We start from the raw sequence: 245,245 nt of genomic DNA on the forward strand, positions 1-245,245 counted from the left end.
GCCTCTAAAAAGCAGGACCTGCTGGGGACAAGGAACAAGATGGAGCTGCACTTTAGGGCTGATCTTTCCTCTGCTTCAGACAAATTTGTAAACAAGGTACAGAATAGCAGAGTAGTTGTAGGAGATCACAGAAACCTGCCCAAAGTGAGAGACTTGTGGTAAATAGAGGAGAAAAGGAAACTAGCCTATTACACACACAACTGCAGAGAGATGCCTGTCCTGCTCCTCTGGATGCACAGACAAACAGGGTTATGGCTAGGGAATCTTTCCATATCTCTCAAGGTCTTCTCCAAATGTATTTCAACCAATAATCTGGTCAAAACAATGTAAACATTACTTTTTAATGTCTATAGAATAACCACAAATGGCATTAGGATGAGGTCAGAATGGAGGTCTTGATTGTTTCTTACATGTCCATCTACAAACAGTACAAGGTTGGAATTTCACTTTTTATTTACGCCCCAGATCTTTGCACCCTTTGAGCATTTAGAGTACATGACTGTAAGTCTTTAAACATGAGCATTTTTCTAAACAGTAACAGAAGTGGATTAGCTGCAAGGATAGCATAGCCATGTTGTAGTATAGAAGCTGCCCTGATCCTCTGGTTGTTGACAATGCATAGAAGATTTAGAATTATGGAACAACTGTCCCGCCCCCCTCCCCCCTTACCCAATAGTGTTAACAAAAGCTTAATTTTCCAGTTTTAAAGTGCAAATGATTCAGATACAACTGCTGCTGGAACAGGTCTGAACAGAAAATGAAGTCCTCTTATGAGATGTTTTCCAGAATATAAAAGATGAGCTCCATTATGACTGGCCCCTCACTCAACTGACAGGGCCCTCCATGAATCACTGGCACTAAGGCATTGTCCAGGTCATTCATGTATTGACAGGGCAGTGGCTGTCCATTGCTCCCAGCTTGATAACCAACCTAAAAAATACAAAGAGTGGGTTTTAAGAACAGGCCACGAGGCTGTGAGTCAGGGGGCAGGAAGGGAGGAGGAGCTGTGGTATCTCCCAGGGAAGTCAGGAACTTGAACTGGATGGAGCAGGCACTAAAGCAGCTTTTCCACTTGTCTTTGTGCTTTGTGTTCCCAGTGGCTGCCTAAGCAAAAAGAATCTTTTTCTGTTTTCTCAAAGCAGCTCCTTGGGATGAGCAGGACCTTCACACTTGCTGGCAAAAAGGCCAGTTAAGAATCTTCTCTGAGCACAGAGCAGGTGCTGCTCATGCCATATGGGGGTCAAGCCTATGTTGATTCAGGCTGGGCACTGGATCTAACAGATGTCCTAGAAGACCAAACAACAGCCAGCACCATCTGATGAGCATCTGATACTGGTACTGCTTCATCATTCTCCTGGTTTAAGTGTTGTATTCCTGTTCTGGGGAATGAACAAGAGAACAACCCCCCAAACTACCGAAGACTTACTTGATCTGAGTCCAGTGTAACACGCAGACCCAGCTTAGTCATTCCATCTTCTTTCAGCAGTTTCAGATGAGGACACAGAGCCAGACAGAAAGCTTTTGCCACGTTTTCAGTCAGTCTGCTGTGATCAGCTGGGTCACTCAGACCACTGTGTTGCTCATCATTTTCTAGAAAAAACACCTGAAGGGAAGAGTCAACACAAGACATAACACTTGGCTTTTCTAGAAAATTTGGGTCGGATGTCATTTAAACTTTTACAAATGAAAACTTAAGAATTAACTGTTCAAGGAAGCCCAGCAAAACCCCCTAAAGGCAAGTCACCTTAGGGAGGAAAAAAAAAAAAAAAGAAGAAAGATTTAAATTTAAATAGTCTTCTGAAACCTCCTAGATCTGGTCAAAAGCTTTGCTATGGAAATTCACTATGTATTGCACATGGTTTTAATAAAAACCTGTTTTTAAACAGATACTAAGTTCAGAAAAATTATGTTTTTAATACAAGCCCAAAGATCTTTGCTATTTTTGTCACTGAACTTGCTTCTGTTGAGCCTAAGTGAACTGGGAAAAAAGGGCACATGGGGGCCGAGCTGCAGAATAAGGAACCTGGTTGCTCCTCAGCAGGCAAAATGAAACACTTAAAGAAATATTTTGACACCAGCATTTGTATGCTGGCAGAGTCACAGGCAACATCAGCCATGCAAGCAGTTTCTGCATGATTTATGCCACAGCACTTTAACATGCAACATTTTAGAGAAAGTAGCTCGAAATAACATTTCTAAAAACCAATTTATATTAAGATTTGTCTCCATGTAGAAAGGCAGCTTTTAAAACAAAGGCAAATGATACCAACTGTTCCTGTGTGTAAGGCAGCGAGTGTTGTTGTGGTCCCCCCCGGTGCTGAACACCCTGATGTGAGCGGCTGTGGCTGTGTCAGGGGGAGGATGTTTTATCCTGCAGGATGCCACCGTGCAGCTCCCTGTGCAGGCAGGAAAGGCACCACAGCCTCGTGGGGAAGCACAGGCTGCTTTCCTGTGGTGACTGGGGGAGCAGCTGGCTGCAGCCCTGGCTGCAGTGCTCGGCTGATGGACCCACCTCTGTCCACCGGATGACCTTCCCGTTGGCCTTGTACTCGGAGCCGTGGAATATCTTCACACTGGTTATAGATTCCATGGATTTGCCATCAATAGGGCTCACAACGCTGCAAAAGGGAGGGAGGAGGGTGAGCTCTGGCTCAGCACAAGACCCTCTGCAGAAGAGAATGACCTTGGAATCAAAGGGCAGTTCCTGAAAGGGGTGACATGCATAACGCAGGTGCAGAAGGACCTTCCTTGAAGGTTTCCAACAAAGCTTTGCAGCAGAGCTGAGATCCTGTAAGGGTCTGACAGAGTAATGAGGCATTTCATACAGGTTGGATTTTTGCTCATGTGTAAACTCAGTGTAGGCCATCAATACCTGAAACACAACTTACAGAGCCCAGGACTTGATTGCAGAACCTAAGATTGATCTGGAGAGCCTGAAACTACAGAAATATCCTTCCTTCTAGGTGCTGAGTCCTGAAATATGGAAGCCATCACAACAGCACTTTACTGCCATAAATACTTCAGCTGCCAAATCCACCTTCCTTTTGGCTTAACTATCAAGTGTCCAAAGATACAGTTGATGTTCAGCAATTTTATTTCCAGCTCTACTTAATGCAAACTAAGCACCAACAGAGCAAAGTGACCACAATGTGCAGGGTTCAGCACTGACAGTTGGAGACAGATTAGTGGTTTCCAATAACTAGATATTGGTAATGCCAAAAAAAAAATCCATAGCATTGCCAATATTCTAAATTGATGCCCCAAAGCTCTGGTATCTCAATTCCATTTTCATTACAATTAATTGCATCTTATCACACAAAACAGAGGTGCAGACTTTTAATTCCTATTGATTTGAAGATTCATGTGCCTTACAAGATCACTTAAAACTTCTAACAGGCACCAACGTCAAGTGCTCCTCTACTTACCCCTTATTAAAGTTTTTATCGTCTTCTACCCACTGAATGTGAACGTGTTCCTGAGGGTCTTCAGCATCTACTTTGCCACAGGTGATGGTGAAGTCTTTCATCTCTCTCAAGGCCTGTCTCAAAGAGTCCATGTTCTCAGCAGTTATCTGGACCATCACTCCATCTAGGGAACCAAGAAATCCTCATAAGCCAAGATAAGCCATGCCAAACAGAGCCTATACAGAAAAAAACAAACATCCTTCATCTGTTTGCAACAGAGGTTAAATGTTCACTTTAAGCATCATGGGCAGCAGTGCTCCATAAACCCACTTCTGAACAGTCACATTCCTAAAATGCAAACCTGCTGATGAGGGAAAACACAACAGTAAGAGAAGGGCAGCTCCCAGGTGAAGTCAGCTGTAGCAAAGTCCCTGAGAGTTTGCCTCACAACCTGACACCTGCTCTAGGTCACCCTCAGAAACTCCACATGACACTGTTCCATTGAGCCATCTCCTTTGTTGGCTCTGGAAGCAGCAGTCCAGCAGTGACAGTGGTTGAGAAGTCAGTGGTTGCCTGACAGTGGCAAAAGATACAGAATTTGGATTCAGAGAATTAAGGTTGAAAAGACCTCCAGGATCATCCAGTCAAGTCATTAACCCAGCACCACTTTGGGTGAATCTCAGTCATGGCAAAACTAACAGGAGTGAAACACTTCCCCATGTAGAGACTGAGTCCCCCTGTGCCTCTGTCTTACCCTAACCACCAGTTAGACACAGGAACGGGCACAATGACCTGCAAGCTCTGGTGGCAGTGGGCTGCCCAGGGACCCCACCCATGGCCACACACAGAGCTGCGAGCCTGGAGCTGCTGCAGCACCAGGAGCTCCTGCTCGCCTGTGGGGCTCTGCCAACCGACTGCTCACATGGGCACCTGGCATCCATCCCTCACCAGTGCAGGAGCACTGCTACCCCACTCCTGCCTGCACTGTCACAGGTGCAGGGACCTGACTGCACACTTGTGCAGCTCAGCTAGCAGGTACTAACAGCTGGAGCACCCCAGCGGCAGCTCCTTCTGTGATACAGCAAACCAAATCCGAGAGGGACCAGCTCAGTGCTCTCAACCTGTCACGTTCTCATCTGCCCATACACAAGCACATAAACAATGCACATTCATACCCTTGCACACTGCAGAGCTATTTGGTAGCAGAGGAAGTTTAGCAGGGCTTCCTCTGCTGGTTGGTGGATTACACATTCTGTATTTCTTAGGCTCACAATTTCCTCATTCAACTCAAACCAGTGAATTGATCACAGGCTCCCAAGCCAAGTATTTAGTATCTTACCCTGATTTTCCTGCACCCTGTTTTGCAGCATCTGCACAAATTCCTCGTTAAAGGGAACTGGGTGTTTCTTGCTTAGAAGTAGGATAAAGCTGAAGCAGCAGCAAGGCTCCAAGGCCCAAGGCATATGAGCAGAGAGAGTCCTTTTAGCTGCAGAGCTGAGCCAGGCAAAGAGAGAAGTGTGTTTCAAACAAGCAGTTCTTACCTTCCACTATACTGGTTTTGGCAAGGTAGCCTAAGGAGGATTTTAAAGCTCCACTGAACACAAAGAAGCTGGCACCAGTCACTGCAATAACAACAACAGGAGAGATTACTGAGGCTTTTGTCACAGCAATGCCTTACCCAAGAATCAGGTATCAGCTCTATCAGCCACAGAGGTGATTACCCTGAATCAGGACAAATGCTGCTTGGAATTATGGTGCCTGTATTGCGCATCATAAGCTTGGATATGCAAAGGCAAATCACCCAGTTATTTTCTAAACTGGACCACAGTTTTTGTCTAAGTTAATGCTTGTACTTTATCGCTCTCCCTCTCCATGCCCTACACACCTCTGAGTTTCAGAATTACTAATTTTGGGCAACCAAGTACACAATTACTTCTAAATGCTCCCACACAGGTGGCAGATTGTGAGTGAGCTGTTTATGGACGACACTAACACCAACCCACCAGCAAGGCCACAGCTCAAAGCCACTTAACCGAAAATTATCTTCAGTGACTACTAAATTATCTTCAATGACTACTAATCATGAAATTCCTGTGGGAAATCCCTCTTCTTGTCCCACAGGTGAAGGTAACAGAAGTCAGACAAGACCATCAGTCCCAAGTGACATTCCATGCCAGTACACCTGCTGGAATCACCAGTGATACTTGCAAACCATCCAAATCAGCCTCTGTCTTGTTCTCATTTGGAGATTATATAAATGTCTTTCCCAGAAATGTCCCCAAACACAACATTTAAATTCTCAGCACAAAGGTGCTGCAGCCCTTCAGCCTAGTGTAACAAAAATATACCCTGGAAATTAGATGGTCTAATTAAGGTGAAAATGAGAAGCTGCTTAAAGATGCATTATTACAGTGCTGCTGTGGTTGGTTATTCCTATTGAACTTTCTGTGCTACTGAATCTAGTCTTTCTTTCACATAGTGTAGGTCAAGCACAGGCAACCACAGCCTCACCTGTACATCCCATAAGGCCAAAGCCAGCTCTCATTACTAATGGAGAGGGGGTGCCTAAGCCAGTTCCGGCACAAAGCTGCCCAGTCAGGGACGCCAGTGGTCAGACTGATTTTCTCTAAAAAAAAACTGGGTGAAACCCAGCCAAACCCAGCTGTAGCCAATTCACAAAGCTGGGGCAGCAACACAGGGGTCAAGCAGCCAAGCAGAGCAGCAGAGCCAGGGCTCCACTCACCTTTCCTGGACTGGTTGTGGATGCTGATGGCCTGTGTCTGGTAGTTGCCGTCGTCGTTCTGCACACACACCAGATGTGAGTCTGCCTTCTCGTTGAAACACGCTCCCCCTGCCAGCACGTGCTCGTTGGATTTGTTCATGGCTTTCATCATCTGCAAACACAAAGCTTTAGTATTTCCACCCAGCTCATCAAGCAGTTCATAAATAGGAGGTTCTTGGAGCAGTTTAATCAGAAGCTTCTCAAGTTCTCATATTCCATGTCAGGTTTTAGCATTCAGAACCATAAACTGCTTTTGAGAAGAGGGTTCAGGTCTTTTACTGCCTGGATACTTTAAAGTGCCATCCTGTGTGCAATTAAGATAAGTGGTATCCTAAGGGATAGCTGAGCTGCAGAAATTGCAAAAGCTGTTATATCTACCTGGTTTTAAAAATACACGGGGAAAAAAACCATGAGAAAACCCTGGGAGGAAATACTTGGCTTGTTTACACAACTACAGTTGTTAATGACATAAATGATAAATGCCTCTCCACAGTTCAGTGCCACATGGGCTCTCAGACTGGGGCCATTTCATCCTGTACTGCCACAACCAGACACTGAAACTTCAGTGTCTCTGTGCTTCACCTGCATGAACTGGTGAAACTGGGATCAATGTTCCCAATTTAAGACTTTTTAAAACATCCACATTTTTTTTCTCTGCAAAGGAGGCCTCCAGAAAGCATCCAAAAAAGTTTGTGACACATTTGCCCTTCTGCTGACTATCATTTAACATAAACCGAGTTAGACAAAATACCCCTGTAGATTATACAGATTCTTTTCTCCACTATTCCTCTTCATGGAGGCTCAGACTTGGTGATTTTTGATACAAAAAAAAACCTGAGGGAGTCACCCAACTCTGGAATTTGTTTCAAACAGGAAAATGACAATTTAAACAAGTCAAACTAAATGACACAAATCCCTCCACAGTGAAAACCCAGAAAAATACTAAATTATTTGAAATCTCCTAACAGCACTCACACTCCCACCTCTGCTTCCTGGAGCTCATAAGCATCCAGGCTACACACAACACATTTGTCTCTCTCAGTCCAACATAAAACCTTAATTATAGTGTCAGGAACATTAACTGATGCTTGCTATTGACAAATGTGTACAGGTATAATGTCTGGGGAGGAAACTTAATTAAGATTTTGCATCAGACAACCGTGTCTTTCATTCTCCAGTTGATCATGCCATGCTCCAGAAACTGGATTTTAGCTCCAGAACAGCCACGTTTATGGAGCCCAGCAGTTGCCTTCAGCACAACAATAACTGGATGTGGCAACTGTGCTTCCTTAGAAGGCAACTGATTAAGAAATTACAGTCACTTTTGCTGAGGAACTAAACAGACAACTAGGACCCTCTAAGCTATAGAAAATTTAAATAATTTTGAAGACAAAAATATGTATTTAATAGAAAAACTATATACGAATGTGTAATTCGTTAATCACAGGTTGAAATTTCCCCATTTAACACACGCATGAGATTTCAAATTAGTTTTTCACTTTTTAGATATTGAAAACATCCAAGTAGCAGTCCTTCTAATTAAATAAAAGTAAAGGTCTTATTATTTAATTCATCTTGAGACTGGCTCAGTTGGTTAGAGGAAGGCGATGGTAAAACCAAGGTCATGGATTTGATCCCTGCATGGACCATTAACAGTTGGACTTGATGATCCTTGTGGGTCCCTTCCAACTCAGAATATTCTGTGAATCTTAATTCAAAGAAAACTCATGAAAAATTCCTATTAGTGCAACTTTTGAAATGAATCACAAGCTATGAACAATGTTAAATAAGTAACAAGTTCTCCATTTAAAAAGTTGAATCCTTTCATCACACTGGGAAGGGAACCTGAGCACAATGCAGAGGTTTTGCTACGTCCCTGACAGAGGAATTCCCTCTCAGTCCTGCTCAGTCCATGCTTGGCACAAGTGGAGCTGACACCTTGCAAACAGGCACAGCTGACACTGAACTGCATTGTCTGTGTCATTCCAGACTGAATTCATTCAGACCTCACTGACCTCTCCCATCCTGGCACAACTGCATCAAAAATTAAAACACCTTTTAACAGACCCTTTATCTTCATCAATTTAATCTTTTTCAAACTTCATAAAAGGACACTTTTTTTTCAATGAATCTTTTTTACTCACTTATTTAACTCAAATGTTTCTTGCAGGGAAACTCTCTCTTGAGATAAAGCTGCATTCTGCTCTGATCTTACAAGAACTTTACAAATACCATTCTGCTTAGGAGGTATGCCCTCACCTCAGCCCTGACAGGTTTCAAACTACCAAGTAACCCCCCTCTCTTCAGACAGAACATGAAATCAATCCCCTTCTCCACTGTTCCCTTTCATTACTGTTCAAATACCTCCTCCCCCAGCTTTCTCTAGTTAGCAGCACTAACTCCTACAGATGCTGACTGATTTTCTCACACCAGTGAGAAACTTGATTCCAGAAATCAAGTCTAGAATTTCAATGTTGAGGGAACTTTTACAAAAAGTAATCAGTAATCCAACAGATACTACTCAAATGCTTTGAGTGGGAACACACAACACAAATGAGAAAAGCTAATGCATGCTTTCTTCCTAGTTTACCTCGAGTGTAAAGTTTGTCAACTTACTTGCTCAAATCAAACATATGACACTTTATGTAAACAGTTCAAAAACCTCAAGAAAAAGAGTTTAAGAGTTTAATTAATAGCAAATGGAACTGCATTCTTCCTGTGAAGTCAGACTCATTCACTTCAGAAGCTGTGTGCATCACACAGTTGGTATTTGCTTTTGAAGCATTTTTCCTTAGTAGTAGTGAATAAAATAAAAATTCCTCTAGGTCCCAGGTACTCCAATCACAAAGAAACTGTACACGAATATGTTTTATAAGCATTACCTCATTATATCTGTTGCTAGGTATTTTGATGCTGGTTTTTCTGACTTCCATATCAATCACTAAACCTTGGACCACAGGCAGTGTGTACTGGTAGTTTCTGAAGTCCTGAGAATTAAAACAAGATTTCAAGTTAGCCATGATCATCATCATTAACACTGTAGGTTTCATAACTATCCTGGTGACTACTACTTAGCCCATTCAAATAACTGTAATCAGTGACTGGAAGGCAGGGAGGGACAGAGACACCCCAGCGTGTAACCCATGTAATTGCAGTACACAAATGAAAACATATCTCTTACATCAATTAATGTTCTCCAACCTTGAATATTATCACTGTATGTAAGAAAATTCGCTCTCTGTGTTCTGTTACATTACTAGATGGAGTTATTAGTTTTTCTAGCAGTGAGATTAAGTCATGCATCAAAGAGAATTTCCTATGTTGAAAATATTTGCAAAGTAGGAAGAGATAATAACATCCCTTCAGTTGGAGCACGATGTAATCAGAGGGCTGTGACTGCACACTGTGATGACCCAGCACTTCTGAGGAAGCAGTCTGAGCAAGCAATCCACTTATTTCAAGATCCAAACATCCTCCAGCAAACAGGTTTGGGATATTGATTTGGGTGCCCTGTTACAATTCACTGTTTTGTTGACAGCTAAAACCCACACTCAGTAACTGCAAAATCCCAACTACTTCCTCTTCCATCTCCTGGACCTTCCAGATACTACATGCACCTGGAGCCCCCATCTCTCCACACACATCCAGTCACACCAATGGAATGCACAAATTCCATCACTGACTTACTGCAAGGAGGTTCATGATCGTGTGTCCAGTCTCTCCAAACAAAGGCTTACGGAATCTGACACTAAAAAGTGGGCATGGATAAACTGGAATAAAACAGAAAACAACAGGTCAGATGGAAATTTACATACTCAGATTCTGCAAAACCAGACCCAAATATCATCTGGCTGAATGGGAAGACTGCAATTTAAAAAGCAAAAGGACAGAAGGGTTCAACATTATAATGACCTCACATGTGTCATGGCTGCTTGCCCACCATGCTAGAAACAAGAATATTTATGTGGAAAGCTTAAAGGTGCCACAATGCAGGACTGAACTGAGTGACCTGGGCCCTGATGGCAAAGATTGACCTTTCTACATGCTTTTTTCAGGCTACTTCTTGGAAATGGCTTCTATTTTTGCACAACCATCCTGCTGTTCTCCACTACAGCATCATCAATCTTTCTGTTCTGTGGCTGACACGTAACATTCAAGTGATAATCCAGGTTATTTTATTTCCTGTTTTCATTATTACATGAGAATGTGGCAAACTCCACAGGGGTACATCAAAAACAATTTAAAGGACATTTATGGTATGTCAGTGATGTAAAATATCTGCATTCCTTGGCTGACATCCATACCTGTAAAACATCTGTGATGCAATTCTGAGTGGAGGGCATGGAGCTGGCTGCATTACGTTATGTTGCAGCAGAAGCCATCACAATGCTTGGAACATGACTCATGCACTGGTACATAATGCCAAGGTTTCTTAAACACACGTTTGAAGGAAGATTCCTAAGCTATCCTCAGGCAAACACTCAGCCTGATTTCCCCAAATGCCACATTCCCAGTTCCCAGTGTGGTCAGAAGGGACTGCAGAGCATCATATGAATAACATGAGGATTTCCTGATGGAAATCAGCTCCAGCCTCTGCACATTGATTTGATACCTGGAAGCATGACACACCACATGCAACCAATCCCTGCACAGTGCCCTGAGGCACCAGCAAGGGCTGATCCTGTGTCTGCCACCCTGGTTTCAAGCTCCATCCCAGATGCACCGAATTCCCTGAGCCTGAGCTGCTGGGCTGATCTGTGGATGCTCAGCAGATGTTTTCTGCACACCCAGCAACCCGAGGACCTCCTGCATCTGATCTGCACAGCCAGAAGCACTGCACAAATGGCTGGATTCTGACAGCTCCACCAGCAAAGGGGACGGAAGGAAACCCAGGAAACCTGGGCCACAAAAGCAGCACCTTCCAGGGAGAAACCGAGGCAGTGCCCTGCAGTCACAGCTAGCACAGATCAAGGGAATATGTCTAAATCCAAACCATAGCTGTAGGAATGATGCAACGCCTGGCTTCCCAGGTACTTTTCTTTGTCACTATCAAAACACTTCTTTCTGTGCTCAGAAACAGATGTCACATCCAAAATATGAGCATTTTTGTTTGTTTTTCTAAATACTGATGGGAATAAATGCACTACTTCAAAAATGCCTGCGGATACACAGAAAAACCTACACACCTATAACATGAATGTTTCTTTGTACAAGTTTAAGCTTCAATCCTCATCCTCAGAAGGCAAATTTTGAGAATTTTATTTTTCTCCTCCAGCAACACACATATTTTGTGAAAGTTCCCAATGTTCTCAAAACTTTAAAAGTTAAAGTGACAAATCTCTGCATAGCATATTATAAAACTTATTTTGTTAAAATGTTTTGAAAAAGTTCTGGAAAAAATTAACAACAGACAATTTTCATAGTAATTTAGATTAATGAGACATGCCAATTAAAACTGCAGATGAGTAAAACATAAAATTTTTGGCCCATCATGGTGGACAAACTGCCAGTAATGTCTTTGCTCCAGCAATGGTCAATGTCTTTTCAAAATTATTTTCTCTTAACTTTATGCCAATTTCATGCTAAGATTTTGTTCAGATGAAACATTCTCTCCAGACTATTTATTATGAGTTCCAACAGAATTTTTGCAACAAACTGCCAAGTTTGTTGCCCCTGCACACATATTGTTACTCTCTGGTCTTAAAAACATAAAAGCAAATGGTCTTTCATTTCAGCATAGAAAGAGCTTAACATCTCAAAGCTCTCCCTTGTGCTAACACTACACCAGCTAATCAGACTTGTTCTGCACATAACTCTCAGGTCACTAAATGGATACAAACATGCTCAGAAACAGTTTTGTCTCCACAAAAGCCTCCCTGATGACCCAGCAGAGTTGCAAAAAGGCCGTAGGTCCCATCAGCACCTCAGTGCTGCACTGTGGGTCTGCCACACAGCTCTTCCTTGCCTGTTTGAGCCTGGGTGGCTCTGACAGGTAACAATCCATGGCTGGGGGAGTGCTCTGAAGCAGAATTCATCCGTTCCCCTCCAGCAGTGCCTGCTACTCACGCCTGTATTCAGCTCCAAGTCTCAGCATCAGCCGGATGGGGAACACTTTGGCCCAGGGAGTCTCCCACTTCTGGATGAGGATGCCAAACAAGTATGGTGGGGTTGGGAGCACCAGGTCCTGCAGGGACTGATAGGTTGCTGCAACATACAAGAACCCTCCGTGTTCTTTGCTTCCAAGGAAGCTCTGGCTGAAAAAGGAGTGTCCCAGGTTGCCAACAATGTTACCTATGGGAAAAAGAGGAGTTCATTACTTCACTGGATTGAGAGCTGTATCAAGAATGTCAGGAGTTTTTCAGAAGGGAAAAAAATCCATGTTAAATTCACTTTTCTTCCTGGAGCATTAATGTGTATTAACCACATCTGAAACAATGATTTGCTGCACACAGGTGCCCAAGTTACCTCCTGTGCAAAAGTGCCCCAACCTGGCCTTGAGACTTCCAGGGATGGGGCAGCCACAGCTGCTCTGGGCAACCTGTGCCAGGCCCTCACTGCCCTCTCAGGATATCACAGGAGAGTTCAGGCCAGTACTGCTGCTAAGGTGGTACCTGAAACGTCCCCCTGGCACTACAGGCACACCCACACAAAGCCTTTTTTCAGTGCCTTACTCAAGGGACTTCCACTGCAGAAGCTGCTGTTGTTTGAACTAAACTTTTGGATTCAGCTGCAATTTAAAGAGGGATGTGCACCTGGTCAAACAATTAATGTCCCCTGGTTGTCCTTCCATTTAGGCAAACCACTGGGGTTTGCTCAGACATATACTGAAGATCTGGGTAATTGCAAGAATTACACAAAAGACTGTTTATTTCATTAGTACACTTAATGTAAAATGCAACTGAGAGAGACACAGGGGAGAAACATCACTAATTTTTATTCACATTTTTACTCTTTGATGCTTCTGATTTCCAAAATTGTTTACACTCATATGGCTGAATGAATCTGAATGCTGATTAGGTTATTATAGCATCCAACACAGCATTTAACATCGAAGCAAAGAACCATGGTGTGATTCCTTTTATCAAATGACAACAACAGCATGCAAATAATGTACAGAACAGCTGAACACAATTCTCCATAGGAAGATGTGAATATTAACAGTGCTGATTTGCTCTCAAAGAAAAAGGCAATTTCGGAGAGTGTGGTGTGCTTGATCACACCACTCCTGAGGAATTGCATGGGATTGAGGTACTCATGCAGACCTCCTGGGCTTCTGGAGCAATCCCAGGCTTTCCCACCTGCAGACAGAGACTGCTAAGCAGGAGTTTCTGCTCCTTCTCCACCACCTCATAACGGAGTGTTTGTATCTGAACTCAAAGTGGTTATATGCACGTCTCCATCTGCACATCCACTGGACACTACCTGGAGTTTCTTCCTTTTACACACATGATACACACACAGACAAATACCAGGTTTTAAGTAAGTAAAAATATGAGTCACAGAAGTGATACTTTGACATCCTCAGTAATACAAGTTATAATTATACAGCTATTCCAGCCCTCCCTCTGGAGATGTGGCCATACTGCTTTGCACCAGACCACCTTGGCACAGTCATCACTCAGTATTGTCCTTTACATTACCTTGGGTCCTCCAGCTTTACATATAGTGACTGGCAGGTCTGTAAGCAAAAGGCTCCTTTTACATTCCAACTAACAAATAAGCTCAAGGGGTTCCTTATTTTTCAAATTTCATGGCTGCTTTGTGGATTTTTTTTCTGTACTCACAAATGCTGCACAAAGTAAGATACTAGGTTCTCTGTTAGAAGGTGACAGCTTTGGCAGCCCAGCATCACATAGCAGGGTGAGGCTCATTCAGAGTTTGCCACTGTCCTGCAAAGCCAACCTGTAATTTTACAGATACACACAGGCCAAAGCTGACATGATCACCCAGATCGAATTCCAGAACTCTTAGAGTGGCTACAACTTCTCAGCTGAGCATACTTGATTAAAAGTAGCTACTGGTCAAACTACCATGAACAACAGAGCCACATCAAATGTCAGCTGCCAAGAATCCCTGCTCCTGCCCATGTGCAAATGCAGCTCTGTCAGCTGTGCTGGGACACTAATGCCTGCTCGGTGAAACACCAATGCACCAACGTGGGCATCCTGCTAGTGAGTGCAAACCAGTGTATCCACTGGTGTTCATGAGAAAGATTTTCACTTATCTAAAATAGCTGCTGGCACTTGTTTGCTTTTGCAGTTTCCACCTACCCTCACTAATCGCCTCTTCTTCATTTATACTTCCTTTTCCCTTTCCCATCTGTTCTTACCCAAATAGAGCTACAGGCCTGATAATAAAGTTACTTGGTGAGCTTCTCAGTTCCAACAACATGATCACAATAATCCTTTTTACCTTTCAAGTGTATGACGTGTATAAACTGCCAAACTGCACTGAATTCCACCCCCTTTTCTGTGTATTTTATGTGTGCAAGAGGCCAGGCAAAGTGCAGCTGTACAATCCTGTATGGATCTGAGATGTGTGGCACTGCCCACTGGAATGACAAAGCAACCAGACATTTCCACTTGAGACTGGTGCCAAGTGCTGCAGCATGAGGGGATGACTACTTATTTTTTCTGTTTCAGGAGATGGAGCCTCAAGGCTCATGCCTGGGATGCCTTAATAATAATTTTTCAGCCAACAGAAACGTGGAAAAAACCCTCAGAGTTGAATCTGCAACTCAGTTGCTCAGCCCTTTCCTTCCATAAGCCACAGCATCATAAATTACTCCTTCTGACACAAGCAGCTTGCACAGTGCAAGATCCAAGAGGCTGCCACCACTTTAACAGGACAAATTACTGGGATTAGGTAGCTGTGCTGCAATTCATTATTTATAACTGCTCAAGAGCTTGGATGTGGACAGCATGGGAAGAAGCAAGTGTTATTCTACACACTTCTTTAGTGCCCTTTTCAGTCAGCACAACCAAGTCAAAAAGCTTCTTTGGGCTTGTCCCTCAAACATTTCTGGCCTGACCAGGGGCTGTCAGTCTTTCCTGCCCTGTCTCTGAAGGTGATTCCAAGCCAAGGCCTCACCAAGAAGTTGCTATTCCCAGCCTGACATTGTCAAACCAAACCCACTGCACCATTACACATTTTAAGCACAGAACTGTTTGAGAGGCTTGTAGAGAAAGTGTAGGCGTCAGAAAAACCTTCAAAAATAACTATCCTTTGAAAAAGCATGTAATTTAATTTAAAACATATCACAACTTCCTTTTTAATGAGGCAATTTCAGAGTGAGCAGAAAGGTGCCTTTCCATATATTAAGTTCCAGCACCTGACATCAGACAACTGACATTATTTAGGAAGTGCTTTCAGTGTGCATGATGCATCTAAAGCAGTTCTGCGGGAGGTCAGTACTTATTCTCTTCTCAATTACACTGGGTTATCCTTGACTTTAAATCTTAAGCATCCCTACAAAGTTCTCCAGAAAAAAAAGATGCTTTTATCCATAGTGTTTTGAATTCTTCACTTAGATATCTTTCCATGATGAACAATGTGCTTTGTATAGCAGTTTGGCAATCCCTTCTGGCCTCAAAATAGTCTATACCAGGAAAGGTAGATGGGGGGAAAAAAAAGATTCCTGCATTTGTTTATTGCCCTCAATGTGTGGTGAAGCCAGTTAGGTACTTTTACCAAAAAACAGTGAGGTTAAATTCTTAATGTATGCTTCCTATCTTTTGGTTAATGCCAGGTTACAAAAAGGTAATGGCATCCAGACTCAGGCAAGGCATTTATTTGTGGCTAGGGGAAGTCCATCCAGCCTCATTCCACTGCCATCCTGAACAGCCAGGAACTGCCATGTACCAAACTCTGCTGGCATCCTGAAAACCCCAGCACCCCAGTCCTGCAGCAGGAGATGCAAAGCAATATTCACCTGTGAACAATCTTGCCAGATGGATTTTCTTCAAGAGCAACTGAGCACATTTCCTTTGGAAAAGGAACACAAACCAAATCACTCCAAGAGCCACAAAGAGCCACAGAAGAGCCAAGACCATGAATGTACCTTGATGCCCCAACACATCTGTTGCAGATGCCAACACTGAGAAAAACCTCCAATATCAGCTCCATATTCAAAGTTCTGGTCACAGTCAGCATCTCTTTATTGAAACACATCAGAAAGTAATTTGGAAAGAACTTACTCCTATTGCCAAGGGCCATAATGCTTCACTTACATCCAGCGAGAGCAGCAGCTGCCAGCATCCAAAACTTTCTCAGGCTACTCTGTGGCAGTGTTCCTAACATCACTCACTCACCTCATATGAAGTCTGATTTTGTCTCCACCTTTCTACAGACCAATTGCAGGGGTGTATTACTTGGTTAACCTGTTCTCTGTTCAGAACATCTACATGGGCTTCTTTACAGATCTACTATTAACTACCACCACATTTAATTAAAACCACGCTGGGTAAAAAATGCAAAAACTGTGTCTGGGATAGACCCACGGTCACAAGGAATATCCCCAAAAACCAGGGTGACCACAAAGCCATTTCAGGCAGTTGCCAGATTTACATTTCCACTACAAACCTAACAGTAGCTTTTATTGTGTTCCAGCACAGAACTGATGCACTAGGGCATCTCTGGCAGCACTACATTAACACATGCAACTGCCTCAAATGCCTACTCATTCAGATGGACAGAAGTCCTCATTTTCCCATTCACTGCCAGGCCTACAGCCAACAGACAAGGATAATCATGGGATTACTACTACAGCAGTGCAACTACTACCACCACAACAGAAATCATTAGCTTTCAATTTCAAAACAAGAAAAGCAACACAGCAGGAAGCTTGATGACAGAGGGGCCAGAGGAAAAGTAAAGGATGAAAAGTTGCCTTAACTGACTTTATTTTTTTATAACTTGCATGCATACAGCCTACAGTGAAAAAGATAATTTTTTCCTTCAAAATCTCTCTGCTACCATCCTACCAGAGCCAGCCTGCAAACAACACCCAGCACAGAGGGCAGGACTCTGCCTCCAGAACAAGTCAGCGCCTCAGGAAAGCAGAAACATCTGGGAAGAGGCACGAGTACATACAAGTACTTTGTGCTTCTAGGCCTGAGCACAGAATTCAAGCTCCTAAATTCATGTGACTCATGGAGAAATCATTTGCTATGGATTGGGCTTTAATCCAACAAACAAAAAGGGATGCTGTGTTTTCCCACTGAAAACAAGACCAAGAAATCTAAAATCACTTCAAAGCAATATCAACAGCATAAAAAGTAATTCTTGTTTCCATTCCAATAAAAAGTACAGTATGTGCCTTTTTATTTTATTACTGTTTTTAAGAAAACTTATACTAAAGGAAATAAATAAAAACCAGAATTTATTTCAGTTTCCTGATACAGAATATATTTAAGCCGATGCATTATATAAGGAAAAATGAAATGGCGAGGCAGGCTGTTAAATAGTCTCTAAATTCTACTGGGAATTCTTGTTTGCTCTAAATGTCTAAATCATCTCATTGCCAGGAGAGGTGCAGTACCTCTGAAATGAACAGCTTGGAAAGCACGGCTCCACCTCCAAGAGCAGAACTGCTAACCACTTCCAAGGGATTACAGACACCCAACTGAAACCCCTACAGCATCACCTCCTCTCTGCCTGAATAATGTTTAAAGCAGCCAAGTTACAAATATGCCAACAGATCCTTCTGCCTCTCAACGCGTGCCTTGGAAAGAAAAAAAGGACGGATGTTGAAAGAGCATTCCCAAGTGCTTTGGGAATTCATCAAGGTGCACTACCTACAAAACCTGCAGGCATTAGCAGTAACTGAAGGTGTCTGTCTACTCGTCCTTCATGTCTGAAACACAGCACACTGCAGATCCTACCAAAAGAAAACACACAGTGGAATTCTTCAACAGCGACATTTGGTTTCTGATTAAGAATTTTACAATACTAAGCAGCTCTTTGCACCAATGGAATTGTAGGATATCAAATTACTACCACTACAGTACTAAAAAAGGAATTACAAATACATTATGTAGGAGTTATAAATTATGTATTTCTTTTGTGTAATTATACAGAACTTCATAGCAATATACACACCAAGCTAGATTTATATCTGCAATATACATATATACACATTTATATACACATGCTTGTCATTTTTCATATCTATCTCCCTCTGAATAACATCATTATAAGACAAAGAAAATGAATTGAGGTTTAGAACAGTAATTGTTTGCCATGCACACAAGATCCATTATGACATGAGATAATAATTCTGAACCTGGCAACCTCTCTGGACAAGCTGACCTTTATTGTACAAAGATATTTTAGGAAACAAGTATCTTTCATTATTTTATTAAAGTACTGGATTCAATCACTCCAAAGGCATTACGAATGATAAGCAGAACCTCCTGTAAATGTATTTTCAGCATATAACCTTAATGTGATCCAATTTTACCTCTGGAAAACAAGCTTTATCTTCTGATGAGTGGAACCAAATACTTGCATATTTCCTTATGCAAGGATTTTTGAATTCTAAGGTCCAACAATAATACCTAGAAGTGGAAGCCTATTTACTTAGTAAATGCAAAATGTGCAATGATTTATATAAAAATCTTGCAATCAAAGATACAAAAATTCAAAATTCAGGGATGATTTCTGAAATGCTCTACAGTTCATTCTAGGCACACATATACACATATTATTTTAAAATATAAACAGGATCTCCATAATGTAGTAACAGACACAGGCAGTATGAGAATCAAACTTCTGAACTACCCGGTCAGGAGATATTGAACATACTATCCACAAGAATTCTCAACATTTTCATTCTGGCTGGAAGACCTTCGGAGCAGCTCCCCAGGTTAGCAGCATTTTATCTGCTGAGATGACTAGAACACTGGATTCTAACAACCAACAACTCATCCCCCTATCAGCTTTGATCCTTATTCTCTTTTACTTCTTTTTTTTTTTTTTTTTTTTTTTTCAAAAAGAGCCATCTGCTGTGACAAAAATGTATCTGACCCTGTATGATTTTTAACATTTTTAACAGAGAGCATTCCTACCTGCTAAGGCATCCCGGTAAAGTTGCACAAAATGGTTAAAGATATCCTTAGGCAAACATTTCTCATCAGGCAAACACTGCAGGAGAATGACGATCTCCGACTGCCCCACGGCGTGCATGCCTTTCGTGGTGAAACACCAGCACTTCCTGTTCACATCTGCACAGATGCAAACATGGATCAGCAGAGCAGAATTGCAAGAAGGATGCCTAAATTTCACTGCAGGAAGACAGCTCTTGCAAGGAGCAGTTTTACAGCACGTATTGTTGTGTGATCTGTCACACAGAAAAATTACGTCCTACATCTGTTACCGTGAGGGCAAGCACATCCAAAACAAGAGCAGCTCAGTAATTCCCAGTTTACAGCTAAGGAAGAGCCAGAGTATTACAGCTCCCAGTCAGATCTTGGGATTAACACCACAGAACAGACTTTTAGCAGTTTCTGTATTCAAATGAAAGGACAGGATTTAAATGTCAATGAAGGAGCCTGGGAACAGGCTAGGCTGTTGGCTGTGTGTACCATGATCCTGACAGCTAAAACAGTTTCCAGCAGTGATATCTTCTTTAATATATGGAGAGCTGGATGTCAGGTGTCTCCATGAGACCTCACTGTGGTGTTCTGCTTCACAGGGATGATAGCAATGATACGTGCTTTAAGCTTCATTTCTTGAGAATATTAAGTTATTGAAATAAAATCTGTGTCTATAATATATTACTTTTTAATACATATGTAAAACATTGTACTGCAATCCAAGAGATGCTGAAAAGTTTATAAACAACTTATTAATACAAAACTGTCCTTCCCAATTTCTCCATCATGTTTCTATCCGGTAGAGACCAGCTGAGGAACTGCCATGAGAAGCCATCCGTGTGCCTCCCCACTCCTCCCTCAGCACAGGTACACACAGGCATGGGACAGAAAGGGACAGAAGAGGTGCACAGGGGCATGGAACCTCTGCATTATTATGGGATCCCATCTGCTTTTTCCAGAATAGGATGACAGGGGAATAAGTGAGGCAACCAAAGGAAAATGGGTGATAAAATACCCTGCCCTGCTAAGTTCTACAGGACACACTGATCTCCAAACCTGAGACTGGAGGCTCTATCAGTCCAGTTTATATTTTCTACATAAAATTATCTCTACTGATACCTAAATCACCAGAAAAGGGCCTTTTGACATTTAACTTAATATGGCTCAATACAAAGTTTTCAACCTGTACACTTCTTCTGACTCTCCTACCAAATAAAAATGCTGCTATTCCTACTAATAATCTAGATAACATTCCCCTTCTCAAAGACTAAGACTTATTTAATAATAAACACTTACAATTTACTATTTTTACCATGGACAGCAAATTAGCATTTAAAACAAATACTAGAGGGTCAGGGCCACCATCCTCCAGCTGCTGCATGACAGAGATCTGAGAAGGTCTCTCTTCCACAGCATAGTCTACGAAAGAAACAAACACAATGAAATCCATAAATTACTGGTATGGATTCTACATTATAATCAGATAACCCCAATTCAAATTATTTTTACTGTTTTGACCTTTTAGACAAAAATTTATTTAATTATTGCTGGTTTAAGTGATTGTTTCCTAGACTGGTATTTTCAAACTTCAACAGATTTATGAGAAAGCCTTGGTACATCCTTTAGAAAGGTGCATCTTGTTTCAGAAAAATAACTATTTTTCAGTATCAACTAGAGGAGAAAATTGAAATCAAATTGAAAAGTGTGTCACAACGTCAACTGAAATCCCAAATTACTAAGAAGTTAAGAATTGTTATTTAAATCACAGCAAGGCTGAAGGGCATCAGTCCTGGACTACCATAAACAGATAACACAGGATGGAACAGATCTGAAATTAAATACTGCTCACATTTTGGTTTTGACACTATCCTGAAATAAAAGGTTACTTCCAGCTTAATATTAGAAATGCACTGTGTCAGCAAAATATCTAATAGGAATAAAACAAGCAAGAGAGAGAAAATAAGTTAATTCCAGGAATGTATTAAAGGACGTCATGAATCAGACTGTGGAAAGCGACTTCACATAAACAAATACACATTTTCTAATCTTTTCAAAATTAGTTTTTAATTTTCTGAAGCCTCCTTGATTTGGATTCTTTATAAGGGGATATCACAATTACTAAAAGCTATACTGTGGGCCAAGATGTGCAACACTGTTGTTGAATGCAGTGCCTGGGGATGCCTCAGACACAGCCCATGTTCCAACAGAATTTCAGAGAAGGGAATCATGAATATTCATAAGGCTAATTAAAACCTATCTCTGTTTGAAACATTCCCCACAGTCTGATTAGTAAAGAAATTAGCACATGTTTCTGGATTGCAGTTAATTTCTTGCTTCATGTTTTACTTGTTACAGGAATTTCATTGCAAGGTGGGGCTCTTCCTGGATACAAATAGGGACCAATTGTGCAAAGGAGTGGCCCAACATTTACCCATGAGCTCTTACTGAGAATTCCTTCCAATATTCAACACACTGCCAGCATCTTATTTTTAAAATAAACACAGTAGCCACTAGGTTATTGCATCTGGTAAGCATAAAAGCTGGCTGCCAAATTATACCCTCACCTCCTTTTACTCCAGTGGAGATGAGAATTGGAGGAAGACCATCTTCAGGAATCAGATTCATTGCGCTGCCAACAGGACTGCCAACCTGAGTTATATTTCCCGAGAATACAGAGGCATTATCAGTCTACAAGAAGCAAACAACAAGGAAGGACAACATTAAAACAGTAATAGTGATAAAAATGTAAGAGCTGGCTGGATAAAGTATTATAGATGTAGGTGAAGGAGTCCATGTCTGCTGGAGAAACAGAAGCACCAAGTAATTTGGCTCTGTAACAACAGAAGATCATGTGATAACTCCTGGATGTGAACTATTGATAGAAAATCTGCTCAGAGCCTGTACCTCCCTTCTCTAACACTATACATACCCCTTTCTTCACAAAATCTTAATGCTTCTATGTCCATATGAACTTTTTGCAGAGTCTCAATTCCACTTACATGGGGTATGGGGGACTTAACATTGTTAACTTTATCTGCACTTTCCTGCATACATAACTTTGTGACGGAGTACTGTTCTGATCCACACTGATAATCTTATTGTTTCAAACCCCTTACTGACCACGACTCACCTTTTGTAAAGCATATGTTACACAAATATCCTTCACACACCAGCTGTACAGCCAAATAGCTGGAAGCCACACAGACAACAAACATTCTTAGTGCTTTGCCCCAAAACTCTTCATTTCATTTAAAAAGATATGGCTGTTTCAGCACTCTGCAAACATTCAAATAAGGACAACACTTGCTATGCAACATACTAAGACAAGCCTGAGCAGATTTCCTACGTCAGTCTTACTGCAGTCACCACAGCAACTCACAGACCACTCACAACACAGGATTTTGAATGCCAAACACTCCCTTACTTCTGCTGATGAAGTGTTGTTGGCCATGGGCTTTGATGGATCATGAGACACTGCTAAGGTTCCCGTGGAAGTTGTCCCAGCCACTGTTAGCTTTGCTGCATCGGCAACTTCTCCATTGGGTAAAATCCCATCAGCAAACCAAACACGCCTTTGTTCTCTAGGCTGAGCCACTGCAGAGAACGTAAAAAACCAGCATTTAACATCTCACAGCAACACTGGCTAGGAAATTGGAAAATCTGAGTATAAAACAGCAAAACAGAAAAAATAAACATAAAAACATGGACTGGAAGGAACTTAGGACATCGCCTAGTGCATTCCCTATGGCAGCATCACGTACAGACACAAACCACAGTCTACATGTCCTGAAAAACCTGATGTCCCTGCTGAGGGCAGGAATAGCACACTGGCATTAGCCGTTACTTGGAATGGATGAAATGCAGATATTCTTCCTAAATTCTTACAACAGGTAAACTGAAGGAAAAAGGACGTGCTCTTACCTTCTGCTCCAGGGTGCTTCAGAACTCCCACAGGTACCATGACAGTGGGAGGTGGGGAGCTCAGGGCACCCGAGGCCTGAGCCTGCTGCAAAGGAGGGATAGTAGAACAGTATTCAGCAGGATTGTTAGGGTTAGGGCTCTGGCTTGAGGCACTCATCATGTTCTCCCAGGCTTGAGCTAAAGCAAACAAAGAACAAGAGCCATGAACACAGAGGAAGATACCTAACAGTCCAAAACACTGTGTTAAGTTCTCAGCTGTTGCCACCTCCCAAAGACCATTCCCTCCATGTAACACAGGAGACTGCAATTAAGCAAGAAAAGCACAAGGAGAAGCTGTACTGGCCCTGTGCAATAAAAATATCAGTCCATAGAGAAGTATTTTCTGAAAAGGGTTAAAATATACTTTGACTTGAGTGATGCTTAGTTCTTCATGCTTCATTTTGTTTCTTCTTCAAAGATTTAATTGAAAACAGTCAGTGTGTACATAAATATATATATATATATATATATATATATATATATATATCACAATGCATGGAGAAATAGACATTTTTACTACAAATGTTTCATAACCCACAAAATACTTGAGCAGATTTAGCTTTCATTTATGACAAAAAGCACCCTGCATTTCTTTGTGTCCAGGGCAGTTGTGTATCGATCAACAACTTTTATTCTTAACTGTAAAAAAACCCTTATGCTACTAACTTGGAAGGCATGACTTGAGCCTCAATTCAGTTGGCCAAAAAATAACACATAAATCTTCTCTGTTAACAACATCTATCATAGGAAAATATCCTTCAGTGAGTAAACCAGACTATCTCCACAGTGCTACTTCTTTTTCACCTCTAAGGGAGGCTTGTAGCAAGATGCCAAAAAATTCGTATGTGTGTTTGCACCCACAACCATATTAGTGTGTTAAAAATAAATGCATTTTTTGAGTCAGGCATAAATATCATGGCACCTAAGCTCTCAGAGCATGTACGTCCCTGGGCTCCTTCAGCTGCAAGTTGTTAGAAAACCAAGGTGGAAATAACAAGACCAAAAAAAAAGGCCAAACAGAACTCAACAGAACATAAACCCTCCTGCTTCCCCCATCAACCTGCAAAACCAATAGTCAGTGAAAAAGGTATTGGCTTTCCAGTTGAGAATATTACTTGAACCGAAGCACTTTTTGAACAGCAATTCTATACCAGTTATAATAAAAGTCCTGAAAGAAGAAAGTATTAAAAATGCACAAAGTTACATATCCAGGGCTCCTTTATTAGAAAAGTAAAAGAGCATTCTTAAAGCCTTCTTTAAATGGAGCAAAGTGCCAAGTCAGCACATCTACCAACTGAAAATACACTAAAAATAGCATTAGAAACTGATGAAACACATAGCCTGGCCATGGAAACATGTCAGAAAACACATAACCCTCCCCTCACAACCCAGTCAAACACAAACAAGGTTCTGAGCAATCAAGTGAAATAATAACTGCTTTTACAGTTCCTACCCCTGCTTCCAGGTCTTGCAAAGATTAATGCTTAACCTGCTGCATTGACAGGGACAAAAGCCCCAAAAGCTGCACTGACAAAGAAACTGGACGATCAGGAGGGGTGGGATGCACTCAGGTTACAGGTGAACTAACCCAAAGCATCACCACGAAGCACTGCAGCAGGGACAGGAACAGAGGGAGACAGGGCAAGCACAGCACTGGCCTGGAAGGAACCAGGCACTGGTGTCACTGTTTGCTGCCATTAATGTGCATCTGCCCTGGCAACAGGACAGAGAGGCTTTCAAACGAAATCATTATAATATGATCAGTTTTATTATGTCTTTTTAAAACAACACTTTTGTTTCAACAAAATATTTACACATTCTTCCCTTCCCCCAGATGAAAATTAATCCTACTCATCACGACAGAGCCAGCTATCTTTTGCTAAATGAATTTGTAATTCCTTGTTCTTGTACACCTTGAAATGTGTTCATTTCTCCATCTCAAAATATAACAGTTTAGAATCGCTTCAGCATCATTACTGGGACTAGTTTATAATTTCTAGATATGATAACTTACAATTTCCTGTCACCTTACACATTTGGCCTAGAGTAAAGAATTATTAATAATTAAAACCTACCACTGCACACCAATTAATGCTTAGTATCTTTAAAACGTTCCATCTTTTTGAAATGTTTTGAGAAAATTATATTCCTATTTAATAACAGATACTGTCTACTCATTTTATATTTTCATCTCAAGACTAAGCACTCAGTTACTTTCAACCAAACCTGAACCAATACTCAATGTCTTTGGAGAAAAAATATACAGCTATGACCTTAAGTTTAGTGTTTTAGTTTAGATGTTCAACGAAGTAAGAGATCTTTCTGAAAACAGACAAAATAATCCACTATGCAGTAATATGCAAAGATAATGCCAAAATTACATTGTGTGATGCTGACACAAACCACAATTTTCCTAACTAATTCTTGGTTAGAATCTTTGCTGGAAGTCTCCAAAGTTTAGCTAAACAATTGCAACAATGGAGATTCCACGATAAACCATCCTGATAATTACAATACAGTAATCCTAACAGTTAAAAGTTTGCATTCAGAGCCTGAATTTCTCTGACTTCTCATTCTACCTTTTACATGTTAGAATGCACCTGTCAGACCTTCCTCTACCACTGAACTCACTTCTGGCATCAAGTTTCAGTAATCCATATATATATTTATACCACCCCAGGACCAAGACACCCATTCACTTTCCCACTAATAAGCCAAAATTCCTGGAATTTCTCACAATGAGACAGGTTATCTCATGAATTAAGCACCCACATGGGTCCTCTCTCGACCTAATCCAATTTCTCAGCTTTCTCAATTCAAGACAGAAGAACTGAACATTGAGTCTTCCAGCAGTAGCTGTCTCAGTGCCATGGGCATAACTCAGCTGGACAGATCATCATCCAGAGGTAACTGTGTGGGAAGTTCTGGAGATTTTCACAGGCCCCAAGAGAGTGCTCTCTGTTTCCCCATATTTATAGCACAGCTCTGAAGTGTTAATACAGTAAAGAACAACACACAAAATACATTCCGCAGCCTGCCGGTCAAAACCAGTTTTTCCTTACACCAAGCAGAGGTGATAGAACTTCCTTTCAGTTCTACATGTGAACTTCAGAACTACGTGGGACCTCTCTCCTGTGTCCCATGTTCTCACCACGCTTTTAGCCACAACACCACCCTGGGTTTGACACTCTCCAGGAATGTGTGAATGTAACCATCTAAGCTCAGCCATCCACATTTGGGGACCTGTATTTAGACAAGAGCTCCTACTCTAGCACCAAGGAGTTAAGAAGAGGAGTTGGATTAATTTGTGGGTAAATACTACTTTCCCAATCTCCTATAGTGCATGATCTAGAACATGCACAATTGCATTACTCTACTCTTTGTTATTCCATCTAAATGGAATAACAGGTTATCTACTCAGGCAACAAGAGATACAGAGTACACTTCTGAATCAACCCCAAAGTCACAGTTTTTGCAATCCTGGTAGAGCGCTCCCAAATGAAAGCTTTCAAACTCACTGCAACCTTACCAGTTTTTCTACTCTTCACAGGGATCCCATGCCAGCCTCTCAAAGCACCTTTACTGTTTTAGAATACTTACCCATACAAATGAAGTATTTTGATATTTTTCTTTTTAAATGCCCTCACTGCAGTTCCACACAAAGGCAGTGAGGTGCCACATCTTGGATTCCCTGCCCACTCACCATTCATCAGCACTGAGTGGCAGATCACACACACTCTGGCTTCCTTTCGGTCCATGTACAGCAGCTTGCACTTCAGGCTACAGCACGCGGCACAAAACACCTGGAACACAGGGGAAACTCCTCAAGGGTGTGCACAAATATAGGACAAACTGATGGACCTGGACAACTGAGTGTCTGCAAAGCTCTTGAAATACAAAATACAGAGATAAAAAAATCAGTATTTTCCCATTAAAGCCACAGTACCTACCCAGGGTGCCTGTACTACTAATCCTGATGATTATTTTGTGGAACACATAAACACATTTTGTCCTGATAGTGCACTGTGGCGTTTTTGTTTGGCATAAATGACAATGGGGGTAATAAATACCTACCACATTAAAATCCCTCGCAGAATTAACAATTTGGGAATTACCTTCAGTCTTAGAAAAAGCATGAGTACTTCCTAGAATTAAATAGCAATTCAATGCACAAGTATTCCATATATGTAAGAGACTGCTATGGCAGAGAGTAATTCAAACTTAATTAATTAATTATTTGCAGCAGTACAGTTCATCTACATGGAATTGGACGCCAGAAGGAATTTTTGGACATCAGGAGGAATTTCTTCACAGAAGGGGTGATTAAACGTTGGAATGGGCTGCTCAGAGAGGTGCTGGAGTCACTGTCCTCGGAGGTGTTTAATGAAAGACTGGATGTGGCACTTGGTGGCACGGTCTGGTTGACAAGGCAGTGATCAGTCACCAGACAAGACCAGACTTGATGACCTCAAGAGGTTTTTTCCAACCTAAATAATTCTGTGATTCTGATAGCAACTCCAGCTGTTTAATCTCTTCATATCTAGCAAGCTATTCCTTGGTTGAGGAGGAACAGTGATTATCAAAATGCTTTAAGTGTTAAACATATAAACCAAGACATTTAAGAAAGCTGAATGACATTAGTACTGCAAGAAAATCTTGCTCCATTTCTATAAAAAAGCTCATTTTCACATGAATACAAACACCACAGTATCACAACAGTAGGGAGAACTCAGGAACTGCATTCTGGGCACCCTGGCTGCTAAAGGGGCTGGGGCAAAGCCCAGGGAGCACAAAGTGCTGTGGAGATGCAGGTGCAATGCTGGTCCCTCTCCCCTGAAACAGCTCTAAAAACTCCCCAGCCCTGGGCAGGAAACATTCCTGAGGCTTCCTCCAGACAAGCAAAACCATCAAACATGAGCATGGCTTGTGCACCAACACACGCTTGCATGCAGATATGATCCTACAGTAGCAACTGCCTTCTCACAATCCTGCAGAACACATGCCCTTAATGATTTCTTTTTTGTTTAAAATAACTATATTGTCTTTATGAAAAAAACCAAAAAAAACCAGTAGTTCCTCAGGATTATTTTTCAGGTGATGTGAAGATAGTGATGAACATCCACTTCCTGCAGAGAGGTAATGCCAGGAGATCACTCAGGAGACCTAGAAACAGCAGCAGCTGCCTAACAAATGAGTTCAGATATCAAGAGAGAATTTCAAAATTTAATTATGGGTGGATATTATCTCTGCAATTCACTATGCATTATTATGATCTATTACGCTTTCTAAATTAAAAAAAAATATTCCATCACTCCAGCAGCATTATTTCTGAAATACAGACAAGAAGCTACACAGGATTGTTATATATAAATGTGTTTAAGCCTCATTAAATTTTAACCAAGTTAAAGATCACACCAAATTAGGACTACTTTGCAGCCTGTTACTTGGAGGTTTTAAGTGGCAAGTGTTCAAAGTAAGCAAATACAGGTTCTGAGCTAAACACAAGAGTTGAAAATCAAATGTGCAGAAAGCTCAGCTTTGTCTCATTAGAACCAATGTTTTCTAATTATGACAACTCAAACATTTCAAAACCAAAATATAATTAAGCATACACTGGAATTTTAATGCAAAAATAAAATCCACCCTTTCACATATGTGAAAATCTTTTAAAAAAACAAAGTAAATATATTTGAAAAATCTGATTTCTGCACTTACATCTTAACCCAATTTACAAGTATTCTAGGAAATATTTATAACAACATCACAGCATATTTTAGAGACATTTGACATCATTTCAGTTCTCTGGGCAAAACTTCCAGTCAAAAGTTCATTCAGTATTGAACATGGAAAAATCAATGTCAACCATAAATGAAGGCCCAACACAAATTAATATCTAATTTAGGAACCTTTTTCAAACAACACATTCATAAAAGCTCCCAAATGCAATGATTTAAATATTAAAAGAGAAAACAGAAGCAATGACAGAACATATCCGCTTCCTCTCTCAGGCTGCATCAGCCTTGAGCAGCAGTAATGCAGAGAACACAATCCAGCACAACTGACAAGTCAGACTTGTTATTAACAGTCACCAAGTCATTATCTCAGTACATCATGCTATAAAAAAAAACAACAGAGCAGTGTCAAAACAAGTTTTTATGTTACTAGGGTTTTCAGGTTCCCTAGGAGTTGTTAAAGTATTAGTTGTTAGTGGGAATTGCTGATTTTTAAATATTTTAGTAGAAAAATATCATTTTGGTTCTCTAAAAAAGATTGCATACAAATTTTCTGGTTTTCCTATCAAGGACGACTATTTAATCTGACAATAGAAGGTACATAAATATATAACATATAATTTATGAATGTGTTCACACACATTCATCAGGTTCTTTATTTTAACTCAAAATTTACTCTAAGTGTATTACTTTCTGTCAATCCAAATGGTGCATATCATCCATTAACTTTGCAATTATTACCCTGAAATTAAAAACCCAAACTTCCCAGTTGCCACTCAACTATTTTTAAATGCAGTGTTTATTCCCAAATGAAACCGATACATTCACCCCTACCAAAATGATTTGTCATGATGTTAATAAAGCTTAACAAGAAACTGTTGTGCTAAAGCTTGTGTTCAAAATATTTAATCCTATGACTTCCCCTAGAAACAAATAACTGCAAGGGCTGAAGATGTTGTCTCCCTAATTCTTTTAGTGAGGTTCAGACATTTAACAGTGGAAGCATCCCTGTGGTTCAGTAGTTACCTACACCACATATGGTCTGGGTTCCTTCGATGAAGCTTCCACTACTGAAACCAGAAGAGTTTTTAGCTTCTAGATCTGTTCTCTAAGGAATGGCTTTACTAGTGAAGTTTTCAACTGCTCTGGGGCTGGTGACCAGAAAGCAGGAGCAGACAGCTGAGAACTGGGATTTCTCAAGTCACTGCAGCCACATTCATCAGAACTTCTCTGTCTAAGCTTTGTTCTCTCTCTGCCCAGAATCGTTACAGGAATTAAGGGCTGTAAAGCAATATGCAGTAAGTGCTAAGTATTATTTGACTTACACTGATCCTTAGCATTTATTAATGAGTCCTTTTGGCCACATCTTTTGGCTGTACTTGTGCAAATTTGGCCCAGACAAACATTTGCTAACAGAAGTTTCTGAAAACAATGCATTCTAAGTCTACTGAGTAGAGGGATTTTTTATTTTATCAATTTCCCACATATATTTAAAAAAAATATCACCGGCACTGGCAGTTCTTCTCAAGGTTTGTCAGAAGAATGTAAAAAGAAAAAAACACATAGAAATTTTTAGCCTTGTTCCATCATTGTGTGTTTTATCCATTTACAGACACTTTAATTTTCTGCATTCATTTGTGCTACTCAGGGCTTCATTACAGAAAAGCAATTAAATCCAAGCAATAAACTTGTTTAAAACACAAAAATAAGTAGAAAATTTTACTGCACATGAAAACCGAAGTCATATTTGTCCAACTTAAAAAAAAACCAACCTAAATAGCATTATAAGTTAACATATCAAAGCTAAAATCATGGACATTAACTTCCAGGCCTTACAGATTCTCCTCAACTGCCATGAGAAGAATGAGGCCCCTGCTGTAAACCAAAAGTACACTGAAGGCAGGCATGAGCTTTATGTGATGCTCATTGATCATCTGTGGTTACTGGCCCCACATCAGGGCTTCCATTGCAACCAAGCTGCTGCAGGATGGGCTGAGCCAACTGCAAGTCCTGGAGCAGCGCACAAGGAATGTCAGCTCACCTTTTCAAAGGGTCCTGCTGTCGTGGGTTGATAAGGAAGTGAGTTTTCTCAGGAAGTTGGGGCCAAGTCAATCAGTGGTCAGATTTGACTGTTGACACCTGGTGTGACTACTGAAGACATTGGACATGCCTCTGAGAACACAGGGGGTTAAAAGCAGAGAACTCCCAGGGGAACTTTCTCTTTTGGTTCCGGTCAGAGTGCAGACCTGCCCTGCCCAGCCACGGGCTGCGTGGGGGAGGGGAAGCCATGCGGCCTGGGAGAGGTAGGCCAGGGGCTGAAGGGACTGGAACCGGGCTGGACAGAAGGGTGGAGAACAACTGAGATGTCTTTGTTCTCCCCCCAGAGGGAAAGAGAGAGAGCGAGCCTGTTCCACCTGGAAATTTGGTATCATGTGCAGTAGGCCGGCAGAGGAGAAAGAGAAGGGGAGGGGGAAGGTGCCCAGCTGTGAGTTCTGAGCAGCCAAGATTTAGTCCTGGGAGCCTGAGACTTTTAACCCTTTCCTGGATAAAGAAAGCTTTGTGAAACATTAATCTTCCTTGATCTGAAAGAGAAGAGACCTGAGGACCTGAGATGTTAGAAGAAGAAATCTACGTGGGAGGAGATGATGGAGTGGCCTTGGCTGGACTTTTCTTGTATAGCCATAGACTGAACCAATTTCTCCTGCAAGAGAGACTGCATTTTTAGGGGGATGCAATGGTTTGAGCCAAGAGAGTGACCAGCTGCAGTGATTGCATGTGCAGGAGTGGAGTGAACAGAGAAAAGTTGAGGGTGTGGTGGTGCCCTCTGTCTTCAGGGAAGAAAAATATCTCTGTTGTTGAGCCCCTTGGCTCCAGGAGAGGAGAAAATGGGGGGGACTGTTGTCCCAAAAATGAGAAACTGTTGTTCTTTGGTACTTGGCGAAGCATCCTTAAAGAAACCCTGGGAGCAGTCTCGGTCCATGCACAGTGGTGAGAGCACTGTACATGGAAGGAGGATGTCACCATGGCAGATTTTCTCCGGGCGGTGCCATGTGTGACATGGAAACAGAAGAGATTGCAATTGTGTTTCCTGGGGGAGTCTGTGGTACAAGAGAGACTCCTCTCTCCCTTGATGAACTTAGAATTGATTATCTGAGGGTGGTAACTTGGTCGAGAGTCCAAGGTTTTGTCTCAATGTGCTTTGGTGGAAATTGGGTGGGGGGAGGAATGTTTTGGAAGGTTTTCATTCTGAATTCTGTGTGTGTCTTTTAGTATAGTTGTAGGTTAATAAAGTTTTTTTCTTTGTTTCTAAGCTTGAGCCTGCTCTGCTCTGTTTCTGGTCGCATCTCACTGCACTCATTTGAGAAAAACATATTTTCATGGGTGCACTGGCATTGTGCCAGCACCAAACCATGACGCCTGGGAAAGACTGCTCAGCATTTCTCCAGTGAGAGGCTGAGTGCTGTGCATTCTGGTTCCTAAAGGGACAAAAGGGACACGTGTTCCATCTCACAGGAGCAAGCCTGGGGGTTCTGCTGGGCTGCTTCCAGAACCAGCTGGCGTAAGGGTTTGAGCTTTCCTGACACATTTGCTTCTTTTAGGTCCTTTATCCACATCATTCTGCTTTCCCTGCACTCTTCTGGTAGCAAAAATTATCACCCATAGCAGCCAGGTGTTTTAATCAACTTCAGAAACCTTTGAATGAGGCCTAAATTAACTGAAGTTATTTTTATTCTACTTCTTGTTGATTTTAGTATTTCTTTTTACAATATTCATTAATAGCTAATTGACAAGAGTGTTAGTTTACTGCTTTTGAATCATCATCATTTTCTCCCCGAGTTCCTGCTTAGGTCACTGACATGTATTTCAGTAAAAGTTATTTGGAATACTTTACAGGTTAATAATTTACAATAAAATCATTACATAAGAATTTGAGTTCACCTAGGTGGCACATACATAAAATGTTAAAACACTCAACAATGAAGTATTTCTTCCACAACAAAAAGTGATACAGAAATTATGCTTCAGTTGTCTTCATTATGACATTTCTCACCATGTGGACATACACCAGGTTACAGTTAACTGTTTTTTTTTTCCCCAAGAGCAAATGTATGTTTAAAAACATGTTAATACTATTTAAAATAATGTAAGCAATATGAGAATAGTAAAGAAAACCGAGAAGAACTCAGCTGTGTAAACCAGCAGGAATGCCAGCAATCCAACAGCCCACTCCCAATGCACAAGTTTGTTTCAGTAACTTTAATGGGATTATTGATGCAGTAATTTCTGTAAAGCAGTTTCCTGCACTAAGTCATTTTATAAAAGTTCTGACACAAACCCAAGGATCATTGCAATCAACAAATACAACTGCTCATTTAGACTAATAACAATTAGTTATTCTTTACTAGCACCCTAAATAGATCAGAGCTCAGAAATTCCCATTTTTGCTTCACGCAGACACAGCTTTTTAGGAAGCGATGTCACAGGTAACTATATCCAGTAGCTTAGCAAGCCCTCTGATGTGCTTGTCGTGCAGTACCAGGGAAAAAAGCGTGCTTTGAGCTTATTCACAAAATATGAACTTACCTTCCCACAGGCTCTGCAATGGTGCCTTCTTTTGGTGAATGTAAATCTGGCCTCACATTTCATACAGTTTGGTGCTTGAGAGTCTGGAACCCACACTGGAGCCACCTCACCCAAAGTCGTAAAAGGCTTTCTGGCTGGAGCTCCAAACTGACCAGCTCTGAGATCATTATCTGGACTATCTGGGGCTACTGCAAGGCACGAACTATTAGAGACTCCAGATTCATACTCGTCCAAATGTTCCCCATTAGAACCAGTACCAGAGGCATTTGAAGATGTTTCACCAGGAAACGTGTCTGCTGTATCCCCTAACTGTGTCTTACCAAAGACATTTTTGTTTTTACTATTACCTCCACAATTTGGGGGAATAACATCATTTTGTAAGTGGTCCGATAATGGCTTCGGAATCTGCAGTTTCAGATTTGTGGGTTGCTTAGGTCTTGCACCACCAAAAGGAACACTGTATTGCTGGTTAGTCACTGGTTTTGGTGAAGTCTGCCCTTGCATGGATGAAACCTGACTACAAAGATGCAAATAATTTTTCTTTATGTGGTCACCAGTGCTGTTTAAAATAAGACCACTCCCTTCTGTGGCCTCATTTCCTCTCTGTTCATAAACATTAGTATAACATTCTGACTTGCTCTCCTCAATCTCCTTTTCCTCTGTTACCGAGTCTTCCTTGGAGGGTAAAGTCTTTGGAACATGAGCAACAACTGGGTTCTGCATTCCATAGGAATCACAACCATTAGACAGAGAGCTTGCTGCTGATGTAGCCATCACATCAGAGAGACTGGATCCTCCAAGCTCATCTGTACCAGACCCTTTTAAGTCTATGCCTACCTCCAATACCCCATCTTCATCTTCTTTGCTATTCCCACATGCATCATCAGGCTGTTTGGTCTGCAAAAGTCTTTCATTCTCTCCTAGAGTTTGTTTATTATTCATCTCATTCAACTTTGTCAGCTCCCAATTAGTCATCTCCTGAGATTCAGCGTAACATTCTGCCATGCTGCGCAATTCCGTTGTGCCAAGATTTTTATCACATTCAATCACTTCACCTTCAGTGGCACCAACATCCTCTGCAACACATTCCTCGTAATTGCTACTTCCAGCCACGTTAGGTTGACAGGTCTCGGTGAGCCCAGATAGCCTAGACTGCAACTGCTGGGTTGTTTCCTGTTCTACAATTAAGCTTCCACTACTGGAACCAGAAGAGTTTTTAGCTTCTAGATCTGTTCTCTGAGGAATGGCTTTACTAGTGAAATTTTCAACTGACGCACAATTTTCTTGCATTTTAGCAGTACCATCAACTGGTCTCTGTAAGAGAGTCACTGCATTGATCCCTGCAGTTGTAGCTTCTGAAAACAGCAAATCTTTATTCACATTAAAATCCTCCTTTAATCGAGAGGAGGGGCATGCAGCAGTCAGGCTTTCAGATGAAGCATTAATTAAATGACTTACAGAGTCATCTTCAGTGCCCAGCCTGTTTACCTGCTTTTCTGTATCAATGTCCTTTTCTGTGGATCCATTTACAGTAACGCTAAACTGGTCACTCTGTTGGTTTTCATTATCCAGTGTAAAGCTAATAGAGTCCATTAGGGACTGACTGCTGTAACTTGCACAATCCACCACATCACCACTTTGTAGTGTTCTGTCACAGTTGTGCATGACTGCCACCACTAGCACATTTTTCTCCTCTGGCAAGCAAGCTGTATTTCCACATTTCTTTTCTCCTGCTTCCACTGAGTTACACTGATCATCCTGATTATTACTTCTTTTAATCAACTGATCATCTGCTGCTGCCTGATCATCAATCCACATGACTGGGGTCTCTGGGCTTATGCTAAAATCCTTTCCATTAGCACAGCGATCCCCTCCTCCTGTTGGTGTAGTCACTGAGTGGGACAAGGAGAAAGATTTTAATCTCTGCTGACATTCATTAGGAGTTGTAGCTTCATTCACGCTGGCCACAGCCGAGTTGAATGACAGGCGACGAGAAGGCGGATCTAGAATCTGATTCCACTTTGCACCCAGCAGAGTAGATGAAACAGCGGCATCTGAAAAAGGGTTTAAACAACAAAACTTACTGCCATATTAAAGCTACAGGTTCTTTTAATCCTGCTGCATTAGAATGTCCCAAATAGAAATGCAGAAGTGTTCAAATATGGGCACAAAAATGAAGCTCACCTGCCATAACCAACATCCTTGTCAACCATTAGTAGTGTCATTCCATAATGTTTTTAGAACTCAAGAAGTTTAGAGCTACCCCAATTAGTATCAGGTTGAATTTGCAAAAGCAGCTTTAAAGTATTGATTAATATATTTTAGACAGCTAGAAGTGCCTGAAAATATTCTCACCCCCATAAAATGAACAGTTCAACTTCCTTGACAGCAAAGAATTAGCAATTAGACTAGGAAAAAATTTAGTGCTTTGAACATGATAACCTTCATTATATGATTTATGTGACCTAATAAAACATTTCTGCAAAAGAAGCTTAAAATAAGTTTTGCCTGATTTGTTTAAAATAAATGATTTAAATATTGCTACTGAGATTAAGCTTCACAAAACCTTTCACCAGAAGTGTATGGCACATTTGCTATTAAAAGAGTAAGAAATTTTACAAAGGTAAACAAGATGAATGGAAGCAGAAAAGAATGCTACTAAGAAATGCTGAAGACATACCATGCAAAATTAACAGGTGTTTTTTGTAAATTCTGAGATTAATTTGCAACTCAAACCCACAAAGGGTATCACAGATCTCCCCCTCTTCTACACTGTCCTCTGTAGAAGACATCTGATGTGCATCTACAATCCTCTTCAAAATGATAACTCACCTTCGTTTTGCTCAAATTCATCTAAAACCTTATCGAGGTTATATGCCTCTGCTTGGAAATAGTTCTCCATTTGTCAGGGAACGACCACCAGATCCTTGTCTAAACCTGCCAGAGAACAAATTACAATCAGATGCTTAACCTTCAGTCAGCAGTGCTCCCTTACATATTGTCCTGATTTAAGGGGAAAAGTCCTTTGTAAATCAATTCTTACGTAAATCAGAAGTATTTTCCAGGAATAAAAATAATTTGTGTGCTTAAACTTGCTTCATTCAGATTAACAACTTCCCCAAACTTGCTTTGGATTTTATTACCTCCAGTCTCTCACATTAATGTGTCTGGCTATCAGGATCACCATAATGGTAAGAGCAAAACTGCTGTCACACCAGTCAAAAAAAAAAAAAAAAAAAGGTCTAGAGAAACCAGAAAGGCCAACTAAAAAATCTGAAGACTTGACTTTCAGATCTGTGCTACCACCAATTAGTTCATGTGGCTTTGAACAAGGAGTTTAAACTCCCTATGCTACTGATTTTTTAATGTACCATAGGCTAGCAGTACTCTGTGTCAGTCCTCATTCCTCTCGAGATGCTTCAAAGATTCATACTTGTAAAAGTTGTTAAGGGACTTAATGGGTGTTACTTGAATTGTGCTGTCTCTTAAAATGTCTACTTTAATAATCCTTGTTTCCCTGAAAGGCAGCCACTGGAAATCTAGCAAAATGCACAGAAGTAAATAGTATCACCAAGAGATAATGCTCTCAGGCTAGAAAAGAAGATGACAAGAGAGAAATGAGGGGGGGGGAAAAGCCAAAACCAAAGCAAAAAACCTAACCCTGAATCATTACATAACTATCTTCACATAAAAAGTAATATTTTGCCCTAACAGCAGTAACATGGACGCCTCACTACCAAAGTCTTGTAGCAAAAAGACACCCTGGTTCATATTTGCCTAACATTCACTACCAGCAGAGACATCTTCAGTGGGAAATGTGTGCCATAACCTATAAACCACAGAGACCTTGACTTGATCTGTTCTCTGAACATCATCCAAAACACCTTTATTCTCTTCAGAGTTGGCTTTCACTGTTGTGAAATAAGGCAATGGAGGAGGAGAGGGTAAGAACCTTGTTTTGCAGCATAAAGCAGTGTTAGACCTGACAGCTCAATTAAAAACCTGTTTTTTTTCCACCAGAGATACAACACATTAGACAAAGTTTCCAATTTAAAGCAATACTTTACCATTATCCCCACAGTATCTGGATTTGAGGAAAAGGTCAACCACCTTTATTTCCATTACTACAACATTCTGTATTTACAAATTCACGAATTATAAATATTTACGGGTTTGTATTTCTTATGGGCAATAGCTGCAGTTAGGTTATTGATAGGAAAGGACTGTGCATTAAAGTATCACAAAATGCAGAGTTCAAGTTTTCAAGGTCAACTTAAAATTTGATACATGGTTGTTTTAAAAGGATCATGATACAACATAAATACATTGCTATTTAATATAATTACACTAAGGCACGTGTGAAGATATACATAGAAGCTAGTTTTAAAGAAAATTAATCTAATATGCATCAACAGAAAGAAGACCATTTGCAAAATAATTCCAAGATAAACTACACTTGTCATCTGACATACTCCTAGATTTGTCCACTGTTCTGGAATTTTAGATTAACTCCTTCTGCCAGGAAAACAGATGATTTGCCATATCATTTATTGTGCACAGATGCACACATCATAACATAAGCAATGGAAAAGCTGCCCACCTTGATTACCAGCTGCATTTCAGGAGTCTCAGAAAGTAGAACTCTTTCGTACAAAATACCAGTTGATTTCACATCCATTTATAATATATTAATTTACATTATAATGATAACATTGCTCCTAGGAAACAATTGATGAAGACATGTATAATTATTTCTAGGCAAAGTCCTGCTACTAAAGTCAATGATGCAAAGAGTATTTTTCAGCGAGGCACTGCAAGACTGAAAAATGTCATAACAAATTTTTGTGCTCATGAGTTCCACTGAAGAAAGAAAAGACCTTTTATATCACTATTGTTATTTCACTCACTGATGTACCAGGATATATGGAGAACCTTTTATTTTTAAGCTCACAGTCACTAAGCTGACAGCCACTCTAAATGAGATCTCATTGTCTGTTGCAGTAGGTATTTCTCAGAAAAGGTCAGCTGCAAATCTTTACGTCTAATATCTAAAATTATTATTATTATATAAAAGAACACAACAACCCCCCAACCTTTTCTGCAAGTTTCTGCCAAGGGCAAAACACACTGCCAAATCCACAGAAGTCCTTCATGTCCTCTCCTGACAGTAAAGGAGGATGAGTACTTATGTTCCTAACAGATATCAGCAAGGCTTCCTGATTGTCAGCAACTCACATATTTGCCAGTTGAAGATTTAATGCTTCAACTCACTATAGCTAGCAACTCAAGATCAAAATAGAAAATAAAATGCTCTAACACAGCATGCTATAAAAATTGAGGGGCTGTTTTCCCTGTGGTTTAGAGTTTAATTTTATTTTGAATATCTTTATTAAATGCCCAAGCTAAATAAAAAACATATTCTTTTACAGGTCTTTTGAAACTTTTGACTGAATCTCACATATACCACCATAAAAGTCTGGAAGACTTTTAGAATTACTCTAATCCCAAAGTTCCTCTTGGGACAAAGGTTGGCATGACATTTTTTAAAGGATCCTTAATAGTTGAGAAACTGTAGTAGTATTGCTCAAATATCCTGAGTCATGGCATGGAGAGAAGCTGATGAGCAAACACACAACACTTAAGACTCTGGAAAAAGGAGAATAAAAACAGGAGCAAATCAGAAAGACGTTTCAGTGGTAATTTTACCTGTATGCTACCAAAAAGGAGATCCTAAATTACTATATATTGGGATGAACAATATGAAGGAGAGGATCTTGTGTCGCTGCAAGGAAAAGGAAGCACAAACCACCAATGAGTAAAAAACAGGAGATTTTTTTTTTCAAAAATACAGTCCTCCATGCAAAGATTTGGCAGAAAATACTAATTATGGGAAGAAATTTTATGTAAAATTTTATGTTTTATTTGACTCTGTATAAAAAAAAGATTAATACAGTGGTTACTAACCACTGGTATATAAGTCCAGAACTCAAGATCACTTGTTACCCATTGCAGAGTCATCTTCTGTCTTTCAGGGCAAAGAGCTAATTAAAACATGCAGTCTGTCAAATCAGATTATTTTCAAGCTCCTGTTGGATCACACATCATGCATAATTCAGAAAGCATGTTTTACTTCTCAATTTCTTCACAACAACAGCATGGGCTTTCATCTTCATTTCTGAAACTCAGGAACTTACATTCCATGAAGCTTACATGCTTTACTCTCCCTTGATGTCTAAATTTAAAGGTGCATGTACCAGAAATGTGTGTCATTATCTACCCAGAATTACTGCCCTTGTCATCACAGCATTCAGACACAACACAAACTTCAGTCAAATAGTGGAAAGAAGGAGACAAGTACAGGACAGAAAAACCTTCCTTAAAATTAGGTGTTATTCTGAACAGGCTTAGCCTTGGAGACCGCCTCTCAAGAGAGCTCAGATATCCCACATGCCAGTTTGCTCCTGGGAAATGAACTGTACAAGAGACTGGCCTTGTGTTACACCTGCAAAGCAGACACACTTGTATTTGTGTTGGGCTCTATGATAAGGGATTATGTAACCCATGATCCTCTGCAATGCACATCCTAAATTATCTTTGGGATGTTTTCACCACGGGAACTGACAGCCTTTAGTCTTTCTAATTGTCTTTTAATAGTGGATGATCAGCTCATAATCACATTAAAACACTGTAATAAAAAATGCACTGAAAGGAAATAATACTGACATTCAACTATTGGCCTCACAGCAAAGACCTAAAAACCAGAGAGTATGTAAAGAACTAGAATAGGATCTCAGGATTTTCTGTCATGCTGTCCTGTGGAGACAACTCTTTCAATATCAAACTGTGAACCTACACGTTTCAGTAATCTCTTACTACACAAAATGCTCAAATAGTTTATTACAGTCCTCATAAAAAATATGCTTTTCATACATGAAAAGCTCCTAAGATGGAAGTCACAAAGGGGATGATCAAATTGAAACCAAACATTGCATATTCATCCTGATAAAAATCACACATCCAGAAAATGTCATTTTCCCATAGCATGATAGCACGGAAGTACAGATGGACTGGACAGACAGATTTATTAGATCCAGGGCTCCTGAAGACTTCCTTCAACCCCAACAAACAATGGTCAAGTGCACATCTTGTTCCAGCTCCCTTCGGCGAGGTGTGTTACCTGTCCCTGCAAGTCAGGCACCTCTGCTGTAACGAACACTTTGTTCTGAGTTGAGCAACAGCTTTATTTAGAACTGATGAGATCTGGCTACAGCACAGACTGAGAAAGAAAGACTTTGCCCGCCTTCCCCCTCTCCCAAACAAGACACAATCTTTGCTCTAAAATAGGGCAATTACTCTCGGCAAAAAATAAAACAACAAATTGCTAAAAATACTCCATCGTCTTCTTTATAAGAGATCCATCCATACACAAAGGTGTATGTATATAAATATCTATCTGTAAGTATGCATGAAAAACATTTCAGGTGCAGAACTCTGAATCATTATATTCTAAAGCAGAACTTGCCTCTTACCTTTTTCTTATACATATGTTAAGAAACAAATGACCCTGTGCCTTTTCATGATGACTGCAGCACAATCAGCCAGTTCTGCTGAATCGGGGTGTTCTACTTGATCCTAGAAAGAAAATACAAGCATGTATTTTATGACAGGTAATTCTGACACAAACCATGTCCTTTTCAACATGTGACTGCAGCTAGCAAAGGCCTATTTGGCAAGTGCTGCAAGCTTCAGATGATTTGGATTACATCTGCAGCTTTAGATTCAGAGATGTGTGTGCACTATGCCACTACTGCTCTCCAATAGTCTGGTGAAAAATGTTGTTAATAAAAACCACATTGCTACCTACCTGTTATTATTCTTCATTTAACTGTAAACACTCAGTGTAACACAGCAACTCCAACTGTCCTTGTATTCCTGATGACCTTGACTGTAACAATTTATAAAACTAGCCTCTGAAATCAATTCTATTATACTACAATAGTTCTTCCAAAAATAAAGAGCTAGTAGCTTTGATAGTCAACAAAAATTCACAGCTCTCTGAATTCTGTAAACTGTATTCATCAGCTTCCCACTGATTTTGCCATAGCTAAACAAGTGGTTTTGTCTTCAAATTATTCCCCCTACAGTCTTAGGCTCCCTTCATTTCCTAAAGGCTTCTTCTCAAAAGACCCACAATAGCACCAACCTTCAATAGCACAGAGGACTCAAGAGGAAATAAAAAAAAAAGTCATATGAAGAAACTTTTGTTCTTCAATCCACAGCATTTCTATAGGTCAGGTGCTCATTTTCTCAGGCTGCATCCCAACAGCCAACATAGCTCAAAAATCCAACACAGCCATGGGCAGAGAAAACAGAAACCAGTTTATGACAAACAGTGCAACAAGAAAAGGAATGAGATACATTAAATTCATTTTTTAAGGCACTGACATTTTGACCTGTTAGGTAGCTGAAATATTTATTAGTACTCTGATGAAGCTGCAACATGTTAGAAAAAAAATCTTAAAGCTCCAGCAAAATTAACAGAGCTAAAAAAAAAAATCAGTTCTCCACACATGAAAGCAATATTCAGTGTTACACTAAATTTTTCCCAGGGTTGTTTATCATTCTTTTCAGAAATAAGCTACAGTAATAATTCCAGGAAACTAATGAACTGAACAGTAGCACTCTGAGTAGTACTGTTTTCAAACTCAGAATCCCACAGCTTTGGATGCCAGCAGAACTCTTCCGGTATACAAGTAAAATTTCTGATGCTATGTGTATTTTCGCCTCTATAAATGAAAATGAGTTTTGGTTATCTGGGAAATAGTAGATGTTATCTTATTACAACATTCTTCAGATAGGCTTCACATGCATGCAAAAACAGAAGTGGAGGAAATTTAATTCCACTGAAAGGCTTCAGTATAAGCCTTTTCAAAGGGATGTGAAGTACACGTGGCAGTGGGGAAGGTTTTCTGTACCACCATACCACCACCATGTCCCCTCCCGGCCTGTAGTACAGGAAAATGATTCAGTTCTCATGACCTTTTGAAAAGACATATCAATTAAGGACAATTATCACTGTGATTTATGGCAAAGCCTTTCAGCTGCATCACTAACATCACATGAACCAGTCATACATCATACATTAACCACAGAGCTCAACCTTCCCTGATCAGAAACGGATCAGCCCTAGCAACCCACAGCTGAAACGAGCTGTGCTGACACCCTTGCTCTAAGCCAGCAAACCTTCTAGGCAAGCAATATCCAGGGCACAGCTTTATTATTTATTGTTTTTACTCTGCTCCTCTTTCCTTGTTCCATTCTTCCCAGGCAATGACTTTTTTGTGCGTAACCACTCAACAGAGAAGATCCAATCAATGGCTGCCAGTCTCCAAAGTAAGCTTTGAAGAGATATTACCTGGAAGTCCTGGAGCTTTTTGTTTACAGTTCAACATTTACTCTCAGCAGCTATCAAAGATCAATGCAAAAATCAAAGCATGCTTACAGATATGAATGTAATATATTTAAACAAAAAGTAAAATAAAAAAAGTAAATTACAGCATTTGGATTTCATGGAAAAAAAAAACTAAGTTGGCAACAGAGCCAAATTCTTTTTCCAGTAAGAATTTAATGTAAGGAAAGTATATTTAAATGAAAATCGAGGACAAAAGGAATAACTACAAATGAGAGCCAAGAAAACTCACAACAACATATAACCTAGTGATTATTAGGTTTTCTCTGAATCACACACACTGCTAAAAAAGGGCTCCATCACACTTGGAAAAAAATACATACATTTCCACCTAAAAATTATGGGCCCACTGAGACCTAAGATCACTGCAAATGAAGGAGGACCAGTGTCCCTGTTGTCCCAGTTTGCTACCTGGAGAATTTCAGTTCCTTATCTCTTCTGCTGGTGGTGGGCTGAACTCCTCTGTCTCCTGCCCTGGTGTCACTCAGGTGCTGCTTTGGTTGTACCCTACATGTCTGATTTCCCTCAGGAGCTCCAAGAAGGCAACTCCCAATCACTGCAAAAGCAACACAAATTGAAGAGAAATTTGACAAGCAGAGACATGCACAGAATAAAGAAAGGATGAAGAACAGAAGGAAAGAACTCCAAAAATACAAAATTAGAAATATCTTCCACAAAAAAGAATGTAAAAAAATGTTTACAACATTAAATGAAAGTAATCTGAACTAGAGAAACTGGAATAGATTATAATAAATGGAAAGAGACTGAAAAAGAAGCAATTTTGATACTATGGTAAAAAAAATGCAAAAAATGCTCAAAGCATGAGGAGATGCTAAAAAATGCTTCCATCTACTGGCAAAGATCCAACTCCTAACTACACTACAGATCCTCTATAATGTGCTACCAGTGAGGAGATGTCTTTGAGTAGGCAGGGAGACATTTGCAGCCATTTTAAGGCACTTTATTATTGCTAGATTAGTTGAACTAGGCATTATCTTAAATGCAAATCCAGATTTCAACACTGGTATCTTCACTTCCTACCTTGTCTACACTCTGCAAGTATCAGATGGGAGATTCAGAGACTACAGACAGGCAATTTGTTCAGGCCTCAACTCTGCAAGAAAATACAAATTACAACAAGGAATACCATAGCAGGGAGCTACATGAACAGGAAATCAGTGTACTTAAACAAGAGGGGAGATAGGTGGAAAGTTTCAGGACACACATCAGTAATGTAAAATTAATTACTTTATCTGATCAATCAGTCTGGAAGCTAAACCTTCACAAATGGAAAAGGGGGTTCTTCACTCAAGTAATGTAATGCTTGGAATACTGGTGGCTTACCACATGCCCAACAATTTTGTCCCCAAACATGGAGCTCTTTCTACCTAGCAGGGAAGGGCAAGTGTTACAAAGCATTTGTGACACAGCAGCAGCAGTATCTGCCACACACCAGAAAATGCCTGCAATGGCAAGGACTTTGGATTAGGCCCCAAATTAAGCATTCAAAAATTAAGTGTTCTATTAATAAATTAAAGCAATAGTCATTCAATGCAATCAGAAAAAAAAAATGTTTTCAGAATTCTAAGTAATTAAAGAAAACTCAGCAAATGACACAGATTTTTTTTAAAAATACATGGTATATACCACAATTCAGATTTGAAAAATCCAATTAAAACTCACCATAAATCCATTTAGTAAGAAATACTAAATACAGCAGCAAAAATGAAATGTAACAAATACAAAGAAGATACAGTCACTGCTAATCCTTTCCCTGCACCAAAAGCTCAAGATGACCGAGCATCCTTCAGCTTTACTTTCCTTAATTTGCTGATGTTCCTACTACCCGATGTAAATGCACCCAGGAGCAGGCTGGGGCATGGTAGGCTATTTCTGTGTAATACAACACTTTGTACCAGCTCACTACCCATGAATGCTGATGAAAGATAAACTATTGCAATGTTGCATTGGATTGTCTTTTTTTCCAAACAACTGAACAAACAGAAGTGGACAATGCTTAAAGCAGAACAGTCTCTCTAATTATTTCACCTATATTTGCATCTTTTCCCTTGACTCTCCCCCATGCCATTTTAAAGCCATTATTTCCACTCTTGTCTCCAGCCAAGTTTCCATAAGGAGACATTCACACATGCCTGAGCAGTAGTAAGGCAGTCAAAAGAGCAGCAACTTCAAAGCAGCATTATAGGAAGTATCACAGTCAAAAGTAACAGGGAGACAAGAACAACTACAGCAGCATTATCAACCTTTGTGCTCCAGAAAATAAAAGCAGCTCAACTGAAAAGGACACCTGCTTTATAACCATTTACAGTAGAAATAAAATTCCATTTCCTACCCTTTTTTTACTATTTCAAGGAGAAAGCAATTGATTTGTTTTCCTGACACAAAGCCCAGCCTTGCCAAGCAGCCTCAGCCCACTGCAGAGGCCTCAGCACCTGGAGACAGGAACCAGCTCCTCTTACGTAACTGCCTCTGATGCCTGGAAAAGGATCCATCCCTGCTCTGGGGAAGAACAAATAGATAGGTTTACACCACAGTGCTGCCTTCCACGCAAGTTTTTCCAGAGGAATACAGATGGGAAAAAAAAAAAAAAAAAAAAGAAAAATCCTTGCCTGAGCTTACTCATATGCTCGTAGAGGTCACTTCACAATGTGGTGGTTTATGTATCTAATGTTTTGTAACACTTTGTTTCATGCAATTTCGAAGGTTAAAATACTGTAAATCACAAAAAGCTAATGCACAGTGCATTAAACATAAATTTAATATGAAATCATGTTTCTTAATTTGTGCATGGGTTCCAAATAATGTCATCAATATAACAACATAGTTATTTTTAAAAATTAATCCACTTAACATACTGGTCTGAAGCTGTTATTTATTCAAACACAAACTAAAGTAAACATATAGAACAAGTAGGTTTATGGGATCATTTTTGTGTTTCAGTATTTGAGAAGGTTTTGACTCTGATGTTTAACACATCTGAAGAATAAAATTATTTAAAGCTGCACACTCTATACCAGAGTGGATTAATCCTGTATTCTAATACTTTATGAATTTTTCTTCTTTCCAGTGTAGGGTAGAAACAAGAATGAAACCCAAATAGACTCAACATTATTTCAGATCTTTCTTAGATTTGGGCCATAAGGGAAGACCTGACTGAGGTCCCCTAGAATCTCTAACTAAAAGCCTACAACTCCTTTATTATAAAAAAGCCTACAACTGTCCTTTATTATAAAGCTCATGTGGGACTGACACTTGCAAGTGCTTGTGAGCAAAAGCTGGTAATAAAAGCCAGAACTGCCACACAACCAGGGGAGAGAAGCTGCTGGAAGCAACACAATTTATACATTCAGCTGCTCTTTGGAGAATGGACCATCCGAACAGGCAAAAACTTTGAAAGACTGCTGGAAAGCAGTCAGGCACCTACTAACACCACCTTTATCAACAGGCTTTGTTTCCTGCACTCCTGTGGTCATCTCAGCTCATCTGATAACTGTACCACACAACAGTGCTCTAAATTCGGACGTAACTTTTAAAGAAATATAATTATAGACACCAAATGGTTACTATTTCTCAAATCCTATGTTATGTAAAGCTGGATTACCATACATCCCTGAAATAAATATGGACTTTTATCTCATACTCTTTTCTCCCTGAAATTATCTCTAAGAAGGTAACTTAATTCCCATTTTGTATAGACCTTTACATTCATATCACACCAAACACATTTATAAAACACTGTTGTCAAGTGCAGCAAAGTTCCCTCCCACGTTTGTGATCATGATCTAACTAACATCACTGCTGATGCTCACAGTGCATTATGTCTTAAGTCATCTGTAACTAGTAACTCACTCGATACGACTCAATAATCCATGGCAACAGTGCATACTGAAACTGCTATTTCTGAGCACGCACCTCATCTGGGCTCAGGACCATTAACATGCTTGTAACAGGGCTGAAGGGACTGAGCACTAACCACCAGAAGCAGGCAGTAACTTCCATTTAGGTGCACTGTAAAGCTTTTTCTTTTCACTGATATACTGGGGCCACTGAGGCAACCAGGACATCTACCTGAAATTTATGCTGGGATCCATTAAATTTTGGTTATAATACTAAGTGCCCATAATTCTGTATCTCTGTTAGCAGGCACAGGAAATAAAGACTTAACAGACAAAACCCAAAAACATTCAAAAGGCTTCCTTATTAATGAGTTATGAGTATTAATACAGTTATCAGAAATCTTACAGAGCTGTAGGAACTTCAAATTCTTCTAAACTCAGATGCAACATTTCTCAGATAGATCAAAACTGAGAAACTTCTGCCACCTCTGCTGTCCATTGATGGGGTGGTTGATTCAGCTCAGCCATGAATCCCCACCTCTTTACCCCTCCTTCTTAGCCTGTAGCATGCTCCTGTTTTCTTCATCTGGAGGGCTCCTTTTCCCCTCTCACATTCCTTCCCCATTCACTTCTTCCTGCATCCGTTTGTTTTCTCCCTACCCAACCTTTCTTCTTTCTCTGACAAAAAAAAAAAAAACACATAAGAAACCTCATGTTCCAATGTTACTGTCCATTACTGGCATAAACATACTTACATACTTGTAAGCAACCTTATTAACTACATGAGATTAAGAAGAGTGGGAGCAAACCCAACAGCAGTGGTGGTCCATCCACTTTGCAAACAGAAATGGAAGTCTTTAGAAGGCTGGCCAACAAAAAAAGAAAAAAGAAAAAAAAAAAAAAGAAAAAAAACCCCACAAACAAACAAAACAAAACAAAAAAAACCCACAAAAAAACCCACATGGCTAAAATAACAGCCATATCCTAAAACACTGTCCTAACTGCCAACCTGCCTCCTACTCCTCCTCATCATTACTGACCATCGTTAAGCTCCTTCACAAATTCATTTAAACCCCCAGCCTTGTAGCCTGAAATGCATTTTGTGACACATACACATAGTGGGGCCCAGCATCCAGGACCACTTCCCTCAAGCATTTCAGTATTTGAAATCTCCAGTCAAGACAAGTTTTGTTAACTACATAGGAGGCACTATTGCATGTTTCCTCAAATTAGAAGGTACAATTACATTTAAAAGCCATCTGTACAGAAATGAAGCTTAATGAAAAAAAAAATATAGCCACAAGAGGTATTAGAGGAAATTAATAAAGGAACAAAACCACCACATATACATCTATCTGTGAGTCTCAAGAAACAATTTCTAATTTGCATCATAATAAATCCCACATTCATTCTACATGAGTATTCAAAAAGAGTATCTATGAGCAAATTCCAGAGATGGGTTAAAATGCATTTTACAAATGACTTGTTAAGTGAAACCAAGGTAAATACAATATAGAAGCTACTAAGCCAGTACACCAATACAATTACTTGAAAGCAGAAAAGCACACAGGTGGACTGATGCTTAAGTAACAACCTTTTAGAGTTACATTTATAAAAGAGTCAAGAAAGAGCTGTGAAACCCATGAAATATGCTGGGGCTTTATGCAGCCTTCATCATTTATACAAAAACACAGTATGAAATCACTACAAGCAATGCAATTTGGTGTTTCAGCTAAGATGCTGTTTCAATATATATGCTACTTAAAGTAATCTGCTAATAATATAACCTAAGAAGTGGGCTTTGCATGTACTTTCAAGTTCACTAAATAAGAGACCATTAAAACACTCATTTTGAATTAACAACACAGCATTTACAATGTACCTTTGTAACACAGTGACAACCAATATGCTCTGCTGGACTGTCAGTGTGGCTGGGCCAACAGAAACAGCAGCTGTATACTGGATATACCCCAACAAGGGTGTAAATAAGAAATACCTGTGCCTTTCTCTACCAAACACAAGCCTCAGAAGCAAGCTATTTCCAAGCCACAGCATGTATTTCTACAGTATCATAGGAGAATGTGCAATTTCAAAGACTGGGAGGATAAATGAAAAAAAAAAATCGCAAAGAGGGAACTTTCCTCTTATGTTATCTCAATTCATATTAAATGTTCATTTATCTGCATTACAGTGCAGATAGGGAACAAAAAATTACATTGGCATGATTGGCTGGGTATATTTTAACCATGTAGCTTTTTTGTCTCCTCCAGCCTACAAAGAAAGCTCAGTATTCAGAGCCTCAGTGATATGAACAAGAGGATTTACATACTGGTTTAGTGTTCAGATGCTGCCACTTTTCAAGTGTTGTATCTTTAATCCAATCTCCTATAGAAATTAAGATTATGGGATTATATTCTTATTTACTATTCTTTATGTTCTTATGCTCATTTATGTATCTGTCATGAAAATGAATATGTAAAGTGTAAAAACAAATCCAAGTGACTGCCCTCCAAGGGAAAAGCAAGCTGCTCTATGTATTTTGGCAGCAACCTGCTGGGCAATCAATACCCACACAGCTCTGGAAAAAATCCCCAGAATTATGGTGTTATGTGAGAAAGACGGGATTAATGCAGAGAGGGAAGGAAGGGAAGAGATACCATGGGGCAAAAAGGATTTACATCTACAGAAAAACAAGATTCTTTCATTCCACAGATGGTGGAACAAAATGCTTACTAATATAGTATCTCCAAGGACTTGGATACATAAAATATCAGATAAGATTTACGCTGTAATAAACTCATTCAACACATCTTCCTACTTGAAACAAAACATACTTCTCTCCATCTCCAGATCATGGAAGAAATTCCCTCCTACTTACAAAATCTTTCACAAAATCTAAAGAATTATGTGTGGAAGATAAGTCATAGCCATCAGAAACTAATCTGGAACAGATTCCCAGTGTTTCAGCTCCTTTATTACTAGTTCCAGCACACTGCACTGACTCAATGCAAGAACCACTGAACTCTTTAGAGCACCAGGTTAATCAAGTCCAGTTCTCTGTCCTCAGTATTGGACGGTGTCAGGCAACAAGCATATGTTGATATGATGCACTAAAAAGATAGGTCAACACTACCTCTACTCAGCAATTGCTGGGAGTAACACACAAGATAAACTTCTCTCTTTCATATCACACTTATTTAAGAACCACCAGCACATTATCCACCTCTCTTCTGCAATAAACCACAGCAGCCCACTGCCTTTGCTTCTCTACAACACCTGCAGAAAAACCAAATGTGCACCTCTTCACTCACCACACTTCCCGACCTGGCAGAGAAACAAGATTCATTTCATTTTGTTTAAATTGATATGCAAAGCTCAGAGCTGCAGAACTTGAAGTGGGAATACAAATTTAATTCTGCCAGGCACCTTCAGCAGATCACTGGGGCAGGGTTTACCTTCACCCCCACACTCATCACCAAAGTGCACCTCAGAGATACTGGATGTGTGGCACACCCAAGATCAGAATGAGGTCTGTGCACCACACAGACCAGAGGAATCTACATCCTCAGAAACGAAGACTCATATTATTGACACCAGTTTTCAACTTTCCTCTTAAAATCCAACAGTTCTAAATAAGAGGAAAAAAAAAATTGAAGCTGTTGAAGAAGAAAATGAAGCAGATGAGAACAGTTTCATTGACTGGGTTAAAAGAAATGCAAGAGAAGCACAGTAAACAATAACTGAGAAACAAAAAATTCACCAATCTGAAAATATCTACAATTTTTGTGATGTAGTATCTCACAAACTTCTAATTATCTGACTGGCCAACTGGTCAAGCAATAAATTGTATGCATATTCATATGATTTACCAATTCTTCTTGAATTTATAGTAACTACCTACACCATAAAATCATAGTTTCACATGGCTTGGCCTTTATTTCAGTGTTCCTAAGTCAATCTCCTAGTTCACACTTGGACTGCAAACAGCTAAGACAACATGTACACGGAGTTCAAAGCACAGTTCTGACACAACAAAACTGAGCCTCAAAACAAGAAAAGCTCCTGTAATAGTCAGTGTCATTCACAAATAAAGAAGGTATTATGCGATTTAGAAAGCTCTTTGATCTTCTTCTTTCACTGAACATTTACCAACTTCTTTTAAGTGCATCACTCTACTTTTTGCAAAAATGTGCCAGTGTGTATTCTTCCACTGATAATCTACTATGAATCTGCTGAAGTACTTCATCCATATTACTTCACTAAATAAAATTTTAAACTTTGAGTGAAATAGAAATGTACCCAAAACGTGCATAAAGTTTGAGTTCGATTATTTATTTTAAAAGGCTTCAGTATACTGTCAAAGTAAATAAAAACTTTCCAATTACAGTGTTTTTTAAAACTGCAAGAATCCAGAAGGCTGTTAAGTACTACTAGAGCAGCTAGAGCTCTTCTGTAATTAATAGAGCACACATGAATCTCTGTCTCAAGTATGGCCTGATTTCAATTTATCACCTGATAGGAAATGTCCTCTGGATTCTTTGTATGCTGGAAAGAGGAATGACAAGTTCCTTCCAGCTACCATTTTACTAAGTAAAAAAAAAAAAAGCCTCTTCTGCAAAATTGTAGTACAAGTACTCAATAAGAAAAATTCTGAACCACTACCAGTCAGCATGGTAATAATTTGGTATAAAGCATTTCTTTTCTAGCTCTTAAGTGGACAAGGTATCTTCTCAGCTCAAGCAAAGCACAAAAACACTTCAAGCATCTTTGATCATGCCTAATTTCGCTAATGAAGAATAGCTGGGAAACAGCCCTAAAATAGTTATCAAACTGAATTCTACAACATTTTCACACATAGAAAATAGCAGAGGAAGAAACACATCACACTTGGTGTACATTAGGCTTTAGTGCTTTTTTGTAACTACTGCAAACATAAGTTCAGCTTGAGTCAGGCCAAAAACCAGGAAGACACCAGCAAAGGCACATTTACTGCATCGCTTTACATACAAAACTATCCCCCACACAGGGTCCAGCAGCACTGCCTAAAGCACCAGCTGATGCCTCAAGCCTCCATGGGAAAGCTTCCCACCTTTGTCACTATGCTGGAACCAAATTGCAACAGAAACCCAAAAAAGTGTTTGAAAAAAATGTTAAGGGCAATATCATTTCCAAATGTAAAGCCCTACTCAACTCCACTATGCCATCAAGCTCTTAAAAACAGAAGTTTGTCAAGCTTCCTGTGGATATTAGAAGGAAGGGGAAGAACTATAGGAAAAAGGAGCATGCAATAAAATTCCTGACAGACAAACCTAGAAAATCCTAGCAGAGTTTATTGGAATGCTTCTGGACCTTCAGTGTGTTCCCTTAAACAAGTGATACTACTGATACCCCACTGATTCCTAGATAGGTTTGTAACTTCAGTTGGCATCAAAATATCAGAGGTACAGTATTAGCAATATTAACACATATAGCAAGCAAGACAAAGATATTTATATATTCTCTATACAACACAGAGACAAAATATAGAGGGGTATAGCTATTAGCATTATCTGCAAATAATTCCATATGAAAGTTGATCGTTTTTACTCAAGAAACATAGAGACAAACAAAAAGCCAATGCAAGTGGAAATCCAGCACTTAAGTCCATGTTTTCCTTTGCTCAATGTACACTAGGGACAAAATATGTGAAAAGCTCGATACATCAACACCAAAACTTCAAAGCATAACATATGGTCACACTGCCGCATATTGACATTTCCAAATGATCAAATTTCACGTGAAAACAAAACAATGTTGAAGTTTCCTAAAGCTCTCTTTTCCCCAGCCTTCATAACTAACACAACTACTGCCTTAGTTTATCCTCAGACTGAAGATATCACACAAGCACTTCAGAGAGCACTCCAGCTCCACACTTCTAAAACACAGAGGATCTACAGGTTGTCACTCCACACCTGTTTTTCACATAGTTTATCACCTTTTTTTTTTTTGCCTTTTTTTTTTTTTACTGTAACAGAACTATGCCTGTGCAAATCTCAGTTGACTGGACTTGCTGCTCTATGTCCCTTCTCCCTTGAGCAGATCTGGAAGAAAGAATAAGGAAGGAAAGATTTACCCTCTGTTGACACCCTGAAATTCCTGACCATGCATTCTTGCCTTCAACTATGTTTTTAAATTAATTAGAATTCTCTAGTAACTACCTTTAGAATAGTTCAAGTGACACTTTATGGATTTCCTCTGCCACTCATATTAAGCCTATTTGATGCTGATGTACTACTTGGAAGGCTGTTATTTCTGAAAAAGAAGTACCAATATTAGCCATCTCTGCTTGTCTCTTGCAGCAATAGAGCAGTAATATAATTACTGATGGAATAATCCAGTAATAAACCAGACTGGAATTATTCAGTGAAAGAATACATATAAACTCATGTTAGAAGTATTTTTCCTATTCTACCTGTCTGCTATGGCAACCTGAATAGCAGCTGAAGTGAAACTCAGCCAAAGAAATAGTAAGTAGGAACATACTTAACTTGTATGTAAAAATAAAATTATTTATAGAGATAAGACAAATAATTACTCTTTACATTTATAAATTATATTTGTGTGCATGATGATAAAGATCATTTACTTTTATCACACTGATTTTTCAGTGTGCAATTTTTTGATGACTACATAGCATGTTTTGCTCTAGTCCAAAAGTTGTATCAATACATATCCTGAAATCTATTTTCCTGAATTCCAATTCCAGTAGAAACTACTATGTCAATGAAGGATCCTTGATGTATATTTTATATCATCCTATCCATCTGCATTAACTGACACAATTTTCACAGTATTGCAAGATACAGCCAACACTTCTAGCTAACACAGAAGTAAAAGCTGTCTCTATCAGCTAAAACTCAATACTTTCAGTTACTTTCAGCCATTTACTTCTGACTTTCTATTGCTTATCAATGCAAAAAGCTTTGTCAACTTGTGGTACCATTGTACCTTTCTCAATGCTTTAGAGAAACAAAAGGAGGGAAAACCAAGCATATTAGTTCACTTTTCTGTCCATATAAAAGTCCAAGTCTCCTAAAGAATCACAAATAGAACCATAAACAGGCCACCCTTCAATTTATTTAATCTCACTCACATTACAAAAATAAACATTAGCCTTTATATAACACTTTCAAAGAAGCCTATGAATATACTGGCATGTTACAACAGTGTTCTGGAAAAGATCACAGATTCATGAGCACACAGACAAACTGTGCACTGAAACTATCATTCCTCAACTGATTTTCAGTTAAGAAAATCAGTTTTATTGGGAAGATTCTCAGCTTAGTATATAGAAAAGGTTTTTCTGATCAACAAAACATCAACACACAACTTCTCAAAACCTCTTTTTGGTCAACTTCTATTCAAAAGCAAAAGGCCACTCTAATCCTTTAGCAAAATAATTTCTAGGTAATTTTCTATAGATAGCCTTTAAACTGAAAAACAAGCAAGCTATTTTCTGCCAAAGCTGGCACAGCAAGTGGACAGACTACAACAGATATTAAAAGCTTATCATTCTTTGGCCACAAGTTTTAATACTGCATCTTTGTTCAGTCTCTACCTTTGTTCCCTGAGACAATCACAGCCAGACTTTATGCCAAGCTAAAAAAACTGTATTTCATCTCAGCCTTAGCCCCAGGCCTCAGATCCTGAAATGCGTGTGTGTTTGAAAGTATTTAATCCCCAGCCTTGTAACTGACTCAAAGCTAACACACAAAAATAACACCCAATATCAGGAGTCAGCACGGCAGTTTTGGGGTGGGTTTCTTCCTTTCTCACACACTAAAGGAGGCACCATAAAGCAATGCAAATAAATCACAGTGTGTCAGAACATGGCAACTTGTTCAGGGCTGATCAGGGCTTCAATTAGAGGGGAAGGCTTGTTTGAAATTTTAGACCCTTCTTCAGCTTCCATTTCAGATCCCCAAACCTCTGAAGAGATTCTTAAATTTGTCTCTCTTGGGTCAAGGAGACTGTTCTTCTCATTTTGCATCACATGCCGTAACTTTATAAAAAGAAGCACACTGAGGGTTCAGGCAGTAACAAAGGATTTGGATGTTTCAACCACTGTAGGTGTATCTAAAATCTGGATTTGTTCCATGCAATCAAAAATTACTTGCTAATAGAAGTCAATTACAATATTTTAAAGCCTTGCCTAGTCAGTTAAATGCTGCCCAAAGAAAATAAAAGCTTTTATTCAGGTAGAGCATCTTTTTCATTATTACTATTTTATTTGTTTTGACACAGCTCCTTCCAGGTTTGGGTTCAGTCTGGACCCAAAAACAGAGGACAGTGTTATTCAGAAATTCTAATCTGAGACACTTAATAAAAGACTGATGGAACTCAGTTAACTTTTAATATCTGAAGTGAATGAAAATATGTGTAAAAATGACACCCTCTGAAAAACCTCTGTCATAAAATAATAAGGAATATCCTGTCTATAAATAAAAGAAGATTGTTAACACGGAAACATAAAGTCTATCAATTTCCATCTGCTACTTGTTTCTCTGTCTGGTTAAGAAGATAAAAACATTTCTTGAGCCACGCTCTGCCACAGGCACCTATTTAGCCACAACATTTATGAGCAAGAAACTAGCCTACCTCTGCAAAAAGTCTGACATGCCAAGAGTGCCAGTTATTCTTAGAGTGAGACATGACCACAATTTCACGTAATTAGAGATGTTATAAAACGCATCCCGCCCGCTCTCCCCATCCCCCTCCACCACTACCACCATTGCAGGAGTGACTTGTTACACATCGCGATGAGCAAGTAACATTCCCTGCCCGGGGAGAGAGCGGATATCAGGCCATAAAAAGGGCACGAGATGCCAACAGGGATCCTCCCCTGCCCGGGCCGGCAGCCGCGGCTGCCCGGGCACAACCTCGCCCTGCCCCGCGCCGGCACCCGAGGCGTCCCGGGGGGAGCAGCAGCTCCTTCCCCATCCCCGGGATCGCCGGCGCGGGGAGAAAGGTGCCCCGGGCGAGCGGGTCACCAAGTCCGGACGCCCGGCGACGCAGGGGGAATGGCGGGGAGGGGGCTCGAAGGACCACGGCGGCCGCCGGGGAGGGCTGGGGGGCGACCGCTACCTTCCCCTTTGGTGGCGTGCCGAGGACAAGGGCGGCGGGGCGAGGGGGCGCCCGGAGCCGGCAGGCCCAGGGCGCCGTCGGCGATACGGCGGCTCCACCGAGGCGCCGGAGCCCTCCCCGCCTGCCCGCCCGCGGGGCCTCGCTGCGGGCGGCAGGGGCCTGGGGAGCGGGATACCCCGGCCTCGCGGGAGACGCGCCGGACGCCGCTCACTCACCTCGGGAGGCAGCAGGCGCCGCCGGGTCTGCATGGCGAGGGGTATCTCCCGGGTCCGCCCCGGGAGCGCTGGGGGCCGGCGCGCCCTCGCCGCCGCCAGCCGGGCTCGCTCGCTGCCTCCGCGGCCAAGGCCGCCGCAGCGCCCGGCAGCAGCGCCCCCTGCCCGGCCCCGGCGGCAGCGCACGGCACTGCGGCACCGCCGGGGAGGCGGCGCGGAGCTGCCGCGCCCCCGCCCCGCGGGGTCCGCGCCGGCCCCTCCGCACCGGGCCCCGGGGTCCGCACCGGCACCCCCGCAGCGGCCGGACAGCGGGGGCAGCCGCCCGCTCTGTCCCCGCGGGGACCCGCCGAGCCCGCGGCCCCCGCAGCCACACACACACACAGAAGCGGAGGCGGCACCGGGCACCCACCGCCGCCACCGGGCGCTGCCCGTGCCCCGCGGCCGAGGGACGCGCCTCCGGGCACCCGCTGCAGTGTGTGTAGTGTGACCAGTCCACAAAACCTGGTCGGAAGGACTCGCGGCTGGGAGCCGAACATGTGTTATTTCGCCATTTCATGTTGAGTGTCTCCACAATCGGGGAGGGACACCATCCTGCAGGACGCCCTCGGCTGCCCCGAGAGGTGCGAGGCCCGCTGGCAGACACGTTCAATCCTCAGCAAAGAGGCTTCCAGAAATTAAAAATAAAAAAGACAGAAAAAAATATAAACACAGCAAATTAAAAAAAAAAAAAAAAAAAGAAGAGAGAGAGAAAAAAAAACCAAAACAAAACAAAAATAAGCAACCCCACAACAACCAACCACCACGCTCGTTCCCCACAGGAGCCGCGATGGCGAGCCGACAGCGTACGCGTAACCGTGACACTGCGCCCGGAATCTCACCCGTTCTCTCTCCAAAAGGAGGCGGCCGCCCATTCCGGGAGCGGGACTCTTTGCCTGGCTGCGGGCGCTCGGGAACTCCAGGAAATGTCACTCCCCGCGTGTGCCGCGGTCCGGCGGGCGCGGGCTGGGCGGCGGGCGGCCGGTCCCGGGCTGCGAACCGGCACAGCGCGCCCTCACCGCCGCCTGCAGCCTCACCCGGGCGAGCGAGCGCCCAGCGCCTCACGAACCCCTCACCCCTCGTCTCAGGAACCTCTTGCCTCAGGAGCCCCTCGTCGCTCTCCTCAGGAAGCCCTCACCTCACGAACACCCCACCTCTCGCCTCAGGAACTCATCACCTCGGTTCCCCCTCAGGAAAGATTCGCTTGGTGCCAGGGGAATGGGAAGGAGTCGCTGTCCCCTCACCTTTGTGCAGGTCCTTGATCTCCCAGCTGCAGCAGCGCCATGTCAGCCCAGGAGGAAGGGAAAGGTGAGTGTGGTGGCTGCTAATGCAGTTGCAGGGCCATTCCCTCTTCCCAGGTTTCACACTCTCAGGCCATCACTTTCCAGCAGGTTGGGCTTCTCCATTAACTTGCCACATATGTCAGTGAATGCAGTGTAATGAGCCCCGGTGATAAAATCTAGGCCTCCTTGCTCCAAAAGCATCAGCCCATCCCGCTTGAAATGAAAAGGAAGCACTTAATGTTTATTCATTGATTCTGGTGGAACTATGTGCTTTTCAAGCGAAAAATATGAGATACTCCAAATCAACTGAATCATCAATCCATGGGCAAATAGCTGAGGAGATAAAAAATGCTCATCCATCATAGCTGGGAGTAGCATGTTAATGGAGATGGAATTTATTTATTCCCATAAAGCATTCCTGGTCAACCCCAACTTGCTATCTCTTTAGCAATTAGTGTTGTCATGCTTGTGAAGCACAGATGAGGGGTTCAGATTGGTGCAATACACAATTACTGTTCTCAAAATGGTTCTCATGAAACACCTCAGACTGATAAACACACAACATGCCTGACAAAAAAAAAAAGGGAAATTAATTAAAGAGTGAGTGGCGTAACACTCCGTAACCTCTGGTCAAATGCATGCAAGTGCATAGCTTTGCCATCTGTGAATGTCTCACAGAGGCATACCAATAACATAATTTTGTTCTACTTTTATTCCTCTGGATACAGCCATTCATTGGGATGTCTTCTCACCAAACACAGAGAGGTTTTTCCTGAAGAGTGTCATAACTGGCAGTTTTGCAAGAAGGCAAAGCATGAAAGCATGCAAAGCAGGAGTTAGGAGCAATGGGAATCATCTCTGTGAGTTAAGGTGATGGGACATGGTCTCATTCCCCATTCCTCCTGGGTAGCTTGGATGCCTCGTGACTTGTTCCTAATGAAGATGTATCTAGAGGAGCAGCAAACTCCACAAACTCCAGGAGCTGCTCCAGGCAGTTGTGGTGCCAGACACCTGAGCTTACAGCAGGGAGATTGCCCATCATGAGTTCTCAATGTGCTCCCTCTGCTAGAAGGAGAAACATTTCAATATTGATAGTGAGAAACACTGTGAACAAACCAAACCAATAATTTTGATCCCAAGCCACAGCATGGACCATGGACCATGACCTTTCACTTGGCACAAGAGTCCAAGTTACAAACTCTCCAAAACGTATCAGCAGCTCTTCCATGTCCGTGAGCCTCCACAGCACTGTCATAAGAAATGGTGCCTGATACTCTCCCACATGACAGCTTGCTATTGAGCTTGCCACCTCTTTTCCCAAGCATTTTTCCAAGCTCTTTATGAGAAGCTACCAAAGAAAAGGCATAAAGGAGAGCAGAGAGAAGAGGATACTCCAATTTGCAAAAGGCAGGGGATGGGAAAGGGGGAAAGAGGACCACAGTTAGAAAGGTGAAGGGAACCTCTGAGGTGCCCTTGTTGCAGGGAGTAGCACAGAGTTACATGGTCAATACAAAGATGTGTGTAACAATGTGTGTACTCTGGGATCTAGGAGTTCCAGGGGATTCAAAATGATGCCAGAGTAATCTTTGAACAACAGAGTTAAGGACAAATAAGAGGATTTTTTAACTATGTGGTGAAATTTGCAGAAACCTGGAGAAAAGGAAGTTTCATACTGTCTTCACTCTGTTCCTAGGTAGAAATAGTGGAACGGTTAACAACAGTAGGAAAGGCAGAAGAACTCAATAACTATTCCTGATCTGTGTTTGGGGAAGAGCCATATGATACACAAATATCATATGATGATGAAATACATTCCATTACAACAAGCACTGAGGAGGATGTTAAACAGAAGCTAATGAAGTTGGCTATCAGCAGGTCCAGCTAACTTGCATCCAAAAGTTTTAAAAGCACTGGCACAGAGTATCTTTAGACCATTAATGTTGATTTTCAATAAATCTTGGAACACTGTTAAAGTTCCAGAGGACTGGATGAAATATTGTACCAATATTTTAAAAGGGTAAACAAGGTGACCAAGGTAATTACAACCTGCAAGACTGACAAGAATTCTGGGTAATAAAATGGGACATTATCTACATTACTTGATTGAAAAAGAATTAAAGAGTGGAAACACAATAACTGCAAATTAATGTGGAAAATAAATCTAGTGAAAATAATTTGATTTTTTAAATGGCATTACAAGTTTGGTTGATGAAGGTAAGTAGGTCTGCAAAATATTTGTTCTGGTAACTTGCAGCATTTTAATTAAGAAGCCAAAATGATACCGACTCATCACAGCACTTATTAAATTGTTAAGACTCTAACTAACTGACAGTTACAAAGTGGGAAAATAAAAAGTCCTCATCGAAGAATGTGTTTCTGCATCCTATGGCAATTAGTTCTACACTGCATCGTATTGATATTAATGGTTTTAAGAAAAACATAAAATCATCACTTAAAGAGTTTGCAAGTGATGTAAGCAATAGGGATTAATAAATAACAAGTCATGCTGCAAAGTAGCTGAGACAGCTTGATAACAATTAATGCGCATTTCTGTACAGCCAAATGTAAAAACATGCATCAAGGAATAGAGGGAGTGATTATAGGATGAGAGAATTTGTGCTTTTACAAGGTAATGCTCAAAAACCTCAAGAATCATCACATATAATCAGGAGAAAATAAGCAGGTGGTGTGGTGCTGTAGCCAAGAGGATAATGCAATCCTTGGGCTTATAAACAGGAGAATATAGAAAGATGTCTCTATTTCTCTGGTACTAATCCCACTGCTCCTGAAGTCTGATACCTAAATTCCTTAATTCCTTAATAGAAGCTGAAAAATAGATGGTTCAGAGAAGATCAATAAGAATGATTTAGACTGAAAGTGAAAAGTTTCAGTCTATTTCAGTGTCAAGAAAGAAGGTGAAGGGGTGACACAATTACACGTTTTAAGGACCTTCAAGATTCAGTGAGTGTATGCAGATGTATTCATCTTCCTGTTGAGGTCTTCTACCAGGGTAGGTAATTAATCACCAGGACAGTTTAGGACGGGACAAGCTGGATTTCCCAGCACTGGGAATGTAAAAATCAGGAGGTTGTAAAAACTTAATTTTAACAGAAGCAGGATTCAGTCCTGTAAGTCTGCTCCCCAGGAGGTAGAACTCTGTGTCTGTAGCTGTGGATTCTGGCTGCTTGTCTATGCAGAAGTTGATTTCCTAGGGCACTAAGAAGTAACAACCTGTCATCCCTTTCAGCATCATCTGACACAGCTCATGTGCTGTTCAGCACATGATGGGAGCAGCCGTGGGGATGGCAGTGTTTACAATGGTTGAAGGGATGGGTGGACTCGTTCACAGAAGGCGAAACCTTTGAAGCATATTGCATACCAAGATAACTTTTCTCACTCAGGAAGCCTGAGACATGCATTGCTGGAAGCTGGGAGGATACTCCTGACAAGTGTGACTATATGATTATCCTGCTACTAAACTCTTCCTCTGGCATCTGCTTCTGGCCACTGTCACAGACAGCACATTGATCTTGTGCAAAGCAGTCTCTCAGGTCCACCCCAAAGCTGACCCACGCCTGATCTCTGAAAAGTGCAGTGGGAAATTTAGTGTGAGCAGAGAATAGATGCTTGATAACATGCATTACACAGGAGAGGGCAAGAACCAGTAGAGAGAACAAGAATTCTTAATATTAGAAGGTCGAAGGTGGACTTGGGTAGGGGATTGTACATAAGGCTCTGGATGTCTCCAAAATCTGTCATTGAAACATTCAGGAGTCTCATTCTGATCTGGTATCATCAAAAAACTAGAAAACTTTGCAGCAAAATGTTCATTACTTTCCCAGCATAGTTCCTGATAAAAGTGCACAGCCTTCTACTGATATGCATGATCTCGAGTAGGAAAGGCCTGTGCTGTGAGCCTAAGAGTCCAAACCTCTTGAGTGACTGAAGCTTTTATTCACAGTTCCATGGAAGAAAATGTTGGCTTTTTTCCTGCACAGTTGCTAATAACTGCTTGCATGCCACACTTTGACAGAAACAATATTCTAAGTATTCATTACTAAGGCCGTTCGTAGTGAAGGGCTTAGTGATCATTTAACCAGTTTTTGTTGTAAAATAAACGCCCTCGCTGATAACATCCTCGGAAAGAGGCGAGCAGACGGCGCTGCCGACTGCAGTGCTGTGGCTTTGCCCTCTAGTGGCTGAGAGACTGGCTCGGCTCCGGTGGTGTCTGTCTTTATACGTTTTGATTACCTCATCTGCCTTGAATCTTTGATTTTTCTAAATTCTGTGCAGTCTTCATCCATTAAACTCAAGTACTACCTGCACTAGAACAATGTGAATCAATAAAATCCTTGGCTTAAGATTCTCAGAATCCTATATTAAGGTTAGCTCAGTATTAGTGAGTCATACGATAAAGCCACTAATACATGGGCACTTAATTAATCTATGATGCATTTTCCACCAGATAGGACTTAATCTCTTGGAAGGAAAAAGGCCTGCTAGGTCACCATCTCATTGTATGAGTCAGTTTAGAGTCATTTCATGCTGAATACTTATTCTTATTTTGTCAAATTTAAATTTTAAATGTGCCATGTATCCTTAGGAGTTAAAAAAAAAAAAGAAAAAAAAAAGAGAAAAATAAAAAAGATTATGTGGCAATCCTTTTCAACAGTAAACTCATTAGGTTATGCATTTGAAAGGGTTAAAACTTCTTTACTGTCTATGCTGGCTAAATCTTGAACATCCATCGCTTTTCTGTCCATACTCCAAACACTGGCCTAGAGGCTCTACGAGATCTCTGTCTGTATCTGTTTTAAACCTCTATGGGAGCTTGAGAAAGGGCTTTGGACTTAAAGGACCTCTCATTTTTTTTCTCTTTCTCTCCCTCTGGCACCCATTTTAGATTATTACACCAAACTTCATAAGGAAATAGCACTTCTTCAATTAAATTGTCTTTCTCTCCCCTTCCCTCTTTTCCTGTATCTTTAGGATCTCTTGGCCAATTTCTGCCACAGCTGAAAAAGTGGTAATTCTCAAAACAAATTTAGTTCTTAGAATTTTTTGTGTCCATCCATGGCCAGAGACATGATCCAAAACAAGTCCAACTCTGCTGGTCCATACTCAGTGTGACAGCAGCCAGTTTGTCAGTCAGTGCCCTGGCCTTGCAGAGAATGTGGAAGGAGCTGAAGCCATTGTGCTAGCAGGGTCATCCTGGTCATAGCAGGGCTGAGGTTAGTGCAAGGAAGAGATGAGAGGGTGAAGACACAAATCCATATGCAAACTCACTCATACTCACAGGACAACTTTTCAAGGGTTGTTATTTAGACTTGGTATTTAAGAGTGAGATGTGATACTCAGGTAATTTGAAAGCCTCTGCTAAGCAGGAAGTCAAATTACAGGATTTAGTAGTTCCAATAAACAACTGGATCATTTAATTCTTATTGTTTATTTTGTTATTCATTTGTATTTAGAAGCCCTGGAAATGCTTAAGTACCTTTTTGATTACATCCCTGTTCTGGCCAGAAGCTGGAAGTGGCTTTAGTGAATACTCATGGGGTTCTTGTATTTGTGAGGCTATTCCAGATGAACACGTCTGTGCTTAGTAACAAAAAACCTGCCAGGATCTGGAATTGGGAGAAACAGGTTCTTGTTCAACTCTTTGCTGCCTTGCTGAGTGACATTTAACCCCCATGATCCCCTCTCCCTGTGTGCAGTAAAAATAGTTATATCTACAGCATAAGTTTTCCATTAGTCCTTAGGAAGGTCTGTGAAACCACTTTGAGAGTCTCTTATGGGAAAGGTTATTATGATGATTACCTGAAAAGCCATCATTTGGAAGATATGAAATCACCACCTAAATATGTGCTTTCTGGTTCGCTGAGACAAAAGAACCTTGAGATTCAAAAATGAATAGGAGTTTGAGACATTGACTCCATCTGCAGAAATTGTTCTCCCTAAAATGCTGACAGATATGTATTTTCATTTGAAGACGTGAAAGTAATTTACAAATAGTTGAAACCTGCTAGTCACCCTGTGAGGATTAAATACCTGTTCGTTATCACTGAAAAAATGCATTTAAGGGTTTGGTCTGGAATTGTAGAACTCCTAATTTTACAACTTATCCCCTGTATATTGGGGTGTCTCTGGGATGTGCTATTATTTAATTTCTTGTCATACAAAACTCTTTTAAGGCTGATAGTACTCCAGGAATAATGTTGGAGCTGTGCCAGAGGATGGCGGATGGTAGGAGAACTGATACTGTTTGGATAAAAGTCGTAATTCATGCCACTTTGGCCAAAAAAACCTGCCTCAAGTGTGATGTATGGGTGAGGTGGGAGGGCCCAGCACAACTCTATAAAAGAAGTATCTCGCAACTTCTATGAAGAAGTTTCAGAGTTGTTGACAGCCCTACACACTTTTCCATATGCACCACCAAAATTTCTACACTTCATGGCCAATATGAAGCACAATGGTGAAGAACAGATGATTTTCAAACTGAGAGTCTCCAACCTAGATCAAAAAAAGGCCCTACAACGGAGCTTAGAAGCTCACAAATAACACCTCAGGCATTTGTGTGGGCTTCAGTGAACGTGCTTGGGGCACTCACTCCTAGAAGCAAGGCTTATGCAATGTGTTGGCTGGGAGCAAACCTCACCAGACATGGCAGAGAGGAATTCCACCAGCAAACAGCAGCACAGAGGATGTTTTTTGGAGGATTTTTGAATGCCTGATTTTGTGAACAGAACCTACTCCCTTGAATGTCAGTGCTTCAGATGCAAGGAAAATTCTAAGGATGAAAGAATTTTAGAGAAATCAAAACACTATAATTCAAACTTGACTTGATTTTAATTACACACAGTGGAAAATAAAACTGTTGCAAATTGAAAAATCACATCAACATCGGTATTATTAAATAACTCATTATTATGACTGTTGAAGTGATATCTTTTGATGTGTCTTTTCTTTCATTTCTTCCAGCATAACTGTATTCTATGACCAAAAAAGCTGTCAGAATTTTTTACAGATTCAGTACACAAATTAAATAAATCTGTTTATCATTGTACTTACATAAATAGAGACACAGTTTACACATGGAGAAAAACATTTAATCATTTTAAATCCTGTTTTAGTCTGTGATGTCTTGTAACAGTGAGTTCCAGGCACTAATTGTGACACTTTAAAACTATTTTCTTCCAGCAGATGTAAATGCTCTACTGCACAATTTAGCTTAATTTTTCTTTTTCATGTAGGAAAAATTATTCTCTATGTAACCCTCAATTCTGTTTATTTCTGCTATGTACCTCCTTAGCCTTCTTCTGTAAAGATGATGATGTTTTCAATGTATCTTTAAATCTCAAGTTTCTCTGCATCTTTATATGGTGTCATTTCAGCTTTTAATTCCTCAGTCCTATCCCTATTGACAGGGTGAGGGTTATGGGCAGAGCTGAGGGGGCCGTGTCACCAAGTTAGAGAAGCTCTGCTCTTCTGTGGTTTTGTGGAAAGCACTTAAATAGAAATTGAAGTCCAAGGTGGGAACAAATACAAAACAAACAGATGAAGGTCAGAAACTGCTACATCTGATTCCTTGTATAGCCTGTGCTGCCAGAGCACAGCCAACAGGGATGCATCCCATATCTGTGCCTCATAGACAGTGGTGTGCAGCACTGGGGCACTGAGGGGGAATGCTATAACATCATTTTTTCTCATTATTTCTTTCACCAATTCCTCCAGATCCGCAGGTCTGTGAACCTGAGGGAGGAGAGGGAAAGCTGCTGGTCTCGGCATGAGAAGGGAGGATGCAGAGAAAAGGAGCCCAGTGAGTGCTGGGGCAAAGGAAGGCAGAGGATGGGGGACAGCAGAAGTGAGGGCACACATCTTCCATGAAGCTCATAGTTTCTGATTGAGGTAAGAAATGTTTCAAACTAAGTTTTCACTCCAAGTGTAATGTTGTCAACTTGTCTATGACCATGCAGCTCCATATTTCCAGTCTGGTTTGTTTTGTTGTTTGAGAGGCCTTTTTTTTTTTTTTTTTTTTTTTTTTTTTGAGGATATAAGTAAGCAAAAGTATAAACCTTCATCTACATTTTTTTTTTCCCTAATGCTTATGTGAAGGGTTTGATCTACTAGGTATATATGAGTTTATTCTTTAGGTCTTCCTAGATTCAGAGGAAGAGCTGAGTTTTCTTTAGGGAGGAACTGAAACTTACTTGAAAGGATGTGATAGATGTAGTTGGCTCATTGTTATCTTAAGCATTTCCCTTCTTTGTTGCACTGGAGACAGATGAATAGCTGCTATGCATGGACATACAAGACTCTCAAGCTCTGGTTAATGATTTTTGGTAATTAAATAATTAAAGGAGTGACTGAGTCAAACTCCAGCAAAAGGGATTTTATTCTTGAAAGAATCTGGCAGGCATCACTTTTGCAACACTTTCTTGGCTTATCTGCTGTTGGCATCTTAGTCTTTTCCTCCCTACTGCTCCTCAATGATGGTGGGCATCAAAACCACCATCCTTTGTGCAGAATATTTGAAGCTGTCTTTCAAAGGAGAAAGGCTTACACACCTGTGCTGCAGATTGCAGGCACATCTTTGTTTCTTAAATAACTCAGGAATATGTTGCTTGAATTCAACCACACTTGACTGAGGCAACTGGTGACTGTTGTAGGGGAGAGCCAAAAACAGCTGCCACTGCTGAGGGCACAGAGAGGTAAGGCAGCCACTGCAGTAGCTTTCAGCAACAGGTGGCTGTCAGTCAGCCACACACAAGCCTAAAATTCTTCATAGAGTTATTTCTCCTCTATCAGAACTGCCACAGGGAACACAGTGCTCATACCTCAGAGAAAAGGTGTGATGGGGGGCAGGTAAAGAATGGTTAAAAACATGGGCTCCTGCTTTACATGGGCTCCTGCTTTCATCAGTTCTTCAATGGTGAAATGGTTCACACACACACAAAGCTTTAAGCACACCCTGAAGTATTTAAGGCATTTACGAAAATCCAAAGCATCTTGTTCATTTCAATTACTTCTCCACCCACATTCTTCATTGAATTAAAGGATATCCTACACACTCTTTTGTTTCACTTATTCCCCAAAGCTTGTTTCATCGTACACCAAGCAAGGATCTTCAGCATATTCAGAGTAACGTCTCAGTCACGGCGTTCAGCATTATGATGTTCCTGGCACAAGGGATGTTATTAAAGGATTGAATAGATGAATAGATGGCAGATTTCCCCAGGGCAGCACATCAGAAAATGGACATCAAAGGAACCTGGCTCAAAATGCAGTGGGTATTACAGGCTCCTGACAAATCCCACTCATTTCTGAACAGTAGCACTGTCAGGCTGTGTTAGGGACATGTCCATCCTGGAATACCTACATTAAACTGTTTGCTTATCCAGTAAAAGCACTCCCATTTCAACACCCACCCTCTAGTTGAAAACAGCAAAATCTTCATTAGTCAAAAGTACTTTGGGCCCAAATCCAAATACAATCTTACTCAAATAATTACCAGCATCCCAAGGCTCAGGCGCTGTAGCCATCAAAATTACTTTTTTCTCCCACCATTTTTCATGAACCCATCTGGATTTTCCTAGAAACTCTGAATGTGTGAGTCTCTTTTACAGGACATGTAGGTTGTCACATATTACAAGTCATCTTCACAGACCCTGACAGCATAACAGGCCACAGTCTGTGACAGGAAATTTTAAAAATTTCTATTTCCTTTTTCACCAAGAACTGCTTGGAATTTATTTTCTTTAAGCTATTTCAAACCATGAGTAACAATCAATTCCTGAGCAGGCACTGAGGAAGGAGAAGCACATATACTGACATGATGTCACCACCTGAATTATTCTGCTGAGATATAAAAATAGTTTGGAAGGCAGCACGGCCAAAATTACTATATCATTTAATTACAACCTGCTTTCATGACAGGCCATCAGTTAATTAAGAGTGTCAAAATGCTGAATTGCCTCCAGCTTCTACATGCTTTGCAAATGACATGGAAGTCATCTTTTTAAATGGCAACAGTTTAACTGAAAATGTAGAACCCATAGTGAAATGCTTTGAAAAATGAGGCAGTCAGCTGGGCTGACCTGAAACTCCCCATGCCATAAATTCACTAGGGAAGACAGTTATAACCCATTTAATTTACTCTCTGAAGATCACATTCACATGACATCAAAACTATTTTTCTGAAATTGATATAATTTTGAAGTGTTATAAAACAGGAGTCTGAAGTGATTGTACTCTGTGCAGGTACACATAGGGCCTGGCTCCAGCACTAGCACCTTCCCTCCAGGCTGCTACAACTGTAAAGCAGGAAAAGGCTCAGGAAAAAGGGATTTTTTAATTTAGAAATGTCACCTTCACTGATTCTCAAGTACCACATATGACATGAAAGAAAATTCTCTGTAAAGGGAATAATGTTACTATAAACTTAGAAAATGAAGGAAATGGTTTATCCATTTGTTATATCTGATACCAAATCCCTTATTCTCTTTATAGAGTTATATAGTTTTTTATTAAACAAATGATTTTGTATGAATTATATAACAGTTTTATATAAATTGTAGCAAAATAAAAAAAGAATAAAGTGAAAAGCAGACTGGATAGAAAGGTCATGTTTCCAAGCACCAAAGGTAAGAGTACTACCCATCTGCAGAAAGAAGCCAAACATATTGATACTGAAACAAAAACAGAGCTGTCCCTCTCCCTCATTCTCCCTTTGGCAATGAAGGGGTTCTTTGATTGGACAGACAGAAAGATATTGTTTGCTGGCTGGACTTTTCTTCCAACAAAAATGAGTGCTTCACACTGGGAAAAAAACCTGATGAGCAAACATTTTCCCCTATACTTTGAAGCTGAGAAGAAGAGCATCTTAAGAAGCTGAGCATCTTAAAAATAATAACTAAAATCCTGTCTCTTGGCCGAATAAGGGAGCCAAGCCAAAACTGAGCCAGGACTTTATGTAGTATGGCAACATGGAAGTGGATGCTATAGGAGAGTGAATAGAAAGTATGAGGCTACAAGAAAGAAATCTGATCATTCAGAAGAATTGTGGCAGGCTCATGGTTTCATGACTGTGGCAGTGTCCAAGTGATTAACAAATTCAGGGTTGGGGAAGACAGACTGAATTTCAATATAATTTACGTGAATTATATTCATGTGTGGGAGTAAGGGGAGTGCATTAGGCCTGTAATTTATGCAATAGGCAAAGAACTTCAAATACCAGAAAGAACTGAATGTGCTTTCTAAGTTGACTTCAAAGTGCTCCCTACTACTAAAGACTTTGATTAAGAAAAGATTTTAAGTTGGTAAAAATGACATTTAATCTAACAGGCCATAAAAAATGAAAGCTGACCAGTAAACAAGAGTGCTTTGCCAGATGACCAACACCTCAATGCAACTTCCACAAAATGGTGATTATTCAATGATTTAATGTCTATTTCAAAGGCAATATCTGTGGGATGGATCCTGTCATCCATATCGTCATGGTGGGACATTGTTGCTGTTTCTGTAAGGAAGAAGCCCTGAAACTTGACTTCACTGCCATTCACAACTACTGAAAACCAGCTGTCATTAATTTTACAATCCCCATGGAGGTTTAAGGTAAAGGGACATCTTTTCTTCAGTGTTTTCACAGAGAGCAGTCTAACAAAGGAATTAGTATCCAGCAAGGCCCATTACACAATAGGATGATGCAACATCAGTGGAACACTGTGTTCTCCCCTGAGCACTCACCTTCTGTGTTTGACAGGCAATCCTTGGGGTCCCAGCATTAGCCCAGCAGTGGCTGGGATGGCATTGGCTCCAGCCCCTTCCCCTAATGGTGGAAAATATCCCATTGGTTGCACTTGTACAAGCTTAGCAAATGCTTCACATACCAGCCTGTGCTGGCCTCCTTATTCATGGAAACATACTTAAAATTCCCATTTGCCAGGTGTGGTGTTAGACCAGACGAGTATAGAATCCTGCAGACACCGGAATGTGGCAAGGGGGGTGAAACTGATGATGATCTTTAATGTCCCCTCAAAACCATGATTTCTTATAGATATTAAGTCACAAAAATTGAGTGAAAGGAACAATAGTGTCACTGGTTTTATGTAAAGATCTCCTCACTAATTATTCTAGGCAGGTATGCCCACTTCCCATTGGTTCATTCCTCTTTCACCAGTCCATATGAGGGGGAAAAATACCCAAACAAACAACAACAAAAAAAATCAGAAACACACATGCTCATCTTGATCATGTCATTTATTGAGTCAGCAGTGATGGCAAATGGGGAATCAACTGGTCTTACCGTCACAGGCAAACCCCACCACCAAATGCCATGGAGGTGTACACACACTCCTCCTGCTTGTCCCATGAACTCCATGGCTCTGCTGGAACCTTCCTGTTCTCCTGGCACTGGTTTGCCTTTGCAGCAGTGTAGCAACTCCCTGCTCAAGCAAAAAGACATTGCTTCACCAGGTGTAATTAAGCCTATTAAAAAAACACCTTGGGCTTATTTATGCCTTGCTAAATCACATGATTGAGATTTTGTGGAGTGCTGTGAGTCAGACACTTGGGAAGGCCTGACCAGCTATTTCCTCAGCATCTCAGTGAGAGATGTCTGTGTGTTGTTCATGTTCGTACCTCAGCAGTCAGATGAATGGTTTGAGTTTGCTAAAAAAGGCTGGTACCCCATTTCAAAGTGCCAGAACCCTTTCAAACAATTTTGACTATGATACAGAATTAAATAGGGCACAGTAAATATTAGCACATACATCAAGAAGCTGCACTCTATGGGGAGAGAGTGGGGGAATGAAAAAGAAAAATGCTCTTTGACATCTGTCTTTTATTTTGCTTTCATCAGACCAGAAAGATATTCCAAGTATAAAACTTGCAATTGTTTCTGCTTTAACAGGATTACTTAAATATGGTAGGAACAACTGTTAAACCTTGTTTTTATTGTGCAAGTAGACCAATGCATGTAATTCCTCCTGCAGCAATTTTTCATGGGACTGCTTATGAGGGCAGGAGTAATTGAGGACAAGTACTTAATGACCTCTCTTATCATGGCTTATCTAAGATAAAAGGGCAAGAATCAAACCAAGGCACATCTCATACAAATTTTAACACAGATTAATGTCTCAACAGAGAAACTAATAAAAAGAATTGCTCACCATATTTATTCAATGCAAGTGAATTCTTGTTCTGAATAGTTTCTACTTGCATTTTTTCTTTTCCAACAAATACTGGGCATCCTGAACCATAATGAACATGAGGATCTGAGTAGTTTGGAAGTATCAGCACACTGTGATGGCAGTCAAATTCAGTAGTCCTGTTGCTCAGACAATACCGCAACAGCTATAGAGAAGGGAAGATGACAGAACTGCAGTCACAAAGGCAAATGCAATAGCTGTACATTCCTGATGATGCTACTGTGAGCCATTGAGGAAATGGAGGTATAAGACATCTAAACCTTTTATTACAGTTTGCTGCAAATCCATGAAGTGCTTGTGGAGATTAAAACCAGTAAGACTGTGTGCATTTTTCATGGAAGAGTTTCCATCACTTAAGATGCTAATGATATTTGTCTGCTTGTAGCCAAAGAAAAAGCAAGCTTGTTCAAAGAACTCACCAGGTTCTCAGCGACCCAGACTGCACTATAAAAATCCTCTATAATTTACAAAATCATCAGGATAGAACATGCATTCCACTAGAAACAATAGCTAGATTATCCCTTCAAATTTGACTATAGCCTTTAAAAGAAAAAAGAAAACCTATTTCAAGGTTCTCAGGAGAACTGAGCTGGAAAAATCACCATGTAATGGGATAAACTATTACAATTTTAGGGCTGCAAGTGGCTAACATGATTTCTCAGTGCACACTGCCAATGAAAGCAACCCTGTAACTCAAAGGGCAGGAGAAGAGTTAGAGGCAATAATATCCCTGTGTTCAAAAGTTAATAATTTACAACAACACTGAAATCATGCTGCTGAAAGGTGATATATTAAAGACTAGAAAATAATACATCCTCTGTTTTTCAGAAGACTGGCATCACTTTTGTATCAAAATAGAAGGAAGCCTCAGCAAATTGCCCAAATATCCATTAGGAGATCATGAGAAAACCTGATGTCTTTCAGTTAAAACTCTGGAAGCAGGCTTGGAAAACTTAAGATATACAAGGGAAGAAATCCTTATTCAAAGTAAAAATTCTTTTAGGCTGTATTTGCATTCTTTCAGAAACATGCAAGATGTCACTAATTACAAGTGTCAATCACAGAGCAGGCCAAGTCTCCAGCAATAGAGCAAAGATTTCGAACTGAACAGAGCAGGAATTTAGTTGCATTGCTACTCCCTGGAGATTATAACAAAGCTGTAAGCAAACTAGGGTTGTCTTCAATTCAACAGCATGTGTCAGAAACCATTTGAAACTAGATCTTGTCACAAAAGTGGAAATTCCATATTAAATATCTCAGTCAGTAAATTTTAAAGTGATTTTCAGTGAACAAGAACCTGCAGCATGGATCATCAAAACTTCAGCAGCTTGCCCCAGTAAATCAGTGTTCATCTAGGAGACATGCAGAACAGGCTCACTGGGAAGGCTGTGCAGCTGTGGAGCAGTAGGGTGGCTGGGGCAGAGGGCAGTGAGGGCACGCTGGGCTCACATGGGCAGCTTATATCTGCCCATGGTGCAGGCAGAGTGAACTGGACAGAATTCCTATTTCACAACAAAAAAATTTAGAAACAAATTGCAAGTTAGAGGATCTGACAACATCATCACCCAAGGCTTCAATATGGCAAATCTTCCCAAACTCCGTACGACCCTGGCAGCAGCAGCACAAGCTGCCCTACAGTGTCTTGCCAAGCCCCAGCAGCAGCAGGGCTCAAGGGCCAGCTCAGCCCAGCCTGTGAGGCTGCTTTGCTGCTGGCCATCCCCACCCAGCCTGCCTGCAAACACTTCCCTGTCAGGGGGTTAACCTTTATCTCCCAAACATTTCAAGCTCATTGGCAGGCAGTGAGGCAAAGGCAACAAGATGGGCTCCTGTAGCTTCAGAGCAAGCTGGTCCAGCTGACCTCAGGTGTCAGTTTGGGAAAGCAAAGGAAGGGGAAGCCTTGCTCTGTTGGCAGCAGAAAAGCTAGAGATCAGTGAAAGCTTCACTCTTGGTGTGCAAAGGTCTGGCATCCTGCTGACCTCTGCTGAGATTTTACATCTTCACTTACCTATGTCAGGCAATCATTTGCATTGCTTGGAAATTTCCAGCTTCACACATGGCCTCAAAATGAGATCTGCTGTTCTCAAAATGTTGTTTGCGCCACACTTCCCAATGTCTGTAGAGAGCTGGTCTCACAGCACTGGCTCTTCTTTATCAGCTAAGTTGCATTAGACAGAATCTAAAAATACATTAAATACTTTCTAATATTACTTTTTGACATAAGCAGTTACTATAGCTGCAACAAGGATGTTGCAAGAAAGTGCAATGAGGTTGCATAACTCCTTTTATTCAGCTGGGATATGTGCACTGAAAGGTCAAAACGCCTTGGAATAAGGTTTTCTGTTTCTATGTTTGCCTTAGCATTCATACTTTAACAAAAATATCACAAACAAATTCAAGAACTCAAATGAGCAGTTGAACTCCTTTTACTTCAAAGAGGCAATTAATTTAGCTTAGCTACAAAAATCTACCTGCAATGCAGAATTCAATGAGGTGCTGTCTAATATGTGAGAATCTGACAGATAACAGCTGACAAAAAAGCAGCATCTGAGCAAGCTGGGGGTCTGATGTTTAGTGGGAGCTTAACAGCACAGAGAACCCATCAAATACTATGTGTTTATCACACAGAAGTAGCTTTTTATACCAATTGCACAGAGATGTAGCTTTCTCCTCTCAAGAAACATTCAGTTTGGTATTCATTAATTTACAAAGCACATAGAGGAGGCAGAGCAGTACTCCTGAAATAAATGCAAACCAAGGCCCTGGAAGATGTACAAGTCTGGTTTTTTTTCTAGTCCTGTAACAGTGGTGGATGTGAAGTGAAAGCCCCAATAACCCTGCTCTAGATAGCAACCCAAGCTTCCACCCAAACAGACCAAGAATACCAATTTTAGAAATAATGTCTTTGCTTGCTCCCCAAATCCCTGATACTGCAGCCCTCATGTTTCTGGATAAATCCATTAAGTTCTTCAGTGTCTGCAAACTGGTCTTTAAAAGAGATGGATTAAAAAAATTATTTAATGGGAAAGCATTTAAAGGTGAGTAACTATTCCCTGCAATTGTGCTGTCACTTCTGTGAAGCTGCAGTGGCTGCTGTTGTGATGTGCTTCTCTTCTGCACCACTTCATTTGCTCAAGTACAAAACAGGGATCATTTAATTCGTGAAATCTGGATCCCCAGAATAAAGACTACTCACTTTGTTGGGCAAACCAGTACTGCCTTCGAATAATATGAGCAGACTGATCTTCAGTGCTAGTGGAAGAATTCACTCACCCACCTTCACCTAAGGGGCAGTTTGCTCAGCCCTCTGTAAATTCCTACTGTCCAGAGCTGCATGGGTCCTGATTCCAAGGAACCTCAGGAATATCCTTCCTGGACCTTCCTCAGTAGAGACATTAATTCATCTCATACATAGTACAGCTTTACTGTGCTTTTATGGCTTCCTCAGTTCCTTCCTGCTAACTGAAGTACGCTCGTCAATCAACCCACTGCTCACTAATTACATCTGCTGTAAGACCTCCAGTGCTCATTTTGTACACACCAAATCCAAAACATTATTTGTGAAGATCCTGGCAGAAGGGAGCTCATAACAACTCCTAGTTCCCATGGAAAGTTGACAAATATGAGCAAGTTATCAACATATTTCCACAGCAGTTCTAAATTCATCCTTATCATTCCTGTGCACTCTTCAAGTATTGCTATATAACAAAAGCTAAAAACAAGAAGTCCAAGGTCTGTATTGTGCATTAAATGTCCATTTTATATTAACTCTTTCCACCCTACAAACATTCCCAGCTGTAAATTCACTTTGTTCTCCAGCTCTACATGGGAAATCCATGCACCCAGCACCAGTGCCTGCGCTGTAACTCTGGCATCCATCACACACAGGCATTTCTTTTCCATAGAGAAAACTGTGAAACAATTGCAGGTTTTCAGACTTCTCTCCTGCCTCAGAGAAGCCAGCCAGACCCAGGTTTCCCTGCCATAAACTAGGGAACTACACAAATGCACCAGCAGCCAGGGCAGGAAGGTCAGTGTTTGCTGTCTCACACATTTGCCGATTCTTTTATTTTCACTGATCGAGCTCTGACTCCCTCACATACAATCCAGGAGACATTTTTATTTCCCTTCTGCTCCATCTCCCTACTTTCCAATTACTGCTAAGTTATTTAACATGTCAGTGGCATTACCAGTATCTTTAATACATCAGCAGAGTTAAGTAGTGAGCAAGTAAGCACAAGGACTTCAGAAGTATGGTGGTATCATGCTTCAAGCCAAGCAAAGAAGAACATGGTGTTCACTTTTATGAGGGGAGTTTTTATTTACCAATGCTCCCCAGAACTATTTTTAGTAACCTTGCATTTCCATCAGCATGTACAAACACTGTTTGTGTTATACCATGAATGAATCCAAAAGAAAAAGAGCTTTTCCCACAACAGCCTCGATAGGCTAATTTTAATTAAAATCAGTTTAATGATTGATAAGCTCTAGTATTTCCAGCAGCAAATCATAAGTGGTTGACTGTTTCCAGATACAGTGAAAAAAACTGAAGATAATATAACTACATAAGCTAGCATAGTTAGTTGGTTTACTGGTTGTCAACGTAGGAAAAAATTGAGGGTTTAACATGTAAATTCAAGAGCAAAAACTAAATCAGTGTTTTGTAGGAATCAGAAAGTTCAGCTATATAAACTGAGGGAATCATATTGTTTCCAAGGCTTACTTTTAGTCTCTCACAGAATTACTTTTGATATACCTCCTGCATCAGAACGAACAAGCAGGAATTTTCAGTATCTGATTAGTATTTAGAAAGGGGATGTCCCATATATCAACTCTGTACAGCTGCTACTTGGAAAGGTTCTTCACTTGTGCCTCTTAAGCAAACAGAGGAACACTGCAAATACCTGTGGTCTCACGTCCTTCCTTTGCTCCCTGGGCTCACAGAGGCAGCAGAAGACAATTCCATGTGCCCGAGCACACATTTGTGGAGACATCTCCTCCTTATAAACAGAACAAATCATCTGCAGCTGATCAGGCATAAAACAAATGAAAGTTTCTTTCAACACCACAGAGAAAATAGGAGTGAGTATAGGGAGTGTGAAATCCTAGAGCTCTAACAGGACCCTCCCTAGCCCAATGTCTTCCTTGGTCACTGTCACCAAGAATGCAGTGCCGTCTCAAACAGCTGCTGCATCCACCTGCTTTCCTCAGCCAGTGCTGGTGGGAGGAGCAGACAACACACAGGAGGGAGCACTTCCTCTTTTGTACTGTTATTTTATTTTGTAGTAAGATCCACGTAGTATATAAAATATAACAGGAAAAACTGAACGAAGCCTAGAAAATGAACCGAGGAGTTCAGCTGATGAACCACTACAGCTCAACTTCCGTGGGTTCATGAAGTCTCCAGAACTCATGGACTGTTTGCTTGTACTATTACAGTTCTCTAGCATATGAGCCTACACCAAAAGCTGATATATTCCAATTAAGCCATAGTTAAGTGACAGATGTAGAAAAAAAAAAAAAAGTGGCTTTTGTAAGCCACAGCTGCCCTTGACAGAGGTTACAATGATGTCTAACTATACTGTAATGCACATTACATCAAGAACCTTGAAAGAGCCTCTGAGAAAACAGCTTCACATTAAGCATTTTAAAGAAAGGTTATAAATACTGCACTGTACCAACAGTACCTCCCAATGTCCTCCTTATGCCTGAGGAGCATTTGTGTTTTGTAAGAAGCTACTACATAGATGACACCAAACCTAGAGGTAGGTTATAGGCCAAGGTAAGTTACAGGCAGAAAAAAAAAAAAAAAAAAAAAGAAAAGATCCCTTTAGAGCTAGTCATTGCACCGACTGCCCAGCAGGAAGCAAGGCAAAGTGTCAACAACTCTTTCCTCCCACCCTAAACATTGTTCACACAGTGCATTTAGTTCCTAGTGCCCTAAGAATGAGAGTGGATCATCAGCTGCTAGTAAATGCAGTCATGCCAAGAGAACAGCCTGAAGTTATTCAAGCAAAAACCTGTTACTGTGCAAAACTGGTGCACTGGACTGTTACCAACCAGACCTCCAAGCTTAAGAAGTGACCCGACAGTAGAGAACCAAGGTGTTTTTCTTTTGACTGGGAAATACTTTAGTAATCAACAAGAGAACATACTGCTAAGTCTACATGGAAGGAGTCAAATATCAGCTTGTATCAAAACTTTAGAGACAAAAAAAAAAAAAAAAATTTGAAAAAACTTTGATGAGACCAAGTTTTGAAAAAGTTACTGTACCAAACAAGCCTCTAAAACAGCTCATCACCCCTAAACCCTGGGATCAACACAAGGTTGATAACAAATACGTGTACATTGAGAAACGCACCTGCAAGTCCAATAATTACAGCAAATTAACCCCAAGTTTTAATGGTGTAATCCATTCAGGTCACAAAATGTGGACAAGATGTTAATCTTAACTCCCTCTGTGCACTATTTGGTGATAATCAAAGTAATGATGCTGAAGATTCATTTTATTTCTACTTCCAAAAGAAAAGGGTAAATGGTTAAATACGTGTTCTCCAATTTGTTCTCCACTATACATACACCCACACACATACACACACCCCTCAAACTGCACTGACATTTCTTTTTGACCAAAAGAGTAGATCCTGGGAGTAAGTGCAAAATGCAAAATCAACTGACAGAAAATGCTGAACAAACAGCATCATAAAAATACAAAATATTTATATTACTGAACTATTAACAGATGATGTTCTCTGTTTCTTTAAAACTTTGGAACCACATAGCTGATTTCTTAAATCTAGTCCATGCCAGCTTCCAGAACTATTAATGTTTTAGTTAGCTTCATTCTTTGATGCTTCATCAAAATTTTCTACGAGATCTGAAAAAGACGAAGATATTTAATACAGTAATGGCCAGTAAGATTACCTTTGTAAATTTAATGAAAATGCATATAGTTACAGGACAGATTAAACAGTACTTAATTACACTTGGGGAAACCATTTCTTTGTGGGCAGATTTCAAAGGGCTTTAGAAAATATTGGTTGTTTAAATGTATACAAAGAACTAGAAATGCAGAAACATTCCAACAGTGAAAATTCTAACATTAAGTGATTAAGATCTGATTTCCAAAGATGCGCTACTAGCTGTAGTTGAGCTTTGAGCATCAGCATTCTTTAAAGAATGCCTGGCGTTTTAGAGAATTGAATTTTATGCAAGGTCACAAAGAAATAAATCAGTGCCAAGGCAGGAGGAATTGAATCTCTGGTCCACACATATGTTGTTTTAGCTAACACACCATACCAAAGGATACAGTGCAATGTGGTTATTGATAAAATAGTTATTTGCTGACAAATAAAACACTTATCATATTTACTTTCAGACACTGACATAAGCCTTTTTTCTTCTGCTACAGAAATAAAAATTCCCACTCCAGACCCTGATATGAAACCAACCTGATAACTATGCCAATTATGTCATTTTGCAGTCCTAAACCTCTGTTTGGATATTTAGATACCTGTTCAACCTCACTGAAACTATTTTAACCTAGTTTCACTCAATATTTAAGGTAGCTGCACAAGGTAATCCCTTTTTCAAAGGCTGGAATCCCAAGTTGTATTTTAACACTGTCTTATATAAGAAGCCTCCCTTAGCAAGCAAGAAGTATGATCACATCAAAAGCTACATATTTAAGTGAATCAATCAAAATATTTATCTATTAAGTGGATATAAAAGTGTGTATGTGCCTACCTGGGACATCATCATCTTCTTCATCAATATCTTCAGATTTTGGTGCTTTACTGTCCAACACTATAAAAAGAAATCTGGTACTGAGTTCTCATAATACGGAATCAGGGACAGTCACACAACAAAATAAATATATGTGAGAAAATATATACATGAGACAAAATATATATATGAGAAAAGCAAGCACTTCCCCAGTCCCCAATAGTGACAAACACACAAATGACCAGGTACTGAGAGTTAACAGCACGACTGCAAAGCATTAGCAGAGCCATTTTCAGATGCTATGGGGTATTCATAAAGAGTTTGAAAGAGATCAAATGATGCAGAAAACCCCCAGCATGACTCAATCTTCTAAGTGAAGTCCTGTGTTTTAATGCAACAATAATATGGCACCAACCAATGACCAACATATCATAGGATTCAAATATGCTTACGATGATCCATCTAAATTTTAGAAGGTATTTTACACATTGCTAAAGAAGAAAAACAAACCCTTTCACTTAAACTCTGAACATGAATGTTGGAGAAATTAAAACTGATTTAAAAGGAGTAACTGTTGAAAACATTAGAACAGGTGATGTATATTCCATTCCAAACACAACTGCAACACATCCAACTATAGTAATTTTAATGGCCATAACAGTCTAAACTGGAACTGTACCTAATCTTCATTTTTTAACTGTAAAATTACAGTAATAGTTATACCACATACACCCCTCCACCCATGCTCCCAAAGTTTTAAAATTAATAGAAAATAAAGAATCGTATGCATAACTGTGATTTGGTGTTTTTTAGTTTTCTATTAAAACTTTGATTTTTAACTAGGTTTTTTTTTTAAGTCTTGGTTGGATTCCAAAGCAAGTTGTAGAGCAGAAGAACATTTTTTTTCTTCTGTAACTGCAATAGAAATGTTTTTTATGAAGAAAGAAAACAGAATAGGTTCCCTGACAAAAAACTGGTTGAGTTTTTCCAAGTAAAAACACGAACTTGCTTTCCCCATAGCAGTCTGCCATATATAGTTGTACACCTGCTATCATACATGCCAGACTTACCTATTTCTTTTAAATCAGGGCCTGCCTATGTAATCTTGAATCAACAAAGATTAAAAGAAAAGGTTTTCCCCCACCCTCTACTTCCACAACAGTGGCAAATAAAAGCCCACACACACACTTCTGACTTTAAGTCACATGCTGTTGTTAAATATGGGTTAAAACTTTCTGTAGTTCATATGTTCTTTAAGTCAGCAATGAAATATTCCAAAAAGACCTACCTTGTCTTGGGAATTGTTCAGCTAACTTCCTGAGACTTGTTAAGCTGTCAGCACCAAGCTGGCTTAAGATGCCTGGAAGCATTTCTGTGATCGGTTTAGCTTCTGCATGACCAGTAATTGCAAAAGTGTTGGCAGAGAGGGAAGCTTGAACCTTGGGATTGTTGAAGTGAATAACTGTTCCATCATCTTTTATCATGTTCACCTGTTTAAATATATTAATAACATTTACCTAAGTGCTGCAGCATCTTGTTACACAAGCATAATAACAAAAATCTAGATTTGAAATATCAAAAATTATGTAATTAGCACTCCTCCTAAAGGATAATATGATAAAAGCACCTGGAATTAACACCATCTAAATTCAAAGCTCCAACAGCAGCACCTTGCCACATAAGGTTAAGCCATTGTCTTTCACAGGTACCTGTGTCACCTACCAGGAAAACATTCCTGCTTCCTCCCAGGTGGCAAAGGCACAGGACTCACACTGGCTCAAGGCAGGGATGCACACGCAGGGACTATGTACCAACTGGACTAGAACAGACTTCCAATACCTTCCCAATAATTCCATGAGGGCTCTTAAGACTAAGGACACCACACAGTGATCCTGCTCTCTTCTTCCCTGGCCTTCTGAATCACCAAGAATTCTATCTTACAGCCAGTGTAGTGGCCTGCTTTAGAAAGCTGAAAAGCTTTTTCTTCTGGGCATGGATAAACTATTATGCAAAAAATAATTGTCTGACCATAGGAAGAGAGTTCTACCCATCCAACAGAAGAGGGGTATTAAACTTACATGAAAAAAACGTTAAGCAATGTTTCCAAGTTACAGGAAGAAAAGAGGGATTCAGAACTAAGGATGAGGTCTAAAATACAAAAACATCTCAATCTTCACACAGCAGCAGAGTTCCAAATATGTTTTGAACAGGAAATCCAGGTGTGTTGCTTTCCTGCAAAACTAAGCAATGTCCTGTCCTTTGCCCATGGGGAAATGGTAAAGGCTTCAAGCACAGTTATCCTGTTACTTAAGAGCCTCTTTCAAAATGACACAAATGTGTTACTCATGCTTGACTCAACATTACTCTTCTATCTGCACGAAGCTTACCAAGGTCAACTTGCGTTCACTTGAATAAAACATTCCACAATTATGTCTCTTGCCATCAAGGTAGAAACATTTTGCATCATCTTCCTACACTGACATATTTAAATTCCTTAATAACTGTGTCTGAATAAAGATCCTGTGCTCAAAAAAAAACCTGAACATACACTAAGAAGAACCATGTCTTCCTTTAGTTCATATAGCTCTGCATATTTGTATTAAGCTCAAGAAAACAGACACACCAAACTGTTTCTGTAACAGAGGTCTGAAAACTTACAGGCAAACCACATAGAATCTGCATTTGCCTTTGGAAAGGAGGAATGCACTTAGTGACTTCTGCATGCACCTTGCAATCCTGCTTCAATTAATTAATCACAGAGTAAATATTCTGCTTCTTTAACCAAGTAATACAAGTACTCCAGCCACACTGAGCTCACGATGAAGAAACCTCCTCCTCTTCCCATGTATGAGGGTCACTCCCTACACTGTTGTGGAAAACATGTTTTATTAATACATGTAAATGAGAGGTATTCAAGGAACACCTGAAACCTTCACATTCCCACTTACATTAACACAGAAGCTGCTTCTGTAGAGACTCTGCAGTGCTTTAAAAAACATTTCCTGTAACTACTACAAACAATTCCAGCAATTTTTGTGCAGTAAAAGGTCCTAATTTTGATAATACAGACTTAAGTTCTTACTCAAGGTGTTTCTAAACTTTCCTTCATACTCTGCACCACACTTGCTCTAGATGTGCCTGCACAGTCCATGTACATTTCCTGCTCTTTTCTTTAGAGCAGGTAAATAAGTTCATAAAAGTCAAGAATGAAGAGAAGCTTTGTTCTGCAATAAATGCAAGACACACACAGAGCACAGAGCTTACTACCTCCACCACACACTGCCTGGCCAGCAGAACCTGCACCTTTCCTTCTCCAGGCACATACATATTAATGCCAATGAGGCAACAATACATCAAACAACGTTACCTCTCAATAACCAGATCTCTATGCTTTTGCTTGGAAGATAAAACTTGTCAAAACCAAAAGCAAACCCCACCACACCACCACCAAAACAAGAGTGAATTTAACTTCAAACAGGAAACACTTGTTCTTTCACTATACCTCTTCAATGCCAGCAATGTTATTTACAGCCAGTTTTTTGAGGGAACTCTGAAGTTTTTTGTCATCAGCTGTAGCTGTTCTGTGTACCACCTTCTTCTTTCTGCGAGCTGTTCCCTGGGAAGAATCAAGAGACAACAGTCAGCTCCACTCAAAATCTCACAACACTAATTGCAAAAGTCAGGGCACAGTCTGAGCAACATCTTTCAAATTATGAGACACTTCTGTAGACAAAAACACTTCTCAACTTATTTCCCTTTACCTACAGCTTTGGCCATCATTCCCAATTTAAAGTTTTTTCTTAAGCATAAAGACCAAATACCAAACAGCAATACATTTTCCCTTCCACTAACCAAGGCTACAAAAATACTACTTAATATTAAGCAATACATAATGAAGTTTCCCCAAGATATTTTTTCCCAAACAAAGCACAAATACAGTGATTTAATGACCAAGTCATTAACGCTTTCAGAGTGTTCCACAGACAGCAATTTTGGAATTCCTGCTTTGCAAACTTTTGTACAATCATCCCTACAACAGGGGATGAGCACCCACACTGAACAAACGACATGCCTTTTTATTGGTCATATTAACCACCCACTAGCTCAGAGAAAAGAAACAGCTCAGTGCACAGCCAGTGCCTGAAGCAGGCACAAAGAAGAAAATCCCCAACAGGAAGACCATAAAGGCAGAACTGGAACATCCAACAGGTGAGATTAGCTGGAGCTTTCACAGGTCACAACAAGTCATTGAATTAAAACAATGCTTGCACACTGCAAACTGCTCATCCAGCCCTTGTGAACTGAAAGAAACTTGCATTTCAGGTAGCTGCACTATGGGCCAGATCACAAAAAACCTGTATTAGTCAAGCCTGAAAATAATTTTTTCCTTCTCTTTCTATGAGCTTCAGCCTATACTTTCAAATGCATCTCTGGTGGCTTTCTTACCTTTCCTCCTATTCGGACCTGCGCTTGAAGCTTGGCCAGTTTTTCTTGGTTCATAGTGCTACGTCTAAAGAGCAAAAACAAGTTCAATTTAACATCAAAACAGTAACAAAGTCACAGTCCATTTTAAGAGTACTCTTACAACTGCAGCAGGTTTTTCAAACTTCTAGAACATCACCCAAAACAGCGTGTCAAACAAACACACAAAATCAGAGCTTTAAAGCCACACCACCTAAGCAATCCAGAGTGGTCCTGCAGTAGGAAGGACCCACATCTACCTGAAGTGTCTATGCCATGATGAGGCAACTCCACAGGACATTTCATTCTGCATCAGGCTGCGGTACTCATTTCCAAGATGCCAATTTATTGCTCGAAGTATTTAACTGAATTACTGGCTCCAGCCAGACCCAAACCTGGGAAAACACCTTATCTTTACGAGGGTCCAGGGACACAGTCATCACTAAAATACCTGAGACAGTATTCATATAATGAATCGATGATACTTATGGCTAATAAGCGAGATCCAAACTCTGTGAAGTTCGTGTATGGACATATTTACTACATGAACTTCTGGTAGCTCTTCATCCAATACAGTGACTGGGAAGTTTGTCCAGTGCTTCTACCACGAGTCAGGTGGGACCCTTAAAGGCTGAAAGCCCTGAAAACCCATAATGGGTGAAAAAACGCCTCAAGCCTTCCAGCAAAAGGAATGCGCTTCGCTGCTCTGCCCCAGCGAGTCACCAGTGATCCCCGGAAATCTCCGCATGTGCTTTGTGCCGGGAAGGACCGGGGGAAGAGCGGGAGCGGGGCAGGGAGCGGCGCACGGAGGGACCCCGCGGGGCGGCGGGAGAAGGGGCTCAGGGTGGTTCGCTGGGCAGCCTCAGAGCACGGGGAGCGGGAGGGGAACACGGCTCATCCCTCAGGAGCCCGTGTAACCGCGGTCTCACGGGAGAGCCGCGGCCCCGCGAGCCAGGGCAGCCCCCGCACAAGGGGGTCGCTCGCTCGGCCTCTCCTCGAGGAACGGCCCAGTACTGCCCAAGGGGATAGGACCGAGCTGCCGCGACGCCCCGCCTCAGGCCGGTGGGGACGCGGCGATACCGGGACGCGGCGATACCGGGACACGGAGACACCGGGACGCGGGAAGAGCGGGCCCCCTCACCTGAGCGCGGCGAAGCCCCCGCTGCCAACACGCGGCGAGAACAAGATGGCGGCCGAGGAAGGAAAGAGAGGCGCACAGAGAAAGGAAGCGCCGCGCCACGTGACGGCGCCAGCCCGCCCGCAGATGGGCGGGCCCGCCCACCTCATTTACATAGAGACGGGGTGGCAACAAGGCCTGCTGGGAGTTGTAGTCTCCAGGGATCAGCAGTCGCCCGTGCCTCGGGGCAGGGAGCGGTGCCCTGTGACCCAAACTGGGACGCGGCGCTTCCTAACGCGTCACCATTCGCTCTGTCCCCCGTAATGAACCCTCCCTCACACGCTGCGCTTGCGGTCGGTTTTGCCTTCCCGGCAGCTGGGCAACTCCGGAGAGCAGCGCGGCAAAAGAGTTTATTTGGGAAGAATAAACCCGCAACCACTCCCCTCCCACCGCTGCCTGCTCCCGTCGGGATAACGCTGGGGTTTGCTCAGGGGGAGTAACCAGGACTCTGGGCTGCGATGACTCCTACCCCGGGGCTCCCCGCTCCCTGTAAGGAGCAGAGCTCATCCCAAGCCCCCCACACCCTTCCCGCCGGCTGCCTCCCCCGGCACCGCCGGGACGAGCCGTCAGAGCGGCGCACCGCCCACATCCGCCACACATCACTTCCTGGGCTTTTAAAACGGGGAAAAAAAAAAAAAAAAAAAAAAAAAAAAAGGAGTTAAAAAAAAAAAAAAAAAAGTCTAGGTAAGCGGGTCCCGTCCTGTCCGGAGGTTCGAGGCCGTACCCGGGTGCCGCCGCTTTCCGCGCAGACACCATGAAGGCTCAGCCCGCGGCAGCCTCCATCCTCTGCCTGTGCCTGGTGCTGGCGGCCTGCGCCGCCTCCGCCGCGGGAGGGCTCGGAAAGGGTCAGACAAACGCTTTCTTCGGGCTTTCCCCAACTTCTGTTCCCACTGGGGGCCAGCGGGCGGGGGCAGAGGGCGCAGCTTGGGGCTCTGGAGGTGCGGGGGGGCTTTGCGGGGTCTCCGCCCTTGTGGTTGGGTTCTTGCTGAAGCCCTTCGGAGGGCTCTGCGGAGCCCTGGGGGAGCAGCCCCGCGGTGCCCCCCGTGCCTGCCGGGCTCCCGGCAGGCGATGAATGGCCCTTCCCTCCGCCCTCGGCTTCCCTTGCCCTTGGTGACCGCTCCTCACCTCGCTCCTGGCTTGCCCAGGCTCCTTGCCTAATTACGGTGTCTAATAGCCCGGTTCATCTGGGCCCTGGGCTTCACCCAGGTGGTGGCTTTGCCGTAGAGGTAAATCTCCTCCTCAAGGCTGGTTGTAACCAATTTGATCAATGATAGCAAAGCTGTGGTGTGGATCCCAGCCAGCCAGTCACCCTTTAATTCCCCAGATGACTTTCATTCAAAAGATACACTCTGTAATGTGTTGGGCAATGCTTTTAAAAACACCCTGTAGTTCACCACAAAGTGGGTTTTGTTTTAAATACAGAAAAGCTTTTGAAAAGTGTTTCCCAGCTAGAACAATAGAAGGTTTTTCCTATTTTAACGTTTTGGCCTTCGACTGAAATAGCTGACTTGTCAATATTCTGGGTAAACGTGACTTGTGCTATTCCAGCTGGGTTTTTGCTCTGGATGTTGAGCTCGTACAAAAGTGCTCCTGTGTCGGGGGCTGCCTCAGCACTTGCTGTGTGGGTGTGAGGGGACAGGGACGAGGCCTCCCCACCCTGCCGTGAGCTCATCTGTTTGATGTGTTGCATCATTTATGTTCACAGTTGCTCATATCAGCAGAGATCAGGTAACACAAACACTGTGCTAGCGTCCACACCACCTGGATGCTGAACAGAGGTGTCCCAAAGATTTCCTGACGCTGTTTTGGGCTTTCTCCAGCTTCTTTGCCCTAGTTGTCTACTGGAGAAAATGTCCACTTTCCGCTATGTCTGCACCGGGCAGTCTGTGGCTCCTGATCTCTGTGTAGCTCCCAAAATCTCCTCCCCTAGGCATCTGGGGCATGGTGGGTTCCTGACTAATCCGAACCCTTAGGGATGGGAAGGGGCAAACCAAGGCTCGTGTTTGGCCATCCAGCACAGTAATTGTTAATTACTGGAACCAAGACCTCTGAGGAGGTGTTCCAAGAGAGTTCCTCTTTGTACAGCTCCTGGATCTCCTTCATCTAAGCTTTCCAGGTGGCTTTTGGCCATGTGCTCTGTTGGCTACTAAAAAAACCCAACCCTGGCAGTCACTGCTTTGCAGCTGTTAAACATGCACTGGCTCACTCTTAAGTCAATTGACATGACAAGACCTGTTATCTGATGTCAGATAAAATGTTTCCTGCATCGTTCAGTCACTATAACACTCAGAAATCTGTATAATGGTGTTCTTTCTTGCTCTTCCATGATATTATCATCAGCAGGAATACTTAGCATAATAGCTTTAGAGCAATTAATGATCATATGTTCGCCTCGAAATTTTTAAGTTTCAGTTTAGTTCATCTTCAGTGGGATTTAGGAAGCCAAATCCTGACATGTTTAATTTCTCATTCATCAGATAATAAATGTTCACAGACTGAAAAAAAAACGGAGAATAATCAGAAGGCACTTGCATTTTAATATCTGTTTGGGGGATTTTAGTGTCATTTACATAGATATATAGAAATATTCATGAGCATGGTATGTTTTTGCTAATTAATTTCAATGGGATTCCTCATATGACTGTGTGGGCTGTAAGTATTTGCAGAAGTCTTTCCAGAAGTGGGGCTATAGTTGTCTTTAAAAAAAGAATATAAAATGAGTTGAAAATACTCGAGGGTTGGGCTATTTTCCTCTATTAGCTGACATGCTAAATATGCAGCATTTATAAACTCTTCTCTCTGGCAGGTTTTGGAGATCATATTCATTGGAGAACACTAGAAGATGGGAAGAAAGAGGCAGCAGCCAGGTATGTTTGGTTTTAAATACAGAAATTTGTCTTCAGAAGCATTCACAATGGTTCTATTTCAGCCCTAAATTTAACCACAGAAAACAGTATCTTTTACCAAAAATGAGAATGGTTTAGGAGACTCTTTAGATCCCTACAGGTTATTGGAGAGAAAATACAGAATTTTGTTAACTTTGCTGAGGCACCACCTAGGTTTAATCACTGAAGTCTAATTAAATTATTGAAGCCCTGGCATGTCCTTGAAACAAGAAAATATTTATTTATCACAGTAAAGAAAGATATGGTTCTCAAACACACAAATAAAAGTGTAAGTGGTGCTCAATGCCTTAAACTCAGCAGTGCTAAGAGCTTCCCTAAAATTCCTCGTGCCTGTATACATGAGGTCTCAGCATGAGGTATTTTCCATCTGCAGCAAAAATCTGGAAGTTTCAAACTATAGTGAAATGACAGAACCTGGTTTGGGCTAAGCTTAAATTCTAAAAAGAGCAATGTCTCTATGAAAAATGACATCTTGACTTTTTTTTTTCTTTCTCAGAGTTTCTTCTGCTTCTTGTTAAAATCCAAGAAGAATGGCATGCTTATAAATTCTACTTGCATTTTAACATTATAACCTAGATCTGACAATGCTGACATGAGCAGAAATTGCTCATGCCTTCCAGGTTTGCTGTTTAATTTAGCTCTGCCCTCAAACTGATCCATCTGGCAAGTTCTGCACTCTAGTGCAGACATTGAATTAACCCAGATGGTGCACTTCAGAAGCCTTACAAATTTTTATAACTTGATACTTTAGCATTTTTGAAAAAAAAAAAAAAAAGTAAATTATTTCAGTTTTTACAGTTATAATTGTAGCAGCAGCAGAGGAAGCTTTAAAATGAGACAGAAGAGGGTGGGAGGGATGGCAAGGTCTGAACTCTCAGGTTTAGGCAGGATTAGTGTTCCTGCTCCAAAAGACCCTGCAGCAAGGGATGGGATGGGGTGTGAGCGACACTCTCTCCTTTCATTGCTGAGGCACGGATCTCTCGCTGATTTCAGCGTGGCAGCATTTGAGTGTTATTGAATTGAAGGATTGGGAGAAACTACTAGTTGCAAAGAAAATATAACCGTAAAAAGTACATTTTTTTTCTAAGTCTGACCATAAATAATGAGATGAAAAATTACACAAAATTATCTGGGATGCATCAAGTGAGATGCACCAGAGCCGGTGGTCTAGGAAGTCCCAAACCTTCGATTTCACTTCTGTAAACTCCACAATGTCATGGGATGCTGGGGACTTCTCGGTATTAAGTCTCCTGAGGGCGGGATGCGCGGTCCCTTCGTTCTAACAACTGCTGCCGTGGCGTTTTTAAGCGGGACGCCTCGCGGGGCGGTGTCGCGGTGCCAGAGCCGCGCTGGGGCGCGGCGATTCTCTGCGCCCGCGGGGAGGAGGAGCGCGCCGGGGGCTGCGCGGCGGCGGCCGTGCGGGGCCCAGCCCGGGCGCTCCGCGGGGCCGGGCGAGCTCTGGGTGTGTGTGACCGGCGGAAGCAGTCGCTCCACGTCCGGGTCGGGTGTCGCTGGCGGAGCGATGCCGCTGGTGGTGCTGTGCGGGCGGCCCGGCAGCGGCAAGAGCCGGCGGGCGGCCGAGCTGCGGGAGGCGCTGGGCGGCCCGGAGCGGCCGGCGCACGTCGTGGCCGAGGCGGAGGGCGGCCGGTCGGCGCTGCGGGCCGAGGTGGAGCGGCGGCTGAGCCGGCGGGACGTGGTGATCGTGGACGCGGGCAACGAGCTGCGGAGCATCCGCTACGAGCTGTACTGCGCGGCGCGGCAGGCGGGCACGGCGCGCTGCGTCCTGCACTGCGCCGGCGGCGCGGGCGGCCCCGACGAGCCGCCCTTCGAGGAGCCCGACCCGAGCTGCCGCTGGGACCGGCCGCTGTTCACGGTGCGCGGGGAGGAGCCGCTGCCGCTGGGCGCCATCCGCGCCGCGCTGTTCGAGAGCGCCCCGCCGCCGCCGCACCGCGCCACCCGCACGCAGCCGCTGCAGTCCTGCGGCTTCCTGCACCAGCTGGACCGCGTCACCCAGGACGTGCTGGCCGCCGTGCTGGCCGCGCAGAGGAGCGGGGCACAGCCCGGGGAGACCATCCGCGTCCCCGGCGTGGCCGAGGGGCTGGTGCTGAGCCGGCCCGTGAGCGTGGCCGAGCTGAGCCGGCTGCGGAGACAGTTCATCAGCTATACCAAGATGCAGCCCAGCGATGAAAACCTGCCCCAGCTGGCCAGTATGTTCCTGCAATACCTGAGCCGCAGCATCCAGTGAAGTGTCACCAGTGCCACCCAGCAGTGGCGGTGGTCCGGCCCCGAAGTACTCGCAGTGGGAAGAATGTGCCTGCAGAGCCTGGGTCCCACCTCGGGGATCGGATCACTTGGCAGCAGCAGCTCTGAGAAGATGGGTCCCTGCCAGCTGCATTGCTGGGGGGATCTCCAGAGAAGCAGTTCCTCACCCCTGCCTTCTCCCTACTGGCGTCTTGCAAAAAGGAGAGCTACTGGTGCATCCCCAAGCAAGGGAAGTCTCCTGTGGAGATGCAAACCCCAGTAATCAAATAGTGTGACGTGAAAGTGTAAAAGGTGATGACTGTAGGGGAGACTTTTCTCTCCACATTGGCATGTGTATGCCTGGAATAAGAAGATTGTTTTTCCAGAGCTGCCACCAGATAATGTCAAACTGCAGATGAGACTTCAGGTCCAGAACTGGAACAATCTATATTTTTAGGATGTGACTGTTTCAAAAAATCTGACTGACCCAAGAGAGATTTTCAACTCTGCACTGCAAAAGGGTGCTGGCTTAACAGACTCAAACTTCTCTGTTTCAGGTCTAATAATAAAATGTGTGCCTTAAATGGAGTAAAGTCTTAATTTACCTGCAGGACTATTTTACTGAAATAACTTGGCCTTGTCTTTTTTCTTCAAGGTCATTATACATCCTTAAAACCATCATTTTACACCCTTAAAAACACATAAATTGCTTAAGAATGAGTGCTGTCATAGGAAAAAAAATGAGCTAAAATGACAGAAATAAATGTATTTATAAATTTATTTATTTCTGTTCTGTGTGAAACTCACAAGTCTGTACTGGCTGTGATGGGTAGCTAAGTTTCCAATAGTTTTGGGTACAGCTTATATAAACTTCTCACTTTCTGGTGGATGCTTCATTCTAATAAATGGTGGCTTTTGGTTTTAATTTTACTTGTAGTGCTCACTGGATGAAATGGTGAAGTGGGGCAGGAAGGGTTACTTCAGTTACAGTGTCTGTCTGGCACACCAGCTGCTAAGGGGCTTTATGCACTGCAGAACTACAAAAATGTTTTTATAGAAATAAGTTTATCTTACCAGTCAAAGTAAAGAGAGCAAAGCTGAGAAAACACATCAATTATCTCAAACCTCTGTGAGTTCTCACTGACTAAGAGTTGGTATCTCAAGGAAGTGAGCACTTTCATTTAAAATCTGCTTTTAAAATTTCTTTTTAAAAAGTGTGTGGCAGTACCAACCACCAGATCATTGAACTCTTTTAACATGAATCACTGATCCTTGATGATAAGAACAATCTTAAATCCAGTCCTAAATTAGCCTCTCCTCAAGAAATAAGCAAAATAATTTTGGCCTCTCTATAGAAACAATGAAAAGAAGTCAGTGAGAAGGCACTGAGGCAATGCAAGCTTTACTAGGGAAATGTGTATTCTTGCTCCTTACTGCAAGCAGATATAAAGCTGATGACATATCAGTTAATTATAGATGGCAAATTTGTGTTTGAACAATTCTAAATGTTAATGGCTTCATTTCCACCCTTTCCTCATTTTAAAGTTCATTATTTAACGCTACTAAGTAGAGATTTCCTTTAATGTCTATTTACACCTAAAGAAAAACTCATACATCAGTTCTACTAGTAATTAATGTTGTTGTGTGCAAAGGTGTTAATAATTCATGTATATGAAAATTTGACTTTATTTTTATCCCCTAATATGGTGCAAAGATTGCAGTTGTAGAAAGTTTACAGTTTGCTTTGGTTGGCATATCCTGAAAGAAGTACCCATCTAGGATGTTCTCTTCAGATTCCTTCCTGTCCTCCACCTAATTTTAGGGCTGTTCTTACTGTTCTGGAAGCCATATCATTATTACATGGAAACTTAACCTCTGGGTAGCATAACTAGTGAATGTAAAATGAATTATTTGGAAAGAGTGGAAGCAAAAATAATTTGGGTCCTTTTGCGTTGCACTTTATTTAGGCTGCGGTTCCTCACAGAGGAGGTCCCTCTCTTTAGCCCTGGTACTGGACACATCCATCACAATTAGTTTCAGCATACAAATGTGGAGGAAGCCATGCAGGCAGCCAAAGGGTTTGCTGCGTTATTGGGTTTGCTGGTTGCTCAGTGGAGGGCCTTAGTCACAGGAGGTGACTGAGACGTGGGCTGTAATGAGGAGAGGTTGTCATCCGCTGGATTGCCTTAAGCAGCCATGAAAATCCATCCTGAGATCTCTCAAGCAGCTGCTGTCATTAACCATTTCCAGTAATCCAGGAAAAAAAAAGCATGACCAGTTGTGTATCTGGGAAATCTAAACTAAGAACAGAAATATCCTCGTCTACACAAGCAGTTATTGGCTGGCAGCTCTAATAAATTAGTTTATCATATGTTTTAAGATTAGGAAAACCTTTTGCAAGACAATCTTAGAGCACCCCATAATCTCTTTACATCTGACTTATTTCCCATTACATTTTGCCTTTGAGGAAGCCTTGACTGTTAAACTGTACATGTAATAGAATTTCTTTGACAATTTTCTTTATTCTTTTTGCTAGTGGTTTGCCTCTTATGGTTATCATCCACAAGTCCTGGTGTGGAGCTTGCAAAGGTAAGTGCATTGAATACGAGAGCTTGCTGAAATTTCTGATGAACCTTTGTATAGAAATCATGTAGCCATGAGAAATGTGAATTTTGCATCCAAATGTAACTAATGGTATTTGTATTTCATTGAGAGTGGCATAATATGGCAGTGTCACAGCAAACAAATAAGCTGGGTGTATGGCTAAGCCTTAAAGGATGAGGTAGTTGAGTGGGAGTGGTGGTTTACAGCAGGATTTCTGTTTCTGTTGTACTGGATCAAATATAACCACCTATATTTGTTGGGCAGGCTTCAGCCCATGGCTGCCAGGCAAGAGTTGCTTCAGTCACCACCTCTTCCGAGCCTGGCTGGAAGGGTTGGATACATATATTCCATTTACTCACTGCTTATTGAAAAGTGCCACCTCTCCAGAGGGAGGGGTGGAGATTTTGATATTGACCTGAAAATCTGAAATATTTTCCACTGCTTTTGCATACCTCTTATTTTAATTTTTTTCTTTAGCTTTAAAGCCGAAGTTTGCTGAATCCAAGGAGATTTCTGAACTTGCCCATAATTTTGTAATGGTCAACCTTGAGGTAGGCTGCTTTCTGCTCTGTATCCAGGTTCTGCCTAGCAATGAAGCATTTGGAATCTGACTCAACTGGTTACATCCTGTTTTGTGTACATTCTAAATCCTGCACTTCTAAATAGGCATTCAGGATTGATTGATAGAGCTCATTGTTTTAAAAAGACTTTTTCTCAGTCTGTTTTTTTTAATTGTGTTTATAAACCTGGCTCTCTGCCATTGTCTCTTTAAGGGCTTGTACCTTGTGTGATTCAGTTTCCACAAGAAAGGAATTTATGTTCATTCTCCAAGTACATATCAAATATTCCTGTAGCAGAGTGGGGTGGGTAATGCAAATTGACAGACCAGGAAAAATATTGTTTTCACAAATGATACTTATGTAGGTAAAAATAACTTTCTTCCCTTGCAGTTACTTAGCATCTCTTCAAGATGTAAATTGCTCAGGGTAGAAGGAATCTGAAGGCAGTAACTTATTTCTGTAAAAGTCACCATGTTTTGTTAGATGTCTTGCTAATATATTTCCTCTCTCCTGCCTTGCTGTGGAAGGATGATGAAGAGCCAAAGGATGAAGCCTTTAGTCCTGATGGAGGTTACATCCCCAGAATCCTTTTCATGGGTAAGGCATCCATAGCTGTTGTGTCCATTCACAGCACTGGGTTCTTACTGTTTCCATCTAAATTTCCTTTTGAATTTCTTATTTCATAGACCCCAGTGGAAAAGTCCATCCAGAAATCATAAATGAGAGAGGAAACCCCAGCTACAAGTATTTCTATACCAACGCTGATCAAGGTATGTGCTGAGTTGTTTGAAGTTCATTTTTAGTGAGATGAAGCTTTGGCAGTGTAGAGAAATGATATTACTTTAAAGTATAACTGGGATAGGTTAAATGCAGTGTGAGTGATTCTCTAATGCCTCAGGAACCATGTTCAGAATCATGATTCCCCTTAATACCTACTAAAAGTCTCTAGGACCTAATTTTGTCTCCAGTTCTGGCATGGGAAGTCATGGAATTTGCATGATCCAGCCACACATAGTTGGGATAAGGGTGCAGGACTGTTTTTTTCCTTACAGATTAATCTGTAGATCTACATTCTGTAACTGTTGTTTTGAAACACTTTCATTACCTTGATGTTTTCACCCTGAGATTAATGGTTGGTACCTCTCTGTGTAATCTTTCAGTTGTCCAAGGGATGAAGGAGGCCCAGGAGAAGCTGACAGGCGATGCTTTCAAACAAAAGCACCTGGGAGATGAACTATAATGAATACACTGAATGATACCTTTTCATCGCTTCAAAACTAAGAGGAAATGATTAAACAGACCAAGAATGTAGATGCACTGAAGGGACATAATTCCCCTGTCAGCAATGTTAGGTTAAAAGCCCTGTTTGGAATTCACACATACACAATAGTTACAGTTTTTTCTCTGCCTGGCAGTTTGAACTGTGGTGGTTCTTTGCAACTGGGTAATGTGCAAACACATCTGTGCGTGTGTTTGAGCAACCACTAATATTTGGTGTTAAAAGGGAGGTGGGTAGGGAACACACGATTTGAGGACAATGTGATGGGAAAAACTAGAAGTAGCCATCATTTTGACACCAATCAGGGTTGAATCTCTCTTTTCTCACTGGTATTATGTGATGCCATCGTTTTTACTGGCATTCCCACCACTGGGGCACGTTCCTGGGCCAGTTGTTTTCTAGATATTTAAAACCATGAATTCTGCAACTACACCAAGTAGATTACATTTCATGAATGTCCAAGTAGCATGTGAATTATCAGCTCTGCAAATGTATTTTTGTGTAAAACTGTGTGATTCATCTTTATTTGCCTTTGGGCAGAAATATAACTTTTTCCTTATGCACTCACCTTTTCATTGTTCCATCAACTGAGGGTGGGTTATGTTGAAGCTTTACGGGGTTTCCCCTTTTATTCTTTGAATGTTTTTGGCGAATGCCTTGCCATCACATTGTACTGTATTTTTGTACCAGGGTGAAAAAAATTAAACCTTTTTAAACATAAGCATGCAGAGTGTTTTGTGGTTAAGGGTGTAGCTTTACATTTTTAAGCATAGGGGGATATGTTTTTGTTTGTGTTGCAGTGATTATTAGTGTTGACTGTCACAGCTGAAGGTTTCTCCTTTTTATAATTAGAATACATCATTTATTTTTCCATACAATTACAATTCAGCCATTCTTACACTACCCACACTGTTGAAGGCAATGTGTTTATTTACTGGAACTGAAGAGAAGAATAGAGAGGAGTAAAATCACCTCTCTTGACCTGCTGGGGACACTTTTTCTAATGCACCCCAGCATGTGTGGGCTTCTTTGTCACATGAGTGCATTGCTGGCCCATGATCAGCTTGTTCTCCACCTGGATTCCCATATTCTCCTGTGCAGCAAAATGGATTTCCAGACTCTACTGATGCACAGGTTCTTCCTCCCCAGTTGAGGGACTTCGGATTTCCCTTTCTTGAACCTCCTGAGAGCCCTTTCTGCCCATTTCTCCAGCCTGTTGAGGTCCTCAGTGGCAGCACAACCACTGTTACATGGATATCAGCCCTCTCCCCAGCTTTGTATCATCTGTCAGTTTGCTTAGAGTTAGGTGTTAAAAAGTACCAACCAAGGGTACTCCAGTAATGGTGAGCCCCCTTCAGGCCAGCTGTTCTGCCAGTTTTACATCCTTTTCACTGCCCTTTTATTTAGGTTGTACTTCCTCAGTTTGTCTGTGGGGATGCTTTGGGAGACAGTGTTGAAAGCCATAGTAAAGCCAAACACCACCTACTGCTCTCCCCTCAGCCACCAAATCAGTCATCTCAAGCACAAAATCCTGTCCAATAGACACTTGCCATAACTTCCCATAACAAACAAGGAGATAATTTTCTACAGATACTAACTGAGGAGCCATCTGAGGACATTAGGTGGGAAAATTGTTTGTACAATAAACCAAACTTGTCTACTGAATAATTTTTTACTGTTCAGCGGTATTAGGAATTCCACTTTCCAGACCAGTCTGTCGAGGAAATTTTAGGCACCAAAACTCAACTGGGTACTAAAAGACAAGGACTCAGTGGAATTAATGGGATTATTGCACATTGCAATTACCCTGCTCAGCTGCTAATAGTTAACACTACAGGCTTTATCCTCTGCTTCTCTTGCAAATTGTCTAGTAAATTAACAATGGAATTGAACTCAGCAGCTACTCTCAAGTCATATCAACTTCAAAGTAAATCTGTATAAGCCTTAAAAAAGGATCTGTGTTGCCCAAAATATTCCCAGCTTTATCCGTTGAGCAAATAAAAAAATAGTTCCTATCTGATGATCATTTCATTTAGAGTTTTAGATTGACATAACTAAAAAATCATTGCAATGGCTTTTTTACTTACCAGCAGGGGGAGGACTTTGCATGTTCATCTGTGATAAGATACAACAAATCATAATTAAAAAGCAATCTCTGATGCAAATTACCAGGGTGCACCTCTGTGGGTTTCCATGCACGATTTTGCAGCAGCTCTGCCCTGCTCTTCTCTCTGCAGTGAAGGTATAGCCTGTGGGATGTACATGAAGTGTCCCTTTCTTTGCAAAATGCTCTGATGCCTGAAGCAATGTGGCCTCAAAGTAATTTTTAGAAAGTTCTTCATCCACAGACATCTCTCTTCAGTGACAGGTACGGGCAATGTGCATCATTCTTTACATTTAAGACCACCTTGATTCAGAATTATCCTCCTTCACATATTCTCTGACACATCTCCTCTCCTTAGCACTGCATGCCTTCCAGACTTGGTATTTTGGAAGGAAGAGCTTATTTCATGACCCTTTTTCCTTTGTTCTTCAGCTGCCTCCTTTCTTTTTAATCCTTTCTACTCTCTGTATGTTCAGACACGGTGAGCTGGTACAGCTTCCCACTCTCTCTTCCATTTGCTCTTTTCTAGACCATGCTTTTGTCCTCTGTAGCAGGATAGAGCTTGGCACTTGCTGGCCTGCCTGGTGTCTAGCTTGGTCTAGCAGAATATGATTTATGTGCTTTCACAGCTTGATTTCTAGGGACAGCTGGTTAACTTGTGTAAAAGCTGTTTTCACATCTCTGGATTGCAGGGTGAACCTACTTTTGATCTGTCACTTAAGTATTTTTATGTTTCCTGCCTCTTAGTTTTATACCTGAATATTTTTGTTGCTATCTCCTACTGCAGATTCTTTACATCCTTCTTCTTCATAATCTTGATAAGATGGTACAGATGGTTGGCATTTTCTTCTGTGCAGAGGGATCCACCCAGCAGTTGCTTTTTGTATGTTGTGTGACTTTACGCACACAAGCACATCCCCAGGGCTTAGAGAAGCTGCTTGCAGGTCAGTGTTTCCTGTAGCCGTGTTTGAAGTTAATGACACACTGCAGCACTGCTCAGTAACCAAGGCCTCAGATTAGTTTGCCCCATCAGCTTTGTTTCTTGTGCTACCCATCTGTGTATGACTTGCAGTAACTTACATGATCACTTCTTTAGATGCACCTAGAAATCCCCTAGGATTCTTAGCTTTTACTCCTTCTAGGGTGATAGAAAACCCAAAGACACTTCAAAATTCTTAGTACAGACACAGAGAACTGCTAGGCTGAATTAATCTCTTGTAAACAAACATGCTCTCAGTTCCCTTTCTTCCAGAAACAACCTACAGAGGAAAAAAAACCCAAAGTTAATTAGGGAGTGCCTGGATTGCAGCTCCCATCTGGCTGCCTGGGAGCAGAGGTTGTTTTGTGCACCTGAGGCTGGACAGGCTTTAAGGAAGTCTCAGCTGGAGACCCGGGAAACCTTTCCTTTGCCATGTTAAGCAGCAGGGAGCAAAACTGCAACAACCAAGGATGCCTGCATGGCCAGAGTGTCCCATCTGTCATCCTGGCATGCTGAGTTTAGGAGTCATCTACTTCAAACGCACTTTTGTCCCTGTGGCTGTCTGCCTGCCACTGTGTCTAGTCTGTATCAAACTGCTAATGAGCTTCATTCACTCAGAGCTCATTTAGAGCTCCTGTAATAAATAGAGCTTCACTCTGAAGTGAAGTATTACTAAACCCCTATGAATATGAGGTCATATATTGTTGGAGGAGATGAAACTTCTCTTAACTTTTGGCAAGAGGAGAGGTATTTGCATTTATGTTATGCTGTGATATTTATTTGCAGCTGACCTGGTATTATGCCTGCTTGGGTTTGCCCAGCCAGGAGAACCACTCCAGGGCTATTCCTTGACAACTGTCACTGTAGGTGGCTCTAAACTTGAGGCCTGAGGATAGAGATTCAGAAAGCAATAAAGATGGAATTACTCTGAACAGAGCTCTCTCCAGAGAGTGGGATGAAAAGGGTTAGCCACTGCAAATCCATGCTCATTTCAAAGACAGCAAAGCTAAAGACGAAATTTCTCTAAAAGGTTGCATCCCCTTTCCAAACAGCTGTCTAAGTTGTCTTTGGCACTGACTGGAGAGGGAAGGTTGCTGCCTGGGGGAAACCAGGAAACAATAATGAAGGTCTGTCTAAATGTTAAAAGTCACTTTGTCTCAAAACTATTTGGTGTATTAACTCATTCCCCCTTTCCTCCTTGAAGAAACAGGTGCTGAGTTGTTAAGCAGTTAGTCAAATAATCTCAGTTTGTTTTTCCCCTCAAAGGTTGCCTAGAGTAAGGCGTGGCTGTGCACAGTTCCCAGGCCTGCCATTGTCCAGGGAGCACCACTCCTGCCCTTGCAGCGCCAGCCCGGTGCCACCACGTCAGCACCATGAAGAGGAGGAAGTCAGCCCCTGTGACCTGTCACAGGCAGTGGCAACAGGGACCAAATCTTGAGTGATCCTTCCAAGCTGTGAAAAATGTCATGGCACCATTTTGTGATGGCGAAATCTGCAGTAAGTTCCTTTGATTATGGACAAAAAAATAAAATAGAATAAAAGAAATGGAGACCCCAAACTTCTCTGCTCACAACTATGCTGGAAGCAGGAGGGACTGTCTGGCCTGTGTTTACAGCACTCCAGGTTCTAACTCGGAACAGTGAAAGAGGCTGTCACACACCACCCTGTGCTGGCTCTCCCAGCACGGGGCACAGGCATCAGGAAAAGTGCAGGGGGCAGCCAGGATGTGGGAGCAGGCAGGGTGGGGGGAACAGGCAGGGTATGACCTGGGCATGGGATCTCAAGTGGGTGGGTGCTGCTCCTGTTCTGTTTTCCTCCAGCCAACACAGGAATCTCCTCCTCCATTCCCATGTCTCTGCTGTGATGTGGGGAATGAAGGGGAGCCAACTTCCTAGTTTCCACCCTCTCAAAAGGTCATGATCCCATTGTTAGCACTCCAAGGGAGGAGCTGGAGCAGAGCTAAAGGGGCAGGAGTGTGTGGACTGTGTTTGGCTAAGGCTGTAGGTAACTGGCTGCTGATTAGAGTTTATTTGCTGGTATACATTCATTTTTGGACCATTTTGCACACACACAGCATGAAGTAGGTAGATGTGCTGCAGAAATATTAATTGATGAGAACTGCAGATGTTTTCCCTGCTTTTTGAGAGTGCTTCAGGTCACAACATAACGTGCTGTGCATAAAATAAGCTGCACTGGCAGCACAGTCAAATTTGGATGTCACTTTATTGTGCTATTTCTGATATTATGAACAGTGTTCAAAGAGCCATTTGTGAGGATTTGGATGCATTAGCCCTGTTACAGGGAATGAAATTCACACACATCCTGGGGACACAGCATGGGCCTTACACGCTCTTTATTCCACACTGAAGTGGAGAAGAACCTGGGTGAGTGCTGCCTATTCAAACAAGGAGGATTTTGTTTGTGGGTGTCCTGTTTTTACCTGGCTCCCCTGGACAACAGCTGATTTAACTGTTCTGGTGCTGCTCTTGCTTTAAGAATAAATAAATCAATACATGAATTGATAAATTCATTTTTTAAAATTCCCTTTTTAGAAAAGATTAAATTTGTTTCTTCAGATCAATTGCATTGTGAGAGGATGGAGTGTTTTGAATTAAAAATGTTGAGAGAGTAGCAGAGTATGTATTTTGTGCTTGATAAATGTGCTCTCCTGACTGCTGTGAGAGAGTGAGATAGATCCACATGTCAGAAAACAAGATAAAGCACAGCATCTGCTCTTCCACCTCCGTGTGCTTGTGGGAGTTCTTTCCTGTTTCCTTATTTCCCCATCTATAAATCTAGAATAACAAAGACCTCCCCCACTGGAAGTGGTGTCAGCAATTCATGACCATACAACATTAAAACCTGGCACGGAAGTGCACTAGGAGAGCAAAAAATATTCACTCCATAAATTATAGAAACATGTCTAAACAAGGTGATAGACAGCAAAAATCACTACATATTCTCCTGTCTCCTAATTACCTGGGTGCATGCCTTCTTTTGGTTATCCCTGACTAAGAAAGGGCTTGTAGATAAACACTGGCATTTCAGAGGTAGCATGAAATCTAGAAAAGCCTTTGGAAATTAGGATTGAACAGTGGTTCTGCACTTGTGGCTGTGGTTATGGGGTGTCAAATCAGGTGATCACTGCCAGATGCCCAAGTGAGCCTCAGCCATGACGTGTCCTTTGCATCAAAGGTATGTGCCCATGACCATTTGCATTCTGTGTTGGTGCTTTATAGGCCTGTGGGATCACAATCATTTTCTAGACTGAGCATCAGTCAACAGACTGAGAGAAGAGCTCTACCCATGCTGGGTTGACGAGAAATCAGGTTTTGGCAGAGATCAGCTAGCCTAGAGCAACAAGAGGATTGCAAGGAGCTGGAAAGTCTTTTTTAGGCGTCAAGCCTGCTAGGCTGTCTTTGAAATACTTGTTGTAATGAGTTTGGGATTTTGTTACACTGTTGATTATTTCTAGTTGCCTACACAAAGCTGTTATTTTGCTTAAGGCTTAAATCAGGGCCTGGTTTATATAACAGTAATTTCAGTTGGGGTTTTGATGGCAGATACACATTTTCATTCTAGATGAGGGTAGAAAATTATTCTGATGTTGGTTACAACTGTCCCCTGGGCTACCTGGCAGATAGCACTGACTTGAGTAAAATGGAGAAGCTGTATGGCATCTCTGATCTGCAGAGAGAAACTGTGCTCCTTAAAGCTGCTCAGCATCTCTCCTGTGATTGTTCCTAAAATGTTCACCTTAGCTATATGCTAGTCATATAGTACTGCTGTGCTCCCTGGCTTTCTACATTCCCATGATACTGGTAACTAGTCAACTGCCCTGGACAAAATGTAGCAATAAATCAATTGTCAGACTCCTCTAAAGTGGCTGAACCGTTATAAATCTCAAGCTGCTCCAAGGACAGGTTGACCTATGAGCCAGTCCGAAGGCCACTGAAGATCAGAGCTGAGGATCAGATGCTGAGGGTCACCAGATGTGCAAAAAGCTTTTACAAATGGACAAAATCATTCCGGTGCTGTGTGGGCAGTGTCCAAGCCGAGTCAAAGTGCTGCACATCAAACAAGAGGCACAATGAGACTGAGAAGAAAGCAGCTGTGCTCTGGAGGACATAGCTGGGTGAAAAGACCTCTGCACCTTCAAGTTTTAGGGGATTGAGTTCAGAGGTACTGCCTGAAGACAGAAACCCTGCAGATCCAGTGCCTTTAAGCACCTCCTGCTCTGGCCCCCCCTCACAAGGAGCCTCTCTCTTGGGGCCCAACAAGACCTTGTGTTTGTGCTGAGGCACTCGATTAAATCCTGCCATCTTTGCTGGTTGTTAGGGAAGCACCTTCTTAGTCGTGTCACACATAATGTTTAATATGTTTTTTAAAACCCAATATTTTGTTAATTGTCTAGGGCATGATCTCTAAAGGCTAGTTTGGTTTCCTGGAAAGGAACATACCACAGTCAGGTCTCTCTGGGGTCTAAATGGTTTTAAAGCTAAGAGTGTCCACCACAACATCTTCATCAGGCCTCCTTCATGTGAACGACTTAGATCGCAGCCCCTGCCTCAATTTTTGTCTTCTCACCAGTAGAAATGTAGTGCCTGATGCCACATCGGCCATCACTAGGCTTCAGAGTTGACAGTGCTACTGGTGAGAATCCCAGCCCGTACGGAAAGCGCGGTAAGAATGGCAAGTTTGTGTGGTACCTGGGACGTTTTCCCTGCCCGCGGAGGCTCCGGGAGCGCCTGAGGCGATTCCCATTCCCGCGCTCCCCGGGGGCCCCCGCCCCGCCCCGCCGCGCTCCGCCCCCGGAGCCGCCCCAGGTACCGGCGGGGGGGCGGCTCCCGCCACGCGAGCAGCGGCCGCGGGACCGCTCGGCTCGGCTCGGCTCGGCTCGCTTCGCTTCACTTCAGTTCGGCTCGGTTTGCTTCGGCTCGTCCCGGCTCGCTTCGGCGCCGCCGCTCCTCCGCCGCAGGTAAGAGCCGCGCCCCTCTGAGGGGGCTCCTCCCGCGCCGTCGGGGCTGCTTCCCCTCGAAGGTGGCGGGAGGGAGCTGGCGGTGTTCCGCACCTCATGTCCCCACCGGGACCCACAAACTCCTCCTGCCCTCCTCGCCCCGAGCGTCGGGGCTGTCGTCCGGCTCCGCGGGACGGGAAGCAGGAGGTGCCCGGCGGGTGAGCTCCGTGCCCCGAGGTGTGGTGTAACGGGCAGCCCTCGGGAGCGGCGGGGCGGAGAGGGCAACAGCAGTTCCATCTGTAAAATAAACATTTCCCAGCAACGAGAGGCGATATAATATTGCCTTATCTCTAAAATACCCTCAGCCTCGCGGGAGGGGGGAGGCTGGAGAGCGAGGCCTTCCCGGCTGTTCTCCAGCTGGTGCGTAACCCGCCCGTTCCCGTCACCCCGGGCAGTGCCCGGCTCGGGGCGGGGGAGCAGGTGACAATAACCCGACTGCTCGGCGATGGAGCACTGCCGCGAAACGCGGCACCCGCTGTCGTCGTGGCTGCTCGGGCAGGGCAGGGACCCGCTGCTGCCTGCACAGCCCGCCCGAGCCGGAGGAGCGGACTTGCTTGTACCCACACTGCCCGTACAGCCCCAGGCAGCGAGCCCGCCGCACCAAACCAAACGGATCCATCTTCTAATTTAGTTCATAAAAAGTATAAAGTCTCCAGTTTGTCCAGTTTATGCTGTGCAAAACGCATGTGGTATTTATTTATTTTTTTTTTTTTGCCATGCGTTCTGGGACGACGCGTTGGTTTTCCCCACTGTTTTCTCCGCGCTTGCCAGCAGCAGCCCGGCAGTGCCGTTGGTGTGCGCCGTAACAGCAGCGCTGGGACCGCAGCGCTATCGCCGGCACGAGTGGCTCCACCTTTTTTTGCCTCCCAAGGTTCTGTCTCAACGCCGTCCTTTCCTTCTTAAAAGCTTGTGGGCTAGTGCAGTGCATCAGGTTGATCTGACCTAAATTAAGTGTAACTTGTGAAAAAAGGAAAAAAAAAAGCACAAAGAGGGGGGAGGGGGGGGGGAATAATTTTAACGTGGATTTTCCCATGTCTTGAGACAATATAAGACCGTGGTCTCAGAACATGTTTCTGTGAAATTCTTTGGTGGCAAATCTGGTTTTGACTTCTGCTTTGTTTCTCGTCACTTATTCCTCACCCAGTGCTGCACTCTCAGTTGTGCAAATAATAGTTTTCAGGGCTTCAGAGTTGCCTGGATTAGCTCTGGATCCAAAAAACATTCTCTTGTGAACGCTTTTTTTTTCCCCTCCAAAGGTAAAAATGTCACTGGAACTATAATTTTGATCTGTGTGTTTGTACTCAGATCATGGGAGCACTGGTATTGGGTTATAGGGGGTACAAAATTGAATCCATACACTGCTGTATGGAAGTGTGTAACTAAAAGGCTTTTATTTCCTGTTATTTGTACTTGCTGTCCTGGAAGTGGTTGTATATGCATTTACTGGGACTTCACTGTCTTCAGGACAGTTTTATCAGAACAATTTATAGTGTAAGTCAGAAGAGAGACAAACCAAATTAAAATCAAGCTTTTTTTGCAATTTTGACAAAATTGTGATGCCCTCTTTGCAGACCAAATATATTTTCAGGTGACAAAGTGAGAAGACTTATCAGCTTTAGGTTTTAATAGCAGTAGTTCTTGTGTGTAGCAAAGCAATGCATCTAGTATTTGTTGACGTGATGGTTGTCGTGTAGTAGTTATGTTAGCTGCGTAGTTCAGAGATGGTTTTTCCCATCTTTGTTTTCATATGATTTCATGCAGCTCCAGATTAAAATGTGCAGGTCACAACATCACAGTTCAGGGTCTTGCATCATGCTGGCTGGTTGTAGTGCCAGGGAAGGGCTCTCGTGTCCGCTTTGCCCTCCCCAGTAGGTACAGGTCTATTTTTTGTTACTGGTTGGGCTGAAGAAGTAGGCTTTTTTGAGGCAGTTCTCAATGGATAATGCTGAGAAATGTCCTGAACTGGTCATTTCAGGTATGCTTTTTGCTGTAAAAATGTGTCTTGTGCTTCAGGTTCTGCATATTTAGTGAGCTCCTGGAAATGTGTGCTTAGCTTAGTGCAGTAGTGTTTGATATTTGAAATAAGCAATAAGATTTATGTTTGGAAGTTTTAGCTCATTAAAAAATGGGAGGTGTGAGGGTGCTTGTCGTAATCCCCATTAGCAGGTAGCTTACTTTGCAGCATGGGAGAACATCATAGCATAGAGAAATGAATTAACTTATTCATCACAGATTTTCTGCTTGGAAGAGGAGGATAAAAGGCAGCAAATTAGACTTCTGCACTGCAGAGGCATCCTGAGCTGTCCCTGTATTTGTGTGATTCTGGTGGTTTCTACAAGACAATTCCAGTCTCTGGTCGCTTGATTTGGTGAGGACAGCAGCTTGTTTTTTCCTATAAGTGAAAGGTTTTAGACCCAGTGGTGCAGAAAAATCTGTAACTGTCTCCTGCTCATTGATGCAGGGGTGTCTACCTGAACCTGCATATGGCCTCACTCTAGCTCCAGATAGGGTGAGTGCCATCATATGCCTGAACTTCCCTTATCTTCCTCCATAAAAGGGCACGGTCATGGCTTTCTCCCTGGAGGGCTGCATCCCAGGGCAGAACGTGGCTGTGCCCTGCCTTCCAGCTGGGGAAGGATCAACAGGGACTCACACGTGTCTTGTAGCAGAGCTGGTACAGATTCATCTTGTGTGTTGCTCTGGGTGCTTTCATGTCATTGCTCCTTCAGTGTATTCAGCAGCGAGGTGCTCGGAAGTGCTTCACTATTGCCAGTTCCTTCCTGAGAAAGAAAGGCAGAGCTGCAAGGCTGGAGATCCAATGAGAAGGGGACTGAATTCCGGGTTTCTGTTGTCTCAGCCATCGCTGCAGTGTTTGTGACAGGAAGGAAGGGCTTTGAGGATGATGAGTTTTGTAACAGCCCTCAACCTCATCAGTGTGCACTGTTCTCTGGGACAGGGCTGGGTTTGGGTCAGCCTTAGCTTGCAGTTCTGTAGACCTGGAAACTGGCTGGCTCTGGGATTCCAAAATTCAACAGAATATTCAGGGAGTTGCGGAAGTCTCTGGATCCCCTCTTTAGGGTATAGGGAAGATAAAAATCCCTCTTCCTTGCATCCTTTGAGAGAGAGCTGAGCTGGGTTCAGTTAGTGGGTCCCATTTACCAGGGAAGATTTTTTTTTACTGTTACTTATTTTACTCTGTGTTTTCTGGAGTAGTGTGCTTGCCAACAGGCATGGAACCATGTGATAATAAGAGAGTGGCAAACACTTAACGCTCATAGAAGAGAGTACTAAAGTGGAAACTTTTATTTCTTTAATTTTTTTTTGTTGTCATATTAGAGGGACTAATTCCTCCTTCCTGAGTTCTATTGTGGCTCTAAAATGGACTTTGAAGATGTTGAATGTTGTGCAGGAAATGGGAGAGGCATGGCTTTATGTTTGACTCGAGGAAATCTTTGAAACAACAGTTGAACCAAATGTTGTAAAGTTAGATGACAAAAAAGTGGTACCCGCTGGTTCTTGACTTGTGTTTCCACACCCATCAAACTCTTAAAAATCTTTTAAAAGCTGTTTTTAAAGCCTATGTTCCCAAATCTAAATGGGAATGAAAATAAGTAACCACTTATACTGCTTAGAGGTTTTCATCCTTTAGTTGTCATGCATATATCGAACTTCTTTGTAGCAAGTAAATTCCAGAACAAATCCACTACAAACATCTTCTCGTAAAGACTTCTGGACTCATTAATATATGAATTTTATTAAAGATGAAGTGTTCAAGATTAAGACCTCACATTTTTAAAGTAATAAATATAGACTTTCTGTGTAGAGAATTGAATTGTTTTTGTTCTAGATCTATCAGTTGAGTGGCATTTAGATGACACCCCAAAGTCAAGTTCTGGACAGTACTGAAGAGTGAGCCAGAGGCTGTCACAGAGAGTAGAGGGCAGGGCTGTGAGAGCAGGAGGAAATGTAACTGAAAAATGTGCAATACTTTGGGCAAGACCAAGCTGCTGTCGTGTTGCCAAGCAAGGTGATTGTCATTTGTGTGGATCCTGAGAAAGGATTTGTCTTTGATCCAAATTTTGGCCTGGAGTAGGTGGCTGCAGCCTGTTATTTACGTAAGGTCCGAGTGTGCCCAGGTGTTTTGGCAGTCTCCGCAAGGCATGATAATGTAAGTCAGGATGAAAAATGGTGCTGTACCCTGGCTTAGTGGAGAGAAAATGCACCACACACAAACTTGGCCTTTACATTGTATTAGCCATGAAAAAGACAACTATCTTCTGTTACGTTTTTCTGCTCTAAATCTGGAATAATTATTACTTTAAGGCAGATATTTTTGTGTAGAGGTGCTATAAGTTGCAGATGTCCTATTGCAGTTGTCTTTGCAGCATGGTAGACTTTGATCAGGCTTTGTGCAGAACACCCTTGTGTACAGAGGGATTTCTGCTGCTTCTTGGTTCTGTTTGCTTTGCTGCCTTTCTTCAGGAAATGTGTAATGATTCCTATCCAAGGTTTTCCATCACTTGTGAGATTTATCCGGAACTTTAATTTTAGATTAGTAAAGATAATCTCCCTTTAATAAACTTTAAACTGATGGCTTCAAATGTTTGCTGTTACCTTAATATCTGTCACTAACTCAGCACTGTTTCTGTTCTCTTTGTACAATACAGGACTTTCCTCTTTACCTTCAGTGGAGGAAGCTCAGACCTTACACAGCACTGTGTTCCCAGCCTAACCTGCCTACCCATTATTCCCTTACCTAATATTTTTATTATTCACCTTTATCATAATCACTGTAATCCTTTTGCTTCTACATCGCAGGTTCAACAGTGTGACCACTCTCTTGATTCATATACTCACAGCAAAGCCTTCATCTCTCTCATGGATTATAGATCTAAATTGGTAACTATCGCTTGCTTGCAATGTTTATTAGCAGTTATGTTAATTGCTCATACTCTGTTTTCTGCTTCTGATAAATCGCTCTTGTAGAACAGCATTTGTATAAGAGTCTTTAAGGTCACGGCCTTGTTTCCTTTATGAGCTTTATCCTGAGGAGCAGCACACATTGGCTCTAAAAAATTCCATTGCTTGGTAGAAATCTGGTTCAGAATGGAAATTCATTTCTGAAAATGAAAACAGTATTTATTTTCCAATGACAAAGCACATAAAGGAGTGAGTTTTTGTAATAGAAAATTGACATAGGTATGTAATTTGTGAACTAGAATATTTTTAACTTAAATGCACTTTCTAAGACTTTTTGGGAAAAAAATACACAAGGTATTAATGCTTTCATACATGCTTCTTCTTTCAGAAGAAGCTATGTTGCACATTAGTAGCATCTCTCATGGGTTACTGTAGAAATACAGAGGAGTGGTTTCACCCCATCCTCTCATCTGCCTAATTAAAGAAATGTGTGTTAGTGGATGATGATGAAACAGTTAAACCGTCACATTTAAATTGTTACTGATCCTGAATAGCATAAGACAAATATAGGAAATTAGAGTTTTGGCTTTAAAAATGAAGTGTATTAAAAGATGTTTTTATTGCTAGAATTGCCCAGAAGTTGTAATATAGAGAATACACAGGTTCATAACAAGCTGAATGTGCAAAAGTGTCTTAGGGTGTCATTTGAAGTATAAGTTGCATCATTGTGAGGAGGTTTCATGGTTAACTGGGGTGACTGACAGCAGAAAAGGAGACTCCTTCCCAAATTCAGGCTTCTTTCTCACGCTCTTGTGGGAGAGTATGGGAAGTGGAAACAGCATGTCTGCGAACACACCCATGTGGTTGCTAATAAAGAGACATGTAACTTTCCAAGGTAAGGACTGGATTTCTTGTTTCTTGTCTGTCCGAGGATAAAGAACAGCCCTCCATTAGTTTGTAGACAAAACCGTAGGGGCTGGCATCACTAAAATTCAACCTTAGCCTTTTTTCCTGGCAATAAATGAATGGTGAGATACATCTGTTGATTTCTAGCCAGCACATTAAACTTTTCTTGAAGTTGGCTATAGGCAAAAAATGATGCAGAGCAGGGCTTACAGTGACCACTTGCAGTGATTCCTAAGAACGGGAACACTTTGTGTTGCACTAGAAGCCAGTTTGAGTTTTCACCATGATACTGGTCACAAATTGAGCACAGCTGTGTGGATCCATCTATGTGACACATTTCAGTGAGCACTAAAATCAACAAAGGTTGGTTTCCCATGGAGGTGTCTTAGGGCAATTGGCTTTTTTATTTTAAAATTCATTAGACCAAAATAGAAACTAAAGGCAGGAGAGCCACCTTGACCTAGGAATATATTCTTTGGTGGCTAATAAGCTCTGATTAAGATTTTATTGCTTTAGAGCATTTGCAGCATCCTGCTCTTGTGTGGTTTCTTTGTCTAATAAAAGATGAGCTCACACTGCAGGCTTTTTCCTCAATAGGGAAATAATAAGGTATCTCAGAGCTACAAAACTGCCTATTCCCACAAAACTAGTTGGAAGTGGCTGTGTTTGAGACCTTGCTCCCATTGCTAATGCATGTGGGGAAACAAGATTGTCAATATGAGCATGCTCTTAGCTACAAAAATGGGGGTTACCCAGGCAAAAAAAGAAATGATGCAAGGTCTCATGCTGAAGTGTTCTCAAGGACAATCTAATTGGCAGATTTTCCCTCTCCTGTGTAATGGGTTTTATGTCCTGTAGCAAAATCTTTCCTGTGTAAGTATTTTATTGAGGATTAGTCCAAGACAGTCAAAATGGAAACAGTCATGAGCCTCTCCTTTGCTTTCTATGTGCCAGCTGTATTTGACCTGGTCTCCTGTAACAGAACTCTCCTTGGGCTGTGTGTTTGTGTGAAACATCAGAGATGCTGCTCTGTTTGGAGCCACCCTAAAAGAGCATCTGTGGCTGTGTGCCCAGGGAGCAGGGGTTACACTGCCAGCTAAACGGCCTTGGACCAAGGAGGGAGGACAATCCCCTGGGAGCAATGGCTTTGTGAGCCTTCAGGTGATTTGGACAGGAGCTGCCTGACCTCAGTGTGTTGTCTCCATTTCCCTGTGCTGCAGAATCTCCTCCAGGTGCAGAGGGCCTGCAGGAGATGTGATTTTGTGGACCTTTCTCTCAGTAGCATAGCAACTGCCACCACTTCCCACTGCTCTGTCCCCTCTGCTTGGCTCCCTCAGCCGTGAGGGATCAGGAACTGAACCAACTTTACAAACAGCCCTGCAAAACAGGAGAAGCTGTGGGAGGATTTATTTTTAACTGGGATCTCTCTGTTCTCTGAACCACCTCTCTGCGGGGTCCTCAGGGCTGACATGACTAGGGAGTGCTTGGAGCAGGAGTGAGACAACAGGTGGGGAAGAGAAAAGGGAGAGGAAGAGGACCAGGAGAAAAGTTCCCTGGCTTCGGGGTTCAAGCACAAATTCAGGGGCAGCCCTGTGAACACTTCCAGCCCAAGTACTGGTGGAGCGCAGCTTCAGTAATGATCTGCCATGAGAGGGATAATCAGAAATTAGTATGAAAGTCCTTTCAGTTTCACTCTGTTCACTAGAGGGGAAAGGGAAAAGTGAATTTTAAGCAAGGGGGATGGAGTTTTCTTTAAAATTTTTGTGCTCTGACTGCCTCTGGTGATTCAAGACGCTGACCTGCAGCATCTTCAGCCAGCACAGAGGCCAGCAAGGGCTGTGCTTCTATGACAACAGCCCAGCATTCTGGACAAGTATCATTTGATCTTATTCTCTGTGTTGTGCTTCTAACAAAGCTGCTCAGGCTGGCCACATTCCGTAATTGCTTTTTCAGCTGAGATCTGAAAGTCACATTTGTAGCCAGGTACAATTCTGATTAGAGCAATCTAGGAGGGTTAATAGAGGCAGCGGTGTTTCAGTTACAGGATCAGTTTGGAGTGTGCGGATGGGTTCTGGGCAGGCAGGGGTAGAAAGAAGATGCTGATTCCCCTATGATTAGTGCCTTACCTTTGTTAAAGGTCTGCCTCTGAATCTCTAAAAGATCAGGCTTCAAGTGATGAGGGTTTCTCACTATTTCAAGCCTGTGTGAGTGGAATGGAGAAGTAGAGATTTTAATTATTTTTTGTCTTCTTTAGCAAGTGCACAAATGTTGTCAGTGGCATTTGTGGAGATTATAATGTGTATGGGGAAAATAAATTACTCAAATAGAGAATTTGCTGTCGTCCAGTGTGGTGATGGTACAAATCAGCTAATGACCTGATTCATAATTTTTGCAGATTCCTAAGGATAAGGAGGCAGTAAGTGCATTGGCCTGAGTGTCTGAATGGAAGTTAGTCAGATGTTGAATTCTTCGTTTTAGAAATTCCTGCTATGAACCACAACACATGGGTAGAAGAGCTGCTTTCTGATACACTAATGAGAAGAAAATTTGTGCTTGTGTTTTCTGGAGTGTTTGCAAAAGACTGTAGTCTGACTGAAGAGCAGCTGAAGTTCAGAAGAGAGTGTATCAGAATTATGCTGTCTCCTACTGAGAAATACTTTTGGGAAGATTTTAATGCATTCAGTGCAGCTGTTCACTATTGAGCTACTGATAAATTTCTTCAGAAACTGCCCTTGTGAATGCAATCTGTGAACAAAGTGTCTGCTGCACCAGCCCTTTTCTGTGTGAGAAAGGTGCATATGTTTAATCTGAGATAAACCATTGTGCATACAGTACTGAAGTTTAAACCAGGTTGCTTTTGGTTTGTTTCTCCTCTGTTGGAAATTTAAGTGAAATTATCATCCCTATTTAAACTGCCTTGAGGTAGCATTTTGGTTTAGAGTTGTGGATTTTGAACTGTTTTGGTTTTGTTTAGGTTTAGGTTTTGTTGTTGCTGGGGTTTTTTTCAGTGAACGGGTGAAGTCCTGTGCGCAGGTGAGACTTGTTAAGAAGGAAGGTATTTGCTCACATGCTGAGAGTAGACATTGGAGTGAGTTTTGTTCCCAAAGGTGCCTGTGAATTTGAGTTGAGGAGAAAATTAACTTCTGTGGATGCTGGGTGAAGGTGAGACTTCTGTCACTGCTCAGTGCCTTCTGACTCTGCACACAGTAGCCCAGGCCCTGTTTTGCATAAGTAGCTGCTAATCAAACCTGTGCTATCATTGCTCCAATTTGCCAACCCTATGACTTTTTATAAGGAGCCAAGACCTTTGCTTATTTGATGTGTGGTAGTTTCAAACAGCATGAGAGATGAAAAGTGTGGTATATCTGTTAAAAGGTAAAGTTTCTTTTTCCTCCTCTGTAGTAATTTGGTTTGTGTAGTTGTGTTCTGTACAACCAGAGGTGAAAAGTCAGAGTCGTACCTCTTCCCACCGTCTGAGCTGCACACATTAGAGCAGCCATGGCTGCTCATGGCCCTTAGTGATTCATATTCTGCTGTTGTTTTTTTTTGTTTCTGAATCTAAAAGGGATAATTTATCCATTTCAAATGCTGTCTGCACCCTCATTGAGCCCTCACATTTTATACAGTCTTTATTCCAATTGCAGTCTTAGGAGTAGATAGGTGTTGGATGGATTCAAAGTTTCCAGCTGAAATTCCTGTTTTTTCATCTTTTCTCATTTCCTTTTTTTTTCTTCTATAAATGTTGAGGAGGGAACTTTTGTAAGGATAAAATGGTGGTGGCACATGCACTAGAAATGTGGATTTTCCATAGAAGTAGTAAAAACAATTTTTTAGGTTTATTTACCTTGGAGGCTGCTTGATGAATTGCATGGTTGGTTGCACTGTCAAAGATTTTAGTTCTTGGTTGCAGTTTATTGGAGCAACAGAAGTGGCACCCTGCCACTGGAGTGAAGAATGCTGTTTCCCCATGAGTATTTGAACAATCTGCAGTAGCCATCTGTTATTCTGTTAAACACAAAGCAGTGCAACAGGTGTATTTCTTGGGTTTGGAAGTCTTACCAGCACGAGTGAACACTAAACAGGATTAAAGCCAGGATTTAAAAGAAGATTTCAAAGTGGGCTCCTCTTTAGTCAGCAGATATAGTGGTTATGGCATTAGAAAGTGGAGAGATAACCTAAACATATGGTGCACAGTTAAGGAAAACAAATGCTGAACTGCTCTTAAATCTGTTCTTTTTTCATGTTTGTCATTTTCTTAGATGGCTTCAGTAACAGATGCCAGATTCAGGCAGAAAGATTCTTCAGACCAAAATTTTGATTACATGTTCAAGCTCCTGATCATTGGCAACAGCAGTGTGGGTAAAACATCCTTCCTCTTCAGATACGCCGACGACACCTTCACTCCAGCCTTTGTGAGCACGGTGGGAATCGACTTCAAGGTGAAAACAGTTTACAGGAATGACAAGAGGGTGAAGCTGCAGATTTGGGTAAGTGCCAGCATTTTCAAAGATGCTTCATATTAATCCCAGCAAAGCTCTGATGGTAAAACGTGGCTTGTTTGGAAGCGGATTTTTGGATTGGTGTAGATTTCGGTCGTTCTTAAGTTCTGCCTGGCTGGATCTTTGTGTCCCTGCAGTAAACTGAAGGAGTTCATTTTCCTGTTACTGTCTCACTCAGCTGGTGAGGGTCCTGATGTGGTCTAAGCAGCTGCTCTACATTTGAGTGAACTCTACACACAACTCATACTATCATTTTATGGCCTCTACATAAGATACTTGTATCTTCCTGTAGCTCCTGTACCTGTCCAGCAGCCCATTTCTACCCAGTTTCTGCCCCATCTAAGAGCTTAGTCTTCTAAATGATCTACATACACCTGATTTGTAATTCTTTAATAATTGCATTTAAATGTCAAATTACAGTAGTCACATCTGACCACATTTATTTTGGTAATCTTGAATCTAAAATGAATCTAAAATGAGCTGCTATTTTTTGTACTACAACTACATGATTTATTTTATTTCTGTGTTGCTGGGTACAATGTAAAACAAATTATTTAATAAAAAATCCTTTTCATGTTGTAAAATCCTGATATCGAAACTAAGGTAGGTCACCTGATATGAAATTGATTGATTTAATTTAGGGTTTTGGCAATAAAAATGTTTTTACTTCAGGCCCTATAAGCACCTAAAGATGATTTCCATTTAGTTGGTCTTTCTGAATTTTGGAATGTGAAATTTTCTAAGAAGCTGTGTAAAAGCAAGACAGAAAACACCATAAAATATTAGAGTTTTTTCAAAGATACGATAATTAAAGTGAATTAAGCAATAATCTTAATTAAATCTGTTAAAGGGCTTTGGGACAAAAAGGGCTTTATTAACCTTAAACTTCTTATGAAAAGAGATGTCAGATAAATTCCTCAGAGGGTACAATCCATTGGACCTGTAATATTGGAGTTACCAACAACACTGTTGATTTAATATTTATTTTTAATTAAAGGTATACCTAGGTGTTGTACAGTTTCCAGAGTAACTTGTGTTCTGTTCTTCTCTCTTTTTGCATGGATCCCTGACATGAGTAATGACTCAAGGACCTTAATAAAACCACTATATGCCTCTATTAAAATTACAATATTTTAACTTGTTTGTCTCCTGCCTGTCCTGAGATTATATTTGTCATTTCAATGTGTTCTCCAGGGTACATGAAGTAATACTGGGGTCCATTAGCATACCAAAACTGTGGGTTCCTATGTGTAGGAAGAAAGAGTTTTCATACCAACCTGTGTTCCAATTACTTTAAAAAATTATTTACAGCTGCTGTTGAGTTTCTGGGAGTGTGGGGCTCTGTGGCTCCATTGAACCCTTTGCTCTGACTTACAATTTTCTAGTTATGTTGACATTTTTTTCAATTATGCTCCCCCTAAGATTGGCAATAAGCCTTCTCTGAATCAGGTTTAATGTGAAATTAAGTGAAGGGGAAGGTACAAGTGTTTGACTTAACCACTTCAAATATTTTTCTAAAATCCAGAGAAAAGCACTTCTAGGAACCTTTGATGTTCTCTTCTCCACAGACCCAGAGTTTTTTCAGTTCAGGGGTGCTTGTGGAGCTTTGAAGTGAGCGCAGCTGTGACAGACTGGCGGTGCTCAAGGGCTGTGCCAAATAACCTTGTTCTGTGTTGTGCAGGTCTGAGGTGAGAGGGAAGTTATTACTGCTGTGCTGTGATCCAGAGACATCCATGATCAGTGGGACTTTGTTTACACTGCCTGGTGCCCGTGTTGATCAGAAGAACAGAATTTGGGTGCAGGACCCAAATTCTTGTGTTGTCTTAAAGCTTGGGACAATTCACGCTGCTTCAGGGGCCAAACAGCTGCACGTAAAGACTGACAGCTGTGTCAGTAAATGTCTCTCTGGCCTGACTCCTGGTTTTGTTTCTCCAGCAGAAGTTGATGAGCATTTTAAAGCCAGAGATCTTGCATTTGTGTTTGTGCTGAGTTTGAGGAAGTCTGTGTTTTGTGAATGAGGATTTGACAAGCTGTCACTCACATGGAATGATCAGAAGAGAGTGCTCCTCTGTTTGATTTTGGTGTCATTAGTGGGCCTCTTGCTTTGTTGACATTAATGCCTCAATCACCCAAATTGATATTTTAATAATCAGTTGTGCTTGTGACTAAGCAGTCTGGGAAATGATCTGCTTTGAAAAGACTTGAAAGGAATATCTCTTCAGCTTGAGAGGAACAGGACATAGCAGAGATATTAATCATGTTTTTAAGGTAGAATGACAGCACTGCTGCTGCATATGGAAACAGTAAAATGGTTCAGAGAGGGGTTTATGAAATAAAGTTTTGTTGGCTTTTTTTTCCTTTTCTTTAAAGAAGAACTCCAAGATCAGTTGACTGTGTTTTAATTTCAAATATTTTCTATCTTGTTTAGGAATGATGGTGTTGTGTTAATAGAATAAATTAGCTTTATTGAGAACATTTGTTTTGTAGTTGGATGAGGCTTAGTAATTTAATATTTAATTAAAATAATTTATTACATAAATAATTAATGTATTATATTGATATTTACATATCTACATAAATGCAATTCTTGAATTAGATTTTTTATGCCACTGCCATCTGTAATAATACTTTTATATAAAGCATCTTCCCTATTATTGGGTTTTAAGGAGCCAATTTATAATATCTCTCTGCATTTCTTTCTGGGAATTTTGTATTCCCAGAGTTGCTAATTACTGTTTACTGGAGGAAAACTATTATATTTTCAGCTAGGTATGTTTTTTATTATAAATAAATCTCAAAGGTAACATTATTGTATTCTTAGCAAATGCAAACAGTTAATGCAGAGTTCAGGTTGCCTAGCAGCTAGAGAGGACCACTTTGTCCAGATCCAGATGGAAGCAGGGTGAATGAATAAAAGTGATTTCAGTTTTAGGTAAGAGCAAGGTGAGATTTCTTTTTCTCCCTTCTGTGCATTTGTGTGTCTATTGCTGGTGAAGAATAATGGTGGTGAAAATGACAGCAGAACTCCTGAGCAGTGTGGCATTGAGGGGCTGCTGAGGGGCAGCCTCTGGCCCTTTGTGCTGGCCCAGTCTGGGTTCATTACATGCACAGTCACATAAATTAACTGATAGAAAATCACTGGCAGAGTTCAGCCCCAAACACTTGCACACCATCCCATACATACTTCGTGTGAGGAATTTGGTTACATTTTCATTATATATTCGTGCAGCACCTTACACAAAAGACCCTCAACATTGATGTGATTAATAATAGACATAACTAAATACAGGGTTTGGCAGCTGATGTTACAGTTGAAACTACTTACAACACCCCTTGTAAAAAGCAACAGAGATTAAATTTAACTTCAGGTTAAAACGCAGAAAGACTGTGATGCTCAGACAGAGGCAGCATATTTAGACTGCAGTAAGATTTTTCTTTTAAGGAGCTGCTTATCAGAATTAAACTGCTAGGATGAAGGTTTTTCCTTCTCATTAACAAAAAATGTCTCTGTGGCTTAGCTGCTGAAACCTGTAGGGGTGTGAGCTTAGGTTTAGTGGATGTCTGAAGCACGTGTTACAGCTCTCAGGCACCGCTGGGGAGAGGGCACAAAGCAACATTGCTCTCGGCTTTTTGGATCTTTAAAAACAGAAATATGACAACTGCTAATTATATTGAGTGGCAGTTACCACTACAAAACAGAAAAATGTAAACCAAAATAACCCCCCTGCTGTGTAGCTGTCCAGAAGGCAAATACACAGTGTTTTTAAAAGCCTTTTGTATCAGGCATTGCCTGGATGACAGGATCATCTTGTGCAGCTCACCTCTTAGGGAAGGGATTCAAAGCAGTAACACTGGCAACTGAGTAATTTTTTTCTTTCTTTCTTTTTTCTTTTTTTTTTCCTTTTCAGTTACAGGAGGTAAAATTAGAACACCATCATATTTGATTGTAAATTTTAATGTTAATTGCACACTTAACCAAAAGCTAATTATGCATTTCAGATGAGAGAGTCATCTATTCCCAAGGCATCCTATTCCTGTCATGGTTTTGCTAAGTTCTTTGCAAGCACTGACTTCAGGCTTGAATGCTTGCACAAAACTTGTTTCTAAAAAAAGAGATAATGAGGTTCAGTAATTAAATGTATAGATGTGATAGTGATGGGTGTCTCTAGAGCACTAATGGGCCTGATTCTGCTTTTATAGATTCACAGTTGTGAAATCCTCTGATTTGCTGTTTAGATGAAGAACTAAACTGGAGAAATTCATGATAGTAAAAAGATCAGGTTGATCCTTGTAAGGGAGTCAAGGATTACATTTTATTTGCAGCATTAAGGACTTACTGGGTCCCAGGAATGAAAATCATTGTGGGTGAGTGGATGTAAAGCACTGCTTCTCATGCTAAAATACAATGCAGAATGTTTGACTGGAGAAGAGATGCAATAACAGTGTCTGTAATTCAATTCCAAGGTCTTGGTTATATCTCAAGTAATAATACTTCTGCTTTGAGAACTTGGTGTCATGCCACTCTGAATGGGCTGTAAGATTAGAGTTGCAAGGGTGATACAAAGGAAAGAAATAAAAACTTGACAAATAAGACAAACTGACTGATGGGTCAGTTACCCAACTCACTGTTGAATTTACTGAGCAGCCTAAGCTTGCTGAGCAGGGCATTGCTGTGTTTGCAGTCAAACAGTTGACGTGGAGGGTTTATTTCTGTTTATAGTTAATCACCTCAATCTCGTTGTTATCTCATTATAACTCTGCATTACATTGAAGGCCAAATTCAACTTCAGTCTAAGCTCTGATACCACTGCAGTTATCCCTGCTGACAATGCTGGATTTGCTCTCACTGCAGGTGTAGTATGTCTCTTTGTGCTCCATCTTTGCAGTTACTGGGCCCTTGGAGGCTTTGTTTTGTACATTTCAGTAAGATGAAACATGTTGTGTTCAGAGGCACCAGGCTGTATCCAGGGGCAGTGTCGAGTGTGTGTTTGTTGATAAAGAGCTGTTGGTAGTTCAAAGGTTAGGACCTTTCCTAGAGGAAATGGACCAATGCTGACTGTCCAGTAGAGGAAAAGCTGTGCATGGGAAATTTCAAGGGAAATTATTTACTTGATGAGGTGAGGCAGTTAAGCTTTGAGAGGACAAACAAATTGCTGGCCTCCCAATGTTTTGCATTTAATGCTTTTTTTATCAGAAATTCAGAATAGATATTTTGTAGTCATTTTATATAAGGTCTGAGACTCAAATGCCTCAAAACCCTTTCCTGTTGTCCTTGTCTCATCAGAATCACCCTTATTATGATTTTCTTTCACAATTTTATCTTCTACATAATGACTGGGTATATTCTATATTTAAATATGCTGTGTGGCACTGTGATCAGTTATGAGATAACACAGTAGGTGGAATTTATGAGTTCTCATAGTGTTAGTCTCAAGTGAGCATGTACTTACACTGTGTTACATTTGGTCAGATGAAAAAAATATAACTGCTGTGCTTACTCACATTTATAACTTTCATGCATTGTGTTGTCTACTGCAGTGTCATGTTTATGCAACACTTGAGTACCTGAATGGCTGTTTTTAGAACTAAAAAAGGGATTCTAAAGCCCCAAAAATGTTTTCCAGGTGTGAGAAATTGTACCCTACAGCAGAGCTGGAGTACTTAGGAATTTAGCAGCATGTACCTTGTGATTTATTTTCTGTTGTCCAGCTGTTCAACATCATCTGATTCATTAAACAGCATGAACTGAGCTCCCAGAGATAAGCACTAATTTTCTGTATTCTGTTGCTTTGGAGGCATTGGACTCTGCAGACGGAAGGAAACATTTGTGGGAAGTACTGTAACTGTACAAAAAAGCAGCACATTCCTGCAGTGTAGAGAACTGGGAGGCCTATGGTTTTGCTGGTTAGGTTCTCCCATCTGCAGAGCAATGTAATGTTTACCAGGTGACACTGATCTCAACCCAGATTTCTGGTGAGCTGTTCTGGCTGTCCAGCAAATACTGGACATGAGAGTGACAAAGTAGGAAACATAAATCCTGTTTGGGGTAAGATGTATCTTCCAATAGCGGCTTAGCACCTTGCATTTTATGGCCAGGGGTCACTCCACTGCAGCCCAAAAGTGTATCCTAAGCATCCCCATGTATCCTCCTCTGCTTCTGCCACAGCCTGGGTTTTCAGCATTGCTGAGATGTTCCTACATCAAAATGGAGCTGCCAGTCCCAAGTGTCCTGCTCAGCTCACACATGGCATCCTGTGCTTCTGTTGTGCACTTGCATCTTGTTTGAAAATTCCTCTAGTATTGCCAGTTCTGCTTTGCATCCATTTCTGTGTTAATCAGATAGTCCCTGCTTCGCTACTAATTTGTGTTAGAGACTGAAACAGGAGGTGGCAGGAGTGTTTGAAACTTGAGGGGAGCAGGTGTAAGTGCAGCAGATAAACACTGTGTTATGAGCTGCTGCGCTTCATTAACTGAAGTACCTTCATGTGATATATGACTCAAGTGATTGAACTTTGTGTATTACTCAAAGAAGGCTCGATGGTGGTATTTTCTCAGCCAGATTCTGGCTAGTTTGTCACTCTGACAAACTCATCCAGACATCTGCAGCAGTGCTAGAGGGTAAAGTCACGGCGAGAGAGTGGCGGCTGCAGATCTGTGTGTGCACAGATGCTCCCGGTGCTACCAGGTTTTACTGTCCCTCTGCCTTCTTTACAGCCAGAGCAATAAAACAGAACATGCAGGGGACCTGTGCATAGGATATTTACAAGGCAGAACACTCACCCTACTGCTGGTTTTGCTTTTGCATGTGCTTATTCAAAGGTTCACCTGCTGCTTCCCCTCCACGCATCCCTGGGTCGGCACTGCGCCTGGCAGTTGTGAAGTTGCTGCGTGTTCCAGTGCCATGGTAACTGTATCCTGCTCTGCTGGCTGCCAGCGGGCACCAAGCCTGCCCAGTTGTGAAAAGAAGCGAGTGCTCCAAGTGCCAAATTGTGGTAGACTGGCATGAGTCAGCTTTGATAAATCCAGGTGAAGTCCTTTACCAAGGAATGCAAGTCTTTTTTATTGAGGGAAGAAAGAGAAGTAACTCCCATCAAATGTGTTCTGGATTTTTAACTCTAAAAGGCTAAAAAATGTGTTTTCATTGGAATTACCACCAAGTGCTAAATTGCTTTCTTGCTCTGCAGTTTAACCTCATGCTGTACACATTTCTCTAAGGCTGAGCTACTTTTCCCATTGTTTCCTCTTTGTGTTGTGCACCCTGGCTTGCTTTTGGAAAGGTTAGAGAGCACCTTTGTAAGCACTTTTGCACTAACTGCAAGGTGAGTTCTTGCAGAGTACTGTCATAACGACATTTAAAATCATGGAGTAGTGCCTAAGAGTGAGCAAGTAGAGCTGGGGAAAAGTGAGGAATTCTTGCTTGCTTTTTACAGAAGAAATACTCTGACTCTGATAAAGCACACAGGTGCATCATTTAATTACATGGAATAATAACACTAGAAATTTGCAGCAAGCAAAGATAATTAAGGGATGCATTTTTCAAGTCTTTCATGTACAAGAGTGGAATGATGGACCATAATAACTTCTATGACTCTGTTACCCTCTCCTGGCCCTCACTGGGTTGTAGAACCACCAGCACTGTGAGGGCTGGTACTGTGAGAGCAGTGTGGTGAGACACTGAGGTGAAGTTGTCTGAAGGAAGGTTGTGCTCAGTGCAGCGTGATGGGGCTTGCAGCATGCCTGGCTTAGCTGCAGCACAGCTGACTCTGCTGTGCCCCCTCCACCTCTGGAGTTCTGCCTCTGGCAGGTGAAGGCCTGTGCAGACAACTCCACTGTGCAGTGCTCATGTGTCCTAAAGGGAGCAAGAGAGTGCAGTGAAAACTGGGACAAAACTTGTGTAGAACTGAAGCAGGACCATGGCAAGAAAAACCCCAGTGCCTGTAATGTATGCATTAATTACAGTGGAAAACAGCACCAAAGAGCAGTGCTATAAATGCTGGCTTGCAAGCAGTGGCCCTGAGCAGCAATCCCAGGAGGGCTGGAGAGGTGGAATTGCTGTTGCAGAAGTGTCAGTCTGTGTGAACTCCAGCTGGATTCCAGCACTCCTGGGAGTGATTGGTGTCTGGGCTTCCTGAGATGTGGAAGGGGCTTTGCATTTGGCAAAGCTCTTCAGCCTGTTTTTATACACCCTTCCTCACCAAACCCCCTCCCTAGGTTGTTTTTCCTAAGTGTGAGAGTGAAGCACAGAAGGGACTTGAATGATTTGGCTGATTGTGGGAACTCAGAGCTTCAGATGAGCAGTATTTCTGCACCGATGATCATTCTGACTGCTGTAGTATAATTATGTAACTGCTGCAAATCCATACCTATTTAAGGTGCCTTATCCTAGCTAAAATTATCTTCTCTTTTAGACGAATGCCCTTCATCTTGAAAATAGCATGCAGCAGGAGTCACTACTGCAAAGATATTAAATGAGGTAAATCTGTGAGAGCTGCTTACTCCCTCTAGAATTTTTGGGGAATTGGAAGCGTAAGATGAATAATTTCCTTCCACTTGCACTGGTTAATGATTTTAGGGAAAAGCAAACTCTTGCAAGGGAAGAATCTGCATAAAGTCCTCCTCTGTGATGTACTTTCTACTCTTCTGCGTTGCACATGCCACAGTAGCATGTTCAAAGCTGTGGCCATCATTCTGAGGTCTTGGAAATGTTTGAAATTACTTCAGTTTTTCTGCTAAAATTCTGATAAAATATGTATAGGAGCTACTTAGTGTTCAAGAGACTGCAAGAAATCTAAAGGGAACAAATTCAGTAAAAATACACCATTGTCATGGCAAAACTATAATTTCAGTAATCTTTCACCTAAATCTGGAAGTGGTCTTGGTCTACAGGATATTTATTGCTTTAACATGAAATTTCACCTGAGTCAGTGGAACTTGCAGAATATGGCTGAGAGTTGGACACAGCAGCACCTTTGCATCAGTGCAACATCAGCTCAAAGTGATTTGTCAGTTCTCCCATCTGCAGCAGGGGCTTTGGGAATCCTCCCTTGCCCACCTGGCTGGGAGACCAGGAAGCAGTCAAGTGTCAAAACCTGATGTTGCTAAGTGATGGCAAAGTAGCCACCTGCCTTAGCATTTGCAAACCCCCAGTGCTCAAACAGAAGGAAATGAATAGCTTTATTTTCCATTAACTGCGTGCAAGGTGTTTATTCACTCTGGTCCTGAAAGTATCAAACATGTGCATCCCTTTTACTCCAGCTGGAATCTTCAGAGTTTTCAAGTCCCTGTTATGGCAGCTGTTTATTCTGCCTGAGAATGCATCCTCCAAGTAATGTTGTATTACCCTATAGCTGTGAGAGACAGTGCAGTCAATTTGATGATAAAAAAAACCAAAAAACAACCCAACCAAAAACCCAATACAAAACCAAACGGCTTTTTATCACCTAATACAAAGGTAGAGAAGAGGTGGTATTTGTTTAGTTGGTTATAATGTCAGAATCCGTGCAACAGCCCTCTTTATCTTTTCTCTCCTTTTTGTTTTTTTTAAGCTATAGCCTATGTGGCCAAGAAAAATTGTAGCATTGATTTCTTTTCTTACTATATTTTTTGTGAAAAAGCTGAGAAGAAATACAGATTATCAGATTTGCTAACTACTCTGGGACTGTTATCAGGAAATAGGAGAAGTAGGAGATCTTTCACTTATTGTCTACTTATTTTACAGATATTAAAAAAAAATTTATAAAGGCTTAATTGCCCTCATGCCACAGGTGCGTCTGCTGTGTTCTGCTAAAATCTGTCTGCTCAATAAAGTACTTGTTGAAAATAATCTCTCAAAGGGAGATGATGAGTGACTTTTGCAGCCGTGACTCATTGGCTCTTCATTTTTAAAATGAAAATATTCCCAAGACATATTAATTTTAAGATCTCATCTATTAAATTCTTGATTAATAACAGTAAGATTATTAGTTTGACAGTGTGTCAAGGCTTGAGGGATTCATATAACGAGTGTTCTCTCTTCAGAACAGGAAGGATAGTTCATTTTTTCACTGAGAAGGACCTGACAAAGACCCAGGTTTAGAACTAGAACCCCTCACCTGAGAGAATGGAAGCTTTCCAGCACTTGTCTCCCTGTGAGGTGCAGTCAGGAATCGAGCTCCCCAAATGAATTGGTCTTCCCTTCATCCAGAGGATGTGGAGCACCTGTGTGTGTGCAGAGGAAGGGTCAGGGGTTTTCAGAAATGAAATCTGTACTGGCATCGGTGATTACTTCCTACTCCTAAAAAATGAGCTCTTCCTGAGTTTTACAGTTCTGCCCAACACAAATAGCCCTTTGAATGTGAATTGGAGCAATTTCTAGCAGGGCCTTCTGACCCCAGAGAAGCTCTCTTCCAGAGTCAGGAGTGTGTCCTGTGTAAAGAAGTGTCCTCTCCTGGGAATCTTGGTGCCTTGGTTCTCGGCTTTGGCAGTCCCAAAGTGTCACTCAGCTCCCACAGGTAGCTATAAAATCCTGTAAGTTTAGCTTTGCTCTTAAGATTGATCTCTTCATTCACTCTGAGTAATGACTGGAACAGAAAATTGTGTTTCTTTGTTTTATTGAGTAATGAAAGGGGAAATTGTGCTTCCTTTACTAAACAGCCATTGCCAAAAATAGCACCTGACTATATTTTACCTGTCTCTTCTTCCTTACTATTATTTTACTACACTAAATGCAATCTTTTTTTTTTTTTTTCTCCCTTTGGATTTCTTTCCATCTTTGTGCCCTGAAGCTGCAAACAGCAAATTTTGTGAGTCATATAAATGTTCTGAGACATCAAATTAAGTAGAAACTGGAGAATGAGTTCTCAAAAGGTTGTGAATGCTGCTGACGTCAATCTCAGATAGAAATAAGAAAGAAGATATGGCTGGCAGATCCTGTGAGCAGGACTGTAAGCACATTTATGCTAATTCTGTTGTTGGAGGAGAAATTGTGTTTTTATAAATGAAGACGATAGTCCCAACTGAAGACTTAACAGGCATTCATCTTAGTAACTAGATGATCTTGAGCTTTCATACTTTATGCTGAAATTTGCCTTCAGCAGATTCAAACGAAATTGCTTGGAAGTGACTAAAATGAATGGCAGCATGCTTTCTGCTTTTTCAGCTTGTAATAGAATTCAGTTTCCCAGCTCTACTTCTGCAGAATTCCTCCTTCAAAGTGACATTGCAAAGTATGGGGTTTTCTAATGAACAGGATGCTGTGATGAACCTATTTAGAGATTTTTCTTGATTGTCTCTGGCAGAGAATAGGATTTTGAAAGTAGCAAGGAGTCATGAAAGTCAATATGTCTTATGAATTATTTTGATAACAGGAAACATTTATCTTGTAGAAAGCTGTTAGTAACACTGTTTTTGAAGTTAAATGCATGCAGATTGCATATGCATATTGATTTGATGGTGCTATTGAAAGTTCCTATAGGTGCGGTGAGGAGAGTGCAAGAAATGACTAAAGGAAAGGGATGCTTGTTTTGTGGAAACTACAGGGAAGTTATTTGTTGTTAGCTTATCAGTGCAGAATGTTTTTGTGTGTATGCATGTTTTGCCTTTAATGAGTGCAGGAGTTCAAAATGGACAGATAACTGATGTACTTGTTGACTGCTTTATCCTACCTCCATTCAGATGGCTCACTGGAAGCCTGCATCCAATTGTTAATTATTAGTGCTGCAGTGATCACTCTGACTCTAGATGTGTTTTGACCAAAGGTGTATTTCCAGTGGTGAAATAGGAGTTAAAGATGTTTAGCCCTTCTTCAAATCAAGCTGTCTTTTGGAGAGGATCTTACAGCAGCAGATACAATAGTGCCAGGTTCAGAGAGACCAAAGTGAATTGAAGTGAGCCCAGAGGTATTGAAGGAGCAAGGTAATGTGATTGCTGGTTAACTGGATCAGGGCAGCAGAGGAAATGCCTCCACCAGGTATCTGTACTGCTGTGCTCAGGTGCCTTCCTGATGCTGTGAAGAACTTTTGACAGATTTCTGTGGGAAGTCAGTTTTCAGACTGGTGGCACAGCGGGTACCTGGGTATGAAATATTGCAGTCAAGGCCAGTATGAAAATAAACAAGAACCATCCCTTCAAGTTTAGAGATTAAATATAGGCTGGATTTACCTGCAGGTAGCCAGCAAGAGCTCAGCAGGAAAGTAATGAAGTGGGACTGTCTAGCTGGGTACTTGGTGCAAAATGTGCTTTTGCTTTGATGCTGAGGAGAGTGCAGGGGAAGAAGTTCTGGCTGTTGAAGAGTGTGCACACTGTTCTGGGAGTAGAAATAACAAAGAGCAACCCCAGGGACTGGTGCTGCTGCCAGCTCAGGGGACACCAGAGTGAACCCCTCTTAGGGCTCAGGCTTCAGTCACAGGCTCCTTCTGGAAGGGGGACCAAACCCTATCAATTTGCAGTATTTTTCTGCCATAACTCCGTGGTCACCACTGAAAGGGAAGAAGTAGGCAGTGATGGCAAATAATGTGGCTGAAAAGGTATCAGCCACTGAGATAGGAGATAACATGTCTGAGATATGTGCTGACAGTAGAATTCTAAGGCTTTTGACCAAAAATTATCAGAGATCATCTGGAAGTCACAGTGTACAATTTCATCAGAGGAAGGGACCTGTGAGGGATGAGGTCCTTTAAATTACACCTATAGGATTAAGGAAAAGTTTTGAGTTGAGAGTCTGTGAGGGATAGAAAAGGGTCTGGAGAATTTGCCCGACTCTGCATGGAGGAGGAAGAGAGTTTTTTAGTATTTCAGTTATAGGAATATTTAGGTAATGCAAAGGTAGTCCACCACAAGCTGATTTATTGGAGATTGGCTTCTAAGTTAGGAAAGTGTTTCCCCTGTTTTGTTACTTATGTAAAGTTTTACATAATTATACCTCTCTGCAATTTTGTATGTATTGCAGAAACATCCATTTCTGATTGCTGTTTAGATCAGAAGCTTGTACTGTTCAGGACAGGATGCTGAAACACTTCAGCTGCTAATCTGAGCTGGCACGGTGATTTCTTTATCCCATGGTGGTTCCTCTACCCCATGGTGAATGAGCATAGCGACAGAGAAGCATTTCTATTTCCTGAAGCTTCCTGTTTCTGATTAACCAGCACAAAAATTAGTATCTGCTGAATTGATGCTTATCAGAATTCCTAAACAACTCTTCTGCCCCCAGCAGTGACACTCGATTATGTTTCTCACTCCTAAGCCTCTTAGAGGTTTAGCATTTATGAATCCCCTCTAATACTTTGCTTGACACATTTGCTTAGGCATATGACAGTGATCAGCTGAGAGAAAAACAAGTCATCTCATCAAGTACAAATTGAGGCTTCTAGTAAGGAGAGTGGAGAGGCAAGCTAAGGTTTCCTGCTGTTTGAAGTCAGACTAGAACAGGGCTGTTAAAATAACTGTAATGCATTTAGTATAAAAACAGGCTATGTGCCCACTTCCCAGCCAGCTTCAGAGTCTACCACAGGTGGTTTTGTGAGCAGTTGTAGGAGGGAGGCTGAGGACTGGGTGCACTGAGGAGAGGTGGTTCAGCTCTCACCTGGTGCTTCAGGATGCCGAGCACGCTGAGGGTGTGTATCTTATACTTGATAGTGGTTCTTCAGCTAAACTGTGGGATAAAACCCAAACACAGGGCTCTGAAGGGCTGCCCACCCAGTGCCTCCTGGTGTGCAGAGTAGGTGATCTAGTGGGGGGGAGGCAGCCCTGGTGCTGACTGGGGTGGTGGCTCCTGCAGCCCCTTAGTGCTCGCTCCTGCCCGTCCTGCACAGAGAAACAGAGCAGTGGCTGCAGAGCTGCTGCTCAGCCAGCCTGGGTAACCTCTCTGCAGTGATTTCATGATGAAGGCTCCTAAGCATTCCTGCAATACCAATGATGTTAAGAAATAGTTGGTATTGTAAGCAGGTGCATTCCAGCTCGGCATACCTTGACAATTTGACAGCAGCCAGATGTTTAACTAGGTGGGGTAAGCGATGACTCAAAATACCATCATATAAATCTTGCAAATGGTACCACAGCTGAGCCTCTGGGTATGCCTGGTGAATTGTGATTTCTCAGAGGTCCTGTTTGATCAGAGACTGAGCTCTTCCTTTAACCTGTGTTTGAACCCCAGAGAGACAGCAGGTATTGTGATGCATCACTAGTGACTAATTTCAACAAGTCAGTTAATTGCTCCTTTGGAGCTGCACAAGGCTGGTTGAAATCAGTTAAATGTTGGTGTTTTAATGGAAATTGTCCTAATATTGCTGTGAAATGGAACGGCAGAAAGAAGCTTCCTACAGCTGCACAGTCTTGCTTTGGTATACATTTCAGCCAGCATATGGTATGCATTTTAACTGAACACATGGAGAAGTAATTTGATTTGAGTTGATTGATTTTGATTACTGGCATGAGGATATGCTAATGAGAAACAATCCAGCATGTCTAAAAGATTGTTTCAATTTCTAGCACAGCTGATACATGTTTGTATCATATGCATGAAAAGTAGGGGAGAAAATGTTGTCTATTTTGAAATTTTTCTCAGTGGTTACTCTGTGGTGAACAGGAGGAGACACGTTATTCTCACTGCAGCTTGACAACACATTCTTCTGTCAGTACAAATTAGGACTGATTGAATATATCTAGCTAGAACAGGTGTAGTTTTTGCATCAGGAAATGGGCAATACTGGTAGCTGTAAAAAACCTCAAGCCGTTTTCCAGGAAAACTTCTGCTGTGGATCAGGAGGTGAATCTAAAAAGTTTCAGAAGGAGGTTGACTAGAGGTGTGTGAGGTCTAGGAGACCAGCTCAGACCAATGTCTTTGAAATTGGTTTGTTAGTTTTCAATTTACTGGAGCCTGTTCAGTTTAGATGTTTGTGTACCTGTTGCTTAGGGAGAAAAATCGTAATATCATAGTGGAGGATTTTCAGAGGAGGTGGATTATTGGATGCAACATCTCAAACCTGAGGCTAAATACTTGTGAGCATTCAGTTATAGGTAGGAAGCCTTGCTGTTGTTTTGTGTGGGTATAAACCAGCCAAGGTATGAAGTGCTGCTCTTTGAAAAGAAGCAGAATACCTTCCTTGATGTATTTATTCCTCCTGCACTCTCAAAAAATCATATCAACTTACATAGATTGGGGTCCTGCAAATGCTGAACAACATGCATCACTCTAAATATACAACTTAAGACAGTAGAGCTGGTTGTTCTACCCTTATGAATATGGATTGAAATAAAAATCTTTCCAAGTGGTCAGTAAATGAAGCTGAGTCATAGCAAGTCAGTTGGTCTCCATATGGAAGACTTAGAATCACAGAGTTGGTTAGGTTGGAAAAGACCTCTAAGATGGAGTCCAACTGTTTAGCCAGCACTGCCAAGCCCACCACTAACCTGTTTCCCCAGGTGCCACATCCACTTGTCTTTTAAATACCCCCCAGGATGATGACTCCATCACTTCTGCGGACAGCCTGTTCCAGTGCCTTACCACCCTCCAGTGAAGAAATTTTTCTTAATATCCAGTTTAAACCTCTGCTTGTGCAACTTGAAGCCATTTTCCCTTGTTCTGTCACTTTTTAGCAGGGAACAGAGCCTGATCCCCACTTGGCTACACCTCCTTTTAGGGAGTTGTGGAGAGTGACAAGGTCCTCCTGAGTCACCTTTTCTCCAGGCTGAACACTCCCAGCTCCCGCAACTGCTCCTCAGTTGTGCTCCTTCCTCAGCTCCACTGCTCTTCTCCAGACACGATTGATAGCTAAGCCCCAGAATTATTTCCACCTAGCCAAAAATACCCACTTCATCAAGGAAGTATCAAATCTTATTTATATAAGAACATTAAATGATAATCCACCGCGTTGTAATTGATAGCAACTGATGTGAGTGACTTATGCAAATAATCACTATGGACACAGCTGCTGCAGGAGAGGAAAAAAGAGCGGGATGCTTTACAGCCATCTCTGCATGACGTTTCTCACACAGGACTTGAGCAATCACACTGCCTCTGTGCAGCTACCAAGGTGAGCCATATAAATAACATTTATTTAAGTAAACAGGAGCCTCCTGTGTTAAACCTGGGTTGGAGGAAGGAGTAGAGCTCTGCTTCTTTTCTCCCTGCTCTAAAGTTCTGCAGTGGGGTCAAACCTTTTGCATAGGCACAGAGCTACTGCTCTGGGAGAAGAAATTCACAGGTAAGATAAGCCCACAAATGTCAGAGCTGCAGTTGCTTTGTCCCAGAGCAGCTCCAAGGTGATCACAGTGCTTGTTGCACTGTTGGCAGCGCAGCTGGCAGTACTGCCAGTGAGGCTGCTGTGGGACTCTGGAGTTCTCTCACCTTTAGGCACTGTGATGTGTGAGAGGAGGAGATGGCACCCCCGAGAAGCAGAAAGTCCCACTGACATATGACATGTTGCTCTGTTGCTAACTGGAGTGTTCTCCTTGGGTACACAACAACACAACCTGGCTTTTCTGCTTTGGCTGTATGTTTGCAGGAGTGGTTCATGGGATGTGAGCACAGCTGCTAAGATCAGGAGGAGGTTTGCTGGTATTTAATCTGCTCCTGTCAAGCAGCAGGGCAGTATCTCCTCCTGGATGTAGCAGAGGACAGCCACAGATGTGTCCATGAGGCAGTTTGTATATGGTATTTGGAAGGTATAGCTTGTCAGTAACACCTGTCTTCATTCAGGTGGGTAAGCAGATGTGCAGTAAAGGCAAATGAACTATACTCTATATATGAACCTGTGAAACCTAATTCTTTGTGGCCAAAACAATATGTACTTCAATGTAACACCTCCAATCTGTATTTCAGTATAAATGAATAGCTACCTCCAGGCTGGCGTTTCTTTTATTTTCTTTTCTTTTTTTTTTTTTTTTAACCTTTTTCTCTTATATATCAACTCTTCATTCCTTAAAAAGAACACTAACTAGTCCTGGAATGGCTTTTTCATACTGTGTCTATAGATTCCTGTCTTTCACATGCCCCAAAAATTCAGCTCTTCTCTGCAAGGACAGTTGGGATAGAAGAAGATCCATGGCACTGGAAGTGGTCAGAAGTAATCCATGGAGGTGGGAGATGTTTGTGTAATTGGGAGAGAAATCCTTGCTGGTCAAAGGTCAGTGAAAAGTGTTCTCACAAAGACTCAGCAGGACTCCTAAAAGGCCTTGGCATGTGCCCTTGTCTCCCCTGCTTTAACACCCTGTGATGAGCTGCCCCTCCAGCACTGTCCACCTGGAGTGACAGGAGCCTGCTCTGTGATTGGCAGAGTTTGTCACTGTTGAGCAAGTGAAGAAATGGAAGATCAGCTGCTAATCTCAGCTGAGCTCAGACAAACCCAAAAAACCTCAACTTCTACAGCAGTGTACCTGGGAGCAAAATCTGGATCAGATGCTCTTTCTGAAGTTACATTGGAAAACTGTGCCCAGAAATTATTTCACTTTCAAATTGTGGGAACTATAATGAATTATGAATAACAAGCTGGTGACTCCTGTGAACAAAGAAATTCTGAAAAGTCCCGTGCTGGTTTATTGCAGCTTCGCACACAACAGGATGAATGAGTTTGCAGCAGGGAAAGGGTTTGTGTTAAAGTATTCAATTTTGTGTTGAAAACACAAAGCTGGAAGGAATGATAGTATCCTGGTAACTTGTGATCTAATCTTCCTTACAAGATTGTAAAACTGTTTACCATGGCAGTATCAAGTTAATATAGCACATTCTTGCTGAATTTCTTGTTTTCCCTTTTATTACAACTATGTGTTTGCAAACTCTCTGCTGTTATATACTGCTATTTGAAACCTTGTGATCCCTTCAGCAAAACAAAGATGCTATTTAAAAGTATATTTATTACTGTGCCTAGTTGATTTTTTTCCTTCAGTTATTCCCTTTCTTTGTTTTAACAATCCTATTAGCACCTGAGAATTCTGACCTAAGCAGAGTCTAATTGAGACACAATATGAAGCTTGTGATTCTGTTTCTCTTTTCATTAGAATTTTTCATTAATTGTATTTTCATCAGTTCCTCCTGGAATCTGAATATATCTGCAAAATTTCAGTAACCACGTGGATATAGAGGTGGTGGCAACTCTGCTTTTCCAGAGTGTGGATATAGTTCTCAGTGCAGTCTGTGCACTAAAATCTGCATTACCATGCTATGAAATTATGTCACAAGCTGACAAATGGAAAAGCTCCAAGAGGAGGATACTGCTGCGTGCTGGAAACCTCTGTCACACAGCATCAAATCCTGACCTGAGTGTCTTGGATGCATGAACCAAATGCATCTTTGTCTTTGAATGTCTTAAGCTTTACCAGATTTTGTCATTGTTTTGTGGCTGCTGAGTTTGGCCAAACTTCTGGAAGTGACAGAAGAAACTCTACACAGTGATGTAAAAACCAATCAAGCAAAAACCCCAACAACCAAAAAAACCCCAACCCACCAGCAGATGCAGAGGTCTATGATTGCCAAAATAACTAATTGAGGTGCTTTCCCTACCTTTTAAAAATTTGAATAGTGAAATGGGTACAAGTCCTAGACCTAGTGAGATCAGCCAGAGTTCTTTGGTCTTACTGAGTGTGACAAGGAGAATATCACTTTATCATCTGCAGATTCTGAGTACCTTGGGAATTGCAGATTTAGAGAGTCATTCAAGCTTGAAGGAGTGACTGCCTGAAGACCTGCTGATCTCTGTCACACAAGAACAGACCTGTCTCCTGCCCAAGGAAGCTGCTTGTTTTGCCTTTTTTGAAACAAGCCTTGTAACATCCTGGGATGATTGTTGTACTTAACTCACCCAACTACAGCTCATCTTTCCAACAGTTTATGATGAGCCAGCCTTCCCATCATCTTTTCTTGCTCTTCTTTTTGGTTCATTTCAGTTTGTCCCTTATTCCTCAACCATGACATGTTACAAGGTGTCTCCTTCCCTGAAGTGACAGGTCCCATTCCCTCCAGAAAAGTCCCAGTCTATTTCTAGTTTCATCCCTCCCATTTTCTTTGATGGGCACAGAGATTACCCTCATTGTTTGCCAGGTGCACCTTGAATACCTGCTGTTTTTCTTCTTTCCACACAAAAATGCCACCTCTTCCCTTTCTGAAGAGCAGAGCACGGATGTGGCACTGAAGCAAGTGTGGATGCAAGGTGGTTCCTGCAGTTTGTGTCAATAAGCTGTTTTGAAAGAGGGGACATGTGTGCAGGTTGGTTATGTTTACATCTCATTTCAGGAGATAGACTGCAGCTCCCCTGCTCACTAATTAAAAGGAGGTACACATGTTGCCTGTTCTTATCTAAGAATTTTTATATAACATTTGCTGCCTGTTGATGTAACTGCCCTAATGAATGCAGAGTGATTTGATGTATCATTAGTGATGTGGAAGGACACTATGAGATTAGAACAGAATGTTTATTCTTTATCATCTAATACTTATTGCCTGACTGTTTGACTCCAGGAAGAGTACATAACATGAATGAAACTTTGCTGCATATTTACTTTTGCCCTACTTAATGAGGATAACTAGAATCCAGGAAATTTTTAGTCACTAAGCATCAGGAAGACTGGTAGAAAGAGATGTTTAAAAGTTGCAAAGACTTCTTGTTGAGGGATGTGTTGGCAAGAGATGAGCTCTAATGTTATTACACTGTTTGCTAAAAAGACCTGGCTGAGGTTGACAGTTATGGGAGCTCTCAGTTTGTCCTGGTAGGACAGGGATGAAATCTTCCATTTCCCCTCCAGGCTCCATATGAAGAACTAGCAAAAGAACACATGTAAACAGTTTTGGATATTACTGTGGCTTTCATAATTTTTCAACTGGCTCGGGAGATGTAAAGAAAAGATGTGATCAAGGGAAATTACTTCCACTGGGAAAAATAGATGGAGAAAGTAGATCTTGGTGCCATGTGAAGAAGATTGTTTTTTCCTTTCAGTTCTTTGTATTAATTTTATTAGTGCTTTAAATGGGGATACATTTTGTTCTCTGAACTCTGTTGTTCTGATGGTGGTGTTTGTGATACGAGCATAGCAATGAAACAGCAGCTGTTCCCTGAAGGACGAGGAATCACTCTCTTCTGCAGAATGGGCAGATACTGTCACTGCCTGAATCTTGGGATAAAGCATCAGGGTAAGCTCCAGACAGCCAACACCAAAGCTTCCCTTGCTGCTCTGAAACCTCCAAAATTGTGTTGAGTTATAATTCTTTGATGTCAGAATAAGGCAAAATAGCAGCAGGCAGAAAGTGCAATTAATTTAATTGTAGTTTCATAATGTTTTGAAGCAGTTATGCTGTTGCTGAAGTCATGTCCCCTTTAGTGAAAATGTCTTTTGCTCACTGGCACATCTAATTGTGCTTACTTATGCTTTGCTCCAAAGTTTGCTCTTGCACCCTTTCAGTCCAGAGAAGTGATTTGGGCAGGGGTGGGACAAGAAACAAGTCCTAAGAGCCCTTTCTTCATCTCTGTCACAGTAAATAATGTGTGTTGCTCCAAACATCAACTTGTTGCACCTTCTCCAGACACATCACTCAGCTGCACATGAAAGCAGAGTACAGTCTGCCCAGAGGTTACTGCTTGCTAGGGAGGCTGCTTTCATTTGATAAATATTTCAGTGTGTGTTTTTCCCAGTGTAACACTACTAATTCATTCCTAAGCTGGGAAGTGTTTCCAGAAGTGCGAGGTAATGGAGTGTAGTTTAGCTCCCTTTGCTGAACTGAGCCAGGGGTCCAGAGAGTCTGATTTCAATTTTCTGCTGGCAGAGGGCCTGGGTGATTTAGGAAGCAGCATAATGCATGAACTTGTGCTTGTATTGTGCCTGATACTATGATTGCTTCAATTACAGATTGGTTGCTAGACCTTTGCTTGCTTGGGGTAATGCTGTGCAGTTTCCCTATTTTATGAAGCTGTATTAGTATAAAATTGCTAGAATATAATGAAGACTGATGCCCCTGTATTTTTGTTGATCTGTAAAGCTTTGCACACATTTAGTGTTCTGTACAAATATGATCTCATGCTGTCTCTGTTGCATATAGGCTTTTTATTAGCTTTAAATAAGACACTTTGGAGTTGTCATTAACAGCTTTTTTACAGACTCCTTTCCTTGGGCTGAGGTCTGTGCTTTGAGAAACAGATCACATGGAAAAAGCTGTGCCTTGTGTTCCTCTTTCCTAGACATTTAGTCTCATTTGAGAGAAGTCAGGACCCCTGCATGTGCAAGATTCTTTGCTGAGGTCACTGGATGCAGACAGGACTTTACAATTCTTCAGGACTTATTTGATATCAATCCCCAAATTTGGGCTGGACTGAGTGGTCCTATTAAGTCAAAACAGCAGGCTGTGCTTCAGAGCCTGACCAAAGCCCCACTGGTGTGCATGGCTGGGGACAGGTGAACCTGGAGGCATGGAGCAGATTATTGCTTTTTTATAGTGCCAACACCACATTTTCTTCAGCTGGGAAATCTGCTGCCATTTTCCTCTGTCTTTCTGAAAAGGTGAACATGAAGGTGTGCTTTCCATCAGGAAGGTTTGAGCCACTCGGGCCCTTGATGTGCCCACTGGCCAAAGGCAGTTTGGGGCTTAGCAAGAGCAGGGAGGTGGCAATGAATTGGTCAGTAAAAATACCACAGCAGAAACAGCAAAACATCACATGTGTGTCGAGGATTATTTGCTCGTGGCTCTCTTTCCAAATGGAAAAGAGAAAGGAGCATCACCACAAAGGTGGGTGAACTTAAAACAGTGCTCGAAAGAGCCTCACACCTAGAAATGCATCAGCTGTAACCACTTCTGCCCCGAGGTGCTTGCTGGGCTGCCTTGGGAGCCACCCGCAGCTGCTGCACAACCAGATTTCTCTTTTAACGTCTTATTTGTGTGGTTATAATAGAAAACATCATGGTAAATGGTAGAAGATTATTTTCTTTGTCTTGTGCTATTACTGAGCATCACCACACGTGTACTGTTGTGGCTGACAAAGCACTTAAATTCTAAGTTTCTATTTTAAGATGCTTAGGACTGTTCCAAAATAGCTGTTCTTTAGCTGAAAGTCTTCCTTTATATTCTTAGCAGAGATGTGGGTTTACTTGGAGAGTTTCAAATTCCATTTGATTTTTTTTTACATTTCTTGTGAATTTAAACATGTCACCAATATATCAAATCTATTTATTACATTGCTTTTCAAAGTATGTGCACATTTTTGTCAAACAAAAACACATGAGAGAGAGGAATCTATGTTATTGTTAATTCTAGCATTTAGAAAATGTATTTCAAACTCCACTGAAGTAAGATATGCACTTTTTCATTTTCCTTTTTATTTACCTTCTGGTTTATGTGATTCAGATTGCTCTTGGATTTTGTTGTCTTTAAGCATTCATTCTACCTTCTTGAGTGCTAGAACCTTCTTTATATTTTTGTTTAATGCTCACCTGAATGCAGCAGTGGGGCTTTTTTCCTAATCTGGGAGGTAATAACTGAAAATTTGCTTGATCTACTCTAAATTTCCACCAAATCATGAAAAATTACACATTAGGATTTTAAAGACCTTAAAGGAATATTATATTTTCTTTTTATTGGCATGATGTTGTTAATATAAATTAAGCTTGATTATTTTATTTTTGTCTTGCTGCTGCCCTTCAAATTAAAGTGCACATTCTTGAATCATGCTTGTAATTCAGTTTGGTATTTTAATCTCAAAAATATCATGGACAGCTTTCCAGAATTTCTGAGCACTTTATCTTAGAATTGACCCTCTTGACATAATATCTCTAGGGGGTTCTTGTGAAGTATGAGGCTCGGATTTAGCCTTAATCCACTCCTGAATAAGATGAAGTCTTCCCTGGGTAAGAACCAGCTCTCGGAGGGATGCTCCTAGCAGAGTACCAAGTTGTTGGTTTTTTGTTTTTTTTTTGGTTTTTTTTTTTTTTTTTTTTTTTCACAATTCGGGGTTGCAACAGGTCTTTCAGCACCAAGTCATTGACTTCCGTAAACACAGAAATAATTGCTTTGTAAATGAGTTAAGGAAGGTCTCGCCCAGGGCCGGGCCCCATCCCCGGGTACCGCCGCGATGGCCGTCCCTGCGCCCAGCCGGCTCCGCAGAGCCGCGGGCAGCCCTGGCGCTGCCCGCCGCCGTGCCGGTTACCATGACATTGGATCGCCCAGGAACGGGCTCGGGCAGTCTGCCCGCGCCTTGTTCGGCTGCTCCCCGTGCGGGGATTTGCTCCGTTCGCCTGCGTGCGGTGGAGCGGCAGGGAGCCCCACGGCACCGCGATGCTCATTCCCTTCACCGGTCCTTGTTCCTTCCGAGATGAGAGAAGCAGGCTGCGGAATCCAGGCGGATCGCTTCGCTTCCTCCTCGCAGGCTGTGCAGTTGTTCTTTTGGCAGCCGATTCACAACGCGTTGAGATCTCCCTTCGTGCCGCTGGGTCGGCAGGGAGCTGTGCCCACCGCCGTGGCCCGGGGCTGGAGCACATCCATCCCTTGCCCTGCAGGACCTGTTCGGATGTCCGTGCTGGCTCCTTCTCAGGAGTGAGTGCTGCTTCTGAAGTGCTCCAGCTGTGATTAATTTAGCAGCTTCTCAACAGCAGCTAATTAATAATGCTTATAGTGGCTAACCTTGCTCAGACGACATCTGTGTGCTGTTCAGCTGTTCTTACAGGGGCTGATTAACAGAATTAAGGGATATACGTGGGAAAACTAAAAAGATCTAGCAAAACTGGTAACATATTCCATAATAATAATGCATCCACTGCCCAAAATGCCCTGGGATCTCAGGCTCTTAGATGTTTTTGTGGTTTTTTTTGTGTTTTTTTTTTTTTTTAATCATATCAGTGATGGTTTTATCACTTGCCCACAGTGGATGGGATTTCAAATGCATCATATGCCTCTTGAACTTTGTTTGCTGTTTATTTGGAGCTAAAGAAATGGAATTTGCAGTAGGCATGTGGTGTGGATGCTACAGATTTTTATCACTGCCATTTCTTTATTTTTCCATCAAGATAGCTGAATCAGAAAGAATCAACAATATGAGAATGATCTTCACGTTAGTTCTAAGTAATGAAAGATAAAACTTTTGAATTCTTATGAGATTTAAGAAATGTGCCCAATGAACTTAATCTTTGTGTATATCTCTCTATGTGATTTCACTTTTGTAGCCACTGTCTTTTAAATACTTCAACAGAAAAAAACTCAGCCTAGAAAATGATGAGAAGAGCAGATAAGGTTCATAGGCAAGCCAGTCCTGTTCTAGTCCTCCTTACCCTCTAACAGATCAGGAAGGGCAACTGATGCTAATCTTTACTACAGTCTCAAGGCACCTGGGAAAATGGAAATAACATTTTTATCATCTTAGCAGGTCATGAGCAGTAGTGTCAATCACAGTACCTTGGCCTGATTCCAGTGTGGGAATTACATTCTCCTGAGCAAATGCACTCTGTTGCATTTTCAGTGATTGACTTTTTGTCTTATATGACGTGGAGTTGCTGAGAAAAGTTAAAAGAGCGGGGGCTTCCTTACTGCCAGAAATATTTAAATGGTGGATTAGGTCAATCTACAGTAGCTTTTCCTGCTTGTCCATAAGCTTATTTTACAAAAGTACTTTGAAATGTAAGTGCAGTGCCTCACCTGAAGAGATACTTAGCCACTGTTACAGGGAACAATTTCAAAAGCCTGTGTGTTGGGCATGACCGAGGCCGCGATGACTGGTGAGCTCTTGAAGGCTCTGCATGCACTAAAAGTCTCTTTCCAAAAAATTTCCTCCTCTCCTTTACAAGCAGTTAGTGTGGGAATGTTAGAGAGAACAGGGTGGTAGAACTTTCTGTACAGGGTAAGTAAAATAGGAGAGGAAAAGGGAAATTCCTGCAACTGGTAAGTACTGAAATGATACAAGACTGCTGGTTTTACTGCTTCTAAAGAGTAGAAGTGAAGATAGCCATAATGGGGAAATGTTTAAAAAGCACTTAGCAAGGGTAGAGCATTTTATCAGAAAAGGTAGGGGTTTTGTGTTGGATCTTTTTCACATCAGAAATGTTTTCCCTCATATTGCTGAAATGAAACGTCTCTCAAGGCAGCTGAATGGGTCTGAGTAGGTTCCAGTGGCTCTTGGGCAATGGGAGCACTCAATAACAAGAGAGGAAAAAACAAAATGACTAATATAATCTGTTGAACTGCTGGAGCATTTTGATCAGAGCTGAGTTCTGAAGGAATCAGGTGTTATTTTGCTCCTGGCAGCAATTGAATCTTCACAGGTTTTTCATGACATCACATCTTTTCCATGTCTTAACCAGTGACTCATCCTGCTTGCCTGTTTGTTCCTATTTCTAGCCGCCAGCAGGAAATGCTAAGCTTAATGTTAACATTCTCTTATTAATGACACATTAAGTCTAGTCTGCCCAAGGTCCTCTCCCTTGTGGTATATGGTGGGTGGGTTGTTTTTTCCCCCTTTCCCAAGGTGACTTTTGTTTATCTGATTCTTCCACTCCTTTGCAAAGGAGATGTGTGTGGGAGTGTAACATCCCCCTATAACCACAGGGTTGGGAAGTGGATTATCCTCTTTCCACGGCTGATCAAACCCCTAACAAGGTGCAAAATGCCATAGTGTAAGTGTTACAATGTGCCATTTGACAGCAGGGAAGAAGTCTTTCCTTCACCAAGTCTGATGAACATTGTAGTGGATGCTGGTTACTGGGGAGGACATAGCCTCTGTTCTGACTCTGAGCAGCCTAAGGGAGGATGATGCCAAGTACATGCAGCTTGTAGATGTTGCCAATAGCTGGAAAATAAGCAACTCTCATTTTTACATATTATTCTTATTAAAAAAAACCCAACAACAACAACATGGAAATCACACCATCATCCATTAAAAAATTGAAATGTTTATTTCCTTAGAGGCTTTTTGTCACGTACACTGCTAGAAAAGTCATGGTGCTAAGGGGATTAAATTCAGTACAGATTAGATGTTTCAGTGACATTTTATTTGGAACAAAGAATTTGTGGCTGGAAATCTTCACTAGAAGAAGGATGGTTTGGAATCGGGGGTTGTGATTTTTCAGACCTGCAACAAAGGGCATCTGTCATTATTTAAAAAACTCAAATATGTTTCCTGTGTTAGTAACTTGTAATTTCTGCTGAGACAGCCAAGTAAATTTAAGAAAAGCTGATTGTACTCCTATTGTGAATGTTTGCGTGCTGGATCTTGAGTCTAGAGGGCATCTGCACACAATGCAAATGCATTTAGGTCTTTTTCTGCTCTGATAAACACGATCGCTCATTAATGCAAAACCTTCAAAATTTTGTTTCAAGCTTCCCACTAATGGTCCTGTGGGTGTTTTTAATTGTTTGCATAAAGCACAGGCACACGTGTAAGCTGCAGAAGAACAGAGCTGGTAGCACACTGCTGTAAATACACCTCACAGAGACCCTCCTGTGCCTGCTTACAGCCAAGCTCTCTGGTTCCTCCTCAGGGACAGCCTGGCAGGTTTCTGGATGCTGGGGGCTCAGCCTATTCCACCCAGGCATTTGGCTAGACTGTTAATTAATGCTACATCACCTTTCTGCTGATCCCTGCCTGTGCCTCATGTACTTGTCTCCTAATGAGTTTGTGGTCTACCTGGAAATCTTGGAAACAACTGGGTGGGGAGCGATTTCTGTCAGTTGGTTTTTCCTTCATTAGATAAACAACTTGAACTTAAAAACCTGAAATTACTAATTACCTGAGGCTCGTGGTGTTTTAAACTGAGGGAAGGACAACTGTTGTAAATGCTGAAGAAAGTGAGCTCAGATTTTGCAGTTTGTTTCATTTTAATTATGATGAGGCACCTGGGGGGAGGAAGGTGTGCACTTGAGCTCTCATGGTGTAAGTCAAGAAAATTAAGGCAGTTTATTGCTGTCTAAGGAACTAATGTATCCTGAGGAAAAAAGTAATTTCAGGGTGATAGTACAACAATGCAGATGCAGCTGGAGAAATGTCACTATGAAGCTGTGAGGGGAGATGACATGCTCTGTACCTGTACAGTAAAACAGAGCAAGGAAGCCATCAGTGACTCAGGAGGAGATGAATCACATCTCTGCATTGTAGCACATGGCTACCAGGGCAAGGGTATGAACAATCTTTATATGCCATGAGATATAGGATGCATTTCCCTCACACACACTCCCTCTGATAATCTGAGAAGGCAGGCACACAAGTATATCCTAGTGAATATGCAACTTATCTTTCTATGATTTAAGTGCACTGCCCACATAGGACAGGTTATGACTGAGCAAACTCATGTTATCCCTTGGGGTTCTGTACCTCCTGCAGCCCCATCTCTCACTAATGTATAAATTGGGGCCCATCCCCATGCACAAGGGGATCACAGAATTCTGAAATCAGCAAATCAGATTTGCTAAATTACAGAGATTTCAGGCAATAGCACAATTTGGCTTTTTCACTCCAATTCCTCACTGAGCTGGGGCACTGAGGTGGTATCAGGATAGATTTTGGGAGTCACCCTGTGTGTCCCTTGAAGCTGTTTCCCAGGACAGCCTGGATGTATGTCCCTAGAGCTGAGTCCTTGCTCTTCAATTGTCAAATTGAATTTCTTTCCAAATTATTCTGCATGTAACTTGACAATGTGTCTTGCAGTCAGTTACTGCCTAGTCACAGCCTCATGCCCTAAGCCCGAGTGAGCACTGCTTAAACACAGGGGAGAAAATAGGAGATGAGATTTGGAAGGCAGATGAACCTGTGAATGCAGGTATCAATAATGCTGTGAACATGAGATGTGCAGGAACCTGACTTCCTATGGATTCGTTTGGTTTTGTTGGTTGCAGAATCTCTGAAGTTACTGATACTGATCTAGGGCCTTCTCCTAATGAGACACAAGAGCAAGTCTCTCTATTCTGAATCCTTTGGTATTTGGAAAAGATAATCATTGCACCAGCTTTTTTTCACAGCTAAGGCATGCTTAAGGTCTTTCTTCACCTTACCAACTACTTTTTGTAACATATGTAAAAACATTTGAACACATTTTCCCTGAGCCAGATTTGATCAAGAGTGCCTATGTGGATACTGATGTTTTAATAAGCCTCATGTCTTTAGGAAATCAGGCTAAAATAAAGCAACTATCATCTCTCTGAACAAAAGAACAATACTATCACTGCTGAGACCTTCCTTGCTTGAAGAAATATAGTTAGGATCTAGTTGTCATGGCTGGTTTAGCTGTTCAGCAGCTAAGGGGGGATGTGGTGTCAATGAATATGAGAGTGCTCTGTGATGGATTTATCACTGGCAGGAAATGTTCACTCAGGCTGCAGGGTGGAGCCCAGCTCATTCTGATATTCCCATCTCTGACCTGCTGTCAGGAGGGAACAGAACAATTCCTCAGCCAGTGTGCAATGGTTCATTGTGATCAGCCAATGGATTACCCTGTCTTGAAATAAATGCACAAGTTTAAGGGAAAAAATGACATATTTTCCCAGACAGCTGGTGGAGAAACAGCAAGATTCCTGCTGCACAGCCTCTCCACTGGAAAATTCACAGTATGTTACAGCTGTGGATAGTCTCACAGTAGTGCAATAGCAGAGCCTTTTAAGCAAGCTGTAGGGAGCTTATTTACAAGTGCTGTCCTGCAGAGAGGCTCTGTGATGTTCTGGTGTGGAACAACAGGTGGCCACAGACTGGCTGCTGTGTGTTCTGCAAGGGCCAACACTGTCTCTTGCATGCAGCAAAAACAAAGCTGCATGTGTGGGTATGATGGGCAGGATGATTTTGGAGCTGAATTTCCCCCCCCACTGTCACCTGGGGCTGTGGTGATGTGGTGTGTCTGATCTCTACTCCTGCAAGAGTGCTCTGTGTGGATTTATTTTACTCTTCCAACTAGTTAGATGGTTGTTAAGTCCTTTAGGGTCTTTTTCTTTAGAACTTTAATCCCATTTTAAACCAGTGGCAGTGATGCTTTCTTCAGTGTGGATTTTGGGGGACTGAAGGATGGTTCATTTTAGAACTAACCCATCACAGTAACTATAAGCTGACACCTCATACTGAGCACACACTTTGAAGGCAAAGCCTTTTGGCTCCCTGCAGCTGTTTCACAGAGCTCCCATTTGCCCAAAGGATGAAATGTGTTCAAAAGATAGACACCTTCAGAGTGAGAGAGTCAATCAGCACATGACTTCTCTCCTTGGTTCAGAAGGCAGGTCTGGAGGGAATGGATTGGGCTGTAGAACTGCTGTTCTGGTGTAGAAATATTCCTCTGTTTAAAAATAAGCTTGCAAAATGTAAAGGAAAAGTGCTACTGGCATCCAACAGATGGTAGTTGACATGTTTTCTAGCTGTCACAAGTCTTTCAAAATTCTTCTGTTGCATATGCCAGAGTTCACCTTTGTGCTGCCCAGCTGAACGCAGAAATGACAACTGCAGGTGGAGGAACTCTGCAGGAACTCTATGGCTAAACAGAGTTAAGGTGAACCAACAGAATAGGATTAATAGATCTCATATTAGTATGTGCACCTCAGACTCTGTGCTTGGGATATTCCACATTAAATTCTCTTTTTATAATAAAGTTGATTGCATCAAATCTTTAATTTTTGTCTCTAACCTGAGGCAAAAAAAGGGAGTCACCCACAGCAGCTGCCTCAAGGACATTTCCCTGACCGTGACACCGAATTGCAACATGTAAATGTTTTTTGCCTGGAACAGTCCTGGACTGGTTGTTTTGCCTCTGCTTTGAAGTGTCAGTTTTCAGTGAACCCTGCTAACATTTTATTATTGCATTGCAGCTGAGGCAGAGAAGAGCAATTAAAGGTTGACATCTTTGTTATTTTTTTAATAGTACATGTGTCAAAATGCATTTAACAAATCATGGTTGATGCAAAAGCCTAATTAATGCTAAAATGTAAGTAGAGTTCATTTCAGTTGGGAGCAACTAAGAATTTTAAAATGTATAAAAACAAAGAGGGGGTTGCCTTATTTTAGATATAGGACCTAATTACAGCTTTTGCTTCTGAGAACTGAAGTCTTAAAGCCTAAATGTTCCTTTCTGTTGCAGGATACAGCTGGACAAGAAAGATACAGGACCATCACTACAGCCTACTACCGAGGAGCCATGGGCTTTGTCCTCATGTATGATATCACCAGTGAAGACTCCTTCAATGCTGTGCAGGACTGGTAGGAAATACTGAAATACTATTGTTAATGTTGGGTTTGTTTGGGTTTTGGCCAATTCTCTCCCCACAATTGTTTGTTGAAAACATGAGACATCCCACCCTCCATCACCTCTATGTTCTTTCCTCTTCATCTAAATAATTTGATTTATAAACATTCCTTAGAAAAAGTTCTACAGCTTCATTTTAATGAAAAGGTTGTAATTCAAATATTGTAGCATACTATAGTATTTGTTACTTTTTAAAGTTTCAATTTATTGTGAAGAAATTAATCCTTTAATGCTGTTTTTTTTTTTTTTTGTTCATAAGATTTATGGTTACGCTGCTAAAAATAGAGATTAACAGTGGTTGTTCAATTCACATCTCAGGAATGTGGGGAAAGGCTGTGTTTCTCCTTAGTAGTGTCCTGTGACTCCACTGAAATACCTTGCAATAATTTCTGCTGGTTTCCTGGTGCTCATTACTGCAGATAAGAGTGGTAATGGTGCAAGGAAGGGCAGTGCAGTGGTTGATGTGGTCTCCTGAGTCAGATTGATTTGCAGTGATCTCAGTGACCCACTGGGAGCATGTGACATCCTGGCTGTGGCACTGGCTCCTAGCATCTGGCTCAGCCTGGCTTTCTGAACACCTGTTCTGTATCCCCTAAGCCAGGCTGTAACTCAAAAGCTGATTTGTTGTTTCAAGTGATTTGTCTTTCCTCCAAAGCTGCCTGGTTTTTGTTCTCTCTCTTCACTAAAGCAGTTGGTCATGAAGGTCACATGCAAGATGCAGTCTCCACTTTCACCCCCCATCCCCAGTACCACAACATCAAATGAACTGCAGCCCCATCCTCAGCAGCCCTTCAGCAGCTTGTGATTGAGGAATACATTCTTTTCATGTTAGAAACACAAACCCAAATGTTTTGCCAAAACCAGTTTCATCCATCAAGTTTTGCTCACCAAGCTCAGATGAAGCTTTTTCTGCAAGTGTCTGCACAGGGATGTTTTCCATAGGAGTTCAGGCATGTGAGCTGGGGCAATATCTTTCACTAAACTATAAATAATTCCAGCTTGTTTCCCTGATGAAACAAGATCCACAGTTCATCTACCTGTCTGTCTGTTGGTTCTGCTCTAGTAAGTTTTACTTATCAGTCTTAAGATAGCCAAAATTTACCAAATCTACATCTCTGAGCTGCTACTATTTTAAAGTTTGCACAGGTGAAATTTAACCTGAAGCTTTATATTGCAAGTAGTCTAAGGTCTGTTCCACCAAAGGCACTGGTGTGAGAATAAGAATTGGGAAAGGTCAGCTCTGTCTGTTTGACTTCATGTCTTCCTGTGCCACAGGAGCTGCAGGAATAGCTTTGCTAAGAGCACCTTGTCAGCCAAAGGACAGAGGTGAACCATCGGGGTGTTTTTCCTCTGTGTGTCAGGAATCTTTCCAACCAGCTTTGCGGTTCTGAGCCCAAATGAGCTAGTGGGATGGATAAAAAGGACCATTTCCTTCCTTCCTGAAGCTTGTCCAGTGGAGAGATGAGGGCTGCAGCCAAGCCAGCATCTCTGGGCCAGCAGAGTCCTCTAGTGGCTATTGCAGCTGGGAGATGGTTTTTCTCCAGTCTAAAAATTTGCTTCCTAAACTTCCAAAGGCACAAGAAATGCAGGAAAAAAAGCTTTTTGCTGGTGCTGCTCTATTGGCTGTTTTCTAGCAGAGCAAGTAGGATTCCCCCCGCCCCCACCATTCTGCATGATACAGTTATGATTAAAAAATCTTATTACATGCGATATGATCTTCAGTCAGGAGCTGTACTCTCCATAGAAATTAAGGTGTCTACTACTTGAGCTCCTTTATCTCCATCTCTGGTTCATTGACATGTGACTGTTTTAGCAGCCTCCTGATTGGGCCTCACCTATTCACAAGGGAAATGAGAGTATTCCTCCCAGTCTGCCAAATGATTTCTTTTACTACCCTTGCTCTTCCTATGGGGGGATGTCCTGAAGAGGATCCTGGGTTGCTTTGTGTCACTCAGACCTCTCCTAAACCAAGTAAAGAGGCACTTTCTCTCCTGAGTGAGAGGATCATGGCTGTATATCAGTATTTAGACAAACTCTCCAAGTAGAATATGAGTGCAAAGCAGAGTCTTTCCTTCATTCACATGAATCACCCCAATTAATGATGATGATCTTAAAACCACTAAGAAAGAGACACTATTTAAATGCATTTGGGAATACCTGGAAGATGACTTGTTCTCTTGTTCACTCGAAAATGTATAACACATTGTATGAGAAACCTTAAAATATTAAGCCTGAGTGATTTTCCTTACTGCAGTGTGGCAAGAGTTCAGTCAGGTTATTTTACAAGAAAAAATATAAATAGCCAAACACCAAGATTGGTTTTAATTGATATTTGAAAATAAGTAATTATTTCCTTTCAGTATATCTTTCCTGTAGGGTGAGTGAAAGGGTTAAATGAGCTTTCATAGCTTTCAGCTCAGTTTCTAGAATTCTTTTTAGTAGTCTTCTTTGATAGCGGTTATTTGATGTTGGGTTGATAGTTTTGTGTGTGGATAAATCAGTTGTTTATACCTCATTTGAAACTGCAGTGGAACTAAAATATACTCAGTACTTGGAACTGTAAAGTAAATAGAAAATATTATGGAAACTCTGCTTTGGACAATCTAGATAATTTCATAGAAGGGAAATAAAAATTGGTAAAATTTAACTTAGATAAAAGTGACATCTGGGTTCACAAATCATCAGCATTATTTATCTTTAACCCAAACTGAGTTGTTGATATCTCCATGTAACTGTGAACCTAAGACTATTTTTCTTCTAAGCATGAAACACAAAGTTTGTGCTTTATTGTTTATTTGGGGAATTCAGCACAAACAAGGCACAGTGTTTTATTGTGTCACAGAAATATGTTTCTCCCAGTGTGTATATTAGGCTGCCCTGATGGTTGTTGAAACAGCTTCATCACACAAGCCTTGTTATTATTCATTATCTTTCCAAAAACAGCTGGAAATGTTATGGCTTTCTTTTTTTATGGACATCAGGGTTTCTTTTATTTGTTCTTCATAACTTTTTTGGTTGTTTTTTATTCCTAAGAAGAATAAAGATCGGTGTTCTGTAAGAGGCTTTCCACTAATTTGTACAAAACAAGGAGAAGGATGCATTTCTCTGGGAGATCCTTCATGCTGTTTGCTTCTTTTTAATTTTCTAAGTAATTCTGTGTAAGTAGTTAAGATTTGGCAGGGTGTCCCCATATGATGCCAGGGGCTGAAATGAATCCAGAGGCTGAACTGTGAGTCAGAAGAGAAGCCTGCTTTTAGTTGTTTGAAATTGAACTTGGGAGACTTTATTTCTCTCTATTGCTTATGGAAGGAGACTGGGGAGATTTCATCTTCCTGGGCTTTTGGCTGATTTCTGAAGTCACCACTGCAGAAAGGCTCTGATGAGCCTTGAGAAACCCCAGAGTCCCACAAAAACTCATCACAGATTCATGAGCTCTTACAGGACTTATCTGCATGGAGACACTCAAAAGGGTGAGACTGGAGGAGCTAAAATTGGGATTGGAGTGAGTGCCTTTCCAAGAGGACACTAGGGAGAGTAAGAAGTTTCATTGCATACAGTCTTTGTTGATTTTTGCATGTTGCACTGTGGGTCCGGGCTTGGGTGAGGTTCCTGTTCTCCAGGACACTCCAAGCAGGCAGTCTCTTCAAGGCAAGTTGCACAATGAAATGACCCCTTTTTCCCAGGTATCTGTGGAGTAACATAGCTGGCTGCTTTCCAGGGAAAAAAGCAAGTAAGCAACTCTGACTAATTAAAAATTGTCATTAGTAGATCAGAGCTACAGGCTGCTGCTAATTCAAAAGAAAAGGAATCAAGGAGTTTATTGTTAGGGGAGTTCAAGGAAACTTAGACACATGTAAAATTTGTGTCACTTCCCTGTCTCTCCTGGGAAGTGGCAGATTTGCCTGAAACTGTAGTGTCCTGCCTGGAGTGGTGGTGAGCTGGGGCAGAGAGTGGGAAGGTGAGTTAGGGAGTGGAGGAGGATGGAAGAGAGGAGTGTATGGCTTCTAGCATACCCTTGGGGAGGAGGGAGCCTTCAAAGACAGAGCTTAGTGAGGATAAAATAGATTGTGTGGGTCTGAAAAGATGGATGAAAGTGAATGCTACCGAGATAATAATGTTCTGCTGCTGGCTCTGGAACACCTCTGGGACACCAAGGATGGTGGGAGAGGACTGGCACCTCAGGATATACAAAAAAAAAGATATTCTGTTTTGTCATGGGAAAACTCTAAAAAGGCTAAATAAAAGGTCAAAGTCCTGGGATCGAGCGAGCTCTACTCTAGTTTCAGCACATGAGCTACAGAAACTTTAGAGGCTCCAAGTTCACCTGAGTGCTCCTGCCCAAGCTCCCATGCACTGCACCCCTGTGCCACTGAAATTAATGTTGGTCTGTGATTGCAGCTGCTCTTTCCAGCCTTAGGTGTCCTTTAGTCCTGCTGGGTTCTGTTAGCTCACAGAGCCTTGCTTTGATCTCGTGTCTTCCCAATTTGGTAAATTTCTCTTTCTCCTTTGCAGTTGTTTCTATGTGATTTTCAATCTCTATGAAGTTTTCCTGTTCGAGCAAAGACAACTTGATGCTTCCATCTGTTCTTATGGTGTTCCTAAAACTCTACAGCAAAATGTGCTGCAGAAAATGAGAGAATTACTGTTGTTCTGTCTTATATATGAAGTTGTAAATCCAACATGAAGTGTGCATCTACTGTATGGCTTTCTTTATGGGACAGTATCCTTAAGAGCTGTAATTGATTGTTGTTCCTTTGACAGATGAGACCTGAAGGAGAATAAGCTTTACCAAAAGCCTTTTTTCTCCTAAATCTTCAAAAATTACTTGATTCAGTTTTTTTTTTTCTGGATCTTGTGATCTTTAAAACCCTTGCTAAGTCTTAACAAGAAACTTTATTGTCACACAAAGTTAAGAAGCGGTAAAATAGAGCAGTGCTGTGAATTACACAGGCTGCATTCTTGCTTTGTGTGTAACCCTGCTCATTTGTCCTTGAACCAGCACAGCTTGGGGATGTTAATGGTTCATTAATGGTACTTGTTTTCATATTTAATGTAGGATTGTATTTTGGCACAGCTGATGGAATGTAACCATCTCTTTTGACCTCCTGTAGGGCCACACAAATCAAGACTTACTCCTGGGACAATGCACAAGTGATCCTGGTTGGAAACAAATGTGACATGGAGGATGACAGGATTGTTCCCATGGAGAAGGGGAAACATCTGGCAGATCAGCTGGGTACATGCAAAGCTTTTCTTTCCACCTTTCTTCCTCTGCTTCTTTATACACTCTTCCTTTCTGTTTGTACAGCAGTAATACTTCAATAATGGTCTCACAACTAAGAAGTTAATATATTCTAGGTTCATATTTCATTTGTTTTTGGCTCAGTAGGCCAAGAATACCTGGTAGAATACTTGTAGTGTCACTGTATTTATAAAGCTGATGTCTGGAGGTGGAAGAAAGATAAAGTTTATCTAAAGAGAAAAGCTTTTATTAGCTCATCAGAATGAAAAGAGAAGTTTTCATAAACATAATTCTGTCTCCGTGTCTCCAAGTACCATGTACTCATTGCAAATCAATGCAAATATTGATTTTTGTTGAAGCATTTTTTTAAAGTAAACAATGAAAAAGAAAGAAGCTTATATATCAGAACTGAGGAATTGAGTAAAACATATTTTAAAAATGTACTAGGCTTCTCTATCCAGGTAAGAAAATGACATTAAGTTATTGATATGGGATAGAAAAAGCAAAACAGTTCCATTGAGAGGAAGCTGGGATTGCAATGAAAATTTTATAATGAAGAGTCAAGTAAACTCATATTACTTTATAAGTTATTTATCACTTTTCATTATCTATTATAGCCTATAAGATATTTTTAATATGAAATCAGGGCTCTGTGTGAAAATTTAACTATACTGTTGTTTTCTGTTAAAGAATTCAAAGTAACAAGTAAATCCTGCTAAAATTTCCTTCAGGTAACAGTGGAGACCCTTACAGTGGGCATAAATGTTTAACTTGTAAGAGTAGAGATTCTTACCAGACCCAAAAGAATCACTATCATCCTCAATTTATAAAATCCTGTGTTGTCTTCAGTTGTTAAACAGTAACTGGAGGGTGCATAATAAACTGTTAAACTGGGAGTACTGGAGTTCCAGGACACACTGCATACATTGGTGTAGTTTAAAGTGTGGCCTTGAAAGTGTAAATTCTACATATGGCACACAGAAAGGGGTCCCATTCGTGGCTGGAGCCTTGAGGTACTGCCATCCTAAACAAATAACAAGCAAATATCAAATTAGAGCATTGCTATTATTGTAAATCTTTACATGTAGGATTGGCAAAGCAAACAAAGATATGGTTAGTTTGCAAAGTCAGTTATGGGCTCTTTTTTACCTATCAAAATGTAATTTGCTTTTGAAAATACCAATGTGAATAAACTTGGTTCCTGGCTTGCAGACTGTCAGAAAGGTTGTAGATGCCTGTGTGTCCACCAATCTCACAGGACTAATTACACTGCTAGTAATTGAAATTTTGTCCAGACCAATGTAGCAGTAAATGGAGAGTCTTATTTGAACTCCCAACCCAACTGGGACTTCCAATGGACTTCCAAGTCCATTTGAACTTCCAGTGTTTTTTTCTCCACCCAAAATTCATCTCCTTGTTTCAATAAAAACTTCAAGCATCTAGAATCTGAATCCTTTACGTGTGGGACACTTCAAAACACACACACACGGTTACCATAGCAACTGATTCCATCCAGAGGAAACTGTTTTGCAGAAGAATCCCCAGTGCTGCCCCAACCTGGTGCTTGTACAGCTCACGCTGGAGAAACCAGCCCAGTGCAGAGCAGCCCAACAGCCTTTGGGAAGTGCTGTCCCAGCTCTGCTCTTCTGTAACCTCCCAACTTCCAAAACACTCCTTTTAAAAGAGCTGAAAAATAGATCTGATTTGATCAGATGAGTTTTTCCTTATAGTAGCTATGCTAATGTGTACAGCATTATATGAAATTATTTTGTGAGTTACGTGGGAGGAATCTAATTGGCTATTGACTGCTTAAAGTGCTAATGTTCATCATAATGATTCACATAAAGGTTATCCTTCAGCATATTTATCTAAATTTGCATAGTGACATTAACATCATTGAAATAATTCCCTAATCAGATTAAGAAATTGTTGTTAGCCTGAATGTGAATTGAAGCAAACCAGATTGGTTTAGCAGAACCTAAGCCAGTGTTGGACTAACAGATATCTAAGTGCAGTTCTCTGATTTCCTATGCTTTTTATATACATTTTTATTCATCATCAAAACAGCAAGTGGGGCAGACAGAACCCTCTTCTGATGCAGGGCAGCTCTCCCTGTTTGCTAACAGGGCAAACATCATTATCACTTCAACCCTTGTCCCATGAATCTTAGAAAGGGTCCAAATGGGGTGGACACCTACTTATCCCACACATCGAGGTGACTCAGCCTGCCAGCAGTGGCACACTAATCAGTTAAGACAAATTTTCTCTTTGTTTGTGGCAGAATCAAAGGAAACTGATGCAATGCAGAATATCCCCAGAATGAAGCACAACAGAACGGAGCTTATTGCAAAACAAACTCTCTGTGGGGCCTCAGCTCTCACTGCTGGCAATTTAATAACCTGACAGAAGAGAAGCAGCAGCCTGGTTGGCCCTCGAGGCCCCTGGGGTGAGGGAGATAAAGAAATGCTTCACAGTTCAGGGCATTCCTGCTGCTGAGGCAGGGCCTGGGCTGTCTGTCAGAGGATGCTTCTCCCCTAGCAGGGATGGCAGCAGGAGCAGGAGGAGCTGGTGCTATCCCCTCCTTCCCTCCTTGGTGTAACTCCAGCCTTGCTGGTCTGTTTTTTTGTTGTTTTTTTTTTTTTATGAGAAAGGGTCAGTGTTTAAAAGGTCAAGGAGCATTTTGCTTTTGAGCACAGAAGTTGGTCAGCAGAAGGAAAGCAGCCCCCATCTTCTTTCTCTTTCTGACCTCTGCTCTTGCCAGAGGGCAGCAGGGCTTGGTAGAGCCCAGCCCTGGGCAGGGCTGTGAGGAGCCCAGGGAGGTTCCCCACACCTTGGTGGTCACCAGCTGCAGCCCAGGGGACCTGCACTGATGAAAGGGGCAGAACTGACTGCCTTACCCTGGCTTTACCCTTACCTGCAGATGTGCTTGCCAGGGTAATGGGCAGGACCCATGTATCCTTTTCACTCCTAAAGAACTTGATAACTTTTAAAAGTATTTCTGCTCATTATTCTGATTGTGGGAATCAACTGACTTTCAGGATTATCTGATGTCTTGTTTTCTTAAGGTAAATCCTGAAAAAGATGGTATTTTAAAAACCATCATGACTATCAGTATTGATAATTTTTGTTCCCTTTTTTCACAGGTTTTGACTATTTCGAAGCCAGTGCCAAAGAAAACATCAACGTGAGGCAGGTGTTTGAGCGTCTGGTGGATATAATCTGTGAGAAGATGTCAGAGAGCATAGAGTCAGACAATTCCAGGGGCACTTCTGGAAGGAGCATGAGGCTCACAGACAACCCCCCACCTTCACAGCAGAACTGCTCGTGCTAGTGACCTTTCACACTGAGAAATGTCCTTGTCCCCCTGATTAAATTTTATCTTTTCATTTGTGGTGGTGCATTATCATGTAGTCCAGAGACAGAAGTGTCTGCTGTAGGAAACTGGTATGTTTGTTTCATGTGCTGGAGTGTTGATATTATATATTTCCTCATCCAATAATTTAATAATCTGAAAAAAATATTGTAAGTGCACCTTGTGTGAATGTGAATTACTCTGAAGAATAATAATTGTGTAGTGATGCAAATGTTATTTCTACAGAGAATGTTGCATTTTTAAGTTATAAATTCCTCTATTGCAGAAAGAGTGTTCTTGTCAAGAATAGCTGGAAGCACAAAAACTAATTAGAGGGGATGAAGTCTAAGAGAAGAAAGGGGGAAATCTCTTATAAAACAAGAATATGCTTTTTTTTAAAACATAAAACAAACAAAAATTCCATCCCCAAATATTTTGAGAATTGTTGCTGTCCTCCAGACATGGACCTCAGTTTTTCTGTAGGATGGAGCAGCAAGTAGAGCATTTCTGTCTGACAGTGTGAGGTCCTCCAGAGTGTGAAGAGGAAGGGGGTTGGGTTTTGTGTCAGGTCTCTAAACAGATGAAGAACACAGGGAGGAATCAAAGCTGGGGAGGAGGAGGAGGCCTTGCAGCCATCCCTGTACTTCCTTCCCTGTGCTTTGGCTGGTGCTGAGTGAAGGGGTAAGAGCCCTTCCAGGAGCTGCCCTTGCCTCCAAACTTCTCCAGCACAGCTTGCAGAGTGCTGGGGGTGTTGCTGTGTTCAGCACATTCCTCTCCCAAATCCCCTCTCCCCAGAATCTGACTGTCCTGCAGCCTTTCCCCTGTATCCTGTAGTTTTACCTCTCCAAGTCTGGATCTTCTCTCATCTTGCAGGATGAAGGAAAAGGGGAGTTGGCTGCTGAATGCTTAGTTGGAGGCAAAAACATGTAAGATATGGAACAGCACTGTCTCAGAGAGATAAAAATATCAGAAGCCAAAGTGTGAGTGTTGGCAGGTATTGGTGCCAATATTATTAGATTCTCTTTCTGCATTTTGTTGTTGATTTATTTTTTTAATCTTGTTCTAGATGGGTGTGGGGGTGGGCTAGATTTTCTGGGTTCAGATTCAACCACAAAGTATAATTTAAGAAAAGTAAGAGTGACTAATAAAACACAACTGCAAATGAAACGTGGCAAAGACATCCTATTATTCTGTCAACTTCTTGTGGCATCATGCTTTGAAGGGAGGCAAAATTTTTAAACTAAGTGGATATGGAGAGACGTTGGTTGTCTTAAGGGGGAAATTCTGACAAGCTTTTACCTTTGATCTGTGATCTCCTCTGACTGAGGGGACTTCCTGATGTCAGGAACAGGAGTCGAGAGCCTGCCCACTGCCCTGTAATGTGCTGGATCATGACACCAGTGAGTGCTTTTGTAATTTCCTTCTGTTGTGTCTCAAAGTGTAATAGCTCTAAGAAGAAAAGCACAAAATTCTGGACAAAAATGCAACTTTTTTGGAGTGGTTTGAGCTCATTGTGCTAAAGGCTTGATCCCTCTGTCTGTTGCTTTTGGGAATCTCTACTGTGACGTGTTCTCGTCCTGAGAGTGTGATTTGTGCAGTGCTGGGACTGTGGTTGTTGTATCTAAACCCCTGAAACTGCAAAATAAAGAGAAATGTACTCACTGGGTGTGGCCAGAGAGCTTGTGTCAGCTGCATTTCTTGCGTTAGGAGTCCTACACGTGTGTGGAGTGATCTTTTTAATGCTTTAAAAATCCATCAAACTACATTGATCTTTCTTTGACAGGGTGATGGTCTTTGAACCCAGCAATCTGGAATCACTATATAGGTTTAGTACAGTGTGGAGAAGGAATATTTGGCCAATAAATGCATAGTGTTGTGTTCTAATTGTAGAAGAAGCAGGTTTTAGGGTAACTTGTATAACTAGCAATAAAAATAAAAATAAAAATCCACATCAGATTTTGAGCTGTGCAGATATAACTTAGTACCTTCAGTGCAAATAATGATTTGTCAGCTCAGCAGCTCCCTGATAAAAGAAAATGGATTCAGCAGAAATGGAATTTCAGTTATTTTCTTTCACTTACTCTTTTTCCTGTAGCAAAAAAGACCTTTCCCTTTCCTACCTAATATATAATTGTGTTTTGTTGTGTTTTGGCCAAGTCAGATTGGCTTCTTTAAAGAATACAAGTGCATTCCAAGCCCTTCAAGCTAGCATGGGCAGAATTGTTTTGCACAGGACAAACCAGCAAGTAGCTACATGGCAGTCTGAAGAAAAGGGCTGGGAATTCTACCTTGCCTGATATTGCATACATGGAGAAGCCTAATACTTTTTCCAGAAATCCTGAAGAATTTATTTCGAGTAACGAATCAAAACATCACAGGCAACTGATACATCTCTGAATTAATATATATTTTGTGCATCTCTTAATCTTCTGTTTGCTGTGAAGGAATACAGGGAAAGCCTTTTGCCTTAAATGGCCTGCAGCTGGTTTCAGTACCAGCAGTGAGTCAGGAGTAATCGTTACTTGTATTAACTTGTAAGGGGAATGGCAGAATGTGAGACGCTCGTTTGTCACGGCACGGGAAATAAGCCTGCCTGCACTGAAGGCAAACGCGAAATTTGTGATGTGGGCGTGCAGAGAGCCTTGGGTTTGCCTGGCAGCGGCCCAGGGTAGCTGTGTTAATAAAGCAGCCTGGTTACAAGGTAAAAAAGGGGCACTAGGGTGTGAAAAGAAAAAGGCGACAGCTCCTCACGAGCGGCTCTCTATGGCTTGTACGAAACAGCACCGAGCGTGCTGTGCTCAGCAGAAGCCACAGGGAAAGCCTGGGACTGGACACGGGTCTCGGCTTCCATCTGGTGGGGAACTAAAGCGCTGGAGTCAGGTGCGCACCCGGGCTGAACGATCGCCCCGGTACCTCAGGCCCGGCCTCTGACCCCGCGCCTTGGCTTTCAGCACCGGGAGCCGGGGACTGCGGGACGCGGAGCGGGACGGACGCGAGCGGTGCAGAAAAGGCTGCGATGAGCGCCAGGGGACCCGGGCCGAGAGGCAGAGCGGCGCTCCCGCTGCCGCTCCACCGGCACTGCAGTGTGACGGGGAAAAGGCTTTCCAGGAACCGGAAAGTGCAGGGAGCTGCCGGAGGGGCCGCGCAAAGAACAAAGGGTGGTTTCTGTTGAGCAGCCGTGGGTGCGGCCTTTGCGCTGCTCAGGACACGCCGCGTTCCACCATCCCGGGAACGGCGACCCTCGGAACTCGCCATGCCGCCGACGGCCGGCCCCCACAGCTGATTGGGCCTTACAGGCTTGAGCGACAGCCAGGCCGACCAATCGGTGAAGGAGCTGAGGGCAGGAGGCTGGCTTCCGCCAGCTGGCTGTTGGACTATTCCAAGGCGAGAGCAGGGGAGCACAGCTCAGGCGGCGGGCGGGCATACTCATGGAAACGTGACGGCGCACAGAGCAGTCCCCGAAATCTGGATCCTCGCTTCCGCCTTCTCCTCATCCCTCTGATTTCTCTGCCCTCTCCGCCCGATTCTTGAAAGGGGCCACATCCCCCCCTCCACTCCCCCATCTATGGTTTCCCCACCCGCTCTCGCCGGCAGCCTCGTCTCCCCCAATGGGAGCGCCGCGCAGCTATGCGCTTGCGCAGTCTCGCGGCCGCCCTCGCTCGGAGCGGGCGGGCGGCGGCGGCCGGGGGTCCCCGCGGGCGGGCCGTGGCCGGGGGCTGGCGGCCGGGACGGGCCGTTGTCCGGCCGCTGTGGAGCGGCGGCACCGCCGCCATGCCCGGCAGGAACAAGGCAACGTGCGGCTACGGCAGCCCGGAGCTTGCGGTGGGCCAGCAGGCCGCGGAGGGGGGCCGCGACGCCGGGGGCCGCTCGCCCCACGGGGACGAGGAGGAAGAGCGCGGGGGAGCCGGTCCCGAACACAACCTCGGTGACCCCGACATCGTCAAGTCCCCCAGCGACCCCAAGCAGTACCGGTGAGGGCGGGTGCGGGAGGACGAGCTGCCGCCGGGGCAGCCCGGCCGGTCGGTGGAGCGGGCCGGGGTCTGCCCGGGGACCCCGGGGAATGGAAGTCGGGCCGGTCCCGGTGGCCGGGGCAGTTGGGTCCTGTCTGTGATAAAAGGAGGCTGGCGAGCCCGCGGGTGTGTTCGCCCTGAGGGTGGGCTGCCCGGTGTGTGTGCGGGCACAGAGCTGCCGGATCGGCCCTTGTGCCCGGGCTGGTCGGTGCTGGCTGCTCTCCAGGCACAGCAATGCCCAATTCAGCGTTAGTTCGCAGCCCTCGGCCCGGCAGCTCCTCTTCGAAAGCGTTCAGTGCAAAAGTGCGGTTTAAGTATTTCAGAGCAGATTCCAACTTAGAAACTGTTACTCTTCATGTTTTAGATGAGCTTCTAAGTTTTAACACAAATATATCTGTGAGTTGAGGCAAAGTACTTTTAGGCTGCCATTTTGCTTGTGTTTTTATTTCAATATTTCTGACTAATACCCCGAAAAGTGACGAAAAAGATCAACTTCCCTGAGCACAGCCCATACCATCTGTGGCCCAGACCCAGCGAGAGACTCTGGTCAGAACTCCAGCCGAGGTTGAGCTTTTTGCATGCTGTAAGGCAGTCTGTTCTTGAAAGGACACTCTGATAACTTCTTCCTCTAAGACAGAACATTATTCAGCCCTTGTTAGAGCTGTTTTTTAAAATTGATCTTTACTTTTCATGATGTCTAATCTGTGCAGCCAGTGGAGAATCTGCTGCCTGAGCCTGGAACTGAAGTTTGGATTTGCAGTGACATTGGCTGACAGTGAGATTCCCTGCTGGCTGCCTGAAGAGGACTGTGCCCATTGGCTCAGGGAGAGACTTGCTCCCTCCCTTCTTGCCCTACTTCCTTGCTGCTTCCTCTGGATCTCTGCCTGCCTCTCCTGATGGCATTCTTAGTCATGCTGCTTTGTGGCAGGCTTGTCCTCCTGCTTTCAGCTGCTGATGCTGTCAGGTTCAGAAACTCCTGCCTTTGCTGCCTGAAGTAGCACACTGCTGCATGAAGCTTGGAAAATCCATTGAAAACTGTCACTATCTATTTTGAGGTTCAGGAACCTCCTCTGCATGTGAGAATTGGAGAGAGTGTTTGATTATAGCATAAACTAATACCAAAATATTTCAGAAATCCTACTGTCCATTCTTAACAGAATTTTTCAGTTGGAAGCACAGGGTTGCATCCTTTCAGACTGATTTCCATGTGTGTGAAGTGAGCCTGACAGAGCACAGACATTGTCTTTATGGAGGAGAAGTTCAGTGTGTCTGGAAGCAAAGCCACACTGAACCTGTGTCCAGGTGTGAGGTCCCAAACCTCGTGAGGGAGTGTCTTGGCAGGTGATGTGATGATGCTGACACATTTTCCTCTCTTCACACTTCAGTGATGTGTGCTGCAGCCCAGTCACAGTGGCATTAGTGTCTGTGTCTGGTGACATCAGTCTTAACTTAATAGAAAATGTTTTATTTTTCTTTCTCAAATAACATGCACAAAACCAAAGGAGCTCTGACATAGATTGCAGGATGTATTTTCAGAAGTGGGTTTGTTGGGACAAAATATTTGCCATGATAAAAGTTTGCTCATTAGAGCTGTAGCTGTGTAGTTATATTTACCAAAAATGTATGTTTTATTTACATTATCCATATATGGAATTTCATGGTCTTATATTTATCGTCATTTGTGAAATTACAGCATTTCTCTTAGTGTTTACCATACACTGATATGTATTTCAGTATTAACTTCTAAACAATTGTCAAAGAAAAACTTCGTGTGAGAACAATCCTGTTTAAACTTATTTAGGAGATTTAAGCAGTATTTTTAAGAATTTGATTTTTATTTTATAATTTGGCCTTACTTGCATCAATGCTGTATAGTTCTTCAAAAAAGCAATTGGACTGTGCTTGCTTCTGTTTCTACCTTATGCCATTTTTTGTACTGTATTTTGCATACTAGTGGATATTAGTTACATTTGTCCTTTTCCATTGGACTGAAACATGGAAAAAGTAAAGAACACCTATGTCAGTGGTGACTGTGCTCTGTATAACCTAAGCTGTTTAAATCATGCTGGAGTGAAATCCGAGAGCATCCAACAGCACCAGCCGTGGTTCAGCCGTGTCCTTGCTGCCGGGTGCTTTCTGTCCTGTGTGCAACACCCACGAGCCTCCAGATGAGCATTGTAAAATTAGTATAATCTGCTCCATTAGCTTAATGGGGCTCTGTGCAAAGGATCAACAAGAGCTGCTGGATACACCTGGCTGAGCAGCTTTATGGCACATTGTTCCTCGGGAGGAGCAGCCCCGTTCTGTTCTCTGCTCTCCACCAGTGCTGGGGGGCTGGAGTTCTCCAGGAGCTGTGCTGACCCACAGAGCAGAGCTGTGTGTGGAGGGGAAGTGCTGGTTGTGCTGGAAGGTGCTGTCTGGGGCTTTGGCTCTCAGCTGCCCAGAGGCTGAAGCACCCACGTGTGCAGTGTGTGTTTTAGGACATTCAGGAGTGCTGCAGCTGTGCATTGGGACACCTGCCTGGTGGGAATGGTTCACAAACATGCTTTCAGAATGCAGGAGGATTAACTTTGTTCACAGACATTCCAGCACTCTCTGTGCCTCATTTCATCAGAGCATCCCTGCAAGTTATACAGTGTGTGCTGCAGTTTGAATGAGTCAAAATGCACTTGTGCTTTTGGGTAGAGCAGATTTGTCCTCCTCAGCAGTCTTGCAGCAAGGAAACTGGGTGTGTTCATTACCACAAAACCCTGACCCAGAGTAAGCTCTGTCACTTACCCTTGGGTGACTGCTCATGAGTCATAACCTTAACACAACTATCAGACATTTGTTCATTAGCTTTTTTCATAGACTTGATAGTCCAAGAGCTGTGTCCATGTTGCAAGGTTCTGACCTGGTACAAACTCAGGGGGTGGAGTAAATGACCTCTAAAGGCCCCTTTCAACAAAGACTGTTCTGTGTTTCTGTGCTGTGGAACTCAGATTTTTCTGGGAGCATGGGGTGTGGCCATGGGTTTATTTTATTCTAGCTTGCTTTTTTTTGTGAGTGTTTCTGCTGGGTCAGATACCACAGGTCTCTATCGCACTAGTTCATTCAGTGGATGAAGTATTTTCTGGACCCAGCATTCCTTCCTGTCTGCTGTGGGTATATTAGGCAGTGCAAGCTCCTGGCAGGGATGCTGTGGTTAATTTGACAAATTGTGACTCTGTTCCAGATTTGATGGTAAATGAATACTGATGAGGGCTCTTGTAGTGCAGAGCATTGGTGCTTGCAGGCCTCAGAGTGAAAAGCTGTTGGAAGGGTGCTGCACAGAGGGCTTATGGGGTTTTATATATACATACACACATTTAAAAACTTCTGTGCTTGTATAAACACACACACAGCAGAACTGCTTATTGCTTCTTGATAGGAGCCCAGCCAGTTCCCTGTGACTGGTTCTGTGGAGCCTGCAAAGGAACTCTCTCCTTTCTAACACTTGCTGCTACATCTGCAGACCCCATTTATTAGAAACTATTGATGAAAACAAATCAAATCAAATGCTCTGGGGCCTACTTAGAAGCAAAGACTAAGATCTTCATTCTGTCACATCATACCTGTTTCCAAGAGCCTGATAAGCCTAAAAGATGATTGAAGTTTGGGTTTGCCTGTTCTGAGTGCATGAAGTGAGTGCTAATAGCTTAAATGTTTCACAAGGAGAAGAATAAAAGCCAAAACCAGTGAGCTTGACCTTATGGGGAGAAGAGCTTCTGCTACTGCCCTGAACTGCTTCTTATTCCTAGAGCTGCTGAACACCAGAAGAATGTTTTACTTTCCTGCTGTAAAACTGTTCAGTCTTGACTACCATTAGATTTTCATTAGGAAATCATTCTCTAAGTATTACAGGAAATAATGAAATTCTTGCAATTCTGAAAATTCAGACTTAGGAAATGAACATATTCATTGCACCAAATTATTCTTTCAGGTATATCAGACTGCAGAATGGCTTATGTGCACTTTTGATTTCGGATTTGAATTACTTGGATGGTGCCCCAACATCTTCAGAGGAGGAGGAAGATAATGATGATGATTCTGAAGAGGGCAGTGATGACTCTGGAGCAGAGATCGAAGATGGCAGAGAAGATGATGATGAGTGTGATGAGGGGGATGAGAGTGAGGACAGTGATGGAGATAATGAGGATTTCAATGATTCTGATGACAGTGAATTAGAAGAGCTGGCTGAAAAGGAGGAGACAAGAAAGAGAGGTTGTTCAGAAAAGCAGGTATGTACTTAAAGCTGTAGGGTGCAAAAATATATAGTGAACTTTTCTTGAGGTCTGAAACCTTGTGATTAGGTGCTCAGATATGACCTTTTTATTGTACCTGTCCCAGTTGATTCATCTTGTACTTCTGTCATTTTCCTGAAGTGTTTCTTGAAGCAGCTTTTACTGAGAATGTTGTATTTTCTCTAGTCTGCAGCAGCCCTCTGTGTTGCTGTTGGCAGCTTCTCTGATCCTGAAGATCTGCCTGGATTAGCACACTTCCTGGAACATAGTATGTATCTGCTCCTGTTTCATCTTCTCCAGCTTCAGAGCAAAAAGGGTGCTATGTAGCTCTGCTTTTCTGAAGTATTTAGTATCAATTCCTAATTTGGCTATTTGAGCATTTATTTTCACGAGTTTGTGATTTTATACAAATACCGACTTAGTAAGGAGTTCTTAATATGGGATGAGGTGTCTCTTACACTTTGCCAAGCTGTGCATTAGCTTATATCAACTTTTTTAGTTATTACCCATTAAATTGAGGGGAATTATGTTACCTGTGGCTTTATAGCCCAGGTTGGAGCTAGAGACCTTTGTCTCCTGGTAAAGGGTGATGAATTAGTAATGTGGACACAGAAACCACATGAAGTTTCTGACCAGGTGTGTCTCAAACTACTGTTCTTGCCTGGTTGAGGCCAGGCCTGCCAGGGAGGGCACTGTCAGAGGCCAGCTGCAGCAGTTACTGGGCAGATCACCCAGGCTGTTGGTATTCAGAAGTTTCCTCTGCCTGTGAGCTGTGGGTCAGTCATAGAGGGGTTGCTGTAGCTGCCGTCAGGATTAACAGATTAATGTCATTTTGGCACTGTTGGTGATTTTTTGTTGCAGTGGTTTTTATGGGCAGTTTGAAGTACCCAGATGAGAACGGGTTTGATGCATTCCTGAAGAAACACGGGGGCGGTGACAACGCCTCGACGGACTGTGAGAGGACAGTGTTCCAGTTTGATGTGCAGAGGAAGTACTTCAAAGAAGCCCTGGATAGGTAACTTTGTATGAATGGTGATTAGGTGTTAATTAATGTCTGTATGTGCCTCAGGAGCTTGGGTGTAGTTGTCCAGTTCTTCATTTTGGGGTGATCAAAGCTGTTGTTGAACTTCAATAGCTACCTGCACTACAGCAGTGATATTGAGTATAGGAAAGGGCTGTTTCCCTTTGGATATGTAGCTGGGTTCTTTTGCTGTGGGATTATGTAGGACCCATGTTTAAGTCTTAACACATGCAGCTCTTTGATTGTTTTGGCACTCTTAAACTGGTAGCATTGATGACAGGAGAAATGTTGTGCGATGTGACAACTGATCAGAGGGGAAGTGCTCCCAGAATCTCAGTGACTGATCCTTTGAAATGTCTGTCCTGGTAGAGTTACTGTTTTTTCTAAATTGTTGTTAGTTTGTTTCAGGCAGCCCTCAAAGTTATGGTACAATGTGTGTCTCAGAAGGAGACATTTAACCCAGTGCAGGTTATTCACTGCTGAATGTCTCTTTTGCCAGAAAGTGCTTAACTGGCTCTTTTGTGCTTTTGGAACAACAGAGCTCCACTGGTTGGCATGGTTTTCTTTAGTGAGAGGAATTTCTCATCCATAGGGGCGTAGCTGAATATTCTTGATGCCATAAAATATCTCAGGAGGAGTGTAGGCTCCACTGCAAATTTACTTTGACACGAGAGCAAGTGTTTGCACATTTTTCCAGGTATAACCTAAATTTTACTTTGCTAGGCCAATTTCAGCTTCCCTTTGCAGATTAATCCAGCTTTTTAAGATGTTTGGAAGTGTGAAAAAAAAAATACAATTGCAATCTGTCACAACAGCTTGCTTAGTGCAGAGGAAAACAGAAATTAGCAGTTCTGTAGGACAGCTTCTCATACAAAGGAGATAAATGAGTGCTGAGGATGAATTCTGCTCATTCAAGCACTTGTGGATCTGAAGAAATGGAAATACATCACTTTTCAGTTGTCTTCAGTGTAATGGGTCTTCTGGCCATAGAACTCCATCACAGATATATTACTTTTAACCTTTTATTGCTCTTAACCTTTTCCTTCAGCCAGTTCAGTTTTTCATTAAAAAGCCTCAGCAAACAAAACAGAACTATTAGATTCTCTGGCAGCCTTCTGCGGAGTCTCCATGCACTGCACATCTCTCTCTTTCCAGTGCTCTGCTCTCTGAGGATACAGAAGAAATTTATTTGGATCACACTGCTGACTTCTATAGTAGATAATAAAATTGTAATGGAATAGAAACTTGTGTTTCGTGACAATTTGTTTCCTGGAGTTAGGAAGAAACTTCCCCTTTGGTCATGTTGTTCCTGAGGAAAAACTGAGGATTTCCTCTGAAGCATCTGATGCTGGTCCTTATCAGGTCCAGATTCCAGACTGGGTGGATGACTTGTCCAATCTGGTGTGATCATTCTTAGGATGTAAGGCAGATAGTCCTGCAGCCATTAGTGCCATATCCTACTGCATCCAACCAATTCAGTCCCACTTGGAGCTGGGAAGCCCTGCCCTTTGCTTTCTGATGGCTTTTGTCTTTCTTTAAGACATTATAGTCAAGAATGACATAGCTTGTAGTTAGTCAAGCAGCTTTGTAAACCAAAATAGTAGATGTTGGATTTAATTACTGGGGTTTTGCTGTAGTTTAATAGACACTGAAGAAAAGTATATGAATTTTTCTGTTCCATAGGTGGGCACAATTCTTTATTCACCCATTAATGATCAGGGATGCAATAGATCGAGAAGTGGAGGCTGTAGACAGTGGTAAGTAAGAGACTCTTTTCCTGTTTGTTTAGCCCATCTTCTTAAAACAAAACCTACTTTGTAACACTGTTTATTGTTTCTGTGTTGAACTCCCCTTCTATGCACTTCAGTCACCTTCACATAACTTACCAGAGAGATTAAACTCCTGAATTGAAGCTTTGTGGCTGTTAAACATCAGTAGCTTTTTGAGAAAGAAAGACTGGATGTGGTGCCAGCACTGTGAGAGTTTACCCTTGCATTTTCATTAATTGGAAATTAATAATCTGAAGTGGTTTGGCAGTAACTGGCAGGGCAGTTACATGAGCATGTGAATGCTCTGCAGTGAACAAAATGCCTTTAAGCTTCAGCACAGCCCCAGAGCTCTCTCCTGTCCTGTGCACAGTTAATACAATAAGTTGAGGTAATTTTACTTGTCTCCTTATTCTAACACCTGAATAACAATAACAATAAAAAGTCACTTCCCAGAAGGAAATTAAACTGGGCACAAAAGTGAGTGGAGTGTTGATTGTCTTATATGTGATGGATACTCCAAGACTGCCTCTAAAATGTCACTGTTTTAGGAAAAAAATAGCAGATATCCCAACTAGGTCAAATATTTATTCCAAGTAATTTTCTTTATCTGTCTTCTGGCAAGGAAAAGTGGGCAATTTGATCTTTGAATTTAGATAAAAGTCAGTGTAGCCTTTGAGTTAAGGTGTGGTTCTTCAACAGCTTCAGCCATTTTACACCTTGGTGGTGCAGAACCAGTCCTTCCCTTGCAGTGACACTGTGGTAATGTGCTGCCCAGGAAATGGTGTCAGCTTGCTGTACTGGCTGCAGGAGAGCCCAGCCACAGGAGTTAGCTTACAGCTGTGCTGTACATGGTTGTTATTACCAGCAAAACAGGAATGGGAAAATGCAGTTCAGGAGGGTGAATTGATTTTGGCAGAGCCCCATATTTAGATTAGTGTAAAGTGGTTGTAAAACTGCATTTTTAGAAACTTATCTTGCTCACCTTTCAATTTCTTATTTCATTATTAGGCTAGGGTTTGTTCTGTGTGACATATGGTAGAAACAGGTTTGTAATTGTTCTCTGGCTCTTACTGCAGGGCCTGGTCCTGTATAATATTAATGGCCTTTGGTCCCCATTGAACTCGACATAGAGCATTCAGACAGGACAAGTTGATGCTTTACATGCTTTTCCTTCTTAACACTTTATTTATTTCTCTGTAATGAGCTACATTTTTCCTCTTATATTCATTACTACTAGCAAGTTTTCTTTCTTATTTCACTACTTCATTCCTATACCAAAAGAAATTCCAAATTGCATCTGTGTGGTATGTCTTTTTTCAGTTTGGCTGGGATTTGTGCTTTGTTTTGTGAGAACATGGTGTCAAACTTTGATGCATGCCACTGCAAATTCTTATAATTAACAGAGTATCAGCTCGCAAGGCCCTCTGATGCAAACAGAAAGGAGATGTTATTTGGGAGTCTTGCCAGGCCTGGACATCCCATGAAGAAATTCTTTTGGGGTAAGTCCTGAATTTCTGTTATAAAATGGTAATGATAATTAAACTTTTAACCACTTAGAAGTTTGAGTGGTTAGATGCACTAACATGAACCATTCACAGCAACCATTAAACTTGTTGAGAAGAATTCAAGCAATTATCCATTTTACAGGAAAATGGTTGGGAATAAAAGCAGCTGTCTCCTTTTTAAGATACTTTTCTTTCTGCTACTGCTTTTTGCTGATGTTATAACTGGGTGCACAAGGTGTATAATCATGGAACTTTCTTTTAACACAAAGGTGGTGCTCTCTGAGTCATCTCCATCTTCCTTAAGCTTAGTTTTTTTCCTATTAGGATTTCCTGGAAAAATGAGTTATTTCTAGTTGTATGTCTAAGGAGGCTTTTCAAAGTAAATAATTCACTGTTGAACTTCTGGGAGTTAGCCCTTCACAGCCATGTGAGGGGAGCAGAATGGAGATTTGTCCTTCTCTTGGCCAACCCAGTCCTCACTCCCTCACCCTCGTGGTGCTGGTGAGTGTGTAAATAGCAGTGTGACTGATGAGTTACTAGCTTTGAAGTGTAGCTTGTTTTTATAAATTTCTGTGATGACATACACAGAACTTCATATTTCCTTCTCTTTTTCCCTCTGCTGTTCTGCAAGTTCCATTGGTGAGGGAATAGCTGGTAACACACAGTGAGCTGGAACCTGTGGGAGATGTAATAATGAAGGAGGACTCTGGCCTTCCTTGTCATAAAAATATCAGCTGTCCTTTGGATAAGAACCAGAAATCAGAAAATACCCAGTTTCACTTAACACTCCTTTCACTCCAAATTTTTGTTAGGTATTTTTAATTTTACCGTGATTGAGACCTAGGGAGGAAAGTGAATTCTCACTGTGTGTGTTCTTGCTGTAAGCACTGTGTGGATAACTAACCTTGTCTCCCCTTTGATGTTTGCAGGTAATGCAGATACGCTCAAGCACGAGCCCAAAATGAACAATATTGACACCTACACCAGGCTGAGGGAATTCTGGCAGCGCCATTACTCTGCTCACTACATGACCTTGGTTGTCCAGTCTAAAGGTAACATCAGTTACTCCTTAAAAACAGCCTCATTGCTGCTGTTGGTGCTTTTGGAACCAGTCCAGCTGTAGCCCAAGCCAGTCTAGTGGCTTGTCCAGTCCTGCAGAGGGTGTTTATATGGAGATTTTAGCCTGGTTTCCAAATGAAACAAGACCTGAGCAATTGGGCTGTGTTATTGTCATCCTGCTGCTTCTTGAGAAACCTTTTGAATGGGTTCCATATTAACACAGAAGGGAAAATCTCAAAGATAACATTTCAGAAATAATCTTGTAGCAATGAAGAGTCAAGCAACTTAAATAAATTAATGCTGCTGATTTCTATGCCATCAACAGTGAAACTCCTCAGCAAGTGATGGGGAGACTGAGACTGAATCTCCCAGTTGTCTTGTTTGTCTAGGAGGAGTAGAGGTTCTATTTTTTCCCCCATAGCTTGAAAAATTCTATACAAATGGATTAGAATTTTATTTCAGTGAAGAACTGCAGACCTTTAGATTGTTTCTGCTGAGAATAGAAGAAACACATTTCTCAGAAGTTATTCAAGTTAGGTTTGTGTTTAGAGAGGAGTTTTGTTGAATGCTAAAACTGATTGTAATTCCCATCTCTAAAATGAAGATGGTAATAATAGAGGCATTTTTTCTTTTCTTCTCCTTTGCTTTTAATTTTGGTCTAGACAGTAAACTACTTAGGATGCTGAATGCCTCTTGAATAGTCATTAAGCCAGTGATGGATTGTAATATTTTCTGTGGTGTTTGGGGAAAAAATGGTGGTAACTGATAACCAGCCAGGTCAATTTTGTATTTCCTTCTCTGTTAAAACAAACTCAACAGTGAATCCTCCCCCTACCCCATCCAGCCTTTTTTACTGCTGTTGTTTACATATATAACATCACTTTTGGAGTTCAGAATGGTTGCTTAAATAAGCAAAGTTTTTATTTTAAAAATCCTTCTGGTTTGTGACTTATTTCCCTCAGAAAAGAGGATGGGGAGAAGGAATCCTTAGGACTGCAGGGCTGCGTTTGAGGGGGGAAACTCCTGTGTATAATCTGGAGAGTCAAGGAGCAAGTTGCAAGTCCTGATGATTTTGTAGATACCTAAGACAGTAATTCCTTCTCCCAGTCACTCCAGACACTACTATACTGTAAATCCCAGTTGTGTCAGCTTGGGATTTGAGCACCCTACACAAGCCCAGAGCTGTGACCACAGATGCAGCTCAACAAATGTTAAGAATTGGCTCAAATCAACAGCTTTGAAGTTTATAATTTAGGACTTTGCAGTTTTCAAATACACTGACTTGCAGCCTCTTTGAAATAACTGAACTGATGAGATAAGGTAACTTGTCTTAGATCTTGAGGAAATTGCATTTCTGTCTGTCTTCTTTCTTTTTTAGAAACACTGGATACATTGGAAAAGTGGGTGACAGAAATCTTCTCTGAAATCCCAAATAAGTAAGATTCATTTGATACATAAAGACATTGCAGATGATAAAACTATCTCTTCTTAAAATGACATTTTAAAAAATCCCTTACTGGAGAAACAAAGGAAATTACCATTTGTTAATTAACATTCTTATCTGGAAAAAAAAAAAGCAACTTTTTAAATTAAAGACCACAGTTAATTGTTCCAGGAAGACTTTGTTTCTGATTAACAATTATTTAGGCTGTGAGCTGTGTGGTGCTAACTTGAATCGGTGTTTGCTTAATATGTGCTGATACCTTAACTTTGATAAGTCATTCAAACTTAGGTTATCAATTCACATTTCTTATCTTTGCTTTGTGTCAAAAATAATTAGAAGCAGAATTAATTAACACCGTATCTGGAATTTAAGTGTTATCCTTAGGGTGGCAATGGGTTAGAAATAAGTCTTTTTTATAATGTTTCACTCCAATATGCCCTCTAAAAAGGGGGTTCTGTAAAAGCTTTGCTAACTTGAAAAACATTTTTTTCCCTTTTGCAAGATATTTGTTTCTGTGGTGCTTGGAAATGCTCTTGTGAGAGCCTAATGCCATTCAGAGCCACATTTGTCTGTCCTGGGCACACCCTTCCTCATCCCTCCTGCCCCATAAGACAATCCATCAGGATTCCTTGGGCCCAGGGTGAACTCAGGATGTTGTTTGCTGTTTGTGTTTTGTGCTTCTCGTACAGAAGGAAGGGGAGGTGTTGGGGTGGTATCCACATCTTGGTAATTGCTCAGCTGTGTGTGCAGGCTGCCTCCCAGGGTACCTCCCTGGGGCTGGGGGGATGCTGGACTGCACCCTTAAAAAAGGGCCCTTCCCAGGCTCTCTGGTGCCCTGTAGAGCTGAGGTCCTGATGTCTTTGAATATCTCAGTGTAGCCTTGAACCCCTGCCAGTAACATCACACTTCCATTTTGCTTCTAAGTGGTTTACCCAAACCCAGCTTTGGCCATCTGACTCAGCCTTTTGACACACCAGAGTTTCACAAGCTCTACAGAGGTAAGTGAAATTGATTTAAATGTTTTAAATACCTGAATACCGAAAGAAATTTTCTCTGGGTGATCCAGATACTTTGTAGAGTAATTCTGTGTGGTTTTAAAAAGCTTTTAACTATTCTTTCTGCATTATGTAAAATTACTTATCTCTGTCTCATCATGTATATTTATAATTAATCAATTTATTTGTGTCCAGTCGTTCCAATCAGGAAAGTTCATTCATTGACCATCACTTGGGCACTTCCCCCACAAGAACAGTATTACAGGTACACTGTGCTGCACTTTATTTCTACCTTGTTTATGCTGTGAATAATTCATTGACTTCCACAACAAGCCAAAGAATCTCATTTACTTGTCTAACAGATTACTTTGGTTCAGCTAGGGGGGCATTTTAAAAATGAATTCAACTGCTCTGCAGATGCAGTTCCCTTTCCTCACTGACTCAGATCAGTCATTATGTTCTGAACTCCCACACTTTCAGCTTATTATCTTAATTCTGCCTGAAAATGCAAAACTTGCCCTGAAAAAAGAGACAGTGCATATTTTAGTCATTAGCCCAGTGATTTGAATTCTTTCTGTGAAATGTGTTACCTCCTGGCATCTAATCTCCTCCAAACTTTCTCTTAGGGTGAAGCCTCTTCATTATATTTCCTGGCTGGTGGGACATGAAGGCAAAGGCAGTGTTCTTTCTTTCCTTAGGAAAAAGTATGTGGTTTTTAAGCATGGTTATTGAATGCTTTGATCTCATTCAAATACAGATTAACTATATTTTGTGTATTTATATTTTCAATAGATGTAAAAGCAGGCCAAGTCTGCCTTTTTGTATCAGTGTTTTGTAGTGATATTCTGTAAGGTGATGATAAACCCAAGTAAGAAATAAATGGGCTTTTTTCTGTGATTCATGGATCAGCAGTATCTCTGACTGATCTTTGAGATCTCCAAAAGGTTACTTAGCTTTTTCATTGTTTTTCTTGAGTTTTCTGTATCCTGAGGTCACATCCTTAAACTGGCTAAGCTTTCTGTAAATGGTAAATGGATTGAAAGCCTCTGAAATAAAGATACATTGTAATATACTACTTGTAATTAAGCTCAAACAAAGCTGGAAGGATTAATTAATAAGTACCTTTCACTCTTCCATAGGTTTTGGGCCCTTGCGTTGTATGGAGGAAATGGAGAGACAGGATTTGAACAGAACTCCACTTACTCCATCTTCAGCATTTCTGTGACTTTGACTGATGAAGGTTACAAGCACTTCTATGAGGTATGGTGTCCTGCAGCTTGTTTTTCCTGCTGTTTCCCTGATGTCTGGAAAAATGAATCTGTTCCTTTCTGTCTGCAGGTGGCCCACGTTGTGTTTCAGTACGTGAAGATGCTGCAGAGAAGGGGGCCAGATCAAAGGCAAGTGTTTGCCACTGCAGCAGATATTTGTGGTGGTGTCCTTCTCCATTATCCTGTTATTTGTAGTGTTTGTACTTTTTGTGGAGTTCCTGGAGCATAAACAGGGAGTCACTAGTAAAGCTTGTCTGTGTGGAAAACAGGTCAGTTTAAAAAGAATTTTTCTAAATGTTTATGCTTATTTATTGGTGTTTTCAGTTTCACTTACTGTGATGTGATTCCTTCAGTTTAGTAAGCTGAACTAGTGTAGAGGTCAGGTGCAGTTTTGTGTTCATTTTAAATGAATTTGTTGAGCCAGGTCTGTGGAAGTCAGGACTGGGTGTTCTGGTGTTAGCCTAAATTTATGTTAATTTGGTATCAGATTTTGACTCTTCTTAGTTGACTCTCTTTCTCTTTGGAAAATAGAAGAACTTTCTGCCAGTTCTGAGAAATGCCATTTTGGGAAGTGCATTTAATATTGGCTTCTGTGTCTTGTACCTGAATGAATCATCGATCTCACCATTGATGCCTTTCCTAGAAGGCTCCTTTTTTAAGATTCTTGGTAAATGTTGTGGAATAATGGAGAAAATCCACTTTTATTATCTTCTTCCTCCTTTGTAGAATATGGGAAGAAATACAGAAGATTGAAGCTAATGAATTTCACTATCAGGAACAGGTATTTATCCACTGTTATGACATAGGTAAACCATGAAAAGTAATTACTTTTTCATTTTGAAACACATTTTCAAAGTTCCATTTGAGAAGAAATACATTGTGCACTTAATGAGGCTGTATTTTGCTGAAAGGAGATGTATTCTAGGCAGAGAAATATTGAGATTTTTCCCTAGCAGAATTTAATGTTGATTTTTCATTCCTTACCTGCTAGGTAGGCTCTTTTAGTTTAGACTTTCTTACTTCTACTACATTTAGCCATGTTCTGTTTTTTACTAGATAGCTTTTTTTTTTTTTTTTTCTTTGAATTGCACTGAAATTTCCTTTTGGGAAAACAAATCCATCCGTACAAATACAACATACAGCAGGAACATAGATTTGTGTGTGCTTTTATGACAGGGTTGTGAATCCCAGGGGCAGAAGAATGACTTAGGCATGGCAGTTTTCTGCTTGGTGGATGGAGCTGTGCTAAGGAATGATGGTCTCAGAGGCAGGGCTTGGCATGAATGGTTAGGTGCTGCCCAAGAGAGTTTTAATGTTTCCTCAGGTGTTTGGTGTCTTAAGAAATCCTTGGGCATGTTTCCCACTACATTTACAAGTCACAGATGTGCCAAACTCAGCTCTTTCCAGGTGTACTGTGCTCTCTGTCTGACCCAGAATCTGTACAGTCCTGTGCTGGCTGGTGCAAACACCCCAAAAGCACTTAGCAAGAAGCTGAGCAGCCTGGTCCTCCAGGCAGCCTTACCCTGCTAAAAAGGCAACGTGTATTTCATGTTCAAAGAAGAGAACCTCCTCCTCCTCCCCCTGCACATCATGGCAGGGAGCTGGGGAAAGGAGCAGAGCCAGAGGTACTCATGCAGCAGCAGCAGTTCCTTGCCTTGTGCTTTCCAGGTCACTTTAAATCTTGAACTGTTGCAGGGCTCTGCTTATGTCCCCTGGAGGCAAGGAGTGCATTCTGCTGGGTCTTTAACTTAGATTCCATGACTGTAAACTGCATAATCAAGGTTTCTTCTACAAAGATGATGTGTCTGAAATTTCAGGATTCTCAGAGGAGGCTGAACATTAGATATGGTTATGAAATATATTTAATTTAATAACTGAAACGAAATGCCATAACAAGCACAGCATCCAACACATGCTCAACATATCTGACTAGTCAGGCTCTTCTCAGAACAGAAAATTGATATCTTGGGTTTCTAATTATGTGACAAATAGCTTTATTTCTTCGCTTGCAGACAGATCCAGTTGACTATGTGGAAAATCTTTGTGAGAACATGCAGTTGTTTCAGAAGGAAGATTTTCTGACAGGAGACCAGCTCTTGTTTGAATACAAGCCAGAGGTAAATGTTCTTTGAACTCTGATTATATGTTTTGATGTAAGGAAAACATGTGCATACTGTGTAATACAGGCATATGTACAGGCATTTGTAATTAAACACAATGCAGGCACAGGTTTTGTATTAATTGAAACACTTGTGTTCAGAAAGCAAATCTGTTTTGTAAGCTTGTTATGTCTTGTTCTTCCTACATTCCAACTGAGAAGTCTTTGCTGGCTCAGGCAGTCAGAGCTGCATTTAAACTGAAATATTGTCTGGAACTTGTAGATCATTGCTGATGCCCTGAACCAGCTCAGCCCTCAGAGAGCCAACCTGGTTTTGCTGTCCGCTGCCAACGAAGGCCAGTGTCACCTCAAGGAGAAGTGGTTTGGGACTCAGTACAGCATGGAAGGTAAAACATCAGCAGGAGCTGAGAATGTCTGATTCCTGCATTCGAGGAAGTGAAAGGGTGACAACACAAAATACAAGTGCATGGAATCAGGGAAATGAATCCTCAGTGCTTTATTGAGCTCACCATTAGTCTCTGTGCCACCCAAACCTGCTGTTTGTTTGGTGCCAGTGGATTCCCACTCCTGCAGTTCCTTTGGGAAGGCAGAGGTCCCAGTGAGCTCCACTTGGCTGCCATTCAGGGGAAGGAGCACCAATGGAGCACAGGGTTTAGGGGGAGCTGGGTTACTGAGGCAGACTTGATTGCTTTTTAACAGGACTGCTTCAGTCCTGCTCCAGAAGATTTTGTAGGAAGGGATTTAGAAAGAGTCCTGAGGAATGAGGTGATGTTAAGAAACTCCTGTGATACTGCAGATCTTTCTGGAGATTGGGAAAGCATGTCTGGAAATAGGATGGCCTTCCCTTCCTGTTGAACTAATGCATTTCATGGTTTTTAACAGATATTGACAAGTACTGGAGTGATTTATGGGACAGTGACTTTGAGTTAAATCCGGATTTACACCTTCCAGAGGAAAACAAATACATAGGTAAGGCACCTGGGCACGAGTAAAATCTTCCCCAGCAATTTATTTGAGAATTTGCTGTGGTTTAGAAACAACCTAAACTGGTATCAACCGGTTTTTGCAAATTAAAAAATATGAGCATTCTGTGCAGCTGGATTTTATTTACTCTTCTTTTATTTATAAGCTTAAGAACCGAGTTATTTTAAGGTATATAAAATTGCAGATGATATATCCATAACAGAGCAGGCCTCACAGTCAGTGACAGTTAATATAGAGCTCCAGACATCTTAGAAGATAATTTTATTTGCTTAATCCTCCTGTTTCTGAAAGCATCTAAATACCATCTGGCTTTGTTGCCAAAAGCAAATGAAATGAAAGCCAGGACTTGTGTCCTGGGTGGAATGTGATGCCATCACTTCTGCTCTGCTTCAGCCACTGTTCTGGTGTGGAAGTGAAAAAGAGATGTTCTTTGGGTCCAGGAAAGCATTGTCACAAATAATTTAGAAAACTGGAGGGGAAAATGTATTTTTTGGTACTTTTGAAGACTTAGATGAATTTAGCCTGATTGTGTCTGAGAAACACACTAACATGTGGTTTTGGTGTGATTTTTTTCTTTGTTAGCCACTGACTTTGCTTTGAAAGTTGCTGACTGCCCTGAGACAGAATATCCAGTCAAAACACTCAGCACACAACAAGGCTGTCTCTGGTACAGGAAGGATGATAAATTCAAAATCCCAAAAGGTAAATGCCTGAGGGCTTTCTGAATAGCAAGACCCCGTTTTTAGCAGCTGGAATTTATTTGAAGGCAAATAACCCGTGGTAGTGTTCACCATTTAAACTGGAGTGCTTGCTGTCAGCTCTTCCATGGTCCTTTTGATATGTTTATTAGCTACAATAGAAGAGAAGCAGGTGAGCTAAGGCAACAAAGACACCCTGCTGATACCTCAGGTTGAAAAGTGAAATCACTGAAATTTACTGACTTCTGAACAGTCTGTGTGGGGACAGGATTGGGCAGACAGGATAGCTGCTGAGACAAGGGCTTGAGAAGGAAGGAGCACTTTAATTAGAAGGGACATAGTCTCTTCTACAGAAAGAGAAAAATACAGCCTGGATCAGAGACAAGGGTGTAAAATATATTGCTGCTTTCAAGCAGAATGTCACAGTTTTTAGCGTCTCTTTAAACAGATGTTCTGTGAAGTTTTATTTTTTTGTTTATAGTGGTCATGCCATGGGAGTATTCTGCAAAGCACAGTTTTGTTTTCTAATATTTGGCACTTCAAAGGGAAGATGTTTGGAGTAAGAAGGAGAAGACATTTAATGATGACTTAAAATAAGAAAAAAAGTGTTATAGATGAATGACCATTTTCATTAAACTCAAACTGTCACCAAAGAGCAACTTGATGGAAATATATTTGAGTTCAGAAAGTTGTCACCTTCTATACAATTGCTCATTGAAATTTCCTTTTCTTCCCCAGGTTATGTTCGATTCCATCTGATCTCTCCATTGATACAGCAGTCTGCAGAGAAGTGAGGATTGTGTTGTTTATGCTTACCTTGCAGAGTAACTAAATTACCATACCTAGTGAAAAATGGGAAGAGACTTTCATTTTAAGCAGGAATAGCATAAGGTGTCCTTTTCTCACATCCTTCCACCTTCCTTGGGGTTTTATCTGCAGTTTGGTGATGGTGGTTCTGCAGCAGGTCCTGCCTGTAGCCAACAGATGTGTCAGGAGTTCATGGTGTGGTATTCCCCAGGGCAAGTCTGGGGAAAAGCAATGTAACAGCAGCAGTGCTCAGAGAAGGAGCTGCTCCTGAAAAGAGCAGTCCACAGTCATGTCCTGAGCATGTCCCAGCATCCTGGGAGCCTGCAGCAGCAGGAGAAGAGGCTGCAGCAGCCTTGAGAAGCCAACTGTGGGTCAGGCAGAGCTCTGGGTGCAGTTCTGGGTCTGCTGCACTTGCCTTGCCTCAGGCTGCCATTGCCACTTGTAACCAGTGTCACAGTGCTGTTGTCATAAGCCTGCCAAGACCTGCACAAATCATTCATGTTTTGGGAAAGCCTTTTAAAATCTGTTTTCATGAGGTGTGTTAGTTTAATCTTTGAATTGGAATCCAGGCAATAACAAATACCTGAAAGCAGGGACTGCAATTTCCAGGTTGTGTAGCCTACTTTGCTCCAGCTTACTATTATTTTTTACCTGGGTAGATAAATAATTATCTCATTACTTAAGTATTGAGTGTAACTGAGTCTATATGTTCCCCACACCTTTACACAAAGTAAAATAATTTCATTTGCTGTGATTTTTCCATGTTTTGAGCATTGTCTTGTTAAAATACGCATTCTTACCTTGAAGAAATCTTAAAGCTTGTGAAGTTGGAATCTTTCACATTGCAAGGAATAGCTGAATGTCCAGATAATTTTTAACCAGTGTCATGTGCTTTTTGCACAAAGGGAAACCTGCATTCTCTATTTCTGTGTTTTTGGAAAACTTATTTTTGAATCTCAGTTTACACAAATTCCATTTCTGTTGGAATTCAACTGCATGTACCATCAAGCTCATGGGGCTTAACTTTCATATTTAGTCCATCATTTTTTTCCTTCTTTTTAACCCCCTGCCCTTTTCTCCCTCCAGCATAGTGTTGTTTGATACATTTGTAAACATCCTTTCCCACAACCTGGGGGAACCAGCTTATGAAGCGGACGTGGCTCAGCTGGAGTACAAGCTGGTGGCTGGAGAGTATGGCCTGATCATCAGAGTGAAAGGATTCAATCACAAACTACCTGTAAGTTCTGCACTTCCCCTTACTGCTTTTATGTCTCCAGCTTTGCAGTGTGTCTGCTTTTCTGGAGCTTTGAATGGTTGGATGAGGTGTTTTAAATAGAAGAATTGGTCTCTGGCAGGGTATTGCAGCAAATGTGCTGCTTTTTCTTGTGCTTACATGTATAAAGATGGAATTGTGTGAACTTACACAAGCTCAAATTACTGACTTCAGGCTGACTTAAATCTTCCTTTTAAGTAATAACTGTATCTCCATTAAAATTTTAACAGCTTTTCCTATAAAAAGAGCTTTGTGTCTCCCATGGCCGTAAAGAGGATTGGAGCCTTTCCATCTCTAAGTTGTGCCTATTTAAACAGTGTCTGGAGAAGGGTGTCTGAAAAGAGATTCTGGTTTCAATTTGACTTTGGAGATCCAGCTTCTCAACATGCTCATTTTAGGTGCAGATTTTCTGTGTTGGCTTGCTGAGAGGATTGGATTGGGGGATCCCTGTTCCCATTCCCTGCCATGTAAGAACTGGCAGGCACAGAGAGGACACAGTGAAGAGGAGACAACCATCAACTTCCATTCCAAGAGCTTTGCTGGAGCTTTAAGACCATTAATCACCTGTCAGACTTATTAATAGGAGTTTTAATGGAAAAAAGCCAAATATGCAAGCAGCAGGGTCTGAATAGTCGCTTTTTTAATCTTGAATGATGCCTCTGTTGTGATGTCATTGTGCTGGTCAGCTGTAAAAGGAAAAAATGGAATACTGAACACAGATATGTTTGGGGGTTCCAGACCCCCAAATTTGTTTCAATAGAATATGGAAACTCCTATTGATTTGGGATATTGAGCTTATTCACTGTGTAAAAACACTGCCCTTCTGAAAGGATAGAATTGTTTAGTGAAGAACATCTGGCAGAATGGAGGAATGTGCTTTAGTAATGCTCCATGTCTCAATAATGAAAATTTTATTAATGATGATTTAATATTATTGTATAGCATTAAATTAAACCAACAAAAACTCCAACTTGAAACTGTTCTCTTTACAGCTTCTATTTCAGCTCATCATTGATTACTTGTCTGACTTCAGCTTTACTCCAGCAGTTTTTGAAATGATAACAGAGCAGCTGAAGAAAACATACTACAACATCCTCATTAAACCCGAGACTCTGGCCAAGTGAGTTCTGGGGGAGGGCAGCAATGGCTGAGCAGCAGGTGCTGAGGCTGAGCTGAGCTCAGGGATCCCTGCTCTGTGCTCCCAGGGCTTGTTCTAGGATTTGCTCATAGTTTAGGGAGCCCCAGCAGCTCTGCAGCAGCGGGTCAGACGCGTGGCCAGACCTGACAGTCAGGGAGCCGCTGTCCGGCAGTGACCTGGAGCCAGCAGCGGCTGCTGGGGGAGGGCACGGTCAGCCAGGGCTGCTGGGAGCCCTGTCCCTGTCAGGAGTGGCATCCCTGGCACCCAGCAGCTGCTGATGTGCTGTGCTTGTGTTCCCGTGGCCCGCAGGGACGTGCGGCTGCTGATCCTGGAGCACGGCCGGTGGTCCATGATCGACAAGTACCAGACGCTGATGAAGGGGCTCTCCATCGAGGCCCTCTCTGCCTTCGTCACCGCCTTCAAGTCACAGCTCTTCGTGGAGGGTCTTGTGCAAGGGAACTTCACCAGCAGGGTGAGTGCAGCCCTGGCAGTCCCAGTGCTCACACTGGGCTTTAGCACACTGAACTCTGCTGCTGCCTCTGTTCTGGCAGTCTGGAGTCTCGTGGCTACTGGGCAGTTTCACCTCCAGCACCTCAGGAGTGCTCGTGGGGATAAGCCAATGGCACTCACCAGTTGCCAGTTTGAACAGAAGTTTCCAGGAATTTGGATTTAAACTGCTCATAGGAAAAATGTAGTAGATGTCTGTAATCTATTTCTCCTGTTGCCACCATTTTTTATATGGTTTGGTGTATTGATACATTTGATGTGGAGAAATTCCCACAGTGGTGCCACAGGAGGCGCCTTCCCTCAGCACATTTATCCTGGGAATTTGACTACCTGCATGGTTTGGTTAAACCTCACTGAGTGCCATGCACATGGATTAAGGATAACTGGTGCTATTTCTTTGGCTCGTGCCTTCTCCTTCTGGAGACATTACAGTGCAAAAAGCAGCATGGAGACTCTGCAGTGTGGTGCCAAGGCGGCTGGAGGGACTGGGGACAATGTGAGGAAGCAGGGGTGTAGGGAGCAGGACAGCTCAGCTGTTCTTTGCTTGGGCCTCACTCTCTCAAGTGTTGCACTGGGGTGTGTGGTTGTGAATTGGGGTAATAATTATCTTCTAAATAAAACTGATGTTTGCTTTCTTCCCTAGGAAGCAAAGGATTTCCTGAATTATGTTGTTCAGTGAGTATCTCTTGACTCTTTTATTGCTTATTATATGGAAACTATAATCAAGATTCTTTTCTGGAGGAGGGAGTCAGAGTGGGAGTGCTGAGAAATTCCCTTCTTCCCTCTGCTGTTTGCAGGAGGTGGCTGTTGATGGTGGCAGTTTAAGCAGATGTAGTTCTGGTTTGAGGAAGGGGAAAATAACATCAGACCAAGTGTGTAAATGGCTGGGTGTTGCTCTGGTTTTGGCCAAGGTGTGAGCAGGTGTTTGAAGTTGTGCTGTTTGTGCTCCCCAGAAAGCTCCACTTTGCCCCCCTGGCCCATCCCTGCCCTGTGCAGTTCCGGGTGGTGGATTTGCCGAACACCCACCTGCTCTGTAAGGTGAAAACTCTCAACAAGGGCGACGCCAACTCCGAGGTGACAGTTTATTACCAGGTAACGTGTGCTGGGGCTGTGCTGGCCTGGTCCCCCTGGTCCCTCCTTGAGAGCAGGCTCTGCACAGGGATGTCACAGAGGGGACACAGACACCTCATGTGAGCACAGGCCTGGTGCCCCAAGGCTGAGCCCAAGTGGAATTTCCTGTGGAGGGGGGGGTTCCCTGAAACCAGCACCTTCCCTTCCTGCACTGGTGCTGGGAGCTGGGTTAGTGCTGTGGTGGCTTCCTGGTGTCCCCAGCTCTGATCTTGGGTGCCGGGCCAGGCCTGTCCCCTCAGGGAAAACAAAAACTTCTCATCTGTCCCTGCTGTGAATTGTCCCTCAGTGCTGCAGTCCAGGCTGAGGTGTGTGGTACAAGTCACCTTGGCCTGAGGGATCACATTAAACCCACCCTAAATTCTTCATTTTCTTTCCAGTCAGGTGCCAGGAACCTGAGGGAATACACCCTGATGGAGCTGCTTGTGGTAAGTTTGTGTTTGTGTCTCCTAACTCAGCACAGTGTCTCCCTGAACACTGCTTGGAGCTGAGGCCACGAGGCTGACTGGCCCCAGCGTGTTCTATTGCTGCCCCTGGCTGAAATGCTTGGGTGGCTGTCCCCAAATGCTGCCGTGATGGACACTACAGGAGACTGTTCCTGTAGCTCCCAACCCACAGGACTGAGCCCTCTTAATGCAGTGGTTGTGGCTGGCCAGGGGCACTTCAGTGTCCCCGAGCTCTGTGTGGAGCCCCTGAGGGGCTGCAGGGCAGTGTCACCTCTGCTGTACCTTTGTGCTGTTTCAGATGCACATGGAGGAGCCTTGCTTTGACTTCCTGAGGACCAAGCAGACCCTCGGGTGAGTTCACTGGGAGGAATTCTCCTGCACCTGCTCCTACACTCCTGCCTTGACTGTTCTCTGGTGGTTTTACTCTGGGAATCCTTCCTGCACAGTGGCTAATCCTCAGTTACTGTAATGGAAACAGCAACATCAACACTTCAAAACCAAAAGCACCCATCAATACAAGGTGCAAGCCAAGTTGCTTTTGACTTCTGTAACAATTGCATCTATTACCAGTGTGTTAACTTGGAATTATTCAGCATAAGGTTGTTCCTTGCACTTCCACACTCAGCCCCCCCTTCCCCAGGGCTGTTTTCACAGCAGCTCTGTGGTGCTGAGCAGCCTCCCTCAGAGGAACCCTGCTACCTCAGGAAACTGGAGCAGGCTTTTCACAGCTCTGCGTCTCTCACTCTGCTTAGATGAGTTTGCAGGAACCCAAATACAAACACTCCCAAGTTTAAAAGAATTTTCTAAAGCTCAGAAAACACTGAAAAGCAGCAATGCAGAAAATAAAGAAAATAAGACTATTGCAAATTTAGATCTCAGATTTTTCTGTCTAAAGTACCAACACTACTTTAACTTGCAGCACGTCCTGTAAATGAAAAGTTAACTGTACTTGTGTCCTTTTTTCCTTTAAGTTACCACGTGTACCCCACCTGCAGGAACACTTCTGGGATTCTTGGCTTCTCAGTCACAGTGGCAACCCAGGCAACTAAATACAAGTAAGTGCTCTGTGGGGAAAGTTCTTCACTACTCCCAGCCCTGGCTGTGGGAGTCACCTGCTCCCAGTTAAGAGTTCCCTCCTGTTTCAGGCCACAGAGGGATTTTTTAATTCAAGGGAGTGTCAGAAGGGACACTGCTGACAGTCACAACATCTTGACTCAAAACCAGCACCTGAATAAAACAGTAACCTTAGGCTTCTTAAAACTGCAGTGGTCCTGACTTGAATAGTGAAAAGTAATCTCAAGACTAGGTAAAATGTCCCCCTGCCCTTTTAAAGCTATTCTGTCAGGGGAGTTCAAATCCTGTAAATCCTGTCTAGCTGTTCTTGTGGCTCATGTTCAGCAGGCACAGCACTATGGTTTTGTTCAAACCTGGGCCTTTGAACTTACAAGCATTTGATCTGCCAGAGTTGAAGGGAAAATGTGCCACTTCAAATAACACTGTCAGTGAAAGCTCAATTAGCACAGTGCTGCTGCCTCTAATTTCTACATTTGGACACTTACACTACTGAGGTCTGGGTCATCAGTGAGGGTTTTAATGTGTCAGAAACCTCAGGCTCCATCACATCACATTTTCTTTCAGTCCAGCTCCTATAGCCCCTAACTCTGCAGGGCTCAGGGCTGCAGCTGGGGACACCAGAGCAGATCCCCAGCAGAGCAGATCCCCAGCAGCATCACAGCAGTGGCTCCTGGGGTGCCTGGGCACCTGAAGTCCCTGTGTACAGCTGAAAATGAGAGCACTGCAAAAACTGACCACCAGGTGTTCTCAGATGAGTTTTCAGGGGATGACAGAAGTGAGCCTGTCACTTCCTCATCATATGGGGGCTGCTACTTTACCCCTTAATATTGTTTTGTGGATTTTTTTGTTTTTTCCTGCCTAATTTAATTGTTTCTCTTTTAGTTCTGAATTGGTTGACAGGAAAATAGAGGAGTTTCTTTCTTGCTTTGAAGAGAAAATCAAGGATTTAACTGAAGAGGCTTTTAGCACTCAGGTAAAACTTCATCTTGAAAAGCTCTTCTTTGAACTGCATGATTCAGTTACAGCTATCTGGTGATTTTCTGAGGTTTTCAGGACAAAGGCCTCACCTTTTAAAACCTGCCTTGTTCTGCTGTTGTTCTCCAAACATCCATTCTCTGGCCATTTACAGTTAAGCTCAGAACGCAAGGAGCTACCTCGTTCATGTAGTTCAGCTTTTCTTTCAACTGCAGTGACTGTGATGGTAAATTAAGGTAGTTTTAAACCCATTAAAACTAATTGTCTTTTTCCCGTGTAGGTAACAGCTTTGATAAAACTGAAAGAATGTGAAGACTCCCACCTTGGGGAAGAAGTAGACAGGAACTGGAATGAAGTGGTGACCCAGCAGTACCTGTTTGACAGGCTGGCACGGGAGGTGGGTGTTCTGCAGCTGTGGGACACAAAAACCACACTGGTTTTGCAGCAGTTTCAAAAGCATAAACGGGACTTATGCTACTAGTGACACACTGGGTCTAAAACTACATGTTCTTTTAAAAAGGTTCTTTTATCCAATGGAGTAGAGGTTGCAGAGGAAATATTTTTATGCTTAAAATTATTTGAATCACCACTGTGCTGCTAAAACCTCCTTCCTGTGGGTTTCAGATTGAAGCTCTCAAATCTATTACACAAGCAGACCTGGTCAACTGGTTCCAAGCTCACAGAAGCAACCAGAGGAAAGTGCTCAGTGTACATGTGAGTGTCTGTCAGCTCTTGTTGCCACCTTCAGTAAGCACAGTGCAGTAAGGACGAGAAGAGAGAGGGAGAGGAGATCTGTGATGTAACTTTTACTGTGGTTATCTACATATTTTTTCATTTATAAGTAGTCTTGTTAGAATTGCATTTTAGTATCAAGTTAATTGTCAAGGCAGAGAAACGCTGAATTGAGATCCCAATTTCTCTTCTGGTACCTTTTTTCCAGGTGATTGGATATGGAAAGCATGAAGGGGACTCAGAGGTGACAGCTGTCTCAGGACAGAACTCTTCATCTGGTGAAATACCTCATCTTGTTTTATTGCCCCCCTCCTCTTTGATGCGTGACATTACTTCCATCAAGGACATCAAAGCCTACACATCAACTCTGAATGTTCTCCCTTACCATAAAATATTGAAATAAAACTGATACCTTGCCCTGCCCTGCTGTGTAATACAGGTGCTTTCTGCAACATCAACGTCACAAACCTGTTTTTATTAAACCAGAGCTGTAGTGGTAGCTGGGATGAAGAGCCCATTCAAACACTGAGGAGGCTTTCCTCAAGTTTCCAGCCAACCTCTCATCACCATCCCAAGTTCATTAAGAAGAGGCACAGCCCTGACTTCCCCATGGGTGTCACGTTCTCCTCTCCAGCTGTCTGGAGCTGTGGGCTCTGCCTTTGTGTTCAGCCTGGCTTGTACCATCCCTGCAGTGCTGCAGCAGCTCCTCAACAGCAGTGACAGCTCCTCAGGAAAGGATCTGCAGAGCTCCCAGAGCAGTGACAGTGGGTGGGAGGGGGAGAAAAAGCCCAAGGCTTCCATCTCACACTGCTTTTTTAGTTTTTCTGTATGTGCAACATAGACAAAATTAAGATGAAATAAAATAAAAGCTAGACTTAACTGTGAAGAGAAAAGTAGTTTGATTGCTACATCTAGCTACTTACTCAGTCATTAATTAACTGCAGCAAAAGCACAACTTGCAGAGGTTCCTGATGTCCTGGCAAGGCTGGAAGCAGAATCCAGAAAACTTCTCCTGTGGATGCTGCAGGTGCTTGTTTTGCTAGTTCATGAACTACTTCAAGAAGTAGGTTTAGCTAGCTGCAAGGATTATTCCAGTGGAAAAACAAATACTGCTAATACATTTCACATAATTAATTTATCATGACTCAACTGAAAAACAGTCTTCCTGAAAAGGTTTATTATGAAATAAATAAAAAGTCCATAAGAGAAGTTTGAAAAATCTATTTTATGAAGCTTTAAGATGCATTGGGTAGAATTATCTGTGGTTACATTTCAATCTCAAAATAACAGTTATTTTGGGCAAGACACTGAAATGCCAAAAGATTTGATTATCGTACAGGTGGAAGATAACATTTATGTAGCATTGTCTAACAAATTGTCCCATCAGAGGAATCCTCATATTTACACATTGCAAACATCAGCGAGATTTAAATGACACCTTGCATTTTGTTCCTTGCTTTTTAAATATGTAGGACCCAGGATTATTATGCAACTGCTCCCACCGCCGTGGCCTTCACAGTGGTTATACAGTGTCTGTGCCCCAGGGCTCAGCCTCTCTCTGCTCCAGAGGCAGCGGGAGCAGGGCCTGAGCCTGGGCACTGCCACCAGAGCCAGTCCCTGCCTGGAGCTGCTCAGCCTCCCATGAATTGCTTTGTCTCAGTAAGTCCAGTATCCCTGAGATAGGAACCGCTGCAGCTGGAGGGGTGGGGCTGTGCCAGGTACGTACGTGATGGCTGCGGGTGCCGGGGCTCAGCTGCAAACCCTGCCCAGCCGAGGCTCCGAGGCGCTCTGGCCTCACACCCCTCAGTGCTTGCTGGCGGCGAGGCGCTTCAGCAGCGGCTCGTCGTACACCCAGCACTCCCCATCCTCGTGGAACAACTGCAAAGGAGGAACCACAGGTAAGCTTTCCGTGACTCCCAGAAAGCAACAAAGGCCGAGCTTCACCCTGCTGGAACAAAGCTCACCCTCGTTTCCCACGAGGTCTCGTTCTCCTTCCTGGCCCTGGCCTCGGCTCTCTGCCGCTCCTCAAGCGCGTGCTTTGCGGCTGTGGCTGCGTCGATGTCTCTGATCTTCAGGTTGTAGGTGACATCCTTCCATAAGCTTGAAAGAGAAAGGGCAAGGGAGGCTTTTATGGGAGCAGAGTGCTACAAGTTGGAGACAGAGCAGTGAATAAAGGTAGATCTCAGGTTAGAGAAAGGGCAGAAAAGCCCTCAGGATATTTGATATTTGTTCTGTTACAGCAGGAGGGAGGAGGTTGTGGTGGAGCTCTCCAGACCTCCCTGAACATTTGATCCCAATTAGGATGTGACTGAGAACTCCCAAGTCCTCTCTTCCCCCTTAAATCCCCAGCCTGCCTGTACCTGGGCACAGGGAGAGCAGAGCATGCAGTGCTTGGATCAGTGCAGCCTTAGTGCCTGTACTGCAAACTGGAGTCTAACTGAAATAAAATCTTAATGTTCCCAGTTAACTGAAGTTCTTACCAGCGAGACTCAAAGTCGTCTTGGTCCTCCAATTTCCTTACCTTCTTCTTTATTGTAGGCATTTTCTTGGTATCTATAAAGACAGCATTCTCCTGGAGTGGAAGATGAAAAAGAAATAAACCTGTTCAATTCTTTAGCTAGACTTCAAACTTATGCACTCTCACATTCTAGTGCACTGGTTAGCAGCAAATACATGAAACATGGCAATTCTTCAGATTCTCTTCTTGTATAAAAATCAAGCTTCCTTAAGTATAAATGAACAAGTTTTATCCCCACTTCAGCATTCTTTTGGACAGCCTCATAGGAGGTTCCAACTATTAATGTTTGTTTGAAATAAAATACCGAGTCTACAAAATCACCCCAAACCCCCCTTCCTAAGTACAATCTTGTATTTCTGATGAAAAGAGAAAAAAGAAAGCAAGCTGTGTTACCCCTGTGGAGTACTTTGCATACATGACCCCATTCCATTCTCCTTCAATGGAGCAGAAGGGTTTCTTGTCATTTGGAGAACTAAAGAGAAACAAACAGTCATTTCTCAGCTGTCTTACAGCAACTGAAAAATCCCAAAGGATCAAAACTTGGTTTTCTGTAAAGCCTGGTTTGTATCAGCTAAAGTGTCCATGCCCAGCACAGAAGAGAGGAGGGTTCTGTTTACAAGGGGGCAGTTTGGCATGAGTGAGTTACATAAACCTTAACAGGAAGCACTGATCAGGGTAAAACAGGCCTTGCCTGAGGGCTGGATCTGCATTTAGAGTTTAGGAAAGCAGTTACAGGCCTTCCACACAGATTTAGGGTGGCGAGTTTAAGCTTACAAAGGCTTACAGACTACTGGGAAACACAAGACACCAGTTTTTAAATGGCATCTATCAACGTGTTAATGATTTAAAACCAAGTTAAACCTCATTTTGTCAGCATCCACTTGCTGGCATCACAGCACATCTCCAAATATGATGGGAATCTCCACTGAATTCTCTGTGCTGGGTATGTGCACAGGGTTTAACCAAAACCCACCAAACCACAGGTAAAAATATGCGAAGTTTGCAACTGACACGCTATCAGCAGTATCCCAAGGCTTGCTGCAGTATTTGTATTTGTAGGAAAGGTAATGATGGAGTCACTGTTGATAATTCAGGAGAGCAAAGTTCCCTGTGGGAACCAGCTGAGGATGTTTTCAAGCAGCATAAAGTAGGACACGGGCCTGTGCAGCTTCCTCTCACAAATTTGGCTATAAAATGGCCAATTCCATGACAGGTAATGATGAGCTAAGTTCTTTTGGGTGTTGCTGCTTCAGCATTTTACACTCTTGACTGTCTTGTTAGAACTGTTGGTATTTAAGGAAGGAAAAAGTGAGATGAAGAAAGCTGCTTACAAAATTTCAGCCGTAATTCTGTGCTTCTTTCCTCCATAAAATGGTTTTGTGTGGAAGACAATGGAAGCATTGTAACCTGTCTTTGAGCAATTAATGCTGCACTCCCCCCCAAGCTCTATCCATGGCACAGTGAGAATAGACCTGCAATTAGAAACATAGAAATGCACACAATGATAAGCTCTGTGACCATTAAAACTAAGCATGAAACATTACAAGGCATTAAAAATGAAAATACCAATTAAGAGCATTTACTTGCCTTCCATAGCCATTAGGAAAAGTCAAAATATAGTGTTCATCATGATCTAGGCATGTAACACACCCTGTTAAAGAAAAATAAAAATAGATTTGAAAAACATTAAGCAAAACCTCTAGAGAACTTTTCATAACGATCTCATGAAATATACCATTAAAAACACGTGGCATGAAAAGGAAAGGTGAGGAACTTCATTTTTAATGGATGCTGAGAATGCCCAGCTTCTGGAGGAGGCAGGGATGCCTGTATTTTTGGGAAAAACTGGGCCATAGGTGTTTTCCGCACACAGAGAGTGTGGAAGGAATCTCTAATTCAGATACATAAGTTCCAGTTACATAAATTCAACCACTGCTTACATTTAGTACGATGACTTAAAATAATTTATGTAAATTATTCTATGAAAAATCCTAGTTGCAGAATTTAATTTCTCCTCTGGTGTTCAGTTTACACACACATACCTTGCCCTATGTTATGAACCCCAATAGACATTCCTAGGAACTTGGACTTGGTCCATATGTGAGCATTGAACTGTATCCTCTTGCTAAAACACTCCGCATAAAATGCTGAAACTGAAGAGAGAGGCAGGTATTAAAAACAGCAGCACAAGACATTGATACTTTTGTTTCCAAATTCATCCTCTGGGAAATATCCCCAGGTGCCTCACACTTATGTGGCAACAGAGTTTGCAATTAGTTTCTTACAAAAGCAGTTTCTAATTTTTAAGTCTTTATAAACATTCAGCTTTTAAATCTGAAGAGAAAGAATAAATCCAAGATTTAAGCCAAGAGCTGATTTTACTGTCACCCCTCTCCAGCTGCCACCTCTCCTGGCAGAGGTACTGTCACAACTTACTTGGAGGATGGTGAGAGACCTGCTCTGCCACAAAGGTGACGTTGCTTTTACTGACCCAGGGGACTGGTCCTTCTGAGACTGGCTCCTGTGGGACAGGGGAAAGCATTCCATCACTCACAGTGCCTGCAAACACTGGAAGCTTCCCTGAGAAGCTGCCTCCAGCTTTAAAGGCTTCTAAAAATGTACTGCAGGACTCCTTAGTACTAGAATTAGGATCCTTTCTAAAGGATAGAGTTTCTACTCTATTACTTTTAAGTATAAATGTCTTTGTTTTAATTGTCCCCAGAAAAAAACAGTCAAACTGAAAGACTCATGTATAAACCCAATTTCATGTACCACAAAACCATAAACTAATATTAATTTCTTGTGGCAAAGAATGCAAAGTGTAGTTAATTCATGGTTAGAAGCAGTGGAAGCCCAAATACAACACTGCCTTTCTGCCAGCAAACTGGAGTGCAAATATTCACCTCACAAGCAAGATTTCAGCAAACAGATCACTGGGAAGCAAAGGAAATGGGAAAAATACATGGCTTATATCCAGATAATCACATTGACTTGGAGGTATTACAGAGGCTACATGAAGCACCTCACAATAGCACTTTCCACACCATCACTGGCAACTTCCTAAGGCAAGAAGCCCAAATGAGGTGCCAAAAAAGAAAAACAACAACAACAAAACCACAAAAAAAACCCAAAAAAAGAAACCCAACCCCCCCCCCAAAAAAAACAAAAAAAAAAAAACCAAAAAAACCCACAAAAAAAACCCCCAACAAACCCTCTGGGCTGCATGGGTTTAAAAAAGAAAAGCAAAAAACCAGAACTTTGGGAATGAATAAATTCATAATCAGCGCTATGAAACAGTGCAGGGAAAAAGGACATTTTCAAAACATCAAGTAGTTCTTTAAAAACCAAATTTTGTTATGCAAGATTTTATACTTCTGTCGAAAGAAAACAAGGAAGGAAGGGGGAGAGTTGGTTAAGAAATTGCTACAGTTTGTTGATTTGCTACTTAAGCTCAGCATAATCCATTTCAGTCAGTGACTTAACAAAGCTTTGGGTTGCATCTCTGCATTCTGGGCTCCAAAAAAACACCACGAGAAACTCACCATGTCATCTTCAGTGCCAGGCAACACCCAGTGGCACCGGAAGATCTCCCCCAGAATGGGATTGTAAGGCTTCTTAGCAACTGACCCTTTCCTTCCCGCGTGGAAAGCTGAGAGGTACCATTTAACCACCTGAACCATCCTCTCCCTGGGATCCTTCTGGTCACTAATGCTACAGAGAGAAAGAAGAAAGGACAGGCAGAGTGAAATCTAAGCAAGGACCTTGGATACAGGAAAGTTTTATGGGTGCCTGGCTGTTTTACAACTACAAGTTTGGCTGATTTGACTGGTTTTGAAGTTTCAACCAAAATCCAAGCAATATTCTTCAAAACTACCAACTTCTGGCAGCCCACAAGGGCCATAAGCAGTATGAGAACCAGTGAATGCTCCTGTTCCAAAGTCAAATACCTGACAAACAAGTCCGGATGTGCAAAGAAGTCAGCATACATTTCCAACAGCGACCTTCTTTCCAGGATAAACGTTGGAAGAACCACCTGAGTGAAGAAAAACAACTCATCTAGTTGAAGGTATTTCAATATCCTGTACAAAAGCCAACTGTAAATAGCAAACAGAGCACCCAGAGCATCGTGTGCTCTCAGCTGACTGTGAGCTCGAGCTCACCAATGAGTTCTGACATCTGCAGGTCAGTTGGCATCTTCTCCAAACCCTGAGGTTCAACAGGAACAGCCTCATCCTACATGGATTCTAGTCCCACTCAGAGCACATCAAAAGCTGTTCTGAATTACATTATCACTGCTGATTTAATTTCATCTCTGTGAACACTGTCAATTTTCAGTTACACTCACTTGCAGTCCCATCCTGCTGCACGTCTCTGTCAATATGAAGGTTAAGCTCTTCCCTACTACCTCCCAAAGGTCCATCCTTGTGGATCTGCTCAGTGTGATCCACCACCAACTACTGCTGCTGCTGACAAGGTACATGCTCATAAAGATTCGTGGCAGCCCAATTTGAGATCAGTAATTTTCAGCTATCCCATGAATTCAGACACAGTTTGGATCAATTCCTATTCAGAACTGCCAGAAACCTTGAGCAGTTTGCTTGTGAGCTGCTGGCTGTTTCCCCAGAAAAGTGTTATCTTTTTATTATCTACTGTTCATTCCAGGCTGGACAGTTCAATTCATCCATGGATAAGGATTGATCTCTCCTGTCCCTTCTCACTCTGGAATTACTTGTTTAAATTTATCCAAGCTGCCTGGAAAGACCAACACCTTCAGAATGCTGGTCATTCTACCTTCAGACAGACACCAGCATGAATCTCATTCATGAAGAACCCAACCCCTTCCTTGCCAGAGCTAAGTGTAGCATTCTAAAATACACTTACTCATTAAGATCCCAACTAAGCCAAGCTTTTCACTATATGGTTACTAGGTTCAAAGAGAACAAACAGCTACTTTCCATAGAAAACTATTTTCCCAAATAGATTTTAGCATCTGGATATACTTATTCTGCAGCTACTTTTCCCCTTCCAGTAAGAACTCCAATTCAAAAGCACCATGCTAAAGAGACTACAGCTTACCTAGCTCTTAGAACAAATATATAGTTAAATTATGTAACTTTTTTTTTTTTTTTTTTTTTTTTACACAGAATTCTGGGTTTACTGCCCCTCCCATCCCCAGGAACATTAGCAGGTTTACCTTGGTGAGGTCCATGCCTAATCTCACTTGTGACAAGAGATGCATGATAACACTTTTGTGCTCCTCCACCGACTCTCCTTCCCCATCATCTTCTCGATCGTCGGGAGGATCAAACAGATCTGAAAGACCAAATGGCTTTTGTTTTCCTTTAAACCTTCAAAACCAGACTCTATTTCATTAGCATATATGTAAAAAAATACAGGTTTTAAATCCTACAATTCAGCAATCATCCATTAGTAAATAAACAGTAAACCACTTCCCATAAGTACCTTGCCATATACATATATACACACACACACACATATATATATAAAATCCTGCATATATTGACCCAGTTTACACACAGATTAGCAATCAATAACTCCTTACAGAAAGTTGACACAGGCCACTTACCAGCATCATTTGTGCCATTAGACATGGAAGAATTGAGGGACTCTGTGGTATCTGGACGTTTCAGGCTGCTCCCTGTGCTGCTCCGAGTCAGCACTGCAGCAGACCCTGAAGAACTAAAGAACACTAATAAATTCTCACAGTTCAAATTAAGTAATTTAGACCAAATTATTTGATATTCACAGACAAGGAATTTAGTGATAGACATCAATATATGTGCAGTGGCAGACATTAATACACATGGTGCATGCTAATTCACAGAAAGCTCAGAATGGATTGTAGCTGAAGGAATGGGACAGCCTGCAGCCTCAGATAACACATGAAGGCAGAAAACAGCTGACTAATCCCTCTTTGGAATGTGTAGCATCTCTTAAAATTAATTTTTCAATTTTTAAAAAATGAAGGATAAATAGAGATTTTGGGGAAAGTGTACCAACTTCAAAGAATATCTTTTAGTAAATGCATGAGGGAATTGGCCATTTACCAAAGGCTGCAGCAAATGCATGTGAAATGCACCATGGCCTCAGATTACAACTCTGAGCTGGGGCCTTCCAAATATTGTTTTGTTAGAGTCTGTGAGCATATATCTGATGGAGTGGGAAGGAGCAGAGGAAGAAACTGCCTCCCTCACAGACACCCTGTCTGTGGCTGAGGACAGGGGTAATCTCACTCTGTTACACCAAGTGGCTTTTTGACCTCCCCCACCTTTCTAAACCAATTTCTGCAAGCAGACAAGCCATGCCCTTGTAGATACAGGCTGCATTCAGCACACACTGCACACTGTCAGTTACTTACTCCATACATCGCTTTGGGGAAGAACTGCTCTGGTAGAATTCATCAGCATCATAGAACTCATCCTCACTGCTTGAGTAAGAAAAATCTGGGACTGTGTTTGGAGACAGGTTGACATGGCTTGGAGAGGTGAGACTGCTGCTAGGTGCTGACTGCCCACTCCCTGTGAAGTATTAAAAATTACAGAAACAATAAAAATGAATTCTTTCAAAATCTACTTACACAAGAATTGTTCAAATCAATAAAGACTGATGTGAACTCAGAAGAGGAACGTACAAAATTAAAAGCAATAGTTAGGCAGGTTCATAAAGAGTTTAACAAATGACAAAAAGGAAAGTCACAAGGAAATGAAGACACAGAACACCAGTAAAGTTTAAGGGACATGTTTTCTCCAATTACTGCAGGATTGCAATGCTGGGGAGACAAAGGGAAGCTGGTGTATACATGGTGGGGAGAAAGAGCAGCATTACTGGTGTTAACAAAACATTGAAATTGGAGCTGATCAAAAGCAAGATGCAGGCCAATAATATTGTTGTCTTAATGACTAATTACAGGGTTTCTTGTACTTCAATAAAAGTTACCCAGAACTGTACCTGTACTATTTGGTGTTGGAGTCTGATTCCCGAGCGATGCTACTACAGGTCCCACTGGCAAGGAGGAGGGTCGCTGCTCTGACTTGCACAACTGAGCAGGTTCTAGGGGATATTTTGATATGTTAACCCCAAAATTCAGAAGGAGATCCCACATTTTTTTCACCTCACCTCCAAAAATTAATTCATTTTCTACAAAAGCCATGCCTAGGTCCTTTTTTTATTAACCAAAGATGGCATTAAAAAAAAAATAAAAAACCCACAGTTGTTTAGCTAGAAAGCATTTGCCTTTTCTGACAATCATAGTTTCATTTTTAAAAAGAGTGTTTGAAATGCAAGCCAGTAACTGAGAGTAAATAAAACACATCAGTTTATCCCCAGAACCAGGGGCAGGTCGGTGAGAATGCTCTGTACCTCCCACTCCTGTCCTTGCTGAGCCCATCTAAGCTGAGTGTGCAGTCACTGCTTTGCTCCTGGTTGTTCCCAGCCTAGCTGGAAGTGTGCCAGCCTGGGAAGGTGGCTGTGTCCAGCCTAGCTGGAAGTGTGCCAGCCTGGGAAGGTGGCTGTGTCCAGCCTAGCTGGAAGTGTGGCAGCCTGGGAAGGTGGCTGTGTCCAGCCTACCTGGAAGTGTGGCAGCCTGGGAAGGTGGCTGTGTCCAGCCTAGCTGGAAGTGTGCCAGCCTGGGAAGGTGGCTGTGTCCAGCCTAGCTGGAAGTGTGCCAGCCTGGGAAGGTGGCTGTGTCCAGCCTAGCTGGAAGTGTGCCAGCCTGGGAAGGTGGCTGTGTCCAGCCTACCTGGAAGTGTGCCAGCCTGGGAAGGCATGGTGCTGATCCCCGACGGCTCCAAGGGGCTGGGCTGATACACGGCGTCCACGGGGTTGATGGTGCTCTAGGCAAGAGAAGGAAAAGCACACTTTTTCCCCCTCAGTTAAAACAAAATAAAGCATAGATAGCAAGGACATTGTGAGCATGAGAAATGCCCAAATGCAAGAGAGCGAATCCCTGAGAGAAGAAGTGAAACACAAATTGACAGTTGAGGACATGAGAAATACTTTTGAGGTGGGAATATTTTGATTCTTTACACAGACTGCACAGTAAATTGAATTTGATGCAGATTTGAAGCGTCCTATAAAAAATTCTTATTTCAGGTTCTTGCTTCTGGTATGCCACCCAATGTCCATTGATTAATAATGCATGCAAAGAGTGGAAAGTTAGATGCAAATTATCTGGCCAAAATCAGGATAGGTAATCTGTATTTTCAAAACAAAATATTTTTTTTTGGTCAAAAATTCATTTTGCAGATCAACCCATAAATCAAAACAAGAATCATCAGCATGCTTAGAGTCACGGCAAATTTCTTCCCAAAGCAAGCTGACAGTGTTCAGTGCAGCTCAGTAGAGGACGTCTCAACCTAATTCTGAACATGGACACTTGGAAAATGAAGCACCAGGTCAATTCAATGCTCCCCAAAGTCACTGACTTCAGTCGATGTCCTTGGTTTTTATGCATCAAGACCCTTGGAAATCTAAACTGCCATGTCTTTTAACCCAAAATATCATCTAAGCTCTGTTTGTTATTTATGTTTACACACAACCACCAGAACTTCTTGGTTGTTAATTGAGTAAAAGGCACATAAAACCCTTTTCCAAACACCTTGCAATTTAAATGCCTGATCTATCAGAACTATGAAAATTTTTGCCCAGTTTGCTCTGAAAGGCAGTCAGTATGCTCATCCCTATCCTCTTTTGTACACCAGTATTTAAAAGAAGTGTCTACAACTGTTCTACTCTCCCTTTAGTCCATTAATTTTTATTTGCATTCAGACTGAGGGAAACAGGCTCATTTTAACCTTCCTCCCATTTTCCTACTAAAGGCAGATTTCTTTCTTGCCTTCTTTCCTGGTTACCTGAAATTCTGAACTTTATCCTACTTTTGGATGTCTGGACAATGCTCTCAGACACAGGGTGTGATTCTTGGGGCTGTCCTGTGCAGAGCCAGGAGCTGGAACACTATGATCCCTGTGGATCCCTTTCAACTCAGGACACTGTATGACTCTAAAAATCAGTGAAAAGTTCTATTATTTTTTTTCAATAGCACAGGATTTCTTTAACTAAAAACAGAACAATTATTCTCTGTTTATCACTTTAAAAAAAATCTCCCTAAAAACAGCCATAAAAGTAGCATTCTACAATTTCATTAGTTTTGCTACTTACTATACAAATAATCCAGTACAGGTAATATTATTCCACTGTATTCCAGGATAAAGGCAATGTCCCTTACCCAATACTTCAGCTCCTTGTGGAATTACGTATTCAACACAGGAAGACCCTTGTCCCACAGAATTCACAGTTTAAAATTATGATCCCATCTTAAGAGTTAAGATTTAAAACCCAAGATGGTTCTATGATACACAGGATGCTATTGCTACCTACATCTCCTTTATTTTTTAGGTAAACTAATGATCCACATGACACAGAACACTGGTATGATAAAGAAAGAGCAAAGTAACTCTGATTTTGTATTCAGGACTGTAACCTCATCCTTAAATAATTCTCCATACTGCAACATCAACTGGAGTTTCATGTTGGATAGTTTGAGGGATGCCTTCATGGGCTAGGAACAGCTGAAGACAGACCTGAAAGTCTCCTACTCTGAGTTTAATAACAATTGAGTAACAATTACACAGAAACAACTCATCTCACCATGGCAGCAAACAGTGATTATATTTCTGCCTAAGTTTAAAGTGAAATCCTGACCTTTAGCCCAAGGCGACGTTGACCTCCACAGCATCACAATTTTAGACTTCACAATCACTGATCCACAGTTAATATATTCTTACAGAAATGTATTTTCCTCCCCAGTATAAGCCAACCCAGAGATAATGAGATCAGTGGCTAGTCAAATTCAGACTATATCAAGCTGCAATATCTCTATGAAATTTCTGAGTTGCAGCCCAGGTGTGCAGGTCACCTGTGCCTGTGGAAGTGTCTTCCTGCACGGGTTCTCTTTTCCAGGAGACATCACAGAAGCTGTTCCCTCATACTAAGACCTGAATTATGTTCCATCTGCAGGGCACATAATAATTCACCTTATTTATGATAAGCATAAAACTGAAATATGCATGTGCATCTTCAGTCCAAGGTTCACACCAGAAAATCCTACTGCTAAAGCTGTTTGTAGTGGACAAACAACTAAGGCCCAGGAATTACTGCCAGCTCTAATGAAAACACATGAGGATTTTTAGAGTTTTTACTGAAACCAATCTCCTATTAAAAGTATCTGAAATGTACTCAAGTGACAAAAAAAGAACAAAGAAAGAGAAATCACGTGTGACCAAAACCAAAAATGACAGAAGCTACATTAAAAATGCAGAAGGTCTCTTAAAGAAGAAACATTGCTTAGACAGACATTACACAACTCTGCATCAAAGGAGCAGCACTGTAGAAAAGACAAACTACTTGAAGCACATGGAGAGCAGATCTATTTCCTACACAGTGACACTTCAGACAGAACACAGAATTATTTCTATCCCAGTAATTTCCCTTTCATCTGTTCACGTGGCAGATTTTTATCTAAGTGTTCAGTCACAACACTGCTGTTCAAGACACTCCATACAAAACTGACCACTCTATCTTCTAAGGACAAGGGTGTTAGCCAACCTCAGGAGCTAAGGACTCAACAGGAATTTTAACAAGACACTGGAAGCAGTAAATTAGAGAAAGGAAGAAGCATGTTGCAAAGTGAGTGGAAATTCAGGTCTCTGTTCACATGTTCTGCAGAATTAAAAGGAGATGAAGATTAGATTTAAACTTACTATAAGTCCATTTGCGTGCTTCTCCTCATTATTTTGGTCCTTAAGGAAAAAATGTTAAAAATATCAACATAACAATCTTGCATGATTTATCAGTTCTGTGCTAAGTGAGAACAGTGAGTTTCCCTCAGGAACGTTCACATTTTCAGCCATAAAATGTTCCTCATCATGTGATACAGTAACTAAACTTGGAAGACACAATTCCACACACAGCCACTGCACCTCTGAAGATCAGCATTTTCTGAGGGCCTGTCCACATGAGTGCAGACAATTAAAAAAATATCCTTTCTCTAGTGCAGAGTACAGTTCTGCTTTATAATGTGGGTGCTTCCCAAATACCTAGGAGCTCCCCAAAATATGCTCTGCAGCTCCTATAAGTCCCTGAAAAATGAAGTTCTCAGTTTCTGTGGTTAACATACAAGAAAGGCAGAAGTTTAAGTTGAAAGGTTTTAACTTTTGCTTTTTGGCATCCACTATATTTTAAAATGCTTTAAAATCATTCACTATCTCAGATTTTGGTTTTTTTTTTTTTTTTGCCCAGAAGCATAAGTGAAAGAGCAGGCAATGTAAAAAACATCTGTCCTCAGGGGAAATGACACGAGCAGCAGACCAGTTAATGCCAATCTGCAGCCAGCACAGTTTTAGCACTGTACAGCAACAGTATTTCACTGAACACTAAGCCAAATCTCTTCCCTTCTGCTGCAAAGTTCATACTAGCCAGTACATCAATCCATAACTCCATCCAGTGTGAACCTCAAAACTTGTCTGCAGACTACTCCCCCGGATTTCCAGTTACATTTTAAAGGAATAAGAAAAAAAAAAAAGCTGTAAGAAGTATAAAAAAAGCTGGCACATATTTATGTTTTGATACTTAATACATCCTTTCTTAGCTTATACAGATGGCAATAGGCTGTTCAAATTTTATCTCTGCTGGTTGACATTTTTGAAGTCTGGCTTTCCATGATAAAAAGAACACCAAGGACAAAAATTTCCACTAGGTTGCAAATTTACAAAATACATCATTTTTTTCCCCAACACATAAAAGCCCCGTGTTGTGCCCATCATCTAAGACCTAAAAAATAAACCACAAAGATGCTGCAGGAGCACTGATGCTTGCTATCCCACCTCAGTAATGCACCAGTAGCAGCATCAATAAGGTAAGGAAGGCAGAAATTCCATAAAACTGGGCAGGCAAGACTGGCCAGAAATGGAGTGAAAAAGAGAAGGGAAGGATGCAAAATGAAATATCTAAATTATAAAAGGTACTTCATAACACATATATATTTCTAAGACTGAGGTTTACCACATCACTGGCAGAACATTTCATGTATTTTACACCACACACACCAGCAGAGCTGGACATCTTCAGCTGCCACACACACAAAGGGGACAACACAGGCCAAATGCTCCATCTGCCCATCCCACTCTGCTTATTTTGACTGCTTTTTGATAAGCAATGAATGCATTATGACATATTCCTGTTTAGCTGGTATTTAGTTCATTATTTTGGAAATGTCATGAGTCACCTCAGTACGAGTGGTGTAATTACACACTCAATTTACCAGCAAGTTTAATGAAAATTTAACTGTCCAAATATTAACACAGGTAAAAATCCATGAAACAGAACAACTGAACACACAAATAAAAAAAGAAACTAAACAAAACTCCATCAAGCAAAAGTCCAGGTTTGCCTCGATGTTCCAAAATAATCCACGTAATAAATGGTTGTGTGTTGGAAACAGAGTTGTAAGTATATAGAGAAGTGGCAACACTATCAAGGTACACAGATTGGCAAATCTGTCTGCTAATGAGAAAGGCACTGTGGAAGTAAAAATGGGGTGCAGGGTGGTGTTAAGATGATTTATTTTCAGCAGTGTCAGTCAGCAGCCATACTTGCCCTACAGATTTGGGAACAAAACCTGCAGAATCTTAAAAGGTCTCTAATGGAGAACACAAAGCTACAGTCAGGCACACCACATTTTTACACAGAGATTGCATCATACACAAGCAACTTGCAGAACTGTGGGAAGAAACCCAAAGCCCTCTGTGTATTATAAATTTTCTACAGCAGTAGGAAATCAGGATACTAACACAGTTAATGGAAAAAGGTGTGGGAGGAAGGAAGACAGAATTCCCTTGTAGTCAACAAGTACAGTTGCCTGAGAGACAAAGAAGGTGAAGAGATGAAGCAGAAAAGAGGTTATTAAAGTACTGGGGAAATTTTTTTCACTATATGTGGATCAACATCTTGCAATTAGCTGTGCATAAGGCACCCCTTTAACCCACCTTGTCTTCAACAGCTCCAAAAAGAGCTTTAGATATGGTTCAGCAAATAACCAAAACAATAAACCCCCACTCCTTAGTGGATAAGCTCACCTATTTACACTGGTTAATATTTAGTGGAACTGAAAGAAGGACTTCAAGGTCTGATTTAGTACAACAAAAAGCAAGTGTTAGCACATTTGAGGGACTCAAATTCCACCTGCCTTTACACTCATATGGTAGCTGGAGCAGTAAAGTACTGAACCTGATCTAAATGACTTCATCTGCCACTACCAGCTTTGTCCATTATCAGCAAACCACCCAAAGAACTGCAAAACATGCTTAGCATCAGCATAAGTGGTCACGTTTGTCTAACTCCCAATAGACTCTCACAGAGCAGAAACAGGATTTGATATTCAACAGAAACAAGAAATATGACTCAGCCACCTATTGTCAGCTCTGATCAACAGTCTGAGAAGATTATAACTCTGCAATTTCACATTTGCTAATTACATAGCAGAGTTTTTTTAAAAAGAATAAAATTTCACAGGAATTAAACCCCTGTGAAAATAACTACTAAATACATTTATACAGTAATTAAGAAAAAACTAGCTAGTAATTCCTTGCAGTTTCTCCAACAGCTTCCTCAATATAGCAAATCACATATAGATAAGAAAATCAGTATATTACTATCTAACCTGTCTACAATTGACTCCATCAAATCCCTAAAAAATGACATTTTGTCTACTGACTTCACTGTACTAGAACACCTCTAAATATACCCAGGACTAGAAACCAGCAAATTAAATACTGAAAAGCTTTTCTGCTAGCACTACAGTGGATTGAAGTAGCATCACTGCATGTTAAATAAAGACTGTGCTAGCTCCAAATTCAGGTGGCACAAAACTATTTCAGTGTTTCAACACTTGTGCTTGTAAAAAAGTTTCAGTTTTGTACAAGCCTCTTCATTAACAAACATTTTCTTCACAAAATCTTAAGTAAATGATATGAAATTTGAATTTCACAAAACATGCACTGATCCTTTCAGTGAATGACTTTTGATCCTGTAAGATTCTAAACACTTCAATTTTCATTGCACTCAAGATTTTGTTCAACACATCTGGCATCTAAAATGAAGACAAACAGCAGTCTTGCATTCCACAGCCACAACAAATGGTTGATCTAAATTGCAGGAAAAAAAATAATTGAGAAGCCCACGCCTATTTCTGGATAAATCAGAAAGTGTTCTGAGTAGATTAGCCTGAAATTCTGAAAATACCTTTATTTCTTCACAAAATATCACCTCCCTCCACTTTGGTCACAAGACACAAATCAGCAGCTCATAATTCACATATGCTAAATATAGAATGTTAAACCTGTAATGGCAGAATCTGACAAAAAGTAAATCCAAAGCTCCCCAAATTTTAAAATCCAATGGAACACGTAGGTGAAAAGCGTAAGTGCTTTACCCACACTGCATTCTCAAATAAAACAATTCTAACTTCAAGAAGTTCCAACATCATCATGAACTTCAGACCTGTGACAGACCTTGCCAAACCGGTTTCATTATTTCCATAATCTTTCTCCCCTTTTTACTTTACCACATTCTTAAATGAAGCAGAAAGAAGAGCTTTGTTAAGTTCCTGTATGTCAACCTGACATTTGTCTAAGTTCTTCTTTAGTCTAATAGCAAACTCTGCAAAAGAAAGTTCATCTGAAAGAAAACTTGAACCAATGTGACTGTTACCATGAGCATTTACAGGACTGTCTGCTATGGAACTCAGTATTTCAGAAACTTCATTAAAATAAAAGCAGAAATCAATTTATAATTGTTTTCTTGTTCCTGGATCATATACAAGGCACTTTTAGGTTTCAATTAGATTAATGCTGCATCACTAAAATTCAGAATAGTTTACAGAGTACTTACTTTAGCAATCTGTAGCAACACAATGCAGTGTTTTATTGATTCTACCATGCTCTAGGAAAAGAAAAATATCAGAAAAGATTGTGTTACTATCCCTTAATATTTTGTATATATTAGTTATATAGAATATTGGGTGTGAACTAAATGGACACTCAGTTCTGTTGAACCCCTACTTTCCCTTCCCCATTTTTTTTTTCCAAGAGACAAAAGCACAGCAACAGAAAACTGAAGTTTCCAAAGTCACAGACAGTATAAAGCCAGGCTGTCAGGGTGAAATGGAGGTCAGCTCTAAACTCCCAGAGTGCTGCAGGCAGGTAAATTACCATGGGAAGAGAAGCTCAGAGAATTGGGTTTGTTTAATCTGGAGAGGAAAAGGCTCAGGGAGACCTTTTCAAGGGGGGGTCAATATCTGACAGGGAAGGCAGGGGAAGCCAGTGCAAGACTCTTCTCAGTGGAGCCCAGTGACAGGACAAGCAATGGCCACAAACAGAAATACAAGAAAATCACCTTAAACAGAAGAAAACACCTTTTATTCTTTTATGGATGATAAAACACTGGAACAGATTGTCCAGGGAAGCTGTAAAGCCTCCAGCCTTGGAGTTACTCAAAACCCAAACTAGATTTGGTCCTGAGCAACCTGTTCCAGCTGATGGTGCTCTGACCACAGGGTTGGACTACAGACCTTCAGAGGCCCTTTCCAATCCCAACTATTCCATATTCCAAGGTGCTGAACAGAAACCTGAACACAGCACCAGAACCAGGTTGTCTCTGCCATCACAATGTTGGACCTAATATGGATTCTCATTTTTCTGTAAAAAGGTTTTAAGAAATTCCCAAAGAAAACAAGGTGAATTTCAGAATCAATATATAAGAGTTACAAAAATTAAAGAAACTTACACTGGTTGTTTCTTTGAGACCTTCAATTTTCTGTAAAAGAAAAATCAAAATAGCTTGATTAAAGACAGAATTTCCAGCATCTGGTTTGACCTAAATACTGTATAAACACAGTATTTTAATTTTAAATTGGGGGAGGGAAAAAAACCCCTTAAGTAACATGTTAAAGACTATTTCCATATATAGACACAATTTGCAAGACAAGCCTGAAGTCAAACTGATAATTCAAGCTTAAAGATGACAAGGTTAAGAATTTCTTAACAGTGACATTATACACATTTACCCATTAAAATCTATACTTCCTTTTGGCATAACATCAACAAAAATGAAATGCAGCATGAAGATTCTAAGTTCGTTTTGTGTCCTTATAAAGTGCACTGAATGGTGGCACATTTCAACTCTATTACATGAAGTGACCATCATTCAAGTACAATAAACATTTGCAGTTAAGCACAGCTTGAAACAAATCACAGAAAATAACAGTGCACACATGTTCCTGCTCTTCCTACACTGCCAGTAAAAGTGCATCTGGAAATGTGCCTACTGAATTTTATCTAGAAACACTGGTTCATAAAGATTTCCTGTGTGGAACTGCACCTCAGGCATGCAAAAGGCATCTGCATGCCATGTTCCACATCGGCGTCACCGGGTTCAGGAGCAGATGCTTCCTGTTGATGTCCTTGGCTCTGTCTGCAGGAGGCAAAATCACTGATCTGGACTCAGCACTGAACCTCTACTAATGCAATTACAGGAGCTCTTTGTTTTGATTAATTTGAGTGTCTCATGTGACTTGAGTCACAATCTTCTTGACTGTTGAATAATCCAAGTGTGTAAAGGATCCTTTCCCTGCACCAGGCATTGCAACAGCACAAGAGAAGAACAGGCAGCTATAAATCCACAGAAATGAACGGTCCCAATTTGTGGATTAAAAAGAAAACAAATGCAGTGACAGCCTCTCAGGCAATTCCTAGGGGGAAATTTTCAGCTATGCTCCAGATATAATTCTTATGCTCTAGATATTACTCAAGGGATGCTGTACATTTTCTTCAGGATTAATTGGCAAGAGGTGGCCAAACAGAACCCAGACTCAGCCCTTCCTACTAGAAACTGGAAAAGCTGGATCATGTTTATCTAGGATATATCATATGAGGGATGCTATATCATGAAGTTATGTTATATTTACTCCTGCTGCTAGAAGAGAAACATGCCAACAGCTAAAAATTCCTTGGCTTTGTTTTTGTTTGTTTTTCACGTCTCTGCGAGACTTCCAGTCTAAACTTTATCAACACATATCGAAGAAAGCATTTAAAATAAGACAGCATAGAAGTTTTGAGCCTTTTAGCACCAAAATAGACTAGGCAATGCACCCAAACACACAAATCTTGTTGGATGAAAGATGATGCAGCTGAAGGAGATCATGCAGTCTCAAGGCTGTACAGCCAACTGGAGGCAGCCATCAGCAGCTTTGATCATTCTTTACTCATTTTTCCCCCAACTGGTTATAGAGTATTTATACACCAAATAAACTGAGATCTCAGCCCCTTCAGTGACATCACCTTTGCTGAAAATAAGAAAGTGACCTCAGGCCATGTGATGCAATTCAGTGATGTTGGTTTCTCCCCACCTATCTGTAATTTTCCAAACAGTTCACTGAGACATTGTTATTCTTACACAGAGGTACAGACAAAAGGGTAATTTTATCAGAGATCACATGGAAGATTGAAAGGGAAAAATCCTCAAGACAAGCAGACTTCTAAGGCCTTTCAGCAAATTATAGAATCATAGTTTTTTCCTCTTTGGAAATGAATCCTTTGTGAGCTGGGACAATTAAGCCGTGACAGTTTGCACTGATGCAGTATTTTTACATTTGTGCTCTATAACCACCTTGCAAGAACACAGCACACAGAACTTTGATAATTTAGACACTACAAAATTGTAAGGAAAACCATAAGCAAGTATGTTGAAGATAAAATATATTACCAAAAAAAAAAAAAACCCAAAAAAAACCCACCAAAAACAAAACCACAAAACCACAAAAACAAAACCCCCCCAAACATTTACATTTACTACTATCATTTATCACAGTTTTCTCTTTTCATCTTCCCTAGTCTTTGAAAAGTAATCAAGATAAAATTTTAGTAAGACTGTTCCCCTGGTTTCAGTAATGAATACACATATTTTCATCTGACACACCAATTTCCTGCAGATCTACATTTGCAGAATGCAGATTTACAATTGCAGAATGCAATTTGCTATATTTAACCTAATCAAGCTGCAGGCTGCTGTTGAAACTACTCCCTCTACTTGCTGCTCATTGCATCTCCTTGACATCTGATTTTTTAGGAAATCACTGAGAAAGCTATTTTTTTTCTCATCCAACATGATTTTTGCCTCATTCAACAATCATGTGACTACAGAGGGATCAGCTCAACCAGCACAGAGTGGCAGCAGAGGCACGAAGGGGGAGCTGACTCACGGTTGAAATCTGTAAGGTGCAACCCAAATCTGTGTGCTCAGCCTTGGATTTACTCCACAAAAAGCACTTGTTTTGAACCAAACAGCTTAAACAGGCTGCACTTGCCTCCAAATCCTGTTAAGTAATGTCAGCTTTGTTCCAGCCTGCAAACATGCACCTCTTTGCTGCTGTGATGCCTTTGAGTGCTCCAGTTTTCTTCTCCCTGATGTGTGGTCAGGATAACTACACCAAACTGAACAGAAAAGCTGGGTTGGAGTGCCAACCAGTAATATTGTTCACACTGTAAGAAAGCAAGATCCTGTCTTGTCTTCACCTTGATCAGATCAGATCACACCTCCCCTTCCCTTCCTCTGCAATCAGATACAAACATTGTACCCCACCAGGAGATTCAGCAGAATTGGAGCACTGCTGGTTGTGCATGATCCCACCATACCCTGCTAGCTGCACTTCTGCAAGAACAGCAATGCAGCACAGGGTATTCATGAGAATCCCTGCATTTTCATCAGGCCTACATCTGCACTGTCTTCATCCAAATTCAAGAGATTACCACATGTCAGAAGGAAGATATCCAGGAGATCTTGAGGCATGTCAGAACACCAATAACCTATGTCATCATCTTCAAAAGACCAAATATTCTGAAACTAAAAGCCAGCTCAACCAGTGCTCTGTGAACTTGCAAAAACAACAACTCAGGTTTGAAATCTCTGGCCATAAACAGTTGCAGAACAGCACTCAGCTGGTTGGGAAGCACTTAAAACTCAAATATCCAAAACTTCTTCCCTTGGAGGAAAGAACTATGGGTTTGCTGGAAGTACCCTGCAGATTACACTCAGCTCATAATGTGACAGCTGAACCATACTTCCACAAACAAACAGGGAAACTGCTAAATACTGTATCAAAAAACCTCTCAGTACAGGCAGAGACAAAAGAATGCTTTGTCAAGTCTTTTTCATTTTTAATAGAGAATAAATGGAATCTGTAGTAATAGCAAACCTCATCAAGATTTAAAACCAGAGGACGCCAGCCTCTTTGAAATGAGCCTCCTCCTTTCTCTATAAAGTCGATCCATCTGTCCCACAGATATCTTGCACAGACAAATAAAGTCAGCACAACATGTGGAAGGTCCCTAGGGATTAGGAGCACTGCCACAGGAAAAAAAGAAAGTACTGCCTGATCTGCAAAGTAGCATCTGGAGGGAGGTCAACATTGAAGGACAACTCTTCCCAGTAAAACACACTGAAGGAGAAATACAAAATCCTTAAACCTTACTCTTGTGGTCAGTTGTCTACAAATTAAACACACTGACAGAGAGGTACTTCAAAGTTCTTTTAAAAGCCTGCACATGAGAAAGAATTTCCCAAGACACCACCTAGCACATCAGGTAAGATGAATAACATTTGAAAGGTCACAACCATTAAAAGGAAGTAAAACGAAACAGAAAACATCAAAGAGTTTTCAAAACAGAAATCAAACACCAAGAGAACACAGCTTGTTTTCCACAAGAGACATTGAGGGAGGGAACAAGGATGAAATACACCACTACTTCATGATATCAAAATTACTGAATTTGCTGAAGAGAAGAAACTCCTCTGAAGAGAAGAAAACCCTCATGAAGAATTGTTAAATCCCTCCTCTACACACACAAATTAATATATTAAACCAGCATGACACTTCAGGAGGCCAAACTACACCACCAAAGGTATGTGCCAGCCTTTCTTAAACAGTGGTTGAACCCAGACCTGCAGAGCTGACTTTGGGATGGAACAGGAGGGGATGCAAAGAACACAAACCATTTAATTGAATTACAACCTTGCTTGAAGAGCAGTGCTCCCCATTTCTACTACATTTGCACTACATTTCTGGCACCCTCACTTCAGAGAATGAACTGTAGTATTCTCAGACTTCCAATGTGTCAGAGACCTATACATGTTGCAGACTGATTATGTGAAATACATTATTAGGAGGATTTTTTTTTTTCCTTTGGAATAGCTTTGTAATTCTTACCAACATTAAAGACTCATTCTTGTTAAAGATTAAAAAATAGCAAATTTAAGTTAAAACACTTTCAACACTGTTGGAAGCATTTCAATATATGGGATAGCAGAGGAGCAATTATTTCTGATAGACTGCAACCTTTTTTTAATGTCATAACTCCCATTACTACTAAAAGTTTTTTTTGGAAACTTAGTCACAACACAACTGTTGTAAGTTATTAAAATTGCTTGAAGTGATTTTGAAACCCAATAAATGCATACTTAGCATTTCTACTACAGCAAACTGATGCACAACACCACCTGATAATTTTTAAGATAAAATGTACTTGCTTTTCTCTGTTCATCATCTTTGCAGTTCTGGAGTTTTTCATCAAAGAGCTGAAAGAAAAAGATAGTTGTGAAAATACTGAAAGTGTTATTTTTCCATATAAAATCAGACAGAAACACCAACATTTCAAAACCAAAAACATTTAATAAAGTCATACAAACCTTGTATTAGGATCCAAAGCAGTTTTGGCCTAGTATTTCTTTACAGCATTTGTGATATAACAGATTTGTAACTAATTTCTCACATCATCCCATCCTGCAAGAGACCAAATCTCACAGCTAAGCCTGACAATTCTACCATTATTTGAAAAAATAGGTGAGCTTAAGTAACCTAAGTGAACTCATCAGAACACCTCCAGCTGCCTTTCTTCTATTTCAGCAAAAACCTTTGGGGCTTATGAAGCATTTAACCAGAAGAGCTTTAACTCTTATCAACCCTTCCAGGTACCTTGATTCAGGTACATGATCCAAATCACTTAAGCACATTTTTTGGGGAAGATATGACTTCCTAGCATTAATTTATGTTTATTTTCTTAAAACTGGGATATGAGATGCAACAAAACAAAGTGAAACAAACCCTCACTGAAAAGCCTGCATGTGCATTTAACACGAGCTGAGCTGAAAGAGTTAACAGAGGCCTCTGAGGTGCACACACAACCATGAAGCTGTTCAAGGAAGAGGAAAGACTACGGATAATGCTGAAAGTTCATCACATCCACCCTTGTAGCTTAGAGAAGAGGATGTAATTTTTAGGAAGTGAGCTGCAGCTCTCCACTCAACTGCCTGCCTCAAACCTTCTCATGTGTTCCCTTTCCCTGGAGGGCTGATTTCTAGTTCTAAAAATAGACTGTGATCTTGGTCTCTGTCCATCCTCAAACTGACTCATCTTTCATTATTAATTAATTTCTATCCCCCTCCCCCCAGCTGGCCTGAAATAAGAATTAGAAGGTGTAAACATTTAAATACCTTCTGTCAGTGAAGTGATGGCTCCAGAGTGGCAGACAAAGACAGCTCCTGATCAAGTCTTTGCAGGGCAGCTCTGAATTTTGTTTGCATCTCTTCTGCCTACCTTCATTTTTGTTGCTGTGCTCATCCCCCTCTCCACCCTACCCTCCAACTGAATTTTTGCTGAATATCCCACATGCAATACTTGCACATTATATCAGGGGAAAAAAATCCAACCCAGCAGAACTGAAGCAATTTAACAGCAATTTTAATCAGCTGAGTCATGGGAAAAAGGTGTCCTAAGCAGCAGCAAAAAGTGTTTTTCTCAGTAAGGTGAGTACTGAGAGATATGACCTCGCTGTTCCTTGCAGTCCCATCTATTCTTAAAATACAAAGTTTAAAAGAGCTGTATTGTACAACACTCCTACAGAATGTTTCACTCAAGGACAAAGCATGGATTATCCACCACCACTGCAACAAAGTCTGAAACTATCTGCAACTGTAGTTACACATCACTTGACAAAATCTTCTCAAGTTAAATGCTATGAGCAACACAATGATTTAATTATGCTTTAAAATGAAACTTAACATATTTAACCTTGCTTTCCATCAAGGTTTTTTATAAAACAGAATCCTTCAGCAATTGTAAACCATTTTATATAAATCTGCTTGAGATATTCCAATTTTTAACAATCCTAAGAGAAAGGCATTTCCATCCTGACTCTCTCTGTTGAGCTTCCTTTCAAGCTGGCCTTGAAATCCAGCCTGACAAACAGAGCCCAACACACTAAATGCAATATTTAGTTACCATACCTTCAACTGGTCTATCAAGATCTGTAAGTAAGCATCAGCCTCAGTAAGTTTCTTGTCAAAATCATGAACGCTGGGAACAAATCCTGAATCCACACCCTAGAAATAAATAAACAAATAAAAATCAAATATTTAATTAGTGTTTCAGAGGAGGAAAAAAATACAACAACAATATGGTTTTGCCTGCCATCTGACTGAGAAAATGCTGCCTTGTCTCTCATCCTACCACGTGCAAACACAGGCACACAGCTGAACACATTTGGCTTCTATTTGCAGCTAAATCAGTACCAGTAAATTGCTCCACATTTTCAGAGGGGGGATATTCATCACACACCAGAGTACTTCATTACTTATGATTGACCAAATCCTCTTAAATTACACTGATTAAAGTTTCTCTATAAAATATAAAGGAGAATTCACATTTTTCTGAAGACTGTCTTGTGTTTCCATAGCCTTACACTTCAGCTAGGGAAGCCCAAATCATACCCAATGGGATAACTGCACTTTTCACACTTCAGACAGTATTGCTCAACTCACAGCTCCCTAGCAAGAACTGCTAAATCTTTTCTTAAATACCTTTGATCTGAAAAGTTCAAAATTATTAGCCCAGGTTGCCCTAGTTCCTGTCCAGCTATTACAATTTGCATCCTTGTCACTGTATCTGAATTTTGACACTGTGTTGCACATACACCACCAGGGACAATGTATCAGTGCAATGAGAATGATTACTTTTATATTTTCTTGCTTGGAAACTTGTTTCTCCTAATAACAGTCAGAGCACACTTCTGTATATAACATAATTCCTATCTCTAAACTGATACACCACTGATTTAAAGACCCAAACAAATTCCCCCTGGGATACCACATCTTTAATTAGAGGAAAGAAAATAGAGGATTCTTCATGACTTCTGCCTTTGTGCACATATGCTATGTAAACACATTAAAGGTTTATTTATATAATACCTTTAATGCAAATGGAACTGAGAAACAAATACTGAAGCACACCCAGTACAAAAAATCGTACACTAAGCATATATAGTAGGAAAAATCCATGAAGGATAAAGAAGCAAACATCAGTTGTAAGATAAAATAATCCTGAGAACGTCACAGCAGTGACATCTTTGCTACCAGCCTCAATATTTTCACCTGTGGTCACAGTGATCTCAAAGAGGACAACTTCAAACTCTGCTGAAACCATCAACTGCTGTTTGAACTGCTGAGGATCTCAGGAGTCTGAGCATGTAAAGATCAAGCAGTGGGACAAAACATTCCACATGGAGGAAGACAGGTAATCTGCATTTGTAAAATTCCACATTACTGCAACGTTTTCTTTGGAATTGTTTGCTCTGTCAGAACAGACAATTTTTTTGTATGATACTGGGCCATCATATTAAGAGTTTTATTGATGGCTTTTTAGAGGTGTGAGCATTTTTGTGCAGTAGTGGAATGACTTGCACAATATCCCACACAGCCTAAAACATAAACCCATCTACTGACTGTAGAAAATATTATTCTTTATTCATTTACTGCAGATGGGCATGCAGATCTTGACAACAGCTCTACAGGAGTATATCTATCCATACAGATGGGTATACTGTATTAGACAGTGAACACCAGCCAAATTTAGAAATAGTGCTGTGAAACGAGAAGGAGAAGAAGAGAAAAAAAGAAACCATTTTGACTATGACAAAAAATAAATTCAAAAAGCACTGAGTTTAATAAGTTATCAAAAAAACTAATAGGCAGTAGGGAGAGTGCTCTCAACCCAGCAACTTTTGATACTCCTGCAAACTAATTTAAATTACACTGAAACTACATCTGAAATAATGTGAAATTAGTATTCAATTTCCTTGTTGAAAATGGAATTGTCTGTACAGCTACCAGCCAACCTCATCAGTTCTGCAAATGATCCTGCAAGCTCAGTTAAAAATTTTGGAGGTCAGATTTCATACACCAAACCACACAAACTACACAGGAAATTTCTGCTGAAGACACTATACACAGAAATATAGTTTACAGTGCATGTTATCTGTATGCTGCATCAAAATGCTGATTTTTATTTCAGTCCTCACTCTGTGACTACTAACATGTAACTATCTAGTATTTGTTGCTTAAAGATAAAATGCCATTCTTAAATTTCAGGCTCTTAGAACTAAGGGAAAAGTTGATCAAAACATTCAGTGTTACAACTGAGCAGACACCCACACAAAACACAGAGTGAAAATTGTAACCTAAGAAGTTCTATTAGAAAATTAAAACTTCAAACAATGTAAAGAGAAAGCCATAAAACCAGGTAAAGTGTCAAGCTGAATATAACAGAGATGAAACATGAGAATAATTTTTGCAAAGCACAGGTACTTAAAGCTGCAGCATCTCACTAGTTTGCTCTTGAGTAGTTAAGATGAAATTTGATAATCTTCTCAGCAAATTCATTAGCCTGTCTTATATGAGATTAGGTTAATAATTTAAGTTCTCACATAGTTTTAGAATTGAAAACCAAAAAATACTTGGAAAAGTTGAAAAGAGCAATACCATAGAAAAAAAGAGTCTGGATAAACAGCAAACAAGATCAATCAGTATTTCAAACCCAGCAGTAATTTACAGAGAGGAGATACATGAAGTGCACATTTGCATAATAAATGCTTATTTCTTGATCTTCTGGTCTCTCAAAGCCACAGTAAAGGTAAAATGGGGACCCTTTCTCTCCTTCCCTGCCATGAAGGAAATGAGGCTTCAAAAGAACCAGGTGAGCAGAGTCACTAGAATGGCATTTAACAGCTTGGTAAACTCAGGCATTACCAATCTGCACATCTCACGAGCAATCAAATTTTTATGAGGAACTTGTAAAATACTCTGCTCACCTATTCACAGACTGACAAAACAGGTTGCCTGCAGATACTGTTGAACCTCCACCCTTGGAGGGCAGAGCTCCAAACTCAACTGGATTTGACTTTTGACAACCTGATCTAAAGTACAAGTTTGCCTTGCAATAAGAAGGTGCTTGGAATAGGTGATTTCCAGACGTCTTCTCCAGATGAAGACATCTTGTGATTCTAAAATAAGTATCTTCAGATTATGGAAAAGAACAGGAATCCAGGCTATTTCTGATCTTCAGAAATACACTGACTCTATCTTACTGTCAGTACCTCTCTGAAGTAGTATTACTTGTTTTTCCATTGAGTAACTACATCTATTTGTAAGTACACTTTATTAACCTCAAATAAAGACTCTGTGTTCATGTAAGTTTAAAAGAATTAACAGATGAAATAGCTGCAGAAGGCAGTCATTTTAAAAATTTTAGTCTGACCACCACCTTCCAAACCAAGAAGTTTGGTGTCAAAACAAGTAATTTGATGTCTGACTGCTCCCCACCAAGAAAACAATACTGATAAGAACTCTAGAGAAAAAAGAAAAAGGTACCATAGCATTCTTTCCCTCATCCTCCCTCCCTCCCACAACTTCTGGAATGTCCCTCCCCTTCAGGACACAGCAAAAGCTTAAGGCCCAGACTCTCCAGGACACATCTCAATGCCAGTGTTTGCAGGAGGCAGGGCCCAGCAGCACTGACCAGTCTGAGATCAGTGTCCCAGTGGGATCTCTGTGATCACCAGTGATGTGGAGTGACCAGACAGGATGGCTTTCCTAGGAAAGGGTTTCCATGCTGCTCTCGAGTTGAGTAAACAATTTGCTGAGTCCTGCAAAATTATTCCCTTTATACACAATCCTTTTTTTGGAGGAGGTGAACAGAAGGGCAACAACAAAACATAACCTAATTAAAAATACATATTATGAGCCTTATTTTCACTACAGAACTGCTAGCACCAAGGGAGTTTCATGTTGTTTCCTTGTCCTCCAAATTAGAAGTCACACATATCTCTAATGCATTTGTATTCAAAACTTGTCCATGCTGAGAAGTAATTCAGCCTAATTTAAACCAGTTCTTTCAAACTCAGATGGGGTGAAAAGATTGCATCCTCCTTAAAAGAAGCATACCAGAAAAACTCAACTATATCTCTCAAATAAAAGCATTATAATAATAGCTTTCCTGGGGGAGGAAGGCAGAAAACTGTACAAAGTGGAATTTCTTATCTTTTTGAAGACACTTCTTCTACATTCTTCATCTAATTAGGATTCCAAATCCAACAAAAAATTCCTGTGTAAGTTAGTTTGGAGGAGTGAATAAGAATGTTTTCCTTTCATCCACAGTATCTCATCAGAAACATATCCCCTGCCTACATGCTTGATTGTGATGAGCTGGACATTGCCTGTAAGGACCACTGATAAAAAATTGAAGAAAAACAAGAAATGAACTTGTAAGCCACTAAACAAGGGCACTTTGGTGGCAAAAACAACTCTATTTTTTCCCTCTGCTAGATTTTTATGCAATATTTGAAGCTCAGAATGTAAGCGTTTGAAAACAAATATACAGGTTGTGGAAAGCATACGACCCTTCCAAACAGAATATTGCAATTCTTACAGGAAAAAAAAAAAAGGTTCTACTCTGCAAAACACAAAATGCTTGGCAAAGACTGTGTACCTGTAGATACTATCAGATCTTCAAGGAGAACAGAAAGTTCAGAAGACAGAAACATTTACACACTGATGTAAAATTGTGTCTTTAAAGCATAGGTTACAATTCTGAAACCTCACAAATATGAAGTGTATCTCAGAGTCCCATTTCTTTACCTTTATAATCTATAATCAGTGCAGATAATGCACATAATACACATGCACAAGGGTATTCAGGCACTATTCTGATTATTTCATTAGCAAAATCTGAAAAGGGCAGCATGGCTACCAACCCTATGCCCTCCCCCTAGCACTTGGAAAACATCTACACTGGATATAGACTTAATCTAAAAGAGCCTGGTTTTAGTTTTATGCAAGAATTCTTGACTCACAAAAGAAGCAGCATTGAAAAGCCAGTAAATAACAATATAATACACTTTAGAGTGTAATATACTTAACACACATGAAAATTTTACTCTACCTTGTGCTCTTGCTCGCAGCTTTAGAAAGGTCAGAAAAAATTCTGGTTAATGTGATACTAAGTGAACTGCTACTATCAATATTTCATAAACACTTTGCACCAGCATAAATGAATGGGAAACAAATCAGTTCCCCTGCTGTTTACTCTGGCCTTCACTCTGCTCTTTATTTTGAGTCAGCATAAACATTTACTTTGTCACATAAACAACTCAATGTGGAAACTAATCAGGGTTAAAAATAAATGCAGAAAGAGAGAGCAGCAAAAATAGCAATTTTAACTTCCAAATTCTACCCTTCTTTCCACACTGCCTCTTCCCTTTTGCTAGGAGAAGTAAGACAGGACTGCTTCAAGAAGCAGCACCAACTCCTACATTTTGGTGAAGTCATGGTGTAACTCAGTGTTTCAACCTCTGTATCTACTCTTCACAATAGCCAGCATAGACCCACTTATTAGAATCAAGTTTTCTTATCATTTGCTACTTAGGAAGTAAACATCTTGTTTAAATTATGGAATTATCAACCTACAAAGCAATTAATTTTCACTCAATTCCTTTCACTTTAATAGTGGTTAGAAATGGCCCACCTTCATAATTTCAGTTTCTTTGTCTCTACAGAGGCCACTTAGAGGCTGAAGTAGTTTTGTGTAGATCAAATAAGGAAGTTACTGTGTTACTGTGGTCCTAAAAGACATGAGCTATCCATTATAACTCACGAGACAATTCCAGAGCCAAATTCCACTGCCCAAAAGTACTTGTAGCAGTGGGGTGCTGCCAGGGTGTACTTGACAGACAGCAAGGAAAGCAGGACAATTAGAAGCATGTCCTGTCTGAATGGGACTGCTGGTTGATATAAGATGCTGGTGAGGAACTGAAGAAAATGTGAGATAACTTATCTCCCAACACAAACGTGAAACTTTAGCCACAACATGCCTTCACCCCGTGCACACCCTCCCCCCTTAGGTCCTGTGGGTATGAGGCAACTGCTGTGCTGCCACTGCAAAGCCACAGGCCTGCTAATGCCACAACAGTAACAATTTGGGGGGATAAGGGGAAAAACTCTGCGGGGTTCAGAATGGCATTTCCAGTAGTATCACACCATCTGTTCAATGACTTTTCCACAGACAAAGCTAATGCTAGAACTACTACGTGTATTTTTAGTAATAGCATTAATACAAAAGCATACGAAAACACAACACACTTCAGTTTCAAAATTCAAACACATCAGGCTTCAAGTGTCTCTGAAATGTTTCCTCCCTATTGTTGTTCCCCTTGGATACCACATTACTAATTGTCAGCCCTCTGGACAGTTTTTGTCCCTTTACACATTCTATGTATTTATGACTCAATTATGACTGTAGCTCATTTTAGGCTTGGGGGGAGGGGGGCAGAAGTGTGTTTTATCCTGTGTTTCAAAAACACTTCCATTATAAATGGTGAAGGACAGCACAGCAGAACATTTAGGCAAAAATAAAAGCAGCAAGATTAATCAGACTACAGAACACAAAGACACCACTTCACCTCTCCACCTCGCATTAACTCGTAATCCTTCCTGATTTGGTTCACACAGCACACGAACCCCCGGGGGTTTGGTGCAGTTTCTGACAGCTCAGATGAGTTTTTGGTACAGTGAAGTCAGCTCTAAGTCTAACTTTCAAACTTGAACTCTCCTGTACCAGCACAGGCAGACTGAAAAGATTCAGAAAAGATACATTTTGGGCAAAACCAGACGCCTAAAGATTTTAAGTAACTGTGAACCACACGTTTAGTCAGCGACAGAAACTAAGAACCTAAGAAAATGCCTTTACAGAAAATAATCTCTGCCGTGGCACTCAGACCCCGCCATCCCGCTGAGCCAATAATCCCCCAAAGAACCCATTTCACTGTTTTGTACGAAGGAAAAAGAAAGCGAAAGAACATCAAGTGCATGAAACGCCGTTTTGTTCACAGGCTACTGAAGCCAAGGCGTGTCTGTGTGTCCGGATAGCAGAATCCCTGCGGGCACCCGGGACCTGGCGCCGCTCGCTGCTGCCCAGAGCCGGAGCCACCCGGGCGCTCCGTGCCCGCGGCCCCGCTCCCGCCGTGCCCGGGCGGGGCAGCGCCAGCGCCGCTCGGCCGCCAAGGGCAGGGGCTCGCTGCCCGCCCCGGAGGCGCCCCGAGGGACACCCGCAGCCCCGACCCGCGGCCCCCCGTACTCACACCGGCCATCCCTCGGTGCTTCGAGCGCAGCGGAGGAGCGGGGCTGGCCGCCCGCCGGGCCCCGGCAGCGCCGCCTCCAGCGGGGCGGGAAGGGGCGGGATGGGAAGGGCAGGACCCCCGGCCGCGGCCCCGCCGAGCGCGTCACGAACACGGCGGACGGAGATTGGAGCGGGGGCGGCCCGGCCCCGAGAGCCGCGGCCAGGGGAGGGAGGGGGAAGGCCAGCAGGGCCTGGCCGGCCATGGAGGCGCGGGGATGTTTCTGCCGGGATTCACCCCGCGCTCGGCCCTGCGAGCATCCCCCCAAACTTCGGCCTCTGCTCGTTCCGCCCCCGCGTCCCACCGGTGCGGGTGAACAGAAGGAACACCGCGCTCCTAAGCCATGAAAGAAAGAGTTTTGGCAAGGAGGTGCAGTCGTGTTTCGTTCTTAAATCAGTTCAGCAGCTCCCGTGGCAATCCTTGGCAGTTCCTGAATGGGGGTGTAAGTGAACACTACTCCACCGACTCCGCAAACAAGGGCCAGAGGCTAAAAGGTTACATGACACTGAAGAAGGTTCTTGAAAATGACTGGTGAGCACACAGCAGTGGCCCACAAAATATTACATTCAATGGTGAACATATTTACAAGGATGGAGGATGTGTTTCTTAGTACTCAATTCTGGTTTTTAATTATTCCCTCAAACATTACCAGATAAATTACTAACTTGGGCTTTTTTTTTTTTTCTCCCAAATATACCTTATGTGTTTGAAAATCTCCAGGAATGTGAACAGTTATGTAATGGGAAATAGTTCCACTATTAGCTGCTATCATGAAATCTATTTCCATCAATAAAACTACACTCACAATTTCTAGAGAATGCAGAAGCGTACATTTTGATAAAACCAATGTATATTCTGGTGTTTCATTCCTTGACTCTGTTTCTCCAGGTCATAAAAAGTCTTCCAGGTGGAGAAAACAGCACAGATCATTTTCCTTCATATCAGACCCTAAACAGGACCACTCACATTAACCTATTCACTTTCTAAGCTGAGAATGGGGAAAGAGGCATCCCTTGGGAAGGAGCTCAGCCCTTCTACATCCACATATTGTTCCCTAGGTAATTCCTGTCTCCTCACATCCACTGCAGAGTGGGGTTCTTCAGCCCTTTGGTCAGCTACTGTGTCCAGATGGAGAGATTACTTCTAACATACCCATGGCACAGTAGAAGGGGAAAAAAGCTGATTGTCGAATGGGAATTTTTATCCAGGGATCTGCTGTTCTCTAAAAAATTTGTAGTGGTCTTTAATAGATGAAAGAAGGTTGAAACTCACTGTCTAGTACAAGGGTCTAAAGTTGAATGGGTCAAATTCAGGCTTGTTCTAACCCTTTAGATTGGGCAAATGTCACCTAAATCAGTCTTCATAAGCTTCTCTTTATGTGATATTAGAGACTTTATCTTTCTTCACACTGAATCAAATGTTAAGAGACCTAATTCTTTTGCCATACTACAAAAGCACAATCGAAGCTTTATTTAACACTAATAATGAACACCTGCTTTAAGATTTCTACACTGTCACCAGACACCTATATGGTACAAACCAAATCTCTTTCATGAGAGTTTGGGTTTCTCTCCAGGGCAAAAAAAAAAAAAAAAAAAAAAAAAAAAAAATTCAGCAAGTCTTATAGACATATTCAGCTCTAGAGTATCACCAGAAACTGATCTTAAATCATAGAACCACAGAGTATCCAGAGCTGGAAGTGACCCACAAGGATGACAGAATCCAAATCCTGGAACTAGGTAACTAAAGCTAAGGACCATCCTCAATCCAATCATCTGTTTTTAGAACCAGAAAACAACTGATACCCAGCTTACACAGTGATATCCAGCTTCAAACAAGCTATTTATTATTTTTGTCATCCAGAAAGAGGTTCAATGCTGCTGTCTCATTTTAATTTCCAAATTAGGTGGCATACAAGCACACAAGAGGCTTGACCCAAAAAGCACTCCTAGTTTTAAGCAAAAAAAAAAACCAAAAAACCCCAACCAAAACCCAAATTAAATGTACAACAATAAATCCAGAACCTTACCATAAATATACATTATAAATAAATATGAGTTAATGATAACTATATATATTATAAACATGAGTTAATAATGGAAAGTGTCATTCTGACTTTTCATTATGGTAGGACAAGAAAAATGTCACAGACTTGAACCTAAACAGATGTTTTACTATATCCAATTGTATAGGCCATAGAACAGCCAGATTTTATACAGGATGTGTTGGATATTAGCAGTCATGCCACTGTATTTCATTGCTTTGAAAAAAAAAAAGTAAAACAAGTGAAAACTGAAAGTGAAACTTGCCTGAAGTTGGAGGGTATGGCGGAGGATGGTGTCCTCTAAAGCGTGGATCCACTTCTCCCTCTCATCTGCATCTCGAGCTGAAAAAGTATTCATAAGATATTGTTCAATTACGTGCAGTCTTATATACTAAAGGGCATAGGCAAACAGATCTGATGTCCACACTAAATACGGAAATTAATCACACTGTCTTTGTTTATCACCAGGCACGTAATTCCACATTAATATCCTGTTTCTTCTTCTGTGATTACAGCTCTGTTCCTTGTCCAGCTTTAGGGGAACACATGCAAACAGAGTTTGCACATATATTCGTCAGTTCATTAAGTAATTTTAAAATTTTCTTATTTACAAGAAAATGACCTGTAATAAATTATCCAGTAATTCTACTTCAGTGTGGACATAGTAACTTTCAGGTATGGATTCATAATACAGGACAAACACCCCTAACAGGTCACTGGTGTGAATAATGAAGCACAAAGAATAATCTTAAACATACAACAAACATTAAACTGAAGAAAATCCTACTCTAAAACTGCTTTCTTTCCCCCCTACCCCCAGTACAGACATGCCACCTTTACTTCACTAGTCTGAAAGAGCTCCTTGCTGTGCTCTAGGAGTACTTAAAAAACAAAGGAGCAGAGGCAGTGGACTCCAGGTAAAGAAAGAAGGGAAAATTCCAGAGGCATTAAATAGACTGTAAACAAACTGGCCTGTAAATGGATTGAGAACAGTTATTACCAATTGTTTCTAGTTCCTCATTGAAATGGAAGATATTAAAAGAAACAGGAAGCCTGCTAGAATCTAGCACCTATTATGAATCAGCGAACTGAGATTTCTATCTCACGTATTTTTAAGGAGTTCAGAGGAAATATCCTTAGGTTATAGTGAAATGTACTCTCCAGCTCAAAATACCTTGTTTCAATGTTCCCTTCCTCACCCTTTTGTTTCCATTGCTTTTATTTTTTGGAATTCTGCAGCTTAAACCTATCAGTACTTAAAAATGCCCCAAGTCTTCTGAATATGTAGATTTTTCTAAACCCCCCTACCAATTTAAAGATAGACATACTGCAGTGTTTACTTCAGCATATATATACTAATTATCTCAAGTTAACAAAACATCAGGAGAGAACTGACAATGTATGTGTTTGTGAGAAATAATTAAGAATGTATTTTTAATACATAAGCTTGCTCAGAGCCTAACTGATGATGTGGCCTCACAAATAGTGGGACAAAATTTTCACTAGATGCAAGGTAAAAGACTGAAATCTATCTACTTTTTTTCCTAAAAATACACATTTTTCCAATCTACTACAAGTCAATCTTTACTCACTGTTCTTTTAAAATAGTAGAGTATGATCAATTGCCACAGGTATTTTGACCACAATACCATTAACCTGAACAAATTAAAACTAGACATAAGGAAAAGTGGCTACCAAAGTGCTTTCAGATGCACAGAGAAAGTGGAAGAAGTGCAAGCAATTAAATGTTACTCAGAACAGCAGATGACTTTCCTGCAGGAAATGCAGCAAGTATTAAAAAGCTGGATATGCCTCATTAGAAAGAACTTTTAACTTACAGGACTCTTCTTACTGGTGATGCTTATTTTAGTTGAGAAGCTGAAGCAGGCACTGAGGACAGGCTCATACTGCAGTGAAAGCAGATAGGGTGGAGGGACAGAGGTCCTGTGAACTCCCTCCAGTGACTGCATTACACTAAATACATTTTGCAACGTGCAAATTGCAGTTCTTCTTTTCACATTCTGTACACACATGCACACACAAACACTGTTCTTTTTGCACAGCATTACACCTTAACAGTAATTTCAAATACTGAACCAATTAGAACCAATTTTAATGCTTATTAGTTTCTTTGATTCTGCTTACCAAACCAGGTTCCTTGGCCTAGTCCTGCCAGACATATCAATCAAGTTTATTCTTCCTATACTATTATAGTTTACAGTTTATTCTTACATTATTCTTCCAGTCACCATTAAACATATATAGTTACCTGTGTCATTAATCTATCAGTATTTGAAATGTCTCAGTGCTTTAAATTTTCAAAGGTGTGTCCAAAACAACGGTGGTTAGCATTATTTCAATGTGTGTAAGGTTTCTCGGGCTTGTTTTCTGTTTTTCTGTGATGTTTTTTTAATAACCATCTCCTAGTCCCAAAAAACATCTTCCTGGGGAACTGGGGTACAAGTCACTGAGGAGCTATTAAGTAATTCATGGGATACAAACATCCTATGTTGAAGGGTTTTTTCCCACGATTATTTAAACTAAAAAGGAAATAATTAAGCTGCAGACCAATGAATTAATCCTTGTGTTGCAGCAGGATTCCTGTGATCTTCCATACTGCCAGCAAAAAGAGGTCACAGTATTAGTTAAATACTAATCTTAATATACAGCAGCCCATTAACAACTGTTATCACATTCTGACTTTATCTGAAACCTCACCAGAACAGAGAGGCCTTACAGCAGCAGGGAAGACCTAGAAATCAACTAATCCATACAGTTCCAAAATGAAACTGACTTTCCCGTGCTCATTAATAAACTAAATTTTTGAAACTTCTGCTTCTTCGATGACCCCTTTACAGCTCTCTCTACCAGGGCTCAGCAGAGGGGGAAGAAGCTGTTTTTTTTTCCTCATATATTAGACATTGCAATTTTCTGGCATAACATGAGCAATCCTTAGGGAGCACACATGAATCTCATCAATCCTGCTACTTAGAGAAAGTCTTGGGTATGATAAATCCAGGGACACTGCCATAAGAAGACTGCTTACTGCATGGAAACACAGCATCAAAACCTTTTAAGCACTCTCTCTTCAGGACACTGGTTTAATTTCAGGCCATCTATCATTAACAGCAGATCCTCCTGGCTCTCCTCCATAGACTCTTAAGAAAACCACGGAGAGAACCAGCAGGATGCAGTTTTTAGTAAAGCAAGATGCAAGAAAAGTTACATTAAATCTAATAAAAATGGCTGCTGTGAGATTAGGTGCAAGTAAAAGCTCCCTAATGGTAAAAGCAATTTAGAACTGAGCAGCTGCCAAAAGATCACTGATGGGAAAAAAAAAGAAAAAAAATCAATGGGAACATTCAAAAAAGAGATTAGTCTACATACTCAGAAAGAATTTATGGGAAAAATCTACACACAATGGTCAGAGATCATTATCTACCCATCTGTAGGGAAAGCTAAATATCAAGCTGTTTTTCATTTAAAGAAGGCAACTTTGGTCAAAGAAAAAGCTCTTGCACCTAAGAAGGTTGTGATGCACACCACCTAATATCCACTCTGTATCTGCAGATGCTTTCTTCAGCAGGTAGGGACAAGAATGCCCTGCTCATTAGTCCTTGCCTCAAGTATCCTGAAATCACTCCAACTTTTCCATTATTTGATCAGGCTCCATTTTAAAGTTAATCCCCTCCTCAATTCCTCTGTGAAAGCTACTCCAGAATTTGTTTCTGACAAAACATTTGGGATAAGGCAATTCTTATCTAGTCCAAGGAATTACACTGGTGTGCTTGTACAAAAATAGAGGAGTATTATCTGGTGCCTCCTGGCACAAAACTTCTAGAAAAAGAAGAAGGGCAAGTGAGATAAACAAGTTGCTTTTCCCCAGGCTGATTCTAGAATAACAGCATTACAAAAAAACCCCTAGAAACACTGAAGGACATCTGGACATGGGAAATACCTGACACTTACAAACATAAAGGTGGTTCTTAGTCTGAGGGGTTAATGCAAGTGTTACCTGGTCAGCTGAAATTCAAATTGTGCTAGAGCATTTAACTATCCACAAAAATCACCATGCTATGTCTGCAGTTGAGAGGGCACTAACAGTGTTTTTCTCTTAAGTGCTAGAATTTAATTCAGTTTTTACTGCAATTTAACAGTGAACACTTGCACGTGAAAGAAGCTAAATCCACACAGAGCTGCATAATCACTGCTGTGTGCAAGAGACTGGAATCATTAATGGCTGAAACATTGCAATTTACTGTGATTATGTCAATTGAGCTATTTTTACTTTTTTTTTCCCCTAGTAGAATTAGTATTTATGAGCTAGATTACAGTTTGTTCCCATATGCCCAAGCCCTCCCTCCTCTGTGTCTATGGTGTATCCTTTGAAAGACACCTGTATAATTTACTGTGACATCTCAGGCATATCTAAGACAAGCACAAGGTACTTAACATGATCACAGTCCTATTTATGACTAGTTCAGAGGAACACACTTGAAAAGTATGTCATTTATTAAAGTGAGTTTTAATATGATATTTTTTAATGTGTATTTTTGGTGATCTGTCTGGTTGAGCTTATTCCTAAGATATTTTCACATCAATCTTATATTAAAAAAAAAATCTGAACTCTTTCCTAGATGAAGTCCAAAGAAAGAAAAGCAATTATTTGATCAAAGAGAAAATTATAGAATGAAAAAAAGTACTAAACACAAGAATTACTGCTTCTACTGAAGACTTTCTGTAATTCCAAAAAATTGTGGTTTAAAATTCCCTTTTGTTTTATGAAATTGTCTTTTATCTCTGAACTTTCCAAACTGCTAAATCAGATATGTCAGTGATTTAAAAAAGTTCTGTTCTATGAGGATAAGAAGTCAAATGAAATGCAACTACATTAGATGCTCTCAGCCTCTATTAATTTTCCAAATAGAGAGTAAATTTTATAATTTAGAGTTCCTATAATATTTACTTTGCTGTGGAGAGATTATATGTGTTTATATAACGTATACCAAATGTTAAAGTACAGCATAAAACAGATTACTTTTTCCAGCCTAAGCTTGATAGCATCTAAAGATTAGATACAAACAAGTTTAACAACTCTACTCCACGATACAGCATTTACCACCAGCATTTCTAGGTCATGCTCAGCAGTACTTGGAAGACAGAATACACACAAAATATATCACCTCAGAATCTGCATACTGGTGATTGTTTTTGTGTGTGTGTGCATCTACATGGGCATTAGGATGAAAGAAAAACCTGAAGAATTAATGAAAAAAAAATTACTAGATTACTTATAACAACACCATACTGTCACAAGAAGAAATGCATATTTTATTTTCACTCACTGTGACCTACTTACAGGCAGAACTCAGCAAGAAGAGTCTATTACACCCACAGAGTCAATAGAGTCAATTATGCAGCCTTTATTTCCACTGATTTGTATGCAAAATTCCTATATTTTCTCAGCCAAGTGCAGAACTAATGTAGTATCTTTACACACAAATCACCAGATAATAGAGATTAAATCCTGGCTACACTGAGACCGATAGGATTTCTGCCACCAGTCTCAATGGAGTGGGATTTTATCAGTAGTGCTCAATAAGGTGGAAAAGTCATGCATCACAGGACTGTTCCATGGCTAAATAAATTGCTATTTAAAGTCACTGAAGGCCTTTCAAACCATAGAAAAACATGCAAGATGAAGCAGGGTTTCACACAATCCTGGCAATTATACTTCCACTGCTGACAAATACCCTTTAACACATGCAGCTCCTACATCTGGCAGTAGCTTGAACATTATTTCCTCTCTATCATAATTTTGGAGTTGTCCCAATCATTATTCTCCCTCCTCCTAATGCCATTCTCCACCCACACACATAAATCAACCCTCCTTTTGTTCTTCAGGTGTCTGACCAGCCTGAGCTCCCTGTCCCTACAGGAAACTCCTGTGCAGTCACAAGGTACAAAGTCATGCCCAAACAAAAGGCATCCAAAGGTCTCCTGAGTACAATGTGTTTGGAAGATGAATCTGTGATCTTGAGAAATCAACTAAACTGTTCTTTTATTGCTACCTAAGCTCAAAAGCCTTTTTAGCAAGCTTTATAATCAGCCCAGAAACATGGCTTTGGGTGGAAAACTTGTATGACACAGGAAACCCATGATCAAGTTGCTATTAATTCTTTCTGGATATCCATATATAATGTGTACATTATATATATATTAAACATTTTTGAGTGCGGGACAAATCGGCAAGTATATGTTTTTTCACTAAAAAATAATACTTAAATATTAATAATAGCAACACTAAGCAATACTTCCTATGGTATATTTTGTGGAAATGGCTTTTAGGGTATGTTGCATTTAAAATAATAATAGAATCACAGAATGGTTTGGTTTGGAAGAGACCTTAAAGATCATCTCATTCCAACCCCCTGCCATGGGCAGGGACACTTCCCACTGTCCCAGGTTGCTCAGAGCACCGTCCAACATGACCTTGGACACTTGCAGGGATGGGGCAGCCACAGCTTTTCTGGAGAACCTGTGCCAGGGCCTCAGCACCCTCGCAGTAAAGGATTTTTTCCATTGCAGATCCCACTGATAAAGCTCTGAAACTACTAGTTTAAGGTAGAAACCATATTTTGGCTTGAACTGAAAAAAAAATCAAAACAGAAGAACAAAAATATAACCATTTTCTTAGCCAATAAAATTGTTGTCAATTTAACAGGTCAAATTCAAGGTTAGTGCTATTTGGAATTTCTTGGTAAAACAGAAGGAAAAGAGTGTTGAACTACTGAGTATCTTTCCCCTCCTTATAGTGAGACCTTTTCTGGCCATTTTTCCCCTTCCAAAATACTTGCCACATATCACATATACATTTAAGAGATTCATATTGATGCCAAAAGTAACAATTGCTTCCAGAGGAAGAAAAAAACCCACCAAATCTACACACCACACAGAAACTGTTTCACGGTGTTATTTCTTTCCTACTCTCAAGTTTAACACATGTTTTGAAATCTGCAGCTTCAACCTTAAAAACAGAAAACCAAGGAGGTGTTTATATATGACCATAACAATTGAGTACGGGAAGTCCCATCAAAAATGGCATAACCATGGGGTGATTGGAAAACAATTGCAACACAGGATGCTGCTGGTGCAAGAAGGAGCTGCATGAAACAGGAAAAGCACAACCCTGCACCATTGCCTGCACTCTGGTCACATGTCCCAACCACTCAAAATACCAGTGCAATACAGCAATAGCAAAAAGGAGGCAGAGGGAAGAGAGGGAAGACAGAAAAATCACTGCAGAGCTAAACCTAGCTCTGGCTCACAGAGCAATTTCTGTAGTTATGCCAATCAGGGGAGGATAAGATGCAGCCCAGAACTTTGTGCAGACCAGAGCTGGTCAGGTAAAGGGAGGATGACAAGAAGCTCAGCTTTACTCCGATCACAGCTTCTCATCCTCCTCTGCAACATAAAAGCACAGTTGAGCATGGAGGAATTCACTGTTTCAGCACCACCAGAAGCCTAAAAGACCCAGAAAAATGTTAACTTAGGACAAACAACGTTGTCACAGCACTTATAGACATCACTGAAGAAATCAGCACAGACCAAGAATTCAGACCAAAATCCCTCTCTAGCCATTTTCAATATCAAATTAAAAAAAGCTCTTAATTTTTTTGTTTTTAAAGGCTGCAATTTATCAATCGTTATTTAAATCAGGTAATGTGATAGACTTAAGTGCCTCTTTCTACCACAAGAGCAGTCAGCTTCCTGTCATCTCTTTGGTGGACAATGTCAAAGATTTCTAGAAGACTATAAATATTGACTATTTCTGCAAGTAATGTTGAAACACAGGTATAAAACTAATATAATTAATTTTGATACGTAATACAAATACTTAAAATCTCACATTCTGATACTGCTCAGCACCAAGGCTTTGTGGACCCCACTATATCCTCAATAATAATGCCTCCCACATTAACAAAAAATCCTTGCTTTTACAACATTATGGCAACCTCCTGCTGGGCATGTCTCCCTTTTTCCTCAGCTGGGATGGTGGGCAGACACAAATCAAGCTACATAACTGAGAAAGGATGGGAAAAAAGGAGAAATCTACCTTTATCAGCTGACAGCTTTCATGTAATAGGAGAATAAGTTGCACAGCAACATTCATGCTTCATTTCTCAGATACTTTTGTGGCAGGAATAGGAAAGGAAAGACAAAGCTAAAGCAAAATCATCTCAGATCAATGCACTGGACTGCTTCCAATCTTTCCATCCTTTATTACACAAAACAGTGGAGACAAAATTGATTTGCCTTCCAAGGAACTGTACTGCAGGCTATAAGAATAAGAGCTGGATTTTCAGATAGGAGTTTAAAAATCTGTTTTCTTAAAAAATATGAATTTTTTTTTCTGCATACAATGTGCGTTTAGTGAAGTACTTCAGTCAAATAGAAGCTATTATTGCTTCAGGTTAGACAGAAAATCAAATATCAAGAAGAAATATAACAATACCCTTGCCAGAGTCTCTTGAACATCATGTTCCCACTCTTGAATTTAAGTCACAAGCATCCCAGTGAGGAGAAAGAACAGCTAAGTAATATGAAAGATTGAAGAAGTGAATTTCCAAATGGAAAGAGCTTAAAGCTTGGTGATGATATAAAGATGTTAAAAGAAAAACAAACCCAACCCCCACAGTGTTTGAAACTTAAGGAACATTTAGAACAGGGACATGTACTGCAGCAAGGAAAAATATACTACCAAGAAAAAGCTTCCTGACAGGAAGGTAAATTAAACTAAAAGTATTATCCCAAATGTCTCATAGCAACTTGAATGGATTTTTGCATCTAATCTGAAAAAAACCCACAAGGGAATACTTTAAGATCTACCTAATTCAGAAGCCTTACAAGCAAGCCATGAAACTGGATATTCAGCATGACAAAACAAGGACAAATCAGGAGATAAAATACATTACTTTTATAGCTATTTTGAAATTTTTGAGGTCATTCTATCTCCCTTCCACCTCCAATATGAACAAGCATCAATATACCTGTTCATAACAATAAAATACAGGAAAAAAATCTGCTGGGCACTCTGGCAGAGCTGAAGCCAAGCTGACAGTAAAAACAAAACATGCTGTTTGTTTTACTGCCCATATTTGTTCAGTTAACTTCTGTCCTTCATACCCAGTTATTAACTATGTGGATCCCATTTGGGATGTACCCAGTCACCTTTCAAAACCTACAATATCTTTGTAATGAAAACTTTTAAACTTTTATTGATGTTCAATACAGGGATGGCCACTAGGAAGCACAGCTGAGAACAGAAAAAAGGGAGATTGTCACAGGCAGAAACAAAACACAAACTTTTCTTCTGAGAAACACTCAGAAGCTGCCAAAATCCAGTGACAGGAAAATCTTAGTGGGAGATGCTGGAGCTTTGGCACTTCAGAAATCCAGTTACACACATATGGAATCAACTTCCACGTGAGAAGCTGGTCAGGCAGTTTTTAATTACTTACTTACCCTTCATCTCATTACTTCCATCTCTACAGTGTTAGTCAGATGTGCAATTTTATTAATTAACACAGAATGAAGTTTTTCTTTCATTTTTCACTAATTCAAATTCTATCACTGGCTGTCAGCAAAATTCACTGAGGCACTAATCAGTACTTAAAGTCTGAGTGAATGGAGAGCCTTCAAGAGAAACTGTTCCACTGCAGATGGGACCCCAAATTAGGTCAGGAGATCTCTGAAAGCTTGGATTTTTAAAGTTCTGGTTTTTCCCCAGCAAGGAGGCTCCAGCTTGTTTGAATCCCTGTCTGTTCTTGAGAAAGCAGGAAGGAAGCAAGAAGGAAGGAAGAGACTGGAAGCTGCCATTCCTGCAGTTTTCTCTAGTCCAAGACTTCTTTTATAAAGGGTGAATGAATTTATAGCTATGGCTATCTTGCAGAACAAAAGCTCTGTCTTAATCAGGTATTAAAAGTTAGGAAGAAATTGTTAAGAATTTTGTATGTTGTCTTGGATTATTCCCAGAATCTGCCCTACATATCCTATGTAGTCTCAGCATATATCTTGTAATATTTACATTATTAACCACTTGTCATTTATGACTGAAAGTGACCTACATTTTGCATAAGTTAAAACCCGTGTAATACTGAATTAATTTAATATAATGTACAAAAATTTGACATAAATATGACAGAGGTTGCATGAGGTGAGAATGCATTCACAGTGGCTGTAAGAACTACATATATAGATCCACAGACCTTTTTTTTTGTTTTTTTTGACACTGAAATATCACAGGTCTCATATCTTACCTGTCTTTATACATGTTTGCATTAAATTCATGCATATTAATACTGTGCTCATGTCATTATAATTTCCTGGGTATCAGGGACGTTATCTTCATAATATGCTAATAGAAAAAGCATAATACAGAAAATAGTGTACAATATCTTAGTTGTACACTAAAGGATACATAAATCCTGGCCTAATATGAAATGCAGAGAAAGAGAAATTATAAAGCACAAGATGTGACAAAATTGCTGTTCAAAAATGACCAATATTACTTAGAGTACAACATTACTTATGTCAAATACTGTCAGTTTTCTTAAGATATCTGGCTACCCAAAGGAGAATAAAGCACATAAGAAATCACTGGAAACAAGATGTATTAAAAAAGGTCTATCTTAGTAAATAAAGAGTAGCGATTTCTAGATTTACCTGTATCAAGTTCTCAAATATTCAGCAGTATTTAGCTTTGTAGTAGTGGAAGACTGCCCTAGTACAGCATTCCATTACTGCACTAGCAATTAGCTTGCATTTTAACAATTATCCTTGGGAACAGCAGATTTAAGTATTACTGTGAGCTCAGCACTGTGAAGATACATTTATAAGGCTTAATGCAGTGAAAAGCCAGAGGACAGCAGCAGCATTTAGGAAAAACTACAGCACAAGGAATACAGAAGCCAGTGACAATATGGTGTACAATTAATATTTATCATTAGAAATAGTCTCACAAAAGCAACAGTATTGATGATAATTCCCATTTGCAAATCACTGATTCAAAAATATGTACAGTACAATATAAGTTATAGAATTATTTCAGTTAACATAAATGAAAATGACTGCTTAAATGCAAATGTGCCTCTTGGGTATTTACAGTTTCCAGCTCTATACAAAGCAATTATTTAGTCACTGCATTTTAGAGGAAAAGCAAAAGGACTAACAAATGTTAGTTGCAAAATATTTTCATCACACTTCCCTAGGATTTTAACATTCAGAAAAAGGAAGCTCTCTATTCAATACTAGCACAGTATTTTGTCCTACTGCTGCAGACAAAATCATTTAAGGAGTACATAGCAATTATATAGAGCCTTACCCTTTCTACCGGTGAGCCATAGCATGCAATGACGAAACATAGCAGTGGCAGATGGCATTGGTGCTAGGAAATGTGAATAAAAGGATAATAGCAGAGAAATGGTGACTGGCAGACAAGACACAGAAATGTAGATGAAATGAATGCAAGCTGGTAAATCTTGAAGCAAAGCTCCACCGTTAAGCCAAACGTTGCCTCTAGAATCCTCATAATTGAGCATTAAGTTCTATTTGGATACAAATTGCAACCTTCAGACCAGTCTTGATTCTCTTCATAAAGAAATGCATCATTGTATCTTGATAGCGAAGATCAGAAACGTTTTGTAAGCGAAACCCATAATCAGAAGCACATTACTTTCTCCCCTTGAGTGATTTACTCTTTACATTATTCATCTCCAAATCCTGCCAGAGCTACAGTCTCTTTCTAGCACATATGTATCCACTGCAGATGTAAATCCCTGCCTAACCTGCAGCACCCCTGCATCCAGAATGTTCTCAGCGTGCTCATTCATGCTGTTCTGTTGCCAAACATTTAAAATCATCCATCAAATACAAGTGGAATCTATTATAAGAAAAAACAATCTCTTCTTTCAGCTCACCCTGAAAATGGAAGGTTTTCTGATCAACAGTTATTGTGAAGGTGCTGTCGTCCTCATCGTCTATACCAATCACAGCTCCCTGTGAAACAAAGAACAAAATCCTGATAAGGCAAGCAGTGACATCAGCAGCAGACACTCTATCACTACACCACTGGAATTTAAAAAGCTTTGACAAATTAGAAGCAAACTGAATACAGTAAAGAGCAGACAGATTCTCTGTTCAGTCATAGGATGCAGTCAGTTCTTTAAAACAATAAATTTTTAGCTGCAGAAAAAAAACAGTGAATGTTTGTAAAGCTATTATCTGGATAATAATATGCATCTTTTATTATTATAATGGAGGTGGCTTTATGCTGCAGCAGCTCCCTACTATGTTCCAACTTGTATTTTAAAGAAGAGTGAGAAGCAACATTTTATATGTATTTTCTGTGAATAAAAATAATAATTCATAAGTACTCTACAAAAAGAAGCTCTTGACCTGATTTTATCTACCATCCTGTAATAAAAAATAAATCATTCTAGCAGAATGAATTTGGCCCATCATGCCATGTCACTGGTACACTGCATGATCTAATTTTCAGTCCCTAAGTAAATATTAACAGTAAGAAATCAGGATATATCAGAAGCAACTAGCTTTGTCTTCTCATTCTTCATGAATTATTACAAGAAAATGCAAATAAATTAAAGACCATCTGTGCTTAGCTATTTACAAATCTATCCACATTTTCATTCCTGCCCCCTCCAACACTTATAATAAATAACAATTTCACTCAGGAGAAATTACAAAAAAAAAAAAAAAAAAAAGGACAATTCCAAGTCTCTGCCAACTCCAGTAAATTGTAATATTTAGCTCAAAAATCACCAGTGTATTTACTCAGTTTCTTTCCTCCTTCTCCAAGGAGGCACAGCACCAGGATCTGTTGCATCCTTCCCCCACCCACAAAACAGACAGACATGCCTGAAAGGTGCACATATTTAAAGGGTAAATTCTGCCCTTACTCTCAGAGTACACAAAGAGTAACAGCACTACCAGGAGCCCTGAGTCAATTCCAGCCAGGGCTTCCCACAGCAGCTGCAGGGCTGGGGGTCAGGGTCACACCAGGCTGCCCAAAACCTAAGGATGGTTTGGGTCCAGACTTGGGGGCAGAGGGAGCTGAGTCAGTGTTACCCACTCCGGTTCCTCACAGTCCCTACATGGGATCTGTGGCCTGTGGGACCAGGTCATGCATGGCTGGGACCAGCACAGGCCCCATAAAGGCAGTCCTAGGTAAGAACAGCACCAACCATCTGTAATCCAAGGCAGTGTGGCAGGAAAGGATAGCTCCAAGCTGTTTTTTTTATTTCCCCCCACTGATAAAATGTGCCACTTAACTTCTCCAAGAGTATCTTCCATATAGGCTTTCCATGGACAGCTCTGTGATCACTATAAAAGAGGCACCTAAAAGGTGTATCCAAGCCAGTATAATTCTGAACACTTTTACTGCCAGGACACAACAACCACCAGATTTCTTTTAAATATACCAGTAGATAAATATCTGGCACTTTAAGTACATATTTTGCTGTGCAGTAAATCAGAAGGTCACTGCAAGTTGTACAAAATCCTTCTCCTCAGCAGCTGTACCATAGAGTCACCATGGTTGGAAAGGAGCTCCAAGATTATCCGGTCCAATAGTGAACCCAGCACCACTGTGTTCATCACTGAATTACCTCAGCAAGTGCCACATCCACACATCTTTTGAACACCTCCAGGGACAGTGACTCCACCACTTCCCTGGGCAGCCTGTTCCAATGGCTGACCATTCTTTCAGTGAAGAAATTTCCCCTAATATCCAACCCAAACCTCCCCTGGTGCAACTTGAGGCCATTTCCTCTCATCCTGTCACTTTTACCTGGGAGAAGAGACTGACCCTCACCTCACCATGACCAAGATATTCTCCCCAGAGGATATAGGTAAAACTCACATAAACACAGAGTGAGACAGCTGAGTCCTGCCCCATGCTCAGGGTGGGAGCAGGGAGAGCTCTCCTGGGCCTGTGAACTCAGCACAAAGCTGTGTACAGTGCACATACTGTCCCTGCAACACTGGGGCAAAGGGTCTGAGCCAGAAGCACAGAAAATGCTTCCTCTGTCATGCAGGTAATACGTATGAACAAGTAAAATTAAAAATAAGAGTGGGAAAGTTTATGGATATTTCAGAAAACTTTAGCAGGACGAAAGCATAGTGAGGATGACACAGAATGCTTTATGACTACACTTTCCTAAGTACACTAAGACAATCAGCAAAAGAATTTGAAGATGAAACTTCAGGCCTATGAAATGTGCATTAGGAGCAAAAAGGTGAGGAACAAGCTTTTCACAATGCATTCAAGAGAAAAGGAAATATTTTAGCTGAATTGCTTAAGTTACATGTTTGTTTATGTTCACACCTACAGTTACAAATCAACAATTACTCTAAACAGAAAACCTCTCTGATAGAATTTCAGACTGCAAAAGCCCATCTGTTCATCTATCAGTATCACTGTCATCTGGCAGGAGAGCTGCTCTACAAAAGCAGAAAAAAGGAAGATTCCTTCCTTCCTCACAAGAAAAAATCCCAAACAAGCAAATCACACCTATTGAGAGAAAGGCTGGGGGGGGAGTCCATCAGTTTTTAGAAAACTCCAAAGAACAATTTGTGGTGGAAGAGTGACATATGGAGGAAGAGAAAGTGGCTGTTTTATGTTAAACACATATAAAGATGGACCAGGCAATATTGAACAGATTGTTAATTTTTAATATTTCCTAAACTGGTAGGATGAGGCCAACCTCCACAGTGACAGGCTCACAGCACTATTAAAGCAGGCATGGCTTTTTGGACTGAATTTTTCTGCACAATGAAAAAACCTTCCTCATGAATCTTTGGGAATGTCTTGTTCTAGACAGTGGTTTGAGCACACATTTCCCTTAAAGAAATTCTGAATTAATATTCAATACATCAAGCAAGGCAAAGTGCAAAGAAGTCATCTGGAATCCAAGTTAATGGGGACTCTCTGAGTCTCAGAAGGCTGCAGGTACCCACAGAAAGACTAGAAAAGCCTAACAACAGAAGGAAGGAGTAACTGGAAAATCCACAGTTTTCCTTCAACATTCATCACACTGTTTGTAAGACCACAGATGCCCTTCTCTAGATTTCTCTTACTTCAACTTTCAAAATGCTCCCATTCATACCCATCTTTCTCCTCACTCCTCACTTGTTCCAGCTCTTCACAAGACTGATGCATGCTAGAACCAGAAATTCTATGAGAAATGGGAAAAAAATATAGGAAAAGGACTTGTGCAAGAAGAAGTAGCTTTGGTACAAGCATGACCACGAGGTAGAAAAGACATCATATGCAAAGACATCACAGCACTCTCACCTCCCTTCAGTACTTCCATTTCCAGCTACAGCAGCAGCAGTCGAGGCCAAATGTCCCACACCAGAGTGCCTCACACAGGTAATGCTCAGCTTTCCCACTCTGCATCTTCTGCCTCTCTTTCCCCAGTTTATATACCCCCCTCCAACCATATCTCAAAAACTTGGCCAGCAGTGTTCTCCCTTCCTTTTCGAGTCCTCCAGTGTTTCACTAAGCTCAAGCCTAGGCCTAAGGAGTGTCCAGACTGGCAGGATGAAGGACACAGAAAGAGAAGAAAAACAAATCAGGACAGGAGGAAGCAGTTTCACAATGACTTCTGTAGGAACAGCACAATATATACACACATATATCTGTGTATATTCACATGGACCTCCACACACAGAGAAATGAGAACTGCAAACAACAAATTTTTCACAGTGTCCTACTACTATCCCATCTTACTCTGCCACAGAATGCCTTCTAATATATCACATAAAATGAATAATATTTTTGTACCATATAGAAACTATAGAATGCAATTAGCCCAGCATGTCACTTGATCTCTAACGTTTTCTTTCTTTAAATACTTTCACCATTTCAGCATTTTGCAAAGTCAGGAATAGAGCCCAAACCTCAAAAAGTCTCCTTGCAGCTCTCTCCATTAGGACATATTATACACAGTAAGTCATTAAGTACTGAATAAAACAACACTTACCCTGAGTCTAACACACCCTCGGCGTGAGCCTCTCATCATTTTGTCTTTTGACTGAAACAGAAAAAAAACAGATCAGTGGGTTAACAGATACAGTAAGAAGAAAGTTATTCAAACCAACAGAGAAAGAATAAAACATTTTTTCATCATGTTTTAGTGACTGATTAAACAAGATGCAATTTCTGTTACAAAATAGGTTAGTTCCCACCACCATGGTATGGAAAATGAATCCTTCAAAAAACAAGAATAAAATATCCCACTTCAAGAAGTTTCCTAAGTAATTTCAATAAATACTTATGAAATGCAGTCCATGCCTTTATAAAAAGTAAAAAGAAAGGAAGAAGAAAGGACTTGAGAAATATTAAAAATCAGCAGTATGCTGATTCACATCTTCCTCCTTTCTCTCCTATTCTCAGCAAAGTGTCCATGAAACAAAATCTAGCTGTGCAGGCAAAATTGCACAAATGAAATTATATATCTGTCGGAAACTTTCCCTGATTTATACCCCTTTTAGGCAGATACAAATTTCATGTTTAGATTTGTCAGTAAATCTACTTCCTAGCTAGTACAGACTGCTGTCATGATTACATTTTAAAAAGTTAACCTTTGTAGCAATTTAAGCTGCTAGATCTGAAAACAGGATTTTTATGCCCATAATCAGAGCTCAAATTTGCACATTAACCTACATTGCAAAATTATTCAATCCCTTCTTTATTACCCGTTTGAAGAAGTGAAAAAAAGCTTCAAACCCACCCCCTCCAACTCAAGTAGGGAATTCTAAACAGTCAACTCAGCTTGAAATAGTGATACTTGAGCTTTCAGCTCTTCCCGCCACTGTCACAGGCACAGCTGACAGTAACCATGGCTATTGGGCAATAGTGGCAAGCCCAAGCAGCACACACGAAGTATTTAAGGTGAAAAAGAAACTATTTAGGTCATCCTGCATACTCAGCTTTCTGGTAAGGGCTGTTTTTTGACTACCCACACACACACTTCCTGCTTTTAAAATGATAAATTACTTGCTATTGTAGCCTTATCTGAAAGGTAGTCCTGTCTAATAAAACCCCTTCTCTCTTGCCATCCAAATATTCAAACTACATTCTTTCAGGTCAGGAAAACAACAACTGTCACTGGTGTCTCACGATCAGATACTCTTGCTGTCATCTTCTGAATCACCCACTTCTTTCAGCAGTGTATCAATAATTCCACCAAGACAATATATTGATATTCTTATCACCAGACCTATTTTCACTGAAGCAATTAGACAATAAAATCTTGCTGACATTAATGGAAAAAAAAAACCCACAGGACAAGAAGTATCAGTCTTAAGAGTAACAAATTATTCTTTACCTGCCACATGTTTTGGGTATAGCTAGGAGGAAAGAGTGAAGCAGTCCTAGCTCCTGGAATGAGGCAGTCCTAGCAAGTCCTACTCACTAAAGATAACGTACAAGTGCAGCACTTGGGGCTTCAAATAATGTTTTAGCTGACCTCTCATTCAATTCAGGCTCCAATTTATCAGAGCTGTCTTCTGAGTGTTAGAAGCCATCAGTATTAATCTACTTGTTTTCACATCAGCACATGTTAGCTGGTCAAAGTGAAATAGAAGTAAAGACCAGCAGTGTCTCCATAATGTATTCTATAGATATATAATTTCTTTTTAGACAACAAGTACATAGGGAAGACTTTTTGGAACATTGTTTTGTTTTGGTCTCTTTTTTTTAACCTCAAACCCAAGAGAGGATCTAGTTACAAAGTTTCTCCAACAATTTCCTATGAGAAATTGTGTATATTTGGGACATAGCTCACTAGAGTACACTTTTATTTTTTATATTCACTGCCTTGAGAGTTCTCCTAAAATGGGAGGACACTTCTGAGAGCTTACCACTCCCTCTGGTGGTTTCTGGAAGAAATATTGGCATAATCTAAGCAGGAAAGAAAATATCTGGACCGAGGCTGCAACAGTACAGCGGCTGCAGGGACCCGACCAGGTCTGACCCAGATCCCACGAGCCAGGCAAAGCCCTCCCAGCTCCCTGTGCTGGGCACAGGCACAGAACCAGAGCAGACAAAAAACCAAGGCAGCAGAACAGATTGGGTTTGGAAGGGTTTAGACCCCTTAGTGACATGCAGGGAATTTGGGGGCTCATCCCAGTGCAAGGGAGAGCAGAATCCCAACAACCCCCATTTCCACTGACCACCAACTCAGCTGCAAAAGATAGAGTAAAAGCCTCCCTTTTTCTTGTCCACCACATTTTAATGGAATGGAGATTAAGTTTGAACTTTATAATGTTCTTAGTCTGCAAAAAGAATCACAGGATAAGTAACAGATTGGAGTGTGGGCCTGTATACCCATAATTTCATCATCTTCTGACAGAGCTTTACTTGGTTAATACCAATAATAAGAAAGCACTAAATTGAATTCATCCTTACTAAGTGCAGTAAAGCACCTATCATTCCAGGATCTGAATTCCCTGAGCTCCAGAGCAGGCAGCTGTCACACACATAGTGCTGGATTCTCTCACTGGCAGACAGCAAATCTTCCACTGCTGCTGCAGGACAGTACTTTAAAACACAATTCAGCTGGCATTTTACATTTTGCCCCCTCCCCAACTAAGATTTTATAAAAATACAATTCAAATACTTTCAGCTTCTCCTTATTATTCTTTGGTTGAAATTAGGTTATCCAATATATCCTATTAAAAATAAAGTCATCCTATAACTTTTTCGAGGAATGGTTCCATTTCACTGAACAAAAACTCATGCAGCAGAAAGACATCTCTAAATGGCTAATAAAAATACTCCTCGTTTTACTTTCCTTTTATATTTAAAATTTTAATATGCAGCTATCTTTTTCAGTGCTCAGTTTTATAACCAGACAAAATTACATTTTCCATAAGCTTTCAATACACACTGTACTGATTGTGATGATAAAGGACTTGAACAGATTATAAGCAGACAGCAATATGAGATAAATTTCAGCTGAAACTCAAATAAAAATTTGTAAAAATGAATAAGGCTATAGAGTATTACTGCAGGGGGAATTTAGGTATCTCCCAAAAAGATGTGGCCTTTATTGGTTTCTCTTTTACATCCACACTGTGAAGTTGATCACATACAGAACTGACCTGACATAAGGCATTTCAGGTAACCTACAACTTCTTAAGAGAAATTAAAATAATTATTTGGCCTATTTAAAGAAAACAAAACAAAATTAGAATCCTAACCCAAGCCCCAAAGACCCCCAGCCCTCCTTCATCTTAAGAAGTACTACTATGTCGTTTGACTTTTAGCTGTTGCGTGCAAAGTTTAAGGTTTCAAATAAAACCCAGCTGCTCTTTGCCTCCAAAAGTTCTCAGGCACGAGTTCTGCTTGCACAGAAGGGCAGAACTTGAAGAGGTGCATTTCTGACTCACTCAGTGCTGTTATGGAAATCCCTAACATAAGTACACAGATGAGCAAAACCACTTGGGACATTTATTGCCTGTTAAGGATGAAGAACCTGGAACAAGCTGTATCTATAAACAGTAATCTTTGCAATTTATCTACATCTACAAGAGAAGCTTAAATTTGGATCACTTTCCATAACAGTCATTTTTTCTCATCAAATCCTAAGGCAACGCTCATTTTTTAAGCAGAAACAGACCTCAACAATTTAAAGACTTTACAGGCTTTTCCAAGCCCCACCATTCCCCCAGGCCCCTTGTAAGGCACATGCCAGTCTCAGAGGAGAAGCTCCCTAAGCTCAGGGACAGCATCTCACAGCCCTGTTGTTTGTGCAGCTGAAGCTGGGACTTTTGTGGGTGCAGTCATAAAACAGGAGATAAAACACTGCAGCAATAGCTGAGGTGCCACTCAGCTCATCTAACCCCAATGGATACCACATATGAGATAGGTAAGGCAACATTTCATAGGTCCTGGCACAGAAAAGCATTACACTGCTTCAGAGAATCCTATGAGAAATTAATACATGTGAGGTCTTAACTGGATCAAGGCATAAAAGGTACAGCACAGTCCTGGAATCCTCCATTCAGCCTCTTCCCCAAAAAATGCACAGCGATGGACTAAACTGCCTGTAGCTGCAAACTAACTACTAAAGAGGAGTCAACTACTTCAATTATAATCCTTTAACAATTTATTCGGTGCATGGAAACCTGTGATACAAAGTTTAAACTTTGTACGAAATTCAATTTAGTGTTGTATGATAACCAACAATATTTTTTATCCCGTGACCATAAATCCAGAATTATTTTTATTATTACAAGTTCACTTACAGTTTTGTCTGTTTTTAATAGACTCACTGAGTTGTTTACAGGGCATGTTTCAGGGCAGTTGTTTTCATGACAGATCAAGTTATTATAAGAAAAAAGTGTAATTTCATAAGAGAATGGAAAACAGAGACCTCAGAGGGAACGTCTGTGCAAAAGCAGATGTGTTTTTTTCTTGTTTTCTTGCACGCAGCTGCTGATTGAGAAACTGTATTTGAAAGAAGTATTTAACTGAGAGTCTCTGCCATGGGGCTGCTGAGCCATGACTGCAGCTTCGGAGGCATCGTTTGAAATCAAGTCAACAAGGTTTGCCTTCAGTTCACCACCAAAGATTCATAAAACTGCTCAAAAATTTGAGTGCCCCCCCTCAATAGCTGGGTTGTACAACCCACGAGCAGTTCCTCAATACAACCAGTATTAAAGTTGCTAGCTAGTTGTAGTCTTGAAAAGCATGAGGGGAAAGATACTTTCATACTGCCACAATTACTTTTCCCAACAATTGATTTCACACAGCTCTTGCTCCTGAAAGCAGTCGACCAGCAAATGTTTTAAAAGTAGTTTGATGGAATGATGAACAAAAGAACAGCACTTAAATTCAGGCACTCATTGGTGCAAAAACCATTAAGATGATGGGAGGCTCCCCAGTTTGGTTTCAGGAACACACAATATGGAGCTGTCATACACAGTGATTTTTTTCTGGCAGCCCTCATTCACTGTGCAAGGCAGTTCTTTAAGCCTGCGACATTTTGAATAGTTCTCCTTTCAATACCACCAAATGTCAAATATCCATGAAGTTCTAAAATACTTTAAGGAACTGACCTTCCTCTGGTACTGTTTTTAGCACTGTTTGCACAGCTATGCCAATTCTGCTTTCAGTTTATTATACAATTTAAATATTTATTTAAAGAGTACACTTATAGCTAGAATTTAAATCAGATTTTCAAACTTGAGTGGTTCACTGGATTATTTCTACAGGATTCCCAAGGGTTATCAAGGCTATAGCTGATGTGTATTTAAGACAGTACTTCTGCCAGAAAACACAAACAAAAAGCAAACTGAATTTAACTCCCCCTTCCTCCTTGACCATTTCTTTGTCTTCATGTTCTCTTCCCAGCATAACGTCAACACACACTTTTCTACACTGACATGCACAAAACAAACAACAGAACAAATTCAGCTGAAAAAATAAACCAGCACAAAGCTATTTTTTCATCTGGAATCCAGCTCATGGAACAACTTTACAGCTCCTGCACCAACAGAAGGCAAGAATGGGCCAGTTCAAGACTTGTCTGCTAAATATTTCAGTGAAGCCAACAACGCACTGAAAACCTACAATGCTTCAGTAACTTACATATATAAGTTATTCCCTTAAGAGAAAACACTGAAACATGAGTAGAGTCACAAATCCAAGAATACTAAGGGGAAAAAAGAAATAATTTGTCAAGCCATTGGTCAAACTGATCCAAAATGGCAAATATGGCACACTGTCATTTAATTCATATTTTGCTTAAAAAAAAAAAAAAAAAAAAGTGGCCATTTACTGATATCAGACAATCATTTATTTAAGCAAAACAAGTGAAAAGAATATTTGGATGACAAGTCCAGATCATACTCTGTAAATTATAGAATTCATAAGTAACTTTACACAAAAGTAACTAGAAGCAAATTTGAGGATGAACATTTCAATTCTGAACGAGGAAAAAAGCTTCTGGACTACAGAAGTGAAAAAAGAAGCCAACAATTTGGCAATTTGGATAAAAGGCCTTTGTAAAACACCTTGTAAATGCATGTGAGAAGATTCACATTCACACATGCAAGTAGCACTACTATTGTTCACTGCAATACAAGTACAGAGAATGGAACACACAAATGAAAACAGAAATAAATGTGACCATTACATTTTTTTCTTTTTTTTTCTGACTCTGACTTGATGTAAAAATCTTTTGACTTGCTCCTTTAAAGTTCTAAACATTCCAGAAAAGGAATTTCATTGAATTCAAATGCTTCTGATGTGTGTATCCAAAACATACTTAGGTTAACAGCTATTCATTCCACCAAAAGACAAAGCATAACCTTTTTGCTCCCCCAGAGTGCAATGCTACTGCACACTAATGCTGTTTGAATGTTTATTTCACATTAAGGGTGCTTTTCTGCAGTCTATTTTAAGTAACTACCAAGGAGGGTTAAGTACAGGAGTGCAAGGACATGTCTATGAAGAAGTTTGTGGCTCAGGCTCTAATGGAAAGTTCAGCTGTATCAGGAGTTCTTTGCCTGCAGTTTTCCACAGCTCCCCAGCCAAAGGTTAACAGGCTGTGGGACCTGCTGGACAAAGTGTCTCCTGTCTGCAGAACTTACTGGATTGCAACGGAGGAGCCTGGAGAGACGATGAGCAGGCACAGGCTGATCAGGTACCTGCAATCCCTCCTGCCAACAAAACTGCTTCCAGATTGTGCGTCCAGCCAGCCACTGGAACCAGCCCAGCCCAGCCCAGCCCTGCATTACTCTCCTGGGAGGGGCCAGATCCAGGCTCAAACAGCAGCCCAGCCACACTCACCCAGGCAGAGTGAGGCAACTCCATTGCTCCAGACTGAAACTGGCCCAGAGGGAGCCCTGTGCACCTGATCACACAGTTCATCCCAAACACGAGGCTGCCTGTGCAGGGCACAACAGGCCATTGCCCCATTTCAATAAAATCCCAAACCTGCCAACGTTTCAAATTAATGCTATTTACGAGCCTCATAATCTACCAGTCAGGAGTTACTACTCCAACACTAAAGCTGAAGCAAACAGTGTCCTACCACCTTCTCAGGGGTAGGATTGGTTCTTGAGAGGTGTGTGATCAGCTGGGACTAGGTCTGAGTTATCCTTCAAACGCTGCTCCTGCTGACCCTGCTGCCCTGGGAGCAGCCATGCCAGCACACAGGGACAGGAGGGCGTGCCCAAGGACCAGCTCTTTTGGCAGGCAGGTTTCAGCACGACACAGCCTTAGGTAAGAGAATGAATTCAGATGTCTGGAGAATGGCCTAGCGAGCACTTCAGAGACATACTTGCAGAAAGAGCTCATGGATGGGAAAAGCATTCCAAAGGAAATGTTTACTGCAGCCACTTCTTAGTGGTAAAGGTACATAAAGCAGAGAACATGATTCTATTCCTTGAACCCAACTTGGACTTTTTAGGATAGGTAGTTAAAAAAAGGGTTTTTAAATTTTCAAACTAAAAGTTGTTATACTAACAAAGAACATAATAAATTATACAAAATGAAAGTGTAATGTATGTGTAGAGGTACCCAGTCATAGGAAAAAATTAAACAATATAATTCTATTAAACAGATTAAGACCATAGGATGAAAGTCAGTGCAATATCCAGAATTATAATTATACACACTAGTCATCAGCAAATGTTTCTATTTGTGTAGCTGACCATTAAATGACTTTGCACCTTGGACTGCTACTTAGACCACACTGACTAATTCATCTCTGTCAAGTAGCTGACATTTGAAGAGCCATTAAACAGCAACTGTAAAAGCACTTCTATTTCTCCATCAATATCCCAGGTGAGATATTTTGAACCCACATGAACAAAATTGAGAGCCTGTGACAGTTCTGTGGGAAGAGCCTTACCCTTACTCTCCCAGTATGATGGAAATCCAGATTTAGGGAAAAAAGTTTTATATGCAATGCTTCTGTATGAACAAAGCTTCCTATGTGATATATCAAGTTATTTGCAGTACTTCTATTACAGCTTTCTACAGGTTTAAGTTGTATGTGTTTTATTCAGCCTGATACACTGATTGCTCCATGAGAAGAAAACTTTGGTGCATGGACGCAGTTCACCCAGTGAGCCTTCAGATTTCAGGGTGCATCCTCGAAAAAAATTCCTACCATTAAAATACTTGTAAGTTATGTAAAAATATGAATAAGATAGGTGAACAAGCCAGTAAGGCAGGATCTGTCAGGGGCTATTATGAAAAAAAAAAAAAAAAAAAAAAAAAAAAAAGAAAGGAAAAAAAAGTTAAGAAAACTGTCTCTTAATACACCGCAGTAAAAAAGTTCGTGCTGGCAAGTGGGAAGTCCTGAACGGAAACGGCAAAGTCGATTTGGCTCTGGGAAGCACCTGCCGGGCGGCAGCGAGCCCGCCAGGCGCGGCGGTAACGCACCGCGAGCCGCGGGAACGAAGCGCGGGGCGCGGCGGGGCGCGCACGGCCCCGGGAAGGCGGCACCGCCCCGCGCCCGCCGGCTGGGCTGAGCCCCCAGATCGGGGCCAGAGCGAGTTCCCGCTGGACGGGGCGGGGAGCGCCGGGACAGCGGGACCCGGCAGCGCGCGGCCAGCACCGAGCAAGGCTCCGGGACAGGAGGGTGCGCGGCCCCGGAGCTGCCGGGAGAGCCCGGGCGGGTCCCGCGGCCGCGCCCGCCGGCGCCGCCGCCCGCCGCCAACAACAACAGCGCCGCTCGCCCCCGCCGCTCCATCTCCCCGCAGCGCCGCCCCATTGGCTGCTCCCGCCGCCTCCTCCTCTCCCATTGGTCGCTGCCGCCGCCTCCTCTTTCCCCATTGGCCGCCCGTGCGCCCGCACGCCCCGAGTCCCCTCCCCGCCCCCACCCTGCGCCTGAGCCGGTCCCCGGCGCCTCCTCGCCCGCCCGGCCCGCCCGCCGCCCCTCACCGTGTAGTAGGAGAGCAGCCCCGCGTTGTAGTCCAGCACGAACCACCGGTACTGCCAGCCCTTCATTACATTGGTCCATTTGCTCAGCGGGCCCTCCATGATAGACGCCATCTTAGCACCGGACCGGCACCGCCGCGCACGCCGCGCGTTCGGTGAGGGGAGCGGGGGAGAGACTCGGCGGCCGCCGGGCGGGGAGGGGCGGGGCACGCAGCGACGGGGCGGGGCCACGGGGCTGCTCTGCCCCGGGGGGCGGCGTTTGCGCGCGCAGCGGGGAGGGGCCGTGAGGGGAGCGGAGCCCGGCGGGGGCGGCCCCGGTGTCCGGAGAGATGGAGTTTGGGGATTGAGGTCGCTGCCTGAGGGATTCCATCCCCGCGGCTTCTCCTCACGGCCCCGGGGCAGGCAGAGGGCGAGGCGCCAGGGAGGGCTGTGAGGCGGTGCGGTGAAGGCACGGCGCGCTGGCGCTGCGGGGTGTGAGGGCGGGAGGGCGTCATCCTGTCCCCTAAAGCACTTTGGAACCTTTGAGTTCCTCTCTAAAACACCTGGCACCGCTTGGAAGCCTTGAGCATCTCTCGCTGGTGTGCTTGTCCCTCTGCCTCTCGGCTTTTTGCATGTCCAAAGTGCCTTAAGTCTAAACCAAAGCAGGCTCAACAATTGAGTCCGAGGGGGCTTCTCTTCAGAGTGCTCCACGTCCACAGTGGAGCATGAGTCGAGATGACCTTTAAAAGTTAAGGCTTATATGTGACACAGCTTTCCTGTGGACTCATCCAAGAATGTGGAATGAATTCCCCAGGAGCTACGGACAATTGCAAATCTGTTGTTCAGCACAAAGCATGGTTTTGGCACTGATCTCCTCTGACATAAGTACAGAACTTGAGCTGTACTTTAACATGAAAACTTCAAAGGACCCATAGGGATACTCATGTTCCTTCCTAGGGATCAACAATAAAGCAGCAGAAGTAGTGGTTTTACCATGAGGTTTGTGTTTATCATGCAGTCTAGCATGTTCATTAGTAACATTTTTTCCTTTCCCCCTTATAGCCCTTTTTTATTCTTTTACTATTTAAATGCCTCTGTAGTTAGGCTGAAGTAGGTTTAGTGTCTCACAACACTGCAACTTTATACTAAGTTAACCAAAATTTAATAGAAAATCACCCCTTTAGTTAAAAAGAATCACTGTGTTTGGTTTCAGGAAATAAGAAGTATTCCAGATTTCTAATTGTCTCCCCATATCACATGTCACATCGTACACTAGTTTGTCACCAATGGGAATTTGGAGCATTGATACTCCTTGGAGTCACCCGGTGGTGTGTTTACGTGTGGGGTTACCAGTTTAGGGTACCTAATGCACAATCTGATTTTGAAATCCACCTTGTTAATTTAGATAACTTTTTTTCCAAGCTGCATATGACCTTAGTAGTCTGTTTTTGTTCTTTATTTTCACTGACTAAACAAAGCAGAGCTGCCTAGAGATTATACCCAGGCAAGCAAAACAAAAAACATCAGATGGTGCCAGAACATTACTAGTGCTGCCAGTTAAAGCTGTAGCTGGACTGGAGCTTTATTATCTCAGATCACTCCTTTGGCTCTATTATGCAACAGTAGTTGAAACAATGCAAAGAACTCATGGAAAAAAAAAAAAAAACCAACTCTTGGCTTAACCCTGAAAAAACTGTGTGTGGGCAGAGCATCCACAATAGGAAATTCTCCACAGAAGAGCGTTTTATTTACCTTGGTTTGCCAGAGGCTGAATTTCCTGAACTTCAGTTTACACTGAATATCTTAATAGTTCTTTGTTTTCTTTGACTCTTTTTTTTGGGGGGAAGAAATGTGACAAAGACTTGTATCCACTAGAAAAAACATGTATTTTAGATATCTCATTTTAGCTAAAAGTTTAGAGTAGGAAAAATTGTGTTAACAGGTATAAAAGGGGGAATTCAGCTCAAGGTTTCTTTTAGAAATGTAGTGTGGATAGTCTCTTAAAGTAATTTGGCCGAGATCAGGGAGTCATTGTTTTTCAGAAAGCCCCACACAAATTGAAATAAATACATTTGAAATAACAGTCTTTGAGCATCCAGGGTATGTCATACAGGTTTATGCACTTTCCTGCCAGGATGCTCTGTCTTCTGTGCCTGTCAGATAACTCCCCTATATTGAACATGGATCATGAGGACACTACTGAAGGATTTAGGATGAGCTACTTAGATCCTTCTGATAAAGATTCTTGGGGCCTATTCAAATTCTTTTGAAAGATCAATAAAACATTTTAGTTCATTTAAACAAATCAATAAACTGAAATCAGCAATGTGCCAGAATCTCTTTTTATACCGTTTTTATTTTAAATCATTAGCATCAATGACTTTGAATTAAAATTGGCTTAAAATAGAAGTTAGTGAGTAATTTCTTAATAGAAGAATGTGGTTTGCTTTAACATGTTCTGTCTGAATTCCATCTGGATCAGTTACAAAGAGCTGTTATTTCTGTAATTACAGACAGTTTATTGTGATGTTCTCCATATTTTACACAACTTAACTCAGACTGGAGTGTCACCCCCTGTACCATTTAGTACTGCCTGTCACCTGAGAGAATAACATGCTACACAAGTAACAGAACTGGGCTGAAGGCAGCAGCTGTTACCTTGTGCTGCCTTTGTTTCATGCACTGCTCCATCAGCTGAAAATCTTGTCCAGCACCATTCTCTTGCCTCACAGAGGTCTCATTTCTGCTATCCTGCCACAGTATCCCAGCCACACACACATTTCCCGACCATGAAGTGACCTCCAGGGTACTCAGACTGTCCCAGCAGGAATGTAGGGGGAAACCTCAGATATGCCCTGTGTCCTTCCTGTGTTTTCCAGGACATCCCAACTTGCACCCTGCTTTAAAAAATTTCTTCTATGTTATTTTTCTTTGTCCAAGCTTGTCCAGTAAATTACATTTTTGCCCATTACAGTTTAAATCTTCGTGGAAGACACTGCTGGTCAGAGAAACTACCAGTGAAGGACCAGGGTAGAAAATGGAAGCAAGAGAACACTGGAAGTCTGATTATTTATGAAGAAAATACTTTTCTGTTGTAATTTTGCTGAAGTTATGGCTGAACTCAGAAGAACCTCAGTGAAGAAGTTGTGGCTTGTGGGTTTCCTTCAGGGTGTCTGGGAGTGTGACTGAGAGCAGTGAAAGTGGCTTTTGGTTCTCCCAACAGCTGCAATTGCTTGGGATTCTGAGGAACATAAGGAAGGCATTTGAGAAGAGAACAAATAACATTTTGTTTCATTTTCTTGTCCAACTTCAGAAATGTTCTGGTAGTTTAATTTTGTATTGCTTGTCCTGTAAGTTCACTGTGTCAACTACTGATAATGTAATCATCATAATTAATAATTTATGTTTTAGCCTGATAGTGGATGATTCTTTTTTTTTTTTGCTTGTTGAGAGCAAATAATGTCTTTTATTTGTACCTTCAGGGAAACATTCCCTCCATTTTATTTTTTACGGGTAACAAATGCAGTAATAAACTACAATCAAGTAGAAGATGGAGCATTCTGTATCATCCTCAGTCTTCAGCTACTGCCCTTTGCAGGTATTTTCTAGTCCCTCTGTGCACATCCCAACTGCACTAAGAACAGGAGCACTGTCAGAGCCTAAACATTTTTTATCTTATTTCTTCAGAATTATATTTGGTTTAGGGGATTACAGAGAGGAAGATAGATGGGAGAGAATCACCTTCACCCTACAAGCAGTCATTCTTCAAAGAGGATAATTAAATCAAGTATGACAGTAAGTGCCATTGTAAGTAGATTTTCTGAATAGATTTATTATACTGTCACTGGGTTTAATACAAATATTTATGAAAAAATCAACAAGACAGTGGCAGGAGGACAGTAGCTGGTTTCTGAGGCAAACAAATAATCCTCTTGGGCCTTTTGTGCCAATTCCTCTATGATTCTATGAAATAAAAGCCAATAGCAATACATTTTCCCAATTCTGTCCATTTTAATCAGTTTTTTCTCTGATTTTAATGAATTGTCATAAATTCATTAAATTGGTCAGGGATGAGGAACCTCGTTGAGGGTTAAGCAGACCCTTCTGAGTCTTCTAAATGACTCCATATTAGCATATTCTAGAAAAAAATCAAATTACAGCAGATTGTATGGGAATCAAGTCATCACGTCTCAGAATCCCTGTTCTGTTTTTGCTTATTGCTTATGGCTGTGTTTGGTGGAAGTTCACAAGGGAAGGGGCTTTTCTTTTTTCTTTTTTTCTGAACTGCCTTCCTGCAGTTCAGAATCTCATCCTTCCATGGTTGTGTTTAGAGCTGCACTGGAGAGCACTGGAATATTGGAGCCAGTTCCCCAAAACCCATGGAATATGTTCAGCCAAACTGCGATACCATTTTAGACAGGGCTGAAGACTTTCTCTTGCATCTAAGATAGAGATGATGCTGAAACTCAGATTTATTCTGTGTGTAGTTATTTAATCCTCCCTGGTAGTGCTGTCTGTCAGAGGGATGATGCAGCAAAGACGCAGCTGACTCACCTCGCTGGCACGGACACTTGGCAGGATGGGAGGAGTTTGTCAGATGATGTCAGATGTTGTTGCAGTGTGTTAAAAACAGGGAGTGGAGGTGCTTAATTAAGCTACTCCAATGACTCACCTAATGGCCAAATCCTGTTACAAGGTCTACAGAGAAACACATTTTAAGGACATTATAAATTGCAGGAGCTTTGAAACAGTAATAAAAAATTTTGGTGTGGTCTCTTAAGAGTAAATTCAAGTTTTGCATGACACTTTGACATAACGTTATCTGGGAGTTGCAGGAGTGTAGATTGACACTTTAGGACTCAACATCTCTTCAAGAAGTACATTTCTGGGCTTCTTGGGCTTGTTGAGACGTACATTTCTTGGCTGTTAAGAAATGTGACTATCTTCTGCACTCACTTTACTTGGAGGACAAAGAATTCCTCCCACATATCCTGATCACACTTGAGATCTTCAGTGTTCTGAGAGGAAGGAATTAATGGCAGTAAAAATTTAATGGGGAAAGCACCTTCTAACAAATTCTGTAACTTAAACATAGTATAAATCTAATACAAAATACTTTTTTAAAATTACCTAGCCTTTATACTGAAGAAACAGTTATACAGGCTATTTTCCATCTCTACATTGGTTGAGCTCTGGTAATCTGAAAATCAATCTAGCAAGTAGAAAAATGCTCAAATGAATTTTGGCAAATAATTCATTGTCATCTTTGTATTATTTTATTATAAAAGTTAAAATATCATCATTTACTCTTGAGATCAACAGGCCATGGACACTTCTAAAATTCAGGGTGAATAGGTGCTGAGCCATATTGTCTAGTCTGTACTTTCACCAAGAAAGAATGGACTCTATTATCCTTGAGGATAATATGGTAATTCCAACCTGGTATTGTGTGAGTCTATGATTCTTTGCTGAGTACAGGAATTTAGAATTCACAGCGTGCTGAATCCCTTTTCATACTCCTAATGCATTGCTTAGATGGGTAATGTCTCATCATTTGATTTAAGCATCTTATCATCCTCTGGGCAGAATGCATTTAAAATTTAATGCAGAAGTCCCTGCTATTTTCTCAACCACAAATAAGTGATTCCTACTTTAGCCTCCACAGAGACTTTGAAAAGATACAGAGGAATGCTGCTCAACTGGAATGTTTCCTTCATTGCAGCTGTGGTATGCAGCCCACTGCTACAAAAAGGCAAATAAGTATAATCTCTTTTCCCAAAGCTTTCTCACCATCACCTATTTTCATGGTGTTTGCCCTATTAATGTGTTCAAGTAAGGTTACTTGCTCTTTGTAGTCAGTTTAGCAAGAATAAAATACATCCATCATCATCATCTTCTCACAAAATACAGTAGAATTTGATGTGTAGCAAATTTAGCAATGGAAAAGGTAAGAATTCAATTAGTATTTTAGAGTATTGTCACTATTTGTAAGGATTATATGCTGTGTTTATTTTCAGTTAAGGA

The 245,245-nt window shown here is 41.4% G+C and overlaps 7 protein-coding genes and 1 long non-coding RNA gene across 16 annotated transcripts; 4 read left to right on the forward strand and 4 right to left on the reverse strand.

Moving 5' to 3' along the window:
* Window positions 1-325: 325 nt before the first annotated feature.
* ZFYVE9 (zinc finger FYVE-type containing 9) lies at window positions 326-57,174 on the reverse strand. Of its 2 annotated transcripts, none has more exons than XM_053950310.1 (19): window positions 57,096-57,174; window positions 41,086-41,188; window positions 36,389-36,493; window positions 33,557-35,610; window positions 26,944-27,043; window positions 23,202-23,378; window positions 22,705-22,874; window positions 21,845-21,968; window positions 20,577-20,699; window positions 19,254-19,409; window positions 12,253-12,477; window positions 9,874-9,956; window positions 9,069-9,173; window positions 6,148-6,298; window positions 4,946-5,026; window positions 3,426-3,588; window positions 2,513-2,618; window positions 1,427-1,603; window positions 326-930 (listed from the first exon to the last, which is right to left on the reverse strand). In XM_053950310.1, exons 3-19 carry the CDS (start codon window positions 36,456-36,458, stop codon window positions 769-771), a joined length of 4,227 nt encoding a protein of 1,408 aa, XP_053806285.1. In that variant the 5' UTR covers window positions 36,459-36,493; window positions 41,086-41,188; window positions 57,096-57,174; the 3' UTR covers window positions 326-768. The 2 variants fall into 2 exon arrangements, with proteins under 2 accessions (XP_053806285.1, XP_053806286.1); XM_053950311.1 differs by lacking the exon at window positions 57,096-57,174 and adding an exon at window positions 56,221-56,307.
* Window positions 57,175-75,163: 17,989 nt separating this feature from the next.
* Window positions 75,164-84,179, reverse strand: BTF3L4 (basic transcription factor 3 like 4). Of its 2 annotated transcripts, none has more exons than XM_053950318.1 (6): window positions 84,066-84,179; window positions 82,910-82,973; window positions 81,966-82,079; window positions 79,752-79,953; window positions 78,485-78,544; window positions 75,164-77,615 (listed from the first exon to the last, which is right to left on the reverse strand). In XM_053950318.1, exons 2-6 carry the CDS (start codon window positions 82,961-82,963, stop codon window positions 77,569-77,571), a joined length of 477 nt encoding a protein of 158 aa, XP_053806293.1. In that variant the 5' UTR covers window positions 82,964-82,973; window positions 84,066-84,179; the 3' UTR covers window positions 75,164-77,568. The 2 variants fall into 2 exon arrangements, with proteins under 2 accessions (XP_053806293.1, XP_053806294.1); XM_053950319.1 differs by lacking the exon at window positions 84,066-84,179 and adding an exon at window positions 83,185-83,485 and having other exon boundaries at window positions 75,997-77,615.
* A 589-nt stretch (window positions 84,180-84,768) lies between these two features.
* TXNDC12 (thioredoxin domain containing 12) lies at window positions 84,769-94,412 on the forward strand. The gene is made up of 7 exons (XM_053950383.1): window positions 84,769-84,946; window positions 86,908-86,968; window positions 91,785-91,837; window positions 92,330-92,403; window positions 92,940-93,009; window positions 93,099-93,182; window positions 93,573-94,412. The coding sequence occupies exons 1-7, from the start codon at window positions 84,856-84,858 to the stop codon at window positions 93,650-93,652; spliced, it is 513 nt and encodes a 170-aa protein (XP_053806358.1). The 5' UTR covers window positions 84,769-84,855; the 3' UTR covers window positions 93,653-94,412.
* On the forward strand, window positions 88,193-90,173 carry KTI12 (KTI12 chromatin associated homolog). The gene has a single exon (XM_053950382.1). It carries the CDS (start codon window positions 88,224-88,226, stop codon window positions 89,250-89,252), a length of 1,029 nt encoding a protein of 342 aa, XP_053806357.1. The 5' UTR covers window positions 88,193-88,223; the 3' UTR covers window positions 89,253-90,173.
* A 7,243-nt stretch (window positions 94,413-101,655) lies between the features above and the next one.
* On the forward strand, window positions 101,656-152,535 carry RAB3B (RAB3B, member RAS oncogene family). Of its 3 annotated transcripts, none has more exons than XM_053950920.1 (6): window positions 101,656-101,752; window positions 106,610-106,690; window positions 111,877-112,104; window positions 142,099-142,217; window positions 147,375-147,499; window positions 150,649-152,535. In XM_053950920.1, exons 2-6 carry the CDS (start codon window positions 106,670-106,672, stop codon window positions 150,834-150,836), a joined length of 681 nt encoding a protein of 226 aa, XP_053806895.1. In that variant the 5' UTR covers window positions 101,656-101,752; window positions 106,610-106,669; the 3' UTR covers window positions 150,837-152,535. The 3 variants fall into 3 exon arrangements, with proteins under 3 accessions (XP_053806895.1, XP_053806897.1, XP_053806896.1); XM_053950921.1 differs by lacking the exon at window positions 101,656-101,752 and adding an exon at window positions 102,601-102,662; XM_053950922.1 differs by lacking the exon at window positions 106,610-106,690 and having other exon boundaries at window positions 101,660-101,752.
* Window positions 109,049-118,982, reverse strand: LOC128792470 (uncharacterized). 2 transcript variants are annotated; one of them, XR_008432421.1, is made up of 3 exons: window positions 118,897-118,982; window positions 109,744-109,817; window positions 109,049-109,258 (listed from the first exon to the last, which is right to left on the reverse strand). It is a non-coding gene; the product is annotated as an uncharacterized LOC128792470 (long non-coding RNA). The 2 variants fall into 2 exon arrangements; XR_008432420.1 differs by lacking the exon at window positions 118,897-118,982 and adding an exon at window positions 111,462-111,567.
* A 1,934-nt stretch (window positions 152,536-154,469) lies between the features above and the next one.
* NRDC (nardilysin convertase) lies at window positions 154,470-180,493 on the forward strand. Its single transcript, XM_053950372.1, has 31 exons — window positions 154,470-154,828; window positions 158,829-159,126; window positions 159,316-159,397; window positions 159,991-160,144; window positions 161,834-161,907; window positions 163,323-163,418; window positions 164,354-164,476; window positions 165,862-165,919; window positions 166,852-166,925; window positions 167,118-167,187; window positions 167,549-167,626; window positions 168,062-168,182; window positions 168,261-168,319; window positions 168,917-168,971; window positions 170,203-170,307; window positions 170,572-170,695; window positions 171,192-171,278; window positions 171,876-171,995; window positions 172,730-172,781; window positions 173,885-174,035; window positions 175,064-175,191; window positions 175,519-175,681; window positions 176,360-176,391; window positions 176,670-176,808; window positions 177,225-177,272; window positions 177,589-177,641; window positions 178,262-178,345; window positions 179,247-179,337; window positions 179,620-179,736; window positions 179,964-180,053; window positions 180,280-180,493. The coding sequence occupies exons 1-31, from the start codon at window positions 154,485-154,487 to the stop codon at window positions 180,472-180,474; spliced, it is 3,465 nt and encodes a 1,154-aa protein (XP_053806347.1). The 5' UTR covers window positions 154,470-154,484; the 3' UTR covers window positions 180,475-180,493.
* Window positions 180,494-181,226: 733 nt separating this feature from the next.
* Window positions 181,227-239,435, reverse strand: OSBPL9 (oxysterol binding protein like 9). 4 transcript variants are annotated; one of them, XR_008432332.1, is made up of 24 exons: window positions 239,246-239,435; window positions 230,325-230,375; window positions 226,239-226,317; window positions 214,526-214,602; window positions 205,000-205,095; window positions 203,245-203,292; window positions 198,448-198,477; window positions 197,554-197,604; window positions 193,368-193,406; window positions 190,349-190,442; window positions 189,559-189,660; window positions 188,969-189,128; window positions 188,177-188,289; window positions 187,784-187,902; window positions 186,537-186,622; window positions 186,132-186,300; window positions 185,026-185,110; window positions 184,632-184,742; window positions 184,177-184,240; window positions 183,921-184,061; window positions 182,983-183,061; window positions 182,593-182,643; window positions 182,036-182,171; window positions 181,227-181,949 (listed from the first exon to the last, which is right to left on the reverse strand). XR_008432332.1 is itself a non-coding variant. In XM_053950378.1 (24 exons), the coding sequence occupies exons 1-24, from the start codon at window positions 239,354-239,356 to the stop codon at window positions 181,875-181,877; spliced, it is 2,208 nt and encodes a 735-aa protein (XP_053806353.1). In that variant the 5' UTR covers window positions 239,357-239,433; the 3' UTR covers window positions 181,227-181,874. The 4 variants fall into 4 exon arrangements, 3 of the variants coding, with proteins under 3 accessions (XP_053806353.1, XP_053806355.1, XP_053806356.1); XM_053950378.1 differs by having other exon boundaries at window positions 182,552-182,643; window positions 239,246-239,433; XM_053950380.1 differs by lacking the exon at window positions 193,368-193,406 and having other exon boundaries at window positions 182,552-182,643; window positions 239,246-239,433.
* Window positions 239,436-245,245: the final 5,810 nt, after the last annotated feature.

This window comes from Vidua chalybeata, chromosome 9 (genome assembly GCF_026979565.1).
Source record: "Vidua chalybeata isolate OUT-0048 chromosome 9, bVidCha1 merged haplotype, whole genome shotgun sequence".
In the NCBI taxonomy this organism is placed as follows: Eukaryota; Metazoa; Chordata; class Aves; order Passeriformes; family Viduidae; genus Vidua; species Vidua chalybeata.

Excerpts from the sequence above, each read along its gene's own strand:
- RAB3B (XM_053950920.1), top strand. The coding sequence starts at position 106,670 with ATGGATTATAGATCTAAATTG. Across the intron at positions 112,105-142,098 it reads GGGTGAAGCTGCAGATTTGG|GATACAGCTGGACAAGAAAG; the intron begins GTAAGTGCCAGC and ends TTTCTGTTGCAG. Across the intron at positions 142,218-147,374 it reads TTCAATGCTGTGCAGGACTG|GGCCACACAAATCAAGACTT; the intron begins GTAGGAAATACT and ends GACCTCCTGTAG.
- KTI12 (XM_053950382.1), top strand. The coding sequence starts at position 88,224 with ATGGGATGCTGGGGACTTCTCGGTATTAAGTCTCCTGAGGGCGGGATG.
- NRDC (XM_053950372.1), top strand. The coding sequence starts at position 154,485 with ATGCGCTTGCGCAGTCTCGCGGCCGCCCTCGCTCGGAGCGGGCGGGCG. Across the intron at positions 175,192-175,518 it reads AAACCCGAGACTCTGGCCAA|GGACGTGCGGCTGCTGATCC; the intron begins GTGAGTTCTGGG and ends CGTGGCCCGCAG. Across the intron at positions 179,338-179,619 it reads AAGAGGCTTTTAGCACTCAG|GTAACAGCTTTGATAAAACT; the intron begins GTAAAACTTCAT and ends TTTCCCGTGTAG.
- OSBPL9 (XM_053950378.1), bottom strand. The coding sequence starts at position 239,356 with ATGGCGTCTATCATGGAGGGCCCGCTGAGCAAATGGACCAATGTAATG. Across the intron at positions 205,096-214,525 it reads GCCATACCCTCCAACTTCAG|GGTGTGGATTCAGGATTTGT; the intron begins GCAAGTTTCACT and ends ATTTATTTCTAG. Across the intron at positions 188,290-188,968 it reads TCCCCAAAGCGATGTATGGA|TTCTTCAGGGTCTGCTGCAG; the intron begins GTAAGTAACTGA and ends AGTGTTCTTTAG.
- ZFYVE9 (XM_053950310.1), bottom strand. The coding sequence starts at position 36,458 with ATGGAGAACTATTTCCAAGCAGAGGCATATAACCTCGATAAGGTTTTA. Across the intron at positions 35,611-36,388 it reads TGAATTTGAGCAAAACGAAG|ATGCCGCTGTTTCATCTACT; the intron begins GTGAGTTATCAT and ends ACCCTTTTTCAG. Across the intron at positions 6,299-9,068 it reads CTAGCAACAGATATAATGAG|ATGATGAAAGCCATGAACAA; the intron begins GTAATGCTTATA and ends TTGTGTTTGCAG.
- TXNDC12 (XM_053950383.1), top strand. The coding sequence starts at position 84,856 with ATGAAGGCTCAGCCCGCGGCAGCCTCCATCCTCTGCCTGTGCCTGGTG. Across the intron at positions 86,969-91,784 it reads AAGAAAGAGGCAGCAGCCAG|TGGTTTGCCTCTTATGGTTA; the intron begins GTATGTTTGGTT and ends TCTTTTTGCTAG. Across the intron at positions 93,010-93,098 it reads CCCCAGAATCCTTTTCATGG|ACCCCAGTGGAAAAGTCCAT; the intron begins GTAAGGCATCCA and ends CTTATTTCATAG.
- BTF3L4 (XM_053950319.1), bottom strand. The coding sequence starts at position 83,237 with ATGCAGAATGAAATGTCCTGTGGAGTTGCCTCATCATGGCATAGACAC. Across the intron at positions 82,080-82,909 it reads AGGTCCGAATAGGAGGAAAG|GGAACAGCTCGCAGAAAGAA; the intron begins GTAAGAAAGCCA and ends GATTCTTCCCAG. Across the intron at positions 77,616-78,484 it reads AGAAGATGATGATGTCCCAG|ATCTCGTAGAAAATTTTGAT; the intron begins GTAGGCACATAC and ends CGTCTTTTTCAG.